This window comes from Globicephala melas, chromosome 9 (assembly GCF_963455315.2).
Source record: "Globicephala melas chromosome 9, mGloMel1.2, whole genome shotgun sequence".
In the NCBI taxonomy this organism is placed as follows: domain Eukaryota; kingdom Metazoa; phylum Chordata; class Mammalia; order Artiodactyla; family Delphinidae; genus Globicephala; species Globicephala melas.
Genome location: NC_083322.1, coordinates 89,721,102 through 89,958,738, shown reverse-complemented (window position 1 = coordinate 89,958,738; position 237,637 = coordinate 89,721,102). Strand labels below are relative to the sequence as shown.

The following is a 237,637-nucleotide window of genomic DNA, read 5'->3' as shown; positions in this document are numbered from 1 at the left end:
TTGAACGTCTCAATTCACGTTTGTGAATGAGAAATCATATACATCAACACTGATGTATAAGAGAGAAAGCAGCTGGAACCATTTCCGTTAAGGGCTGACTCATAACAGATGGATTTAAAAATGCAACAAAGGAGCTTTAGGATTCCATATAAGTATGGAATTTCTTTAGATGTAGGTTACTAAGGAAAATCGCAGTTTCCCTGGTGATTCTAAAGAATAGGATGAAACTTTTCTACAGGAAGGACCACCCCAGAAGTCTCTCTTGAAATACATCGTTGTAATCCTCCATGCATCCAGCACTTGGACTTTTGGAAACTTCCACCAACGAACAGCCCCCAGAATGAACCAGACGAAGAACACGACTATCACAAACATGATTGTTTGCGCCAATGTAGAGAGTGGAACACACTCCAACTTTCCCACTAGGATGATGACTTTCAACTTGGTACAAATGATAGACTTAGTTTTGCAAGCATGGTGATCTGTTTGAAATAGCTACGTTCAGTTGTTCTACCTCTACAGTGGGCAGACTCTACAAGTAATAGGCCAGAGAGTGAGGAAAGGGTTAAAGAGGGAAGAGTTTCTGTCCTCTATCTAGGGAGGCTGTTGAGTTCCAGAGAGACCGAAAATTCCCCAGTCATGAGGAAAGCACAGTGATCTGGGGAATCAAGTGCAAGGGCAAAGGTAAACCCATCATCTCTGTGGGCCTCCAGGGATTGCAGTTTGATGAGGTTGGAAATATGTGATGTACTTTGGAAAGACTGTAACTAAAAAGTGATTATGGTTTCTAGACTTTGGTGTTGAAAATAGTAAGCTTTGGTTATCCTTTTTAAAATGTACATAGGTGGAAAATCTCATTCCTCGGTTATGTCAGATAAATCATCTTAACTTATATTACTTGCTGTATCAGTTTGATGTGACCAACACAAAGATTCAGTGAAAACAGTATCTCCTATTCACTGTGAAGTAATTTGACAATGTATAGCATGATCTATCCTGAGACCAGTTAAACCTGTACATTAAGAAAAAAAAATCTTAAACACGGGGGTCTGGAGAGAGGAGCTTTGGGGATAATTCATTGCCACACTACTTATGGTAAAATGAAAAGAATCCAAATAACTAAACATAAAAAACCAACTAAATATTATGGTTTTCCCAGTCTGAGTTCTTGACTGCAAACACTGAAAACCGAGGAGAGCTTATCAAGCAGGAAGGGAATTTACAAGAAGGATATCTGAAAGCACATAAAATTGAAGAAATGGCTGGAGAAAATGTAACCAAGGACAATTATGCATCTGGGCGTATATTCAAGATCACTCCTCAGGGACACTCAGGTAAGGATGCTCATGCTGGCCCTGATAGACACTCTCCACCATCCTGTTAATTTCCAGCCGTCCCTGCCGCTAGTGTCACTTTTTTTTGATTAATTTATTTATTGGCTGTGTTGGATCTTTGTTGCTATGCGGGCTTTCTCTAGCTGCTGCGAGCGCGAGCTACTCTTCGTTGCGGTGTGTGGGCTTATTGCAGTGGCTTCTCATTGCGGAGCATGGGTTCTAGGGTGCACAGGTTTCAGTAGTTGTGATGCGGGGGCTCAGTAGTTGTGGCGCACGGGCTCCAGAGCGCGTTTTCAGTAGTTGTGGCGCATGGGCTTACTTGCTCTGTGGCATGTGGGATCATCCCAGGTCAGGGATCGAACCCATGTCCCCTGGCATTGGCAGGCGGATTCTTAACCACTGAGCCACCAGGGAAGTCCCTCTTGTGTCACTTTCTCATGACTCAACATCCCTAGTAGAAGTGCCCAGTGGGCTGAGCCTTCTCATGTGCCCTGGCTGCCAGGGAGTGAGAAGAGAGAATGTCTGCCCGCTTGGGCTCTGGTAGTGGGAGGGGAATTTTGCCTCTACCTAATTTGGACTCTTCCAAGGTAGGAAGGATTTTGCTTCCAGGCATCAATGAATTACAAATTTCCATTCTAGCCCACCTCTTTGACTTCCTAATATCATAATACATTCTTCATTCCATCTTTTCTTCTAAAACAAAAACAAATGTTTCCACCAAACACAGTGTTGCATTCACTCAGCCATCTGAAAGCATATCCCCGGTCTTCAGGGGAACCAACCTAAGATCCCATCACTCACTCAGTGCATCCAGCTCTCAGGCGGTGTCTCCAGCTGAACTCTGTTCCTTTTCTACCTGTGTTACAAGTCTGTCTTGATGTACTGAATTCATAAATCAAAATGATAAAGTTCACTACCAACATATGCTAAGTACAGAATAGCAGTGGGGAAAGGGATTAAAAAGTTAAGTATATTTTCTATTTCATAATAAAACTATAAGTACCTATAAAATATCACATATTGAGAAACACAGATTGAGGTCGCAGACGTCTGAAACTACTCAAGAAGCTGTAGTCTGGATTTCTGATCTTTATGTTCTGTCTTCGGCAAGCATCTCTTTGCCAGGTAGAGAGACCCAAACCTTCTTTCCTGAGGATTCTGAGCCTTGCAAGGCCCTGCACAAATGAAGGAGATTGCTCTCATATTTTTCCCTGGGACGTGGCAAGAGTAGACTGTCCAGGTTCTAGCCACTGTGCACCAGCAGCTCTATTTCCCTTTAAAAATCGAGATCAATGACCCCAGTCAAAATTATAATTCCCCCCCGCCCCGTTATTTTGTCTTGTTTATCCTTTAGCATGAGAAGCCTGAAAAACTGGGAAATGGTATGTATTCCAGTCAGTGGAACAACTGTTGTGTTGTCAGGTGACAAGAGACTTCCTTAGAGACAAGAGCCCAAAGTCATCGGTGCAGGAAGTAACATTTTGCCTGTGAGTCATTTGGATCTAAGTGTGAGCAGCCTCACACATATTTCCACTCTTCGTTTTAGATCCGTGTATTCTGCCTATACGACGCTTCATCAACTTTCCTGGTAGAAGGCATGGCTCTGCCTCCCATCTAAGGAAGATAATTTGATGTAAGTAGCTAAAAACGAAGAAGAATTAAATGAATTAGAGTATGTAAAGCACCTATATAGGATAGTCAACAAATAATGTGATTAGAAGATAATTTTATTTCTTCCTATAAATATTATACGCATCAACATGCATCCATTTCCTTTGCCTCTATTATAATTATTCTAATAGTTTGCTAAATATGAGTTGAGTGAACGCTACATCAACTACCCAGCACTGGGAGGTCTGCTGAGGCATGAGAGACCAACACAGAGAAGGTTAGACTGAATTCTGACATCCCAGAGCAGGGGTTGAGGGAAGGGTAGGGGCCAGGAGCCAAGGTCACTGGGAGTAGTGACCAGGCTGGTAGAGACTGAGACTGGAAGATTCGATAGTGGGGGTGGGCAGATAGAACCTAAGACACTGCATGTGGAAGGCAGAGCAAGATGGTGGACCACGGGCTGGGTAGGCCCCACAGCAGGTGTGCGGGCCAGTAAGTGTGAGGAAACCCTGTTACCAGAGACCAGCTAGAAACATTTGCAACTCACCCCTGAGTTCACTATGAAGATCGGGATAATCATTAGAGAAATTATGAATATCGGGACAACTGATGATGAGGTAGCTGGTGTGGTCCATTTAGGAAACAATTCTATGTCTTCTCCTAAATTAGAAACCAATCCCAGGTGAAGGGTGGCTCAGGGGCAGCAGGTGAGTGCAATTAGCCAAAGCCCCAAGGGGGCAAAATGAAGTGAAGGGAAACAGAAAGTAGATCCCGGCAAGAGCAAAGGAGCCTGATGGGGCACAGGCTAGAAAGTGCTGTTCGATATCCCTCTTCTTTCTTTTGGTACTAGAACTCCTCCATGGTTGAACCAGGCACACGGCTGCCTACTTAGACTATATTTCTCAACCTCCCTTGCGGTTCAGTATGACCACGGGACTAAATTCTGACCAACAGGATGGTCGTGAGAGTGTTGAGTGTAACTACAAGGGCACAACCTTAAAAGTAACCTGTTTAGAAATAGACTCAGGCACAGAAAAGAAACTTACGGTTACCACGGGGAAAAGGGAGGAGGGGGAGGGCTAAGTCAGGAGTTTAGGGTTAACACATGCAAACTACTATATATAGAATAGGTAAACAACAAGGACCTACTGTATAGCACAGGGAACTGTACTCAGTGTCTTGTAATAACCTATAATGGAAAAGAATCTGAAAAGGAATATATATATATACATATATGTATAACTGAATCACTGTGCTGTACACCTGAAATTAACACAACATTGTACATCAACTGTACGTCAATTAAAAAAAGAAAAGGGAAACTGTTTGCCCTCTGCTGTAGGCAGAATAATGGCCTCCAAAAGATGTCTTTGTCATCTCTGTAACCTGTAAGAAGAGGTTATATTACATGGTAAAGAGAAATTAGGATTACAGGTGGAATTATGGTGCTGATCTACTAATCAGCTGACCTTGACGCAGGGCAGTCAGCCTGGATTACCCAGGTGGGCCCAATGTAATCATAAAGGTTTATAAAGGAGGAAGGAGGCGGCAGAGAGAGACGCCAGGCTGGGAAGGGCTTGGCGGCTGCTGGTGGTTTTGGAGCTGGAAGAAGAGGACCCTAGAAGCTGGAAGAAGCAAGGAAAAGGCTTCTCCTCCACTGGTTCCAAACAGAGAGGACAGCCATGGACACCTTGACTTCCGCCCCGGGAGACCCGTGTCAGACGTTGAACCCACAGAACTGTAAGGTAAAGTCATGTTGTTTTAAGGCCTGTGTTTGCGGTGATTAGTTACAGCAGCTATAGGAGACGAATACACCTTCCATTTGTTTTTTCACCCTTCGGCTGGGCCACAATATGGTGAGTCCGATGTGACCATGTAGAGGGGGATAACACTGGTGAAACAAGGTAAAAGCAGTACGGGTCCCTGGAGGACTGTACCGGTGAGGGTTCCGGCAGGAGACAAGGGCATGAGCTGGATGGTTTAATAAGGAACTGTTGACAAAGATGTGGACAGGGAGAAGGAAAGCCATAAAGGACAGCACCCCAGATCCAGCACCAGGCGGGGGCCTCTTGCCACCGTTGGACAGGGGTGTGGACAGAGGGTGAAAACAACAGACTAAAGATGGAGTGCATAGAAGGGGCATTCAACAGGACCTGTAGGGACTTCCCCGGTGGTGCAGTGGTTAGGACTTGGTGCTTTCACTACGGTGGTCCGGGTTCAATCCTTGGTCGGGGAACTAAGATACCGCAAACCGAGGGGACGGCCAAAAAAAAAACAGCAACCTGTGATCTCTGGTTGAGGGATGCAGCCAACTGTGACCACCCTGCAGAGAGTCTTGGGGCGTAAACACCCTGCGGTCTTGCTCCCCCTCCCCAAGTCTAATGTCTTGCTAGTACTTCCCATTAGCTGAACCAAGGAACTGGGTTGCTGTGTCCAAGTAACTCCGCCTCTGGGTGCAGGGGGCGCGGGGGCACATTGATCTGCAGGGGTCCAGTGACCTTGTGGATTAAAGCTGTCTGTGCCTGACTCCCCTGGACTACCTGCCAGTCTGAACTTGTATAAGGTAGAAAAGCTAACCCCTCCTATTTATGTCACTATTGATTTGGGGCTCTGTCAAAGCAGCTGAACCAACGTTCTCATCAGTATCTTTGCGGTGCTAAGAGGACTCTAAACCCTCTGCAGACGGCTACAGCAGTCCCCTCTCTGCCCCGTATTAGGGGGACAGGGCACCAAGGGTCAGGTGATAAGCGCAAACCCTGGTTCGTTCCCTCCACGATCTCAGGTGATTCACAGTCTCTCTGAATCTGAAGTCCTCATTTCCTTCAGCTGTAACATGCCAGTAAATAGACCTGGCCTCCCCACCAGGATCACGGAGCCAATTCGAGTGCAAGGGCTTTGAGCAGAGTGCGGTGTTACTGCAGTCCTTTAAGACATAATTACTATCCTGTTGTATGTGGTACATCTGTATTTCCCTTCCGCTGTCGCTCCTGTAGTGCTGTCCTCCTTGAAACCCCAATTGTTATCGCTCCTCCAAACCTGCCCTTTCCTTAAGGGAAAGCTCACTTTACCCTGCAGTCCCCTCTCTCTGGCCTGCTTCAAAGCCCTTTCTCTGAAGCTCTCTCTTCTGTTGCCAATTGGCTGATAAACGTTACCCGTCTAACCAGAGGGTAAGTTCCCTGAAGACACAATGTCCTCGGCCACATCAGTTTCCCTGTTAGAACTCGGCACAATGCAGAACACGCTCAGTATTTGTTCGCTTACACATTGGTTCTGTAAATGGACTCCAACGTGTTGGAGGTCGGGCATGCTCCGGACCACTGCTGAATTAGACGTTCTTCGCTGTAATATGAACCCAGCTCACCCTATGGGTCAACTCTCTCAACACGTATTCGAGAATCATTCAAGTCTCTACTTCCATATTTGGAGGAAACAATGCCACTTGGGGAGAATACGTAAGACAAAAGAAATCCTCATCCGCATCTCTGTCCCCCTCGGTGACTAACCCCCTCCGGAGCAGCTATTGCAAATCCTGTCCCCTCTGTCTCTGTCTCTCTGGAAACTCCGCCCCTGCTAAGAACTCCCCCCGGGCCAAGCTCTTCACTCTCGTGTGGCCGCCTCTGCTTCTGAGATCTAGCGTCTTCGCTTTGCCCTTGCTCGCGCTTGCTTTTCCCCCACCACGTATGTGTGTTTACAGGACCGTTGACGTTTTCCAAGTCACACAGCATAAACGAGGGTGAGTCACTCCCCAGCCCAGGTCGTGGCCTCACCGACAGGTGACCGCGCACTTCCCAGGCAGAGCCCACTGAGCCAGGGGGAAGCGCAGCCTTTCCTCTTCACTCAGTCAGCCTTTGTCTAGAAAAAGTGACTGCGCTTAAGTGACTAAGCATACGACGCTAAAGGACACGTTTGAAAACCTACTTTTATAAATATTAGATATATAAAGGTTTCTATAGTTATGTATACCTTTCAAGATATATGTAAAATTTATATAAATGCAACTAGAATCAGTAGGCTTCTCAGTAACCTTTAGTCATTAAACAAACCAGTTTAATCAAACCCTCCTGTGTAGGAACCCTCGCGCTGCCCTGACTACCCCTTGCCCCCAACCTCGCCCACCCCTCACAAACATGCCACACCCCTCCCCAAGCAAGCTTGACTAGAACTTTCTTGGGTTTTTTTTTTTTTTGACTCACTTTATGCTTGTAACTAAAAGTTCTTTCCCAGCCCTGATTCTCGTGCTTCAGAAAAGGGAACAGTTTTGAAACGTGGATCGAAGTTCTTACTGCCTTTTTCCATTATAAGCTTTAAGGCTTTTAGTAAGGAGCTGCCTGCTTACAATTTCTCAGAAGGAGTCCCCTGTTTCTTTCATGTTCCGTGCCCTCAGCCGCTTCTCTTGTGAGAGTGGCAGAAGGAGGATTTTTTTTCCCTCTCCAACATAAAGCAGCCAAAGCAGACCTTCTCTTAACACCTCATCCGTCAGCACCTAGCTTTGTCTCTTCTGGGGAATAACTTGAACCTACATATAATCTTTTTTTTAGTTGAAGTATAGTTGATTTTACAAAGTTTCAGGTATACAGCCAAGTGATTCAGTTATATGTATATATGTATTCTTTTTCAGATTCTTTTTCCTTATAGATTATTACAGCTCCCTGTGCTATATAGTAGGTCCTTGTTGTTGACCTATTTTATATATAGTAGCATGTATCTGTTAATCCCAAATTGCTGATTTGTCCCTGCCCGCCTTTGCCCTTTGGTAACCAGAAGTTTGTCTTCAGTGTCTGCGAGTCTATTTCTGTTTTGTAAGTTCATTCGAACCTACATATAATCTTTAACTTTACTCATGAAATTCTGGGTGCCGTGGCAGAAGGCTTTTCCTGCTCTGCCTACATGTCTCTCATTCAGCCTACCACCTGAACGAAGTTTGTTACACCAAGCAAGCTTACTACCATCTGTATTAAACATTAATCAGAACATACAGGGTTTTTGAACAGAGACACAAAGTGTCTTCTTTACTGTCATGGAATTTGTGATTTTTTTTTTTTTAACACTCAAGTGTTTGATTTACAGCGATATCTGACATAGTTCCACATGCAACCATAGCTCTGTTGATGACAGGCACCAGAGGCTAGGGTTAGATGGTTGGTTGCGTTTTATCTTATATTCACTAGGTAGTAATAGTTAAAGGATACTGCATTTCAGAGCTCTCTCTAGTCATCCCAGCGTGGCACCAAGAATTAAAATCTAATCTTAATAGTGCTGCTACTTTCCTGCAGCGAAGACTTTGAAATGTTTAGCCCACAAAACGTTCCCGGTAGTGTAAAAAACCAAACAAAAAACCCAAATAATAAAATCTACCAGTGGAAGAGGTTACCTCTCAAGGGAAAAGATATAAAATGACTATCAGAAGTATTAGATGCAGCTGGGCAAACCCTTAGACACTAGATGCAGGCATCTCCGGAGCTCTCACACATAATGTGCTCCCTGACCCTGCCTCTTGCTCAGGAAAGAGGTTGAAGAAATCCCAAATGCAAGAGATCTAAACAATTGCCTAGTCCCGTCCCCTCATTGTGTGTAGCGCACCGACGTTAATTTAGCCAGGGTCACACAGCTAGTCGGCAGAAAGGCCAAGGCAGGTGTGATAGGAAATACACCCCTTTGTCTCGCCCTCTCTTTCAAGACCACTTGCTCTTTTAACCGGTCTTAGGCTCTACTTAATGGGCCATCAAATCCAGCAAAACCATTTTCTTAAAGTTGAGTAACCCATTTCTTTACCTAAGTGGTTTGTCTTAAAAGTTAAATATTTTTAACGTTAATATTTCACAGAAAGTCTTTCTTTCTGCTTGGGAAAAAAAAAGGTCAAAGTAGCTAACCAAATAGAAATACTTTATCCTTAATGTATGAACAAAAAAGTATACTCTTTTCAAACTAGTATGTCTTTTGAGAGAATATCCAACTCCATGAGCATACATTGTAGTTATTAAACACATTCAACTGAATTATTTTCAGTGCTCAAAACTCTTCATGTAGTTTAAAAAAAAAGGACTACAATGTAACATAGGTACAAGATAGGCCAAATTTTAGGTATGAAGCTTTATCTAAAATTTACTACAATATATATTTAACAAATTCATTTGATCATGTAGGAAAAGAAAATAAACCTAACTACTAAAAGAACTACTTGTTTGGGAGTATTAGTTCTATATGATATAAAAATTTCTTGGACTCTGTAATAACAGCCATCCAGATTATTACTTCCATGAAAGTGCATATCTAAACCAGTGCACAACAATATAATTGTTGTGTTAATTACTGCTGTACAGCAAAGTGATTCAGTTATACATATATATACTTTTATTTTTTCCATTATGGTTTATCATAGGATATTGAATGTAGTTCCTGTGCTATACAGTAGGACCTTGTTGTTTATCCATTTTGTATATAAAAGCTTATATCTGCTCACCCCAACCTCCCAATCCATCCCTCCCCCAACCCCCTCTCTGTTGGCAACTACCAGTCTGTTCCCTATGTCTGTGTTTCTGTTTCATAGATAGGTTCGTTTGTGTCATATTTTAGATTCCACATATAAGTGATATCATACAGTATTTGGCTTTCTCTTTCTGTTTTACTTAGTATGATCATGTCTATCCATGTTGCTGTAAATGGCATTATTTTATTCTTTTTTATGGCTGAGTAGTATTCCATTGTGTATATGTACCATATCTTATTTATCTTTTCCTCTGTCAATGGACATTTAGGTTGTTCGCATGTCTTGGCTATTGTGAATAGTGTTGTATGAGCGTAGGTGTGCATGTATCTTTTCAAATTACGGTTTTGTCTGGATATATGCCCAGGGGTGGGATTGCTGGATCATATGGCAACTCTATTTTTAGTTTTCTGAGGAATCTCTGTACTGTTTTCCATAATGACTGTACCAACTTACATTCCCACCAGCAGTGTTGGAGGGTTCCCCTTTCTCCACACGCTCTCCAGCATTTGTTATTTGTAGACTTTTTAATGATGGCCGTTCTGACTGGTGTGAGGTGGTACCTCATTGTAATTTTGATTTGCAGTTCTCTAATGAGGGATGTTGAGCATCTTGTCTTTTTTTAAATACATTGATTGATTGATTGATTGATGGCTGCGTTGGGTCTTCGTTGCTGTGTGCAGACTTTCTCTAGTTGTGGGTAGTGGGGCTACTCTTTGTTGCAGTGCAGGCTTCTTATTGTGGTGGCTTCTCTTGTTGCAGAGCACAGGCTGTAGGCACATGGGCTTCAGTAGTTGTGGCACATGGGCTCAGTAGTTATGGCTCACAGGCTCTAGAGCGCAGGCTTAGTAGTTGTGGCACATGGGCTTAGTTGCTCTGCGGTATGTGGGATCTTCCTGGACCAGGGATCAAACCCATGTCCCCTGCGTTGGCAGGTGGATTCTTAACCACTGCACCACCAGGGAAGTTCCTTGAGCATCTTTTCACGTGCCTACTGGCCCTGTGTATGTCTTCTTCAGAGAAATGTCTATTTAGGTCTTGTGCCCATTTTTCAGTTGGGTTGTTTTGTTGTTAAGTTGTATGAGCTTATTGTGTATTTTGGAAATTAAACCCTTGTCGGTCACATTGTTTCCATATATTTTCTCTCAATCTGTAGCTTGTCTTCTCGTTTTGTTTATGATTTCCTTTGCTGTGCAAAAGCTTGTAAGTTTGATTAGGTCCCATTTGTTTATTTTTGTTTTTATTTCTATAGCCTTGGGAGACTGACCTAAGAAAACATTGGTATGATTTATGTCAGAGAATGTTTTGCCTATGTTTTCTTCTAGGAGTTTTATGGTGTCATGTCTTAAGTCTTTAAGCCATCGTGATTTCATTTGTTTTGTACGGTGAGAGGGTGTGTTCTAACTTCATTGATTTACATGAAGCTGTCCAACTGTCCCAACACTGCTTGCTGAAGAGACTGTTATTTTCCCATTGTATATTCTTGCCTCCCTTGTCGAAGATTAATTGACTGTAGGGGTGTGGGTTTATTCATAGGGTCTCTTTTCTGTCCTGTTGATCCATATGTTTGTTTTTGTGCCAGTACCACACTGTTTTGGTTACTGTGGCTTTGTAGTATTGTCTGAAGTCTAGGAGGGTTATGCCTCCTTCTTTGTTCTTTTTCTTCAGGATTGCTTTGGCAATTCTGGTTCTTTTATGCTTCCATATAAATTTTAGGATTATTCTAGTTCTGTGAAAAATGTCATGGATGATTTGGTAGGGATTACATTAAATCTGTAGATTGCTTTGGGTAGTATGGCCATTGTAACAATATTAATTCTTCCAATCCAAGAGCATGGGATAGCTTTCCATTTCTTTGAATCATCTTCAGTTTCCTTTATTAATGTTTTGTAGTTCTCAGTGTATAAGTCTTTCACCTCCTTGGTCAGGTTTATTCCTAAGTATTGTATTTTGCGAGGTGTGATTTTGAAAGATATTGTATTTTTAACATTACTTTTCTGATATTTCATTGTTGGTGTAAAGAAATGCAAATGATTTCTGTATGTTAATCCTGTATTTTGCTACCTTGCTGAATTCGGTGATCACTTCTAGTAGTTTTTGTGTGGAGTTTTTAGGATTGCTATATATAGAATCACGTCATTTGCATATAATGACAATTTTACCTCTTCACTTCCAATTTGGATAACTTTATTTCTTTTTCTTCTCTGATTGCTGTGACTAGGACTTCCAATACTATGTTGAATAGGAGAGGTGAGAGTGGGCATCCTTGTCTTGTTCCAGATTTTAGCAGGAGGGCTATCAGCTTCTCCCCATTGAGTATTATATTGGCTGTGGGTTTGTGATAAATAGCTTTTATTATGTTGAGATATGTTCCCTCTATACCCACTTTGGTAAGAGTTTTTTTTTTTTTTTTATCATGAATCAATGTTGAATTTTGTCAAATACTTTTTCTGCATCTATTGAGATGATCATGTGGTTTTTGTCTTTTCTTTTGCTTATGTGATGTATCACATTGATTTTGCATATGTTGAAGCATGCTTGTGAACTCGGGATGAATCCCACTTGGTCGTGGTGTAGGATCTTTTTTATGGGTCGTCGGATTCGGTGTGCTAAAATTTTGCTGAATTTTTGCATCTTTATTCATCAGAAATATTTGCCTTTGTCTTTTTTGGTGGTGCCTTTCTCTGGTTTTGGTATCAGGATGATGGTGGCTTTCATAGAATGTCTTTGAGAGTGTTCCCTCTTTAATTTTTTGGAAAAGTTTGAGAAGAATCGGTATAAATTCTTCTTTGTATGTTTGGTAGTATTCACCTGTGAAGCCATCTGGTACTGGACTTTTTTGTAGTGAGTTTTTAAGTTACAGATTCTATTTCACCTCTAGTGATCAGTCTGTTCAAATTATTTCTTTTTGATTCAGTTTTGGTGGGCTGTATGTTTCTGGAAAGTTATCTGTTTCTTCTAGGTGGTCAAATTTGTTGGCATATGATTGTTCATAGTATTCCCTTATGGTTTTTTGTATTTCTGTAGTATCAGTTGTTATGTTTCCTTTTTCATTTCTTATTTTATTTGGGTTCTCTGTTTTCTTGGTGAGCCTGGCCAGAGGTTTGCTAACTGTGTTTACCCTTTCAAAGAACCAGCTCTTGGTTTTGATTTTTTCCTATTGTTTTTTTAATCTCTATTTTACTTATTTCCTCTCTGATCTTTATTTCCTTCCTTTGGCTGACTTTAAGTTTTGTTTGTTCTTTTTCTAATTCTTTTAGGTGGAAGGTTATATTTATTTGAGATTTTTCTTATTTTTGAGGAAGGTCTGTATTGCTGTGAACTTCCCTCTAAGGACTGCTTTTACTGCATCCCATAGATTTTGTATGGTTGTGTTTTCATTGTCATTTGTCTCAAGGTATTTTGTAATTTCCTCTTGGATTTCATTGTTGACCCATTGGTTTTTTAGTAGCATTTTGTTTAGTCTCCATATAATCATTTTATTCTCATTTCTTTTTTTTTGTGGTTGATTTCTAGTTTCATGCCGTTGTGGTCAGAAAAGATGCTTGAGATAATTTCTATACTCTTAAATCTGTTGAGCCTTGTTTTGTGCCCTAGTGCACGGTCAATCCTAGAGAATGGTCCATGTGCACTTGAAAAGAATGTGTATTCTGTATGTAATGCTCTGAAAATACCAATTAAGTCTAACTGTTTTATTGTATTATTTAGGATCTCTGTTGCCTTATTGATTCTCTGTCTGGAAGATCTGTCCATTTATGTCAGTGGTATTTTAAAGTCTCCTACTATTATTGCATTCCCATCAATTTCTCCCTTTACATCTGTTAGTATTTGTTTTATGTATTTGGGTTCTCCTATATTAGGTGCATATATGTTGATGAGTGTAAAATCCGTTTCTTGTATTGATCCTTTTATTATATAGTGTCCTTCTTTATGGCCGTTGTTTTAAAGTCTGTTTTGCCTGATATAAGTATTGTGACCCCTGCTTTCTTGTCATTTCCATTAGCATGAAATATCCTTTACCATCCCCTCATTTTCAATCCATGTGTGTCCTTTGCCCTAAGGTGGGTCTCTTGTAGGCAGCATATTGTAGGCTCTTTTTTTTTAAATACAATCCACCACTCTGCCTTTTGATTGGAGCATTCAGTCCATCGACGCTTAAGGTAATTATTGATAGATATGTATTGCCATTTTAAACCTTGTCTTCCCATTGATTTTATTATATTTCTTCTTTGTCCCTTTTTCTTCTTCTTTTTCCTTTTTTGGTTTGATTTTCTTTTATATTTATGTTGTCATCTTTTTCATTTTTGTGAATCTATTGTATGTTTCTGATTTGTGATTACCCTGTTTTCAAGTATATTAACCCCTTCCTATCTTGCCTTCAATTGGTAGTCATATAGGATCAAACACATTCTAGGGGGGAAAAAAAACTGCATTTTCTTGCTCTCCTGATGTCCTCTTTTACATGTTCATATCCTTTTACTATTCAATGTCTTTGTTTCTTGATTCTCAGTTAATTGAGCCTATTAAAGTTACCACCATACTGTGAACATTCGTAAAAGGAGTAGAAATGGAAGTTAAATGGAGCCCAAAAAATTTAGCAACCGAACTAGTGTTTGAGGATTCCAGGGATTCATACCATGGGAAGAAGCTCAAATCTTGGAGAAGTTGTATAAACATTCCATATCTAAAGATAAACACTTAGGATCTTATGACCTTCAGGTTTAGCTTTTTGTTGGCCATTATGACTCATCTAGGAAAGGCAAGATATGAATGGGAAAAACCAAATATTCAGGATTAAGGGAACAATCGCTTTCATTTGGAAAGAGGAAGTATAATATGTCTTATGAATAAATGTAAAAACGTCAGTCTATTTAGAGATGACTGATATGTTAAATTACAACTTCTTCTTTTTAAAATCCCAGTTCCCTGGCAGTGCAGTGGTTAAGACTCCACACTTGCACTGAAGGGGGCACAGGTTTTATCCTTGGTCAGGGAGCTAAGATTCCACATGCCACATGGCCAAAAAAAAAAATCCCAGTTCTGTTCCTCAACTGTCTAGACCACCATCATACGTGCTAAACAGCAGAAACAGAAAAATATGTATACGAAATTTTCTACTTAAACTCAATTTTCTTTCAACCTACTATGGGAGGCACATTTAATAGATAATCTTCAAGATTTAAATTTTGACATAAACACACTCTCTAAGAAAAATCTACTTTTAACTGTGAACACAGCTTACCATATTTTGATTAGAACATAGGAGCAAAGGAAGTGGTTAAAAAATTAATCATGGCTGTTGTAACACTGCATTCAAACCCAGGTAGACCATGACACTTCCTACAAAACTCAAACTCAAGTTTTTATGGAGTACCTGCATATTTTAAGGGATATCTGCAAGATTGATTTGTTTTTCCTCAGTCTCGGCTGGCCAGAAGACTGACCCTTTTCTTAGAGATATGAACATTGTCCAATATCTCCATCTAGGTTGTAAAGTCTATTAACATGACCTTCACTTCTAAACAAGGAGAATCAGTCTTTTATGCAGCCACAGGAATGCAAATACTGGAAGCTATCTTAATTTTGATTTTTTAGAACAAGGGCTATACATGTTCATTATGGAGAAGAAAGAGGAGAACTATCATCTAATATTTGGGGTTGTACACACAGATAATTCCTGGGTGACACCTCTTTTTAATCTCAAGAAATATGATACGTATACTTTTTTCATAATTGGAGCCTACTTTTTCCTTCAGTTGTATCATAGAAATAGGTCCAATCTTTTTAGGCAACAGAGTATCCCATTACAGGGATCTAGCATGATTATTTAACTTATCCCCTAATGAGGACCTTTTAGGTTATTTCCAGTTTTTCTCATTACAATAGTGTAAACATCTTTATGCCTAATTTGACATATTTTTCCAGAGTCAATTTGATGTATGTATTAAATTTTAATACATTGTTCAGATTGCCCTCCAGAAAGGCACAATTTTACCTTCCCCATAATCACTTATACTAGTGCCCTCGTGAGTTTGATTACAGGTAAGGCTTGGGGACGTTGACTTAACCATATCATCACCACCTCGCAGCTTCTCACGTGTTTGTGAAAGTGTAGTCACTTCTTGGTCATCCTTGTGTAGGTTTACATTCTCCACACAATAGTACAGAGCAAGTGTATGTTCATACTGTAAATTGATTAATCCTTCATGTATCTAAATCAGAAACTGTTCCCTTTTGTTTATTTCCCATGGTATAAAATGAAATGTACTATATGCTCTTTTAAAGTACTAATATGTATTGAGTACGACTCATTTTGACTAAAGCACTACCTGGGAATGATTGCTCCCCAAAAAGCACAGTGGACATAGTGCCAGGTGTTTCCTGAACAAATGCATGCAACAGATACCTGATGAGGTTTGTGCTCAGTGCTGGGGAAATTAGGATGCTCTGAAGGCACTTGGAATTCAGCCCACACAGAATCTATTCGTGCACTAACCATTTATTTCCTTAATACTCATTATACACCTACAATGTGCTCTGTGCCGTGCTGGTGTTGGGGGTACAGCAGCGAGTGGGAGAGAGGCTGTGCATGACCTCATGAGTGGCACATCTGTTCTAGAACAATCTAGCAAGGCCTTCTCCAATAGGGGTATGTGCAAGTATTGTACCTGGGCAGTGGCATTGAGAAGCTTCCACAGGCGAGGTATCATCAGAGGTAGACTTTGAACATAAGTAAAAGCTGGCTTGGCAGAGAAGAGAGAGAGCCATTCCAGGCAGAAGGACCAGTCTGAGGCATAAAACAGGGTCTGGGTTTGGGGACTGGCGAGTATACGGAGGCTTGGTGGGGGTGGGAGACTGATATCCTGAGAATGCAGACATGAGAGAGATTATATTGGAGCCAGATTAGAAAGAGCCTGTATGGTGTGCTAAGGCACCTGAACTTCTAAAAAATATTTTATTGAAGTATTTTTGATTTACAGTGTGTTAATTTCTGCTGTACAGCAAAGTGATTCAGTTATATATATTCTTTTTCATATTCTTTTCCATTATGGTTTATTATAAGATATTGAATATAGTATACAGTAGGACCTTGTTGTTTATCCATCCTATATATACTAATTTGCATCTGCTAATCCCAAACTCCCAGTTAAGGAACCTGAACTTTGTACTCCTTTTACAGGTAAGGAAACTGAGGCACACAGAAGTGTGACTAACGTGGTCCCAATTTAAGAGCCTTGTAATGTAATTCAGTAAACTCATTAGTGACTAGAAACAATGAATTTTAATTCTGTAGGTCTTTGAATTTATATTTCAAGTTAAGAACTCTGATTTCATCAACATTTAGAGCACACTTCATTCAAATTATAACATTTTATACTTCAAAAAAGACTTTTGGTTCAGTTTTTTGTTTTTAATTATACCAGTTGTACACAAATAGTCTCCTTACTTTAAAAAAAAGTTGAAACATTACAGATAAGGCATAAGTTCCTTTTAACTCCCATCCCAAATACAATCCCTGTACTTTCCTTCAAGTTACCCACTATTGTCTGTTTGCTCTGCCTCCATCTAGAACTTTATCATTGTCTACTCATGTATGTATGTTTACAAAAATAGAGAACTGTAATATTCTTCCTTCATCTTAGACTTTATCCCTTGCTGATCTTTACTAATAGCGTGTAAAACTAAGACAATCCTGGCCTCCTCAAAATGTAGAATATACACTATTAGTACATAGCAGAGCTTGGCACATAGTAGATGCTCAAGAAATCTTAAAGAATAAGAGATATATGTCACTGCTAAGGCTTAAGGTACTAATGAGGCAGATGGGGGAGTTGCCAGAGTCAAAGGTCAACAAAGTAGTGGGGATTATCACCACCTGGATTAAAACGTCCTCAGAGTAGATGACTCGATTGTCAGCTCCATGTTCCATGATTTCCAAATAGAATCCCTGAGAAATCATGCAGTCCTCGAGGTTGATGGCAGCATTTTACTAGCCATCTTGAAAAGGGCAGACACATGCTACAACTTCTTTGTCTGGCAAACAGCCCAATATATCCTGGAGTGAGACCTAGTGCTGACTTGTCTCTGATGTGATAAAAACACAGCCACTGTGCTCTGGGTGGGCTGGCCTTCCCTAATCTGATTAGCAGCCTTGGCGGCAGCAGTACAACAGCCATAATGAAATAAATGCTCTCTTTCCAGAAGAGCAGGCTTATTCTTTTAGAGGAACTGCAGTGGTGGCGTTAATGCGTCTAGAAAGCCAAGGGCATAGTGGTTGGGGCAACACTTCATCTCTGAGAGTGGAGATGGCTTTTACTAGCATTTCCATCACTTCTGAGATGTGCTCAGAGCAAAGATCCCATTTTCCCAAGGTAACATTACTGGATTGAGAACTAGAAACTGTTCCTAGTACAAGCCATGAATATTCCTGGAACATTTAACTTGCTAATCAAATCCAGTTTCCTGGATCACTCTATGTAATAATTAACAACCCAGAACTATGAGAGAGGTTTGCAGCCAGCGAGTAGATTAGACTATCGCTTCAAGCCTCTGGTACAAAGATATTGCCTGAACCTTGCTAGGTTCAAAATACGGACTAAACAAGAAGCACTTTTTCATTCAATAAGGACCCACTAAGTGCCAAGTATGGGAACTCACAGGGAGGTGCAGCAAGGACTTCAGAGGCTCCCTAGGAGCGGAACTTGACCTTTCAAATGGAGAAAGACAGACGCTGGATTTTTTTAAAAGAGTAAAGGAGGATTTAAAAAATTAAAATATTGGTATACAGAAAGTCCTTTTTTTCCTCCTGGCTAGTGCTGAATTTCAGCATCCTTAAAAAGCTGAGGACGTAACACTACCAGCTAAGATAAAATTTTCAAGATAATCTTGAAAATACAATTTTAGGTGGATTGCTATAAGAGATGAACTTCCTTTTAATTAAGGAAAGTTTTTCTAAAACTTAGTAACCATCAACCACTGAGTGTTAGTTGCCTACTCAATTTGACATTGGTGACTTTCAATAAACATTAAAAAAAAGCAGTCTTAATACACTTCATTTAAAAAAATTTTTTTTTAATTTATTTATTTTTGGCTGCATTGGGTCTTCATTGCTGCATTGGGGCTTTTCTCTAGTTGCAGCCAGCGGGGACTACTCTTGGTTGCGGTGCACGGGCTTCTCGTTGTGGTGGCTTCTCTTGTTGTGGAGCATAGGCTCCACCGCGTGGGGTTCAGTAGTTGTGGCACATGGGCTCAGTAGTTGTGGCTTGTGGGCTCTAGAGCGCAGGCTCAGTAGTTGTGGCTCACGGGCTTAGCTCCTCCACAGCATGTGGGATCTTCCCGGGCCGGGGCTCGAACCCGTGTCCCCTGCATTGGCAGGTGGATTCTTAACCACTGTGCCACCAGGGAAGTCCTACACTTTAAGTTTTACATGCCAGTGTGTTTTTCTCTAAGTATCTTGTATAAAACATCGTAAGTATTTCTATAGTAAATAGTTGTAGTCATTTCTTAAACTTCCAGTTATACAAATAAAAATGTTTGAATGTAACTATTATAGGTGACAAAAGCTAACCAGAGAAACAAAAGCCTTTACTTTTGAAGGCCTTAAACCTTACCTGTGAATTGGCAAGTATTTGTATTTTTTAAAATTCTTACTGCCCTTCAGTTAGGGCACTCATGAATGAAGGTAAAGATAGGATATGTCAGAAAAATGAAACTTGGGCTCATGACTAGTATTCAAGTCTTAAGGTGTTTAACTGACTACATTTAAGTTAATCCTGCTATAAATCTGACTTTTTTTTAATTGTCAGAGCTTTCCTGAGGCTTCCTAGCCCAACCTCAGACATTAATCTCTCCTACTCATTTTTAAATGAGGTTAGCAACCAGAAGTTAAAACTCCACAAACAATGAACTGAGAGGGCTTGCCCCAATTAGGGTGTTTCTATGGCCTTCATGTTAAATACAGGTTAGAAATTTAAAAAAAAAAGAAACCTTGGAATTCATGGGCATAGGTAGGGAGGCACTTTGTTTCTACCCATCTCCTGTTGGATCTAAACTATCATCTTGCTACTTACGGGGAGGTGAAATGCAATGTGTGTGCAGCCTTGCAGAAAACCTGTAAAGAGCATGGATGAGGCCTGCCTACACCTATTTTAGTGACTATCTTAAAACACTCAAATGTTGATTTGGGTACTCTCTCACTTGTGACATTTCTTTTGAGATATCGAAGAATAGACAGGTGACTATTTTTAAGACCATGTTGATAAAAAAAGTGCCAGAACCAGTCAGGATAAATTATGTTACAGTTAAAACAGAAGACAAAAACCTCCCAGTCTCAGGCTAAAAACAGGAAAGGTTTATAACTCTCTTATACTACATATACAGAAAAATTGATTGGCTAAGGTAATATCTGCTGGCTTCAGGCATAGCTGGATCAAGATAATCCAAGGTGATCCTTAAGGATTTGTCCTATTGCATCCCGTAGTTCTGCTTTCCTCTGTGTTGGCCCCAATCTCAAGCAGCCTCTACTAGTTCCAGGCAGACATCCATATAACTCCAAGTCTAGGGAGAGAGGTATTCTTCTCTCCCATGAAAATTCCAGTAATTCCCACAAAAATCCCGCAGGTCAGGCTTCCCTGGTCGCGCAGTGGTTAAGAATCTGCCTGCCAGTGCAAGGCAAACGGGTTCGAGCCCTGGCCTGGGAAGATCCCGCATGCTGTGGAGGAACCAAGCCCGTGCGCCACAACTATTGAGCCTGAGCTCTAGAGCCCGCACGCCGCAACTACTGAACCCACGTGCCACAACTAGTGAAACCTGCACACCTAGAGCCCGTGCTCCACAACAAGAGAAGCCACGACAATGAGAAGCCCGTGCACCTCAACGAAGAGTAGCCCCGGCTCACCGCAACTAGAGAAAGCCCGCACACAGCAAGAAAGACCCAACACAGCCAAAATGAATAAATAAATAATAATAATAATTTTCTTTAAAAAAAAAACCCCACAAGTCACACTAACTGGAAATCTTAAGTTGCTTACCCATCCTGAACCCATTACTGGGAAGAGGGAGATGGAAATGCAATGATTAGCCTGGAGCCCATGGAGGGATGAGCCTCATCCAGTGATGTGGGTTGAAAATGTGGAAGGACTAGTCACCTCAAATCTAGGAGCTGGGGCTTCCCTGGTGGCGCAGTGGTTGAGAGTCCGCCTGCCGATGCAGGGGACACGGGTTCGTGCCCAGGTCCGGGAAGATCCCACATGCCATGGGGCGGCTGGGCCCGTGAGCTATGGCCGCTGAGCCTGCGCGTCTGGAGCCTGTGCTCCGCAACGGGAGAGGCCACAACAGTGAGAGGCCCGCATACCGCAAAAAAAAAAAAAAAAAATCTAGGAGCTGTTTCCTGATAAAGGGATGTTAATGCAAGCCCAAGCAGCAGTTTCTATTGTATGGGTCCCAGACTGAAACTGCCTGACTCAGCCCCTGATGTTTTCCATATTATATTACTGGTGACAGTAATAATCCTGTATGCTCTCTAAATGGCTATAAGTAAGGGTTATTGAATTTTAGTTATTCATCCAACAAGTAGATATTGAGTGTACAGTATACCAGAAACTGTGCCACCTTATGGGAATACAAATTCCACTAAAATACAGTCCTCGCCCTCAAAGAGCTCCCGGGGATTGGGGTGGGGGGAGGACACTCAAAACTACAAATGAGTATTCTGCATATTATAAGTATGTAGATGGTACTGTGACCTTTGTCCTGAAATTTACTAGTCATCGAACCTACTTTTCTAGATGAATTCTGAAGCTTGCAAAGTACACTTAAATCTAATTTTCAAAACAGCAAAAACCTAGTCATTTTCATGAGAACAGTGTTAAGTAAATAGCCAGGTTTTAGGACCTAATGATCAAAGTCTAGAATGTGATGTCTTTGTTTCACTGTCAACCCAAGAATTTAAAGTGAGACACATAGGTGGCATTCTAAGATGATAAAGGTGATCTTTTTTTAAAAAATTATTTATTTTTGGCTGCATTGGGTCTTTGTTGCTGTGATGCGGGCTTTCTCTAGTTGTAGAGAGCGGGGGCTGCTCTTCGTTGTGGTGCGTGGGCTTCTCATTGCAGTGGCTTCTCTTTGTTGTGGAGCACGGGCTCTAGGCTCACGGACTTAGTTGCTCTGTGGCATCTTCCCAGACCAGGGGTCAAACCCATGTCCCCTGCATTGGCAGGCAGATTCTTAACCACTGCACCACTAGGGAAGTCCTGAGAAAGGTGATCTTGAAAGCACGTCTTGGATTTTTTTTTGAACAAAAACAATGCCTCAGGGCAACAACTGTCATACATTCTTTTGAGATGGAACGGCCAACAGCTGGCAATCCCATCTGCCATTCAGAACTGCTGTAGAACTCTCCAGTGAAGACTGCCTTACGCTGAAGCATGTAGTGCCAAGTAAGTAAGTTCAGGGACAAGAGGCCCCTGTCAGCAGGAGTGAAGCATTGTTAGGCTTCACTAGCAAAAGGGATTCATTCCTCCTAAACTGTAACATCTTCAGAAATCAGAGGAAGTTGAATGAAATATAACAGAGAGAAAGAATTTGTTCAGGAGTGAAATTGGGAAGCATTCCTAAAGTGAACTCAAGTCCGGTGGTGGTAGTCTTTTGTCTTGGACTGGAAATTTGTTAGGCGAAAGTATATATTTAAGATTTAAGAAGGTTTTTAAAACATGGAGACAAGTCTTGATTTACGTTGTTTCCAGAAGAATTTATTGAGCACCTAAGATGTGCCCCATGTCACATGAGACAATGTTTATGCACAAAGGAATGTTACACGATGATGGTATTTGTCTCACTGTCTATTGGGGGAGATAAAGGCATAAACAAATAGTTACAAGATTATGTCATGTATGCTGTAACAGGCTTTTACAAGGTGTTGGTAGACAGAGCTGGGAGTGGAGAAGAGGGAGGAGAGAAAGTCATGTTTAAGTAGAAGCATTGAAGATACGAGGTAGCTCACTAAGTTGATAAGGTCAAGGAGGGTCCATGTAGCAGAGAAATGAAGGTATAATATGAGGAGTATGTCTAGGGAACTTCAGGAGGCTAACGTAGGCAGGGGGAAACCATTGAAAGCTTTTGAACGAAGGAGTGATGTGATCAAAGTTGTGCCTCTGGAAAATCCTTCCGGCAATGTTGTAGAGGGTTAGGCTGGACAAGGGAAGAGTTTAGCAGTAGGAACACGAGCCAGGAGGCTCCTGCTGGCTTTCAGACCAGATGTGAGCAGAGACTGAACTAAGGCAGCGTGATGAGGTTGGAGTGATGGGGGCAGGATGGCTAGTTGCCACTAGTGTAGAAGTGACAGGACCTGATGAAGGGAGGAGGTGAAGGAGACAGAAATGTCCAGTGTGATTCCCAGGCTGAGCTGGCTTCCAGGGTATGTGACCCGTGCAGCCTCACAGGGCCTCCCACTCAGAAGAGTCCCTACTGGCACCATCCTGAAATCACTGATAATTTCTGAATGAGGGGCCCCACGTGCTCATTTTCCTTTTGTACTGGGTCCTGTGAATCGTATGGTCTGTCCTGTTCCCAGGTTTCTGCGTTCAGCTAAGGGTAGGGGGATCATGGTACTAGCAACTGCAACTGGAAGCAGAAGAGATGGGTGGAGTGATGAGTTCAGTTTTGCAGCCCATGTGCCTGTGGGTCATCAAAGTAGTGATGGTCAATAGGCTGTTAGAAATTAGATGTAAATCGCAAGCCAGGTACATGCTAGAGTCATCCATGTGGGGTGTACCAAGGCCAGGGTGGTAGAGCCCTGGGATGTGGATGAAAGGGTGTAGAGGAGAAAGAAGCTGGAAACGGAACCTTCGGGAGCATTAATGTGTAAGAGATCAGAGAGGGAGAGAGAAAATGGGGGTGGGGGGCGGAGTCAGTCCTTTGGGAAATTTTTAGAGGGAACTGTGTCCTGGAAGCCAAGGAAAAGTCTTAAGAAGGGAAGAATCGTGAGAAACACATGCCACAGAATTATCAAATAGGGACACTGTCCATTGCATTTGGCAATTAGAGGGTTGGTGGTCATTACGGAGACCAGTGGTGGAGATGGAAGCCACATTCCAATGGGATGGAGGAGAAACCAGGAGGAAACAAAAGCGAGTGCAAACTATCCTTTTAAGAACCTGGGCTGTGAAGTCAAAGGGAGGAAAGGAGTAGAGGGGTGTGGAGAATAAAGCTTTTTGATTTTTTTTTTTTTCCTCTTAACACGGGGGAATCGAGCAGGTTTGTGCGTGTGAGAGCATTGCTCTCAGGAGATGAGATGGGGGCACACTTTCCAGGGCAGAAGTACAAAAGATAAAGGTGGGAACGGAGACGGACACATTCATAGATGGAGTGGTCAGAATAGATGCATGCAAAAACCAACAAATCTAATTCTTTCAGTAATGGTAAGTTTACCACTGTAGGTGAAGTGTTAAGGCACACCGGAGACTTTCAGAGAGTGTTGAAGGTGCTTGCCCTCTGGGAAAGGACACTGACCTGCGACAGACAGAACTGCCGAGTAGCAGGGAGGGTTCAGCTGCTGTGAGAGCAGAGGCCGGTTTCCCCCAAAGAGGCAGAACCGAACGCTGCCTGCAATTTGTATGGATGAAAAACTGTAATCACCTTTGGCCCAGGGTATCGGAAGTTCCACAAAGGGAGAAGACATTTGCTTGTGAATCTTAAGTTCTGAAGACCCTCCATCACAATATTAAGACCGTCGCAAGGGCACCCGCTCTCTCGGCGTTCAGGGCTGCCCAGGTAGCACCTGTAGATCCTGAGCACCGCGTAGAGGCAAAAATCTCCAGAGGCTGCAGCAGGGCAAGTCTTGATTTGGTGAATAATTAATGTATCACCGAGACGAGACCTAAGGCCTCCCTCCGTGGAAAGGATGTAGATAAACTCACAAAGCAGCTTACTCTATGGTCTAATGATTAAACTTCCCTGGGCCCCTATTTCATTGCAACTAAGTTAAAAGCTGACCAACTGGCCACTTAACCGCTTCTCCCTGGGGTGATTAATTGGGAAACCAAATCTCCTGACTGGACTAACAACTAACTCTACTCCCCTCATTCCAGGGAGCACTTCTGCCCAGAGGACTAAAGAAAGCTCAAGCTCTGATTCCAGCCATTGCTAAGGCAGCAGAATTGGGTTAATTCACAGAAGGGGTGGCAGAGTCACACCACCAGCCTCTCTTCCCTCTCCAGCCCCTAGAAGGGTGAGCGTGTATTTACCCCTTATTTAACCAGACAGGTCACACGCAATGCTGCTGGAGACCCAACGTTAGAGGCTTGCTCGCACGTCTCACCATTTGTACACCATGGAATTCCTGTCTAGAATTTGCGAGGTTGTGCTTTGTGGAGGTTGTGGACAAGTGTGTCTCATGAGAGACTTCCAGCTTCGTGGCTGAGTCGACCCTTTCACGGTAAGATGGGAAAAAAGCGTCACTACCAAGAGCGGCGTTCGAGAAGTTACCTGAATTCGAGCCATACGTCTGGATTTAGGTAAAAAGTAGATTGAAAAACAAAAAACAGAATTAGATTGGTAATTCAGTGCTGTGGCCACCTGGGTAGCAGGGACTCCAGGCAGGTCCGCAAAGGCAGCGGAGCGAAGAGCACTTTCCTTCGTTCGAATGAAGACATCAGAGGTGGCGCCCAGCCCGGGCTCAGCAATACATGGGGGCTTCCCTGCTTTCTCAGGAGCAAACCTGCCAGGTCGACCCTCTTTCTAAAGGGTTTAACCAGCCCTCCCGGAGCGCTGGGTGCCAGAGTTTATAGCCTTGGGCACCTCTTCATGACTCACTCCTTACAAATGTAAATGCACGAGCCAGTGCGCCCGTAGGTCCCGCCGACCCGCCTCCTCGCCTGCGATCGGAGCACCTCCTGCCCCTGCCCTGCGCACCGCTGGGGACGCGCACCCTCCGGCCGCCCCGCAGCTCTGCGCAGGGAACGTTAAGAGCCACAGCCCCGCCGCGTCCATAGATGCGGCCTTAAAACAAAAGAGGCGCCGGGGGAGGGTTGGACCTGGCCCTCACCCCCTCCCCGCCAAGTCGGGGCCGCCCGCCCCCTCCGCCCCGGCTCCCCGTGTGCGCATGAGCAGAGGCGCCACCCTCGGTTCCTCCCAGGGCGAAACTTTCTAATTCCCTTCTTTGGGCTCCGGGGCTGCCAGGAGCCGGGAGAGCGCTCGCCCCGCCGGGTGAGGAGAACAAAGTGGCGGCGCGATTTTTCCCTCCCCATCCCCCCGCTTCCGTGGGAGCGGCAGGAAATGCGAGGGCCCCTCTCTTCTCCCTGAATATTTGCCTTATTTTTTTCTCCCCCTCTCCAGAAAGGAAGACGGCGGAAAAGAGCCGGCGGCTCGGCGGCCGTGTCCTCCCCTCCTCTGCTGTGTCCCCTCGGCTGCAGGGACTGGCCATGGGGCGGCTCCAGATGTTCGCGTTCAGTTTCTTAGGTAATTACGAGGAAACGGTGGGGGGAAGGGCGTGGGCTTGGACGCGGGGAAAGAATAAACCAAGCTGTTGGTCCCAGCTTCGGGGAGCCTGGGGGATCGGGAGGGGGCATCGGGAGAGGGGCCCGGTGGAAATTCTGCGCTGGGATTAAACGCCAGCGCCCTGGGTGGTAGCCGGGGACGGTGTGCGAGGACCGCAGGCGACTGCATCGCGGGGGGCTGTGCCAGAGCTCCGGGTGCTCCCGCGGCTGCCTTTCTGGGCTTGGCATCTCCGGCCCTTTCTTGGTGGGTCTCTCCGTCGCTGGGGTCAGGCTTCATGGGGTGGAGGGCTCGCTAGGAGCCCATTTTCCGGGAAAGTGCCCCGAGCTGAGCGCAGGCTTCGTCCTGGGAACAGATTGGGGCCATGTGGCTTTAATTAAGCATCGCTGTTTGCCCCCGGATGGCGCCAGAAACAGCTGGACCGGGAGCGTCCCCGGAATGACGAATTGTTGAAGCCAATCCAAAGCCGCAGGGACTGTCCACCGGCCCCTCGCTCGGGAGAGTGGCGTCCCCCGCGAGCCCCACCATCCCCCGTCGCCGGGCGAAGCGCCCGCGTCCTCCGAGCGTGCATGCACACACACTCACGCGCCCGCACGCTCACAGATTTCCGCGCACACACACGCGCTGTCACGCTGAGGATATACAGGCTGCCGCGTGCGCGCGGGTTCACAGACACACACGTGCGCGAGTACGGGTGTGCGGCGTTTGGCCACCTGCCTCCCTGCGCCCAGGTCCAGGCGTGTCGAAGTGCCCGGAGCTGCTTCCCGGGCAGATTAGGGTGGGCGCGAGTGTAGGTGGGTTTCCTGGGAGTGATGCTCTTGGCTGCTGGACAAACTTGACGTCTCTGTTTCTGTCTGAATCCTCCTCTCCGCGTCCTTCCTTCCCGGCCTCGATCATCTCCCCATTGTGTCTCTTTTCTGTGTATCCTGCTTTTTTTCTGAATCTACTCTCTCCCCGCCCCTGCTTATTCCCTTTGCTGGGGCCCGCTCCCTGCTTGTGCCCTACCCTGTTGCCTGACCCTTCCACAGCCCTGTGCGGAGCCCAAGTGAGTGCTCAAGAACCCGAGTTCAGCTACGGCTGCGCGGAGGGCAGCTGCTACCCGGCCACCGGCGACCTTCTCATCGGCCGAGCCCAGAAGCTCTCGGTGACCTCGACCTGTGGGCTGTACAAACCCGAGCCTTACTGTATCGTCAGCCACCTCCAGGTGAGGGGAGAGATGGCTCCAGGCTCTGCGCGCGCGAGCCTCCTCCAGTCCAGACCGAAGGGGAAGGCCCAGGGGACTCCGCATCCTGCCAGCGATCCAGATAGGAAGCGCCGCAGCCAGGGAGTCCCGGGATTAGGCTGGTAGCTCTCACCCTTTTGCACTGTGGTGGCTCACAGTTTGCACAGTTGCATCCGCCAAACATTTCCTGCCGCGGCCACAGTCAATGTGGAAAGGCAGGGCTGCAGACAGATCTGGTGGCCCTGCCCCCAAGCCCTGACCTCTAAAAGACCCGGGCGTCTAAAAGACCCGTGTCTTTTTTTTTGTTGGTTGGTTTGGTTTGTTTTTTAATCCTTTTCTTTCTGGAAATGTATATAAAAGGTGGTTTAACCTCTTCTTTTTTATATACTGAGTGGTGATCTTGGCCTTTTCCCAAATCTTTCACTTGGATAAAGGGTATTCCAGCACTGACAGACACCTTGCAAGGTCACTCCCGTCATGGAGAAAAACACTCCAATGTTTTTGTCTCCTCATTTGGTGTTGTTCCCATCTACTTCCATTAGATAGCAGAATCAGATGCTTGCTTTTTCAGAATGCCCTGGTTGCCATGGTACCCGATAGAGGAGGACCCAAATGAAATTTCCGAGTGTTATCTGTTTCTAAAAGTAGACCCAGATCCTAGCTTTCAAAGGTCACGTTTTTTGTTGTTGTTTTGTTTTTTTGGTGGTACACCGGCCTCTCACTGTTGTGGCCTCTCCCGTTGTGGAGCACAGGCTCTGGACGCGCAGGCTCAGCGGCCATGGCTCACGGCCCCAGCCGCTCCGCGGCATGTGGGATCTTCCCGGACCGGGGCGCGAACCCGTGTACCCTGCATCGGCAGGCGGACTCTCAACCACTGCGCCACCAGGGAAGCCCCAAAAGTCACGTTTTTAATAAAACGTAATTTTAAAAGAAGGCTCAAAGCATAAACCACCGAGAATCAAAATCCCTTTCCTTGATTTTGAAAAGGGAGGCAGGTATCTCTGGCCTCTAAAGCCAGCATAAGGGCTTAATCTCCTGCGCAGGGCAAGTGCCAAGCCACTTGCTCGAAACTTGGTCACTGCACCCGCCTGCAGATCTGCCCTTCAGGAGTGGGACAGAATACCGTGTGGTTTGCAGGCAGATGCCTTCAAATGGAGTCACGTTTACAAAGCAGGAGGAGAGCCCATTCTGGAGACCTGATAAATTAAACCAAAGGAATGTGGTAAAGTGGATTCCACTTACTTGCTTCCAGGTTTATACGGAGATGTCTAGACTGCTTCCTCCTGATTAGAAGAGAGGCTGTAATTAAACTTTTTTTAAGTTCTGGTAATTGTTCTCCAGTATTAGTTTCCTTGGCTACAAGTTACTGAAGGCAGTTGATGTTACCTTTTCTAATATTAGCATGTAAATTTTACCCAAAATATTATGCTAACATTTACCTCCGAGGCCAGGGCATCCTGTAAATGAGTCACCAGATCCTGAAACCAGCTTTGACCAGAATGAGAATTGGATTATTTGCCTTAAAAGCAAGTAGAGCCAGACTCTCTGGTTTATGTGATTAGCCATGAAATTGTGGAGGACTCTTCACAGATATTAGAGACTAGAGAAAGGCCCTGGGTGTGTACTTCTCTCAGATGTTGAACAGGTGAAAAATTGAGGCAGGAAGCCGTAAGTATTTTGTCTAGGGTCCCATTGTATTCCTGACTTCTAGTTGGTACATCTTGCCAGTCTCTAAATCCTTTTGGGAGGAGGGTGATAAGTAATAGCTAGCTAAATAAATACAAACATAAAAAGTACAGTCAGTTGATACTGTCCTTATAAGATTACCACCCTTGCTTAAATGTTGTTTGTAAGATGTGTGTGGGTCTCTATAGATTTCCATCTCAGTGTCACTTTCAGACCTAAGAGTAATATGCATTTCAGAAAATCTTAGAGAGCAAAGCCTTATGTGGAAAAGGAAACTTTAAGTGATGCTGTTTATAATTCACAGTGATGCAGTGCAATGAGGGCTCTTTTGGCTGTGACCCTCATTTTAAGGAAAAGGAAAGTGAGAAGAGAGAAGTTCAAAGCTACTCTAAAACCTAAAGTATATTTTTAGTTCGGGTCCAATTTGGCGTTCTTTGAATTGGTCCCAGTTTTCAGTGCTCCCAACATGAGAGTCTGGTGTCCTCTTCCTGGATATTCTGAGCAGTTTGTAGGCTAGCCTGCTCGCTGCCACTGCGAATTCACTGCTGGGGCAGAGGAGAAGCTAAGAAATCTTTATCTGTAGTTCCCAAAGCTGCTTAAATACGTCTGCCTAATAACTGGTTTCTGCTTTATATAGGTTTTTGAAAATCAGACCAATTGAACTGTTCTCTTTTTATTTTCAGTTTCCTTTATGTCAGCAAAAATTCTCTAAAAGCTCCTCAGCAGTTTGCTTCAAGAGTAAACTTCTCCAGTTATTCACTGAGATTAAGACTTAAGCCTAGAACTTTCATTTTGATTAAATTAATAGCTTGTGGAAACAATGCCGCCTTCTACTTTTGACCTTGAAGTTGCAAGAGAAGAGGAAAATTTCAGGAGTATTTCATACTCAGTTAAGTTAAAAAGTGAAAGACGTATGACAGGTCATTTAAGTAATTTTGGCACATGCATTTTTCTTGAAGCAAATAGGTTGGGTTTTTGTATCGTGGGCTTGATTTTGGTGTGTGTGCACGCGCGATTGCTTCCTAGACTCATAGAACTGACTTTGCTTTCAGGAGGACAAAAAATGCTTCATATGCAATTCACAAGATCCTTATCATGAAACCCTGAACCCTGACAGTCATCTCATTGAAAATGTGGTCACGACATTTGCTCCAAACCGTCTTAAGATCTGGTGGCAATCCGAAAATGGTATGTGGTTGGTATGGGGATAAGTTCCAAAGAGTGTGATGGGTCACCTGGAAGGGGTTTACGGGCTACTGGGTGTTTGTAATTACGATTGGTTTCTCTATCCTGGAATTATGGCCTTTGACAGATTTACTGCCTGAAGCACTAACTTCTCTTGATAAAATCCGATCTTTCTTCCTGAAGTATGCACTTCCTATAAGAAAGAGGTCTTTCATGCGAGACCAAAGGAGTATTTCATAGTCTTCATACTAAGGGGGCCTTGGGGAGCGTGGGCATGGGCCGGGGGCAGTCTGGGGAGGGCGTGGGAAGGCCCTGTATCATCTCAGGCCCTTATTCCTCCACAAAACAGCATCTTTCATTTTCATCAACCCCAAAGGAAAGGGCAGAATCAACGCCCACCATCTTCTTTCCATCTAGAGAACATTTAATCATAGTACTCTGAGTATACATTAGATGTAGTTTTTCAGACTCAACGTGGATAATGATCCCAAGTCAGCTTTTCCAGTGAGTGTGTGAATCCCACCGTTTTTCCTTTCTTTGCCTCTTGGGTTTTGGTTTAATAAATTCATCAAATATGATACTGTTGCGGTACAACTAAGCCCAAATTAGTTTTGCATTTGTTTCAAACTTGAATTCTGAAATTTGAGGATTAAAGGTAGAGTTAATGTGTTTGTCATTAACAGTGTTACCATTAGAGCTTTTGTTTTTGATTAATTTATTTTTGGCTGCGTTGGGTCTATGTCGGTGCGCGTGACCTTTCTCTAGTTGCAACGAGCAGGGGTTACTCTTCATTGCGGTGTGCAGGCTTCTCATTGCGGTGGCTTCTCTTTTTGTGGAGCACGGGCTCTAGGCGTGCGGGCCTCAGTACTTGCGGCATGTGGGCTCAGTAGTTGTGGCTCGAGGGCTCAGTAGTTGTGGCTCGAGGGCTCTAGAGCGCAGGCTCAGTAGTTGTGGCATACGGGCTTAGTTGCTTCACGGCATGTGGGATCTTCCCAGGTCAGGGATCGAACCCATGTCCCGTGCATTTGCAGGCGGATTCTTAACCACTGCGCCACCAGGGAAGTCCCGACCACTAGATCTTTTTTACAAAACATTTATGAGAAAGGACTCTCAAAGAAGTGATTCTAAGCCTGGGCAGAGAAAGCCTGGGACTTCTGAACCACATAGAGCTTATGACAAACGTGGGATGTCTCTGACTGTCCACCTTTTTCCAGTGAGACCGAAAGACAATTAGAAGAAGGATGCCTCAACATCAGTATCAAGTTGATAGACAGTAAAATAGTTCATCACGTGCTGTTGTTCTAGAGGAGGGTTTTTCTTGGTTACATCAGGACTTAATCAGTCTCTACAACTTTGAGTTTGTGGGACAAAAGAGGCCAAATGCCAGAAAGAAGGGATTTTCAAATAGAGGGGTTTGAGGGCGCTGTCACTCTGTCACAAGAGATCAGATGAGATTAGATGGATGGAACTTAGTTTTAGAAAGTCAGACTGAATGTTACTGTCCCCTCTCATCTCTCTGCTGTCTGATAGGTCACAAGTGAAGACTTTGTTTAGGAATGTGATTTTATCTATTTATGTTTTGTCCAAGATGAGCTTTACGTGATGTGACGTGTTAAATTATCAGTGCTCAGGCCCAGAAACAGTCTTGGAATGTGCACCTACTTTTAACTTACCCCTCCTGATGCTTTACTACTAGGTCCGACAGAAATCAAGTACACCATAGAAGAATGATCTCATTTCTTTTCTCCGTAGATTTTTCTTCCCATATTTAAAAAAAAAACAAAAACAAAAACAAAAACCTGCAGTGCTTTATCAGGTTAGGAATCTAAAATGGAATGCGCTTTTCAAGCCCACATTGCCGGATATGTTCTTATGTTACAGAACTGGTCCTAGTCTTTCTTGTACTTTACGCTATTTCGTTATCTCTTCATTTTAAACAAATAGTGCAGGTTTTTAAAAGCCTGGGAAAGGAGAGACAGATAGTTGCTTAGCTAACCTTGTTGTGGAGAGTAGGTTTGTAGTACAGTTTCTTTCTAATAAGTTAGATAAGGTTAGTTAGCACGGCTGTGTTTTTCTTTAACATTCCAACTAACTCATATCCGTTCCAGTGACCACTTCCCCCCCACCCCCATCCCCAATTGACTTGGCAGTTGTCCAGTGGGAGAGTTTATTTCAAAAGTCCTACTGATTTCCCGAAAATACACCAGCCTGTGACATCATTCATCCCAACACATTCCTGTCTTCCTGCATTTAAGACTTCTTTTGCTTCAGAAGATGGACCCCCAAAAGCTCTCTCGAGCACAGGAAATGTGGAAAGGTCTCCTTCGCTAAACAGGCAGGCTTGAGGGCCCAAGGGATTGGGGAGGAGGTGCTTTCCGTCCCTGGAATTCCAGTGGATTGACCCCCAGGGCATAGTGCAGAGGCTCATTTGTTTGTTCAGGCTTTCCCCTGAAAGGGAAGATGTTAGTATTTGTTCTGGGCCAGTTTATTTATTTGACCCATTCTTTGTCTCTCTGGCATTGTTTCTCGGTTGTGGAAATGCACCCAAAGCCTTCTCCGTGAGGGATAGGTTTTTCTAAATTGGAGTGTAACTCACAAAATGTGGTGGACTCTTATTTGTTTTCTTTGCTGCTGCACAGAACAAAAGGAATATGTTTGTGTCGACTGGAAGAGGATTGTGTTCCTGGGCTTCAGACAGCAAAGCTGAACCCCTACTGTGCACAGGAAGTGCCCCCTCTTGTTTCGCCTTTGAGAAAGTCCCTTGGCTAAGTGGGTTGGGAAGACTTTTCATTTTTTTCCTAAGCAAAAGATGTCTTTCTTGACAGCAACTAAAGGCTGTCATTCTGACATTCTGCCAGATGTCTTGTTCCAGGGAATACATTCAATACGTTGAACTCCAGAATGATTGATGAACAACTGAAGAATCATTCTGAGATGTGCTCTATCGCCTGAATCAAGCCAGGGTTTTATCATTATTTATCTTACCTTCAGCTTAAGATGGACCGCAGAGAGAACGCCTATGCGGAGCCTAAGGATACTTGAAGAGAATTGTCTCAGTTGTTCACAGATTTCCCGTTTACCTTGCTGTTTCCTTTTGTCTTTTCAAAAAAATCTCCTATAGGCGTGGAAAATGTAACCATCCAACTGGATTTGGAAGCAGAATTCCATTTCACTCATCTCATCATGACCTTCAAGGTAAGGTCTAACTTTCTCACAAATTCCCCTTTCAAAATGGATGGCTGTTGCGGCTTGGCCTCAGTGGGAACCTAAACATTATTATTGCTATAAATTGGGATAATTGAACAGCTTTTCAACATGGGCATGAAGAACTATGCCTAACAGATACTCTCTCTTCATGGCCGTAAGTAGAGAGAGTCACTGTTCTAAGATGATTCGACTGTAAACTTTTAATTATATATCTGTTTATTTCCCCATGGAGACAGGCAGCTTTGACCTGCTCCCAAATCATAGTAAGACATCTGGAGAATCAGTCCCTGCTCCCTTGGGTTGATGTTTTAATGCTGACTTTGGTAACTGAAAAGGAAGTGTATTATCTTTAGTTTTCAAGGTTTTGCAAAATATGTGGGAACGGTTTTTGAGTTCCTTAAGAAATGTGCTTGCCTTCTTCAACGTGGATTTTTCCCATCCTTTTTCTTTGAGAGATGTAAAATGACTCCAGGACTAGGGAATGTCTGTGTACAAAGTCCCTTTGTTTCTTCTTAAGCAGCTGCCTGGAAATGACAGGCTTCACATGGCTTAAAATACATGTTGGTGCACACAAAACCTATAATTCACTTATTGCTTCTCAGATTAAAATCACTTTTGAATCGTTTTCAGTTGGGGGCCTTATCTACACCTTCTCAGGTTTGGAAAAGGTGCCAGGGGTAGGTTTACAGTGTGGGCGGGTAGCCATGAAAGTCTTGCTTGTGTCCTCTGCCTAAGCCTGGGCGGCCAAGGGCCAGGGGTGGGCGTGGAAGTCACAGCGTGACTAGGAAGGTTGCTGGGCTGCTGGTCCCCAGGCCTGAGCTCTTCATCCCCTTGCTCCTCCACGGGAACCTGCTGTTGCTGGTTGGGGTGGGCGGGGGGAAGGTTTACACGGTGGCACCTGGTCCCGCGAGGGATTAGGGAGGACTTTTCCTAAACCACGCCTTGTCCCTTCATTGGCCACGTGCTCAACCTGGCAGTTAGAAGTGAGACTCAGCTTCGGATGTTGCCTCCACGTTATGGGACACCTAAAAATACTCAAAATCGTCTTTATGAATGTTTATGGTCCTGTCTTTTACTTTGTTCGTTTTCTCCTTTTAAAAGGTAAAACTACCTTTTATGGGTAGTTCGTTTATATCCAAAAGTCGAGTGGGCACATATCCTGTAGTTGAATACTCATTCAAGTGAGTACAATGGGCCAAAGATGAAATTCTGTGCAGAAGTGCTGAAAGTCAGACAGAGGAGGTGGTGATTAAACTGAGACCTAAAGAATGGGTACAAGTTGGCACAACTCATCCTTTGGGCCCCTAGTTCACGTGTGAAAAGCAACATCTACAGGATTGCACAGATTTGGGTGTGACTCCCCATTCTGTCCCTTACTGGCGTGTGTGGCCAGAGCTTCTCCTTCCTCTTTGGTAAAATGGGAAGAAAAATAACGCCTGCATTATAGGGATGATCTTACCACCCTGGCATATAGTGGGAGCCTGAATGGTTTTATATATGCTGATGCTTGGCATGTAGTAATTGCTTTACAAATACGGCCTAAATAAGTGGATAAATGAATTCCGTCATCTTCTGTTTGTAAGAAACTGCCTTAGATTTTAAAGATAGCATGTTCCTGCTCTGCGCTGTCCGGAAGCTCCAGTCTTCTAGGTGAGAAATACGTACTTGCAAATAACTTACAATACAAGGTAGGATGTGCTCACTGCTATAGCAGAAGTTCGGATAAAGTACGTGGGCAGGGAGGAGGGTGAGATTCATTTTTGCCTGGGATAAAGGAGAAAGCTTTACGAAGAGGGGACTGAGATTGCACTTGACCTGGGCCAGGAAGAGTGAGCATGACTTTAGGGAGAGCAGGTAGAAGAAAAACCCTTCTTGGCAGTGTGAGAGCAAAGCTCTAGTGGTGGGACAGTTCGGGCAGAGTTTGTTCAACACGTACTATGTAGATGTACCTTGAACTTGGGCTAGTGAAGGGAGGAGCGGGAAGTAAGGTTACAGCCAGAAGGACTTTGCTTCCTTGCTGAGGGGTGTGAACTTTATAGAAAATGGGGAGCCATCGACAGGAAATGAGACCTGCGTTTCAGGAAGGGAGCCAAGAGGAAATACAGAGGAGGGCCTGAGGCATGGAGATGAGAGGGCACAGAGGCAGGGGGCTCTCAAGGTCAGCGGTAAGGGGGAGCTGGAACTGACTTAGGCAGGGGTGGTGTTAACGCAAAGGCTGCCTGTGCCTGTCAAGTAGGAGGAAGCCTCCTGCTGCAACCCGGAGTCCTGACAGTGTGACTTGGAGAGCTTTTCCCAGTCCCACGTCGCCCCTTGCTACCCTCTCTGCTACCCTCTGCTACTGTTGCCTTGGAGAGTCATTGCCGAGAGGAGAGCCCTTGTTTTCTAAGGGAGTCAGTCGGACCCTTTAGAATCAAAGACTCAGCCATGAATTGGAGAAGGAGTAGAAGCAGACAGCAGAAGGCAGGGATGAATCAAAAATTACTGAGATGTCCAAGCTGGGGAACTAGGAGGGTGGTGATACCATTGAGTGGTGAGGACAGGTAGGGGTCGAGGATGAAGAGTGTGATTATTCCTTTTTTTTAAAATTTATTTTATTGAAGTATAGTTGGTTTACAATGTTCTGTTAAGTTCTGCTGTATAGCAAAGTGATTCCATTATGAAAACGAAATGTATATATGTATTCTTTTCCACTATGGTTTATCACAGGATATTGAATATACTTTCCTGTGCTATACAGTAGGACCTTGTTGTTTATCCGTTCTGTATATAATAGTTTGCATCTACTAATCCCAAACTCGCAGTCCATCCCAACCCCCTCCCCCTTGGCAGTCACAAGTCTGTTCTCTACGTCTGTGAGTCTGTTTCATAGATATAAGTTCATTTGAGTCATATTTTAGATTCCACATAATAGGTGATAGTATACGGTATTTGTCTTTCTGTTTCTGACTTAGTGTGATAATCTCTAGGTCCATCTGTGCTGTTGCAAATGGCATTATTTCATTCATTTTTATGGCTGAGTAGTATTCCATTGTGTATATATACCACATCTTCTTTATCCATTCATTTGTTGATGGACGTTGAGGTTGCTTCCACGTCTTGGCTTTTGTGAACAGTGCTGTTATGAACACAAGGGTGCGTGTATCTTTGAATTATAGTTTTGTCTGGGTGTATGCCCAGGAGTGGGATTGCTGGATCATTGAGAGTGTGTTTGTTCTAACTCGTGTTTGCGTGGACATGGCTGTTTACTAAGTGGATTAGATTTTCTTAGGGTAGCAAAACCAGTTAGCATATCCACAGTCGGTTTTTGTTCATAGCCAAAGGTTTCCAAACTCACAGCCCTTTTGTTTAGTATAAATTCAGAGGCAGCTATGCAGCAGTGTGAGGCCTGAGAAGGTCAGTGACTCAGCAATGAACATGGAAAGGCTTCCCTTCTGTAGGTAAAATGTGTTGTCCCAGTTTCCAGCAGTTTCCTAACTTCACAGAAAATTGGATAACTCGTCAATGGCCTTTTGGGACTCAGAAGGTTCCAGAAGGGAGAGAGAAGGAAGCATAACCAGGACTGGCTATAAGGCTTTTCCTCTCTGCTGTCTTGTGCCACAGAGACATCAGGCTAGTCTCTCTCCAAAGTGTTGCCACCCACGAGGCAGGTCCCCTGGGGAGTTTGCCTTGGTTCAGTTATTGGGTTTTTCCCCCCTTTGTTTAAAATTTTTAGTCTAATACTCTCTTGGGTTTAATAAAGTATCATTTTCTCATATTTCTGAATAGGTTAAAAAAAAAAAAAACCTGAGCAACTAGTAAATGTATAAGTCAAGGAATCTGTCGAAATGTGGCTTTCCATTTCCTTACCCTTGTCTCCTTTTATCCGTGAGAAATACCATCAGGATTATGAAGGATGGTGCAAGGAGAGCTGGGCAGGTACTAGTTTTGACCCTTAGTTGTCACCCAGATTTCTGTCAAGAATTTGTTTTATTTTTTTTTTTTATGGTCCTGTTCAAGTTCTTGTATTGGTCGTCTTGGCCCCCAACATTTACTCTCTTTAAAAAATCTTTAAATTTTTATTTATTTATTTATTTATTTTTGCGGTACGCGGGCCTCTCACTGCTGCGGCCTCTCCCGCCGCGGAGCACAGGCTCCGGACGCGCAGGCTCAGCGGCCATGGCTCACGGCCCCAGCCGCTCCACGGGATGTGGGATCTTCCCGGACCGGGGCACGAACCCGTGTCCCCTGCATCGACAGGCGGACTCTCAACCACTGCGCCACTAGGGAAGCCCTATTTTTATGTATTTTTAAAGGTTACTTTCCATTTACAGTTATTAGAAAATATTGGCCGTACTCCCTGTGTTGTACAACACAAAACATCCTGGAGCCTGTCTTCTACCAAGTAGCTTGTGCCTCCCACTTCCCCACCCCTCCATCGCCCCTCCCCCGACCCCCACTGGTAACCACTAGTTTGTTCTCTGTATCTGTGAGTCAAGCACTGGTTTGAATTCAGAAGTGAGTGTCTCTGTTGAGCTTCCGTTTGCTGAGTTGCCTTAACTTTCTTGATCTTCCTCCATCGTCATCTGACTGCCACTTCCCGAAAGGCACTTATCCTGTTCATCACTGTTGAAGCTTTTGCCTATTTTTAGTGCTCATTCTGCTTCATCTCTTTTTCCCCATTGCCCCTGTTCACCACACCCTCCTAAAGCTCCATCCTGCCTCAGTTTCCAGAATTCTTGTCTTTTTCCTCCTTCCTCTCTGACATCCATTTTTCAGGCTTCTATTACACCATTAGCCAGTGAGGCAGAAAAGATCTTCATTCAGCCTGGATTTGAAAGGTCTTCGTTCAATCTGGACTGAAGTCTCTCTGCCAATACCTGGCGAGTTAACTAATGTCCCTGAGCCTCGATTTCCTCATCTGTTGCACAGATGTGTTGTTAAGGTATATTAGTTTGCCAGGGCTGCCATAACACAGTAGCACAGACTGGGTGGCTTGAACAACAGAAATGTATTTTCTAGGGTTCTCAAGGGACAAAGTTTGAGATCAGGGTGTCGGCAGAGTTGGTTTCTTCTGTGGCCTCTTTCTCTCCTTGACTTTTAGATGACTGTCTTCACCTGGTCTTCTGTCTGGACCTGTCTGTCCTGATGTCGTCTTCTCAGAAGGACACCAGTCTTATGTGATTAGGGTCCACTCCAGTGGCCTCACTTTACTTTAATTACCCTTTTAAAGACCCTATCTCCAAATACAGTTATAGTCTGAGGTACTAGGGATTAGGTCTTGAACATCAGAATTTGGGAAGGACACAGTTCAGCCCGTAATGAAAGATTAAATGAAATAATGTGATTAAAGTTCCCAGCACCCCTCTCTTGTCTTCTGTTAGCGCTTTGTTGATGTTGGAGCACTGACTTGGCTCTCTTTTATCTTGTCCTTTTCTTTTTGAGGGGAAATTAAATATTTGGAGGTTTCAAATTATGTATACAGTGCCTCCCAAATCCATGTTTCAAGTTCCATTTTCATAGCTGAGTCCAAGACCACTGTTTCCAGTTGTCCAGTGGGCGTCTCGATTTTGAGACCTTGCATGTAACTAGACCCAAACTACATGCCTTTGCTTCTCTTCTGTATCTTTGTTAGTAGTAGCACACACGCCCACCTACCTAAGCTCAGGGGTTCCTGTTTCTTTCTTCTCCCTCCCTTTCCACTGGAATCAAACTGATCACCAAGTGCAATTCAGCATATTTTACTTCCAGTAAATTTTCAGAGCAGTCAATCCCATCCCTTTATCGCAGTCCACACTGTAATGCTTGAGTTAAGACCTTCATCTTTTTTCTGTTCACTTGGTTCCCTTGTCTCTTGTTTTGTCCATGTCCAGTAACTGCCGGAGTTGTTTTTCTGAAGTGCAATCTAAGCATTTCATTCTGTTCACTTAAATGTTTCAGTATTCCCCTTCATTGCATAAAGATAAAGTAAACCCCTTAGCATGGTAACAAATTCCTTCCCAACCAACCCCTCCTGCCACCTGTAACCATCTCTACCCACTGTCTGGAAAACACCCAGTTACCATTTTAAGATAAGTTTGATGCCATCTTCTCTCTGAAGCATTCCCTAGTTGTGTGTGTGTGTGTGTGTGTGTATGCGTGTGTATGCGTGCGTGTGCGCGCGTGCTAAAATATATGTAGCACAGAATTTGCTTTTTTAACGATTTTTAAATGTGCAGTTCTGATGGCCGTAGGTATATTCACAATGTTGTGCGACCAACACCACTGTCTGCAGCACTTTTTCATCACCCAGGTAGACACCCTGTACCCATTAAGCAATAGCTCCTCATCACTCCCTCTTCCCAGCCCCTCTTTTTTTTTTTTTTTTTTTTGCGGTACGCTGGCCTCTCACTGCTGTGGCCTCTCCCGTTGTGGAGCACAGGCTCCGGACGCGCAGGCTCAGCAGCCATGGCTCACGGGCCCAGCCGCTCCGCGGCATGTGGGATCTTCCCGGACCGGGGCACGAACCTGTGTCCCCTGCATCGGCAGGCGGACTCTCAACCACTGTGCCAGGGAAGCCCCTTCCCAGCCTCTCTTAATATCTAACCTACTTTCTGTCTCTATGTACTTGCCTATTCCATATGTTTCATATAAGTGGAATCACACGTTATTCTTCTGTGTCTGGCTTATTTCACTTAGAGTAATGTTTCTGAGGTTCATCCATGTTGTAGGAAGTATCAGAATTTCATTCTTTTTTATTGCCGAATAATAGTCCATTGCATGTGTATATCACCTTTTGTGTGTCTGTTTATCCACTGATGGACACTTGAGTGGTTTCCGCTTGTTGGCGATGGTGAGTGATGCTGCTCTGACTGTTCATGTGCAAGTCTCCATCTGAGTCCCTGTTTTCAGTTCTTTGGGGTGTGTAGCTGGAATTGCAGGATTCTCTAGCTTCTTGAGTTAGTAATTCCTTCCTCTTGTTTTCCCAAAGCACACCACATGTGACTCTATTATAGTGTTTGACGAATTGTTTTGTAAATAATTTCTGCCCCTTCCTGTACCTCACTGGACAGCATTAGTTACAGCATGTAGACCCCTTGTCTGGTACCGAGTAGCTGTCATTACACATCTACTGAATGATTAAACGAATGAATGAAAGAAGGAACACTCAAGCTATAGCAGTCATGTCATGGGAATGGTGGCTAAATGCACCAAAACTTGTATGCTATTAAGGCCTGTTTATAATCAGCTTATAAAGAGGAGCAGCTTATAAATAAATAAGTAAATAAAGAGGAGCAGCTTGCTAGTCTCCGGTAGGGTGGGAGGAAGCGCAAAATTTAGAGGCGAGACACTTCGCTGTGAAAAGAGGCTCCATGGAACAGCTGGAAATATTTGAAATCCAGCCACAGTCTGAAATACCAACCACATGCAGTCAGGGTTTGTGGCACACAATTGAATGACATTTTCCTCTGAGATTTTAAAATACAGATTACCAATAAAAGCGTCCAATGAGCCTCTTCCACCCTGCCTTTAGACATTCCGACCAGCCGCTATGCTGATAGAACGATCGTCCGACTTTGGAAAAACCTGGGGTGTATACAGATACTTTGCCTATGATTGTGAGAGCTCGTTTCCCGGCATTTCCACCGGCCCCATGAAAAAAGTCGATGATATAATTTGTGATTCCCGATATTCTGACATTGAACCCTCAACGGAAGGAGAGGTTTGTTTGTTCTTTTTGTTTTCCATTCTACTTACAAATCTGGTTTTTGATCATTGCAAAAATACCAATTACTCCTATATCTATTTTTAGGTGATTTTTCGTGCTTTAGATCCTGCTTTCAGAATAGAAGATCCTTACAGTCCAAGGATACAGAGTAAGCTTGTTTTCAAATAAAAGCTTTAATGAAGAACAGCAATCATGGGAGAATGCTTACCCAGAGCACTGCTACCCAGAATCTAAATATGAAGTGCTAATTCCACCCTCTCCATTTCCTTCTTTCTTTGCAATGCTCTTGAAATTGGCAGTTATCAGTCCTCACTGAAGGGGAACACGTTTTGATAAGAGTAACAGGTTTGTGTCATAAGACCCCAAACCATTATGCTGGTCATAATACCTTATTTATTGCTCAGTATCATGTATATATGACGTGTGTGTGTATATATATATATCACGTATATGATATATATCATATAATGCATACACATATATAATTATGTATATACAGGTACAGATTAGGCCATTGTAACAAGGTGTCCCCAAAAATGCAGTGTCTCAAAAAAGTTGACTTCTCTCTTACGAAATCACCGAGGGAGATTTACAGATAAAGTACCATTCGCTTGCCGCAAGCAGGCTTACCAGTTAAAATACAGGATGATACCCGGTTCAGTATGAACTTTCAGATAAATAACAAGTCATTTTTTTAGGATAACTATATCCCATGTGATATTTGTGACTGGTACGAGCCTATTTCATGCAATATTTGTGGTTAGTATAACCATGTGATATTTGGGACATATTGCTACTGCAATGATTAATTGTTTATCTGAAATTCAAATTTACTGAGCACCTTGTATTATTATTGCCAAATCTGGCAACTGTAGCCATTAGGTCACCCAGGTTCCCAGGTTCCCTCTGTCTTGTAGTCTGTATCCACATGGTTAGACCTGCATCAACCCCACCCTGTCCTTGTCCCAACCTGTGGGAGGGGACAAGTAAAGGGCAAGCGACCTGAAGCCGAACATCACATCCGTTCACACCCCATTGGCCAAAATTAGTCCCCTGGCTACACCGCAGGAGATGTGAGATGCTCTAGCTAGTGGCTGTGTGCGCTCTCTAACTCTTGGCTAGAGCTCTTACTGTCAAAAGAAGAAGAGAAGAAAGAATCCTGGGGGAAATTTTGAGGTCTCAGCCATATTCAATGTGCTCATTAAGATGAGGGTTGCAGTTGCATTTCACAGATGAGTCAACTGAGGCTCAGAGTTGGACTTACACGTATAAAGTGACGTGGCTATTTAATGAGAGATCCTGAACGCATGTGTTATGATTCTTAGAGCAGAGTGCTTTCCAGCAACCAGGCTCATGTCTTTACAGAAATACATTGTGATCTTGGTAGGCAGAATGGGCTTTGGAGTCTGGCACAGCTGGGTTTAAGTCCCAGCTCCAGCATATTAGAGCTCTGTGACCTTGGGCAAGTCATTTACTTACAACTTTTTTTTAGCTTCTACTTTTTCATCTGTAAATGGAGAGTCATATTGACCTCTGGTTGTTGTGGACGGAAAATGAGTAATGTATATAAATGACTCACCAAGGTGCCCAACGCATAGAAAACGTTGGGCCCGTGAAGCTGCTGCCGCTGTTGGTGTCGTCACTGCCATCAGCTGTCACTCAGGCCTTCTGTAGACCCGGTTCTGCACCTCAGAGTGAGGATAAGGCCCCCTCTCCAGCTACTGAGGTGCAGTCAGTTGAGCAGAGGTGGGGTGAGGTCTTGCTGGTTTTTCTCAGTGGGGCATGGCCCTCCTTTGTACCAAAGCCCCGTGGCGCTTCCTGGCTCACAGCAGGGGAGAGTAGAATGGAAGGAGTCCAGGGAATATTGCCAGAAAAGTGCTGTTTCCCCACTTAATTTTACATATGGCCCAGACCGTGTCTGGTCTGTAATTTATTAAAGTCATAGAATGTACATAGACTGTACATTCTATTGTCAGATATTTATTTTAAAGTTTTTATTTTTTTAATTTTATTGGAGTATAGTTGATTTATAATGTTGTGTTACTTTTAGGTGTACAGCAAAGTGATTCAGTTACACATGTACATATATTATTTTTCAGACTGTTTTCTCATATGGGTTATCCCAGAATATTGAGTAGAGTTCCCTGTGCTATCCAGTAGGTCCTTGCTGGTTATCTGTCTTGCCTATAGTAATGTGTGTGTGTTCATCCCAAGCTCCTGATTTATCCCTCCCCCACCCGCCGCCATGTTTCCCCTTTGGTGAGCATAAGTTTGTTTTGGTTATCTGTAAGTCTTTCTGTTTCGTAAATAAGTTCATCTGTATCATTTTTTAAAATCAGATCCCACATATAAGCGATATTATGTGACATTTGCCTTTCTCTGTCTGACTTCCTTCACTTAGTGTGATATCAAACAAATATTTAATGGTACATGCAGCCCTGTGCCATTTCTGAGTGAGCTCTGGGAGGCCTGCCCTCCCCACTCTCAAAATCCAGTTGCGAGAAATGTCCACACAGGCTCCATGACCAGCACCTCCTGGGTCCGTAAAAGGACTCACGGTCTGTTCCTTTAGGGTGAAATTTGTGGGACTTGCAGAATGTGCTGCCATTATAATTCTGTTGTCTTCGGCTGTTAAATGGCATCAGAAAACCTATTCCTATATTAAAGAAGCATCCACTGTAACAGATCGTGCTTTGGATTTACTTTGTAATCAAGGGAACAATATCTCTTTAGTTGTCCCTATTGTTGAGGCCTCCGAAACTCACTTCAAAAGTGATTGTGCCTCTTATAACAGCAGTAAATACGAGGCTTAGCTGTTGTTAAATATGGCAGGAGAGAGCGAGGGAGCTTATTTGCTCTGCTGAGGGCTTCCACAGAGATCACTCAAGGGCTTCTAAATACTCCAGCTGCTCTTCACGTTTGTTGTTTGGCCTCTTGTCAATAGGCGCTTGTGCTCGTATTGTGCAGGAGGAAATGTTGGCATTCAGAAGTTCCGTTCGGTGAAGTAGTACCACAGTTTCTCTGTTTGGTTTTTGATTTTACAAAGAGCCTAAGTTGAATGCATGGACTCATGGGCTTTCTCTTTCAACCCACAGCTATTTCTGTAGTCTTCATTGTAAGCTATGCATATATTATAAGTATTTAAAATTGTATCTGGGCTTTGAAAGTATCTGATGCATTGGGCCAATGCCCCGTTGTCCCGTGTTGTAAATTTTAAGAATCTATGAGCAGAAATGAAAGTAAAGCTTAGGAGCAATTTTAGGCTACAGAGCTAAAAGGGGAGGACAGGTGGACTAATGAATCTTTTGGGGTCCACTTCAGCAAGAGCCCACTTAGTGATTAATGAAAACACTGATAGAGAAGATTGAATGACTCTTGGTTTATCAAGTTATTAGAGAATGTAATTGACAGCCCCGCTTCTGTAATAGGCATAGGCCTATAGACCCAGAAAAAGGAAGAAAAGATCAAATAAGAGACATTGGTCTAGAAGTAACTTCTATTTAGGAAAGAATAATTTGCCTCAGCATCCCAATACTAAGCTCCTTTATCTTACGCCACTGTATAATATTAGTAATTATATTGGTAAACTGTAAAACTAAGACCCAGAAAGTTGTAGATTGTAACTGTGCTTCCAAACTTGGTTGAAAAGTCAGGCCCTGGATTGTGGTTATTCTATCATGTTAAATCGATTTTAGTAACTTGGATTTCACCTAAATGGTAGGAAATTTCAGATAGCATTTTCCTCTCCAAAGATAAACACATGTCTCTAATTGTCTTATAATGATAATGAGAATTGGAGTGCTTTGATAAGCTCTTTCCCACCTGAATGGAATTTTCTGATTTTGAGACTAATTGCTGTGGGAACCAGATGGTATTGCAGTAGTTTAGATTACTGTGTGTTCAGTGGCTTCCGGCAATCATGCAACCGCGTTTTTAAATTTCTCCGCCTCCACACTTCTTCCTGAGACATCAGTCTGCCAACAAATCCATCACAAAACAGATGTTCTTGTTAAACTGATGAGAAGGCAATAACCTTTCTTCGAGAGACTGTCACATTATGTTAACCTTTATTATTACGTGCATCTAGATCATGCAGCGGGGGTAAGCTTAAGCCATTTTTATTTGTCATGCGTTTCTATAAAGAGGAAAAAAACAAGTTGTCTAATTGCAAAGGAAGCCTTGCTTCTTTGATCACACTTTTCATATTCTTGGTGACCTTCGTAGATCTCCTAAAAATCACCAACTTGAGGATCAAGTTTGTGAAACTACATACTTTGGGAGATAACCTTTTGGATTCCAGAATGGAAATCAGAGAAAAGTACTATTACGCGGTTTACGATATGGTGATTCGAGGAAACTGCTTCTGCTATGGCCACGCCAGCGAGTGTGCCCCGGTGGATGGATTCCACACAGAAGGAGAAGGAATGGTAAGTACACGTTCCAGGCAGCTTCCTCCTTCGTACGGGTGATTCTAAAAAGCAGATGAAAGCTAGTATTACCTTTTTATTTGGTGTCTTATTTTTCCAGACCGCTATTTAGTCCTTTGTACCATTCCAGTGGTTGATTTTTTTTTTTCTTTTCCTTTTCTGTTTGCTGATTTTCTTGGACTACGAGAATGTAAAGAATACTCATTTCACAGACACGGAATTTTTGGAAATTGTCCCTGTGGGCTGCTGCCACAGTAGATATTTTAGTCAGTAAGGATTAAAAAGTTTTCTACGTGACAGTCACATCTTCCTTTACTTGAGGGAATATTAAAAACCACAAGCATTCCAGCCTGCATGCCAGAAGGCATAAATTGACCTCAGCCCAGAGAACCTGGAAATTTGAACCTAGAACCATGGACACCCTTTAGGAGTCAACTGGATTTTGTTTCTTGATCTTCTAGTTTCATTCTTTTCCTACTTTTATGCTGTGTTTTCAAATTATGTAATTTTAAAAATAGGGGACTTGGGTAACTTGCCAAATGGGTAACGTTAGGATATTTTACCAGTTTCTAAGTGAATTGTTGATTCTTGTTAGAAGAGACCAGAGTGTAAGTAATTTGCCAAAGGGCCCTATGTAAGTACATGGCAGATGCGAGTTGAAATCTTGCTCTCCTGACTGCACCAGGGCCTCCACTGGACTGTGGGCCTCGCTTCCTTTTTTTTTAATTAAATAAATATTTTTATTTATTTTTTTTGAATTTTATTGTATTTATTTTTTTATACAGCAGGTTCTTACTAGTTATCCATTTTATACATATTAGTGTATACATGTCAATCCCAATCTCCCAATTCATCACACCACCAGCTCACCCCCCTGCCAGTTTCCCCCCTTGGTGTCCATACATTTGTTCTCTGCATCTGTGTCTCTTTCTGCCCTGCAAACCGGTTCATCTGTACCATTTTTCTAGGTTCCACATATATGCGTTAATATACGATATTTGTTTTTCTCTTTCTGATTTACTTCGCTCTGTATGACAGTCTCTAGATCCATCCATGTCTCTACAAATGACTCAGTTTCGTTCCTTTTTATGGCTGAGTAATATTCCATCGTATGTATGTACCACATCTTCTTTATCCATTCGTCTGTCGATGGGCATTTAGGTTGCTTCCATGACTGGCTATTGTAAATAGTGCTGCAATGAACATTGGGGTGCATGTGTCTTTTTGAATTATGGTTTTCTCTGGGTATATGCCCAGTCATGGGATTGCTGGGTCATATGGTAATTCTATTTTTAGTTTTTTAAGGAACCTCCATACTCTTCTCCCTAGTGGCTGTATCCATTTACATTCCCACAAACAGTGCAAGAGGGTTCCCTTTCCTCCACACCCTCTCCATCATGTGTTGTTTGTAGATTTTCTGATGATGCCCATTCTAACTGGTGTGAGGTGATACCTCATTGTAGTTTTGATTTGCATTTCTCTAATAATTAGTGATGTTGAGCAGCTTTTCATGTGCTTCTTGGCCATCTGTATGCTTTGGAGAACTGTCTATTTAGGTCTTCTGCCCATTGTTTGATTGGCTTGTTTTTTAATATTGAGCTGCATGAGCTGTTTATATATTTTGGAGATTAATCCTTTGTCCGTTGATTCACTTGCAAATGTTTTCTCCCATTCTGAGGGTTGTCTTTTCGTCTTGTTTGTAGTTTCCTTTGCTTTGCAAACGCTTTTAAGTTTCATTAGGTCCCATTTGTTTATTTGTTTTTATTTCCATTACTCTAAGAGGTGGATCAAAAAAGATCTTGGTGTGATTTATGTCAAAGAGTGTTATTCCTGTTTTCCTCTAAGAGTTTTAGAGTGTCCAGTGTTACATTTAGGTCTGTAATCCATTTTGAGATTTATTTTTGTGTATGATGTTAGGGAGTATTCTAATTTCATTCTTTTACGTGTAGCTGTCCAGTTTTCCCAGCACCATTATTGAAGAGGCTGTCTTTTCTCCATCGTATATCCTTGCCTCCTTTGTCATAGATTAATTGACCATAGGTACGTGGGTTTATTTCTGGGCTCTCTATCCTGTTCCGTTGATCTGTATTTCTGTTTTTGTGCCAGTACCATATTGTCTTGATTACTGTAGCTTTGTAGTATAGTCTGAAGTCAGAGAGCCTGATTCCTACAGCTCCCTTTTTTTCCCTCAAGACTGCTTTGGCTATTCAGTGTCTTTTGTGTCTCCATACAAATTTTAAGATTTTTTGTTCTAGTTCCTTAAAAAATGCCATTGGTAATTTGATAGGGATTGCATTGAATCTGTAGATTGCTTTGGGTAGTAGAGTCATTTTCACAATATTGATTCTTCCAATCCAAGAACATGGTGTATCTCTCTATCTGTTGGTATTGTCTTTAATTTCTTTCATCAGTGTCTTACAGTTTTCTGCATATAGGTCTTTTGTCTCCCTAGGTAGGTTTATTCCTAGATATTTTATTCTTTTTGTTGCAGTGGTAAATGGCAGTGTTTCCTTAATTTCTGTTTCAGATTTTCCATCATTAGCATATAGGAATGCAAGAGATTTCTGTGCATTAATTTTTTTAACCTGCAACTTTACCAAATTCATTGATTAGCTCTAGTAGTTTTCTGGTGGCATCTTTAGGATTCTCTATGTATAGTATCATGTCATGTGCAAACAGTGACAATTTTACTTCTTCTTTTCCAATTTGTATTCCTTTTATTTTTCTTCTCTGATTGCCGTGGCTAGGACTTCCAAAACTATGTTGAATAATAGTGGTGAGAGTGGGCAACCTTGTCTTGTTCCTGATCTTAGAAGAAACGCTTTCAGTTTTTCACCATTGAGAATGATGTTTGCTATGGGTTTGTCGTATATGGCCTTTATTATGTTGAGGTAGGTTCCCTCTATGCCCACTTTCTGGAGAGTTTTTATCATAAATGGGTGTTGAATTTTGTCAAAAGCTTTTTCTGCATCTATTGAGATGATCGTATGGTTTTTATTCTTCAGTTTGTTAATATGGTGTATCACATTGATTGATTTGCATATATTGATGAATCCTTGCATCCCTGGGATAAATCCCACTTGACTCTGCACTGGGGCCTCCACTGGGCTGTGGGCCTTGCTTCTTGACGAAAGGTGTGCCTTGCTTAGTTGATGTTGGCCTTTTCAAAAATTGTTAGTCCTCATCTAAGAAGGTGAAGGGGCAGGACTGACTTGTATTCAACAGTCTAAAACTTCTGCCTTCCCTTTACTCTATTTAGAACCTTTATTGCACAGATAAAGTTGAATTTTTAACAGAGCCTGAAGGGAGAATATGTCCTTCTAATCTTTTTGCTCCGTCTTTCAGAGAGTGCCAGGTAGATGGTATTTACTTCTCAGAGTAACAGATCCTGCGTGTAGCTAACCTCATGTAGTCACGTCACTACCATGCGTCTCACAGTGTGTTGTACTGTTGATTCGGATGCCATAGGGTCCTGTGGTATGGGCTTTGGGACTGGTTTAAGTCTATGAAAACCACCTTATAATGGGAGGAATTTAGTCTTCTGCTAACTGCACTCTTGTCAAGGTGGGTTCAGGGTGGACCTGTCTGTCCTGTTTCTGAATTCCATCCTGTAGAAACTAGTGTTACGGTGAGGGATCCGTGAACGTGCATATTTGCTCGACGGAAAGAAGTGATTTATCATTTATGTGCCTCAGGGGCTCCAGTGTGACTGGTGGTGTGGTGTAAGAGAGCACATCGTGGTCCCTTCCTGAAGCGAAATAATCTGTATCTTTTTCTGGCATTTTATATTTCTTTCCTTAAAAATGTAAATGTGGTAACTGATTAATTCTTAAAATTTCATTTTGGGTTGAAAAAACATTTTTAAGTGCTGAGCCGGAAGTCAAAAGCCAGACAAAGCAAGCAGAGAAAACCTGTCTTTTGTATGGCATGGGGTAAAGCTTGCAGTAAATTGAGTTGGTTCCCGGTGGTGTGTACACATTTAGCTCTCCATTATAACTTTTGTTGGTTTCTATTATAATAGATTTTTTTAAACTGTTAAGTAACTAGTTTGTTTTTTTAAAAAATTTTTAAGTGACTAATTTTGTTCTTCTGTGTTTTTTCTCATCAATACTTCAATAAGAATATTTATCGAGTACCCATTATATAGCAGGAACTGTTCCTAGAGTTGGGAATTATGGCCATCAATAAGACAGGACTCACCGGGGGGAAGGGGCAAAATAAAAACAAAGAAGCCCTCATTGTGGTGCGCTACAGATGAGGATTAGTATCCGAAGGGGTTGATATTTTCCATTGATTGTGGGAAAGGTCTGGCCGTTAGTATATCTCTTCCTTCGCTTTTTTCTGTTTTTGTAACTTTCAAGGTTCACGGACACTGCATGTGCAGGCATAACACCAAGGGCTTAAACTGTGAACAGTGCATGGATTTCTACCATGATTTACCTTGGAGACCCGCCGAAGGTCGAAACAGCAATGCCTGTAAAAGTAAGTCTCAGGCTTACGTTCTGAATCAGTTCAGAGCCCGGTGTCCATTTTTGGAGTAGAGCTGCTGTAACAGTACACTGGTCTGCAAAAGGAAGAAAAGTTACTACCCTTTTCTCAGCGTCACCCTGGTAATCCCAGGAAGCCACTATCCAGTCTGTTAAATTAATCAATTAGTATTTGAGCAGCACCTATGTGTTTGGCAGATTTAGTAGAAGACAGATGCCATCCCTGACACTGTACCTGTTTTTAAGGCAAATGACCATGAGCGAACAGTGAATGAAAACAGTCGTGTGGTGGATCAATAAGGTCTAAAAGAGATGGAGAATTTGTCAGCCTTGTTTCTGTGCCAGCCCAGCTGCAGCCTGTGGCATCTTTCCATCCACCCATCCCTCCCGGTGCTATTCTCTGGGCAGAGGGGTAGTTTGAAACACCACCACCCTGCCCCCCACACACAGTGATTCTGATAGACTATCATCCCTGCCAGGCGTGCTGTCTCTGCCCCCACTGAGGACTGTTCTAGGAGCTCAGAAAACAGCGAGGGCTGGAGTGGTCAAGGTTTTGTTAGTAAGGACGACCAGCTGGCCCTTAACAGATAGTTAGGATTGTTTAGGTAAAGAGAAGAAAGTGCAGGGGGCGGGGAGGGGGGGAGGTGGAAGGGAGTTCAGATAAGGAGAACACAAAACACAAGGCTCTAAGGGCATTCTCACGACACCAGGGTTTAATTCATGATTCTGGGCTTTAATTGAACCAACGTATCCAGGGCACACGACACAGTCCCTCCCTACAGGACGGATAAGGCCAGTGTGTAGAGCCCCGTGAGGGCCCCAGTGAGAGAAGCTTCACTGTGAGAAGACAAGAGTCGTCGATGGGGGTTGTTGAGCGTGAGAGAGCGATGGTTAAAGCTGGGTTGGACCAAGAGAACTCCGCCGAATGGGCTAGAGGAGGGACAGAATGACCCAAGAAGGCCGGCTGGATGGCTGTTAAGGGTCTGATTAACAGAACCTGGCCCGGTGTGGTGGTGGGAATGACGAGCAAGAGAATCCGGCCTTCTTACCATGTTCCTCAAAGCTGGCAGCCCAGACAGTCTTCCCCAGGAACATATGCCGCCTAGAAAACCCTCTGGAGGGACGTATTCCCGTCCCACCCTGAGCATGGCCCAAGCGCTTCTCCATGCAGCGCGGCCTTCCTGTGAGTGAGCCTCCAAGGGGACTTCCCCCAGCACTTTTCAGCTTTTTATAGCCCATTCTCTTCCAAAGAGGGCAAGTGAGGTTATTTCATAAAGGTCACACTCGGAAGGTTTCCAGCATGGCTTAGGATTTAAACTGATGTCGTAAGCAGATGTGTCCTTTTCACTGCCAGCACCTTCTTGTTAATTGCCATTTCACCTGAACTTCGTCCCCAGTTTCCAAAATGAGCTTCCTTCCCACCAACCCCATCCTCCCCCGGTAAGTAGATTGAAAAGGCTTTTCCTGCCGTCGGTCTTGTCTTGCAGAATGTAACTGCAACGAACATTCCAGCTCTTGCCACTTCGACATGGCGGTCTACTTGGCCACTGGCAACGTCAGCGGAGGGGTGTGTGACGAGTGTCAGCACAACACGATGGGGCGCAACTGCGAGCAGTGCAAACCGTTTTACTACCAGCACCCGGAGAGAGACATCCGGGATCCTAATCTCTGTGAACGTATGTGGGGAGAGGTCACGAGGGGGACCTGTTTAGGTCAGCTTTCAGCTTGAGTAGTCTGGTGGTCACAGTCCTTCTCTTGGGACTCAGACCCAGCCTTATTTTAGCTGCTGTATAGGATGCCGGGGGTAGAATTTACTTAGTAGTCCAGCCTTTTTGAGTCTATTTTTGTGACATTTGGAGGGATGAAGGGAATACGTGTATTTCTACATAAACACACACATTGTGTTACCTCATGCTTCTGATTCTCCTTAGAATGTACCTGTGACCCAGCTGGTTCTCAGAACAAGGGAGTCTGTGACAGTTACACGGATTTTTCTGCCGGTCTCATTGCTGGTCAGTGTCGGTGTAAATTACACGTGGAAGGAGAACATTGTGATATCTGCAAAGAAGGCTTCTATGGTTTAAGCACTGAAGATCCATTTGGTTGTAAATGTAAGTATATGTGTTCAAAAAGTTTGGGAGTTCTCATGTGCACGTAATTCCCATTTTACTTTGCAATTCTTAATCCATTCCACTACTACAGACTCACTTGGTTTGTGTTTCTTTACTTCATTTTATCTTTAATGAAGCTTGTACTTGCAGTCCTCTGGGAACGATTCCTGGCAGGAATCCTTGTGATTCTGAGACTGGTTACTGCTACTGTAAGCGTCTGGTGACAGGACAGCATTGTGACCAGTGTCTGGTAGGTAAATCGTAATTACATGGGATGGGGGGTTTGTGAATATGACGTTTCAATAGAGAACGATTTTCACAGTTGTAGGTTCTACCATCACGCTTTTATGTAACTATTAATATTAAAAGACACGAGTAGACCATTCACAAAAGAGGAATTACTAATTTTGACAAGATATTCACCATCGCTGTTAGAGTTGCAGAATAAAACCACAGTGAAGTACCATCTTTACAGACAAAATTAACAAAAGTTTTTTAAAAAAAAGGAATGCTGACTGTTAAGTGAGGACATAGTGAGGGCCGGGTACTCGTGTGCTACTGATGGAAATACAGACTAATTCATACTTTGTGAAAAGTGTTTTGCAGATGTGTATCCATAGGCTGTAGAAATGTGCATCCCCTTTGACCCAGTAATTCCACTTCTGGGAATCTATCCTCATGAAATAATCAGAAGGTTGGACAAAGATGTATTCACCAGAAGACTCATTGCATCTTTTATTAATCATAACAAAAATAACTTGGAAGCAACAGTAGGGAAAATAGTTAAATAAATTTGGATGTTTCTATGCAGTGTGATATTTGGTTGCCATTGAAAATGATGATAACATGAGGAAATGCTTATGCTGGTGTAAAAAAAGTATATAAAAGAACACAGGATGTGAGTAGTTTCTTGCCTAGGGAAAAAGTTCATCAAGAAAAACAAAATCTGGAAGGAAATAGACCAAAAAGTTGACTGTAGTGATTATGGGTAGAGTAATTATGAGTGTAATTTTTAAAAATTATATTTTATATCTTTTAAAACATTTTTGTGATTGCTTTCATATTACTGTCTCACTGCCAGAGTAATTCCAGTGAAGAAAATTGGCATGTTTGCTGCTAGCTCATGTTAATTCTTGGATGAAGGCTATTTGCAGGGCAAAGAAACTGCTGTGATCTGGGGTTACCATGTGGGTATGTGCAACCCTCTCTGACCCCAGTGACCCACAGCTTGGGTTCTTTATGCTAGAATACTCCTACTCACACCTATTGTAGGCTTTCTCCTTCCACGGTGCAGATAAACCTTTGGTGGAACGTCCAAAACATGCCATAACTTGTCTCTTGCTGAGTCTATTGTGTAATTACAGGAACCCCCCTTTAGATGTTTAACCTTTTGTTCTGCAGCCAGAGCACTGGGGCTTAAGCAATGACTTGGATGGATGTCGACCTTGTGACTGTGACCTTGGGGGAGCCTTAAACAATAGGTGAGTGGAGCTGCTCTGACTCTCTTGCGCTCAGTCACCCCTAGGGTCCTTGCGACCTCTAGGACGAGGGTGACTTTTGGTGTCTCCTAAGAAGATAGGCAGAGTGCATTCACCTTTGCTTTGAATGCCCGATAATCACTTTTACCTGCGCTCTCAAAGTTTTCAAAGGTTTGTTCATTCCAAGAGTTAGCTTTGAAGCCTTCTCTAGTCTTTATGTTTCTTGGGTTTTTTATTTTGTTTTTTCATGTTTCTTTAGTTTTTGTCTTTTTTTTTAATTGAAGTATAGTTGAGTTACAATACTGTCTTATTTTCAGGTGTTCAGCACAATGTTTCAGTTATATATGTATATATTCAGTTACATATGTGTATATTCAGTTGTATATATATGTTCTTCAGATTCTCTTCCCTTATAGTTTATTATAAAATATTGAGTATAGTTCCATGTGTTATATAGTTGGTCCTTGTTGGTTATTGTTTCTTGGTTTTTAATAGTGTTATTTGTTTTGTATTTTACTTTTCAGTATTTTTTAAATTATGGAAACAGTGTATGCCCGTGGTTTTAAAAAAAAAATTCAAACAGTTCAGACAGGTATCCTGCCTTTTTTCCCCACCAAGTTCCATTGCCTTGAAGTACCACCGTTAAGTTTCTTGTGTCTCTCTAGAAATTAATAATAGTGCTCAAAATACCTGTAAAAATGACAGTTTTTTTTCTTCCTCTCATTTCTTTTGAAATCGTCTTAGGTGTTACTTTTTAAACAAGACAAGTACAAAGGAATATAGTCCATGATTTCCTACTTAGCTTAACAGACATTTTTTATAAATCAAAGTAATGTATGTATGTACATTACTCTGCAACTGGTTTTTTTAATCTAGAGTTTTTTTTTATATCAGCATCTATTCATCTACCTCTTTTTGTGTGTTCCATCATGTGATAGTGCCATGATTGATTGATTTCCGTTTTTTGGGTTTTTTTCTTTTCAAAAATGTTGCAGTGAATATCCTTATTGGTAATCTCGATGAATGCTTGTAGACATATCTGTAGATTGGGTTCCCAGCGATGGAAGTGCCAAGTCAAAGTACATGTGCATTTTCTATTTTACTAGAGAATGTCAGAGTGTTCTCCAGACATATGGTGCTAGTCTATTTTCCTCCCAACCAGTTACAAATACCTTCTTCCCCAACCCCCCACCAGCAGCTGGTATCATCAAAACTTTTATTTTCACCAGTTTAAAAGATGGAAAATGCAGTCCCATTTTCATTTGTGTAAAGGCTCTTCACTTTATTCTTCACTATTTCATTTTTTCCAGCTTGCGGGTACATTAATGAAAATTACATACAATAATTTTAGTGACTTAATTAAATATGTTGGTATTCCTTGAATTGGTGAGACATGACCCTCTCCTCAAAATGATCAAAGTACACATTTCGGCAAGATGTTCAGTTTGTGGGAGTTGGATTAATTACCTTTGAGTCGTCTCTGTGTGTTACTGGATGAGATTCAGAACATCTGGTAAAAATAGCATAAGTGACTGTTGGGAGGGTAGACAGATGTTTCCTTGTGGCCCAGGATCTTCCCCGGGAGAACGTGCTGAATTCATTGAGTAAGCCTCATGGGTTCAAAAACTGACTCTCTCACAGGAAGATTTCCCAACACTGTAGTAGTCTGCTTGGGCAGGAATGAGATTTTAGGCAGCAAGAACATGTTCTTTTTGGCCTCCGTATTTGGGTTTGTTCTGTTCCAGATCGTGCAGTAAACTTGGGACAGCATGTCGCCTCCGGAACTCCAGGGTGAATGCCTGTTCTTAGAAAACCTCCAGAGGGGAGGACGCAAGGATAGTTCCATAAAGGAGGAAAGCAAGACCAACTGCTCTCTCTGCTGATGAAATCACTTCCCTGACTTCCCTTGGTGACCCCCAGAACACACGCTGATGATTCCTTTAGTAACTGATTCCTCAATTCAAAGCTCTGGGCACTCCGAAAATGCTTCTCGATTAGAGGAAAGTGGCATACGTAACTCTCCAAATTATGTCCTAAACTCAAGAATGTCCTGTGTTCCTTTACACTAAACGGTTTTTTGTTGCTTACACTCCCTTACTCTCTCTCGCTCGTCCACACGTGCTTCCTGTCTCTAAATGCACCCACGCACAGCCCCTGGCCTGCCCCTAATCTCTCCTGCAAAAAATGTGCAAAAACCAGAATGTGCTAGTCAAGAGAGTTTGTGAAACAAAACATTTTAGTGAAGCTTTTTTTTTTCAATTTTGATTGGAGTAGAGCTGCTTTACAGTGTTTTGTTAGTTTCTGCTGTACAGCAAAGTGAATCAGTTATACGTGTATATGTATATCCTTTAGTGAAGATTTTAAAGTGGGTAATTTGTTCTTTCTAGCATGATGGATGAAATAGATGCCTTATCTGTTGGCATCATTGGTGGAGGAAGAAAAGAAACTTTCAAGATGCCTCTAGTGTTGGGACTCTTCAGTGTTTTATAGTCATCCTTTTCAAGGTTGTTTTTCCCCACAGGACTTTAAGAGTCCCAAAGAGGTGACAGAGGCTGTGTCTTCTAAAGCACCAGTTCTTCTGGAATGCTCGGTGCATAGCAGATGCTCAGGATCGTCCTTGCTGAATGATTGATCTGTTGCAGACAGTCATAAATATCTTCCACCTGACAGTATTATTGTACTTTGCTTTGCCTCAGACACATGTTGAATAAATGTTGACCGAGTAAAAGAATTTGACAAAAAAAAGATTTTTATGATACAAAAATTAAACATGCCCCCTCGGGAGAGGCAATCTCTAAATCAATCCCAAAACATTCCTTATTTACCTTGGCTAGGGCTAGATTAAGTGTAAAGTCATTAAGTGGAAAAAGTTTTTAAATGTTTTGTTTAATGAGCTGAGTGGCTTTTGGTAGAACAATTAAAGTGTGTAATCCATGCCTGTTATATTGACAGCTAGTCTGAACTTCGGAATATTTTAAAGTAAGAACTAATTGATTTAAATAATGTGACTCAAACCAGGTTAATAACGTTTGGCCTAGTAGATAACCTGCTTTTTTTTTTTTTAATTATTTATTTTGGCTCATCGGGTCTTAGTTGCGGCATGCGAGATCTTCGTTGAGGCAGGCGGGATCTTTTGTTGAGGCGCACGGGCTTCTCTCTAGTTGTGGCGTGCGGGTTTTCTCTTCTCTGGTTGTGGCACGAGGGTTCCAGAATGCTTAGGCTCTGTAGTGTGCGGCACGCAGGCTCTCTAGTTCAGGTGTGCGAGCTCAGTAGTTGTGGTCATGGCATGTGGGATCTTAGTTCTCCGACCAGGGATCAAACCCGCATCCCCTGCATTGCAAGGCGTTTACCGCTGGACCAGTGGGGAAGTCCCCTAACCTGCTTTAATGAATAAGAGTGGTTGCTAAGTAAATGCTGCTTGCAACTGTTTAAAACGTTGAAAAATAGAAGCAGTCTTACAGCATCCTTCAAAATTATTTCATCAGTTAAATTTAGGACTTTGCTATCTGGCTTGAAGCCCACCACTTTCTTCTGAGACTTCGCTATCTGGCTTGAAGCTCATCACTTTCTTCTGAAGATCTCTCCTTTCTCCTTCTTAGACTGAAGGCCCCAATCCTCCCTTAAATGTGAAAACACGTTACTTCTGCATCTTTGTTAGCACTCATTCTGCTTTGTGTTATAGCTGTTTGTCTTTGAAAGGTCTCTTTGGACAGGGATTTTGTCTTAGCTGTTTTTGCATATTCTTTTGTCCCCAGCCCATTGATAGGTGCTCAGTAAATGAGCTGAAATTTATTGTACTTCGAAACCAGAGCAGAACTTAATAGATATTTTCATCAATGTATGGGATAACTGTGGTGTATCGAACTCTTTGTTAATTGCTGTGGCAGCTGGACATAAAGAGATTATCGAACATAGCTCCTACCCTTTAAGAACCTATTCTAGTTGTAGGGGAATTGGCGGTGGGGGTTGGGTAGAGGGGTGGTGGGAAAGCTGCTCTGGATAGAAGGGATGGTGCTGCCTGCTCATCACTGGGGAACCAGCTCTTATTTGTAATCAGTATTTTGGAGGAGATTTCAGCGTTGAACAGAGTAGTGGTCCTTATGAATGATGATTTTTATCCTTTAATGTTTTTCTTTTGCTTTATTTCTTAGTAGTAAAGTTGAGATTGTACAGTATTCTCCCTGCTCATCACTGTTTAAATGAAAGGGTTTTCCTTCCAAGAGTTGCCAGTTGCTACATTTATGAGAAAACTGTGCTTTTGAGAAACAATCTTTTTATAAAATTTATTTTATTGACATGTAGTTGATTTACAATGTTGTATTTCTGACGTACAGCAAAGTGATTGAGTTATACATTTCTATACATTCATGTTCTTTTCCATTATGGTTTATCACAGTAGATTGAATATAATTCCCTGTGCTATACAGTAAAACATTGTTGTTTATCCATCCTATACATAATAGTTTGCATCTGCTCAACCTAAACTTCTAATCCATCACTCCCCCTCCCCGCCCCTGGCAACCACAAGTCTGTTCTCTGTCTGTGTGTCTCTTTCTGTTTTGTAGATAAGTTTATTTGTGTAATATTTTAGATTCCACATATAAGTGACATCATATGATTTTTGTCTTTCTCTGTCTGACTTACTTCACTTAGTATGATAATCTCTAGGTCCATCCATGTTGCTGTATATGGCATTATTTCATTCTTTTTTAATGGCTGAGTAGTATTCCATTGTGTATACATGTACCACATCTTCTTTATTCATTCATCTGCCAGTGGACATTTAGGTTGTTTCCATGTTTTGGCTATTGTAAATAGTGCTGCTATGAACGTGGGGGTGCATGTATCTTTTCTTTTTTTTCTTTTTAAGAATCAATTTTATTTTTTGGCTGCGTTGGGTCTGTGTTGCTGCACGCGGGCTTTCTCTAGTTGTGACGAGCAGGGGCTACTCTTTGTTGTGGTGCACGGGCTTCTCACTGCGGTGGCTTCTCTTGTTGCGGAGCACGGGCTCTAGGCGTGCGGGCTTCAGTAGTTGTGGCTCGCGGGCTCTAGAGCGCAGGCTCAGTAGTTGTGGCGCACAGGCTTAGCTGCTCCACAGCATGTGGAATCTTCCCGGACCAGCGTTCGAACTCGTGTTTCCTGCATTGGCAGGCGGATTCTTTACCACTGCATCACCAGGGAAGTCCGCATGGATCTTTTTGAATTATGGTTTTCTCTGGATATATGCCCAGGAGTGGGATTGCTTGATCATATAGCAACTCTATTTTTAGTTTTTTAAGGAACCTCCATACTTTTCTCCACAGTGGCTGCACCAACTTACATTCCCACCAACAGTGTAGGAGGGGTCTCTTTCGAGAAATAATCTTGGCCTTTACCCTTTGAGGAAAAAAATAGGGCCTGTGTTAGGTTTCTGTTGCTGCCATAACAAATTACCACCACTTAGTGGCCTAAAACAACATAAATTTATTATCTTAACAGTCCTGTATGTCAGACACCATCTCGGGGACTAAAATCAAGGTGTCGGTAGGGCCACGTTTCCACCTGAAGATTCTGGGGACTTTTTCAGTTTGGTTGTAGGATGCAGTTCCTGTCTTCCTGCTGGCTGTCAGCTGAGGGCTGTTCCCAGCTTCTAGAAACTGCCCACGTTCCTTGCCTCTTTCTTTCACCTTCACAACCAACAACGGTGGGTCAGATCATCCTCGTGCCACAGCTCTCTCCCACTCCTCTGCTTTCCTCTGCTGCTTCTGAAGATTCGTGTGATTCGCTTGGGCCCACCTGGGTAACCCAGGATAATTCCCCATCTCAAGGTCCTTAACCTTGATCTCATTAGGAAAGTCCTTCGTGCCACATGAGGTAACATCCACAGATTCCAGGGCTGAGGATGTGGACATCTTTGGGAGTCATTATGCTGCCTGCCACGGGCCCTGATATATTGTGTTTTATGTCTTTATTCTACCTAACTGATCCAATGAATTGCATCTGTATCTAGTTACAGGGAAATTGGTGGGGGGGAACATACAGCATCGTCAGATGTACCATTTCTATCTGGTGTCCCCTCATCTCCTCAGGTGAGCAGTGTCTTCGTCTCACCTGCCGTTCTTTGCTCTTAGCTCTGTGTGGGCACTACCTGCATTTTGATTGGTTGTACTGGTCAGTTGCTTTACTGTTTATCCCCCTTGGTTAGATTGGAAGTGCTTTAGGGCAGGAACTATATTTTTCTCCCATTTTTCTTTCTCCATATCATTTCACTGGAAATATTAGATTTAACAAGGAAGGTAGGGGTTCAGAAGAGAGTTGACAGGGACTTCCCTGGCAGTCCAGGGGTTAAAACTCTGCACTTCCACTGCCGGGGTCACAGGTTTGATCCCTGGTTGGGGAACTAAGATCCCGCATGCCGCGAGGTGCAGCCAGAAAAAGAAATAAAGAGCTGACGTGGACTGAAATGGGAGAGTCTGGACGCCAGGAAGCACAGCTGCCAGGGCTAATATCTGCTCAGTAAATATTTGTGGAAGAGTATGAGTGTGGCTCAGCTAAAGCCAAGGGTGGACACCCGAAAGAGAAGCAGTTGTTTTCAGAGGAGGGGCTCTAGAGGCTGCGGGAAACCAGGCAGAGGCTTCGTGACTTGATAGAAGAAGAAACAGTTGTGGGTTTGGGGGAAGGCGGGGCTTTGGGAAGGTTGGTTTGGCCGTGTAGCTGGATGATCTGGGCAGCGGGGAGAGAGAGGAACTGGAGAGATCAGCTCGGGAGGTGTAGAACGATGACACGTGGGACTAGGGTAGCCGCAGTGACAATGAGAGGAAAAAGCCGAGTCGAGAACCGTCTTGAAATAACACGTGTTATATTGAGGATAAAGGGAAGATAACGTCTCACCTACATCAGAGGAATTTTTTTTAAATTGAAGTATAGTTGATTTACAATGTGTTTTATACACACACACACACACACACACACACACACACATTCTTTTTTATATTCTTTTCTGTCATGGTTTATCACAGGAGATTGCATAGAGTTCCCTGTGCTCTACAGCAGGACCTGTTGTTTATCCATTCTCTATATAATAGTTTGCATCTGCTAATGCCAACCTCCCAATCCATCCCTTCCCCCTCTCCCCCTTGGCAAGCACAAGTCTGTTCTACATCAGAGTAATTTTACATCTGCTGACGGAAATAGCAGAGCTGAAGATAAGTCTGTGTGAGGTGGCGAACAGTTTGGGACAGGATGAATTAGAGGTGATGGCTGGGCAAACCATGGAAACGTCCCATTCACGGCTGGAGGGGTACAACCAGAGCACAGTTGTGAGTCAGAAGTAAGTCAGAAGCTGTAGGTGAGGGCCACCTGCATGGAGGCAGGTAAAGCCCCAAGAACGAGTTCACCAAAGGGGAGCAGGTGTTGAGTGGGGGCCACGCCTACGGGTGACAAGCGTTCAAGTGTGTGGACACAGGCGTGTGGCTGTGGAGCTGACATGAGGGGAATTCCCCGCACAGGGTCAGGTCCTCGTGAGTTGTTTCTTCTTTCCAACTGTGCTGCGGGTAAAAGCCTCTTGGGAGTCTGCCCGCTGCCTCTATCCTTGCCTTCCTTGGCTTGTTCTCTGGTATTGGATGGCATCGGGAAGAATCTGGGTGTTTTCTTCTTCGGTGGCTTACGTTTGAGACATCTGTTCCCTCAGTAAACATCTGCTGGGGAGGAAAGGAATTTTCTTTTGTCCCTGTGATGTCATGTGTGACGCCTGAATTTTGGGAAATGGCTTTTGGTGGATTAGCTCGAAAGAGGTCTAGGTCCTAATTGGAACAAGCTTGCCTCCTCTGGGAATTGTCTACAGGATGTCGAGTGTGTTCTTACCCCTGTAGGATGAAAACTATTTACATGACATAAAGGAAGACTTCAGCTGGACCGTGACAGGGCTGTTTGGGGTGTTTCTAATAAAGCTCTGAGTGTTCATTCTTCCTGTGAGTTGTAACTTGCCTTAGATATTTGGTTTAAAATGAACTTTGGGATGAGGAAAAAAAAAAGAACTCTGGGAATAGGTTTAAAGTAACAATTCCAAATCACATCTTGACTTTAATGAAGTAAAAATGGATGCATGTAATTCGGGGCTTTTTCTTTTTTGTTGTTGGAAGTATAGTTGATTTACAATGTTTCAGGTATAGAGCAAAGTTGTCAATAATTGTCCAACAAGAGAGGAAGTGATCAATGTCTTAACAATAAAGATAGCAAACAACTGAGGCCTCAGAAGGCACCATTTGAGAGGAGGAGAGGGAGGGAACCACACAAGCCTTCATGAAGGGATGACAGTTGAAAAATCAGGAGGATTTGAAGACACAGCGCGTCAACTTTAATGAACACCTACTTTGTGATCAGCTTAGTTGTTGATGTGTCGCGTACATCATTTCTCTTGCAAGGAGGTGGTGGCACGACGGAGAAGGCGGTTCCTTCTGTGGGTTGGGGAGTGATGGTCAGGAAACACCCCAGCGGGAGGGATTTGTGAGCTGAATCTTGAAAGAACAGTGGGTAGACCTTTGCTGGGTAAATAAGGGATCAGGTCGTTCCGGGCTGCAGGAACAACACAAGCAAAGGCAAGGGGTCATGAGTCCCCCAGTGCATTGGAAAAACTCTCAATTAGTTCAGTGTGGTTGGAGAGGCGAGGGCAGAGGCGAGGCTAGGAAGGTAGGGAAGCTGGTGGGGGCCTGGTGTGCCTCCCCAAGGCCATCGTGCCTGGAAGTGATGTGGTTAATGCATCTCATAAGCGTCATTCAGGTAGCTCTGGGGGAGGTGGAAGTTCAGGTTGAGAAGTTGGAAGATTGGCAATAAGGATACCAATTAGAGGACTGTAACTGCTTTTACTGTGAGCGAGAGAGAGAAGAAAGGCATAGCCTAGTCAGTGCAAAGCGGGGAGAGGATACACAAGATGCTAGGAGGGGGCTTCCCTGGTGGCACAGTGGTTGAGAGTCCGCCTGCCGATGCAGGGGACACGGGTTCATGCCCCGGTCTGGGAAGATCCCACATGCCACGGAGCGGCTGGGCCCGTGAGCCATGGCCGCTGAGCCTGCGCGTCCGAAGCCTGTGCTCCACAACGGGAGAGGCCACAACAATGAGAGGCCCGCGTACCGCAAAAAAAAAAAAAAAAGATGCTAGGAGGGGAAATAACCAAATTTGGTTCCTGATGGACTATGCAGAAGGGAGCTAGAGAAGAACCTCTGGGTTCTGATGTGGTCGACTCTGGGTGGTGGAGTCTTCTCCCAGCAGAGAACGTGGGAGGGACTGGGTGCTGCTTTCTGGGATCTCTGATGAGCCTCTGGGACAGCTAAGTTGGAGCTGTCCTTCTGGGAGCTGGGTATTTAGATGTGAGGCCCAGGAAAAGGGGTTGCATTTGCAAAAGATATATCAACGCAAGAACCTATGTGATAACTACAGAAAACCTTAACGTGGCACAGATGGGACATAGTCAAGAGAGCAAGGGAGATAAAACCGAAAGACCAGGCCACTGAGAGCTTTCAACCTCAGGAGACTGGGATTAATTTGTAGGCAGTGTTTCCTTCCATGTACTTATTTTTTGAAGGAAGTAAGAAAACCCTACCTGAATGTTTCACCCCACTTACTATTTAATGGCAAACGTGGATCTGCTTCCAGTGGGTTCACTATGAATGTGGTGAGCACAACTGACCAGCTCTCCTTCCTTTCCAGTTGCTCTGCAGAGTCAGGCCAGTGCGTCTGCAAACCCCACATGATCGGACGCCAGTGCAACGGAGTGGAATCTGGTTACTACTTCCCCACCTTGGATCACTACCTCTACGAAGCAGAAGAAGCCAACTTGGGGCCTGTAAGTAGGGGGGTGCTGGCCAGGTGGGTAAAGCAGAGTATGGGGGGCGGGCAGTAATGACAATACACATTTTGTAAAGAGACCAAGTAAGAAGCATCTCGTCCGTGAGCACAAGGTAAGGGCCAGGAGCAGGCCTTCTTGAAAACAGTCGTATTTAAAGTGTAAGTAAATCCGTAACGCAGAAGGAGACTTTGGAATATTCACTAGTAAGGCTTTTGGTGTTTTTAGGCAGGTGGGTTGTTGTTTTTTTTTTCTTTTTCCATTCTTTTCTCTACGGGTTAGCGCCAGAGTTAGCTGGTGTAGTAAATATTCAGAGAGGCTATTGCTTCAGTTTCCTAATGCTGTGTAACAAGCCGTGCCAGAAGTTAGCGGCTTCAGATACACGTCTGGCACGTCAGCTGGGACGGCGGAAACAGCTGGAGGCCAGCTGGGTGCTGTTCTCCAAGCAGCTGTCTTGAGCTTCCTCACAGCATGGAGGTGTCTGGACAGTGAGAATTCTTACCTGGCATCTGGAGGAGGAAACAAACTGCCAGGTCTCTCAAGGTCTGGGCTGAGAAGTACCAGAATGTTGTTTTCTCACACTTCGCTGGTCACAAGGCACAAGGCCAGACCAGATTCGAGGGCAGGGGAACATAGGTCCCACCTCATGATGGGTAAGGCCGCACACACATGCATTACAGGGAATGAAGGACTTCATCTCTGGAGGTAGCTGATCACGGTTACTGTATGTAATCCTGTGAACAAACTCAAATGCACGAGCTAAGCAACTCAAACTGATCCATTGTCAGCCTTACGATCAGAATTCACTCATCGGTAGTGAACATTCATGGTTGTAACAGGTTTCCTCACTTGTACGTGGCGCCTGAAACAAATACCAATGAGAATGACAGAAATACATCCTCTAGATATCGGGCTAGCCTTGTGGAAATCTGGGACATACCTGGTCACTCCTAGGCTTGCTAGTAACAGCATTTGGGATGTTCTCTTTCCTTCCGTCGTGCTCATTTTCCTGGTTATATCATAGAAGATATATCCTAAGCCTTAAGCCCATCTCCAATGTCCCAAGACTACCTCAACCTAAAAACTGAAAAGAAACCAATTACCTGTTTATAAAGCGAAAAATGATACAGTCTACTGGAAAATTGGACTGCAAAAAATGGGTTTAGTATCTACAGTTTGGGACCTTTGGGTGACTCCAGATTTCTTTGACTGTTACCTTGAATTCCATCTCAAGTAAAGCATCAGTCCTGTCCCCTTGTCCTCAGGGGGTCAGCATAGTGGAGCGGCAGTATATCCAGGACCGTATTCCTTCCTGGACTGGAGCAGGCTTCGTCCGAGTGCCTGAAGGGGCTTATTTGGAGTTCTTCATCGACAACATACCATATTCTATGGAGTATGACATCCTAATTCGCTATGAGCCACAGGTAACCCCTTGGTAGACTAATGCGGGGGGGTTATTGGTAGAAGAATCTTTCTTCTAATGGACACTATGTGTTTGTGAATTGTGGTGGGCGCGTTGTAACAGAGGGAACTCTCTCTGACTTTCTCTGCTCCTTGGAAGTAAAAAATGTACATTTTTCTTCAGTTTCACAAACATGTAGTGATCTCCTTGTTAGGCACTTAGCCTTGCTGAGAACTGAGGTGGTGATGAGAATGTGCCAGGTTCTCTCCTTGCCTCGATGGCCGGCCCTGCCCAGGGATGGACACATGTCCCTAACTGCTATCAAAGGTGGGAAGTCTAAGAGCAGAGACACAAACAGTGCTGCAAGATGAGAGGTTCATACCAGCCGGACTGGCCAGGGGCTGCCGAAATGTTTACTAAAGAGTCAGTTGGAGGCCTTAAAACAGAGGTGGAATTTTGCCCCAAGAGGAAGTAAGGAATAGTATAAGCAGTGGAGAAGGGGGTGTTTTGAGCATCCTTCCACATAGCCAGGTAAGGGATATGGTTGGAGATGCTGTTGGGAGAAATGCTGGGATCAGTAAATGAACTTGGACTCTATACTAACAGGAAGCTGTCCAAGGGTTTTGGGCAAGGGATTGTCATTATCTAAGCTGTGGGGCTTTGGGTTTTTCTTTTTTTATCTTCTTTTTTGCTTTTAAGTCAGAGAAAGACGAATATATATCACTTACATGTGGAATCTAAAATACGATAGAAATGAACTTATCTACAAAACAGAAGTAGACTCGCAGACATAGAAAACAAATTTACGGTTACTAAAGGGAAAGTGGGGGAGGGGATGCATTAGGAGTTTGGGATTAATGGATGCACACTACTGTATATAAAATAGATAACCAACAAGGACCTCCTGTATAGCGCAGGGAACTATATTCAGTATCTTGTAATAACCTATAACGGAAAAGAATCTGAAGAAGAATAGATAGATACATATGTATAACTGAATCACTTTGCTGTACACCTGAAACTAACACAACGTTGTAAGTCAACTCTACTCCAATAAAAGATAATAATAATAAGCTGTGTTTTAAGGTGGATGAAAAGGGACGTTGGGAGAGGCAGGGAGAGCAGTGGGAGGCTGTTTGAGTGTCCACGTGGGAAGGGGCTCGGGCTGGAACTGCGGTAATAGCCGAGGGAATGGTCAAGAGGGAAGGGAAACGCAAGCGAGTGTTTCCCATTTAAACTTGGCAAAAGATGGATGGATGGTTGGATCCATCCAAACAGACAGGCAGCAGTGGGCCAGCTCGGTTGGTCTTTCCGATCATCTGTTTCTTACTGTAGCTCCCCGACCACTGGGAGAAAGCTGTCATCACAGTGCAGCGACCTGGGAAGATTCCATCCAGCAGCCGATGTGGAAACACTGTTCCTGATGATGACAACCAGGTGGTGTCCCTATCGCCTGGCTCCAGGTCAGTGTGACAGTGGTTTGCAGCTCAACAGAACCTGCATGCAAATTAATTCTTTTTCTCATGTCTCGCCTGGTGAGTTGCACAGTTACCATTTTGGGGCCATGAGCCAAACATGGACTGTTCCTTCCTTTGGGATGATCTACGTGGAGCTTTGATGGCTTAGATACTTAAAGGCGCACCTTTGGTTGTTATTTTTCTCTTTTGTTTCGGGGCAGGTATGTGGTCCTCCCCCGCCCCGTGTGCTTGGAGAAGGGTGTGAACTACACAGTGAGGTTAGAGCTGCCCCAGTATACCTCCTCGGACAGCAATGTGGACAGCCCCTACACGCTGATCGATTCTGTAAGTGGAGGTCGTTTCTGACGAGCAGGGAGGACTGGGCAGAAAGCGTGCATCACCTTCCCCAGAGGGTTTTGTGGAGGGTAATGCTGAGAGGTGAGGCAGAGTCATTCCTTCTGCCTCCGAGGCCACTTTGCTTATTTATTTTAATAAAACTCCACCCTCTGGAAAGGATCTACTCAAGACGATCCTTCCTGAAAATAGGAAGTGTCTTAACAATGACATTTCAAAACCCATCAAACTTTGTAAGAGGTCTCTAAACTTTTGCTGGCAAGAAAAGGTTTTCACTTGACTCCATGAGTCTGTTTTTTTTTTTTTTCAAGAGTCAAAGAAGCACTTGGGGTTTTTTATGTGTTTGCTTGCGTTAATTGATGACCTGGGACAACCCCCATAAGAACAGTGTATTGTTCTGTTTTCTTCCTAGCTTGTTCTCATGCCATTCTGTAAGTCGCTGGACATCTTCACTGTGGGAGGCTCAGGAGATGGGGTCGTCACCAACAGTGCCTGGGAAACCTTTCAGAGATACCGATGTCTGGAGAACAGCAGAAGCGTCGTGAAGACTCCGATGACCGATGTTTGCAGAAACATCATCTTTAGCATTTCCGCCCTGTTACACCAGACAGGCCTGGGTAGGTATTACTGCTGCTGCTTCTGCCCCTTCTTTCTCAAGAGGCGTGAGGACGCTTGACATCACGAGGTACGTTGGCAGGCATGTCCTATAGTTCTGTGTTAGGCAGTCAGCCCAAAGGAAATAGTGTCTCAACTACAGTTGGTGTTTGTTTCTTTAAGAGCATGTTAGTGATAGAGCACCACTGACAGTGGACTCAGTCATCAAGTAACACACAAAGAATAGGGCACTAGGGAAAGGTCCCGGAGACTTTCCATACGCAGGGTGGGGAGTTGGGATGGAATGACAGCACCCCGTAACTGAAATTGATATTTTGCTCTTTGAAAGGTCACTGGGCTTTTGTTGAAGGTCTTGTGATATTTGAGCTTTGAAGGCAAGGAGAGAAAACCTTAATGACCTCCTTCCTAGAAAAACCGCTTTTGTCTGTCAACTCCGGCTCCTGCCACTTCCCTGGCACCCAGCCGAGGGAGGATACCGCTTTAAATGGGAATTCTGAACAAGCTAAGGTGCTCTTGGGGGGAGGATTGGGAAGGGCCCCAGCAAAAGGACAGACCAGTGCAGAGCCAAGTGGTCCTCACTGGGCTCATCGCTGTGGGGAGCACGGCCACCCTGGGTCACAGGCTTTTTTTTTTTTTTAATTTTTAAAAAATTTTTATTGGAGTATAGTTGAAACTAATACAACATTAGTGTACAGCAAAGTGAATCAGTTATACATATCCACTCTTTTATTTTTTTAAGATTCTTTTCCCATATAGGCCATTGCAGAGTGTTGAGTAGCGTTCCCTGTGCTATACAGCAGGTTTTTATTAGTTATCTATTTTATATTTAGTAGTGTGTATATGTCAATCCCAACCTCCCAGTTTATCCCTCCCCCGCTATCCCCTGGTAACCAGAAATTTGTTTGTAACCAGAGTCACATCTGTGACTCTACTTCTGTTTTGTAAATAAGTTCATTTGTACCTTTTTTTTTTAGATTCCACCTATAAGTGATACCATATGATATTTGTATTTCTGTGTCTGGCTTAACTTCACCCAGTATGACAATCTCTAGGTCCATCCATGTTGCCGCAAATGGCATCATTTTGTTCCTTTTTATGGCTGAGTAATATTCTCTTGTATATAGGGTCATGGGCTCTTGCCTCTCTCCTCTGCAGCTTGTGAGTGTGACCCTCAGGGCTCCTTAAGTTCCGTCTGCGACCCCAGCGGAGGCCAGTGTCAGTGCCGGCCAAATGTGGTTGGAAGAAGGTGTGACAGATGTGCGCCCGGCACCTTTGGCTTTGGCCCCAGTGGGTGCAAATGTAAGTTGATCAGAATTGTAACGTATTCTTTCAGATCATGAGTCGTACTAGCATGGGTTCCATAGCTTCAGAAGGCATGCTGCACTCTGGAAATTGACCACAGGGGCCCATGAGCATTCTGCACTGGGCAGGGGGGGACTGGCCTGTGTAAGGGGTGTGTTTGCATTTAATGCGTTTTTCAGCTGGTCCCTTGGTTGCCTATTTCCTCAGCTTGTGAGTGCCACCTGCAAGGATCTGTCAATGCTTTCTGTGACCCCATCACTGGCCAGTGCCACTGTTTCCAGGGGGTGTACACGCGGCAGTGTGACCGCTGCTTACCCGGGTACTGGGGCTTTCCAAGCTGCCAGCCCTGCCAGTGCAACGGCCATGCAGATGACTGCGACTCAGTGACAGGGGAATGCCTGAGCTGCCAGGACTACACCACGGGGCATAACTGTGAAAGGTACACGCAGCCTTTTGAAAGTAAAGAGAATGAGATTGTTTCTGGCTGAGCAAACAGCATCTTAGACAAACCACAGAATGAGTCTCTACCAGTCTCCAGGTGGCTCTTTCATTTCCGATCGCCTCGGTATTTATTTTCTAGGAACTCATTCGTTTATATTGACAGATTTAGCTTGCACCCTCTGCGTGCCAGGCATTGTTCAAGGGCTCGGGGGGGTGGATACAGCAGAGAACAGAACTGATGTGAATCTGCCCTCTTTGGAGAGTCTTTCTAGAGGTCACCTTAAGGCTGTACAGAAATCATCTCTCTGTCTCAGCAGATCCTGACCTAGGATGAGAGTTGTGAAATGTTAATGCCTAATTTAGGTCAAAGGAGAAACCAAATGCAAATGAGGATTAGTCATTTTAGATGGTTTTGTTTTTTGGAAACATGTTATGCAGCTACAGCCCACATAAAATGTGCACAAGCAGATCTTTCTCCAGTTAGCAGATGTTAATTGCATAATTATTATGGATGTAGTGCACTGCACTAAGGGATAGTAAAAATTGGACATAAAATGCGCCTCTAACAACATTACAGCCCAGCTCAGTAGATAAGGAACAGTCCTTATGAAAAAATTACATCCTGACCTACAGCGTTCATTACTAATTAAGAAAGGCAGACGTGCTCTTAGAACCTGCTTTTTTTGGATTACTAGTCTCCACCTTTCAAGTCAGTAAATCTTCTCTCTTCTAGTATCCATCCACATTATATGGGATTTTTGTTGTCAAAAAAATTTCAGCAAGTGCTTCAGTCAGTGCAAAAGTTGCTCATCAGATGAAAGAAGCTGTTAGTGAAAACTGCATTTGTGATTACCTTAGGGCTTGAAGATACGCAAGGCAGCAAATACTGCTGGATAGTATTCAAGAATTCAGCGATTTCAGTGACTACTCCTTGGAGTAAAAGTCAGTCCTTCCAACCACAAATGGTGTTGTGAAAAGATAACAAGGAAACAGTTACACAAGATTAAAAGGAAGAAATTAATATATTAGCGTCATCTTTTGTTTTCTCCCTTAAGTTTTCCATTACTGTTCTTTCATTGAGAGATGGAGAATATATTCGAGAGAGAGAGACAAACAGATAACATCAGATGAAAAAGGGGAAGAGATGGGTGGGGAACACAGGTCAATAGTGGTGGTTGTCCACAAGACCAACCTGAAATCAGGCCCACTGTGAATTTTGTTTGTAAAGCATTTTGATTTCTTGCAGAACTCAAAAGGGTATAGGAAGAGAAAAGATTTTCAGCCCTAGTTTGGATGACAAAAGTGCATTAAAGTATTTCAGATGCTGCTGTCTAGTTTGAGCTGATTTCTCATTCTTTTCCTCTTTCCGAGATGATCAGTTTTTAATCCTGTGAATTTAAAAAGAAGCTCTAGGCTCAGATGATTGCCGAAGGGGTTAGAGAAGGGAGGAGACAGGAAATGAACACTCAGTTCTTACCATGATGTATTTGGACTTACTTCACCTAGAAAAGCCTCATAGAAAACTTTCTCACAAACTGTTGCACAAAATTGCTTCATCACTGCTGATTTTCCCAGCACATAATTGGGGCACATGTTCTTGTATTGTGTCTATGTCTAATTAAATAGAAGGTTAATGTCCTCTGAACAACTTTCCCCTTCTATTTCTTCATCCTTCCCCGCTCCCCATTTAAAAAAAATTACCTCTGCCTCAAAAAAAAAAAAAAAAAAAAACCTGAATTAGAAGTTCCAGGCCCAGTTGTGCTTGTAACCGGCTTATCTTGAGTGAGTTAGCTCACCTCTCCAAGTATCCAACTTTCTGATAGTAGAATATGTTGGATTAGATGATATCCAAACTTCCTTCAAGCTCTCACGTTATAGGAAGTAAAAAAGTAACCTAATTACCAGTCATGTTGAAAAGCAGCTTGACATACTAAAAGAATTCCTTGCTAAAAGTCAGGAGGCTGAATTCAGATCATGGCTCATTTATTCACTAGTTGTGTAAGCCTTGCCAGTCGTTTAAGCTCCATGGCTGCCTTACCTGTAAGGAGAGGAGATAGAACCTGTTGGGTTTGAGAACTGATAAATAACATCTCTCATCCTTGAGAGGCAGACACAAGGGTCAGGCATCTGGAGAGCATCCCTATTGGCTTTATTACTGGTAAAGGCTGGATTGCAGAACAAGGCACCATGGGCTTGCTGACACAACGTCCCTCCCAGGCATAGGCAGAGACTGACAACCACGGGCTCTCTTCCCCCCAGACCCCGCCCCCAGACTCCTTAATGCAAGGAGGGGAGCTACCAGAATGCTCAGGGCAGGCAGTAGGGCGCACTTGGGGAGATGTACCTCTTCCTCTGGGGAGGAGTGAACGAGGGTCCGGGTGAGGCCAGAGGTGTCACCCTAATGCAGGGGTCCTGCCATGGGATCCTCAGGCTAGGAGCAGCATCAGCCCCTAAATCAGAAATGGGGAGAGGGAGCCCAGCAATCTGTGTTTCAAAAGCCCTCCAGGGATTTCTGATTAGAACTAGTGTTTGAGCCACTGCTCTACTGGAAAGTGCTTCGTGTGGAAACGTGAGGAATGAGGAATGATGTTCCTAAACGGAGAACGTGGTTTCTTAGACTCCTTCTCGTAACAGATTTCATATAACTGTGGTTCGTGACCTTCTCTCTTCGGCAACTGATGTAGGTGCTCGGCTGGTTACTATGGAGACGCCATCATTGGGTCAGGAGATCACTGCCGTCCTTGTCCGTGTCCAGATGGTCCCGACAGCGGACGCCAGTTTGCCAGTAGCTGTTATCAAGACCCTGTTACTTTACAGCTTGCCTGTGTCTGTAATCCTGGATACATCGGTAAGTGATTTGCAGACTTTCGGAGGAAAAGATGCGTCTTCACGAGGTTAGTTGTTAAGGAATAAAAATGATGAAGAGTGAGCCAATTTAGTTGCTTTTTTTTTTTTTTTTTACAATCCTTAATTAAAAGTGAAGGGAGGGCTTCCCTGGTGGCGCAGTGGTTGAGAGTCTGCCTGCCGATGCAGGGGACGTGGGTTCGTGCCCCGGTCTGGGAGGATCCCACATGCTGCGGAGCAGCTGGGCCCGTGAGCCATGGCCGCTGAGCCTGCGCGTCCGGAGCCTGTGCTCCACAATGGGAGAGACCACAACAGTGAGAGGCCCGCGTACCGCAAAAAAAAAAAAAAAAAAAGTGAAGGGAATCTGAAATGTAGAAGATGTTCTTTTCCTGTTCGGCATGTGGGGTAGAGTCAATTTTTGTGTCTCTGATAATCATGTTACAATACAGGGCACAATAGCAAGCTCATTTAATCCGTAAGTCCCTGCTGACACTTTTCTGGTCTTAACCAGTAGAAAAGTTAATTTACATTTTACTTTTTCGTTTCCTTTTCCAACTCCTAGTGGAAGAGTCTCAGAGTAGTGAACTGGCCAAATAGGGGGCAGAAGGAAGAAAAGAATATCATCTGGGAGCCCCAGACAACACAACCAGTCAAAGCTAGAGATATTCTTCATTGTTTACTATACTCACATTATCTGTCAACACTCTGAGTGTGGCTAGTTGTGCATACAAACATTATTTCATCCTTGATGCCGCCGTTTCAAATACTCGTTATGCTTATCCATGGCTCAGCCAATTTGCATGTTTCAGGATTTTCTCAAATAATTTATTTTACTGAAGTATAGTTGACTTACAATGTTTTAAATTCTGTACAGCAAAGTGATTCAATTATACACATATATATATATACACACACACATGCTTTTTCATATTCTTTTCCGTTATGGTTTATCCCAGGATACTGAATATTGTTCCCTGTGCTGTACAGTAGGACCTTGTTCATCCTTCGGGATTCCTTAAGAAGGGAAATCGGTCATCTCGAGGGGCCCCATTTTTCGGTTGCTCATGGAGGAGTAGGGATTTTTCAGTGAACATACGCCTTGGGTTAGGATGTAACATCAAGCTAAGCTTTCCGCTGTGAGACCACTGTTTCACTCCTGATGTGTCCATCCCTGTGTAATGAGGAGCTAACCTCCTGTGTGCTGGAACCTCCAAACTCTCCCTGCCCCTCCCCGCCGTGGCCGCGGAGCCAGGCTGCAGCAGCATCGCTGCAAAGACGCTGCTTCCCCTCACGACTAACGGCCCATTTCCCCTGAAGGCTCAGTCACCCGGCTCGGTAGCTAGCACACTGGGGGCCCAGGCGCTGCCTGGGTGGCACCTCTGGTTGGCGGGAATGTCGGGGACCAGACCTTTCAGGGGGCAAGCCGAAGGTCCCATGCCGGTTTTATTGGACAACAGGCTCCAGATGCGACGACTGTGCCTCGGGCTTCTTTGGCAATCCCTCGGACGTGGGGGGCACGTGTCAGCCTTGCCGGTGTCACCACAACATCGACACGACGGACCCAGAAGCCTGTGACAAGGAGACCGGGAGGTGCCTCAAGTGCCTGTACCACACGGAGGGCGAGCACTGCCAGCTCTGCCGCTTCGGTTACTATGGCGACGCCCTCCAGCAGGATTGTCGCAGTAAGATGCCTGTTCCCTTTGCCCGCTCTTTTGGATGACTTCCACTCTCTTCCTCTTCCTCCTCCTTGGGGGATTTTATTCTTCAGGGGTTTGTCTCATCCGGGAAAATGCTTGTTCAGAGGGTAAGATTTCACTGGTGACAAAAGAAAGATGAGGATGATTTTTTTTTTCTTTACATCCTCATTTCCTGGCAGAGCTGAAGTGTCGAGCTGTGGCTCAGTGCCTGAAAGGGAACCAAAAGCTGTGTCACTGTCCCCATGATAAATGCCATCCCATAGAGTATATTGATGTTTATGTTCTGCCCATGAACTTGTTGATGGGCTGGGACTTCTGCGTCCTAAATACGCACTTTGGTCTGTACCTTTTCTTACGTCATTGATGGATAGAGCCTTCCAGCTTAAGGAAAAGAAAGAAGTAACATCTCTGAAGTCTCTGTTTTGGAACACATTATTTCTCTCTCATCACAAGATCAGCCAGCATTTCCTGCTGTGTCTGCAGGGCCCCAGGCCCCTGTCTTTGTTGATACAAACACGTGCGGAATGTTGAGGACCAGCAGGACCTGATTGCTTTAAGCCTTCCTAGCTTAAAGGGCTTGTCCCTGCCACGGCTCACACAGCCATGACTGTTCTTCCCTGCCAAGAGTTTGAAATCATTAGGTATCTCCGTTCCCACAGCATAGGTTTTATTTCCAGTTAAATCTTCAACTTTACAGTGAGTCACCAGCCGCTTATTCAATCAAGCGTTGTGAAAATACCGCCGGGCAGAATGTGTCACTTTGCAGGTCTGCCTGGGAAATGTCAGAACTGCATGGAACATCATAAGAAGATGAAGACCACAGTTTTAGATTTTTTTTAATCCCCTCTGTTCCTTTCTGTACTTGTTTGCATTTCCAAATCAAAATCTGGAGAGGGAAGATGGTAGTCATTTGATGTAGCTGACTTTTGCGTGATCTGTATGTTTTCCGAGTGTGACTCTGTAAGTATATCTGACCGGTGGTTCTTTTTTCAGAGTGTGTCTGCAATTACCTGGGCACCGTGCAGGAGCGCTGTAACGGCTCTGACTGCCAGTGCGACAAAATCACCGGGCAGTGCTTGTGTCTCCCTAATGTGATGGGCCAGAACTGTGACCGCTGTGCACCCAACACCTGGCAGCTGGCCAGCGGGACAGGGTGTGACCCGTGCAACTGCGACGCTGCTCATTCCTTTGGGCCGTCTTGTAACGAGGTGAGGTGGTGTGGCCAGCGGAGGCTGTCATGGCATATGGAAAGATGACTTTGAGTCCGGGTGACAGCTATTTGGTGGCCGGGCCCCAGTTAGAGAAAGGCACCCCTCCTTGTCACAGCCTTGCACCAGGGCACACAGCTTGGCAAACACGGCACAGACTGGATATCCACCATCCCCGGTCCCCCTTGGCTGGGGCTGTGTAACTGTGCCCAGAGGCCCCATCGGATGCACCTGTAGCACCGCAGCCTAGCACCCCAGCTGAAGGGGTACAGACTCGCTTTAGAATGGACGAGGGGGGCCGTTTTTTTTCAATACCTGGCTGCCGAATCAGGCTTTTTTTTCCTTAACCACACAGCCTGAAATGAGCCACATAGTCATACCCAACATTGTAGAGAGTTCTCCTGTTCCCTGACACACACAGAATGGTGAGTGAGTCACAGGTGGTCCAGGCTTGTGAGCGATATGAGGAAACATGTCAGTAAAGGGAGACGTGCCCTGGGCCTTCCGAGCCCCAGTTGCAGAAGAGCAGTTAGGAGACCCCGGCCTGGGGCCCTCAGCACCTGGGATCAGTGTAAGATGCCCTGTTCCTGGTCAGGTGTGAGGCCTTCTCAGGCAGACAGATGGGTCCCCCTTCCCGTAACTGGCAGCCGGCAAAGGCAGTGCAGCCTGGCCTGGGCCTGGCAGCCTGTCTGACCCGGCTCTGTCTTCTGGCCGCAGTTCACGGGGCAGTGCCAGTGCATGCCTGGCTTCGGAGGCCGCACGTGCAGCGAGTGCCAGGAGCTTTTCTGGGGGGACCCCAGCGTGGAGTGCCGAGGTGAGGCGCGGGCACCGGGCTCTTGGGTGGAGTGGGGGGGCCGGGTGTCTGAGGGAGCCTTCTGTCCAGTACAGCACAAATGAACTTGTCTATAAAAACGAGGTTTGATTACGAAAGAAATGCATGCTCATGGTTTAAACACAAAAAATCCTGGAGGCATGTAAGTGGTAAAAAGTGGACCTGCTGGCTTCCAGCTCTGTTCCCCAGGGGTGAGGTTTGTCTCAGCACAGACAAGCATACGTACGTACCCCAAATACACACAGAATGGCTTTATTTTTTTTTTATTATTTTTTAAGTGGAAGTATACTTGATTTACAGTGCATCAGGTGTACATCAGAGTGATTCAGTTATATATATGGGTGTGTGTATATAAACATACTTTTTCAGATTCTTTTCCTTATACGTTATGACAAGATATTGAGTAGAGTTCCCCGTGCTATACAGTAGGTCCTTGTTGGTTATCTATTTTACATATAGTAGTGTGTATAAATGTGAATCCCAACCTCCTAATTTATCCCTCCCCCACTCTTTCCCCCCTTGGTAACCACAAGTTTGTTTTCTATGTCTGCAAGTCTGTTTCTGTTTCATAAATAAGTTCATTTGTACTATTTTTTAGATTCCACCTATAAAGGGATATCATATGATATTTGTCTTTTTCTATCTGACTTCCTTCACTTAGTATAATCATCTCTAGGTCCATCCATGTTGCTGCAAATGGCATTATTTCATTTTTTTATGGTTGAGTAACCAGAATGGCTTTTAAAAATGCGTTCAACCAAAATGTGCTCATGTTCACCGTCGAGTTCTGCAAATTGACTTTCTCCCCCTCTGAACAGTATTTTGGGGCCAGCTTTCTTGTCTGCACAAGCAGAGCTAAATGTTCTGGTAAGATTGTTTGATCCCAGTGTAACAAGCAGGTGGTGCTGACAGTTAAAGCCCTCGGCAGGAGCGTACTGTCCTCATCAGCGGGGACAACAAAGGAACAGGTGACAGGAGCACCACGTCCCACTTAGGCTCATGATTAACTAGGACTGTGAGGGAAAACGATGTTTTCTTAAGAACAAAACTTGTTACAATCATGTGAATCAGAAGGATTGCTTAATTTTTTAGGCTGTTGCAGTTTTTTTTGACCTGCCAGGTTATTTTTAAGATCTTCAAGTAAAAGCATTTATGGGAAAGATTTTTAATAGACTGTTGCCATTCTGTATTCCTCTTCTTTCTTTCCTACTTGGGTTTTCTTCCCTGTGTTTTAAGTTTATAACAATGGATAAACATCTTCTGTAGTTTCTTATTTGCTCTTTGATCCATTTTCTTCGTCACACATCTGAAATTCTAGGTCCCTGTTGGACTCTACATTAAAAAAAAATACATCTTTTTCTTTTTTGGATACAACTGTAGTGAGAAATACTACAGATCTGCACGTTAGCGGTTCATTCAGAATATTCTGTCGAAAGTCCCAAACCTAGATACTACGTGTTCTTTCAGAGTCAACTCATCTGTTCCTTAACAGCCAGAAGACTTCAGACAGTGGACACGACCAGACCCAATGGCATATGATTTGTTTTTTTTCATTCGAGGTGTAGCCAGAAGGGTCTGTACTAACATCTTAGATGAGATGAAGGTTTGCTCCACAGAGGAGGTATGAAGGCTGTGTTGATAAGCGTGCTTTAATTCATCATCCTTCAGTCCCGACGTTGGTTCTTAACGGGATCTGATTTTCTCACTTCCTTTAGAAGGTCCGTGACATTCAGTGGACCACTTGATTTGAGATGTCTCCTGCAAGTAAGATCCTGCTTAAAATCTGGCTTCTCCAGAGCTCTAACCACAATTCTGTTAAATTCCTCAATCTTGTACTGCCCCAAGGGCTTGATTTTCTCCAGATAATAGTTCTATCATTGCTTATAGCCTGATTCTGTCAGCATGTGTCATTGGCAAAATAGCTTTGGCTGCCAGAGCTTTCTGACCTTTTGCTCTATCTAAGCTTTATTAGCATGAAAAACCTGTTTTCTGGAGTCAGAGTCAATCAGAGGATTGTTCATTTAATACTCAGAACGTTACCCCTTACCCTTTAATCTTTAAACTTTCGCCTCTAAATCTGCCAGAGACATTGTGGCTTATAGGAACAGTATCAACTTGTTCAGGTCAAAAGTTAGATCATGTTTTAGAAAGTTTGCAGAGAGAAAGATCCACGGCATCCGTGTTCGCCAGCTTCTCTGTTCGTTTCATCTAGAAGAAAGGTCAGCCTGTTACATAAGAAACTATGGGGACCCAAATGCTTTCGACACCCTGTGGAGGCAGCTCGTAACTGACAAGGCACTCAGAGAGGGTGAGAACTGAGTTAACGATGGGGGAATCCTGGCCAGCTGCGGGCCTTGTGCACACAGGATGGCAGTCGAAGCAGGACCAGTATAATATGATGAGGGCAGGGACAAAAATTCAGGAATGGAACAGAGGCACCAGTGAAAACGGGAGGATAAGAACTTGAAGGGACAGGGTTCAGCGACCAGCAGGGACAAGAATAGGTGTCATCTGAAATTAGGCGGAACTATGGGGGGGAAAATGTGACCACTTTTCTCAAATTACATCATTCATTGCCCAAGAGTCTTCAGATTCAAATCATTTAGTTGAACAGGGCACAAGTTTAGACTTTCTGGGGCCACCTTGCTAACAATATGCTTATAGAAAGGCTTAGGTCAGAGCTAAGTAGTCTTCTTATAGAAAAAAATGGAGTTATGTCAAGGACAAACGAGTTGAGCCTCCAGCTCATGAACTGTTGAATGTTCCCATTGTCCTGGTGGGTTGGGGCTCTTGGCCGATGGTGCCAAGTCCGAACAAGCCCATCACTGTGCTGGATGGAGAGGATCTAGCCTACCCAGTCCTGAACGTGCCCGAGAAAGCCTCGGCCCGGAGCCCTGCCTTGTGCCCTGAGGACTGAAGGGGTCACAGGAGGAATCTTCCTGTTGACTGGTGGATAGCAGAAGCAGGGATCCTGGCTCTTGGAAAAGGCCAGTGTTTCTTAAACCCAGGCTGATTGGAAATGTGGGCCATAGGTGAGAGGCTCTGGGGAGTGGCCATTTTTTTTTCATCCTGCTCGTTTCTCATTTCAAACTTTTTTGTAGAAAATCGAAGTACATTTTTTGTCAGACATAATTTTTTTTTTTTTAAATGCTTGTCATCTTTTCTCAGGCTAGGATTCATTTACAATCACCCACCTTTTTATTTCCAGGGTGGCTCGGGAAATCAGATTTAATTTGATTCTTTAGAGAACCACAGATACTTTTGTTAGTAGAGGGAAGGCTTGTCTACGGCCATGTGCCAAATCCAGCTCATAGCCTGGGCTGGTGAATAAAGTTTTAATGGAACACAGCCATGCCCATTTGTTTACATATTGTCTGGGGCTGCCTTCGTGCTGCAGTGCCCAAGTTGAGCGGTTGTGACAGAGCCCATAGGGCCTGCAAAGCCTAAATACGCACTATCTTTTTTTTTTTTTTTTTTTTTTTGCGGTACGCGGGCCTCTCACTGTCGTGGCCTCTCCCGTTGCGGAGCACAGGCTCCGGACGCACAGGCTCAGCAGCCATGGCTCACGGGCCTAGCCGCTCCGCGGCATGTGGGATCTTCCCGGACCGGGGCACAAACCCGTGTCCCCTGCATCGGCAGGCGGACTCCCAACCACTGCGGCACCAGGGAAGCCCCGCAGTATCTTTTATAGCAAACATTTGCCAACTCCTGGGCCAGACAGCCAGCTCATTTCTGCCGGTGAAGTCATAGTCATTCCCCCAATTTTCATTTCAAAACTGAAGTTACAGTACTGAGGCCAAAAAAAAAGAAAGGTGGGGCTGGAGGAGGTAGAGAATTTAAAGGAAAAGAAAATCGCATTTCAGAGATGAAAAAGCATTTAAATTTCCCGCATTAAAGTAAAATAGAAAAGCCTAAGTAAAGTAAGAGTAAAGCTTTGGGCATGATAGCACATCCTGGGGTCCCTTATTGCTGTGAGGCAAGGTCCACGGCAAAAGCCAATAAACCCAGTCACCTGATTTTAGGATATAGCACTCTCTCGCTCCCCAGGCAGGTTCAAGTTTCAAAAGGGAAGAGGGGGGACCAACACAACCCTGAGTGACTGCCCACTGGTGCCCAGTGGGGAGTGGATGCAGCAGAGAAGAGCCACTCCCTGAGAGGGGGTTGGGGGGGCGGAGCTTGTAGGCTGTGGGAAAGGGTAGATAAAGTAGCAGGATGGCTGGAGGTAAGTGGTGCTGTCCTTTGCAGCATCAGAGGAGGGAAGCCCGGTAGGAACTGGAGTCGCTTGGCAGGTGTCATGGAAACTGTCTTCGTGGAGACTAACGAGGAGCTTTGGTTTCACCATTGGGGATGGATTTTCTTCAATGGGCAGGGGAGGTCTGCAGACAGGGAGGGGAGGATACAAAGAGAGCAGAAAAGTTAAACCTGCTGATAGAGGCACACGGGCTGACGTTTCCCATTCTGGCATTCACTTGCTAACGCTTTGCTCTAGATCTCAGTATCTCTAAAATGGGTACAATATTTTTCATCTGCCTACCTCTTAGAGAACATGTTTTATTTACTTATTTTTTAATTGAAGTATCGTTGCTGTACGATATTATATGTTAGAGGTGTCCAATATAACGATTCACAATTTTTAAAGGTTATACTCCATTTATAGTTATTATAAAGTATTGGCTATATTCCCTGTGTTGTACAAGATATCCTTGTAGCTTATTTTATACCTAATAATTTGCACCTCTTGTTTTAAATGATGAGAAAACTTAGTAAAAATTGACAGAACCCGCTGCCCACATAACCAAGAATATATTTATAGGTGAAGGTAGAATTCTCATGGCTCGTAAAAATGATGACTGTCTCATTTTTAGAATGCTGTTCGTCATCTTCACAATTTGTTCAGCTTAAAAATCAGGGAACAACTTTTGCTATATACACTCTTCTTCCCAAGAGAAAGTTTGTGATCCTCTGCCAGATAATCCCATTCCTTAAAGCCACACTGAGTTCCAGGTCCCCCTGGACCTATGCCTTTCTCTGAAGAGAGGAGAAAACCCACTGGCCTCCGTCAGAGACAGCCTGCACAGTTAGCTGATAATTTTTCCCATCCCAGTGAATGTGAGAGATGATTGATTGGAGAGTCTCCTTCACAATTTTAGTGTCCTTGAAGTTTTAAATTGTCAGGTGAGAACCAACCTTTACTCTTAGGGGAGGTCTTTTTACAAGGTCCTAAGTGTGGGCCTTCTAGTTCTTGCCTCCCAGGTGACCCCATTAGAGAAGCAGTTCTGCAAACTCAATGAGGGAAAGAAGCACGTGCCCACTGGCACTTCAGCAGTTTCCCAGCTTCAGTTTGAAATGAAAACCTGACGCGTTTTAGGTAGTCATTTGGTACCCTTCCAGAGAAAGGTCAGGATTGACTTTTTCAGTGATGAAACTGCAATCCAGCCATCTATGAAATTTGACTCTACTTTTCAAATGGAGGAATGTTGTCAGCTGAGTGGGTCCTGGTCTCTGGAGGGCGCCGAAGCTCTGCCCCGCCTCTGTGATGCTGGTCTTGAGGGTAAGGGTCCAGAGATCAGCTGGGACGAGAATTAGGTGGACTATGGGAAAAGAACATGACCGTTCTTCTCAAATTATGTAATTAATTGCCAAATATGCTTTCCATTGCTCATCTTTCAGTTGAAGTGGTTTGTTGGAGGGCACAGGTTTAGACTTTCTGGGACCACCTATATGCTTCTGGAAAGACTTGAGTCATAGCTAAGTATTCTCCTTATGGATAAAAAATGTAGCTGTGTGAAAGACAAACAAAGCCTTAATGGGAGGGCACTTGCCTTCTAAATCCCAGTTTGGGGCCAACATTTTCCCCCTCAAATATTCCCATGACAGAATGAGAGCAAGACATGTCTTTACCAATGACCTAAATAAAAATTGTTAGAGAAATTAAAAATAAATTTAACATATGCACACAGCCCTTGCCCCCAGCATGCATCTAGTGAAAACCTCTTTAGGACTGAACTGCACCGTGCCTTTGCATTATCTAGGGGAAAGAAAGGCTTTCTAAGCATGTGCAGCATCTGCTACCGTTGTCCCAAGCCCAAGGGGGATGGTAAAGTAGGACAGATCTGCTGGGCCACTGAGGCCCCAAACAGGGCTACCTGCTGGGGCCTGCGGGACAGGAGCGACTGACAGTCTGATTCATTTAACGTGGCATCATGAAGGCCCCCCACTTGCACAGGTCCTGAGGTCTGTGCATCAACTTACATGGCTTGACTTGAGGCTCATGACTGCTCCACTCCACACACACATACACACTTAACAGGCAAAAGGGAGGAGAACAGCTGGGAAGATAACAGTCAGTACTCCCCAAAATGGGGTGTAGCAGCCCTCAGCATCAGCATCTCCATCTCCTGGCAACTGCTAGAAATACAAATTCTCAGACCTCACTGGTTCCAGATCTGGGGGTGGGGTGGAAATGTGTTAAATGAGTCCTGCACGTGATTCTGATGCGTGCCGGAGTTTGAGAGGCTAGGACCTAGATGACCCAGGTAACTCACAGCTTTTTGGAAGATGACTGAATTTTATAAGATGATATGGAAATTCATTCCTAAAGTCTGAAGTTCTTCCCATCCTCCTGATTGTAGAAACTGATGAAGGCCGTGGTTTCCCCAAGCCTTTCCCATTCTTTTTCTGGGGTGTCATTAGGTATTCCACTAGAGAAAGATCCCACAGTCCAATGAGTCTGGGATATGACTGGGTAAAAAAAAAAAAAAAAGTGAAACAGGGTTTTTCCTGCAGAACTCCTATGAGTTTAATATGCTGTTTGTTTTGAACCTTCAAGAGGAGGATGTAGAATTTCCCGAACCTGCTTGATCATGGAACTCTCATTTCTGGGAACATCTCCTAGAACTAATTAATGGTCTAGGGAAGACAGTTATCCACAGCTCACCTAAGCTGCTTCCCGATTCATGAGAATGCGCCAAAGAACACAGGAAAATGAAACATGCCTCGAAAGAAACAAAATGCTTAAGGAAAAAGAAGTTTTGTTTTGAAAACCTAAGGTACCTACAGATTTTAAATTCTAAAGGTTAAAGACTGGAGTATTCCAAACTTCAGATTGTTTAATAATCATGTTATTGGCAAATATGCAAAGACAAACGTAAGGCCATGACAGCTTTTTTCCCATGGAAATATGATCAAGCAACACTCTGGGCAGGAACCACCAGACACTTGGACATAGAATGATAAGAATAAAAACATTTATTGAGTGCTTACTCTGGACCAGACACTTTCATCCTGAAAGCAATCCTAGGAGGAGCTAGGTATAATCATTACCCCTTTTATGCGAAAAGCCATGACTCAGTTTCTGTCCTCCCCAGGGCCGCATAGCTGGGTGTGGGGAAGGCAAGATTCACCACCAGGCAGCCTGTGCTCTTATTACAACGCTGTGCTACTCAAACTTGCCGCTTGAGATCGTGGAGTGTAGTTGGCAAACAAAGGCCAGGAAAAGCTAAACAATACAAGGCAAGGTGTGAGGATGTTCAGGTGAACTTCGGTCCAAGCCACAAACACGTCTTTCTGGCTTTGGAGGATAAAGGCGTTTTGTTTCTCAGGACCATCGGTGAAACTGGTTCTAGAATATGTTTTATTAGAAAGTCTTTCAGAGGCAATCGTACCTATTGACTCAAGAAGGGGTTTTTTGTTTGTTTTTAATTTGTTTTTGAATTACAATGTTGTGTTTCAGATGTACAGCACAGTGATTGTTATATATTCTTTTTCAGATTCTTTCCCCCTATAGGTTATTACAAAATATTGTATAGGTCCCTGTGCTGCACAGTAGGTCCTTGTTGTTTATCTATTTTATACATAGTAGTGTATATATGTTAACCCCAAACTCCTAAGTTATCCCTCCCTTCCCTCACCTTTCTCCTTTGGTGACCAGAAGTTTGTTTTCTATGTCTCAGGGTTTATGTGTTCTGTAAGTAAGTTCATCTGTATCATTTTTTTTTTTAGATTCCACATATAAGCAATATCATATATTTGTCTTTGACTTTCTTCACTTAGAATGATAATCTCTAGGTCCATCCATGTTGCTGCAAATGGCATTATTTCATTCTTTTTTGATGGCTGGGTAATATTTTGTGTGTGTGTGTGTGTGTGTGTTATACACCATATCTTTATCCATTCCTCTGTTGATGGACACTAGGTTGCTTCCGTGTCTTGGCTATTGTAAATAGTGCTGCTGTGAGCACTGGGGTGCAAAGCTACCTCAGAGAGGATGATTCTGTTATGCTTTGCCACAGTTGACATTGCGTCTTAGGAGGATTATTTTCTTTTGTAGGGGTGTATGGATGTCTCTTGCATACCTGTATCAAAAGCGAGGTTAAAGGCTCGTTTGGCAAAGACGGTTGAACTCCAGTTTGCAAGTTGACCTTGTACTCAGAGCTGAGAATGGAGAAGTGGTTACAGGTGTACCTTTGCCCTTGGAGTCCACAATCTAGTTAGGGAAATAGGATCTTTTTGTTTTTTTTATCCCCACCTTTTCCCAGAAAGGATTTAAGGCCAGCAATAAGACGTGTGTACAGGCCTTTTGTTATTCAAACACTGTACAGATACTGTGAAATGTCAAGTGTTGATATAAAACCAAGTTAGTCACCTGAGCTTTGGGACTCTGAGCCAGGGTTCAAAGGCATAGGCATCGTGATGGGTAATCTCAGCCACAGGCCGTTGGCCAAGAACGCAGATTTCACCCTGTACCATTTGGTTCTGCCTAAGGTGCCCACCCTGTTGGGCCAGTGAGAGGTTGGGACTGAATGGCTCCCAAGGCCTTTCCTATCACTTCAGATGTTTTATGAGCCTCTGCTCTTAGGGCTAGGGGTGGTTATCACAATGGCAGACACCCACCCACGAGTTAGATGATACTGAGTTGAAAGCCTGAGTTAGAGGATACTGAGTTGAAAGCCTTTTAAATCGGGATACTTGGAATTCCTGAGACTTCTGCCTGATTTCGTTTTCTTTTTATCAACTTTATTGCATTTCATCAAGCATTCACTGTTGTGCTTTGTGACCGGATAGAGGGATGTTGGTGTGTTGCTCATTACTGCTGTATCTCAGGCCAGAGGCCTCATGTCACCAGGCCGTCACCTGAATTGTCTGTCCTGGGAGGATCTACAGACGGGTCAAAAAAAGAGGGAGGCAAAGGCAGGACAGAGCTTAAGAGCACAGGCTCTGGAGCCTGCCAAGTGCTGAGATAGAATCCTGGCTTGGCCATTTCCTTGCTGGAAGACTTGGCAGTCATGTAACCTCTCTAAACCTCAGTTTCCACATCCATAAAACTGATGATTGTAACACCTGGTTCCTGTAGGGTTATGTTGAGGATTAAATGAGATGATGCATGTAAACCATCTGTACAATGGCAGGCACAATGGTGTACAGTGGTGTTCACTTAAAAAAAAAAACTATCATCACTATTATAGTTAAGACGTGATTAGCCAGGGTTGAGATAACGTGTGTTCTGGAGGAAGCAGCTGCAGTCTCTTTGCAAACCGTTGGTAAACTGTCTTGGACCATTTACAAACCTTCCCATTGTAATGGTGACTGAGGATTCTAACTGCCAAGTCGCTGAGGTTGGGGCTCTAGTAGCTCAGCCAGCACTGCCGTCTCCCTTCTAGCCTGTGACTGCGACCCCAGGGGCATCGAGACACTGCAGTGTGACCAGTCCACCGGCCAGTGTGTCTGCGTCGAGGGTGTGGAGGGTCCACGCTGTGACAAGTGCACTCGGGGGTACTCGGGCGTCTTCCCCGACTGCATGCCCTGCCACCAGTGCTTTGCCCTTTGGGACGTGATCATCGCCGAGCTGACCAACAGGACACGGAAGTTCCTGGAGAAAGCCAAGGCCTTGAAGATCAGTGGCGTGATTGGGCCTTACCGGGAGACTGTGGACTCGGTGGAGAAGAAAGTCAACGAGATCAGAGACATCCTGGCCCAGAGCCCAGCCGCCGAGCCGCTGAAGAACATCGGGAACCTCTTTGAGGAAGCAGAGTAAGTAGCTGATGGACCAGAGTAACAGCTCACGATGCTGTTTCCACTCGATGAATCCACAGCGTGGCCCTTCCACCAGGAGGCGTGGTTAGTGCTGTGAGTGAAAATAGGTAACTGGGCCATTTGTTTTCCCAGCAGTCGCTGCTCTGGGCATGGGGGTGAGTGGACGATGGCTCATTGTTGGGGACCAGAGTTGCAGTGCAAAATGTGTGAACGTTATATTCAGCACTCTTCTCTGCAAACAGTATTCTCGGGCAGTAGAATGGTAAGGATGCTGGATTCAGAGACAAAGGATCCGTAACGGAGTCACAGCTGGGTTACTTGCTAGGCTTGTGAACTTGAATGACTCACTCATTTCTAAGCCTCTCTCTTCTCTCCTGCGGAGGGGAGGATAGTATTTACCTTTCCCTGACAGAGTGACAAAAGGACTGATCTATGAAATGGTAAGGTAATTGCAGAAAACAGTATGAATTGTTACATGTTTTGCTACTACCAGGAAAAGTCCATTACCACAAATAAGACTCCTATGTCTAGGTTATTTCCACTGCTCAGCTGTTGGTCCACTAGAGCAGTGCTTCATTCATCCAATTATAACAAGTTCTCTGTGATGAAAATTCCTCCTCTTAGCCCTTCTCTGGGTAATCATCTCTCTAATTGGAAAGTGTGTATTTTGCCAGTGGAAGCAGAGAGAATTGAGCAAAGTGATGCTGAACCTTCTCCCATTTTTTTCTCCCATTTCTCCCAGCCAGTCATCTTTCCTGCTCTCAAACATTCCAACTCCCTTTGCCAAAAAGGACTCCCCGCCCCGGCCCCGGCCCAAAACAGCATAAGGTCTAGGCTAAAGGACAAAACAGGAAAGGGTATGAAGCATTTGTGTTTCCCCAAATGCTGTGGGTTTTTATTGTAGACTCACCATTTGGCATGAGCAAGGGGGCTGTTTCATGGCTAAGTCCTATACATTAAGGCGATATTATATCGTGACAGAACTACGGTAACATTTTTGTGTGATGGGACTTTTAATCAGCATCTCTAAGAAGTGAGATGGCCTTTTCGTCTCAGCACTGTGTATGAGAAGCAGGAAGCTAACTGCTGACATGAGCTCAAGTACCTTCCTAGACCTAGATTTAAAGTAACTAGTCCCTTGATTTCAAGCCTCAGATCTCATGGCCAAGATCATGCGGTTGACCAGGGTGTTAGGCGATGTCTGATGTGGGGCCATAATGCACTTAGTGAGGAACTCAACCTCATTAAAAAGACTGTGGTACAACTCAGCCTCCTTACATGTAGCGATAATGAGCTGTGGAAGGCCCTGTGGAAGGCCCTGGTCTGAGTGCAAGCCCATTTAGGAAATGATGTCTTGACCTGGGTGCCATGCACCTTAAGGGAAAACAAGAGCGACTACACTCCTCAGACAGCCCTGGTCCTACCTTCACTCTTCACCTAATCAGACAGATTGTAATCACCTCAGGAACACCAATTTCATCAATCTTTTTTCAACACAGTATCCAAGGACGCATGGTCTAGGATCCAAAGGGGCATTATTTACAAATATACAATGTGAGATTTGACTTTGTAAAAGTATAACATTGTACGAGACCTGAGGAAAAATGAAAGCCTTCTGTGAATCAACCGATTAATAAAAGCAAAGGACTGAAAAAAAAGAAACTAGCCTCAGGAAAAGAGCCATCAGGTTTACTAAATGTAATTTAACCCGCAAATCCTTTTAAGCACTTTTTCTTTGAGTTGGGTCATGGTATTCTCTCAGCCTTAAACATCATTTTTCGACTGGCCCCCAACCTTTCAGCATCTCTGCATTTTCCCCGTTTTTTGTACAATTATATTCCTGAGAAGACAATAATACTGAGTTAGGTGATACCCAGGGGTAAGGTCTTCTCAAATATTCCTTTCTTTGAGATACATACACACATGCCCACTGTATATACGAGTAATTTACAAATAGATGCCTAAAGTACAGCTTTGGAGACAGGAAGATACAGAACAAAATGCAGTTGGGTTTAGATTCCAAATGAAATACTCCATTCTTACTGGTACTACCTTCTTTCTCAGGAAAAACGAAAGGGTTGCTTTGTTGGTGGAAGGAGGAGGCTCCTTTGATGAGACGTGGCTTGAAGGGGGTTGGGTATGAAAAGCTCCTTTGGGTTGCTCCTGCTGTCTTCCTGGTGGCGGTGGGGCTTGCTTTCTGAATGTCCCATCTTGAAGGAGATCCCTGAGGTTCACGTGAGAGCATTTTTGGTGGGTGGCTGGGAGGCATAATTGTACACTGGAGTCACTTACATCTTTAGAGTTTGTGGGATTGTATGGGCTTGAAGCTGCTTATGTACAGAGCTGGTGCTCCACGCTCTGGAACTGTGCTCATGTTACATCAGACATTCGGAATCACTCTTGTAGTCCATCCGCCACAACACAGCTGAGTGGTGCTGCTGTGTTTTTCTTCAAAGTCTTGAAGAAAGAAAAATTATTAGATTTAACAGAGTCTCTTAATGATAAGAATAAAATCAGTACTTAAAGATAACTACAGACTACTGAATCGGTCTGAAATTACAGAGTAATAGATAAAGTATTAGTAGAAAATGTAAAATTGAGACTTCGAGTTTTCCCTTTGGTTTATTTTCCTTCGGTAAATGTGTCCTCCTCCTTACAGGAAACTAACCAAAGATGTTACAGAAAAGATGGCTCAAGTAGAAGTAAATTTATCCGACACAGCTACGCAAAACAACAGCACGGCCAGAGAACTAGATGCTCTACAGACAGAAGCAGAAAACCTGGATAACACAGTGAAGGAGCTTGCTGAACAACTGGAATTTATCAAAAATTCAGATATTCGGGGTGAGCACTTTTTTGTGCAAATACTTAATCCTGGGCAATGGATTTTACCACCTGTCTAACCTTTTAATAGAGCACTTTCAGAAGAAAATTAAGTGCTTTGTAATCAGTTTTAAGCTTTTTCTCATTGAGACTCTGGCACAAATGAGGATTAAAGTCCCCATTTTACAAACATGGGACATGGGGCACAGAAGGGGTTGCACGGAGCGAGCAGTGGTTGTTGCATTAGAATGGCATGCGTTTTCTGATTTTTAAATTTTTTCTCCAGTTAGTGGTTTACCTCCTTGGCTTCTCTTGGAAACGGGCTCTTGTAAAAAGTTAAGAAATTAAGTTGATACTTCTGCATATCGTTTTATATTCAAGAATGTTACTTGGTCAGGAAATCACATTTTCAAATCGTTTATTGGTATCGAAGGCCGTATTATAGGACCTTCCCTCCGCAAAGCAAAAGAAAGTTAAAAATGTGTCAGATCACCCTATCCATCCTGCTTTATGCGTGATTGCTTATTTTTTTGGCTAGATCCTTAAAGCCAAAACACGTCAAGCTGTTTTATGTATATAATATTAGCCATTTGAGTGGATCTAAATAGTTAAGTGAGAAAAGGGAAAAATCATCTGGACATGTAATCTACAGGCTGCCTGACACCAGCTCTTTAGAGAGAACTGGACGCTTGCCTGTGTGTAGGAACAACATCTGCATGATCGACTTAATTTTCTAATCCAGATGTTTGGCATCCTCCAGAGCCAGAGTTAGGTGCTAACGGGACAAAGTGTATTCATTGATCATGAGAGGAAAGTTACATTTCTTCATAAAGATTTTATTCCTTGAATTTTAGAACAAAACCACATAAGGTCAGTTTAGACGCGAAGTACAGCCGTTGCTTGACGGGGAGATGGAGTACAAGGGGATTAACTATGGGCAATTTCATTTCATGCCCTAGGCGCCTTGGACAGCATCACCAAGTATTTCCAGATGTCTCTCGAGGCAGAGGAGCGTGTGAACGCCTCCACCACAGATTCCAGTGGCCCCGTGGAGCAGTCGGCCCGCACTCGGGACAGAGTGGAAGACTTGATGTTGGAGCGAGAGTCCCAGTTCAGGGAAAAACAGGAGGAGCAGGCCCGCCTTCTGGATGAACTGGCAGGCAAACTACAAAGTCTTGACCTTTCAGCTGCTGCCGAAATGGTAAGGTTTGAGGGTTTGGCCTCAAGGCTGCCATGCTTCAGGAGAAAAAACACCCTGCTTTGTCTTTAACATTGTCCACTTTGCAAATGAGTCAGCAGGAGGGAAACTCCGCGGCTCAGTCTCTGGCCCACAGTCTGGGGTATCCAGTGACCAAGCCAGATTAAACACAACAGTGTGTGGGTTTCCAACCTTCCTCTCTCCTAGAGGTTTCTCTGTGGTACAACCAAGAATCAGGACTACTATCCCAAGGCTGCTGAATTGAGTCACTGCCTTCTTATCTAAACTGGATCCTTTTTATACTGTGGACATTTTTTACTTTGTTCTGATTTGAAGTGCAAACTCCATCTCAGGGGAGCAATTGAGAATCATTCTGGGAGAGACTTCTTAAAAAAATTGAAGGGCGCTAAAGAATTTTTTTTCATGGGTGGGTGGGTGTTAAAATGCTCCCTTGTCCCAGTAACTTCACCTAGTGAAGACCAGCCTAGGAAGTGGATTCATTTCCCGGAAGCTTTTAAAAAGTAATTCTGAAGCCAAATGAAACTGAGTAGCGAGTTCAATGAAAATCAGGCAGAAAGCCAAAAACAAAAGCCAAACTAAGCCTGTTTCTTCCTCTTGCTCCCCCATTGTTTTTCATGGAAGAGCACCCGTCCGAGAGACTCTGGAGGATGTTTTTATATACTGTACCTTTATTTTATAAGGCTTCTGCTCTCTTAGCTTAGAACAGAGGATCAGTACAAGGGGGAAGGTGGGTTCCTAGGAAGCTGAGTTCAGGCTTCGCTACAATTTTGTCTTAGTAACAGTCCCCCGCCCTCTCAGCCTTCTCCCCCCCTCAGCCTTCTCCCACCACCCCCAGCCTTCTCCCCCCCCCACCCCCTCTCCGAAATAGACAAAAACACACTGTGCTTTCTAATTAATGCCTACAAGGTTATATTTTCATTATCTTAGGAAACTTGATGGCATCTAATGGAAATAGGGAGTTAGGAGATCTCCTGTCACCATTTCTCTAATAGAGAAAGAGGCCTAGATCAATGTGTAATCGCACCTGAGACAAAGCCATCACAGGCGAGCGTGAAATGCCAAATCTTCCTTCCTTCCTTCGGTATATTGGCTCTTTCTGTATAAATTCTAATTCAAAACTAGTCATCACAAACAGAATCTCTCCAAACTAAAATGAAAAGCAGATAAGCATGCTAAAGAATGTTTGCTCTGCAGCAGAGGGTGTCGCGGCGGGGGGGGGGCTGCAGTGGGTGCCTCTGGCCACAGGAGCGGGAGCCCTGCCCTGGGCCTGCTTTCCGTCAGGGGCCTGGCCTAGGAACAGCCTACGCTCCTTCCATCTCCCACTCTGTGCGTGTGTTAATGATCCTGCGAGAGTTCCCTTTATAGAGTCCATACCACCACTTATCGTGTAGAAAAATTTTTGCTCCTTTGTGTTTTTCAAGTACCTTTGGTTCTTGTCTTTGTGTATATTTAGTTAGACCCATGCTGGGGTTTTTTTTAAGCCTGCCAGGCTGCTAAAACAAAACAGATCTTCTAGTGTGCTGCCAGATAGTTTTAGAAAGCATCTCTTCTTGATTAAGGCTCATGTTCTTGTACAGCATGCGGAATAAATGTTATTTTCTGAAGCTTTTTATGTGCTGTAAACCAGACACATTAATGACTATTATTTTGAGATATAATGGGATTATAATTATTACAAAACTATTAGGTTAAACAGTTGAGTGTATTTATTCGAAACTACTCTTTTACTTATTAAAAGGAGTACTTGTTTGGGAGTATCCTGTTAACTGTTTTTCACTGTAGTATATATAGTTTTTGCCTCTTTTCAACGTGACCATTTTCCACAAAAGGATAGATAGCTCTAAATGTAATTTTTCTTCCTGCTCAGCCTTTTCCATCATATAGCAATCTTGTAATTTGCTGTGTATATTCTACAACCAAGCCCTGGTCTTTGGAAGTTTCTGGTAGATAAGAAAGGAGGAGTCTGGAGGAGTCTGGCAGGGCCATTGGGAGGTTATTTGGAAAGTTATACCCGTACCTTTGTCTTCTCTGTTCCTCTCCCCTGTGGAATGTTCCCCCACTTCCCCTGCACAGATCCCACCAGCCAATACTCCTTCCCAAACTACAGTAATACTCAGTGGTCTCTGCTTTGCCTGCTTTCCTTCGCACTTGCAGCATCTGAGCTATTCTTGGCCGTTTTACCTAGAAAGATCTGTCTTCCTTACTAGATGGGAAATTACTAAAAGGCCCGATAATGGGCCTTTTATATCACCCTTTTCACCAGAACAGTTAACAGGATGCTAAGTCTAAAGAAGGTTCTCAATACTTTTTTTTTTTTTTTTTTTTTGGTAAATCCTACCAGTTAGGAGAAAGGGGACGGGACACATTCTTTGGCTTTCATATGGGCTGACTTCAGCCTGATGGAGCAGATAACATTTGATAACCCTGCACAGAACCCATATAGCATTGCAGTTCATTAGGGCAGAAGGTACTGATGCAGGGCTGTAAATCATCGTTTCCTTGGAACTAAGCAGGTTAGCTCAGCCCTGAGCTCTTTGCTCCGCTCTATCCTGAATACTGTTTTCAAGCACCCTCGCTGAGGACCACCTACACGCTCTCTGGGGCCACCCAGGCTCTGCACAGCTGTTGGCTGCAGCGGACTCACTCTGCACCCCGTGCTTGTTCCTTGGCTCGCTGCAGACGTGTGGAACACCTCCGGGAGCTTCCTGTTCCGAGACCGAATGTGGCGGCCCAAACTGCAGAACTGACGAAGGACAGAAGCAGTGTGGGGGGCCCGGCTGTGGCGGGCTGGTCGCTGTCGCACACGGCGCCTGGCAGAAAGCCATGGACTTTGACCAAGATGTCCTGAGTGCCCTGGCTGAGGTGGAAAGGCTCTCCAAGATGGTAATTCAACGGATGGGCTGTTTTTGTTTGTTTCCTTTCTGTTATGGACTGGAGGATCTGAACGGGCCAAGTCAATTCCAAATGCTGACTAAAACGAAAAGGCCTAAGTTTTTGTGAGGTCAGGGAAAGAGAGGAGGAAGTTTTTATTCATAGATGGTTTAAGAATCTACCTGCTTCTCACAATAAACTGAAATAACCATGTATTAACTATGGGTCCAGGGTTATGAGTACCTCCAGCTGTTATTTCAATTGAGCCTTTATTCTTCTGAAGTGACATGAAGTATTAACTTCCTGTTAACTGAAGTATGTAGGTTGGTACCTGAGAACAAGACTAATGAACATCTTCTACATCACCAAATGTTTTGGAGGAATTAAAAACAACTAGAAAAAAATTTTATATGCTAGCCCTAGCTATGTAAGACTGTTGTATAGGAACTGGTATAGTGAATACTTTGTCTATACAAGAATATAATATGGTTGAAGGGGAGATGTTTGTTTCTAAAAAGTTTTTCGACATCATTTTCTGGACCATTTATTTTATTCCCCATACATAGGTCTCTGAAGCAAAACTGAGGGCAGATGAGGCAAAACAGAATGCTCAAGCTGTTCTGTTGAAAACCAATGCTACCAAAGAAAAAGTGGACAAGAGCAATGAGGATCTGAGAAATCTGATCAAGCAAATCAGGAACTTTTTGACCCGTAAGGAACTTTTTCATTCTACTTTTAGACATTTCTTCCTGTCCAACAATTTTTTAAGAGTGTTTGAGAGGCCATAATTCAAATCTGCCTTGTAGATAAAAAATTCTTGCAGGGAATAAAATACTTCCAAATTTTTAAATGTATATGTAAATAACCTCTAACTTATGCTGAAACAGACACACCCGATGTGATACCCACGTAACAAATCAAGAAGTCAAACATACACTATGAGAACTAAATTTGAAATTTGTGTTAGAGATTACATATAATGTGTCATAAGAACCTTAATTCAAAGTAGAGCTTTTTTGACATTGTCCCTAAAGCTTTGTAATCCTATTATTTATAGGATATTATAGTTAGTTACAGAGCTCTATACCTTAAGTGTTCTGTACAGAAACAGAAAATCTCTGGGATTTGTGGTCCAGCTCACAAATGTTGCAGGTCACAGTTTGAGTGTTAGTTACCACTCAGGATAGTTTTGGCTGCAAGTTAAAGAAAACTCTCAACTGAAATGGACTTAATCAAAAAAGGGATGTATATTATAACACACAGTAAGTTCAATAGTAGAATAGCTCCATCGTTCTAGGATCCATGCACTTCTCATCTTTCTGTACTGTCATTTTAAGCATATCAGCTTTGTTCTCAGTTTGCTAAGGATATCTTATGGAATATTCACATATTATCCTGTGCTTTAAACCCTCAGGGCTCCATTTTTATGTTCTGTTCTTTCACAGTTTATAAGAAGAAAAAAAAAGCCTTAAATATCAATGACATATTTAAAGTTTAAACTCCAGTATTTTTTTGACCTGTTTTCACATTTGACATTTGAAACTCCCTGGCCTTCTTTGATAAGGCAACTATCCTGATTCTCTTGCTTCTGACTGGATTTTCTCCCTTTCTGTAGTTTCCTGAATCCAGATAATTTATTAGGAATTTCAACACTTACATCTGCATTCACAGTAGTATCCTACCTAATTTTTCAACCTCAACTGAAAGTTTTCATTGCCCTTTAGGATCAAGACCCAGCTTTTTTACCCTGGCCTGTATCGTTTTCTACAATCAGAAACCAGTCGCTTCACTCAACTTCCACGTAACTTGCTCTGCCCATCCTGCCTCTCCAGCCAGAGATGTTCTTTCTTCTCTCAAATCCTGTTATCCTTCAAAACCTGATCAGTTCCTCACCCTCCACAGTTTTACCCAACGACCCCAGCCTACAACCAACTCCAGTAGTACACACTGTCTGCAATACTGTTCCTGTGTGTAGGTCTCATCTCCCCAACCTAGATTAAAAACTCTTAAATAGGAAGTACCTTTGTCTTGGTGTAACCCCACCATGCTGATCACATAGTAGATGACCAGTAAGTGGTTGAATGAGTGAACCATGTATGATTTTTCACCTCTTCACGGGAATATCTTTGCTTTTAACAGAGGATAGTGCTGACCTGGACAGCATTGAAGCAGTTGCTAATGAAGTACTGAAAATGGAAATGCCTAGCACCCCACAGCAGTTACAGAACTTGACAGAAGATATTCGTGAACGAGTTGAAAGCCTTTCTCAAGTAGAGGTTATTCTACAGCAGAGTGCTGCTGACATTGCCAGAGCTGAGATGTTGCTAGAAGAAGCTCAAAGAGCCAGGTATCTGAAGACAGTATTATGGCATTTAGGGGGGGCTTTGTGTATCTAGCATTGAATAAAGTATTTCTCCACGTGAGTCTCTCAGGGTCATTTCAGGAAGGCTTTTCTTTAAAAGAAATGCTCTCTTCTGCGAGGAAGTACTTTTTTCATGTTCACATATATAATACATTGTCTCATTCTTTTACTCAGCAACAGTGCAACAGATGTTAAAGTCACTGCAGACATGGTGAAGGAAGCTCTGGAAGAAGCAGAAAAGGCCCAGATTGCAGCAGAGAAGGCAATTAAACAAGCAGATGAAGACATCCAAGGAACCCAGAACCTGCTAACTTCAGTAAGACATTGCAATCATTATTACACGTGGGAGAAAATGCAGGCGCATATACTCTTATCAGAAAAGAAGCGCATTTGACAGTTATCTATGAAAATTCTTACAATTGAACACTAAAGGAGTCCTTTCAGTAAATCTAAATTATTCCCATCGCACAAGGTACTAAAGTGTCATTTTCAAGGAAGAAAAAGGACTCTAAAGAGAAACATTAAACCCCCTCTCATTTTCATCCCCACAGAAAGCCTAAGAAAGATAAAAAGAGTTTCCTGTTCCTTCAAGGAATCACACAGATTTTATTTAGTATGAAGCACACTCTTACTCTTATCCAGTTTTAGACCATCTCTGGCTGGAGAGAGAGGACGAACAGAGCAAGGTTTTGCAGCCCAAAAGCAACTGCATGTAAGACCGGTGTCTCAAGATTTATGAGGTGATCATTCACAAAATGTCTGCTTCTAACACCCAGTTTTAGAGGAACCTAATAGAGCTCTTACAGCTAAACAATCTGTTTTGTTCAGAATGCATGGGACATCTATAAGCAAAATACCCTAGAGACATTAAGAACTTTTCACATGGATTTAGTGCTTTATTCTAAACACTTCTCTCTTAAAAGTAATGCAAACTAATTGTTTTATTCTTTCACTTTTCAAAAATGAGTTCTAGAGGCAAATTTTTCCTTCCAATCTTAGGAAAGTTCATTTTTTATGAAACTGGGTAAAGAAAACGGATGACTCGTTTAACTCCTCCTTATGTTCTCAGAATACACTTTGAAGTTAGATGCTCTTATTACTTGCTGCTATCCCCCTTCTCAAGCCAACGACCCCTAATGTTTAAAATCTTGGGAAATGCCTTTTCAGCCTGCTTTCCCTACCAGTAGTTGATAACAGCCCATCTTCCCGTATTCCATTACTCTCAGTAGAATGAAGCCGGACCGTTCCCAAGCCACTTTCTTACATTATGAGCAATTTAAGGCCCTTTCTTCAGGCTACGTGTTCAAGTTTAGAAAAATTATGTTTTCCCACCAGACTACATTCTAACCCTTTCAATTACTGTTTTTTCTACCTGTAGGATTTTCAAATTTGTCAGTGTGTTGTTAACATGTTAATAAGTGACTTTTTAAAAAAATGACTGTTTTGAAAAGCAAAATGGAAACTATTAATCAAACTGTAGGTGCGATACCTGGCTTGTTGTTGCAAGTTAATAATGGTGGGCAGAAGTGTTTCAGGTTAACAGTAAAAAAAAAATAGAGCCTTTACCTAAACCACACTAACGAAAGCTTGTCACGAACTATTCGCCTACTTAAAACTGTAAGGGTATCTTGTAAGAATAGTCCCTAAGAATTGTTTTCTAAGTTAACTAATATGCATATACTGACCCATTAGTTACGACATTGTTATTTCAGAGTAATTCTGTGGAACAGACCCAGCCTTGAAGATCATTTTTCAGAAAAATTAGGTGCTCAGTGAAACTGGTTCTTCTGTTATGGTTCAGGCTTACTTTGGCTAGCTTTAAAAACAATGGTTACTAATTACTTTGAAATGAGAGCCAGTGTGGACCCTCACCAGTTGCACAGATAAGATACTTTTTCCCTAAATAATTTTGAGCACTTACAGCGTCCAGTTATAACATTCCCAGACCTATGCCATCTCACAATCCTATAGTAACTTTTCAGAGTTTTAACATTCCTGATTTCCATGTCGTTTCTGAAGTACTATGCTACTAGAGTTTAACATTTACAGTTGATAGAAAAAAACTAAAATTGACTGGAAGTTACAAAGTTGTGTGGATATCCCTCTACTCACATCTGCTGCTTTGTGAACACTAGGCAAGTTCTTAAAGTGCTTTCTCAACACATCAAGCTGCCTGGAGGTGGTTCAGTAACGAAAAATTTTACAAAAATTTCAGCCTAGACCAGCAGAAGTAGTGAAAGAACAGAGACTATTTTAAACTTGGGCACTTTATATAAGCTTTCTTGAAATTTCTTTTGTTCTAGAGCAATGTCATAGCAGCTTTTTAAATCTTCCTCTACACTGTAGTCATAGCACTTGCTACCACTTCTTGAATTAATGGCTTGCTGAATGATGATGCTTTTAGATCGAGTCTGAAACAGCAGCTTCCGAGGAAACCTTGTTGAATGCCTCCCAGCGCCTCAGCGAGCTAGAGAGAAACGTGGAAGAACTTAAGCGGAAAGCTGCCCAGAACTCTGGGGAGGCAGAATATATTGAAAAAGTAGTATATACTGTGAAACAAAGTGCAGAAGATGTTAAGAAGGTAAGTAAATCTTTGGAACTTCACAGCTATGTGGATAAAGGAGCAACTAGTCTCCTCCAAGTGACCTGTTTTGAAAGAGCAGTCTTCAGAGACACAGATGGAAAAGAATGGGAGTGGATATAAATGTATCCATACACGTGTAGGCCCTCAAATCCAAACTTGGATAAGGGTTATTATTGAGCTTGTATTTCAATTAGGAAGACCTTTATGGCAAATTACCTGGCCCTTTGAGAAATCTTTCAAAGCAGCGTAGAAACTGCTTAAAGAATTCCTAACAGACAACAGCTAGTAGAGAACCCTTATCTCACCTCTTCTGTGCTCATCGGGAATTAACCACCTCTTGCTTCTCAGTGGACGATACTATAGCTTCTCAGTGGACGATACTATATTTTGCAGAGGAAAGTCTCAAGCTTAAATTTCTCACTACAAGCCAACTAATTACTGAGACACATTTAATTTCTAAATTTCTGTAAGCAAATATTTAAAGAAACTTTTCAGAGCAGTGTTGAAACGAATAGTAGGGTGCTATAAACTGACATGAAGTCGAGATTTTCCTAGAAGCGACTAGCTTTTAGGCATTACATACAGGTGACTTCCCTACACCTGTGGTTTGGGGAAGAGAACAGTAAGTTTACTGCCCCATCTGTCTTTTTTCATTCTGGTCTTGGTTCCTACAGGTCTGAGAGCGTAAATCTCCCAAGTAGTCTTCTTATAGAACACTTTGCATCAATATTAAATTTCACTAGAAATAAGAAAACCCCTTGACATGAAATTCCTCACAACCATCTTTACAAACCCACTTGTGCTATAATCTTGCCCTCCCTTCCTTTTTAAGTCTGCCTTTTCCCTCTGATTTTCCTGATAGCAAGTCTCTATCAACCCTAAATTAGTCACAATCAAGATGGTCTTACCATTTTTTTTTTTTTGGCTTCTTTTGATCTCTAAATTTGGATCTCGGCAAACCTACCTCTGAGAAACCCTATTTCTCAAACTCTCCCTCCATGCATTCTCCTACGACATCTCCGTAGAAAAGTACTAATCTGCAAAGACCTACCACAACATGTCTTTAAGATCTTTGATTTAAAAAACGCATGTCAAACGTTGTATCTAATTCCACTGTTTCAAGTTAATGTTTTCAGTTATTTACTACTGGGGAGCTTGAAGCCTGAGTACCCTTGGTCATGGCCTTTAATTCAGACTGCTTGCCATGCAAGTTAATCTCATCCAAGCTTGCCACCGTTTACCAGTCTTAAATATAACTGCTGATGCTATTACCTCTTTGTGCTGAAATGTGGAACTGCAGACTCTGGACGGTGAACTTGATGAAAAGTACAAGAAAGTGGAAAATATAATTGCCCAAAAAACTGAAGAGTCAGCTGATGCCAGAAGGAAAGCTGAACTGCTACAAAACGAAGCAAAAACACTTTTGGCTCAAGCAAACAGCAAGCTGCAACTCCTGAAAGGTATAGATTTTTTTTTCTTTCACTTAAGACTCATGATTTTTTAGTTTATTTAAATGGTAAACATCTATTCATTCTGTCTTAGGTACTTAAATAGAGCCTTATAGGCAAAAAGGATCAGTATTTGATTTTGAGATCATCATAGTAGTGTAACTGCTCAGACCTTTTCATCTCCCACAGATTTAGAAAGAAAATATGAGGACAATCAAAAATATCTAGAAGACAAAGCTCAAGAATTAGTAAGACTGGAAGGAGAAGTCCGTTCACTCCTAAAAGATATAAGCCAGAAAGTGGCTGTTTACAGCACCTGCTTGTAACAGAGGAGGAGGGGCTATAAGGAAAAGATGGCTACGGTGTTGTGACCAAAGCAAAATCACTACATGGTAAAAACTGACTCTTAATGTTTTTAATCACATTTTTTGTATGGAGCTAAATAAAGTACAGTGCTTTTATATAAAGATATATTCGGAATAATTCTTAAACTCATTGTTACTTTTCCTGATTTAAGCATTCATGAATCCCTTTAACAAAGAATTTATTTTCACTGTAAAGATGGATTTAAAAGCAAGCTGATTGCCTTCATAGAGATGCTAATTTTTCTTATGTCTATAAACAAATATCAGTCATCTGTTTGGGTCAATATCCTCTACAAATCCACCCCTAAAATCACCTCCCAGTTGGATTCCCAGGTGGAGATTAAAGAGGAAGGCAGTAGCCTGAGCTACGTTCACCATTTCCGACTGCTCAGTTGCTCCAATCTCCAAAAACTCCTCTAAGTATTCCTTGCTCTAGGCAAGAGAACAACAAAAGCAACTTTTAGGGCATTGTGACTTTAAAGTATTGCCACCTAACAAGAGAACAGTTAGACTTAATTGATATCTTCAGGACATTACATCCCCCCAAAAAGCAAACTACACATTCAAGTGCACATGGAACATTCTCTATGATTGACCACGTACTAGGGCACAAAACAAGCCTCAACAAATTTAAGAGTACAGAAATTATTTCAAGTATCTTTTCTGACCACAATGGCATGAAACTCGAAATCAACCACAGAAAAAAAAATTACAGGGAGATTAAGCACCTTGCTACTGACAAACCAATGGGTCAACAATAAAATCAAAGAAGAAATTGAAAAATACCTCATGGCAAATGACAATGAGAAAACAACCATACAAAATCTATGGGATGCACCAAAGGCAGTTCTTACAGGGATCATAGCAACCCAGGTCTTTCTATCTAAGAAACAAAACTCAACCCACCACCTAAAACAATTAGGAAGAGAAGAACCACCAAAGTCAGCAGAAGGAAGGAGATAATAAAGACCAGGAAGGAAATAGAGATTAAAAGAAAAAAAAAATAAAACCAAGAGCAGGTTCTTGGAAAGGGTAATTAAACAAAATTGACAAACCTCTGGCCAGGCTCACCAAGAAGACAAGACACAAGAAATAATAAGAAATGAAAGAGGAGAAATCACAACTGATACCACAAAAAACCATAAGAGAATACTATGAACAATTATATGCCAACAAATTTGACAACCTAGAGAAATGGACAACTTCTAGAAACAGCCCACCAAAACTGAATCAAGAAGGAATAGAGGACAAAACCATACTTAGAAAAGATATATGCACCCCAGTGTGCACTGCAGAGCATGGAAGCAACCTAAATGCCCACTGACAGAGGAATGGATAAAGAAGATGTGGTACATACATACAATGGAATATTACTCAGCCATAAAAAAATGAAATAATAATATCTGCAGCAACATGGATGGACCTAGAGATTGACATACTGAGGGAAGTAAGTTAGAGAAAAATATCATATGATATCACTTATATGGGGAATCTAAAAAAAAAGGTACAAATGAACTTATCTACAAAACAGAAACAGAGTCACAGATATAAAAAACAAATTTATGGTTACTAGGGGGGAGGATAAATTGGGAGACTGGGATTGACATATACACATTACTATATATGAGATAGATAACTAATAAGGACCTACTGTATAGCACAGGGAACTCTACCTATAACTCTGTAATGACCTATGTGGGAAAAGAATCTAAAATAGAGTGGATATATGTGTAACTGATTCACTTTGCTGTACAGCAGAAACTAACAACACTGTAAGTCAACATACACCAAAAAAAAAGACCAATCACTGGAAACGAAGTAGAATCTGTAATTTTAAAAAAAAACCTCCCTACAAACAAAAGTCCAGGAGCAGATGGCTTCACTGGGAAATTCTACCAAACATACAAAGAAGAACTTATACTGATCCTTCTCAAACACTTCCAAAAAGACTGAAGAGGAAGGAACACTCTTAAAGACTTTCTATGAAGCCACCATCACCCTGATACCAAAACCAAAGAAACTACCAAAAAATAAAGTTACAGGCCAGTATCTTTGATTATGACATCAAAATCCTCAACCAAATATTAGCAAACCAAATCCAACAACACACAAAAAGGTCATACAACACAACCAAGTTGGATTCATCACAGGGTCACAAGGATGGTTAAACATATGCAAATCAATCAGTGTGACACCACATCAACAAAAGAAAGGTCAAAAACCACATGATCATTCAATAGGTTCAGAAAAAGCACTTCATAAAATTCAACATCCATTCATGATTAAAAAACCCTTATAAAACTGGGCACAGAGGGAACATATCTCAACATAATAAAAGCTATTGATGACAAACCCACAGCCAATATAATACTCAACTGTGAAAAGCTGAAAGGTTTCCGACTGAAATCTGGAAGAAGACAAGATGCCCACTCTCACCAATTTTCTTCAACATAGTATTGAAATCCTAGCCACATCAATTGGACAAGAAAAAAATAAAAGGTATCCAAATTGGTAGGGAAGAGGTAAAATTGTTTTATATGCAGGTGACATGATACTATATATATTGGGTTGGCCAAAATGTTTGTTCAGGTTTTCCGTAAGATCTTACAGAAAAACCCAAATGAACGTTTTGGCCAACCCAACAGAAAACCCTAAAGACTTCACACAAAAACTAGTAGAACTGATAAATGAATTCAGTAAAGTAGGCAGATACAAGATTAACATATAGAAATCAGTTGTATTTCTTTACACTAACAATGAAATATCAGAAAAGGAATGTAAACAAACTATCCTTATAAAATCATCAAAAAAAAAAAAAAAACCACAAAAAACCCACCTAGGAATAAACCTCACCAAGGAAGTGAAAAGACATATGCTGAGAACTACAAAACATTAATAAAGGAAATTAAAGATGATTCAAAGAAATGGAAAGATATCCCATGCTCTTGGACTGTAAGAATATTGTTAAAATGGCAATACTACCCAAAGCAATCTACAGATTTAGTGTGATCCTAGAACAAATACTCCTAAAGTTTATGTGGAACCATAAAAGGCCCAGAATTGCCAAAGCAATCCTGAAGAAAAAAAATCAATGAAGTTAGAACACGCCCTCACACTATGCACAAAAATAAACTCAAAATAGCTTAAGGCCATAAAACTCCTAGAAGAGATCAGAGGCAAAACGTTCTCTGACATAAATCGTACCAATGTTTTCTTAGGTCAGTCTCCCAAGCCAATACAAATAAAAACAAAAATAAACAAATGGACCCAATCAAACTTACAAGCTTTTGCACAGCAAAGGAAACCATAAACAAAATGAAAAGACAAGGTACAGAACAGGAGAAAATACTTGCAAACCATGTGACTGACAAGGGCTTAATTTCCAAAATATACAAACAGCTCATATAACTCAATGACAAAAAACAACCCAATCGAAAAATGGGAAGACCCAAATAGACATTTCTCCAAAGAAGACATACAGATAGCCAATGGGCAAATGAAAAGATGCTCAACATCGCTAATTATTAGAGAAACGCAACTCAAAAGTACAATGAGGTACCACCTCACACCAGTCAGAATGGCCATCATTAAAAAGTTTATAAATAACAAATTCTGGATAGACTGTGGAGAAAGGGGAACCCTCTTACACTGTTGGTGGGGAGTGTAAGCTGGTGCAGCCACTATGGAAAACGGTATGGAGGTTCCCCAAACAACTAAAAATAGAATTACCGTGTGATCCAGCAATCCCACTCCTGGGTATATACCCAGACAAAACTATAATTTGAAAAGATACATGCACCTCAATGTTCACAGCAGCACTATTCATAATCGCCAAGACATGCAAGCAACCTAAACATCCACTGACAGATGAATGGATAAAGATGTGGTACATATGTACAATGGAATACTACTCAGCCATAAATAATAACGAAATAATGCCATTTGTAGCAACATGGATGGACCTAAAGATTATCATACTAACTGAAATAAATCAGAAAGACAAGTACCATATGATACCACTTACACGTGGAATCTAAAATATGACACAAACGAACTTATCGCCGAAACATAAACAGACTCACAGATAAGGAGAACAGACTTGTAGTTGCCTTTACAACTACAAGGGGGAGGGGGCGTATGGGAGGGAAGGAATGGAAGTCTGAGATTAGCAGAGGCAAACTATTATATACAGGATGGATTAACAAGGTCATACTGTATAGCACAGGGAACTATATTCAATATTCTGTGACAAACCATAATGGAAAAGAGTATAAAAAAGGAATATATATATATATGTAGAACTCAGTCACTTTGCTGTACAAAAGAAATTAACAACACTGTGTATCAACTATATTCCAATAAAATTAAAAAAAATACGAGTATTGCCACATAAAACAGGGCTAGGGTTGCTGAGGGGAACGTTTAAATTAAGTTAAGCCAAAGTTTGGGGATATTACTGCTTGTGCACAGTGAGCAGTGCTACTCAAAGTACAGAAGGATGCTATAATTTCTCAGATTTTACATTGAATTTTATTTGATTTCACAATCAGATAACTGTTACTCCACAGGATATAGCTGGAATACAACTGCCAAGCCTTTGTCGACTTTATAGCTGAGTTGGCTGGAAACAGGCCAGGTCTTAAGTGGTTTTTGCACACATTCTTCTTATAGAAAAGGCTACTCTGTACCATGTAACAACAACCCACACATACAACACAGCTGCATTTGAAGCTGGGCCTGAACAAAAGTTACGTTAATGGCTGTAATCTCAATAATAAGGCAACTTCCCTCTGGTTCCACACAGTTGTCACTTTTATTTAGATAGGAGTTCTAATAACTAGCAAGGTGGTTGTACCTCCTCATCTACCAGGGCAACTAAGTCTTTTTTTTTCCCCTTGATTATAAGTATTTTACTTACAATTAAGCAGAGGTAGAAACCTTCACTACCCCTCATTGCTTTTCAGCTAAACAACTAAAAGTCGCACTTTAAAATTAGTAATTTCAATCAGCTCAATGAATTGGACAACTAATAGCCCCACCCTTCACAAGCCAAGGAATACTCAGAACTCAATAACAATAAGCGAACATTAAAAATTTGTCTTATACCTAGGACTTCATTCCCAACCACATATATTTCCATTCTCACAGTGAGTGTCTCTATAGCTAGGACTTTGTATTAAATTACATTTCACTATTCCCTCATCAGAATCTTTGTACCTAGAGTAGAGGACATGTTTGAGGTTTAAATAAATTAGCACTTCACATAATATTGGGATTTCAGATTTTAAAAAGATGCAGAGTTCATTACCAATAATGGCAAATAACACATATCAGACCACCACTCCTACAGATAACAACTGAAAACTCTGAATAAAATATATTTTTCAAAAGTAAAGGTACTGGACAACAACCAGAAGTAGGCAGAAGAGGGGGGTGCACGTTGCACTCAAATAACAGCCTTGCGTGAGATTTCCATTTTTAATAGCTTTTCACTGAGGGGAGGTCCCAAGTGGCAACTTGAAGAGAAGCCAAGTTTTACTGGTTAAGGAATCAGAGGACAGAGTTTGGGGTAACCAAGAGCAACTGAAATATGAGGGAAGGAACCCCAGAAAAGAGGTATAAATTCTGCATATCCCTTGTCCAATCTCTAGCTGACCTGTGAACTTTATGTGCATGGCACAAACTTCAGATAGCCCAGGTAAAGCTAAAACAACTGCGTAGAGATTTCAGCAGTCCACCCGCCCTCCCCCTACACACACACGCACGCACAAAGACAAGAGTTTGGAGTTTAACCAAGTTAACTGCCCACTAAAAAATTCTGAATTTTTCAGAGGTATGTAACAGAATCCAGTCTTTACAATGTATCCATTTATAATGACCATAATACAATTCAAGAGCACTGGACGTGTGAAGTAGAAGGAAAATGTGACCTACATGTAAATCAATAAAAACCTGAAGGCTACAAAACATTTTCCTTTTATCTATGGATCAACTGATGATTTCTTATTCCATACAGCTTTCTGCTCATAAATTACATTCTCCAAACTTTCCTTAAGACGATATATAACCTTTAAATTGCAATCAAGTGAATATCTGGTTTGCATATTTCAGTTCCTTCATTTACTTTCTTTAGAAATTTATGCTATATCAAATACGATGAATGAATCTGAAATGATTCTTAAATTTAGTTATAATAAAGTCTATTTAGTATTCAACACTTTGTTATTTAAGTGTTTTAAGAAACAGCCATTTTAAATATTTATCAATAAATATAATTTTATAGCACTCTTTAAAGAAACAGTCGATTTTACCCAGCCAGGATACACTGGCAATCCACTTCAGAAAAGACAAGAGATTAAAGATTCCCTTATGTTGTTTCTCTAAAAATAAATGCTAAACATTTAGTAGGTATCACTAGAACAGATAAAAGGATAATGACCTTTTAAATACCTTAATACTGTCCTACAGTGTGGGAAAAAAAGATCTATCCAGGCCTATAAAAGCAATAATAAAGAGTAATAAACAAGAATGTATGGTAGAGGTAGTCATAAAAAATCTAGGACCATCTTGACATCCACTCAGAATAACCACTATGAATATTTAAGACATGTTTATTTCCATATCTTAATTTCCCACTGGAATACATTGCTTCTCCACTTAATATATGAATTTCGTATATATACTGCCTTACTTTGGTCAACTATATAACTATACTTCAGACTGCAGACCTCACTAGAACCTTAAAAATCTAAACACAAATTCTACCTCTAACGGCCAAGACTTTGGGGATTAAAATACCTGATAGACCATCATTTTTTATTTACATCAGTTCAGTTTATACATGTTTAACTTATTCTAATGACTGTTTCCAATGTGAAAACCAAGTTTAAAATAACTTGATCACCTTGTTTCAAACACAGCTGTTCACATACCATACTCCAGCTCCATCCATGTAAGTAAATCCTGTATCCGAGATAAAAGCTACTTAGCATACATTCAGTGAGGTTGAGCCTTTCATAAACAGCATGAAAATATGGGTTGAAGAAAATTTTCCAGGATGCTACTATAAGTAGCTTTTTTCTGCAGTATTAACGCAGTGAAATAAAATATTAAATTTATTCAAAATATAGATATGAGATTATTCCATTCTGTCCAAACCTATTAAATACCTTCCAAAAGTTTCATAATTCAGTCCTAGAAATTCTTGGAGCTGTGAGCATTTCCTGTTCAGAAATGTTACCTCTACAAAAGCTCCCAGGAAATTGCAGAAAAATATAATCTTCTAATTTAAAAGTTGATCGATTTCCCAAATGATGCAGCCAGGTTTGCTTCTCTAAAAGCTTCTGATAAGGTCTGCAAAGGGAAGAAATTTAGAATTAAAAACCAAGTATTTGTGAATCAGAAGAAACTTGAGATAGCCATTAATTGCGTATGTTGTTACCGGATGTGCATGACAGACTCTAGCTATATCTTCACAGGATGCTCCATATTCCAGTGCAAGAGCAGCTTCATTTATCATTTCACCAGCACCCTTTAAAATAATAAACCAAGAAGTAATTTTGTTTCTATGGCAAAAACAATTACCTTCTAATACGAGAGATTAGAACAGTTAATTACCTCCAGTCAGAAAAACCTTAACAGAAAAAAAAGCAGTTCAGAAGTTAAGAGCCTGGGCTCTGAAGCGAGATGGCCAGGATTCAACTCCTACCACTTACTGCCCTAATCACTCACTGACTCTGTGCTTTGGCCCATTTATTCACCTCAAAAATGGGAACACCACCACCTACCTCACAGGGTCATGGAAACTAAAGCTGATGCATGCATCTAGGAAAAACTGTTACAGAGGAAGCACTCAAATGTTCTAGTATCATTACTGATGCACCAGATACCTAGGGGAGGGCATACCTCATGTGCAGTGGCAGGAAAGGCTTCTCTTAGAAGGTAACATCTAAGCTAAGACCTGAATAATAAGCCAGTCATGCAAAGATATGAAGGCAGAGGATTCCAGAACAAAGGCTTTAAAATGGGAACAAGCTCAGCCTATGAAGAAATTGAGAGAAGGCCCATAAGACAGAGAATTAATGAGCAAAGGGGACGAGTGGAAAGAGATGAGGTCAGAAAAGTAACCAGGGCCAAATTCAGCGGAGCCTTTCATGTAAGTCTATAGCAGAAAGGACCACTAGAGAGTTTTAAGCAGGCAAATGGCCTGGTGTATGTTTTAAAGGGATAAACTTAGTTGCAGCATGGAATGCAGATGATATGATGGGCAAGAATGTCAGTGCTAGAAACGATGCATGAAGAAGCCATATTCAAACTTTGGCTAGTAAATAATAACCGCAGAATGTAAACACCAGGTGGTTTTAAATTAATCTACTAAATAACAATGCTTTCCAGAAATCCTAGTGGGGTTTCTGGTTTTACAGTACTCACTGGTCCTAGAATATGTGCTCCCAATACTCTGTCTGTTGATTTCTGCCCAAGTATCTTCACCATACCATCTGTGTCAGCGTTTGTCTTAGCTCTGCTGTTAGCAGCAAATGGGAATTTCCCAACTTTGTACTCAGTACCCTGTGAGAAGCAGAAAATGAGAACGTACATAGGTATCAAAAAATTCATTCCCATTTGGTGAAAGCGTCTACCATTTCTTCAGAAAATAAATCCCAAGAAGGCAATTCTTCACAAAGCATATAGAAGGAAAGACCAAAAGGCTTGTTACTGAAATACAGTTTGGGTACAAACACAAGCAAATACAAATGTCAGCCCACCTGGATATATTTCAAAGCGAAATGTAAGAGCTCTGGAATTACTAGTTTTTGAATAGAGGCAACCAAATGATCTCCTTTAAGATACTCACAAAGTAAAAATTATACAAACTTACCTATAATGTTCTACATAGTTATTAAAATGCATTAATGCAATAATGAAAGGATTCTCAACCACTGGTGTCAACTCAAATCACACATTAGAGGAAAACTACTCTGAATTACCTCTTCTTTCAACTGCTCTTCTGATTTGCCAACCCAAGCAACTTCAGGGTGTGTGTAAATCACCGATGGTACACAATTGTAGTCAATGTGCACAGCGCCACCAGCCATCCCTTCAACACAGATAATGCCTTCATCCTCTGCTTTGTGAGCCAGCATTGGACCAGCAACCACATCGCCGATTGCATAGATACTGACACGGAGATCAAAAGAAACAGTCAACTTCTGAAATCACAGACACTCATCTACAGTTATACCAGGGTAACAAAATACACGTTTCTAGTTATAAAGTCACCAAGAAAATAAATCAAATACAGCTCTTCAAATATCTGTGAGTTCAGGTTCTAATCTCTGGGTAGTGAAAAAATTCAATTAATTACTTTTGCTTTTACATGTTATAAGTTTACTGTTCTTCCCCAAAGCCAAGGTACTTTTTAAGCATGACAAAAGCGTATTTTCAAAATAGTGGTTGCTTAAAATTATTGAAAATGCAGTAAGTATCCAACTTACTTTGGAATTTTAGTTTGGAATCTGGTATTTACTGGAATTCTACCTCTAGGATCCAGCTCAATTCCAAGCTCCTCTAGTCCCAAATTCTTAGTAAACGGTCGTCGGCCAATGCAAACCAGGAGTACATCACAAGTGATAACTTCAGCTTTACCACCAGAAGCAGCTTCAATACTAGATAATGAACAGTGTATAACTGTTAAACACGCATCTACATGAATAGCTGATAGACTTGGAAATTTAAGACCAGACATTTTCAAGTATCAATGACACCTCTAACAGTGTAAGTTTATTTTATTATAAGTAAACATAAGGGTCAGGCAAAGAAAAATGTACATATCCTCTAGAGGTCGATCATCAGAACCTCGCAACAACAGGCCGTATAACACAGTTTAAGAACATTAAGTCTTAGAGTCCGACAGATCCAAGTTCAAGCACTGCTTCTGCCCCCACCAGCTATGTGACCTTAGGCAAGTTATTTCAGTGTTAAACAAACAGAATGCCAAGCACACAGTAAGCAACTGAATCAGTAATATTACTGATTTCCCCATGTATCTGTCTAAAAATACTGAATTAATTTTACTGAACGTTGAGAGTTTAAAGTTTTCTGAATGTATACTATGAAAAAGTACATTACAAATGAGAACACTGGCTACATTTTTCTATCAATGCAATCGTGAATTTCAGTGGACTGACTTGATAAGCAATACTGAGTTATACTACACAGTAAAATGGTATTAAGTTATAGAAGAATCTGATTCTAAAAACTGAATGTTTTTCTTAAAGAAACGCACAGAAGGGTATCATAACAAAAACAAATGTAGCATACTTACGAAACATCAATTTTTCCATCTGGCTTCCTAGTAGCACCAGTAACTTTGGTATTCAATTTAAATTTAAATCCTTGTTTTTGAAGGATGCGCTGAAAGTTTTTAGATATCTCCATATCAATTCCAATTCCACCAACATGACCCAAAAACTCAACTGCTGTCACGTCTGCACCAAGTCTTTGCCAAACTGAGCCCTGCACATAATAAAAAAACAATAATCATAAAAATAAAGGCTTCTATAGCAAATGTTTAAAAAAATGATCTTAAACAGTTTATTGTAAGATATTTTCTTGTGTTAATATGTTCCTATTAGAAACTCTGAGGTTTAAAATTAACACTGTGACAAACATATATAACTTAATATTCACTAACTCAACATGTACTGAGCACGTACTATATGCTAGGGCACCATTTTAGGTGATAGACATACGTCAGTGAACAAAACACTGCCCTCAGGGACCTTAAATTCCGACAGGGGAGACAAATAAGTAAAATTCATGCAGAGGACAGTAAAAGAGCTATGAGAAAAATAAAGCAGGAAGTACAACCAGGACTACTGAAAGGAGAGGGACTGTCATTTTAAACAGTGTGGCCAGGGGAAGGCCTCACTGCGAGTGCCATTTGCACAAAGACTTGGAGAAGGAATGAAATACGCTGGTAACTGGTCCAGAAAGAGGAACAGCAGTGGGAAGGAAGGTCTTGACAGGGAAGAAGTAACCTCTTATTGCTAATTACTGATGCTTGCAAAATATTAAACTGATTTCGTATTCTATTTTCTCAACAGAGAAATGTTTATATTTTCATTCAAATTATAATTTAAAGTAAATGCTGGCTTTATATTTTAACAACATTTTATCAGTTATAACTTGTGAATACTTATATATGAAACTGGCAATATGAAGATAATTTTACAGCATTAAATAAACTATGAAAAGCTATGAATATATCCTTTGCAAGAATCTGTATTAAATTCATCTCATAATTTAAAATTCACCTTAAGAGTTTACCTTACCAACTAAATTAAGTTCATGTATTAATTTTTAAAATTTCATGAATTTTTGGGGTGAGAGCTGAGTTAACTAGAGGCAATACAATGACACTAAAAATCCAATAACAAGCATACATGAAAAGGTAACTCAAAATCATGGACCTAAATGTAAAACCCAAGGCTATAAAACTTCTAGAAGGAAACATAGGAGAGAATCTTTGTGACCTTGAGTAGGCAAAGATTTCTTAGCTACAATACCAAACGCACAATCCATAAAAGAAAAAAGATAAATTAGACTTCAACAAAAGTAAAAACTTCTCTTCAAAAGATAGTATCATGAACCCAAAAAGAGAAACCACAGGCTGTGAAGAAATGTTTGCAAACCATCTACTGGGGGCTTCCCTGGTGGCACAGTGGTTAAGAATCCACCTGCCAAGGCAGGGGACACAGGTTCAAGCCCTGGTCCACGAAGATCCCACATGTGGCAGAGCAACTAAGCCCGTGCACCACAACTGCTGAGCCTGCGCTCTAGAGCCCGCGAGCTACAGCTACTGAGCCCGTGTGCCACAGCTACTGAAGCCCACACGCCTAGAGCCCATGCTCTGCAACAAGAGAAGCCACAGCAATGAAAAGCCCACACACCACAATGAAGAGCAGCCCCAGCTCACTGCAACTAGAGAAAGCTTGCATGCAGCAAAGACCCAACGCAGGCAAAAATAAAATTAAAAAAAAAACATATAAAGGATTTAAATAAAGAATCTAAATCCAGATTACATAAAGAAGTCTCAAAACTCAATAAGAAAACGAACCTGGAAGGAAATCTGAAAAAGAGGGGCTATATGTATATATATAGCTGATTCACTTTGCTGTACAGTTCCTTTTTTTAAAAAAACCAGTAAAACTGGTTTATTCGGGAATATCAAAGAATTGCAATTTGGGGCATACAATCCATGGTGAACCACAGGCAAGTCCAGAGAACAAAGAAGATGAATGTTTCTCTTATAGAGGAGAAGGTGGAGTTGGGAAGGCTGTTACAAATAAAAAGTCCACTGGAGTCCTGCAAATTGGAAGTTGTAGGGGTTTTTTATTGGCTGAGTAATGACAGTCTCCCATTGGCAAGGTTATTGCAAGGAGAACCTTCCTTCCTTCTGCTGCAGTAGTACAGTAGTAACCTTCTTCCTGTTGGAGATGCAAGGTATGTCTCCTCCTGTTAGATCTGCAACTGACTACTAGTAGTAGGGCGAGAGAGCTCCTCCTCCTAGCCTCCCAACTCCTTTTTTTAAAAAAAATTTAATTTAATTATTTATTTTATACAGTAGTTTCTTATTATCTACCTTATACATATTAGTGTATATATGTCAATCCCAATCTCCCAATTGCTGTACAGTTCCTTGAAAGGTTAAAAACAGAATTACTCCTAAGTATATACTCAAAATAAATGAAAACAGATGTCTACACAAAAACTTCTACACAAATGTTCACAGCAGCATTATTCATACTAGCCCCAAAGTAGAAACAACCCAATTGTTCATCAACTGATCAATTAATTTGAAAAATATGCTATATCCATAGAATGGAATATTATTTGGCCATAAGGAGAAACGAAGTATACCTGAACATTGAGAACATTATGCTAAGTGAAAGAAGCCAGACACAAAATGCCACATACTGCATGAATTCCATTTATATGTAATGTTCAGGATAGGCAAATCCATAGACACAGGAAGTAGATTAGATTTCCAAGGGCTGGAAGAAGGGAGGAATATAGAATGACTACTAATAGTCACGGGGTTTCTTTCTGGGGTGATGAAAATGTTCTGGAATTAGATACTGATGACAGATGCATAACTGTGCATATACTAAAAATCACTGAATTGTACACTTTAAATGGGTGAACTATATATGTGAATTTTATCTCAATAAAGGTGTTTAAAAGAAAGGAATCACTCTTCTGAACCTAAATCGAAATAGTAAGAGTAGTAACGATGAGAAGCAGCATCTCGAAGTCTATAATTCAAAGTAAGGAACAATGACCATAGCCAAGTGCCCTACTCTTTAGGAAAGCTGATTTCAAAATCCTTAGAGACAGGAAAACTCCAATAAGATCTACAATTTATTTACAGCTTGTTAAATGCCAGGCACTATGTTAAGTTTCTTAAAAGTATTAACTTTATAAAATCCCAACAAAATCTTATAAGGCAATTATTCTTTTCCTCCTTTTTATGATGAATCAACTAGTTCAGAGAGGGTTATAAATTTAAGAAGGAAGAGGCAAAGCTAAAATTCAAATTTATATCTGATTCCAAAACCTGTTCTTGAAAGAACTACATTAAACTGTAATGGAAGAAGGAACAAGAAGTATAAATAAAAAATAGAAGTCATATGACTAACTTCATGAGGAAGTAAAGAGATATGTGTGACTACACAGTAAATTCTCTGATAAGCCTAAATTTTCAAAATGACACATAAAAACTAATTCAATATGGTAACAGACACCTAAAACATTGTGGCAAGATATCTGGAATGACCCAAGGCTTGTAAAAAACCTAAAGCAAAAGTGCAGAGATGGAGGAAATAGAATTACTGCTTGGGATATTATTATACTGTTTAACAAAAGAAAGTAAATCTATTATTATTCCTTTTTTCTTGCTTTTCTTATCCATCTGTGAGAACAATTTTCAAAGTGGAGTGAACTGAAGAAATATCATTAAGCAAGAAGTGAAGCCCAAGACAACAACAAATGATTTTGGATGAATTAACTCCCTAATCAAACAAATTAGATCACAGAGTTTGGATAGCAGAGACAGTCCATCTGTAAACTCTGGGAACTTAATCAGCATAAGAGTACAGCCAAAGGTGGAAAAGAATAGATTCTAAAGAAGAATAGATTCTGGAGATTAGCTCAAGATGGTGGAGTAGAAGGACGTGAGATCACCCCCTTCTTATGGAAACACCAAAATCACAACTAACTGCTGAATGACCATCAACTAAAAAATGCTGGAACCTACCAAAAAGGATACCCTACATCAAAAGACGAAGAAGCCACAAGACAGTAGGAGGGCCACAATCGAGATAAAATCAAATCCCATACCCACTGGTGGGTGACCCACAACTGGAAAACAATCATACCACAGAAGTTCTCCCACAGGAGTGAAAGTTCTGAGCCCCATGACAGGCTTCCCAGCCTGGGAGTCTGGGAGCGGGAGGACTCGTCCCCTGAGAATCTGGCTTTGAGGGCCAGTGGGGTTTGATCACAGGACTTCCACAGAACTGGGGAAAAGAGAAACTCCACTCCTGGAGGGCACACACAAAATCTCATGCACACCAGGACCAAGGGGAAAAAAGCAGTGACTCCATAAGAGACTGGGCCAGACCTTCCTGCTAGTATTGGAGGGTCACCTGCAGAGGCAGGGGGTGGCTGTGGCTCACTGCAGGGACAAGGACACTGGCAGCAACAGTTCTGGGGAGTACCCATCGGCACGAGCCCTCCCGGAGGCAGCCATCAGCCCCACCAAACATCCTGTAGGCTTCAGTGCTGGGTCACCTCAGGCCAAATAACCAACAGGACAGGAACACATCCCCACCCATCAGGAAGCCTGCCAGCCTCTTAGACAGCCTCATCCACCAGAGGGCAGCCAACAGAAACAAGAACCACAATACTGCACCCTATGGAATGGAAACTGCAATCACAGACAGTCAGTCAAAAGGAGATGGCAGAGGAATTTGTCCCAGATGAAGGAAAAAGATGAAATCCCAGAAGAACAACGAAGAGAAGTGGAGATAGCCAACCTACCAGAAAAATAATTCAGAATAATGATAGTGAAGACGATCTAAGATCTCAGAAAAAGAATGGAGGCAAGGATCAAGAAGATGCAAGAAATGTTTAACAAAGACCTAGAAAACTAAAGAACAAACAGATGAACAATAACTGAAATGAAAAATACACTAAAAGGAATCAAAAGCAGAATAAGTGAGGCAGAAGAACGGATAACTGACCTGGAAGACAGAATGGTGGAAATCACAGTGTGAACAGAATAAATTAAAAGGAATGAAAAGAAATGAAAACAGTCTAAGAGACCTCTGGGACATCATTAAACGCACCAACATTCGCATTATAGGGGTCCCAAAAGGAGAAGAGAGACAGAAAGGACCTGAGAAAATATTTGAAGAGATAATAGCTGAAAACTTCCCTAACATGGGAAAGGAAACAGTCACCCAAGTCCAGGAAGCGCAGGGAGTCCCAGGCAGAATAAACTGAAGGAGGAACACGCCAAGACACACAGTAATCAAACTGACAAAAATTAAACACAAAGAAAAAATATTAAAAGCAACAAGGGAAAAATGACAAATACAAGGGAACTCCCATAAGGTTATCAGCTGATTTCTCAGCAGAAACTCTGCAGGCCAGAATAAAGTCACACGATATATTTAAAGTGATGATAGGGAAGAACCTACAACCAAGAATACTCTACCCAGCAAGGCTCTCATTCAGATTTGATGGAGAAATCAAAAGCTTTACAGACAAACAAAAGCTAGAACTCAGCAAAACCAGACCAGCTTACCAAAAAATCCTAAAGGAACTTCTCTAGGCAAGAAAGAGACCAGTAACTTAAAACAACCTTATACATATATAGACAGCTATATCAAAATCTTATGGGCAGAGCAAACCCAAAACCTACAATACGTACAAACACAAAAGAGAAAAAGCAACCCAAACACAACACTAAAGATGGTCATCAAACCACAAGAGAAGAAAACAAAAGAGAAAGGGAAGAAAAAACACCTAGAAAAACAAAGCCAAAACAATTAAGAAAATGGCAATAGGAACATACATACCGGTAATTACCTTAAATGTAAATGGATTAAATGCTCCAACCAAAAGACACAGGCTTGCTGAATGGATACAAAAACAAGACCTGTGTATATGCTGTCTATAAGAGACCCACTTCAGACCTAGGGACACATACAGACTGAAAGTGAGGGGATGGAAAAAGGTATTCCACACAAATGGAAATCAAAAGAAAGCTGGGGTAGCAATACTTGTATCAGACAAAATAGACCTTAAAATAAAGACTGTTTTAAGAGACAAAGAAGGACACTACATAATGATCAAGGGATCAGTCCAAGAAAAAGATATAACAATTGTAAATATATATGCACCTAACATAGGTGCACCTCAATACATAAAGCAAATACTAACAGCCATAAAGGGAGAAATCGACACTAACACAATAATAGTGGAGGACTTTTAACACCCCATTTTCATAATGGACAGATCATCCAGACAGAAAATCAGCAAAGAAACACAGGCCTTAAATGACACATTAGACCGGATGGACTTAATTGATAATTAGAGAGCATTCCATCCAAAAGCAGCAGAATAGGGGACTTCCCTGGTGGTGCAGTGGTTGAGAATCACCTGCCAATGCAGGGAACATGGGTTTAAGCCCTGGTCCGGGAAGATCCCACATGCCGCGGAGCAACTAAGCCCGCGAGCCACAACTACAAAGCCCGCGCGCCTAGAGCCCGTGCTCCGCAATAAAGAGAAGCCAGCTCAATGAGAAGCCTGTGCACCACAACAAAGAGTAGCCCCCACTCGCCACAACTAGAGAAAGCCCATGTGCAGCAACGAAGATCTAACACAGCCAAAAATAAATAAATTTATTAAAAAAAAAAAAGCAAAAGCAGCAGAATACACATTCTTCTCAAGGGCACGTGGAATATTCTCCAGAACTGACCATGTGCTGGGTCACAAAATGAGCCTCGGTAAATTTAAGAAAACTGAAATCATACCAAGCATCTTTTCCAACCACATCACTATGAGATTAGAAATCAACTACAAGAAAAAAGCTAAAAAACACAAACACATGGAGGGTAAACAATATGCTACTGAACAACCAATGGATGGATCCCTGGTCAGGAAACTAGGATCTCACATGCCGCCCGGCTTGGCAAAAACAAAACAAAACAACAACAAAACCTAGAGACAAATGAAAACAAAAGCACAACAATCCAAAACCTATGGGATGCAGCAAAAGCAGTTCTAAGACAGAAGTTTACAGCAATACAATCTTACCGCAGGAGGTAAGAAAAATCCCTAACAACCTAACTTTACACCTAAAGCAACTAGAGAAAGAACAAACAAAAGCTAAAGTTAGTAGAAGGAAAGAAATAAAGATCAGAGCAGAAATGAATGAAACAGAGACAACAGCAAAGATCAATGAAACTAAAAGCTGGTTCTTTGAAAAGGTAAAACTGATAAACCTTTAGCCAGACTTGTCAAGAAAAAAAAGGGAGAGGACTCAAATCAATAAAATTTGAAATGAAACTGGAGAAGTTACAACTGATACCACAGAAATACAAAGGATCATAAGACACTACTACAAGCAACTATATGCCAGTAAAATGGACAACGTGGAAGAAATGGACAAATTCTTCAAAAGGTACAATCTCCCAAGACTGAACCAGGAAGAAATAGAAAATATGAACAGACCAATCACAAGCACCAAAATTGAAACTGTGACTTAAAAACTACCCAAAAACAAACATCCAGGACCAGATGGCTTCACAGACAAATTCTATCAAACATTTAGAGAAGAGGTGACACCTACACTTCTGAAACTGTTCCAAAAAACTGCAGAGGAAGGAAAACTCTGAAACTCATTCTATGAGGGTGATGACCCTTATACCAAAACCAGACAAAGATACCACAAAAAAAGAAAATTACAGGCCAATATCACTGATGAACATAGATGCAAAAATCCTCAACAAAATACTAGCAAACCTGAATCCAATGATACATTAAAAGGATCATACACCACAATCAAGGGGGATTTATCCCAGGGATGCAAGGATTTTTCAGTATCCACAAATCAATCAGTGTGATACACCACATCAACAAACTGAGAAATAAAAACCATGTGATCATCTCAATAGATGGAGAAAAAGCTTTTGACAAAATTCAATACCCATTTATGATAAAAACTCTACAGAGAGTGGGCATAGAGGGAACATACCTCAACATAATAAAGGCTATATATGACAAACGTACAGCTAACATCATACTCAACAAAACAAGGATGTCCACTCTCACCACTTTTATTCAACATAGTTTTGGAAGTCTTAGCTACAGCAATCAAAGAAAAAAAAAAAAGAAATAAAAGGAATCCAAACTGGAAAAGAGGAAGTTAAACTGTCACTGTCTGCAGATGACATGATACTATACATAGAAAATGCTGAAGACTGTACCAGAAAACTACTAGAGCCCATAATCATGAATTCGGTAAAGTTGCAGGTTACAAAATTAATACACAGAAATCTGTTGCATTTCTATACACTAACAACAAAAGATCAGAGAGAGAAATTAAAGAAACAATCCCATTTACCATCACAGCAAAAAGAATAAAATACCTAGGAATAAACCTACCTAAGGAGATAAAACACCTGTACTCTGAAAACTATACTACACTGATGAAAGAAATCGAAGACAACACAACAGATGGAGAGATATACCATGTTCTTGGATAGAATCAATATTGTCAAAATGACTATCCTACCAAAGGCAATCTACAGATTCAATGCAATCCCTAACAAAGTACCAACGGCACTGTTCACAGAACTAGAACAAAAAATCTTAAAGTTTGTATGGAGAAACAGAAGACCCCAAATAGCCAAAGCAATCTTGAGAAAGAAAAATGGAGCTGGAGGAATCAGGCTCCCTGACTTCAGACTATACTACAAAGCTATAGTTATCAAAACAGTATGGTACTGGCACAAAAACAGACATACAGATTAATGGAACAGGATAGAAAGCCCAGAAATAAATCCATGCACCTATGGTCAATTAATCTACAATAAAGGAGGCAAGACTATACGATGGAGGAAAGACAGTCTCTTCAATAAATGGTGCTGGGAAAACTGGACAACTACATGTAAAAAAAAATGAAATTAAAATACTCTAACACCATACACGAAAATAAACTCAAAATGGATTAAAGACCTAAATATAAGACTGAACACCATAAAACTTTTAGAGGAAAACATAGGCAGAACACTCCCTGACATAAATCACAGTCATATCTTTCTCAATCCATCTCCCAGACTAATTGAAATAAAAACAAAAACAAATGGGACCTAATTAAACTCAAAAGCTTTTGCACAGCAAAGGAAACCACAAACAAAATGAAAAGGCAACCCACAGAATGGGAGAAAATATTTACAAATGATGCAACCGACAAGAGGTTAGTCTCCAAACTTTACAAACAGCTCATAGGGCTTAATATCATAAAAACAAACAACCCAATCAAAAAATGGACAGAAGACCTAAACAGACATTTCTCCAAAGAAGATATACAGAAGGCCAAGAGGCACATGAAAAGATGCTCAACATCGCTAATTATTAGAGAAATGCAAATCAAAACTACAATGAGGGGACTTCCCTGGCAGTCCAATGCAGGAGGTACAGGTTCAATCCCTGGTGGGGGAGCTAAGATCCCACACTCCTCTCAGCCAAAAAAACCAAAACATAAAACAGAAGCAATACTGTAACAAATTCAATAAAGATTTTTAAATGGTCCAAATCAAAAAAAAAAAAGTCTTAAAAAAAAAAACTACAATGAGATATCACCTTAAACCAGTCAAAATGACTATCATCAAAAAATCCACAAACAATAAATGCTGGAGAGGGCGTGTAGAGAAGGGACCCCTCCTACACTGTTGGTGGGAATGTAAATTGGTATAGCCACTGTGGAGAACAGTATGGAGGTTCCTTAAAAAACTGAAAATAAAGCTACCATATGATCCTGCAATCCCATTCCTGGGCATATATCCAGAGAAAAACATGGTCCAAAAGAATACGTGCACCCCAATGTTCACTGCAGCACTGTTTACAATAGCCAAGACATGGAAGCAACCTAAATGTCCACTGACAGATGAATGGATAAAGAACATGTGGTACATATATACAAAGGTGTTATTACTCAGCCAATAAAAAGAATGAAATAATGCAATTTGCAGCAACATGGATGGACCTAGAGATTGTCATACTGAATGAAGTCAGACAGAGAAAGACAAATATCATATGATATCGCTTATATGTGAGGTCGAAAAAAGAAATATACAAATGAAGTTAGGAAATTTGGGATTGATATGTACATACTAGTATATTTAAAATGGATAACCAATAAGGACCTACTGTATAGCACAGGGAACTCTGATCAATATATATCAATATAATAACAACCTAAATGGAGAAAAATTTGAAAAAGAATAAATACATATATACATATAACTTAATCACTATGCTGTACACCTGAAACTAACACAACATTGTTAATCAACTATACTCCAATATAAAATAAAAAGTTAAAAAATAAAAGAAAAAAGAATAGACTCTGAAATGTGGAGCAGAGGTCAATCTCTGCTAAATACTAGAAGAGATTTTTAAACAGCTGCTTTGACAATCATTAGACACTACCACAAGTGTTTCAAACAGGTCATTTAAACAACCCACACTTTATTTTCTAAAAGTTTTTCTGGGCTGGTTAATGTAGCATATTTTGGTATCAGCAAGGTATTCAGTTATGTTTATAACTGGTTAAAGACTGTAGTATCAGGGACTTCCATGGTGGTCCAGTGGTTAAGACTCCGTGCTTCCACTCTAGGGGGCACGGGATCAATCCCTGGTCGGGGAACTAAGATCCTGCATGCGGTGTGGTGCAGACAAGAAAACAAAACAAAACAAAAAACAACAACAAAAAAAGAAAAGCAATGGAGATTTAAATATGAATAAAACTCAATCTCTGCCTTTAAGGAGCTTATGGTCCTATAAAAAAGACAGACATAAACAAATAGATTCAATATACTATTATTAGTAGATGATGCAAAGATGCAGACACATTATACTGAAGACTCGAAGAAGGAAAGACCTGAGCTTTCTTAAACAGAAGTCTCCACTAAAAACGTAACTTCTAAGGTGACATTTGAAAGGTATTTATTATATCAACAAATGTTTATAGAGCAATAATAAAAGCTAATACATGAGTACTTATTACAGATCAGCCACTATGCTAGATCCTAAAGACACACAGTAAATGAAACAGCCAGCATCTCTACCCTCATGGAGTTTATGATTTAATGAAAGAGAGACAAGTGAACAAGTAACATCAAGAAAGCAAGATAAATGCTAGAACAAGAAGTATAGGCTGCAATGGAACACTCAGCAAGAGTACCTAAGGCCATCTAGGTAGGCAGGGAAGGGCTCAGAAAGTGCAGTAACTCATAGAGGGATGAAATGTTCCAAACAGAAGGAAGGTCTACCTACAGATAAAGAATGCAGCTTGTTCAGGAACTGATATTTCACTATACCTTGAACATAGTTTGAGAGGGAAAGTGGTTAGAAATGAGGCTGGAGATTTGAGCCAGCACCAACCAACATTTAAGAGTTTGTACTTATCCTAACAGCTATAATGAGTCATTGAGGCGTTTTCAGCAGGGAAGAGACATAATTACATTTGTGTTAGAGAAAAATCACTTCAGCCACTCTGGGGAAAACAGATTAGAAAAAGTTAAAGAAGAGAAACCCAGGGTAAGACATGATCTTGGCATGAACTGGGATCTAAGTAGATACATGAAAAGAAGAGGGGCTTCCCTGGTGGCACAGTGGTTGAGAGTGCACCTGCCGATGCAGGGAACACGGGTTCGTGCCCTCGTCCGGGAAGATCCCACATGCCACAGAGCGGCTGGGCCCATGAGCCATGGCCGCTGAGCCTGCGCATCCGGAGCCTGTGCTCCACAACGGGAGAGGCCACAACAGTGAGAGGCCCGCGTACCACCAAAAAAAAAAAAAAAAAAAAAAAAAAAGAGGATATATTCATGAGCCACCTAACAGGTAGTATCACATTACAATGCAGGGACTGACTCAATATGCGACACGAAAGCATGGGAGAGGTCACATATAGTTTCCAAACTTCTTTAGGCCTCCACATAGATGGCAGTACCACTCAGAAATAGGAAATGTTAGAAAAGAAACAGGCTTTGTTTTATTTTGGGGAGTGAAAGAGGGAGAGAAAGGTTAAGAGGCACTTACTGAACTGAGTGCCTGTGAGACCTACAGAGATGCTGGTAAGTATTCAGATATAAAAATTCAGAGGCAAGGAGAAAGGATTAGGCTGCACATATTTATGAGTCCTTGTGTAACTGAGGTAAGAGGAAAGAGAATATTCTGTGGAAAGACAAAAGACACATTATAGAATCTAACCTGCTCGGGAAAGCAGTCAAGACGGGATAAAAGGCAGAGAGCAAAATCATAAGAGGGATCTAGGGACTAGAAAACTTGATTAAGTTACAGAACCTGTCTACCTGAGGAATAACTTAATAAGAGGAAAGGAGCTTATGGTTAGAGAATAAAATGTCTGGATTTGTGATTTCAGAAGTAGAGCCATTCTTGGCGATTACAAGGTAAAACGGCCCTGGGAAAGGACTCCTGAAATACATAGAGGTCACTGGACAAACATGAAATCTGCCAGATGGACAAGAAGGGAGAACCAGGCAGCGAAAAGGTAGGAGACAGCACAGTATTCAGAGAACTTCAAGTAGTCTGACATTTCTAAAACCTGAGTTAAGAGGGATCGAGATGAGGATGGAGGAGGAGGGAAGAGTCAGGTCACATAAGTCATGTCTTTATCTGAAATGTAATTCACTAAGAATGAGAGCTGTCTGCTGAAGGGTCGAAGGGCTGGCAGATTTAAATACCTGAAGGGCTGGTAGATTTTTTAAAATTAGTCCAGTTCTAGGGAATAGGAAATGTGAAAGATACAGGGAAGCAGATTTCAAAACAAAAGAGAATGTCCTAATGACTAATGATTACTTAAATAGGTTGCCTTGAAAATTCTTTACTACTAGATAAGTGTCTAAGCAAAACTCCATGCTGGGACTTCCTTGGTGGTGCAGTGGTTAAGAATCCTCCTGACAATGCAGGGAACACGGGTTTGATCCCTGGTCCAGGAAGATCCCACATGCCGGGGAGCAACTAAGTCCATGCACCACAACTACTGAGCCTGCGCTCTAGAGCCCGTGAGCCACAACTACTGAGCTCGCGTGCCGCAACTACTGAAGCCCGCGCACCTAGAGCCCGTGCTCCGCAAGAAGAGAAGCCACCGTAATGAGAAGCCTGCGCACTGCCAGAGTAGCCCCTGCTTGCCACATCTAGAGAAAGCCCGCATGCAACTATGAAGACCCAAAGCAGCCAAAAATTTTTCTAAAAAAATTACAAAAATAAAAAACTAATGGACATACATAAATATTTAAAAAAGAAACAAAAAAAACCCTCAATGCTGATCTACCTGTGATGTTATACAAAGAATCAAACACAGCACCACTAAGTCCTGTCCAACTCCAAGAAATAAGGGGCAGAAAAAAACATCACTCACCTCAGTAACAAAAAAACAAACAACCCAATCCAACTGGGCAGAAGACCTAAATAGACATTTCTCCAAAGAAGATATACAGACTGCCAACAAACAGATGAAAGAATGCTCAACATCATTAATCATTAGAGTAATGCAAATCAAAACTACAATGAAATATCATCTCACACCAGTCAGAATGGCCATCATCAAAAAATCTAGAAACAATAAATGCTGGAGAGGGTGTGGAGAAAAGGGAACACTCTTGCACTGCTGGTGGGAATGTGAATTGGTACAGCCACTATGGAGAACAGTATGGAGGTTCCTTAAAAAACTACAAATAGAACTACCATATGACCCAGCAATCCCACTACTGGGCATATACCCTGAGAAAACCGTAATTCAAAAAGAGTCATGTACCAAAATGTTCATTGCAGCTCTATTTACAATAGCCCGGAGATGGAAACAACCTAAGTGTCTATCAACGGATGAATGGATAAAGATGTGGCCATATATACAATGGAGTATTACTCAGCCATAAAAAGAAACAATATTGAGCTATTTGTACTGAGGTGGATAGACCTAGAGTCTGTCATACGGAGTGAAGTAAGTCAGAAAGAGAAAGACAAATACCGTATGCTAACACATATATATGGAATTTAAGAAAAAAAAAGTCATGAAGAACCTAGGGGTAAGACAGGAATAAAGACACAGACCTACTAGAGAATGGACTTGAGGATATGGGAAGTGGGAAGGGTAAGCTGTGACAAAGCGAGAGAGAGGCATGGACATATATACACTACCAAACGTAAGGTAGATAGCTAGTGGGAAGCAGCCGCATAGCACAGGGAGATCAGCTCGGTGCTTTGTGACCGCCTGGAGGGGTGGGATAGGGAGGGTGGGAGGGAGACGCAAGAGGGAAGACATATGGGAACATATGTATATGTATAACTGATTCACTTTGTAATAAAGCAGAAACTAACACACCATTGTAAAGCTATTATACTCCAATAAAGATGTAAAAAATAAATAAATAAATAAACATCACTCACCAATTCTACACCTATTACTCCTGCACCAATGACAACCATCTTTTCTGGAACTTTTTTTAAAGACAAAGCACCTGTAGATGACACTACTGTATCTTCATCAATCTGTAATTTTAAAAAAAGATACAATCAAAATTATTTGGAAAAACCTACTGATTATAAACTGTGATCTCACTCAGTATAATCACTAAAAATACTAAGTCATTTATTTGCTTTGAGCTACTTACAACTTTTATCCATAGACTCAATTTTAACAAAACCCATTAAAAATGCTCACTTAAGGGCTTCCCTGGTGGCGCAGTGGTTGAGAGTCCGCCTGCCGAGGCAGGGGACACGGGTTCGTGCCCCGATCCGGGAAGATCCCACATGCCACGGAGCGGCTGGGCCCGTGAGCCATGGCCGCTGAGCCTGTGCGTCCGGAGCCTGTGCTCTGCAGTGGGAGAGGCCACGACAGTGAGAGGCCCGTGTAACGCAAAAAAAAAAAAAAAAAATGCTCACTTAAAAATTTATCATTCAGCATTTCAAAACAAAATGGTCAATTTCAACTTCATATTGAATTGAAATATATCTTAATATACAGTGTTCTATTTCTGGTCACGATCACTGGAGAATAAAGACAGGCAATTTTCCAAAGCTGAATGACTGTCAACATATAGTACTTCAGTCAGAGACCTGTCATTCAAAGTTCATAAAGAGCATAAAGTCGTTTATAAAACATATTTCTGTAGGAAGGTTGTGACAGTTGTAAAACATGTAAATACCGTAATTCCAGGAAAAGGAGTGACTTCTGAACCTGTGGCTATAAGAATGTTCTTTGTATCAATAACTTGAGTGCTGCCATCGGCTTTCGTAGCGGTGACCTGATTCTTCCCAGTTATCTTTCCATATCCATTTACATGAGCAACCTTTATAAAATAATGTTTATAAATTCACAAAGTTTAAAATAATTTTTTGGAGTAAATATGATTAATAAGAAAAAACTATTAAATAATTTATCCAATACAAAATACTTCCCTACTTAGTAATGCTACGTATGGAACAGCAAACGTTTTGTTATATGTATCAGGGAAATCTATTTCAGGTTAACATACTGTTTTAAATTAAATATTCTCCAGCAGCCAAGTTCTAATAACATCACTGTGAGCATAAAGCAATGTTAAGGTGTATATAAAATAAAGCAAAAATTTGAACATTAAACACACTGACCTTATTCTGTTTGAATAAGTGGGCAATTCCACCCGTTAAAGCTTTTACTGCATTACTCTTCTGCTCCATCATCTTCTCTAAATTCAAGCGAACTTCAGACACTGTAATTTGTTAAATAAATCTTTAGTCCATAGCTAAATTCCTGGAGCAATGTGTGGTATTTTTCACTAATCAAGGTCTAAAAAACTGCAGCCTAATACTTACAGAACTGTATAAAAGGCAGTATTAAAAATATTTAATCTAATAACTGATACAATAATCGTAGCTGGCAAAAGGCAAACAGCATCCTATCACAATAACAGAACCTATTACACACTGTAAAGAGTCCATCTTCAGGAAAAACCAAGTCCAAAATAAAACATTATACCCATTATGACAATATATTCTCCAAAGACCTTATGATAACTATAAATCTGGAAGAGATTTAAATTTAAGTATTGATAAAAATGACAAACTAAAACATCACTGGAAATTGCAAACAAAAGAGTAAATTTCATGAAACTACTAAAAATACACATTTGAAAACTTCAAATACAGAAGCTTAATATAAAGGAATTTAATAAACTAGATTTTACTCACTCATTTAATTCAGAAGAAAACTCTGAAGCAACTCAGAAGATAAAGAAACTCAAACTCAACAGAACATTACATGTAATACCTCAGAAATCAGCTCATGCAACCAACACATTATCTTAAAGATGAGGAAAGAGAGGCCCTGAGAGATTTGATTTACCTAAAGTCACAGAGCTAGAACCTGAAGCTTTACCTACAATGCACGTCTTTGACTAACCCTGTCTCTTCTTTCCTTTGTGGGTACAGAAAGTGAGTTTTGATTTTACTTTTCATCTAGCTTAATATATTTGCTTTAATGTATATACATCACTCCTATACCTTCCTGCCTGCCTACACTACAGCCCAATCTTTCAGAAACCTACCGCTACAAAGAAATAAATGAAGGAAAATCAATTAACACACTCCCCCTTCAACCAAGGTGTGTTTTGGCCCCTCCTAGAAGGAAGATATATCTATATCTCCATATATTTCTATATCTATATCTATATATTATATATATCTGTAAACAACAATAACTGGAGAAGAAGGATGAAATGAAAACAGTCCAAAAAGAATGGCAGGAGATATGACATAACAAATTAAAACGTTATGAAATGTCCTTCTTTTCCACTATGCTGCATCCTTCCCCCTCTCCCTGCATCTCTTTCCACTACCAACAACTTAAGGAGACTTTGCTTCCTTCACCATTATTTGCCCATGGCACTCAGGAATCCAGCACCTCCCAATGATCTCTAGGTTTCAGGGAAATAAAAACTGACTCCTCTCTCCCTCCCTCCCTCCCTCCCTCTCTCTCTCTCTCTCTCACACACACACACACACACACACACACACGTTAGCAAAGGAACACAAGATGTCATAGTAGGAATATGAATTTAAGCCTTCTTTCTTAAATAAATCTTCTCACATTAAGATCTTTTTCTTACTCTTCCCTCACTGAACATATATTACACACTCATGAGACACAAGTCAAGTTAAGCCAGAAGAGTCAAGTTAAGTGATAATATTGCTAAATATGAAAGGTATACATACTTTCAATTCCTCTAGATGCAAAATCTTTTCCGTGGGCCATATGGTAATAATGAGAGTTATTCAATAAAGCCTAAAGGAAATAGACTCAATTATCAAATTTCACAAACTATATATAATCAAAAACCACTTACAAAATGACATTCTCTACGTGAAATAGCATATAGGACTACACCAATTCAGTTTCTGTTCTTACATAATTAATCTAAGACAAACAATAACGACTTAAACGTTCAACAAACAAGAATGAAAAAAACTACTTTCTTTAAAAGCAATGAATTAAATACACACTTCAGAAAGGCAGGTTAAAAAAGCAGTCATATTTTCATATATAAAGGGCCTAAAAGAAGAATTTACTACCTATTATCTGTTTCACTGTAAAGGAAAGCTAAAAAGAAAAAAGGTGGAACATCAGAATCTGTCATCAGAGCCTAGCTCAAAGGCTAGGCATTCTGAGACAAGGAAGGTATTTCAGGAACGTATGGCAGACTGATGACAGTACTCTTAAGTTTTAACAAGGGAAAAACGTGTTTTTATCATCCCTGGTTTATTTTTTAATAACTGTATTAGTTTAATATTCTAATCTCAATATATCCTTCTAGCTGGTGGCTAATGAAAAAATTTCTGCACTGCACAAAACATATGCTCACCTTAGAAGGAATACAACCAACGTTCAAGCATGTTCCACCGAGTGTCTCATTTTTCTCAACGCAGACGGCCTACAACCAAAGAAAACATTTACTGCACATAACCTGCAATGTTTCGGTTCACTAAAATTCCAAATGTATCTGTCTTAATTCTTCTACAAAACATGCTACTGAAGCTGTGTTTGTGAGAATGAAATAGACTCCTTTATAATTTATTATTTGAATAATACTAACCCAAAAGCAAATTATTCTAAAAGATATTTTTGTTTAACAACCAAATACATGTTTTTGGCTCTATTACTATATCTTCCAAAGTGTGATTAGAAGCCAAAACAAAAAAGTATTGGGGGGAGGGGAAAAATAATGACTTCACTTTGCATTTCATGAAAATACTACAATCGAATAAACTCTCTCTCTTCATTAGTCTCAGGCCTAAATATAATTTATAGAATTAAGAAAGTATTTACCATTATTAATTACCTGCAAAGTACTTTGTGAATGTGATCAACTCTTGCCAAATGAAAAGGAATCAACACGTAGTCTGAGCCTAAACCTTACCTTGAAGCCTAACTGGGCAGCTTTAATAGCAGCAACATATCCTCCAGGACCAGAACCTATCACTGTTACATCAGCATCAACTACAATAAAAGCAAATTGATACAAAACAATAAATTGCTTAATATTGACCAAAAACAGTACATTAAAAAAAATCTTACATTTTATACCTCCAAGAAAGTACAAATAATCAGCATTTTCTACACAGTACTATTCATTCCTAGGTACCTGATGTTCTTTGACATAACTGAAAATGGCACAGATTTTTAAATTTTGTTTTCTATTTATTCATTACAGCATACAAAAATATAACTGAGTTTTGTACCCACTGACCTTGTTAAATTCCATAGTTTCATAACAGACAGGCATTTACTAACACATCTGTATGAAGGAAAGAGCCTGAGCTTTGGATTCTGACATAGCTGGCTTCAAATCTCAGCTCCTGTCACTTATTAGTTGTGTGACTAAGTGACCTCATTTTTCTGTCATATAGGAACAATAACACTGTCTTAAATGATTGATGTTTGGATTAAATAAGATAATTTTCTATAATACTTTAGTTCTCTCAATAAATTTAAGACTGATTATATCCTTTTCAGGTACTTAACTTCTAAGATATCAAGGGGAAAACTCTGCTTCCCTATAATGCATGGCAAATACGTTTTGAACTTTATTTGAATAACGATACATTTTGTATAGTTTAAGATAATAGGCTAAACAGAACTCAATGAACTATTCTGGACATTTATCATATAAAGATAAGAAACTGAAAATTAACTTTGATCAGCAGCCTGAGGAATATAATAATTATGATACAAATGTAAAATTAAGTCCAATTATTCCCATTCTCCTCAATCCAACATCAAATAAATCAACAATAACTGTTAAGAGTTAGAGACAGTCTCCCTTCTCCACCCCCTCAACTGTCACTGCAACCTAGCATTTAGCAGTTTTTAACACACTTTCACATATATTATCATGTTTTTCCCAGAACTTCCTAGGAGGAAGATGAGGATGGCATATATCCGATATATCACAGATAAAAAACACTAGGTTCAGAGAGGTCAATTAACTTGCCCAAGGTCATCTAGCAATCGTGTGGCAGAGACAAAATTAAGTTTTCTGTCTCTCCTTCCAGTGGTATTTCCATTATTCAAACTACTCCATTCCTCCGTTTCACCCATCCCCAAGGGCAATAATCAAGCTTTATAATAACTAGCTATCTGACCTTAGATGAGTAATTTAACCTGCTTCAGCCTCAGTTTACTCATCTGCAAAATAAACAGTACAAGAAAATCTACCTCATAGGGCTGTAATACAGAATAAATAATGTATGCAAATAGCTTAGCATAGTACCTGGAACGTACATAGTAAGTATTCACTGTATAGTAACTATATTCTGACCTACAAAGACAGCAATTTTAATTTATCATCATCCCTCCCCCACAAAACCCACACCTCCTAGGGGATGGGAGTGTAGTATCATTCAAAAGACCTTTGCTGGCCTGAACAGAATCAAATAACCTCTATGTTGGACGACAACTAACAAGTTAGCCAACCCAGTTATCCACAAAATCTAAGGATCGTCCTACTGAATAAATCATAGTACTGATTCTCCTTGGTTATGTCAGATGATAATTAGGATTACTCAATACATGAAAAAGATATAGCTGGTCCAATACATGATAAAAGTATTGCTTCAATTTCTACTGATCCATTTATGCTTTTTGGCCACAATGCTTGGTTCACTCATTCACGTTCAGAATTAAGTATGTAATAAAATGTATTTCTATTTTCAAATCTTGAACCAAATCAGGACCTAAACAATATCCCTTAGTTTGGGTCCTAATTTTTAATTTCACAGTAATCTAAATACAAGCTCCGAAACATGTTTCTTTGCTGATTTTTTAAACATTTTTTTGGTTATAATATACATGTTTGTTGATTAAACACAAAAAAAGCCAAAATACTTGCATTTTATTTCCCAATTTACTGTGTCATCTTAGGTCTTTTTAAAAACCGTAGAAAATACCAAGAAATAGTTCACCTTGCACTGAAGATACTAAGTGCACCATTCCATCAGAATCCCACTAAAGTGCTAGGAAGCACAAAGATGAAGGGAAAAGGAAGTCTTCATCTGAAGATTTGTCAACTGGAAGTATAGAACGGTATGATCCAATGCAAAGGTTCAAAAATAAGCTATTATTTAGGGGAAGTACACCAATGTCTGCAATTTACCTTGAAACGCATCAGAAAAGTAAGAAGAATGAATGGATACGTATATGGATGAACAGATATGTGATAATGTAAGTATAGTAAAATGTGAAGAATCCATGGGTATTCACTGTAAAATTCTTGCAACTTTTCTAAATGTTTGAAATTTTTCATAATAAAATACTGGAAAAACAAACCAGCTAGCTTTCACCTTTACCAAAGGCTGCTTGTAAGTAACAGTTTACAATACCTGATTCTGACTCACCATCTCCTTGTCAAGAAGCATTTCTCAATTTTAAAGTAGTTTTAAAAATCAGGGTATAGAAAAGTAGTTAAACCAAATACATTAATTTAGGGAACACTTAATATATAATTTTACAAAACTAGCATCAGCCTTTAAAAGTGAAAAAGAAAAACTGAAAAGGATATACAAATTGATAGCATAAGAGAACGATGACTAAGCCAAAATGGCAAAAGACAGCTGGATAGCAATCTTCATTTCAGGTGGCAGTAAAATGCCAGGAGAAAGCTATCGGGTTGATACTTTAAGAAATACTGGGGTACAATAAGAGGTGACTGACTTAATTAGTCAAAGCCATGAAATGAACCGAAAGAAAAAGCAGGAAGAACTGCTCTACAAGTTACTCTACAAATGTTACTTATTATATCATTATGAGGAAACTAAGGATACCACATTATCAAGGCTACCACTGAAATAAAGGTGTCCAGTTACAAACCAACTGTAATCATCAACAAATTACAACACATGTTTTAGGAAGTCAGTCGGCAATATTATCTGCCACTTGGATAATTTACATGCCAGGCAGTGAGCTAAATGCTTCCTGTTGTCTTATTTAAGCCTCGGCACATATCTGTTACACAGTTATTATTGCCATTTAACAGGGAGAAAATAAGGCTTGAGGGTAACGAAACAACCTATATAAGGTTGCACAATTAGTAACTGATCCAGCCAGGATTCAAGCCATATTCTTTAGATTCTGAAGCCTATGCTCCTACACCATTATGCCTCTCAAACACTCAGATGATCCCATAATCTCCAGGTCAATCAGGAACTCCAACTAAAATGACACGAAGCTCTTCATTATCAGAATGAAATCAAATTTCATGAATGCCTACCCTATGAGGAAATCATCACTACCTTCAAAAACTTTATGTTATAGTTAGGGGAAATAGGCACATATCAAAATGTAGATAAATCAAGATTATTTTTAAAACAAACAAAAAAAAGAATAGGAAAAGAAATATAAGGCAGTAACTATTAATTACCAATTTCACTAAATGAGTATAAGAGCTACTTGTTGTAATGTTTATTTGTTGTTTTGTTGATGGGGGGTGGGGGGTCTGTTTTAAAATCATCAATAGCCTGGGACTTCCCTGGCGGTCCAGTGGTTAAGACTCTGCACTTCCACTGCAGGGGGCACTGGTTCAATCCCTGGTCGGAGAACTAAGATCCCACATGTTGCGTGGTGCAGCCAAAAAAAAAAAAAACCACACCCAAAAAACAAAACAAAAACTACAATAAAATAATCAATAGCCTTAATCTTCAGTCTATTTCCATAGTCACATCCTCTACCTGTGATCACCCTAAACAGTTCAGCTTCAAAGAAATTCTTGAATTCTAATACTTTTACTTTCTGATGATAAACCTACAACCCTCTAGTCCATAACGAAAGAGAAACACAGTAAAAGAAGAAAGGATTTGAAGTTAAACAAACCTGAGTTCAAATATGAGCTCTACCATCTCTTCAATTCTTGGGAAAATTATTTAATCTCTCTGCGCTTCGATGCAACATAGGCATAACAGTGACAGTAATATCTACATCCCGGGTAGAGAGGTGAGAGATAAGGTATGTCAAGATCCTGGGAGAATGCCAGGTGCACACTGGGCACTCAACACGTTTCTTCCCTTCTCAGATCCTCCTCCCAATTTTGGTCCTGCAGCCTCCAGTCCCCATCCCCACCCTCCTCAGCTACCACGATGTTACCTCCTGCCAAAACCCAACTAGGACTTTATTCTCTTGCTCCTCGTTGGTTTCCCTGCCTCTTGGTAGATAAAATCCAAGTTCCTATATACACATCTAAATCTCTTAGATAGCTATTTCTCCAGCCTCATCTTCCACCACATTCTGCTTATCAACCAATATCATGCAGTTTAAGCTTCAGCAATAATGAATTACTGGTACCTTACACGCACAGAATTGGGCTGGTCCACCCACATACATTCTGGCCCATCTACCTAGAAATAAATACTGACAGCAAGTATTTCACATTACAGACACAATTCTAAGCTCTTGGGCTACCAATGAACGACAGAGCCCTGGTTCTTACAGTCTAACGAGAGAAAAAGTTATTACAATAAAAACTCTGATCTGCAACCAAAACGAGCTTTAAAAACAACTCTGATTATATCATGTCCCTGCTTAAAATACTTCAATGACCTCCAATTGCCCTTAAAATAAAGAGTTAGGGTCTTCTGTAACCTGGAGAAGTCAACCGTCAACACATTTCAGCCACACTGGTCCTTTTCGGGCTCCTCAAATGCACTATGCTCCTTCTCGCATCGAAATATTCCCACATACACGTCTTTCTGCCTGGAACACCTCCTCCCATACCCACTCCCACCCCAACCCTTTTCAGATATCATCATTTCCTTAGAAAATAACTGTGGCCATTCCTGATCCATATACAGATATCATAACTCCCAATGCTCAGTTGGGAGCACTGGGACTCAGTGGAGTCCTTATCACAATTATTTGTTGAATGTTTATATTCCCCAGTGGACTGTAAACTATACAGCTGCATCTTGTCTGTCCTGTTCACTGTTGTATCCCAGCAACTAGTCCAATAACTAGCACACAGCAGATACTCCATATCTGTTGAAATAACGAATGAATAAATTAACGTAACAAATGTGACTGATGAAGGGCTGTAAGTCTATTCCTGTCACGAAACAGGTCATATCAACAACAACACACAATACTTTTCAAATCTTGATGAATTTGGTTCATATTCAAACACCTCCCAGATGCTGTAACAGGGACTGTATCATAATACGCTTGAACTCCTCAAGTTGGTCAAGCAATACTCATGTAACGAGGCAAGCCAAACAAAACAAGGATAAAGAGCGTAAGCTCTAGAGTCAGAAGAATTTTCCCAGCTCTGTCATTTCCTAGCTAAGCTCTCTCGACTCAGCTCCTGCATTCACTAAATGGGGAAAATAGCAGCACACACCTGGTAGGAGAGCCACAAGGATTAAAGACTGTGCCTGAGACAGAGTAAGCCCTCAATGCATCAGTTAATATCACTGTTGCTGCTGGGTACTGTGTACCAGGCATCACACTGGATGCTTGTGATGGAGCATAACTAAAACAGACATGGCCCCAGAGTTTATTCAGTAAACATGCACTGAGTACCTACTGTACCATTTTTGGTGCCGAACAGTCACAAATCAGTCCTTGCCCTAATGAAGTGTGCACTCTTGAGGAAAGTACAGACATTAAATAAACACCTCAGACAAATATAAATATGTACATAAAACACTTCTTACTTCATGCAACCAAAGACTTTATGCACGGAATCTACATGGGTACTAAGGGATTTATAATTTACTCGATGTCAAGGGATCACTAAATTATTGGATTCATGAGTGCTCAGTTATCCCCGTAACATTACAATCTAAGTTCCTGCCCAGGGACTGCCTGGCAAATAGAAGGTACTGAATAAATCCTCCTTGAATATGTAATACCAAAGGTGCAGAATGAACCATGAAAAGTCCTTACTTGCATGCTCTGGAAGAGAAAATCTAATATTTCTCCTGCTGAGCTGAGAAGCATAAGTAATAACCCCATTTAACAAAAGAGACAAAGAGGGGCTTCCCTGGTGGCGCAGTGGTTGAGAGTCTGCCTGCCGATGCAGGGGACACGGGTTCGTGCCCCGGTCCGGGAAGATCCCACATGCCGCGGAGTGGCTGCGCCCGTGAGCCATGGCCACTGAGCCTGCGCGTCCGGAGCCTGTGCTCCACAACGGGAGAGGTCACAACAGTGAGAGGCCCGCGTACCGCAAAAAAAAAAAAAACAGACAATTTCAAATACTCCACAGTCTTGGTAATGGGAGGCCAAAGTATCTTACTATAAACCCATTAACTCCCTGTTTTAAATACTTTAAAAGATAAAATACATATCCTTTACAGAAACTTCAAAAATATAGAAAAGTATAAAGAAAAAAGTATTCATAGTCCATAGCTTCCTTTCAGGGTACATTCTTCTAGTCTTTAAAACGTGCTTTTGATAAGCCCACCAAGATTTTCATTCAGCATGGAAAAAGATTTCTCACAATTCTAAACAGTGTTAAGCGACTAACACACTCAATCTTACCCAGTGGGCAGAATTAAGTTTTTTGGGGTTTTTTTTGACCACACAGCACAGCAGGCAGGATCTTAGTTCCCCTACCAGGGATCAAAACCCATGCTCCCTGCAGTGGAAGTGCCTAACTTTTTAAGTGTAAACATATAAAATCGCTCCTCTGCCCAACACCCTTCAGTGGTTTCCCCTCACACTTGGGAGTAAAATCCTGGCGGGCCTTATAAAACCCTCCATATCTGATCCCTGCCTAACTCTCTGATTTTATACTCTATGGGTCTCTGCTCTACCCACACCAGCCTTCTTGCAATTCCTTAAACCTCACAACTGAATTCTCACCTCAGACCCTTCTCACTGCTGTTTCCCTCTGCCTGAAATAAACTTCTCACTCCCTCACTTTATTCAGGCCCTTACACAGAAAAGCCCTGACGCCCTATCTAAAATAGCCTCCTTACCTCCCAATTACCAGCTTTCGTTTTCAAAGACCTCCCCAAATATTTCCCTGTTACTTGTGTACTGTTTGTCTTTTACCCCCAGACTATAAGTTCCATAACAGTAGGGCTTTGCCTCATTCACCACCCAGAACACACTAGATGCTCAATAAACATTTAAGTGAATAAACATATGAACAAATGAATTCTATGACCGATTACTTTATTATTAGTTACTCTACCATTCACTTGCTTTTACATTTAAACACAAAGGAAATATGACTTAATATAAGGAAAACCTGTTTTACTAAGTACTTACTTGGTTGATCTGCATAAGTTCTCAGTGGCACTGCAGAAACTCCTTGCAGACCATGAGATATTCGATTGAAATGGCCTCTCTGAAACAAAGAAAAGAAATGTTCCTATTATGTAAAGTATAATTTCAAAATATAGAACTCCTGAACGTCCTTGAAAACAATGAGTTAAGGCAAATGTATCAAGCAATGATTATTAATGTATCTTCCATTGCCACAGAGGTTACACATCAATTTCTCCTCTTCTGTAAAAACAGTCAGCTTACCACACTTTTCATTATGAACAGTCAACATCCCATTTCACATTTAACCTAACTAAAACATGTTACTCAATGGTGTTAAGTTTTATTAAATTTTCAGGAAACATGGCTAACTTTTGGTGCCAGGGATCATTTTAATGTCATAACTAAAGCGTTCCAAGTTCTAGCTTAAGTACTTGGATAATTTCATTATGCAATCCTTTTACACGTGATCCATGTACAACCTATGAAGATGTACCTGAACCGTCCAACAGGAATAGAAAATGAGACAAAATACCTTAGAAAAATGCACCAAGTAATGTACTCATATTCAAGAACTACTACGGTTTTACAAACTGCATCATAATCTCCACAACAACCTCTAAATGTGGATGGCTACTATTTCCTAAGAACAGTGAGACACAAAGGAACAAAGCAAATAGCTCCTATCACAGAAGGCAAATGGGAAGTAGTGACAAAACCTACACTGAGCTAGTAACGTTGTCTATTTCAAGGCAATTCTTGCACCTGAGGTCAGGACAGTGGTCCAAGGAACAGCAGAATAAATATCAGTCCTGAGTTTTAGTCCCAGCTCTGCCTTTCACTAAAAGTACAACTCCTAGCATGTTACATTAACTTCGGAAAACATAAGCTACTCATCTTTGAAACAAAGGAGTCTGACTACTGTATTACTTTTAAGGTCTGCATCAATATTGTAACCAGGCACGATCCCACATATATACACTTTGGCTGTATTCGGTACATAAATGAAAAAGGAAAGCTTTCCTGAGAATAACCTGTTACAATTAAAAATACGAGCTTCTAAGAGGGAAGTCAATGCACACTAGCTTAAAACTGCAAACACTGAAGGGAATTCCTAGGGCTACGTGTTAGGGCTGACTCGGTCTGGGTCTTTCAAGCGGTGGCCCAAGGTTACCTGTCCACTACAGAAAGGCCACTCAGGGCCGGGCCGAGGATGAGCAAAAGTTATGAAAAAGAGTCGACCATATGGGGCAAGGTAGACTCATACTTCCTCCGCCAAGGGGGCAAGGCCTACGTGCGACCGCCAGGCCCCACGGCCCAGGCTTGGGAGGGAACTGTGTGTGACTGCTGGCCGTCATACAACCGGCGGGGCCTCTCCACCGCCCAGGCCTCTGCCTCCGAACCGCTGCCCGGTCTGAGCCGGTTCAGGGGTGGAGCCTCAGCTGGTCCCGGCCTGGCCGCCGGCGTCTCCCACCCCCACCACTTAGGCCGCGTCCCGGACCCCGTCACCGGACCTCTCTGTGCCTCGGGCTCAGCACGACCCCACCCAGTCGGCCCTCACCTTAGCCAAAGAACAGTACACACGACTCCAGCTCTGCATCTTGCCGCTGGACTTTCCTTTCCGCCAAAAGCTTTCACCTCCACTAAGCGTCGCCGCCGCCTCGCCAAGGTCTCCCCGCGCTGCGCATGCACGAGCGCGGCCTACGTCATCGGTCGGGCGCCGCGCGATTGGCCCGCGCCGTGCGGACCAGACAGGCTCGGCGTCGTACAGTGTCGTAAGGAGCTGAGTGCTTTGGGGCAGCGGGGAATGAGTGGCCGTTCTAGGGGAATGAAAGTGTCCGGAGTTGCAATGTGATCTTATAGAATACTTGAAAGGCGTTTGCTATCGTAAAGCTATCGTTTGCTTAAAGCACACTACAAAAAGTAAAGTTTCACCAGTTCTTGATGCTGCTAGGCTGAGGAATCTCAGCACTTTCCGGGCACTACCTCACTTTATCCCTAACTATAGGAAGGATTCCGAGTATTTCTACTTCTTGGATGAGGCCCTGAGAGGTTAAACAACACCCCCAAAGTGTCACCAAGGACAGATAGCTGCAGCCCTGAAGTCAAAGCCTTTAGTCTTAATTACTGCTTTATAATCTCTCTCTCAGTTCAAATGCCATGTAAGAGATGGGGTCAAAGACTGTGGTATCACCGGCATCCTGCTCTGAGTAACTAAGCTAACTGGCAATGTTTAGAAAACACACTATCTTCTATCTCCTCAGATGGGAAACACACCTGCCTGTTGAAGCAAATTAGAATGGGTGGGGGGTGGGGGTTGATATCATACTTTTTTAAGAGACACTGAAAACCATTGTCTTCAGAACTGAGCACGGAGATCTAAGGTCTGATTCTTGCTTTGCAATAACTCTGTATAGCGTGGATAAAACTTAATTCTACATTTCTTGAAAGTTTACTGCCCACGCACTGTGGATTTAGATACTAATTAGAAATTAATGGGAGTTCCCTGGCCGTCCAGTGGTTAAGACTCCGCATTCTCACTGCCAAGGGCCCAGGTTCATCCCTGGTTGGGAAACTGAGATCCCATAAGCCTAAGCCGCGCAGCATGGCCAAAAAAAAAAAAAAAGAAAAGAAAAGAAAAAAAGAAATTACTCCTTGCTGAGGTAAGCTGTTTCAGGAGAGAAGATATGAATGATATTTACTGTTTGTTATAGAGGCTACCACTTTGTACTCAATATCCATTCTCCCTCTTCTTTCCTCTGTAGATAAGCATTTTGGCCATCTTAACCATTTTCCTGGCTTTAGCACCCACCTGCATACACTGATAGTGATAACTCCTAGATCCTTAGCTCCTGTTTCTACTTCTCTCCTGGACTCCAATTCCATATTTTCAGCTGTCTACTGAACACATCCAACTGGGCGGTTCTGCCAGCACCTCAATGGCAATTATCTAATATCTAAAATGTTAAATACATATTGTCTCCTTTATGTTTATAATTCATGATACCTCCATATAGCCAGTCAACCATAGGAAAAAATATCGTAGCCATTCTCAATTCTTCCCTTTATCCCAATATCTAATTAGTCACTGTTTTACTTGACTACATCTAGAAGCAGACCTGGAGACAAGCATTTGAGTGCAACAAGTCTGTTGGAGAGATGGACCAAGAAAGCATCAGTAGGGGATGGAAAAGAGATGGAAACGATTTCAGTTACATTAATGACTAGATTCCCACTGTGGGCAATTGTGTCTCAGACTCATTGGACACCTCTGGAAGACAGCATACAGCATGCTTCAGAGTTGTCCTACCCAAAATATATCCATCAACTTCCATCAGGCTTTGGTTGAGGACTGCTCGTAGGGATTTTAACTCCGTGGCACATCTGGCCTGCCCTGTAAGTGGGCTGAGTGAGCACCAAGAGCGGGAGAAATCTTTCAGGCAAAGAGACCCTGGTGCTTCCAATAAGAAGGGTTTGGGTGAACATGAAAAGAAAAAGTGAGCGCTAAAAGGATACAGGTGAGACACCAGTAAGGTTGGCAACAATCACCAAGTTCTGTCAATTCTGAAAGTGAGAATAAGAGTGAAGGAAACAATGAGGATGGCTCCAAACTTTCTACCTTAGATGGCAGGGTGGGTAGTGAAAGCAATACAGAAATAGGCAGTCAATACAGAAATAGGAAAAAGAACAGCTTTGGGGACAAGATAAGTTGGAGACAGAAGGCTCCCCTAAGAAAGCGATGCTCGAGCTAAAATCCAAGCAATTTGTAGGAGGGCTCCAGGCAGTAAGCATTATTATCATACCCATTTTACAGATGGGAAAGAATGCAGTGAGGAGAACTGGAATGACAATTAGGAGACCAAAGTTCTAGACCTGAATGCTCTTCACTTTCTGTGTAATCTAGTATAAGTCATATCTTGGGACCTTGGTTGCCCAAATTTTCAAATGAGGGGCTACAAGCTCCCTTTCAGCTATAAAGCTATTCTACTGAGGTGTATAGAGTTGGCTTCCAGAGAACCACATAAGTCACATCTGTAGTAGAGGTTCGTTACTTTGGCGCTGTCATCTAGTGGAAACCTCACTCCATGTTTGACGGATCTGTCACAGTGTGAGATCACACTCCACTAGGAAGCCCAGGTGGCCCTCCCTGGCTCTCCTGACTCCCAAGAGGTAGAACAGGCACAGAACCTAAGCCAATCAGATGCTCTTCCCAGGACCAAAGTCAGGAGTGGCACAAAGAAACTGACAGCTTAGAATTCATGCCACTAGCAGCTGCTCGGTGGCCAGTGGTGACAATGGCAGTGCTCCATTCAAACCCTACCTGTGGAAGATCTCAGCTGGGGCCGCCTATCTTCCTGCCTGCTTCTCGAAACTTCACATCGGTTCTTTCGCTATCAGACAGCTTGCCAATAAATTCCTTTTTGCCAAGCTGAACCAGAGATGATTTCTCAGAGATTACTTGCAATCCAGAAACACGACTAGTACACTACCATTTATTAAAAAGCTGCTGTGTACCACACACCTTAAATGAACTTTAAAGAAATCTCATAAGATTGCAAGATAGGTATCATTAATCCGGTTTTTAAGTAAAGGAAACAGGCTCAGAGAGTTTAAATAACACACCTAAGCTCATGCACTCAATCAGCAGCAAACCACAGTGTGCCCCTGCCTCTTGCACAATTCTGTGCCCCACCTATTCCTGCTGGACACAGCACTAACCAGTGAAGAAGAGAATTCCTTGGCTTTCTTTCTACTACCTTGTTCTCTTGTGGGGCAAGTCCTCATCTCTGGCACTGGTCGGCCTTGATTGATTAACTCAGGTTTGGTGGGGTTGAATTTCTCCATCTATTAGGAAACAAACAGCCCACATGGTCTCAGGTGTACTGCCCATAAAGCCCTCTCTCCTGGGTAGTTCGTGCTTTTACTGTAGCCAAAATTCCGCCTCTGTACATCAGTACCGAATTGAATCTCGGAGACAGAGTTTTGTGTGAAGTAGAAAAGAATAGTTATTGCCTTGCCAGGTAAAGGGGACCACAGAAGGCTAAGGCCCTCAAAACCGTGTGTGCCGGGGGCTTCTCTGGTGGCGCAGCGGTTGAGAGTCCGCCTGCTGATGCATGAGACACGGGTTCGTGCCCCAGGCCGGGAAGATCCCACATGCTGCGGAGCGGCTGGGCCCGTGAGCCATGGCCGCTGAGCCTGCGCGTCCGGAGCCTGTGCTCCGCAACGGGAGAGGCCACAACAGTGAGAGGCCCGCCTACCGCAAAAAACAAAACAAAACAAAACCACCGTGTGTCCCTACCCAGAGGGAATAGAGAGGAGTTTTACAGTAATGCTTCAAAGAGGAGGGCGTGGTCAACACGTGGACGTTCTTCTGAATGGTTGGTGGTGAGGTAATTGGGAGTCAACATCATCAACATTCTGGTTCCTACCGGTCTAGGGTCAATGTGCTTATGGGCAGCATGCAATCAACTTCTTTCACTTGGTGCGGATTTTAGCATCTGCAAAACAGCTCAAAGATATTATACGTATCCCTTGAGGGGAACCAGGACCCTGCCCCCAGGCTTCACTATTGTATCTTTCTTTAAAAAAAAGCTATTTATTTTATTTATTTTTGCCTGCGTTGGGTCTTCATTGCTGCAGCGCAGGCTTTCTCTAATTGCAGTGAGCAGGGGCTGCTCTATCATCACGGTGCGCGGGCTTCTCATTGCGGTGGCTTCTCTTACTGCGGCGCACGGGCTCTAAGCGCCTGGGATTCAGTACTTGCAGCACGAGGGTTCAGTAGTTGTGGCACCCCAGCTTAGTTGCTCCCCGACATGTGGGATCTTCCTGGACCAGGGCTCGAACCCCTGTCCCCTGCACTGGCAGGCAGGTTCTTTTCTTTTTATTTTTTTGCAGTACGCGGGCCTCTCACTGTTGTGGCCTCTCCTGTTGCGGAGCACAGGCTCCAGACGCGCAGGCTCAGCAGCCATGGCTCACGGGCCCAGCCGCTCCGCGGCATGTGGGATCTTCCCGGGTCGGGACACGAACCCGTGTTGCCTGCATCGGCAGGCGGAGTCTCAACCGCTGCGCCACCAGGGAAGCCCTTCACTATTGCTTCTTGACTGCTCCTCCCTTTTCTCCATGTCTGATTAGCAACTGTTTGAACCTGCCTTTGGAACTCAGGGAAGGTCGTGGAGGCTGAATGAAAACTACTTCCTACAAGCAAGAAACAGGGGACACAGAAATACTTTTGTGCCCAGGAGCCTCACAGAATCCTGCTCATTACGGAGGGAATAACTGTACTTTATGTCCTAATCGTTTCCTCTGTTCCTGAAAATTTTCATTTTCGTAGATGATGCTTAAACAACAACAAAACTATACCAAAATGCTAATTTGAGCATCTTTGGTTGATTGAGTTGATAATATTTACTTACAGTGTCATTATAGTATTTAAGTAAACTGAGAAAAACAGAGTCAAAAGTGTACTATAATGACACTTTTTGCAAAAGCATGGATGAACATAGACACGATCATAAAAAGTGAAATAAGTCACACAGAGAATATCATATAAAGTCACTTCTAAGTGGAATCAAAAATTGATACAAATTAACTAACATGAAACAGAGTCACAGATTTAGGGAAAAAACTTATGGCTATCAAAGGTGAAAGGTTGGGTGGGAAACACAAATCAGGAAGTTTAAATTACAATAAACACCCTTACATACAGAAAATAGGTATTCAGTAAGGACCTACTGTATAGCACACAGAACTCAATACCCTGCAATACACGAAAAAGAATATGTAAGATTGCTAGTAATCACAAGAAGAATATATAAATGTCTCTGCATAAAGGAATCAGGTGGGAGTTCACCAGAAAGAAACACAACATTGAAAAGCTGCTTTATTCCATTACAAAAATAAACTAAAAAAAAAAAAAAGAGGGGCGGCGAATTGTTATGAAATTTGTTCAGGGTCAACACCCAATATACTGTCACATCCCTGCAGCCAGAGCGGGCTTTGGTCTAAAACCTGCACTTTCATGGGACTCAGGGACCTGTTGAGCATGTGCACCTAATGCAGCCCCACTGGAGATGTGCTGCCTGATCCCCACTCCAGGTGCCGAAGTCTCCAGGGGCTGGGGAACCAACGTACAAGTAAACATGCCTGGGACACCCAAAGGATGGTAGACCCTCTGGGCGGGAAGATGTTTGAAAAGTCCCCTAATCTCCACATTTACCGGAGGTGTGGTTCCCACCTCGAGGCTCTTTCCTTAAGCTCTCCCCACCTGGGGAAGACAATACCCTCAAAACCCAGTTTTCCACGGCTTGGAATTTCTGCCCTGGATGAAGGTTGACTGGGGGAGAACTCAGACACAAGCCCTAGGGTGTTTGCACAGGCACAGGCCATCTAATTTCCAAGCAGGGACAGGACATTGGCAAAGGCCGAGGTTGCCCCAGGGACCCGAGTGGGGCTTAAAGAAATGCTGCCGCCTTGTGGCCGCTTCCCGTAACAACAACCTGAAAAGCGGTGCCCAGGGGCACTGCAATTCACAGGGCCTGCAAGGCTGTAAAGGACACCTGCCCTCGCTAAATATCTTGGGGTAAGTTTTGGAAAAGGATGTGAAAACAAGGCAGGATTGCAGGAAACGCGTATCATCAGGTATGAGTCACTGGCACGTTAAAGCACATCAAAAGCTGCTAATAGCACCAGTGCCTGGGTTGGAGAAAAGGGGGCTCGGGTTTTCACCTGATGTATTATGGAAAACACCGAAGGCCGTTTTCGGCCAATCAAATATTCTAGTAATACAAATCAACTCGATAGAGAGGTAGCATCTCTCACCATTCAGAATGACCATCATCACCAACTGTCACAGCAAGAAATGCTGGAGGGGGTGTGGAAAAAAAAGCCAACCCTGCCCAGCTGATGGTGGGAAGGTAAATTGCTAACAGCCACTCTGGAGAACAGTTTGGAGCTCCCTAAACACCTAAAATCTAGAGCTCCATTCTGGGGCGTGCATCCAGGGAAAGCCAGTAATCGACGGACACACGACCCCGACTTTCGTGCAGGCCTCTTTTCAAGAGCGTAGACTTGCAAGCAAACCGATCGTCTTGGGAAAGAAGAATGGATAAAGAAGTTGCGCTACATGTGAACAACGGAATATTACTCAGCCATGAAATGAAGGAAGTGAGCCCTTTTGCAGCACTAGGATGGACCTAGGTAGAGTCATAGTGGACGACAAACGTCAAAGAAAGGGAAATACCATACGTTTTCACTTACAGGAAAAACGTAAAAATGAATACATATGAACCAACTTCCATAACAGCAACTCAGTCACGGATTTAGAAGGCAAACTTATGGCTACCACAGTGGAAAGTCAGCGGGAGAGGCATCAACGTGGAGTTTGAAATTGGCATACCTATCCTTACATACAGAAAATCATTAATGAACAAGTATCTGCTTTTAGCACATAGAACTTGACTCAGCACGCTGTAATAGATGCAAAAGAATATGTAAGCTTGGGAGGAATCCACACGAAAACACAGAAACTTCTCTGCATGAGGGAAGCAAATACGAGTTCACCAGAAAGGAAAACAATAGTGCAGATCTGCTATATCCCATTATGAGAATCAAAAATGAAAGGGGGGGTGGGAATTATTACTGAATTCGTTCAGCGGCGGAGACCCAACCAGGTGTCACATCCCTGCAGCCAGAGCAGGCTTGGGTGTCAAGGCTGGACATTCATGGTGCTGAGGGGCCTGGTGAGCATGTGCACCTAATGCAGCCCCATTGGAGGTGTGCTGCCTGATCCCCACTCCAGGTGCCGAAATCTTCAGGGGCAGGGGACCCAACCTACGACTAAACATGCCTGGGACGCCCAAAGGATGGTGGAACCTCTGGGCGGGAAGATGTTTGAAACGTCACCTAATCTCCACATTTCCTGATGCTGTGATTCCCACCTGCAGCCTCTTTCCTTAAGGTCTCCCCACCGGGGGAAGACAACACCCACATATCCCGTTTTGCACAGCTTAGAATTTGTCCGCTGCGTGAAGCTTAAGCGGGGTAGGACCCAGACACAAGCCCTAGGGTGTTCGCACAGGCACAGGCCATCCAATTTCCAAGCAGGAAGAGCACTTCCCCAGAGGGCCTGGTTGCCCCAGGTACACGAGTGGGGCTTAAAGAAATCCTGCCGCCTTGTGGCCGCTTCCCGTAACAACAACCTGAAAACCGGCCTTCAGGGACACTGCAAATTACATGGCCTGCCGTGCTGTAAATGACACCTGACCTCGCTCAATGGCTTGGGGCAGGTGATCGAAAAACACGTGAAAACAAGGCGGAACTGCAGCAAATGCATTACAACAGGTAGGTTTTCCTGGCACATTAAAGCACGTAAAAAGCGGCTAAATAGCACCAGTGACCCGGTTGGACCAAGGGGGCGTTCGGATTTTTCCGTGGTGTATTACGGAAAACACCGAAGGCCCTTTTTGGGAATCGACTATCCCGGCAGTGCAAATCAACTCGACAGAGAGGAGTCATCTCTCAGCATTCAGAATGACCTTCATCACCAAGTCTAACAGAAAGAAATGCTGGAGGAGGCGTGGAAAAAAGCTAACCCTGCCCAGCTGATGGTGGGAAGGTAAATTGCTAACAGCCACTCTGGAGAACAGTTTGGAGCTTCCTAAACATCTAAAATCTAGGGCTACAGAGGATCCGGAAGTGCCACGCTGGGGCAGATACCCTGGGAAAGCCAGTAATCGAAGGACACATGCACCCCGATATTTAGTGCAGCCCTCTTTTCAAGAGCGTAGACTTGCAAGCAAACTGATTGTCCTGGGAAAGAGGAATGGATAAAGAAGTTGCGGTACATATGAACAACGGAATATTACTCAACCATGAAACGAAGGAAGTGAGCCCATTTGCAGCACTAGGATGGACCTAGGTAGAGTCATAGTGGACGACAAACGTCACAGAAAGGGAAAGACCAAGCGCTTTCACTTATAGGAAGAATCTAAAAATTAATACATATGAACCAACTTCCATAACAGAAACAAAGTCAAAGATTTGGAAAGCAAACGTATGGCTACCAGTGGGGAGAGTCAGCGGGAGAGGCATCAATCTGCACTTTGAGATTGGCACATACCCTTATGTACAGAAAATGATTAATGAACAAAGACCTGCTTTTAGCACATAGAACTTGACCCAACACACTGTAACAGATGAAAAAGAATATGTAAGGTTGGCAGTAATCAGCACAAAAGTATAGAAAAGTCTCTGCATAAGGGAAGCAAATACGAGTTCACCAGAAAGGAACACAACATTGCAAACCTGCTGTATGCCATTATGAAAATAAAAAACAAAAGGGGGTGGGGGGGTGGGGGGGTGGGAATTGTTACTAACTTTGTTCAGCGGCGGAGACCCAACCAGGTGTCACATCCCTGCAGCGCGAGCCGGCTTGGATCTCAAGGCTGGGCTTTCGGGGGCCTGAGGGACCTGGTGAGGATGTTCACCTAATGCAGCCCCACTGGAGGTGTGCTGCCTGATCCCCACTCCAGGTGCCGAAGTCTCCAGGGGCTGGGGAACCAACGTACAAGTAAACATGCCTGGGACACCCAAAGGATGGTAGACCCTCTGGGCGGGAAGATGTTTGAAAAGTCCCCTAATCTCCACAATTACCGGAGGTGTGGTTCCCACCTCGAGGCTCTTTCCTTAAGCTCTCCCCACCTGGGGAAGACAATACCCTCAAAACCCAGTTTTCCACAGCTTGGAATTTCTGCCCTGGATGAAGGTTGACTGGGGGAGAACTCAGACACAAGCCCTAGGGTGTTTGCACAGGCACAGGCCATCTAATTTCCAAGCAGGGACAGGACATTGGCAAAGGCCGAGGTTGCCCCAGGGACCCGAGTGGGGCTTAAAGAAATGCTGCCGCCTTGTGGCCGCTTCCCGTAACAACAACCTGAAAAGCGGTGCCCAGGGGCACTGCAATTCACAGGGCCTGCGAGGCTGTAAAGGACACCTGCCCTCGCTAAATATCTTGGGGTAAGTTTTGGAAAAGGATGTGAAAACAAGGCAGGATTGCAGGAAACGCGTATCATCAGGTATGAGTCACTGGCACGTTAAAGCACATCAAAAGCTGCTAATAGCACCAGTGCCTGGGTTGGAGAAAAGGGGGCTCGGGTTTTCACCTGATGTATTATGGAAAACACCGAAGGCCGTTTTCGGCCAATCAAATATTCTAGTAATACAAATCAACTCGATAGAGAGGTAGCATCTCTCACCATTCAGAATGACCACCACCACCAACTGTAACAGCAAGAAATGCTGGAGGGGGTGTGGGGAAAAAAGCCAACCCTGCCCAGCTGATGGTGGGAAGGTAAATTGCTAACAGCCACTCTGGAGAACAGTTCGGAGCTCCCTAAACATCTGAAATCTAGAGCTCCATTCTGGGGCGTGCATCCAGAGAAAGCCAGTAATCGACGGACACACGACCCCGACTTTCGTGCAGGCCTCTTTTCAAGAGCGTAGACTTGCAAGCAAACCGATCGTCTTGGGAAAGAAGAATGGATAAAGAAGTTGCGCTACATGTGAACAACGGAATATTACTCAGCCATGAAATGAAGGAAGTGAGCCCTTTTGCAGCACTAGGATGGACCTAGGTAGAGTCATAGTGGACGACAAACGTCAAAGAAAGGGAAATACCATACGTTTTCACTTACAGGAAAAACGTAAAAATGAATACATATGAACCAACTTCCATAACAGCAACTCAGTCACGGATTTAGAAGGCAAACTTATGGCTACCACAGTGGAAAGTCAGCGGGAGAGGCATCAACGTGGAGTTTGAAATTGGCATACCTATCCTTACATACAGAAAATCATTAATGAACAAGTATCTGCTTTTAGCACATAGAACTTGACTCAGCACGCTGTAATAGATGCAAAAGAATATGTAAGCTTGGGAGGAATCCACACAAAAACACAGAAACTTCTCTGCCTGAGGGAAGCAAATACGAGTTCACCAGAAAGGAAAACAATAGTGCAGATCTGCTATATCCCATTATGAGAATCAAAAATGAAAGCGGGGGTGGGAATTATTACTGAACTCGTTCAGCGGCGGAGACCCAACCAGGTGTCACATCCCTGCAGCCAGAGCAGGCTTGGGTGTCAAGGCTGGACATTCACGGTGCTGAGGGGCCTGGTGAGCATGTGCACCTAATGCAGCCCCATTGGAGGTGTGCTGCCTGATCCCCACTCCAGGTGCCGAAATCTTCAGGGGCAGGGGACCCAACCTACGACTAAACATGCCTGGGACGCCCAAAGGATGGTGGAACCTCTGGGCGGGAAGATGTTTGAAACGTCACCTAATGTCCACATTTCCTGATGCTGTGATTCCCACCTGCAGCCTCTTTCCTTAACGTCTCCCCACCGGGGGGAGACAACACCCACATATCCCGTTTTGCACAGCTTAGAATTTGTCCGCTGCGTGAAGCTTAAGCGGGGTAGGACCCAGACACAAGCCCTAGGGTGTTCGCACAGGCACACGCCATCCAATTTCCAAGCAGGAAGAGGACTTCCCCAGAGGGCCTGGTTGCCCCAGGTACACGAGTGGGGCTTAAAGAAATCCTGCCGCCTTGTGGCCGCTTCCCGTAACAACAACCTGAAAACCGGCCTTCAGGGACACTGCAAATTACATGGCCTGCCGTGCTGTAAATGACACCTGACCTCGCTCAATGGCTTGGGGCAGGTGATCGAAAAACACGTGAAAACAAGGCGGAACTGCAGCAAATGCATTACAACAGGTAGGTTTTCCTGGCCCATTAAAGCACGTAAAAAGCGGCTAAATAGCACCAGTGACCCGGTTGGACCAAGGGGGCGTTCGGATTTTTCCGTGGTGTATTACGGAAAACACCGAAGGCCCTTTTTGGGAATCGACTATCCCGGCAGTGCAAATCAACTCGACAGAGAGGAGTCATCTCTCAGCATTCAGAATGACCTTCATCACCAAGTCTAACAGAAAGAAATGCTGGAGGAGGCGTGGAAAAAAGCTAACCCTGCCCAGCTGATGGTGGGAAGGTAAATTGCTAACAGCCACTCTGGAGAACAGTTTGGAGCTTCCTAAACATCTAAAATCTAGGGCTACAGAGGATCCGGAAGTGCCACGCTGGGGCAGATACCCTGGGAAAGCCAGTAATCGAAGGACACATGCACCCCGATATTTAGTGCAGCCCTCTTTTCAAGAGCGTAGACTTGCAAGCAAACTGATTGTCCTGGGAAAGAGGAATGGATAAAGAAGTTGCGGTACATATGAACAACGGAATATTACTCAACCATGAAACGAAGGAAGTGAGCCCATTTGCAGCACTAGGATGGACCTAGGTAGAGTCATAGTGGACGACAAACGTCACAGAAAGGGAAAGACCAAGCGCTTTCACTTATAGGAAGAATCTAAAAATTAATACATATGAACCAACTTCCATAACAGAAACAAAGTCAAAGATTTGGAAAGCAAACGTATGGCTACCAGCGGGGAGAGTCAGCGGGAGAGGCATCAATCTGCACTTTGAGATTGGCACATACCCTTATGTACAGAAAATGATTAATGAACAAAGACCTGCTTTTAGCACATAGAACTTGACCCAACACACTGTAACAGATGAAAAAGAATATGTAAGGTTGGCAGTAATCAGCACAAAAGTATAGAAAAGTCTCTGCATAAGGGAAGCAAATACGAGTTCACCAGAAAGGAACACAACATTGCAAACCTGCTGTATGCCATTATGAAAATAAAAAACAAAAGGGGGTGGGGGGGTGGGGGGGTGGGAATTGTTACTAACTTTGTTCAGCGGCGGAGACCCAACCAGGTGTCACATCCCTGCAGCGCGAGCCGGCTTGGATCTCAAGGCTGGGCTTTCGGGGGCCTGAGGGACCTGGTGAGGATGTTCACCTAATGCAGCCCCACTGGAGGTGTGCTGCCTGATCCCCACTCCAGGTGCCGAAGTCTCCAGGGGCTGGGGAACCAACGTACAAGTAAACATGCCTGGGACACCCAAAGGATGGTAGACCCTCTGGGCGGGAAGATGTTTGAAAAGTCCCCTAATCTCCACAATTACCAGAGGTGTGGTTCCCACCTCGAGGCTCTTTCCTTAAGCTCTCCCCACCTGGGGAAGACAATACCCTCAAAACCCAGTTTTCCACAGCTTGGAATTTCTGCCCTGGATGAAGGTTGACTGGGGGAGAACTCAGACACAAGCCCTAGGGTGTTTGCACAGGCACAGGCCATCTAATTTCCAAGCAGGGACAGGACATTGGCAAAGGCCGAGGTTGCCCCAGGGACCCGAGTGGGGCTTAAAGAAATGCTGCCGCCTTGTGGCCGCTTCCCGTAACAACAACCTGAAAAGCGGTGCCCAGGGGCACTGCAATTCACAGGGCCTGCGAGGCTGTAAAGGACACCTGCCCTCGCTAAATATCTTGGGGTAAGTTTTGGAAAAGGATGTGAAAACAAGGCAGGATTGCAGGAAACGCGTATCATCAGGTATGAGTCACTGGCACGTTAAAGCACATCAAAAGCTGCTAATAGCACCAGTGCCTGGGTTGGAGAAAAGGGGGCTCGGGTTTTCACCTGATGTATTATGGAAAACACCGAAGGCCGTTTTCGGCCAATCAAATATTCTAGTAATACAAATCAACTCGATAGAGAGGTAGCATCTCTCACCATTCAGAATGACCACCACCACCAACTGTAACAGCAAGAAATGCTGGAGGGGGTGTGGGGAAAAAAGCCAACCCTGCCCAGCTGATGGTGGGAAGGTAAATTGCTAACAGCCACTCTGGAGAACAGTTCGGAGCTCCCTAAACATCTGAAATCTAGAGCTCCATTCTGGGGCGTGCATCCAGAGAAAGCCAGTAATCGACGGACACACGACCCCGACTTTCGTGCAGGCCTCTTTTCAAGAGCGTAGACTTGCAAGCAAACCGATCGTCTTGGGAAAGAAGAATGGATAAAGAAGTTGCGCTACATGTGAACAACGGAATATTACTCAGCCATGAAATGAAGGAAGTGAGCCCTTTTGCAGCACTAGGATGGACCTAGGTAGAGTCATAGTGGACGACAAACGTCACAGAAAGGGAAATACCATACGCTTTCCCTTACAGGAAAAATCTAAAAATGAATACATATGAACCAACTTCCATAACAGCAACTCAGTCACGGATTTAGAAAGCAAACTTATGGCTACCACAGTGGAAAGTCAGCGGGAGAGGCATCAACGTGGAGTTTGAAATTGGCATGCCTATCCTTACATACAGAAAATCATTAATGAACAAGTATCTGCTTTTAGCACATAGAACTTGACTCAGCACGCTGTAATAGATGCAAAAGAATATGTAAGCTTGGGAGGAATCCACACAAAAACACAGAAACTTCTCTGCCTGAGGGAAGCAAATACGAGTTCACCAGAAAGGAAAACAATAGTGCAGATCTGCTATATCCCATTATGAGAATCAAAAATGAAAGCGGGGGTGGGAATTATTACTGAACTCGTTCAGCGGCGGAGACCCAACCAGGTGTCACATCCCTGCAGCCAGAGCAGGCTTGGGTGTCAAGGCTGGACATTCACGGTGCTGAGGGGCCTGGTGAGCATGTGCACCTAATGCAGCCCCATTGGAGGTGTGCTGCCTGATCCCCACTCCAGGTGCCGAAATCTTCAGGGGCAGGGGACCCAACCTACGACTAAACATGCCTGGGACGCCCAAAGGATGGTGGAACCTCTGGGCGGGAAGATGTTTGAAACGTCACCTAATGTCCACATTTCCTGATGCTGTGATTCCCACCTGCAGCCTCTTTCCTTAACGTCTCCCCACCGGGGGGAGACAACACCCACATATCCCGTTTTGCACAGCTTAGAATTTGTCCGCTGCGTGAAGCTTAAGCGGGGTAGGACCCAGACACAAGCCCTAGGGTGTTCGCACAGGCACACGCCATCCAATTTCCAAGCAGGAAGAGGACTTCCCCAGAGGGCCTGGTTGCCCCAGGTACACGAGTGGGGCTTAAAGAAATCCTGCCGCCTTGTGGCCGCTTCCCGTAACAACAACCTGAAAACCGGCCTTCAGGGACACTGCAAATTACATGGCCTGCCGTGCTGTAAATGACACCTGACCTCGCTCAATGGCTTGGGGCAGGTGATCGAAAAACACGTGAAAACAAGGCGGAACTGCAGCAAATGCATTACAACAGGTAGGTTTTCCTGGCCCATTAAAGCACGTAAAAAGCGGCTAAATAGCACCAGTGACCCGGTTGGACCAAGGGGGCGTTCGGATTTTTCCGTGGTGTATTACGGAAAACACCGAAGGCCCTTTTTGGGAATCGACTATCCCGGCAGTGCAAATCAACTCGACAGAGAGGAGTCATCTCTCAGCATTCAGAATGACCTTCATCACCAAGTCTAACAGAAAGAAATGCTGGAGGAGGCGTGGAAAAAAGCTAACCCTGCCCAGCTGATGGTGGGAAGGTAAATTGCTAACAGCCACTCTGGAGAACAGTTTGGAGCTTCCTAAACATCTAAAATCTAGGGCTACAGAGGATCCGGAAGTGCCACGCTGGGGCAGATACCCTGGGAAAGCCAGTAATCGAAGGACACATGCACCCCGATATTTAGTGCAGCCCTCTTTTCAAGAGCGTAGACTTGCAAGCAAACTGATTGTCCTGGGAAAGAGGAATGGATAAAGAAGTTGCGGTACATATGAACAACGGAATATTACTCAACCATGAAACGAAGGAAGTGAGCCCATTTGCAGCACTAGGATGGACCTAGGTAGAGTCATAGTGGACGACAAACGTCACAGAAAGGGAAAGACCAAGCGCTTTCACTTATAGGAAGAATCTAAAAATTAATACATATGAACCAACTTCCATAACAGAAACAAAGTCATAGATTTGGAAAGCAAACGTACGGCTACCAGTGGGGAGAGTCAGCGGGAGAGGCATCAATCTGCACTTTGAGATTGGCACATACCCTTATGTACAGAAAATGATTAATGAACAAAGACCTGCTTTTAGCACATAGAACTTGACCCAACACACTGTAACAGATGAAAAAGAATATGTAAGGTTGGCAGTAATCAGCACAAAAGTATAGAAAAGTCTCTGCATAAGGGAAGCAAATACGAGTTCACCAGAAAGGAACACAACATTGCAAACCTGCTGTATGCCATTATGAAAATAAAAAACAAAAGGGGGTGGGAATTGTTACTAACTTTGTTCAGCGGCGGAGACCCAACCAGGTGTCACATCCCTGCAGCGCGAGCCGGCTTGGATCTCAAGGCTGGGCTTTCGGGGGCCTGAGGGACCTGGTGAGGATGTTCGCCTAATGCAGCCCCACTGGAGATGTGCTGCCTGATCCCCACTCCAGGTGCCGAAGTCTCCAGGGGCTGGGGAACCAACGTACAAGTAAACATGCCTGGGACACCCAAAGGATGGTAGACCCTCTGGGCGGGAAGATGTTTGAAAAGTCCCCTAATCTCCACATTTACCGGAGGTGTGGTTCCCACCTCGAGGCTCTTTCCTTAAGCTCTCCCCACCTGGGGAAGACAATACCCTCAAAACCCAGTTTTCCACAGCTTGGAATTTCTGCCCTGGATGAAGGTTGACTGGGGGAGAACTCAGACACAAGCCCTAGGGTGTTCGCACAGGCACACGCCATCCAATTTCCAAGCAGGAAGAGGACTTCCCCAGAGGGCCTGGTTGCCCCAGGTACACGAGTGGGGCTTAAAGAAATGCTGCCGCCTTGTGGCCGCTTCCCGTAACAACAACCTGAAAAGCGGTGCCCAGGGGCACTGCAATTCACAGGGCCTGCGAGGCTGTAAAGGACACCTGCCCTCGCTAAATATCTTGGGGTAAGTTTTGGAAAAGGATGTGAAAACAAGGCAGGATTGCAGGAAACGCGTATCATCAGGTATGAGTCACTGGCACGTTAAAGCACATCAAAAGCTGCTAATAGCACCAGTGCCTGGGTTGGAGAAAAGGGGGCTCGGGTTTTCACCTGATGTATTATGGAAAACACCGAAGGCCGTTTTCGGCCAATCAAATATTCTAGTAATACAAATCAACTCGATAGAGAGGTAGCATCTCTCACCATTCAGAATGACCACCATCACCAACTGTAACAGCAAGAAATGCTGGAGGGGGTGTGGGGAAAAAAGCCAACCCTGCCCAGCTGATGGTGGGAAGGTAAATTGCTAACAGCCACTCTGGAGAACAGTTCGGAGCTCCCTAAACATCTGAAATCTAGAGCTCCATTCTGGGGCGTGCATCCAGAGAAAGCCAGTAATCGACGGACACACGACCCCGACTTTCGTGCAGGCCTCTTTTCAAGAGCGTAGACTTGCAAGCAAACCGATCGTCTTGGGAAAGAAGAATGGATAAAGAAGTTGCGCTACATGTGAACAACGGAATATTACTCAGCCATGAAATGAAGGAAGTGAGCCCTTTTGCAGCACTAGGATGGACCTAGGTAGAGTCATAGTGGACGACAAACGTCACAGAAAGGGAAATACCATACGCTTTCCCTTACAGGAAAAATCTAAAAATGAATACATATGAACCAACTTCCATAACAGCAACTCAGTCACGGATTTAGAAAGCAAACTTATGGCTACCACAGTGGAAAGTCAGCGGGAGAGGCATCAACGTGGAGTTTGAAATTGGCATGCCTATCCTTACATACAGAAAATCATTAATGAACAAGTATCTGCTTTTAGCACATAGAACTTGACTCAGCACGCTGTAATAGATGCAAAAGAATATGTAAGCTTGGGAGTAATCCACACAAAAACACAGAAACTTCTCTGCCTGAGGGAAGCAAATACGAGTTCACCAGAAAGGAAAACAATAGTGCAGATCTGCTATATCCCATTATGAGAATCAAAAATGAAAGAGGGGGTGGGAATTATTACTGAATTCGTTCAGCGGCGGAGACCCAACCAGGTGTCACATCCCTGCAGCCAGAGCAGGCTTGGGTGTCAAGGCTGGACATTCACGGTGCTGAGGGGCCTGGTGAGCATGTGCACCTAATGCAGCCCCATTGGAGGTGTGCTGCCTGATCCCCACTCCAGGTGCCGAAATCTTCAGGGGCAGGGGACCCAACCTACGACTAAACATGCCTGGGACGCCCAAAGGATGGTGGAACCTCTGGGCGGGAAGATGTTTGAAACGTCACCTAATGTCCACATTTCCTGATGCTGTGATTCCCACCTGCAGCCTCTTTCCTTAACGTCTCCCCACCGGGGGAAGACAACACCCACATATCCCGTTTTGCACAGCTTAGAATTTGTCCGCTGCGTGAAGCTTAAGCGGGGTAGGACCCAGACACAAGCCCTAGGGTGTTCGCACAGGCACACGCCATCCAATTTCCAAGCAGGAAGAGGACTTCCCCAGAGGGCCTGGTTGCCCCAGGTACACGAGTGGGGCTTAAAGAAATCCTGCCGCCTTGTGGCCGCTTCCCGTAACAACCACCTGAAAACCGGCCTTCAGGGACACTGCAAATTACATGGCCTGCCGTGCTGTAAATGACACCTGACCTCGCTCAATGGCTTGGGGCAGGTGATCGAAAAACACGTGAAAACAAGGCGGAACTGCAGCAAATGCATTACAACAGGTAGGTTTTCCTGGCCCATTAAAGCACGTAAAAAGCGGCTAAATAGCACCAGTGACCCGGTTGGACCAAGGGGGCGTTCGGATTTTTCCGTGGTGTATTACGGAAAACACCGAAGGCCCGTTTTGGGAATCGACTATCCCGGCAGTGCAAATCAACTCGACAGAGAGGAGTCATCTCTCAGCATTCAGAATGACCTTCATCACCAAGTCTGACAGAAAGAAATGCTGGAGGAGGCGTGGAAAAAAGCTAACCCTGCCCAGCTGATGGTGGGAAGGTAAATTGCTAACAGCCACTCTGGAGAACAGTTTGGAGCTTCCTAAACATCTAAAATCTAGGGCTACAGAGGATCCGGAAGTGCCACGCTGGGGCAGATACCCTGGGAAAGCCAGTAATCGAAGGACACATGCACCCCGATATTTAGTGCAGCCCTCTTTTCAAGAGCGTAGACTTGCAAGCAAACTGATTGTCCTGGGAAAGAGGAATGGATAAAGAAGTTGCGGTACATATGAACAACGGAATATTACTCAACCATGAAACGAAGGAAGTGAGCCCATTTGCAGCACTAGGATGGACCTAGGTAGAGTCATAGTGGACAACAAACGTCACAGAAAGGGAAAGACCAAGCGCTTTCACTTATAGGAAGAATCTAAAAATTAATACATATGAACCAACTTCCATAACAGAAACAAAGTCAAAGATTTGGAAAGCAAACGTATGGCTACCAGTGGGGAGAGTCAGCGGGAGAGGCATCAATCTGCACTTTGAGATTGGCACATACCCTTGTGTACAGAAAATGATTAATGAACAAAGACCTGCTTTTAGCACATAGAACTTGACCCAACACACTGTAACAGATGAAAAAGAATATGTAAGGTTGGCAGTAATCAGCACAAAAGTATAGAAAAGTCTCTGCATAAGGGAAGCAAATACGAGTTCACCAGAAAGGAACACAACATTGCAAACCTGCTGTATGCCATTATGAAAATAAAAAACAAAAGGGGGTGGGAATTGTTACTAACTTTGTTCAGCGGCGGAGACCCAACCAGGTGTCACATCCCTGCAGCGCGAGCCGGCTTGGATCTCAAGGCTGGGCTTTCGGGGGCCTGAGGGACCTGGTGAGGATGTTCACCTAATGCAGCCCCACTGGAGATGTGCTGCCTGATCCCCACTCCAGGTGCCGAAGTCTCCAGGGGCTGGGGAACCAACGTACAAGTAAACATGCCTGGGACACCCAAAGGATGGTAGACCCTCTGGGCGGGAAGATGTTTGAAAAGTCCCCTAATCTCCACATTTACCGGAGGTGTGGTTCCCACCTCGAGGCTCTTTCCTTAAGCTCTCCCCACCTGGGGAAGACAATACCCTCAAAACCCAGTTTTCCACGGCTTGGAATTTCTGCCCTGGATGAAGGTTGACTGGGGGAGAACTCAGACACAAGCCCTAGGGTGTTTGCACAGGCACAGGCCATCTAATTTCCAAGCAGGGACAGGACATTGGCAAAGGCCGAGGTTGCCCCAGGGACCCGAGTGGGGCTTAAAGAAATGCTGCCGCCTTGTGGCCGCTTCCCGTAACAACAACCTGAAAAGCGGTGCCCAGGGGCACTGCAATTCACAGGGCCTGCGAGGCTGTAAAGGACACCTGCCCTCGCTAAATATCTTGGGGTAAGTTTTGGAAAAGGATGTGAAAACAAGGCAGGATTGCAGGAAACGCGTATCATCAGGTATGAGTCACTGGCACGTTAAAGCACATCAAAAGCTGCTAATAGCACCAGTGCCTGGGTTGGAGAAAAGGGGGCTCGGGTTTTCACCTGATGTATTATGGAAAACACCGAAGGCCGTTTTCGGCCAATCAAATATTCTAGTAATACAAATCAACTCGATAGAGAGGTAGCATCTCTCACCATTCAGAATGACCATCATCACCAACTGTCACAGCAAGAAATGCTGGAGGGGGTGTGGAAAAAAAAGCCAACCCTGCCCAGCTGATGGTGGGAAGGTAAATTGCTAACAGCCACTCTGGAGAACAGTTTGGAGCTCCCTAAACACCTGAAATCTAGAGCTCCATTCTGGGGCGTGCATCCAGGGAAAGCCAGTAATCGACGGACACACGACCCCGACTTTCGTGCAGGCCTCTTTTCAAGAGCGTAGACTTGCAAGCAAACCGATCGTCTTGGGAAAGAAGAATGGATAAAGAAGTTGCGCTACATGTGAACAACGGAATATTACTCAGCCATGAAATGAAGGAAGTGAGCCCTTTTGCAGCACTAGGATGGACCTAGGTAGAGTCATAGTGGACGACAAACGTCAAAGAAAGGGAAATACCATACGTTTTCACTTACAGGAAAAACGTAAAAATGAATACATATGAACCAACTTCCATAACAGCAACTCAGTCACGGATTTAGAAGGCAAACTTATGGCTACCACAGTGGAAAGTCAGCGGGAGAGGCATCAACGTGGAGTTTGAAATTGGCATACCTATCCTTACATACAGAAAATCATTAATGAACAAGTATCTGCTTTTAGCACATAGAACTTGACTCAGCACGCTGTAATAGATGCAAGCTTGGGAGGAATCCACACGAAAACACAGAAACTTCTCTGCATGAGGGAAGCAAATACGAGTTCACCAGAAAGGAAAACAATAGTGCAGATCTGCTATATCCCATTATGAGAGTCAAAAATGAAAGGGGGGGTGGGAATTATTACTGAATTCGTTCAGCGGCGGAGACCCAACCAGGTGTCACATCCCTGCAGCCAGAGCAGGCTTGGGTGTCAAGGCTGGACATTCATGGTGCTGAGGGGCCTGGTGAGCATGTGCACCTAATGCAGCCCCATTGGAGGTGTGCTGCCTGATCCCCACTCCAGGTGCCGAAATCTTCAGGGGCAGGGGATCCAACCTACGACTAAACATGCCTGGGACGTGCAAAGGATGGTGGAACCTCTGGGCGGGAAGATGTTTGAAACGTCACCTAATCTCCACATTTCCTGATGCTGTGATTCCCACCTGCAGCCTCTTTCCTTAAGGTCTCCCCACCGGGGGAAGACAACACCCACATATCCCGTTTTGCACAGCTTAGAATTTGTCCGCTGCGTGAAGCTTAATCGGGGTAGGACCCAGACACAAGCCCTAGGGTGTTCGCACAGGCACAGGCCATCCAATTTCCAAGCAGGAAGAGCACTTCCCCAGAGGGCCTGGTTGCCCCAGGTACACGAGTGGGGCTTAAAGAAATCCTGCCGCCTTGTGGCCGCTTCCCGTAACAACAACCTGAAAACCGGCCTTCAGGGACACTGCAAATTACATGGCCTGCCGTGCTGTAAATGACACCTGACCTCGCTCAATGGCTTGGGGCAGGTGATCGAAAAACACGTGAAAACAAGGCGGAACTGCAGCAAATGCATTACAACAGGTAGGTTTTCCTGGCCCATTAAAGCACGTAAAAAGCGGCTAAATAGCACCAGTGACCCGGTTGGACCAAGGGGGCGTTCGTATTTTTCCGTGGTGTATTACGGAAAACACCGAAGGCCCTTTTTGGGAATCGACTATTCCGGCAATGCAAATCAACTCGACAGAGAGGAGTCATCTCTCAGCATTCAGAATGACCTTCATCACCAAGTCTAACAGAAAGAAATGCTGGAGGAGGCGTGGAAAAAAGCTAACCCTGCCCAGCTGATGGTGGGAAGGTAAATTGCTAACAGCCACTCTGGAGAACAGTTTGGAGCTTCCTAAACATCTAAAATCTAGGGCTACAGAGGATCCGGAAGTGCCACGCTGGGGCAGATACCCTGGGAAAGCCAGTAATCGAAGGACACATGCACCCCGACATTTAGTGCAGCCCTCTTTTCAAGAGCGTAGACTTGCAAGCAAACTGATTGTCCTGGGAAAGAGGAATGGATAAAGAAGTTGCGGTACATATGAACAACGGAATATTACTCAACCATGAAACGAAGGAAGTGAGCCCATTTGCAGCACTAGGATGGACCTAGGTAGAGTCATAGTGGACGACAAACGTCACAGAAAGGGAAAGACCAAGCGCTTTCACTTATAGGAAGAATCTAAAAATTAATACATATGAACCAACTTCCATAACAGAAACAAAGTCAAAGATTTGGAAAGCAAACGTATGGCTACCAGTGGGGAGAGTCAGCGGGAGAGGCATCAATCTGCACTTTGAGATTGGCACATACCCTTGTGTACAGAAAATGATTAATGAACAAAGACCTGCTTTTAGCACATAGAACTTGACCCAACACACTGTAACAGATGAAAAAGAATATGTAAGGTTGGCAGTAATCAGCACAAAAGTATAGAAAAGTCTCTGCATAAGGGAAGCAAATACGAGTTCACCAGAAAGGAACACAACATTGCAAACCTGCTGTATGCCATTATGAAAATAAAAAACAAAAGGGGGTGGGAATTGTTACTAACTTTGTTCAGCGGCGGAGACCCAACCAGGTGTCACATCCCTGCAGCGCGAGCCGGCTTGGATCTCAAGGCTGGGCTTTCGGGGGCCTGAGGGACCTGGTGAGGATGTTCACCTAATGCAGCCCCACTGGAGATGTGCTGCCTGATCCCCACTCCAGGTGCCGAAGTCTCCAGGGGCTGGGGAACCAACGTACAAGTAAACATGCCTGGGACACCCAAAGGATGGTAGACCCTCTGGGCGGGAAGATGTTTGAAAAGTCCCCTAATCTCCACATTTACCGGAGGTGTGGTTCCCACCTCGAGGCTCTTTCCTTAAGCTCTCCCCACCTGGGGAAGACAATACCCTCAAAACCCAGTTTTCCACGGCTTGGAATTTCTGCCCTGGATGAAGGTTGACTGGGGGAGAACTCAGACACAAGCCCTAGGGTGTTTGCACAGGCACAGGCCATCTAATTTCCAAGCAGGGACAGGACATTGGCAAAGGCCGAGGTTGCCCCAGGGACCCGAGTGGGGCTTAAAGAAATGCTGCCGCCTTGTGGCCGCTTCCCGTAACAACAACCTGAAAAGCGGTGCCCAGGGGCACTGCAATTCACAGGGCCTGCGAGGCTGTAAAGGACACCTGCCCTCGCTAAATATCTTGGGGTAAGTTTTGGAAAAGGATGTGAAAACAAGGCAGGATTGCAGGAAACGCGTATCATCAGGTATGAGTCACTGGCACGTTAAAGCACATCAAAAGCTGCTAATAGCACCAGTGCCTGGGTTGGAGAAAAGGGGGCTCGGGTTTTCACCTGATGTATTATGGAAAACACCGAAGGCCGTTTTCGGCCAATCAAATATTCTAGTAATACAAATCAACTCGATAGAGAGGTAGCATCTCTCACCATTCAGAATGACCATCATCACCAACTGTCACAGCAAGAAATGCTGGAGGGGGTGTGGAAAAAAAAGCCAACCCTGCCCAGCTGATGGTGGGAAGGTAAATTGCTAACAGCCACTCTGGAGAACAGTTTGGAGCTCCCTAAACACCTGAAATCTAGAGCTCCATTCTGGGGCGTGCATCCAGGGAAAGCCAGTAATCGACGGACACACGACCCCGACTTTCGTGCAGGCCTCTTTTCAAGAGCGTAGACTTGCAAGCAAACCGATCGTCTTGGGAAAGAAGAATGGATAAAGAAGTTGCGCTACATGTGAACAACGGAATATTACTCAGCCATGAAATGAAGGAAGTGAGCCCTTTTGCAGCACTAGGATGGACCTAGGTAGAGTCATAGTGGACGACAAACGTCAAAGAAAGGGAAATACCATACGTTTTCACTTACAGGAAAAACGTAAAAATGAATACATATGAACCAACTTCCATAACAGCAACTCAGTCACGGATTTAGAAGGCAAACTTATGGCTACCACAGTGGAAAGTCAGCGGGAGAGGCATCAACGTGGAGTTTGAAATTGGCATACCTATCCTTACATACAGAAAATCATTAATGAACAAGTATCTGCTTTTAGCACATAGAACTTGACTCAGCACGCTGTAATAGATGCAAGCTTGGGAGGAATCCACACGAAAACACAGAAACTTCTCTGCATGAGGGAAGCAAATACGAGTTCACCAGAAAGGAAAACAATAGTGCAGATCTGCTATATCCCATTATGAGAGTCAAAAATGAAAGGGGGGGTGGGAATTATTACTGAATTCGTTCAGCGGCGGAGACCCAACCAGGTGTCACATCCCTGCAGCCAGAGCAGGCTTGGGTGTCAAGGCTGGACATTCATGGTGCTGAGGGGCCTGGTGAGCATGTGCACCTAATGCAGCCCCATTGGAGGTGTGCTGCCTGATCCCCACTCCAGGTGCCGAAATCTTCAGGGGCAGGGGATCCAACCTACGACTAAACATGCCTGGGACGTGCAAAGGATGGTGGAACCTCTGGGCGGGAAGATGTTTGAAACGTCACCTAATCTCCACATTTCCTGATGCTGTGATTCCCACCTGCAGCCTCTTTCCTTAAGGTCTCCCCACCGGGGGAAGACAACACCCACATATCCCGTTTTGCACAGCTTAGAATTTGTCCGCTGCGTGAAGCTTAATCGGGGTAGGACCCAGACACAAGCCCTAGGGTGTTCGCACAGGCACAGGCCATCCAATTTCCAAGCAGGAAGAGCACTTCCCCAGAGGGCCTGGTTGCCCCAGGTACACGAGTGGGGCTTAAAGAAATCCTGCCGCCTTGTGGCCGCTTCCCGTAACAACAACCTGAAAACCGGCCTTCAGGGACACTGCAAATTACATGGCCTGCCGTGCTGTAAATGACACCTGACCTCGCTCAATGGCTTGGGGCAGGTGATCGAAAAACACGTGAAAACAAGGCGGAACTGCAGCAAATGCATTACAACAGGTAGGTTTTCCTGGCCCATTAAAGCACGTAAAAAGCGGCTAAATAGCACCAGTGACCCGGTTGGACCAAGGGGGCGTTCGTATTTTTCCGTGGTGTATTACGGAAAACACCGAAGGCCCTTTTTGGGAATCGACTATTCCGGCAATGCAAATCAACTCGACAGAGAGGAGTCATCTCTCAGCATTCAGAATGACCTTCATCACCAAGTCTAACAGAAAGAAATGCTGGAGGAGGCGTGGAAAAAAGCTAACCCTGCCCAGCTGATGGTGGGAAGGTAAATTGCTAACAGCCACTCTGGAGAACAGTTTGGAGCTTCCTAAACATCTAAAATCTAGGGCTACAGAGGATCCGGAAGTGCCACGCTGGGGCAGATACCCTGGGAAAGCCAGTAATCGAAGGACACATGCACCCCGACATTTAGTGCAGCCCTCTTTTCAAGAGCGTAGACTTGCAAGCAAACTGATTGTCCTGGGAAAGAGGAATGGATAAAGAAGTTGCGGTACATATGAACAACGGAATATTACTCAACCATGAAACGAAGGAAGTGAGCCCATTTGCAGCACTAGGATGGACCTAGGTAGAGTCATAGTGGACGACAAACGTCACAGAAAGGGAAAGACCAAGCGCTTTCACTTATAGGAAGAATCTAAAAATTAATACACATGAACCAACTTCCATAACAGAAAGAAAGTCATAGATTTGGAAAGCAAACGTACGGCTACCAGTGGGGAGAGTCAGCGGGAGAGGCATCAATCTGCACTTTGAGATTGGCACATACCCTTATGTACAGAAAATGATTAATGAACAAAGACCTGCTTTTAGCACATAGAACTTGACCCAACACACTGTAACAGATGAAAAAGAATATGTAAGGTTGGCAGTAATCAGCACAAAAGTATAGAAAAGTCTCTGCATAAGGGAAGCAAATACGAGTTCACCAGAAAGGAACACAACATTGCAAACCTGCTGTATGCCATTATGAAAATAAAAAACAAAAGGGGGTGGGTGGGGGGGTGGGGGGGTGGGAATTGTTACTAACTTTGTTCAGCGGCAGAGACCCAACCAGGTGTCACATCCCTGCAGCGCGAGCCGGCTTGGATCTCAAGGCTGGGCTTTCGGGGGCCTGAGGGACCTGGTGAGGATGTTCACCTAATGCAGCCCCACTGGAGATGTGCTGCCTGATCCCCACTCCAGGTGCCGAAGTCTCCAGGGGCTGGGGAACCAACGTACAAGTAAACATGCCTGGGACACCCAAAGGATGGTAGACCCTCTGGGCGGGAAGATGTTTGAAAAGTCCCCTAATCTCCACATTTACCGGAGGTGTGGTTCCCACCTCGAGGCTCTTTCCTTAAGCTCTCCCCACCTGGGGAAGACAATACCCTCAAAACCCAGTTTTCCACGGCTTGGAATTTCTGCCCTGGATGAAGGTTGACTGGGGGAGAACTCAGACACAAGCCCTAGGGTGTTTGCACAGGCACAGGCCATCTAATTTCCAAGCAGGGACAGGACATTGGCAAAGGCCGAGGTTGCCCCAGGGACCCGAGTGGGGCTTAAAGAAATGCTGCCGCCTTGTGGCCGCTTCCCGTAACAACAACCTGAAAAGCGGTGCCCAGGGGCACTGCAATTCACAGGGCCTGCGAGGCTGTAAAGGACACCTGCCCTCGCTAAATATCTTGGGGTAAGTTTTGGAAAAGGATGTGAAAACAAGGCAGGATTGCAGGAAACGCGTATCATCAGGTATGAGTCACTGGCACGTTAAAGCACATCAAAAGCTGCTAATAGCACCAGTGCCTGGGTTGGAGAAAAGGGGGCTCGGGTTTTCACCTGATGTATTATGGAAAACACCGAAGGCCGTTTTCGGCCAATCAAATATTCTAGTAATACAAATCAACTCGATAGAGAGGTAGCATCTCTCACCATTCAGAATGACCATCATCACCAACTGTCACAGCAAGAAATGCTGGAGGGGGTGTGGAAAAAAAAGCCAACCCTGCCCAGCTGATGGTGGGAAGGTAAATTGCTAACAGCCACTCTGGAGAACAGTTTGGAGCTCCCTAAACGCCTAAAATCTAGAGCTCCATTCTGGGGCGTGCATCCAGGGAAAGCCAGTAATCGACGGACACACGACCCCGACTTTCGTGCAGGCCTCTTTTCAAGAGCGTAGACTTGCAAGCAAACCGATCGTCTTGGGAAAGAAGAATGGATAAAGAAGTTGCGCTACATGTGAACAACGGAATATTACTCAGCCATGAAATGAAGGAAGTGAGCCCTTTTGCAGCACTAGGATGGACCTAGGTAGAGTCATAGTGGACGACAAACGTCAAAGAAAGGGAAATACCATACGTTTTCACTTACAGGAAAAACGTAAAAATGAATACATATGAACCAACTTCCATAACAGCAACTCAGTCACGGATTTAGAAGGCAAACTTATGGCTACCACAGTGGAAAGTCAGCGGGAGAGGCATCAACGTGGAGTTTGAAATTGGCATACCTATCCTTACATACAGAAAATCATTAATGAACAAGTATCTGCTTTTAGCACATAGAACTTGACTCAGCACGCTGTAATAGATGCAAGCTTGGGAGGAATCCACACGAAAACACAGAAACTTCTCTGCATGAGGGAAGCAAATACGAGTTCACCAGAAAGGAAAACAATAGTGCAGATCTGCTATATCCCATTATGAGAGTCAAAAATGAAAGCGGGGGTGGGAATTATTACTGAACTCGTTCAGCGGCGGAGACCCAACCAGGTGTCACATCCCTGCAGCCAGAGCAGGCTTGGGTGTCAAGGCTGGACATTCACGGTGCTGAGGGGCCTGGTGAGCATGTGCACCTAATGCAGCCCCATTGGAGGTGTGCTGCCTGATCCCCACTCCAGGTGCCGAAATCTTCAGGGGCAGGGGATCCAACCTACGACTAAACATGCCTGGGACGCCCAAAGGATGGTGGAACCTCTGGGCGGGAAGATGTTTGAAACGTCACCTAATCTCCACATTTCCTGATGCTGTGATTCCCACCTGCAGCCTCTTTCCTTAAGGTCTCCCCACCGGGGGAAGACAACACCCACATATCCCGTTTTGCACAGCTTAGAATTTGTCCGCTGCGTGAAGCTTAATCGGGGTAGGACCCAGACACAAGCCCTAGGGTGTTCGCACAGGCACAGGCCATCCAATTTCCAAGCAGGAAGAGCACTTCCCCAGAGGGCCTGGTTGCCCCAGGTACACGAGTGGGGCTTAAAGAAATCCTGCCGCCTTGTGGCCGCTTCCCGTAACAACAACCTGAAAACCGGCCTTCAGGGACACTGCAAATTACATGGCCTGCCGTGCTGTAAATGACACCTGACCTCGCTCAATGGCTTGGGGCAGGTGATCGAAAAACACGTGAAAACAAGGCGGAACTGCAGCAAATGCATTACAACAGGTAGGTTTTCCTGGCCCATTAAAGCACGTAAAAAGCGGCTAAATAGCACCAGTGACCCGGTTGGACCAAGGGGGCGTTCGTATTTTTCCGTGGTGTATTACGGAAAACACCGAAGGCCCTTTTTGGGAATCGACTATTCCGGCAATGCAAATCAACTCGACAGAGAGGAGTCATCTCTCAGCATTCAGAATGACCTTCATCACCAAGTCTAACAGAAAGAAATGCTGGAGGAGGCGTGGAAAAAAGCTAACCCTGCCCAGCTGATGGTGGGAAGGTAAATTGCTAACAGCCACTCTGGAGAACAGTTTGGAGCTTCCTAAACATCTAAAATCTAGGGCTACAGAGGATCCGGAAGTGCCACGCTGGGGCAGATACCCTGGGAAAGCCAGTAATCGAAGGACACATGCACCCCGACATTTAGTGCAGCCCTCTTTTCAAGAGCGTAGACTTGCAAGCAAACTGATTGTCCTGGGAAAGAGGAATGGATAAAGAAGTTGCGGTACATATGAACAACGGAATATTACTCAACCATGAAACGAAGGAAGTGAGCCCATTTGCAGCACTAGGATGGACCTAGGTAGAGTCATAGTGGACGACAAACGTCACAGAAAGGGAAAGACCAAGCGCTTTCACTTATAGGAAGAATCTAAAAATTAATACACATGAACCAACTTCCATAACAGAAAGAAAGTCATAGATTTGGAAAGCAAACGTACGGCTACCAGTGGGGAGAGTCAGCGGGAGAGGCATCAATCTGCACTTTGAGATTGGCACATACCCTTATGTACAGAAAATGATTAATGAACAAAGACCTGCTTTTAGCACATAGAACTTGACCCAACACACTGTAACAGATGAAAAAGAATATGTAAGGTTGGCAGTAATCAGCACAAAAGTATAGAAAAGTCTCTGCATAAGGGAAGCAAATACGAGTTCACCAGAAAGGAACACAACATTGCAAACCTGCTGTATGCCATTATGAAAATAAAAAACAAAAGGGGGTGGGTGGGGGGGTGGGGGGTGGGAATTGTTACTAACTTTGTTCAGCGGCGGAGACCCAACCAGGTGTCACATCCCTGCAGCGCGAGCCGGCTTGGATCTCAAGGCTGGGCTTTCGGGGGCCTGAGGGACCTGGTGAGGATGTTCACCTAATGCAGCCCCACTGGAGATGTGCTGCCTGATCCCCACTCCAGGTGCCGAAGTCTCCAGGGGCTGGGGAACCAACGTACAAGTAAACATGCCTGGGACACCCAAAGGATGGTAGACCCTCTGGGCGGGAAGATGTTTGAAAAGTCCCCTAATCTCCACATTTACCGGAGGTGTGGTTCCCACCTCGAGGCTCTTTCCTTAAGCTCTCCCCACCTGGGGAAGACAATACCCTCAAAACCCAGTTTTCCACGGCTTGGAATTTCTGCCCTGGATGAAGGTTGACTGGGGGAGAACTCAGACACAAGCCCTAGGGTGTTTGCACAGGCACAGGCCATCTAATTTCCAAGCAGGGACAGGACATTGGCAAAGGCCGAGGTTGCCCCAGGGACCCGAGTGGGGCTTAAAGAAATGCTGCCGCCTTGTGGCCGCTTCCCGTAACAACAACCTGAAAAGCGGTGCCCAGGGGCACTGCAATTCACAGGGCCTGCGAGGCTGTAAAGGACACCTGCCCTCGCTAAATATCTTGGGGTAAGTTTTGGAAAAGGATGTGAAAACAAGGCAGGATTGCAGGAAACGCGTATCATCAGGTATGAGTCACTGGCACGTTAAAGCACATCAAAAGCTGCTAATAGCACCAGTGCCTGGGTTGGAGAAAAGGGGGCTCGGGTTTTCACCTGATGTATTATGGAAAACACCGAAGGCCGTTTTCGGCCAATCAAATATTCTAGTAATACAAATCAACTCGATAGAGAGGTAGCATCTCTCACCATTCAGAATGACCACCATCACCAACTGTAACAGCAAGAAATGCTGGAGGGGGTGTGGGGAAAAAAGCCAACCCTGCCCAGCTGATGGTAGGAAGGTAAATTGCTAACAGCCACTCTGGAGAACAGTTCGGAGCTCCCTAAACATCTGAAATCTAGAGTTCCATTCTGGGGCGTGCATCCAGAGAAAGCCAGTAATCGACGGACACACGACCCCGACTTTCGTGCAGGCCTCTTTTCAAGAGCGTAGACTTGCAAGCAAACCGATCGTCTTGGGAAAGAAGAATGGATAAAGAAGTTGCGCTACATGTGAACAACGGAATATTACTCAGCCATGAAATGAAGGAAGTGAGCCCTTTTGCAGCACTAGGATGGACCTAGGTAGAGTCATAGTGGACGACAAACGTCAAAGAAAGGGAAATACCATACGTTTTCACTTACAGGAAAAACGTAAAAATGAATACATATGAACCAACTTCCATAACAGCAACTCAGTCACGGATTTAGAAGGCAAACTTATGGCTACCACAGTGGAAAGTCAGCGGGAGAGGCATCAACGTGGAGTTTGAAATTGGCATACCTATCCTTACATACAGAAAATCATTAATGAACAAGTATCTGCTTTTAGCACATAGAACTTGACTCAGCACGCTGTAATAGATGCAAAAGAATATGTAAGCTTGGGAGGAATCCACACGAAAACACAGAAACTTCTCTGCATGAGGGAAGCAAATACGAGTTCACCAGAAAGGAAAACAATAGTGCAGATCTGCTATATCCCATTATGAGAGTCAAAAATGAAAGGGGGGGTGGGAATTATTACTGAATTCGTTCAGCGGCGGAGACCCAACCAGGTGTCACATCCCTGCAGCCAGAGCAGGCTTGGGTGTCAAGGCTGGACATTCATGGTGCTGAGGGGCCTGGTGAGCATGTGCACCTAATGCAGCCCCATTGGAGGTGTGCTGCCTGATCCCCACTCCAGGTGCCGAAATCTTCAGGGGCAGGGGACCCAACCTACGACTAAACATGCCTGGGACGCCCAAAGGATGGTGGAACCTCTGGGCGGGAAGATGTTTGAAACGTCACCTAATCTCCACATTTCCTGATGCTGTGATTCCCACCTGCAGCCTCTTTCCTTAAGGTCTCCCCACCGGGGGAAGACAACACCCACATATCCCGTTTTGCACAGCTTAGAATTTGTCCGCTGCGTGAAGCTTAATCGGGGTAGGACCCAGACACAAGCCCTAGGGTGTTCGCACAGGCACAGGCCATCCAATTTCCAAGCAGGAAGAGCACTTCCCCAGAGGGCCTGGTTGCCCCAGGTACACGAGTGGGGCTTAAAGAAATCCTGCCGCCTTGTGGCCGCTTCCCGTAACAACAACCTGAAAACCGGCCTTCAGGGACACTGCAAATTACATGGCCTGCCGTGCTGTAAATGACACCTGACCTCGCTCAATGGCTTGGGGCAGGTGATCGAAAAACACGTGAAAACAAGGCGGAACTGCAGCAAATGCATTACAACAGGTAGGTTTTCCTGGCCCATTAAAGCACGTAAAAAGCGGCTAAATAGCACCAGTGACCCGGTTGGACCAAGGGGGCGTTCGGATTTTTCCGTGGTGTATTACGGAAAACACCGAAGGCCCTTTTTGGGAATCGACTATTCCGGCAATGCAAATCAACTCGACAGAGAGGAGTCATCTCTCAGCATTCAGAATGACCTTCATCACCAAGTCTAACAGAAAGAAATGCTGGAGGAGGCGTGGAAAAAAGCTAACCCTGCCCAGCTGATGGTGGGAAGGTAAATTGCTAACAGCCACTCTGGAGAACAGTTTGGAGCTTCCTAAACATCTAAAATCTAGGGCTACAGAGGATCCGGAAGTGCCACGCTGGGGCAGATACCCTGGGAAAGCCAGTAATCGAAGGGCACATGCACCCCGATATTTAGTGCAGCCCTCTTTTCAAGAGCGTAGACTTGCAAGCAAACTGATTGTCCTGGGAAAGAGGAATGGATAAAGAAGTTGCGGTACATATGAACAACGGAATATTACTCAACCATGAAACGAAGGAAGTGAGCCCATTTGCAGCACTAGGATGGACCTAGGTAGAGTCATAGTGGACGACAAACGTCACAGAAAGGGAAAGACCAAGCGCTTTCACTTATAGGAAGAATCTAAAAATTAATACACATGAACCAACTTCCATAACAGAAACAAAGTCAAAGATTTGGAAAGCAAACGTATGGCTACCAGCGGGGAGAGTCAGCGGGAGAGGCATCAATCTGCACTTTGAGATTGGCACATACCCTTATGTACAGAAAATGATTAATGAACAAAGACCTGCTTTTAGCACATAGAACTTGACCCAACACACTGTAACAGATGAAAAAGAATATGTAAGGTTGGCAGTAATCAGCACAAAAGTATAGAAAAGTCTCTGCATAAGGGAAGCAAATACGAGTTCACCAGAAAGGAACACAACATTGCAAACCTGCTGTATGCCATTATGAAAATAAAAAACAAAAGGGGGTGGGTGGGTGGGTGGGTGGGGGGGTGGGAATTGTTACTAACTTTGTTCAGCGGCGGAGACCCAACCAGGTGTCACATCCCTGCAGCGCGAGCCGGCTTGGATCTCAAGGCTGGGCTTTCGGGGGCCTGAGGGACCTGGTGAGGATGTTCACCTAATGCAGCCCCACTGGAGATGTGCTGCCTGATCCCCACTCCAGGTGCCGAAGTCTCCAGGGGCTGGGGAACCAACGTACAAGTAAACATGCCTGGGACACCCAAAGGATGGTAGACCCTCTGGGCGGGAAGATGTTTGAAAAGTCCCCTAATCTCCACATTTACCGGAGGTGTGGTTCCCACCTCGAGGCTCTTTCCTTAAGCTCTCCCCACCTGGGGAAGACAATACCCTCAAAACCCAGTTTTCCACGGCTTGGAATTTCTGCCCTGGATGAAGGTTGACTGGGGGAGAACTCAGACACAAGCCCTAGGGTGTTTGCACAGGCACAGGCCATCTAATTTCCAAGCAGGGACAGGACATTGGCAAAGGCCGAGGTTGCCCCAGGGACCCGAGTGGGGCTTAAAGAAATGCTGCCGCCTTGTGGCCGCTTCCCGTAACAACAACCTGAAAAGCGGTGCCCAGGGGCACTGCAATTCACAGGGCCTGCGAGGCTGTAAAGGACACCTGCCCTCGCTAAATATCTTGGGGTAAGTTTTGGAAAAGGATGTGAAAACAAGGCAGGATTGCAGGAAACGCGTATCATCAGGTATGAGTCACTGGCACGTTAAAGCACATCAAAAGCTGCTAATAGCACCAGTGCCTGGGTTGGAGAAAAGGGGGCTCGGGTTTTCACCTGATGTATTATGGAAAACACCGAAGGCCGTTTTCGGCCAATCAAATATTCTAGTAATACAAATCAACTCGATAGAGAGGTAGCATCTCTCACCATTCAGAATGACCATCATCACCAACTGTCACAGCAAGAAATGCTGGAGGGGGTGTGGAAAAAAAAGCCAACCCTGCCCAGCTGATGGTGGGAAGGTAAATTGCTAACAGCCACTCTGGAGAACAGTTTGGAGCTCCCTAAACACCTAAAATCTAGAGCTCCATTCTGGGGCGTGCATCCAGGGAAAGCCAGTAATCGACGGACACACGACCCCGACTTTCGTGCAGGCCTCTTTTCAAGAGCGTAGACTTGCAAGCAAACCGATCGTCTTGGGAAAGAAGAATGGATAAAGAAGTTGCGCTACATGTGAACAACGGAATATTACTCAGCCATGAAATGAAGGAAGTGAGCCCTTTTGCAGCACTAGGATGGACCTAGGTAGAGTCATAGTGGACGACAAACGTCAAAGAAAGGGAAATACCATACGCTTTCCCTTACAGGAAAAATCTAAAAATGAATACATATGAACCAACTTCCATAACAGCAACTCAGTCACGGATTTAGAAGGCAAACTTATGGCTACCACAGTGGAAAGTCAGCGGGAGAGGCATCAACGTGGAGTTTGAAATTGGCATACCTATCCTTACATACAGAAAATCATTAATGAACAAGTATCTGCTTTTAGCACATAGAACTTGACTCAGCACGCTGTAATAGATGCAAGCTTGGGAGGAATCCACACGAAAACACAGAAACTTCTCTGCATGAGGGAAGCAAATACGAGTTCACCAGAAAGGAAAACAATAGTGCAGATCTGCTATATCCCATTATGAGAGTCAAAAATGAAAGGGGGGGTGGGAATTATTACTGAATTCGTTCAGCGGCGGAGACCCAACCAGGTGTCACATCCCTGCAGCCAGAGCAGGCTTGGGTGTCAAGGCTGGACATTCACGGTGCTGAGGGGCCTGGTGAGCATGTGCACCTAATGCAGCCCCATTGGAGGTGTGCTGCCTGATCCCCACTCCAGGTGCCGAAACCTTCAGGGGCAGGGGACCCAACCTACGACTAAACATGCCTGGGACGCCCAAAGGATGGTGGAACCTCTGGGCGGGAAGATGTTTGAAACGTCACCTAATCTCCACATTTCCTGATGCTGTGATTCCCACCTGCAGCCTCTTTCCTTAAGGTCTCCCCACCGGGGGAAGACAACACCCACATATCCCGTTTTGCACAGCTTAGAATTTGTCCGCTGCGTGAAGCTTAATCGGGGTAGGACCCAGACACAAGCCCTAGGGTGTTCGCACAGGCACAGGCCATCCAATTTCCAAGCAGGAAGAGCACTTCCCCAGAGGGCCTGGTTGCCCCAGGTACACGAGTGGGGCTTAAAGAAATCCTGCCGCCTTGTGGCCGCTTCCCGTAACAACAACCTGAAAACCGGCCTTCAGGGACACTGCAAATTACATGGCCTGCCGTGCTGTAAATGACACCTGACCTCGCTCAATGGCTTGGGGCAGGTGATCGAAAAACACGTGAAAACAAGGCGGAACTGCAGCAAATGCATTACAACAGGTAGGTTTTCCTGGCCCATTAAAGCACGTAAAAAGCGGCTAAATAGCACCAGTGACCCGGTTGGACCAAGGGGGCGTTCGGATTTTTCCGTGGTGTATTACGGAAAACACCGAAGGCCCTTTTTGGGAATCGACTATTCCGGCAATGCAAATCAACTCGACAGAGAGGAGTCATCTCTCAGCATTCAGAATGACCTTCATCACCAAGTCTAACAGAAAGAAATGCTGGAGGAGGCGTGGAAAAAAGCTAACCCTGCCCAGCTGATGGTGGGAAGGTAAATTGCTAACAGCCACTCTGGAGAACAGTTTGGAGCTTCCTAAACATCTAAAATCTAGGGCTACAGAGGATCCGGAAGTGCCACGCTGGGGCAGATACCCTGGGAAAGCCAGTAATCGAAGGACACATGCACCCCGATATTTAGTGCAGCCCTCTTTTCAAGAGCGTAGACTTGCAAGCAAACTGATTGTCCTGGGAAAGAGGAATGGATAAAGAAGTTGCGGTACATATGAACAACGGAATATTACTCAACCATGAAACGAAGGAAGTGAGCCCATTTGCAGCACTAGGATGGACCTAGGTAGAGTCATAGTGGACGACAAACGTCACAGAAAGGGAAAGACCAAGCGCTTTCACTTATAGGAAGAATCTAAAAATTAATACATATGAACCAACTTCCATAACAGAAACAAAGTCATAGATTTGGAAAGCAAACGTACGGCTACCAGTGGGGAGAGTCAGCGGGAGAGGCATCAATCTGCACTTTGAGATTGGCACATACCCTTATGTACAGAAAATGATTAATGAACAAAGACCTGCTTTTAGCACATAGAACTTGACCCAACACACTGTAACAGATGAAAAAGAATATGTAAGGTTGGCAGTAATCAGCACAAAAGTATAGAAAAGTCTCTGCATAAGGGAAGCAAATACGAGTTCACCAGAAAGGAACACAACATTGCAAACCTGCTGTATGCCATTATGAAAATAAAAAACAAAAGGGGGTGGGAATTGTTACTAACTTTGTTCAGCGGCGGAGACCCAACCAGGTGTCACATCCCTGCAGCGCGAGCCGGCTTGGATCTCAAGGCTGGGCTTTCGGGGGCCTGAGGGACCTGGTGAGGATGTTCGCCTAATGCAGCCCCACTGGAGATGTGCTGCCTGATCCCCACTCCAGGTGCCGAAGTCTCCAGGGGCTGGGGAACCAACGTACAAGTAAACATGCCTGGGACACCCAAAGGATGGTAGACCCTCTGGGCGGGAAGATGTTTGAAAAGTCCCCTAATCTCCACATTTACCGGAGGTGTGGTTCCCACCTCGAGGCTCTTTCCTTAAGCTCTCCCCACCTGGGGAAGACAATACCCTCAAAACCCAGTTTTCCACAGCTTGGAATTTCTGCCCTGGATGAAGGTTGACTGGGGGAGAACTCAGACACAAGCCCTAGGGTGTTTGCACAGGCACAGGCCATCTAATTTCCAAGCAGGGACAGGACATTGGCAAAGGCCGAGGTTGCCCCAGGGACCCGAGTGGGGCTTAAAGAAATGCTGCCGCCTTGTGGCCGCTTCCCGTAACAACAACCTGAAAAGCGGTGCCCAGGGGCACTGCAATTCACAGGGCCTGCGAGGCTGTAAAGGACACCTGCCCTCGCTAAATATCTTGGGGTAAGTTTTGGAAAAGGATGTGAAAACAAGGCAGGATTGCAGGAAACGCGTATCATCAGGTATGAGTCACTGGCACGTTAAAGCACATCAAAAGCTGCTAATAGCACCAGTGCCTGGGTTGGAGAAAAGGGGGCTCGGGTTTTCACCTGATGTATTATGGAAAACACCGAAGGCCGTTTTCGGCCAATCAAATATTCTAGTAATACAAATCAACTCGATAGAGAGGTAGCATCTCTCACCATTCAGAATGACCACCATCACCAACTGTAACAGCAAGAAATGCTGGAGGGGGTGTGGGGAAAAAAGCCAACCCTGCCCAGCTGATGGTGGGAAGGTAAATTGCTAACAGCCACTCTGGAGAACAGTTCGGAGCTCCCTAAACATCTGAAATCTAGAGCTCCATTCTGGGGCGTGCATCCAGAGAAAGCCAGTAATCGACGGACACACGACCCCGACTTTCGTGCAGGCCTCTTTTCAAGAGCGTAGACTTGCAAGCAAACCGATCGTCTTGGGAAAGAAGAATGGATAAAGAAGTTGCGCTACATGTGAACAACGGAATATTACTCAGCCATGAAATGAAGGAAGTGAGCCCTTTTGCAGCACTAGGATGGACCTAGGTAGAGTCATAGTGGACGACAAACGTCACAGAAAGGGAAATACCATACGCTTTCCCTTACAGGAAAAATCTAAAAATGAATACATATGAACCAACTTCCATAACAGCAACTCAGTCACGGATTTAGAAGGCAAACTTATGGCTACCACAGTGGAAAGTCAGCGGGAGAGGCATCAACGTGGAGTTTGAAATTGGCATACCTATCCTTACATACAGAAAATCATTAATGAACAAGTACCTGCTTTTAGCACATAGAACTTGACTCAGCACGCTGTAATAGATGCAAAAGAATATGTAAGCTTGGGAGGAATCCACACGAAAACACAGAAACTTCTCTGCATGAGGGAAGCAAATACGAGTTCACCAGAAAGGAAAACAATAGTGCAGATCTGCTATATCCCATTATGAGAGTCAAAAATGAAAGGGGGGGTGGGAATTATTACTGAATTCGTTCAGCGGCGGAGACCCAACCAGGTGTCACATCCCTGCAGCCAGAGCAGGCTTGGGTGTCAAGGCTGGACATTCACGGTGCTGAGGGGCCTGGTGAGCATGTGCACCTAATGCAGCCCCATTGGAGGTGTGCTGCCTGATCCCCACTCCAGGTGCCGAAATCTTCAGGGGCAGGGGACCCAACCTACGACTAAACATGCCTGGGACGCCCAAAGGATGGTGGAACCTCTGGGCGGGAAGATGTTTGAAACGTCACCTAATCTCCACATTTCCTGATGCTGTGATTCCCACCTGCAGCCTCTTTCCTTAAGGTCTCCCCACCGGGGGAAGACAACACCCACATATCCCGTTTTGCACAGCTTAGAATTTGTCCGCTGCGTGAAGCTTAATCGGGGTAGGACCCAGACACAAGCCCTAGGGTGTTCGCACAGGCACAGGCCATCCAATTTCCAAGCAGGAAGAGCACTTCCCCAGAGGGCCTGGTTGCCCCAGGTACACGAGTGGGGCTTAAAGAAATCCTGCCGCCTTGTGGCCGCTTCCCGTAACAACAACCTGAAAACCGGCCTTCAGGGACACTGCAAATTACATGGCCTGCCGTGCTGTAAATGACACCTGACCTCGCTCAATGGCTTGGGGCAGGTGATCGAAAAACACGTGAAAACAAGGCGGAACTGCAGCAAATGCATTACAACAGGTAGGTTTTCCTGGCCCATTAAAGCACGTAAAAAGCGGCTAAATAGCACCAGTGACCCGGTTGGACCAAGGGGGCGTTCGGATTTTTCCGTGGTGTATTACGGAAAACACCGAAGGCCCTTTTTGGGAATCGACTATTCCGGCAATGCAAATCAACTCGACAGAGAGGAGTCATCTCTCAGCATTCAGAATGACCTTCATCACCAAGTCTAACAGAAAGAAATGCTGGAGGAGGCGTGGAAAAAAGCTAACCCTGCCCAGCTGATGGTGGGAAGGTAAATTGCTAACAGCCACTCTGGAGAACAGTTTGGAGCTTCCTAAACATCTAAAATCTAGGGCTACAGAGGATCCGGAAGTGCCACGCTGGGGCAGATACCCTGGGAAAGCCAGTAATCGAAGGACACATGCACCCCGATATTTAGTGCAGCCCTCTTTTCAAGAGCGTAGACTTGCAAGCAAACTGATTGTCCTGGGAAAGAGGAATGGATAAAGAAGTTGCGGTACATATGAACAACGGAATATTACTCAACCATGAAACGAGGGAAGTGAGCCCATTTGCAGCACTAGGATGGACCTAGGTAGAGTCATAGTGGACGACAAACGTCACAGAAAGGGAAAGACCAAGCGCTTTCACTTATAGGAAGAATCTAAAAATTAATACATATGAACCAACTTCCATAACAGAAAGAAAGTCATAGATTTGGAAAGCAAACGTACGGCTACCAGTGGGGAGAGTCAGCGGGAGAGGCATCAATCTGCACTTTGAGATTGGCACATACCCTTGTGTACAGAAAATGATTAATGAACAAAGACCTGCTTTTAGCACATAGAACTTGACCCAACACACTGTAACAGATGAAAAAGAATATGTAAGGTTGGCAGTAATCAGCACAAAAGTATAGAAAAGTCTCTGCATAAGGGAAGCAAATACGAGTTCACCAGAAAGGAACACAACATTGCAAACCTGCTGTATGCCATTATGAAAATAAAAAACAAAAGGGGGTGGGTGGGTGGGGGGGGGGTGGGAATTGTTACTAACTTTGTTCAGCGGCGGAGACCCAACCAGGTGTCACATCCCTGCAGCGCGAGCCGGCTTGGATCTCAACGCTGGGCTTTCGGGGGCCTGAGGGACCTGGTGAGGATGTTCGCCTAATGCAGCCCCACTGGAGATGTGCTGCCTGATCCCCACTCCAGGTGCCGAAGTCTCCAGGGGCTGGGGAACCAACGTACAAGTAAACATGCCTGGGACACCCAAAGGATGGTAGACCCTCTGGGCGGGAAGATGTTTGAAAAGTCCCCTAATCTCCACATTTACCGGAGGTGTGGTTCCCACCTCGAGGCTCTTTCCTTAAGCTCTCCCCACCTGGGGAAGACAATACCCTCAAAACCCAGTTTTCCACAGCTTGGAATTTCTGCCCTGGATGAAGGTTGACTGGGGGAGAACTCAGACACAAGCCCTAGGGTGTTTGCACAGGCACAGGCCATCTAATTTCCAAGCAGGGACAGGACATTGGCAAAGGCCGAGGTTGCCCCAGGGACCCGAGTGGGGCTTAAAGAAATGCTGCCGCCTTGTGGCCGCTTCCCGTAACAACAACCTGAAAAGCGGTGCCCAGGGGCACTGCAATTCACAGGGCCTGCGAGGCTGTAAAGGACACCTGCCCTCGCTAAATATCTTGGGGTAAGTTTTGGAAAAGGATGTGAAAACAAGGCAGGATTGCAGGAAACGCGTATCATCAGGTATGAGTCACTGGCACGTTAAAGCACATCAAAAGCTGCTAATAGCACCAGTGCCTGGGTTGGAGAAAAGGGGGCTCGGGTTTTCACCTGATGTATTATGGAAAACACCGAAGGCCGTTTTCGGCCAATCAAATATTCTAGTAATACAAATCAACTCGATAGAGAGGTAGCATCTCTCACCATTCAGAATGACCACCACCACCAACTGTAACAGCAAGAAATGCTGGAGGGGGTGTGGGGAAAAAAGCCAACCCTGCCCAGCTGATGGTGGGAAGGTAAATTGCTAACAGCCACTCTGGAGAACAGTTCGGAGCTCCCTAAACATCTGAAATCTAGAGCTCCATTCTGGGGCGTGCATCCAGAGAAAGCCAGTAATCGACGGACACACGACCCCGACTTTCGTGCAGGCCTCTTTTCAAGAGCGTAGACTTGCAAGCAAACCGATCGTCTTGGGAAAGAAGAATGGATAAAGAAGTTGCGCTACATGTGAACAACGGAATATTACTCAGCCATGAAATGAAGGAAGTGAGCCCTTTTGCAGCACTAGGATGGACCTAGGTAGAGTCATAGTGGACGACAAACGTCACAGAAAGGGAAATACCATACGCTTTCCCTTACAGGAAAAATCTAAAAATGAATACATATGAACCAACTTCCATAACAGCAACTCAGTCACGGATTTAGAAGGCAAACTTATGGCTACCACAGTGGAAAGTCAGCGGGAGAGGCATCAACGTGGAGTTTGAAATTGGCATACCTATCCTTACATACAGAAAATCATTAATGAACAAGTACCTGCTTTTAGCACATAGAACTTGACTCAGCACGCTGTAATAGATGCAAAAGAATATGTAAGCTTGGGAGTAATCCACACGAAAACACAGAAACTTCTCTGCATGAGGGAAGCAAATACGAGTTCACCAGAAAGGAAAACAATAGTGCAGATCTGCTATATCCCATTATGAGAGTCAAAAATGAAAGCGGGGGTGGGAATTATTACTGAACTCGTTCAGCGGCGGAGACCCAACCAGGTGTCACATCCCTGCAGCCAGAGCAGGCTTGGGTGTCAAGGCTGGACATTCACGGTGCTGAGGGGCCTGGTGAGCATGTGCACCTAATGCAGTCCCATTGGAGGTGTGCTGCCTGATCCCCACTCCAGGTGCCGAAACCTTCAGGGGCAGGGGACCCAACCTACGACTAAACATGCCTGGGACGCCCAAAGGATGGTGGAACCTCTGGGCGGGAAGATGTTTGAAACGTCACCTAATCTCCACATTTCCTGATGCTGTGATTCCCACCTGCAGCCTCTTTCCTTAAGGTCTCCCCACCGGGGGAAGACAACACCCACATATCCCGTTTTGCACAGCTTAGAATTTGTCCGCTGCGTGAAGCTTAAGCGGGGTAGGACCCAGACACAAGCCCTAGGGTGTTCGCACAGGCACAGGCCATCCAATTTCCAAGCAGGAAGAGGACTTCCCCAGAGGGCCTGGTTGCCCCAGGTACACGAGTGGGGCTTAAAGAAATCCTGCCGCCTTGTGGCCGCTTCCCGTAACAACAACCTGAAAACCGGCCTTCAGGGACACTGCAAATTACATGGCCTGCCGTGCTGTAAATGACACCTGACCTCGCTCAATGGCTTGGGGCAGGTGATCGAAAAACACGTGAAAACAAGGCGGAACTGCAGCAAATGCATTACAACAGGTAGGTTTTCCTGGCACATTAAAGCACGTAAAAGCGGCTAAATAGCACCAGTGACCCGGTTGGACCAAGGGGGCGTTCGGATTTTTCCGTGGTGTATTACGGAAAACCCCGAAGGCCCTTTTTGGGAATCGAATATTCCGGCAGCGCAAATCAACTCGACAGAGAGGAGTCATCTCTCAGCATTCAGAATGACCTTCATCACCAAGTCTAACAGAAAGAAATGCTGGAGGAGGCGTGGAAAAAAGCTAACCCTGCCCAGCTGATGGTGGGAAGGTAAATTGCTAACAGCCACTCTGGAGAACAGTTTGGAGCTTCCTAAACATCTAAAATCTAGGGCTACAGAGGATCCGGAAGTGCCACGCTGGGGCAGATACCCTGGGAAAGCCAGTAATCGAAGGACACATGCACCCCGATATTTAGTGCAGCCCTCTTTTCAAGAGCGTAGACTTGCAAGCAAACTGATTGTCCTGGGAAAGAGGAATGGATAAAGAAGTTGCGGTACATATGAACAATGGAATATTACTCAACCATGAAACGAGGGAAGTGAGCCCATTTGCAGCACTAGGATGGACCTAGGTAGCGTCATAGTGGACGACAAACGTCACAGAAAGGGAAAGACCAAGCGCTTTCACTTATAGGAAAAATCTAAAACTTAATACATATGAACCAACTTCCTTAACAGAAACACAGTCACAAATTTGGAAGGAAACGTACGGCTACCAGTGGGGAGAGTCAGCGGGAGAGGCATCAATCTGCACTTTGAGATTGGCACATACCCTTGTGTACAGAAAATGATTAATGAACAAAGACCTGCTTTTAGCACATAGAACTTGACCCAACACACTGTAACAGATGAAAAAGAATATGTAAGGTTGGCAGTAATCAGCACAAAAGTATAGAAAAGTCTCTGCATAAGGGAAGCAAATACGAGTTCACCAGAAAGGAACACAACATTGCAAACCTGCTGTATGCCATTATGAAAATAAAAAACAAAAGGGGGTGGGTGGGTGGGGGGGTGGGAATTGTTACTAACTTTGTTCAGCGGCGGAGACCCAACCAGGTGTCACATCCCTGCAGCGCGAGCCGGCTTGGATCTCAACGCTGGGCTTTCGGGGGCCTGAGGGACCTGGTGAGGATGTTCGCCTAATGCAGCCCCACTGGAGATGTGCTGCCTGATCCCCACTCCAGGTGCCGAAGTCTCCAGGGGCTGGGGAACCAACGTACAAGTAAACATGCCTGGGACACCCAAAGGATGGTAGACCCTCTGGGCGGGAAGATGTTTGAAAAGTCCCCTAATCTCCACATTTACCGGAGGTGTGGTTCCCACCTCGAGGCTCTTTCCTTAAGCTCTCCCCACCTGGGGAAGACAATACCCTCAAAACCCAGTTTTCCACAGCTTGGAATTTCTGCCCTGGATGAAGGTTGACTGGGGGAGAACTCAGACACAAGCCCTAGGGTGTTTGCACAGGCACAGGCCATCTAATTTCCAAGCAGGGACAGGACATTGGCAAAGGCCGAGGTTGCCCCAGGGACCCGAGTGGGGCTTAAAGAAATGCTGCCGCCTTGTGGCCGCTTCCCGTAACAACAACCTGAAAAGCGGTGCCCAGGGGCACTGCAATTCACAGGGCCTGCGAGGCTGTAAAGGACACCTGCCCTCGCTAAATATCTTGGGGTAAGTTTTGGAAAAGGATGTGAAAACAAGGCAGGATTGCAGGAAACGCGTATCATCAGGTATGAGTCACTGGCACGTTAAAGCACATCAAAAGCTGCTAATAGCACCAGTGCCTGGGTTGGAGAAAAGGGGGCTCGGGTTTTCACCTGATGTATTATGGAAAACACCGAAGGCCGTTTTCGGCCAATCAAATATTCTAGTAATACAAATCAACTCGATAGAGAGGTAGCATCTCTCACCATTCAGAATGACCACCACCACCAACTGTAACAGCAAGAAATGCTGGAGGGGGTGTGGGGAAAAAAGCCAACCCTGCCCAGCTGATGGTGGGAAGGTAAATTGCTAACAGCCACTCTGGAGAACAGTTCGGAGCTCCCTAAACATCTGAAATCTAGAGCTCCATTCTGGGGCGTGCATCCAGAGAAAGCCAGTAATCGACGGACACACGACCCCGACTTTCGTGCAGGCCTCTTTTCAAGAGCGTAGACTTGCAAGCAAACCGATCGTCTTGGGAAAGAAGAATGGATAAAGAAGTTGCGCTACATGTGAACAACGGAATATTACTCAGCCATGAAATGAAGGAAGTGAGCCCTTTTGCAGCACTAGGATGGACCTAGGTAGAGTCATAGTGGACGACAAACGTCACAGAAAGGGAAATACCATACGCTTTCCCTTACAGGAAAAATCTAAAAATGAATACATATGAACCAACTTCCATAACAGCAACTCAGTCACGGATTTAGAAGGCAAACTTATGGCTACCACAGTGGAAAGTCAGCGGGAGAGGCATCAACGTGGAGTTTGAAATTGGCATACCTATCCTTACATACAGAAAATCATTAATGAACAAGTACCTGCTTTTAGCACATAGAACTTGACTCAGCACGCTGTAATAGATGCAAAAGAATATGTAAGCTTGGGAGTAATCCACACGAAAACACAGAAACTTCTCTGCATGAGGGAAGCAAATACGAGTTCACCAGAAAGGAAAACAATAGTGCAGATCTGCTATATCCCATTATGAGAATCAAAAATGAAAGCGGGGGTGGGAATTATTACTGAACTCGTTCAGCGGCGGAGACCCAACCAGGTGTCACATCCCTGCAGCCAGAGCAGGCTTGGGTGTCAAGGCTGGACATTCACGGTGCTGAGGGGCCTGGTGAGCATGTGCACCTAATGCAGTCCCATTGGAGGTGTGCTGCCTGATCCCCACTCCAGGTGCCGAAACCTTCAGGGGCAGGGGACCCAACCTACGACTAAACATGCCTGGGACGCCCAAAGGATGGTGGAACCTCTGGGCGGGAAGATGTTTGAAACGTCACCTAATCTCCACATTTCCTGATGCTGTGATTCCCACCTGCAGCCTCTTTCCTTAAGGTCTCCCCACCGGGGGAAGACAACACCCACATATCCCGTTTTGCACAGCTTAGAATTTGTCCGCTGCGTGAAGCTTAAGCGGGGTAGGACCCAGACACAAGCCCTAGGGTGTTCGCACAGGCACAGGCCATCCAATTTCCAAGCAGGAAGAGGACTTCCCCAGAGGGCCTGGTTGCCCCAGGTACACGAGTGGGGCTTAAAGAAATCCTGCCGCCTTGTGGCCGCTTCCCGTAACAACAACCTGAAAACCGGCCTTCAGGGACACTGCAAATTACATGGCCTGCCGTGCTGTAAATGACACCTGACCTCGCTCAATGGCTTGGGGCAGGTGATCGAAAAACACGTGAAAACAAGGCGGAACTGCAGCAAATGCATTACAACAGGTAGGTTTTCCTGGCACATTAAAGCACGTAAAAGCGGCTAAATAGCACCAGTGACCCGGTTGGACCAAGGGGGCGTTCGGATTTTTCCGTGGTGTATTACGGAAAACCCCGAAGGCCCTTTTTGGGAATCGAATATTCCGGCAGCGCAAATCAACTCGACAGAGAGGAGTCATCTCTCAGCATTCAGAATGACCTTCATCACCAAGTCTAACAGAAAGAAATGCTGGAGGAGGCGTGGAAAAAAGCTAACCCTGCCCAGCTGATGGTGGGAAGGTAAATTGCTAACAGCCACTCTGGAGAACAGTTTGGAGCTTCCTAAACATCTAAAATCTAGGGCTACAGAGGATCCGGAAGTGCCACGCTGGGGCAGATACCCTGGGAAAGCCAGTAATCGAAGGACACATGCACCCCGATATTTAGTGCAGCCCTCTTTTCAAGAGCGTAGACTTGCAAGCAAACTGATTGTCCTGGGAAAGAGGAATGGATAAAGAAGTTGCGGTACATATGAACAATGGAATATTACTCAACCATGAAACGAGGGAAGTGAGCCCATTTGCAGCACTAGGATGGACCTAGGTAGCGTCATAGTGGACGACAAACGTCACAGAAAGGGAAAGACCAAGCGCTTTCACTTATAGGAAAAATCTAAAACTTAATACATATGAACCAACTTCCTTAACAGAAACACAGTCACAAATTTGGAAGGAAACGTACGGCTACCAGTGGGGAGAGTCAGCGGGAGAGGCATCAATCTGCACTTTGAGATTGGCACATACCCTTGTGTACAGAAAATGATTAATGAACAAAGACCTGCTTTTAGCACATAGAACTTGACCCAACACACTGTAACAGATGAAAAAGAATATGTAAGGTTGGCAGTAATCAGCACAAAAGTATAGAAAAGTCTCTGCATAAGGGAAGCAAATACGAGTTCACCAGAAAGGAACACAACATTGCAAACCTGCTGTATGCCATTATGAAAATAAAAAACAAAAGGGGGTGGGTGGGTGGGGGGGGGGTGGGAATTGTTACTAACTTTGTTCAGCGGCGGAGACCCAACCAGGTGTCACATCCCTGCAGCGCGAGCCGGCTTGGATCTCAAGGCTGGGCTTTCGGGGGCCTGAGGGACCTGGTGAGGATGTTCGCCTAATGCAGCCCCACTGGAGATGTGCTGCCTGATCCCCACTCCAGGTGCCGAAGTCTCCAGGGGCTGGGGAACCAACGTACAAGTAAACATGCCTGGGACACCCAAAGGATGGTAGACCCTCTGGGCGGGAAGATGTTTGAAAAGTCCCCTAATCTCCACATTTACCGGAGGTGTGGTTCCCACCTCGAGGCTCTTTCCTTAAGCTCTCCCCACCTGGGGAAGACAATACCCTCAAAACCCAGTTTTCCACAGCTTGGAATTTCTGCCCTGGATGAAGGTTGACTGGGGGAGAACTCAGACACAAGCCCTAGGGTGTTTGCACAGGCACAGGCCATCTAATTTCCAAGCAGGGACAGGACATTGGCAAAGGCCGAGGTTGCCCCAGGGACCCGAGTGGGGCTTAAAGAAATGCTGCCGCCTTGTGGCCGCTTCCCGTAACAACAACCTGAAAAGCGGTGCCCAGGGGCACTGCAATTCACAGGGCCTGCGAGGCTGTAAAGGACACCTGCCCTCGCTAAATATCTTGGGGTAAGTTTTGGAAAAGGATGTGAAAACAAGGCAGGATTGCAGGAAACGCGTATCATCAGGTATGAGTCACTGGCACGTTAAAGCACATCAAAAGCTGCTAATAGCACCAGTGCCTGGGTTGGAGAAAAGGGGGCTCGGGTTTTCACCTGATGTATTATGGAAAACACCGAAGGCCGTTTTCGGCCAATCAAATATTCTAGTAATACAAATCAACTCGATAGAGAGGTAGCATCTCTCACCATTCAGAATGACCACCACCACCAACTGTAACAGCAAGAAATGCTGGAGGGGGTGTGGGGAAAAAAGCCAACCCTGCCCAGCTGATGGTGGGAAGGTAAATTGCTAACAGCCACTCTGGAGAACAGTTCGGAGCTCCCTAAACATCTGAAATCTAGAGCTCCATTCTGGGGCGTGCATCCAGAGAAAGCCAGTAATCGACGGACACACGACCCCGACTTTCGTGCAGGCCTCTTTTCAAGAGCGTAGACTTGCAAGCAAACCGATCGTCTTGGGAAAGAAGAATGGATAAAGAAGTTGCGCTACATGTGAACAACGGAATATTACTCAGCCATGAAATGAAGGAAGTGAGCCCTTTTGCAGCACTAGGATGGACCTAGGTAGAGTCATAGTGGACGACAAACGTCACAGAAAGGGAAATACCATACGCTTTCCCTTACAGGAAAAATCTAAAAATGAATACATATGAACCAACTTCCATAACAGCAACTCAGTCACGGATTTAGAAGGCAAACTTATGGCTACCACAGTGGAAAGTCAGCGGGAGAGGCATCAACGTGGAGTTTGAAATTGGCATACCTATCCTTACATACAGAAAATCATTAATGAACAAGTACCTGCTTTTAGCACATAGAACTTGACTCAGCACGCTGTAATAGATGCAAAAGAATATGTAAGCTTGGGAGGAATCCACACGAAAACACAGAAACTTCTCTGCATGAGGGAAGCAAATACGAGTTCACCAGAAAGGAAAACAATAGTGCAGATCTGCTATATCCCATTATGAGAGTCAAAAATGAAAGGGGGGGTGGGAATTATTACTGAATTCGTTCAGCGGCGGAGACCCAACCAGGTGTCACATCCCTGCAGCCAGAGCAGGCTTGGGTGTCAAGGCTGGACATTCACGGTGCTGAGGGGCCTGGTGAGCATGTGCACCTAATGCAGCCCCATTGGAGGTGTGCTGCCTGATCCCCACTCCAGGTGCCGAAATCTTCAGGGGCAGGGGACCCAACCTACGACTAAACATGCCTGGGACGCCCAAAGGATGGTGGAACCTCTGGGCGGGAAGATGTTTGAAACGTCACCTAATCTCCACATTTCCTGATGCTGTGATTCCCACCTGCAGCCTCTTTCCTTAAGGTCTCCCCACCGGGGGAAGACAACACCCACATATCCCGTTTTGCACAGCTTAGAATTTGTCCGCTGCGTGAAGCTTAATCGGGGTAGGACCCAGACACAAGCCCTAGGGTGTTCGCACAGGCACAGGCCATCCAATTTCCAAGCAGGAAGAGCACTTCCCCAGAGGGCCTGGTTGCCCCAGGTACACGAGTGGGGCTTAAAGAAATCCTGCCGCCTTGTGGCCGCTTCCCGTAACAACAACCTGAAAACCGGCCTTCAGGGACACTGCAAATTACATGGCCTGCCGTGCTGTAAATGACACCTGACCTCGCTCAATGGCTTGGGGCAGGTGATCGAAAAACACGTGAAAACAAGGCGGAACTGCAGCAAATGCATTACAACAGGTAGGTTTTCCTGGCCCATTAAAGCACGTAAAAAGCGGCTAAATAGCACCAGTGACCCGGTTGGACCAAGGGGGCGTTCGGATTTTTCCGTGGTGTATTACGGAAAACACCGAAGGCCCTTTTTGGGAATCGACTATTCCGGCAATGCAAATCAACTCGACAGAGAGGAGTCATCTCTCAGCATTCAGAATGACCTTCATCACCAAGTCTAACAGAAAGAAATGCTGGAGGAGGCGTGGAAAAAAGCTAACCCTGCCCAGCTGATGGTGGGAAGGTAAATTGCTAACAGCCACTCTGGAGAACAGTTTGGAGCTTCCTAAACATCTAAAATCTAGGGCTACAGAGGATCCGGAAGTGCCACGCTGGGGCAGATACCCTGGGAAAGCCAGTAATCGAAGGACACATGCACCCCGATATTTAGTGCAGCCCTCTTTTCAAGAGCGTAGACTTGCAAGCAAACTGATTGTCCTGGGAAAGAGGAATGGATAAAGAAGTTGCGGTACATATGAACAATGGAATATTACTCAACCATGAAACGAGGGAAGTGAGCCCATTTGCAGCACTAGGATGGACCTAGGTAGCGTCATAGTGGACGACAAACGTCACAGAAAGGGAAAGACCAAGCGCTTTCACTTATAGGAAAAATCTAAAACTTAATACATATGAACCAACTTCCTTAACAGAAACACAGTCACAAATTTGGAAGGAAACGTACGGCTACCAGTGGGGAGAGTCAGCGGGAGAGGCATCAATCTGCACTTTGAGATTGGCACATACCCTTGTGTACAGAAAATGATTAATGAACAAAGACCTGCTTTTAGCACATAGAACTTGACCCAACACACTGTAACAGATGAAAAAGAATATGTAAGGTTGGCAGTAATCAGCACAAAAGTATAGAAAAGTCTCTGCATAAGGGAAGCAAATACGAGTTCACCAGAAAGGAACACAACATTGCAAACCTGCTGTATGCCATTATGAAAATAAAAAACAAAAGGGGGTGGGTGGGTGGGGGGGTGGGAATTGTTACTAACTTTGTTCAGCGGCGGAGACCCAACCAGGTGTCACATCCCTGCAGCGCGAGCCGGCTTGGATCTCAACGCTGGGCTTTCGGGGGCCTGAGGGACCTGGTGAGGATGTTCGCCTAATGCAGCCCCACTGGAGATGTGCTGCCTGATCCCCACTCCAGGTGCCGAAGTCTCCAGGGGCTGGGGAACCAACGTACAAGTAAACATGCCTGGGACACCCAAAGGATGGTAGACCCTCTGGGCGGGAAGATGTTTGAAAAGTCCCCTAATCTCCACATTTACCGGAGGTGTGGTTCCCACCTCGAGGCTCTTTCCTTAAGCTCTCCCCACCTGGGGAAGACAATACCCTCAAAACCCAGTTTTCCACAGCTTGGAATTTCTGCCCTGGATGAAGGTTGACTGGGGGAGAACTCAGACACAAGCCCTAGGGTGTTTGCACAGGCACAGGCCATCTAATTTCCAAGCAGGGACAGGACATTGGCAAAGGCCGAGGTTGCCCCAGGGACCCGAGTGGGGCTTAAAGAAATGCTGCCGCCTTGTGGCCGCTTCCCGTAACAACAACCTGAAAAGCGGTGCCCAGGGGCACTGCAATTCACAGGGCCTGCGAGGCTGTAAAGGACACCTGCCCTCGCTAAATATCTTGGGGTAAGTTTTGGAAAAGGATGTGAAAACAAGGCAGGATTGCAGGAAACGCGTATCATCAGGTATGAGTCACTGGCACGTTAAAGCACATCAAAAGCTGCTAATAGCACCAGTGCCTGGGTTGGAGAAAAGGGGGCTCGGGTTTTCACCTGATGTATTATGGAAAACACCGAAGGCCGTTTTCGGCCAATCAAATATTCTAGTAATACAAATCAACTCGATAGAGAGGTAGCATCTCTCACCATTCAGAATGACCACCACCACCAACTGTAACAGCAAGAAATGCTGGAGGGGGTGTGGGGAAAAAAGCCAACCCTGCCCAGCTGATGGTGGGAAGGTAAATTGCTAACAGCCACTCTGGAGAACAGTTCGGAGCTCCCTAAACATCTGAAATCTAGAGCTCCATTCTGGGGCGTGCATCCAGAGAAAGCCAGTAATCGACGGACACACGACCCCGACTTTCGTGCAGGCCTCTTTTCAAGAGCGTAGACTTGCAAGCAAACCGATCGTCTTGGGAAAGAAGAATGGATAAAGAAGTTGCGCTACATGTGAACAACGGAATATTACTCAGCCATGAAATGAAGGAAGTGAGCCCTTTTGCAGCACTAGGATGGACCTAGGTAGAGTCATAGTGGACGACAAACGTCACAGAAAGGGAAATACCATACGCTTTCCCTTACAGGAAAAATCTAAAAATGAATACATATGAACCAACTTCCATAACAGCAACTCAGTCACGGATTTAGAAGGCAAACTTATGGCTACCACAGTGGAAAGTCAGCGGGAGAGGCATCAACGTGGAGTTTGAAATTGGCATACCTATCCTTACATACAGAAAATCATTAATGAACAAGTACCTGCTTTTAGCACATAGAACTTGACTCAGCACGCTGTAATAGATGCAAAAGAATATGTAAGCTTGGGAGGAATCCACACGAAAACACAGAAACTTCTCTGCATGAGGGAAGCAAATACGAGTTCACCAGAAAGGAAAACAATAGTGCAGATCTGCTATATCCCATTATGAGAATCAAAAATGAAAGCGGGGGTGGGAATTATTACTGAACTCGTTCAGCGGCGGAGACCCAACCAGGTGTCACATCCCTGCAGCCAGAGCAGGCTTGGGTGTCAAGGCTGGACATTCACGGTGCTGAGGGGCCTGGTGAGCATGTGCACCTAATGCAGCCCCATTGGAGGTGTGCTGCCTGATCCCCACTCCAGGTGCCGAAATCTTCAGGGGCAGGGGACCCAACCTACGACTAAACATGCCTGGGACGCCCAAAGGATGGTGGAACCTCTGGGCGGGAAGATGTTTGAAACGTCACCTAATCTCCACATTTCCTGATGCTGTGATTCCCACCTGCAGCCTCTTTCCTTAAGGTCTCCCCACCGGGGGAAGACAACACCCACATATCCCGTTTTGCACAGCTTAGAATTTGTCCGCTGCGTGAAGCTTAAGCGGGGTAGGACCCAGACACAAGCCCTAGGGTGTTCGCACAGGCACAGGCCATCCAATTTCCAAGCAGGAAGAGGACTTCCCCAGAGGGCCTGGTTGCCCCAGGTACACGAGTGGGGCTTAAAGAAATCCTGCCGCCTTGTGGCCGCTTCCCGTAACAACAACCTGAAAACCGGCCTTCAGGGACACTGCAAATTACATGGCCTGCCGTGCTGTAAATGACACCTGACCTCGCTCAATGGCTTGGGGCAGGTGATCGAAAAACACGTGAAAACAAGGCGGAACTGCAGCAAATGCATTACAACAGGTAGGTTTTCCTGGCACATTAAAGCACGTAAAAGCGGCTAAATAGCACCAGTGACCCGGTTGGACCAAGGGGGCGTTCGGATTTTTCCGTGGTGTATTACGGAAAACCCCGAAGGCCCTTTTTGGGAATCGAATATTCCGGCAGCGCAAATCAACTCGACAGAGAGGAGTCATCTCTCAGCATTCAGAATGACCTTCATCACCAAGTCTAACAGAAAGAAATGCTGGAGGAGGCGTGGAAAAAAGCTAACCCTGCCCAGCTGATGGTGGGAAGGTAAATTGCTAACAGCCACTCTGGAGAACAGTTTGGAGCTTCCTAAACATCTAAAATCTAGGGCTACAGAGGATCCGGAAGTGCCACGCTGGGGCAGATACCCTGGGAAAGCCAGTAATCGAAGGACACATGCACCCCGATATTTAGTGCAGCCCTCTTTTCAAGAGCGTAGACTTGCAAGCAAACTGATTGTCCTGGGAAAGAGGAATGGATAAAGAAGTTGCGGTACATATGAACAATGGAATATTACTCAACCATGAAACGAGGGAAGTGAGCCCATTTGCAGCACTAGGATGGACCTAGGTAGCGTCATAGTGGACGACAAACGTCACAGAAAGGGAAAGACCAAGCGCTTTCACTTATAGGAAAAATCTAAAACTTAATACATATGAACCAACTTCCTTAACAGAAACACAGTCACAAATTTGGAAGGAAACGTACGGCTACCAGTGGTGAGAGTCAGCGGGAGAGGCATCAATCTGCACTTTGAGATTGGCACATACCCTTGTGTACAGAAAATGATTAATGAACAAAGACCTGCTTTTAGCACATAGAACTTGACCCAACACACTGTAACAGATGAAAAAGAATATGTAAGGTTGGCAGTAATCAGCACAAAAGTATAGAAAAGTCTCTGCATAAGGGAAGCAAATACGAGTTCACCAGAAAGGAACACAACATTGCAAACCTGCTGTATGCCATTATGAAAATAAAAAACAAAAGGGGGTGGGTGGGTGGGGGGGGGGTGGGAATTGTTACTAACTTTGTTCAGCGGCGGAGACCCAACCAGGTGTCACATCCCTGCAGCGCGAGCCGGCTTGGATCTCAAGGCTGGGCTTTCGGGGGCCTGAGGGACCTGGTGAGGATGTTCGCCTAATGCAGCCCCACTGGAGATGTGCTGCCTGATCCCCACTCCAGGTGCCGAAGTCTCCAGGGGCTGGGGAACCAACGTACAAGTAAACATGCCTGGGACACCCAAAGGATGGTAGACCCTCTGGGCGGGAAGATGTTTGAAAAGTCCCCTAATCTCCACATTTACCGGAGGTGTGGTTCCCACCTCGAGGCTCTTTCCTTAAGCTCTCCCCACCTGGGGAAGACAATACCCTCAAAACCCAGTTTTCCACAGCTTGGAATTTCTGCCCTGGATGAAGGTTGACTGGGGGAGAACTCAGACACAAGCCCTAGGGTGTTTGCACAGGCACAGGCCATCTAATTTCCAAGCAGGGACAGGACATTGGCAAAGGCCGAGGTTGCCCCAGGGACCCGAGTGGGGCTTAAAGAAATGCTGCCGCCTTGTGGCCGCTTCCCGTAACAACAACCTGAAAAGCGGTGCCCAGGGGCACTGCAATTCACAGGGCCTGCGAGGCTGTAAAGGACACCTGCCCTCGCTAAATATCTTGGGGTAAGTTTTGGAAAAGGATGTGAAAACAAGGCAGGATTGCAGGAAACGCGTATCATCAGGTATGAGTCACTGGCACGTTAAAGCACATCAAAAGCTGCTAATAGCACCAGTGCCTGGGTTGGAGAAAAGGGGGCTCGGGTTTTCACCTGATGTATTATGGAAAACACCGAAGGCCGTTTTCGGCCAATCAAATATTCTAGTAATACAAATCAACTCGATAGAGAGGTAGCATCTCTCACCATTCAGAATGACCACCATCACCAACTGTAACAGCAAGAAATGCTGGAGGGGGTGTGGGGAAAAAAGCCAACCCTGCCCAGCTGATGGTGGGAAGGTAAATTGCTAACAGCCACTCTGGAGAACAGTTCGGAGCTCCCTAAACATCTGAAATCTAGAGCTCCATTCTGGGGCGTGCATCCAGAGAAAGCCAGTAATCGACGGACACACGACCCCGACTTTCGTGCAGGCCTCTTTTCAAGAGCGTAGACTTGCAAGCAAACCGATCGTCTTGGGAAAGAAGAATGGATAAAGAAGTTGCGCTACATGTGAACAACGGAATATTACTCAGCCATGAAATGAAGGAAGTGAGCCCTTTTGCAGCACTAGGATGGACCTAGGTAGAGTCATAGTGGACGACAAACGTCACAGAAAGGGAAATACCATACGCTTTCCCTTACAGGAAAAATCTAAAAATGAATACATATGAACCAACTTCCATAACAGCAACTCAGTCACGGATTTAGAAGGCAAACTTATGGCTACCACAGTGGAAAGTCAGCGGGAGAGGCATCAACGTGGAGTTTGAAATTGGCATACCTATCCTTACATACAGAAAATCATTAATGAACAAGTACCTGCTTTTAGCACATAGAACTTGACTCAGCACGCTGTAATAGATGCAAAAGAATATGTAAGCTTGGGAGGAATCCACACGAAAACACAGAAACTTCTCTGCATGAGGGAAGCAAATACGAGTTCACCAGAAAGGAAAACAATAGTGCAGATCTGCTATATCCCATTATGAGAGTCAAAAATGAAAGGGGGGGTGGGAATTATTACTGAATTCGTTCAGCGGCGGAGACCCAACCAGGTGTCACATCCCTGCAGCCAGAGCAGGCTTGGGTGTCAAGGCTGGACATTCACGGTGCTGAGGGGCCTGGTGAGCATGTGCACCTAATGCAGCCCCATTGGAGGTGTGCTGCCTGATCCCCACTCCAGGTGCCGAAATCTTCAGGGGCAGGGGACCCAACCTACGACTAAACATGCCTGGGACGCCCAAAGGATGGTGGAACCTCTGGGCGGGAAGATGTTTGAAACGTCACCTAATCTCCACATTTCCTGATGCTGTGATTCCCACCTGCAGCCTCTTTCCTTAAGGTCTCCCCACCGGGGGAAGACAACACCCACATATCCCGTTTTGCACAGCTTAGAATTTGTCCGCTGCGTGAAGCTTAATCGGGGTAGGACCCAGACACAAGCCCTAGGGTGTTCGCACAGGCACAGGCCATCCAATTTCCAAGCAGGAAGAGCACTTCCCCAGAGGGCCTGGTTGCCCCAGGTACACGAGTGGGGCTTAAAGAAATCCTGCCGCCTTGTGGCCGCTTCCCGTAACAACAACCTGAAAACCGGCCTTCAGGGACACTGCAAATTACATGGCCTGCCGTGCTGTAAATGACACCTGACCTCGCTCAATGGCTTGGGGCAGGTGATCGAAAAACACGTGAAAACAAGGCGGAACTGCAGCAAATGCATTACAACAGGTAGGTTTTCCTGGCACATTAAAGCACGTAAAAGCGGCTAAATAGCACCAGTGACCCGGTTGGACCAAGGGGGCGTTCGGATTTTTCCGTGGTGTATTACGGAAAACCCCGAAGGCCCTTTTTGGGAATCGAATATTCCGGCAGCGCAAATCAACTCGACAGAGAGGAGTCATCTCTCAGCATTCAGAATGACCTTCATCACCAAGTCTAACAGAAAGAAATGCTGGAGGAGGCGTGGAAAAAAGCTAACCCTGCCCAGCTGATGGTGGGAAGGTAAATTGCTAACAGCCACTCTGGAGAACAGTTTGGAGCTTCCTAAACATCTAAAATCTAGGGCTACAGAGGATCCGGAAGTGCCACGCTGGGGCAGATACCCTGGGAAAGCCAGTAATCGAAGGACACATGCACCCCGATATTTAGTGCAGCCCTCTTTTCAAGAGCGTAGACTTGCAAGCAAACTGATTGTCCTGGGAAAGAGGAATGGATAAAGAAGTTGCGGTACATATGAACAATGGAATATTACTCAACCATGAAACGAGGGAAGTGAGCCCATTTGCAGCACTAGGATGGACCTAGGTAGCGTCATAGTGGACGACAAACGTCACAGAAAGGGAAAGACCAAGCGCTTTCACTTATAGGAAAAATCTAAAACTTAATACATATGAACCAACTTCCTTAACAGAAACACAGTCACAAATTTGGAAGGAAACGTACGGCTACCAGTGGGGAGAGTCAGCGGGAGAGGCATCAATCTGCACTTTGAGATTGGCACATACCCTTGTGTACAGAAAATGATTAATGAACAAAGACCTGCTTTTAGCACATAGAACTTGACCCAACACACTGTAACAGATGAAAAAGAATATGTAAGGTTGGCAGTAATCAGCACAAAAGTATAGAAAAGTCTCTGCATAAGGGAAGCAAATACGAGTTCACCAGAAAGGAACACAACATTGCAAACCTGCTGTATGCCATTATGAAAATAAAAAACAAAAGGGGGTGGGTGGGTGGGGGGGGGGTGGGAATTGTTACTAACTTTGTTCAGCGGCGGAGACCCAACCAGGTGTCACATCCCTGCAGCGCGAGCCGGCTTGGATCTCAAGGCTGGGCTTTCGGGGGCCTGAGGGACCTGGTGAGGATGTTCGCCTAATGCAGCCCCACTGGAGATGTGCTGCCTGATCCCCACTCCAGGTGCCGAAGTCTCCAGGGGCTGGGGAACCAACGTACAAGTAAACATGCCTGGGACACCCAAAGGATGGTAGACCCTCTGGGCGGGAAGATGTTTGAAAAGTCCCCTAATCTCCACATTTACCGGAGGTGTGGTTCCCACCTCGAGGCTCTTTCCTTAAGCTCTCCCCACCTGGGGAAGACAATACCCTCAAAACCCAGTTTTCCACAGCTTGGAATTTCTGCCCTGGATGAAGGTTGACTGGGGGAGAACTCAGACACAAGCCCTAGGGTGTTTGCACAGGCACAGGCCATCTAATTTCCAAGCAGGGACAGGACATTGGCAAAGGCCGAGGTTGCCCCAGGGACCCGAGTGGGGCTTAAAGAAATGCTGCCGCCTTGTGGCCGCTTCCCGTAACAACAACCTGAAAAGCGGTGCCCAGGGGCACTGCAATTCACAGGGCCTGCGAGGCTGTAAAGGACACCTGCCCTCGCTAAATATCTTGGGGTAAGTTTTGGAAAAGGATGTGAAAACAAGGCAGGATTGCAGGAAACGCGTATCATCAGGTATGAGTCACTGGCACGTTAAAGCACATCAAAAGCTGCTAATAGCACCAGTGCCTGGGTTGGAGAAAAGGGGGCTCGGGTTTTCACCTGATGTATTATGGAAAACACCGAAGGCCGTTTTCGGCCAATCAAATATTCTAGTAATACAAATCAACTCGATAGAGAGGTAGCATCTCTCACCATTCAGAATGACCACCATCACCAACTGTAACAGCAAGAAATGCTGGAGGGGGTGTGGGGAAAAAAGCCAACCCTGCCCAGCTGATGGTGGGAAGGTAAATTGCTAACAGCCACTCTGGAGAACAGTTCGGAGCTCCCTAAACATCTGAAATCTAGAGCTCCATTCTGGGGCGTGCATCCAGAGAAAGCCAGTAATCGACGGACACACGACCCCGACTTTCGTGCAGGCCTCTTTTCAAGAGCGTAGACTTGCAAGCAAACCGATCGTCTTGGGAAAGAAGAATGGATAAAGAAGTTGCGCTACATGTGAACAACGGAATATTACTCAGCCATGAAATGAAGGAAGTGAGCCCTTTTGCAGCACTAGGATGGACCTAGGTAGAGTCATAGTGGACGACAAACGTCACAGAAAGGGAAATACCATACGCTTTCCCTTACAGGAAAAATCTAAAAATGAATACATATGAACCAACTTCCATAACAGCAACTCAGTCACGGATTTAGAAGGCAAACTTATGGCTACCACAGTGGAAAGTCAGCGGGAGAGGCATCAACGTGGAGTTTGAAATTGGCATACCTATCCTTACATACAGAAAATCATTAATGAACAAGTACCTGCTTTTAGCACATAGAACTTGACTCAGCACGCTGTAATAGATGCAAAAGAATATGTAAGCTTGGGAGGAATCCACACGAAAACACAGAAACTTCTCTGCATGAGGGAAGCAAATACGAGTTCACCAGAAAGGAAAACAATAGTGCAGATCTGCTATATCCCATTATGAGAGTCAAAAATGAAAGGGGGGGTGGGAATTATTACTGAATTCGTTCAGCGGCGGAGACCCAACCAGGTGTCACATCCCTGCAGCCAGAGCAGGCTTGGGTGTCAAGGCTGGACATTCACGGTGCTGAGGGGCCTGGTGAGCATGTGCACCTAATGCAGCCCCATTGGAGGTGTGCTGCCTGATCCCCACTCCAGGTGCCGAAATCTTCAGGGGCAGGGGACCCAACCTACGACTAAACATGCCTGGGACGCCCAAAGGATGGTGGAACCTCTGGGCGGGAAGATGTTTGAAACGTCACCTAATCTCCACATTTCCTGATGCTGTGATTCCCACCTGCAGCCTCTTTCCTTAAGGTCTCCCCACCGGGGGAAGACAACACCCACATATCCCGTTTTGCACAGCTTAGAATTTGTCCGCTGCGTGAAGCTTAATCGGGGTAGGACCCAGACACAAGCCCTAGGGTGTTCGCACAGGCACAGGCCATCCAATTTCCAAGCAGGAAGAGCACTTCCCCAGAGGGCCTGGTTGCCCCAGGTACACGAGTGGGGCTTAAAGAAATCCTGCCGCCTTGTGGCCGCTTCCCGTAACAACAACCTGAAAACCGGCCTTCAGGGACACTGCAAATTACATGGCCTGCCGTGCTGTAAATGACACCTGACCTCGCTCAATGGCTTGGGGCAGGTGATCGAAAAACACGTGAAAACAAGGCGGAACTGCAGCAAATGCATTACAACAGGTAGGTTTTCCTGGCCCATTAAAGCACGTAAAAAGCGGCTAAATAGCACCAGTGACCCGGTTGGACCAAGGGGGCGTTCGGATTTTTCCGTGGTGTATTACGGAAAACACCGAAGGCCCTTTTTGGGAATCGACTATTCCGGCAATGCAAATCAACTCGACAGAGAGGAGTCATCTCTCAGCATTCAGAATGACCTTCATCACCAAGTCTAACAGAAAGAAATGCTGGAGGAGGCGTGGAAAAAAGCTAACCCTGCCCAGCTGATGGTGGGAAGGTAAATTGCTAACAGCCACTCTGGAGAACAGTTTGGAGCTTCCTAAACATCTAAAATCTAGGGCTACAGAGGATCCGGAAGTGCCACGCTGGGGCAGATACCCTGGGAAAGCCAGTAATCGAAGGACACATGCACCCCGATATTTAGTGCAGCCCTCTTTTCAAGAGCGTAGACTTGCAAGCAAACTGATTGTCCTGGGAAAGAGGAATGGATAAAGAAGTTGCGGTACATATGAACAATGGAATATTACTCAACCATGAAACGAGGGAAGTGAGCCCATTTGCAGCACTAGGATGGACCTAGGTAGCGTCATAGTGGACGACAAACGTCACAGAAAGGGAAAGACCAAGCGCTTTCACTTATAGGAAAAATCTAAAACTTAATACATATGAACCAACTTCCTTAACAGAAACACAGTCACAAATTTGGAAGGAAACGTACGGCTACCAGTGGGGAGAGTCAGCGGGAGAGGCATCAATCTGCACTTTGAGATTGGCACATACCCTTGTGTACAGAAAATGATTAATGAACAAAGACCTGCTTTTAGCACATAGAACTTGACCCAACACACTGTAACAGATGAAAAAGAATATGTAAGGTTGGCAGTAATCAGCACAAAAGTATAGAAAAGTCTCTGCATAAGGGAAGCAAATACGAGTTCACCAGAAAGGAACACAACATTGCAAACCTGCTGTATGCCATTATGAAAATAAAAAACAAAAGGGGGTGGGTGGGTGGGGGGGTGGGAATTGTTACTAACTTTGTTCAGCGGCGGAGACCCAACCAGGTGTCACATCCCTGCAGCGCGAGCCGGCTTGGATCTCAAGGCTGGGCTTTCGGGGGCCTGAGGGACCTGGTGAGGATGTTCGCCTAATGCAGCCCCACTGGAGATGTGCTGCCTGATCCCCACTCCAGGTGCCGAAGTCTCCAGGGGCTGGGGAACCAACGTACAAGTAAACATGCCTGGGACACCCAAAGGATGGTAGACCCTCTGGGCGGGAAGATGTTTGAAAAGTCCCCTAATCTCCACATTTACCGGAGGTGTGGTTCCCACCTCGAGGCTCTTTCCTTAAGCTCTCCCCACCTGGGGAAGACAATACCCTCAAAACCCAGTTTTCCACAGCTTGGAATTTCTGCCCTGGATGAAGGTTGACTGGGGGAGAACTCAGACACAAGCCCTAGGGTGTTTGCACAGGCACAGGCCATCTAATTTCCAAGCAGGGACAGGACATTGGCAAAGGCCGAGGTTGCCCCAGGGACCCGAGTGGGGCTTAAAGAAATGCTGCCGCCTTGTGGCCGCTTCCCGTAACAACAACCTGAAAAGCGGTGCCCAGGGGCACTGCAATTCACAGGGCCTGCGAGGCTGTAAAGGACACCTGCCCTCGCTAAATATCTTGGGGTAAGTTTTGGAAAAGGATGTGAAAACAAGGCAGGATTGCAGGAAACGCGTATCATCAGGTATGAGTCACTGGCACGTTAAAGCACATCAAAAGCTGCTAATAGCACCAGTGCCTGGGTTGGAGAAAAGGGGGCTCGGGTTTTCACCTGATGTATTATGGAAAACACCGAAGGCCGTTTTCGGCCAATCAAATATTCTAGTAATACAAATCAACTCGATAGAGAGGTAGCATCTCTCACCATTCAGAATGACCACCATCACCAACTGTAACAGCAAGAAATGCTGGAGGGGGTGTGGGGAAAAAAGCCAACCCTGCCCAGCTGATGGTGGGAAGGTAAATTGCTAACAGCCACTCTGGAGAACAGTTCGGAGCTCCCTAAACATCTGAAATCTAGAGCTCCATTCTGGGGCGTGCATCCAGAGAAAGCCAGTAATCGACGGACACACGACCCCGACTTTCGTGCAGGCCTCTTTTCAAGAGCGTAGACTTGCAAGCAAACCGATCGTCTTGGGAAAGAAGAATGGATAAAGAAGTTGCGCTACATGTGAACAACGGAATATTACTCAGCCATGAAATGAAGGAAGTGAGCCCTTTTGCAGCACTAGGATGGACCTAGGTAGAGTCATAGTGGACGACAAACGTCACAGAAAGGGAAATACCATACGCTTTCCCTTACAGGAAAAATCTAAAAATGAATACATATGAACCAACTTCCATAACAGCAACTCAGTCACGGATTTAGAAGGCAAACTTATGGCTACCACAGTGGAAAGTCAGCGGGAGAGGCATCAACGTGGAGTTTGAAATTGGCATACCTATCCTTACATACAGAAAATCATTAATGAACAAGTACCTGCTTTTAGCACATAGAACTTGACTCAGCACGCTGTAATAGATGCAAAAGAATATGTAAGCTTGGGAGGAATCCACACGAAAACACAGAAACTTCTCTGCATGAGGGAAGCAAATACGAGTTCACCAGAAAGGAAAACAATAGTGCAGATCTGCTATATCCCATTATGAGAGTCAAAAATGAAAGGGGGGGTGGGAATTATTACTGAATTCGTTCAGCGGCGGAGACCCAACCAGGTGTCACATCCCTGCAGCCAGAGCAGGCTTGGGTGTCAAGGCTGGACATTCACGGTGCTGAGGGGCCTGGTGAGCATGTGCACCTAATGCAGCCCCATTGGAGGTGTGCTGCCTGATCCCCACTCCAGGTGCCGAAATCTTCAGGGGCAGGGGACCCAACCTACGACTAAACATGCCTGGGACGCCCAAAGGATGGTGGAACCTCTGGGCGGGAAGATGTTTGAAACGTCACCTAATCTCCACATTTCCTGATGCTGTGATTCCCACCTGCAGCCTCTTTCCTTAAGGTCTCCCCACCGGGGGAAGACAACACCCACATATCCCGTTTTGCACAGCTTAGAATTTGTCCGCTGCGTGAAGCTTAATCGGGGTAGGACCCAGACACAAGCCCTAGGGTGTTCGCACAGGCACAGGCCATCCAATTTCCAAGCAGGAAGAGCACTTCCCCAGAGGGCCTGGTTGCCCCAGGTACACGAGTGGGGCTTAAAGAAATCCTGCCGCCTTGTGGCCGCTTCCCGTAACAACAACCTGAAAACCGGCCTTCAGGGACACTGCAAATTACATGGCCTGCCGTGCTGTAAATGACACCTGACCTCGCTCAATGGCTTGGGGCAGGTGATCGAAAAACACGTGAAAACAAGGCGGAACTGCAGCAAATGCATTACAACAGGTAGGTTTTCCTGGCCCATTAAAGCACGTAAAAAGCGGCTAAATAGCACCAGTGACCCGGTTGGACCAAGGGGGCGTTCGGATTTTTCCGTGGTGTATTACGGAAAACACCGAAGGCCCTTTTTGGGAATCGACTATTCCGGCAATGCAAATCAACTCGACAGAGAGGAGTCATCTCTCAGCATTCAGAATGACCTTCATCACCAAGTCTAACAGAAAGAAATGCTGGAGGAGGCGTGGAAAAAAGCTAACCCTGCCCAGCTGATGGTGGGAAGGTAAATTGCTAACAGCCACTCTGGAGAACAGTTTGGAGCTTCCTAAACATCTAAAATCTAGGGCTACAGAGGATCCGGAAGTGCCACGCTGGGGCAGATACCCTGGGAAAGCCAGTAATCGAAGGACACATGCACCCCGATATTTAGTGCAGCCCTCTTTTCAAGAGCGTAGACTTGCAAGCAAACTGATTGTCCTGGGAAAGAGGAATGGATAAAGAAGTTGCGGTACATATGAACAATGGAATATTACTCAACCATGAAACGAGGGAAGTGAGCCCATTTGCAGCACTAGGATGGACCTAGGTAGCGTCATAGTGGACGACAAACGTCACAGAAAGGGAAAGACCAAGCGCTTTCACTTATAGGAAAAATCTAAAACTTAATACATATGAACCAACTTCCTTAACAGAAACACAGTCACAAATTTGGAAGGAAACGTACGGCTACCAGTGGGGAGAGTCAGCGGGAGAGGCATCAATCTGCACTTTGAGATTGGCACATACCCTTGTGTACAGAAAATGATTAATGAACAAAGACCTGCTTTTAGCACATAGAACTTGACCCAACACACTGTAACAGATGAAAAAGAATATGTAAGGTTGGCAGTAATCAGCACAAAAGTATAGAAAAGTCTCTGCATAAGGGAAGCAAATACGAGTTCACCAGAAAGGAACACAACATTGCAAACCTGCTGTATGCCATTATGAAAATAAAAAACAAAAGGGGGTGGGTGGGTGGGGGGGTGGGAATTGTTACTAACTTTGTTCAGCGGCGGAGACCCAACCAGGTGTCACATCCCTGTAGCGCGAGCCGGCTTGGATCTCAACGCTGGGCTTTCGGGGGCCTGAGGGACCTGGTGAGGATGTTCGCCTAATGCAGCCCCACTGGAGATGTGCTGCCTGATCCCCACTCCAGGTGCCGAAGTCTCCAGGGGCTGGGGAACCAACGTACAAGTAAACATGCCTGGGACACCCAAAGGATGGTAGACCCTCTGGGCGGGAAGATGTTTGAAAAGTCCCCTAATCTCCACATTTACCGGAGGTGTGGTTCCCACCTCGAGGCTCTTTCCTTAAGCTCTCCCCACCTGGGGAAGACAATACCCTCAAAACCCAGTTTTCCACAGCTTGGAATTTCTGCCCTGGATGAAGGTTGACTGGGGGAGAACTCAGACACAAGCCCTAGGGTGTTTGCACAGGCACAGGCCATCTAATTTCCAAGCAGGGACAGGACATTGGCAAAGGCCGAGGTTGCCCCAGGGACCCGAGTGGGGCTTAAAGAAATGCTGCCGCCTTGTGGCCGCTTCCCGTAACAACAACCTGAAAAGCGGTGCCCAGGGGCACTGCAATTCACAGGGCCTGCGAGGCTGTAAAGGACACCTGCCCTCGCTAAATATCTTGGGGTAAGTTTTGGAAAAGGATGTGAAAACAAGGCAGGATTGCAGGAAACGCGTATCATCAGGTATGAGTCACTGGCACGTTAAAGCACATCAAAAGCTGCTAATAGCACCAGTGCCTGGGTTGGAGAAAAGGGGGCTCGGGTTTTCACCTGATGTATTATGGAAAACACCGAAGGCCGTTTTCGGCCAATCAAATATTCTAGTAATACAAATCAACTCGATAGAGAGGTAGCATCTCTCACCATTCAGAATGACCACCATCACCAACTGTAACAGCAAGAAATGCTGGAGGGGGTGTGGGGAAAAAAGCCAACCCTGCCCAGCTGATGGTGGGAAGGTAAATTGCTAACAGCCACTCTGGAGAACAGTTCGGAGCTCCCTAAACATCTGAAATCTAGAGCTCCATTCTGGGGCGTGCATCCAGAGAAAGCCAGTAATCGACGGACACACGACCCCGACTTTCGTGCAGGCCTCTTTTCAAGAGCGTAGACTTGCAAGCAAACCGATCGTCTTGGGAAAGAAGAATGGATAAAGAAGTTGCGCTACATGTGAACAACGGAATATTACTCAGCCATGAAATGAAGGAAGTGAGCCCTTTTGCAGCACTAGGATGGACCTAGGTAGAGTCATAGTGGACGACAAACGTCACAGAAAGGGAAATACCATACGCTTTCCCTTACAGGAAAAATCTAAAAATGAATACATATGAACCAACTTCCATAACAGCAACTCAGTCACGGATTTAGAAGGCAAACTTATGGCTACCACAGTGGAAAGTCAGCGGGAGAGGCATCAACGTGGAGTTTGAAATTGGCATACCTATCCTTACATACAGAAAATCATTAATGAACAAGTACCTGCTTTTAGCACATAGAACTTGACTCAGCACGCTGTAATAGATGCAAAAGAATATGTAAGCTTGGGAGGAATCCACACGAAAACACAGAAACTTCTCTGCATGAGGGAAGCAAATACGAGTTCACCAGAAAGGAAAACAATAGTGCAGATCTGCTATATCCCATTATGAGAGTCAAAAATGAAAGGGGGGGTGGGAATTATTACTGAATTCGTTCAGCGGCGGAGACCCAACCAGGTGTCACATCCCTGCAGCCAGAGCAGGCTTGGGTGTCAAGGCTGGACATTCACGGTGCTGAGGGGCCTGGTGAGCATGTGCACCTAATGCAGCCCCATTGGAGGTGTGCTGCCTGATCCCCACTCCAGGTGCCGAAATCTTCAGGGGCAGGGGACCCAACCTACGACTAAACATGCCTGGGACGCCCAAAGGATGGTGGAACCTCTGGGCGGGAAGATGTTTGAAACGTCACCTAATCTCCACATTTCCTGATGCTGTGATTCCCACCTGCAGCCTCTTTCCTTAAGGTCTCCCCACCGGGGGAAGACAACACCCACATATCCCGTTTTGCACAGCTTAGAATTTGTCCGCTGCGTGAAGCTTAATCGGGGTAGGACCCAGACACAAGCCCTAGGGTGTTCGCACAGGCACAGGCCATCCAATTTCCAAGCAGGAAGAGCACTTCCCCAGAGGGCCTGGTTGCCCCAGGTACACGAGTGGGGCTTAAAGAAATCCTGCCGCCTTGTGGCCGCTTCCCGTAACAACAACCTGAAAACCGGCCTTCAGGGACACTGCAAATTACATGGCCTGCCGTGCTGTAAATGACACCTGACCTCGCTCAATGGCTTGGGGCAGGTGATCGAAAAACACGTGAAAACAAGGCGGAACTGCAGCAAATGCATTACAACAGGTAGGTTTTCCTGGCCCATTAAAGCACGTAAAAAGCGGCTAAATAGCACCAGTGACCCGGTTGGACCAAGGGGGCGTTCGGATTTTTCCGTGGTGTATTACGGAAAACACCGAAGGCCCTTTTTGGGAATCGACTATTCCGGCAATGCAAATCAACTCGACAGAGAGGAGTCATCTCTCAGCATTCAGAATGACCTTCATCACCAAGTCTAACAGAAAGAAATGCTGGAGGAGGCGTGGAAAAAAGCTAACCCTGCCCAGCTGATGGTGGGAAGGTAAATTGCTAACAGCCACTCTGGAGAACAGTTTGGAGCTTCCTAAACATCTAAAATCTAGGGCTACAGAGGATCCGGAAGTGCCACGCTGGGGCAGATACCCTGGGAAAGCCAGTAATCGAAGGACACATGCACCCCGATATTTAGTGCAGCCCTCTTTTCAAGAGCGTAGACTTGCAAGCAAACTGATTGTCCTGGGAAAGAGGAATGGATAAAGAAGTTGCGGTACATATGAACAATGGAATATTACTCAACCATGAAACGAGGGAAGTGAGCCCATTTGCAGCACTAGGATGGACCTAGGTAGCGTCATAGTGGACGACAAACGTCACAGAAAGGGAAAGACCAAGCGCTTTCACTTATAGGAAAAATCTAAAACTTAATACATATGAACCAACTTCCTTAACAGAAACACAGTCACAAATTTGGAAGGAAACGTACGGCTACCAGTGGGGAGAGTCAGCGGGAGAGGCATCAATCTGCACTTTGAGATTGGCACATACCCTTGTGTACAGAAAATGATTAATGAACAAAGACCTGCTTTTAGCACATAGAACTTGACCCAACACACTGTAACAGATGAAAAAGAATATGTAAGGTTGGCAGTAATCAGCACAAAAGTATAGAAAAGTCTCTGCATAAGGGAAGCAAATACGAGTTCACCAGAAAGGAACACAACATTGCAAACCTGCTGTATGCCATTATGAAAATAAAAAACAAAAGGGGGTGGGTGGGTGGGGGGGTGGGAATTGTTACTAACTTTGTTCAGCGGCGGAGACCCAACCAGGTGTCACATCCCTGCAGCGCGAGCCGGCTTGGATCTCAAGGCTGGGCTTTCGGGGGCCTGAGGGACCTGGTGAGGATGTTCGCCTAATGCAGCCCCACTGGAGATGTGCTGCCTGATCCCCACTCCAGGTGCCGAAGTCTCCAGGGGCTGGGGAACCAACGTACAAGTAAACATGCCTGGGACACCCAAAGGATGGTAGACCCTCTGGGCGGGAAGATGTTTGAAAAGTCCCCTAATCTCCACATTTACCGGAGGTGTGGTTCCCACCTCGAGGCTCTTTCCTTAAGCTCTCCCCACCTGGGGAAGACAATACCCTCAAAACCCAGTTTTCCACAGCTTGGAATTTCTGCCCTGGATGAAGGTTGACTGGGGGAGAACTCAGACACAAGCCCTAGGGTGTTTGCACAGGCACAGGCCATCTAATTTCCAAGCAGGGACAGGACATTGGCAAAGGCCGAGGTTGCCCCAGGGACCCGAGTGGGGCTTAAAGAAATGCTGCCGCCTTGTGGCCGCTTCCCGTAACAACAACCTGAAAAGCGGTGCCCAGGGGCACTGCAATTCACAGGGCCTGCGAGGCTGTAAAGGACACCTGCCCTCGCTAAATATCTTGGGGTAAGTTTTGGAAAAGGATGTGAAAACAAGGCAGGATTGCAGGAAACGCGTATCATCAGGTATGAGTCACTGGCACGTTAAAGCACATCAAAAGCTGCTAATAGCACCAGTGCCTGGGTTGGAGAAAAGGGGGCTCGGGTTTTCACCTGATGTATTATGGAAAACACCGAAGGCCGTTTTCGGCCAATCAAATATTCTAGTAATACAAATCAACTCGATAGAGAGGTAGCATCTCTCACCATTCAGAATGACCACCATCACCAACTGTAACAGCAAGAAATGCTGGAGGGGGTGTGGGGAAAAAAGCCAACCCTGCCCAGCTGATGGTGGGAAGGTAAATTGCTAACAGCCACTCTGGAGAACAGTTCGGAGCTCCCTAAACATCTGAAATCTAGAGCTCCATTCTGGGGCGTGCATCCAGAGAAAGCCAGTAATCGACGGACACACGACCCCGACTTTCGTGCAGGCCTCTTTTCAAGAGCGTAGACTTGCAAGCAAACCGATCGTCTTGGGAAAGAAGAATGGATAAAGAAGTTGCGCTACATGTGAACAACGGAATATTACTCAGCCATGAAATGAAGGAAGTGAGCCCTTTTGCAGCACTAGGATGGACCTAGGTAGAGTCATAGTGGACGACAAACGTCACAGAAAGGGAAATACCATACGCTTTCCCTTACAGGAAAAATCTAAAAATGAATACATATGAACCAACTTCCATAACAGCAACTCAGTCACGGATTTAGAAGGCAAACTTATGGCTACCACAGTGGAAAGTCAGCGGGAGAGGCATCAACGTGGAGTTTGAAATTGGCATACCTATCCTTACATACAGAAAATCATTAATGAACAAGTACCTGCTTTTAGCACATAGAACTTGACTCAGCACGCTGTAATAGATGCAAAAGAATATGTAAGCTTGGGAGGAATCCACACGAAAACACAGAAACTTCTCTGCATGAGGGAAGCAAATACGAGTTCACCAGAAAGGAAAACAATAGTGCAGATCTGCTATATCCCATTATGAGAGTCAAAAATGAAAGGGGGGGTGGGAATTATTACTGAATTCGTTCAGCGGCGGAGACCCAACCAGGTGTCACATCCCTGCAGCCAGAGCAGGCTTGGGTGTCAAGGCTGGACATTCACGGTGCTGAGGGGCCTGGTGAGCATGTGCACCTAATGCAGCCCCATTGGAGGTGTGCTGCCTGATCCCCACTCCAGGTGCCGAAATCTTCAGGGGCAGGGGACCCAACCTACGACTAAACATGCCTGGGACGCCCAAAGGATGGTGGAACCTCTGGGCGGGAAGATGTTTGAAACGTCACCTAATCTCCACATTTCCTGATGCTGTGATTCCCACCTGCAGCCTCTTTCCTTAAGGTCTCCCCACCGGGGGAAGACAACACCCACATATCCCGTTTTGCACAGCTTAGAATTTGTCCGCTGCGTGAAGCTTAATCGGGGTAGGACCCAGACACAAGCCCTAGGGTGTTCGCACAGGCACAGGCCATCCAATTTCCAAGCAGGAAGAGCACTTCCCCAGAGGGCCTGGTTGCCCCAGGTACACGAGTGGGGCTTAAAGAAATCCTGCCGCCTTGTGGCCGCTTCCCGTAACAACAACCTGAAAACCGGCCTTCAGGGACACTGCAAATTACATGGCCTGCCGTGCTGTAAATGACACCTGACCTCGCTCAATGGCTTGGGGCAGGTGATCGAAAAACACGTGAAAACAAGGCGGAACTGCAGCAAATGCATTACAACAGGTAGGTTTTCCTGGCCCATTAAAGCACGTAAAAAGCGGCTAAATAGCACCAGTGACCCGGTTGGACCAAGGGGGCGTTCGGATTTTTCCGTGGTGTATTACGGAAAACACCGAAGGCCCTTTTTGGGAATCGACTATTCCGGCAATGCAAATCAACTCGACAGAGAGGAGTCATCTCTCAGCATTCAGAATGACCTTCATCACCAAGTCTAACAGAAAGAAATGCTGGAGGAGGCGTGGAAAAAAGCTAACCCTGCCCAGCTGATGGTGGGAAGGTAAATTGCTAACAGCCACTCTGGAGAACAGTTTGGAGCTTCCTAAACATCTAAAATCTAGGGCTACAGAGGATCCGGAAGTGCCACGCTGGGGCAGATACCCTGGGAAAGCCAGTAATCGAAGGACACATGCACCCCGATATTTAGTGCAGCCCTCTTTTCAAGAGCGTAGACTTGCAAGCAAACTGATTGTCCTGGGAAAGAGGAATGGATAAAGAAGTTGCGGTACATATGAACAATGGAATATTACTCAACCATGAAACGAGGGAAGTGAGCCCATTTGCAGCACTAGGATGGACCTAGGTAGCGTCATAGTGGACGACAAACGTCACAGAAAGGGAAAGACCAAGCGCTTTCACTTATAGGAAAAATCTAAAACTTAATACATATGAACCAACTTCCTTAACAGAAACACAGTCACAAATTTGGAAGGAAACGTACGGCTACCAGTGGGGAGAGTCAGCGGGAGAGGCATCAATCTGCACTTTGAGATTGGCACATACCCTTGTGTACAGAAAATGATTAATGAACAAAGACCTACTTTTAGCACATAGAACTTGACCCAACACACTGTAACAGATGAAAAAGAATATGTAAGGTTGGCAGTAATCAGCACAAAAGTATAGAAAAGTCTCTGCATAAGGGAAGCAAATACGAGTTCACCAGAAAGGAACACAACATTGCAAACCTGCTGTATGCCATTATGAAAATAAAAAACAAAAGGGGGTGGGTGGGTGGGGGGGTGGGAATTGTTACTAACTTTGTTCAGCGGCGGAGACCCAACCAGGTGTCACATCCCTGTAGCGCGAGCCGGCTTGGATCTCAACGCTGGGCTTTCGGGGGCCTGAGGGACCTGGTGAGGATGTTCGCCTAATGCAGCCCCACTGGAGATGTGCTGCCTGATCCCCACTCCAGGTGCCGAAGTCTCCAGGGGCTGGGGAACCAACGTACAAGTAAACATGCCTGGGACACCCAAAGGATGGTAGACCCTCTGGGCGGGAAGATGTTTGAAAAGTCCCCTAATCTCCACATTTACCGGAGGTGTGGTTCCCACCTCGAGGCTCTTTCCTTAAGCTCTCCCCACCTGGGGAAGACAATACCCTCAAAACCCAGTTTTCCACAGCTTGGAATTTCTGCCCTGGATGAAGGTTGACTGGGGGAGAACTCAGACACAAGCCCTAGGGTGTTTGCACAGGCACAGGCCATCTAATTTCCAAGCAGGGACAGGACATTGGCAAAGGCCGAGGTTGCCCCAGGGACCCGAGTGGGGCTTAAAGAAATGCTGCCGCCTTGTGGCCGCTTCCCGTAACAACAACCTGAAAAGCGGTGCCCAGGGGCACTGCAATTCACAGGGCCTGCGAGGCTGTAAAGGACACCTGCCCTCGCTAAATATCTTGGGGTAAGTTTTGGAAAAGGATGTGAAAACAAGGCAGGATTGCAGGAAACGCGTATCATCAGGTATGAGTCACTGGCACGTTAAAGCACATCAAAAGCTGCTAATAGCACCAGTGCCTGGGTTGGAGAAAAGGGGGCTCGGGTTTTCACCTGATGTATTATGGAAAACACCGAAGGCCGTTTTCGGCCAATCAAATATTCTAGTAATACAAATCAACTCGATAGAGAGGTAGCATCTCTCACCATTCAGAATGACCACCATCACCAACTGTAACAGCAAGAAATGCTGGAGGGGGTGTGGGGAAAAAAGCCAACCCTGCCCAGCTGATGGTGGGAAGGTAAATTGCTAACAGCCACTCTGGAGAACAGTTCGGAGCTCCCTAAACATCTGAAATCTAGAGCTCCATTCTGGGGCGTGCATCCAGAGAAAGCCAGTAATCGACGGACACACGACCCCGACTTTCGTGCAGGCCTCTTTTCAAGAGCGTAGACTTGCAAGCAAACCGATCGTCTTGGGAAAGAAGAATGGATAAAGAAGTTGCGCTACATGTGAACAACGGAATATTACTCAGCCATGAAATGAAGGAAGTGAGCCCTTTTGCAGCACTAGGATGGACCTAGGTAGAGTCATAGTGGACGACAAACGTCACAGAAAGGGAAATACCATACGCTTTCCCTTACAGGAAAAATCTAAAAATGAATACATATGAACCAACTTCCATAACAGCAACTCAGTCACGGATTTAGAAGGCAAACTTATGGCTACCACAGTGGAAAGTCAGCGGGAGAGGCATCAACGTGGAGTTTGAAATTGGCATACCTATCCTTACATACAGAAAATCATTAATGAACAAGTACCTGCTTTTAGCACATAGAACTTGACTCAGCACGCTGTAATAGATGCAAAAGAATATGTAAGCTTGGGAGGAATCCACACGAAAACACAGAAACTTCTCTGCATGAGGGAAGCAAATACGAGTTCACCAGAAAGGAAAACAATAGTGCAGATCTGCTATATCCCATTATGAGAGTCAAAAATGAAAGGGGGGGTGGGAATTATTACTGAATTCGTTCAGCGGCGGAGACCCAACCCGGTGTCACATCCCTGCAGCCAGAGCAGGCTTGGGTGTCAAGGCTGGACATTCACGGTGCTGAGGGGCCTGGTGAGCATGTGCACCTAATGCAGCCCCATTGGAGGTGTGCTGCCTGATCCCCACTCCAGGTGCCGAAATCTTCAGGGGCAGGGGACCCAACCTACGACTAAACATGCCTGGGACGCCCAAAGGATGGTGGAACCTCTGGGCGGGAAGATGTTTGAAACGTCACCTAATCTCCACATTTCCTGATGCTGTGATTCCCACCTGCAGCCTCTTTCCTTAAGGTCTCCCCACCGGGGGAAGACAACACCCACATATCCCGTTTTGCACAGCTTAGAATTTGTCCGCTGCGTGAAGCTTAATCGGGGTAGGACCCAGACACAAGCCCTAGGGTGTTCGCACAGGCACAGGCCATCCAATTTCCAAGCAGGAAGAGCACTTCCCCAGAGGGCCTGGTTGCCCCAGGTACACGAGTGGGGCTTAAAGAAATCCTGCCGCCTTGTGGCCGCTTCCCGTAACAACAACCTGAAAACCGGCCTTCAGGGACACTGCAAATTACATGGCCTGCCGTGCTGTAAATGACACCTGACCTCGCTCAATGGCTTGGGGCAGGTGATCGAAAAACACGTGAAAACAAGGCGGAACTGCAGCAAATGCATTACAACAGGTAGGTTTTCCTGGCCCATTAAAGCACGTAAAAAGCGGCTAAATAGCACCAGTGACCCGGTTGGACCAAGGGGGCGTTCGGATTTTTCCGTGGTGTATTACGGAAAACACCGAAGGCCCTTTTTGGGAATCGACTATTCCGGCAATGCAAATCAACTCGACAGAGAGGAGTCATCTCTCAGCATTCAGAATGACCTTCATCACCAAGTCTAACAGAAAGAAATGCTGGAGGAGGCGTGGAAAAAAGCTAACCCTGCCCAGCTGATGGTGGGAAGGTAAATTGCTAACAGCCACTCTGGAGAACAGTTTGGAGCTTCCTAAACATCTAAAATCTAGGGCTACAGAGGATCCGGAAGTGCCACGCTGGGGCAGATACCCTGGGAAAGCCAGTAATCGAAGGACACATGCACCCCGATATTTAGTGCAGCCCTCTTTTCAAGAGCGTAGACTTGCAAGCAAACTGATTGTCCTGGGAAAGAGGAATGGATAAAGAAGTTGCGGTACATATGAACAACGGAATATTACTCAACCATGAAACGAAGGAAGTGAGCCCATTTGCAGCACTAGGATGGACCTAGGTAGAGTCATAGTGGACGACAAACGTCACAGAAAGGGAAAGACCAAGCGCTTTCACTTATAGGAAGAATCTAAAAATTAATACATATGAACCAACTTCCATAACAGAAAGAAAGTCATAGATTTGGAAAGCAAACGTACGGCTACCAGTGGGGAGAGTCAGCGGGAGAGGCATCAATCTGCACTTTGAGATTGGCACATACCCTTATGTACAGAAAATGATTAATGAACAAAGACCTGCTTTTAGCACATAGAACTTGACCCAACACACTGTAACAGATGAAAAAGAATATGTAAGGTTGGCAGTAATCAGCACAAAAGTATAGAAAAGTCTCTGCATAAGGGAAGCAAATACGAGTTCACCAGAAAGGAACACAACATTGCAAACCTGCTGTATGCCATTATGAAAATAAAAAACAAAAGGGGGTGGGTGGGTGGGGGGGTGGGAATTGTTACTAACTTTGTTCAGCGGCGGAGACCCAACCAGGTGTCACATCCCTGCAGCGCGAGCCGGCTTGGATCTCAAGGCTGGGCTTTCGGGGGCCTGAGGGACCTGGTGAGGATGTTCGCCTAATGCAGCCCCACTGGAGATGTGCTGCCTGATCCCCACTCCAGGTGCCGAAGTCTCCAGGGGCTGGGGAACCAACGTACAAGTAAACATGCCTGGGACACCCAAAGGATGGTAGACCCTCTGGGCGGGAAGATGTTTGAAAAGTCCCCTAATCTCCACATTTACCGGAGGTGTGGTTCCCACCTCGAGGCTCTTTCCTTAAGCTCTCCCCACCTGGGGAAGACAATACCCTCAAAACCCAGTTTTCCACAGCTTGGAATTTCTGCCCTGGATGAAGGTTGACTGGGGGAGAACTCAGACACAAGCCCTAGGGTGTTTGCACAGGCACAGGCCATCTAATTTCCAAGCAGGGACAGGACATTGGCAAAGGCCGAGGTTGCCCCAGGGACCCGAGTGGGGCTTAAAGAAATGCTGCCGCCTTGTGGCCGCTTCCCGTAACAACAACCTGAAAAGCGGTGCCCAGGGGCACTGCAATTCACAGGGCCTGCGAGGCTGTAAAGGACACCTGCCCTCGCTAAATATCTTGGGGTAAGTTTTGGAAAAGGATGTGAAAACAAGGCAGGATTGCAGGAAACGCGTATCATCAGGTATGAGTCACTGGCACGTTAAAGCACATCAAAAGCTGCTAATAGCACCAGTGCCTGGGTTGGAGAAAAGGGGGCTCGGGTTTTCACCTGATGTATTATGGAAAACACCGAAGGCCGTTTTCGGCCAATCAAATATTCTAGTAATACAAATCAACTCGATAGAGAGGTAGCATCTCTCACCATTCAGAATGACCACCATCACCAACTGTAACAGCAAGAAATGCTGGAGGGGGTGTGGGGAAAAAAGCCAACCCTGCCCAGCTGATGGTGGGAAGGTAAATTGCTAACAGCCACTCTGGAGAACAGTTCGGAGCTCCCTAAACATCTGAAATCTAGAGCTCCATTCTGGGGCGTGCATCCAGAGAAAGCCAGTAATCGACGGACACACGACCCCGACTTTCGTGCAGGCCTCTTTTCAAGAGCGTAGACTTGCAAGCAAACCGATCGTCTTGGGAAAGAAGAATGGATAAAGAAGTTGCGCTACATGTGAACAACGGAATATTACTCAGCCATGAAATGAAGGAAGTGAGCCCTTTTGCAGCACTAGGATGGACCTAGGTAGAGTCATAGTGGACGACAAACGTCACAGAAAGGGAAATACCATACGCTTTCCCTTACAGGAAAAATCTAAAAATGAATACATATGAACCAACTTCCATAACAGCAACTCAGTCACGGATTTAGAAGGCAAACTTATGGCTACCACAGTGGAAAGTCAGCGGGAGAGGCATCAACGTGGAGTTTGAAATTGGCATACCTATCCTTACATACAGAAAATCATTAATGAACAAGTACCTGCTTTTAGCACATAGAACTTGACTCAGCACGCTGTAATAGATGCAAAAGAATATGTAAGCTTGGGAGGAATCCACACGAAAACACAGAAACTTCTCTGCATGAGGGAAGCAAATACGAGTTCACCAGAAAGGAAAACAATAGTGCAGATCTGCTATATCCCATTATGAGAGTCAAAAATGAAAGGGGGGGTGGGAATTATTACTGAATTCGTTCAGCGGCGGAGACCCAACCAGGTGTCACATCCCTGCAGCCAGAGCAGGCTTGGGTGTCAAGGCTGGACATTCACGGTGCTGAGGGGCCTGGTGAGCATGTGCACCTAATGCAGCCCCATTGGAGGTGTGCTGCCTGATCCCCACTCCAGGTGCCGAAATCTTCAGGGGCAGGGGACCCAACCTACGACTAAACATGCCTGGGACGCCCAAAGGATGGTGGAACCTCTGGGCGGGAAGATGTTTGAAACGTCACCTAATCTCCACATTTCCTGATGCTGTGATTCCCACCTGCAGCCTCTTTCCTTAAGGTCTCCCCACCGGGGGAAGACAACACCCACATATCCCGTTTTGCACAGCTTAGAATTTGTCCGCTGCGTGAAGCTTAATCGGGGTAGGACCCAGACACAAGCCCTAGGGTGTTCGCACAGGCACAGGCCATCCAATTTCCAAGCAGGAAGAGCACTTCCCCAGAGGGCCTGGTTGCCCCAGGTACACGAGTGGGGCTTAAAGAAATCCTGCCGCCTTGTGGCCGCTTCCCGTAACAACAACCTGAAAACCGGCCTTCAGGGACACTGCAAATTACATGGCCTGCCGTGCTGTAAATGACACCTGACCTCGCTCAATGGCTTGGGGCAGGTGATCGAAAAACACGTGAAAACAAGGCGGAACTGCAGCAAATGCATTACAACAGGTAGGTTTTCCTGGCCCATTAAAGCACGTAAAAAGCGGCTAAATAGCACCAGTGACCCGGTTGGACCAAGGGGGCGTTCGGATTTTTCCGTGGTGTATTACGGAAAACACCGAAGGCCCTTTTTGGGAATCGACTATTCCGGCAATGCAAATCAACTCGACAGAGAGGAGTCATCTCTCAGCATTCAGAATGACCTTCATCACCAAGTCTAACAGAAAGAAATGCTGGAGGAGGCGTGGAAAAAAGCTAACCCTGCCCAGCTGATGGTGGGAAGGTAAATTGCTAACAGCCACTCTGGAGAACAGTTTGGAGCTTCCTAAACATCTAAAATCTAGGGCTACAGAGGATCCGGAAGTGCCACGCTGGGGCAGATACCCTGGGAAAGCCAGTAATCGAAGGACACATGCACCCCGATATTTAGTGCAGCCCTCTTTTCAAGAGCGTAGACTTGCAAGCAAACTGATTGTCCTGGGAAAGAGGAATGGATAAAGAAGTTGCGGTACATATGAACAACGGAATATTACTCAACCATGAAACGAAGGAAGTGAGCCCATTTGCAGCACTAGGATGGACCTAGGTAGAGTCATAGTGGACGACAAACGTCACAGAAAGGGAAAGACCAAGCGCTTTCACTTATAGGAAGAATCTAAAAATTAATACATATGAACCAACTTCCATAACAGAAAGAAAGTCATAGATTTGGAAAGCAAACGTACGGCTACCAGTGGGGAGAGTCAGCGGGAGAGGCATCAATCTGCACTTTGAGATTGGCACATACCCTTATGTACAGAAAATGATTAATGAACAAAGACCTGCTTTTAGCACATAGAACTTGACCCAACACACTGTAACAGATGAAAAAGAATATGTAAGGTTGGCAGTAATCAGCACAAAAGTATAGAAAAGTCTCTGCATAAGGGAAGCAAATACGAGTTCACCAGAAAGGAACACAACATTGCAAACCTGCTGTATGCCATTATGAAAATAAAAAACAAAAGGGGGTGGGTGGGTGGGGGGGGGGGTGGGAATTGTTACTAACTTTGTTCAGCGGCGGAGACCCAACCAGGTGTCACATCCCTGCAGCGCGAGCCGGCTTGGATCTCAAGGCTGGGCTTTCGGGGGCCTGAGGGACCTGGTGAGGATGTTCGCCTAATGCAGCCCCACTGGAGATGTGCTGCCTGATCCCCACTCCAGGTGCCGAAGTCTCCAGGGGCTGGGGAACCAACGTACAAGTAAACATGCCTGGGACACCCAAAGGATGGTAGACCCTCTGGGCGGGAAGATGTTTGAAAAGTCCCCTAATCTCCACATTTACCGGAGGTGTGGTTCCCACCTCGAGGCTCTTTCCTTAAGCTCTCCCCACCTGGGGAAGACAATACCCTCAAAACCCAGTTTTCCACAGCTTGGAATTTCTGCCCTGGATGAAGGTTGACTGGGGGAGAACTCAGACACAAGCCCTAGGGTGTTTGCACAGGCACAGGCCATCTAATTTCCAAGCAGGGACAGGACATTGGCAAAGGCCGAGGTTGCCCCAGGGACCCGAGTGGGGCTTAAAGAAATGCTGCCGCCTTGTGGCCGCTTCCCGTAACAACAACCTGAAAAGCGGTGCCCAGGGGCACTGCAATTCACAGGGCCTGCGAGGCTGTAAAGGACACCTGCCCTCGCTAAATATCTTGGGGTAAGTTTTGGAAAAGGATGTGAAAACAAGGCAGGATTGCAGGAAACGCGTATCATCAGGTATGAGTCACTGGCACGTTAAAGCACATCAAAAGCTGCTAATAGCACCAGTGCCTGGGTTGGAGAAAAGGGGGCTCGGGTTTTCACCTGATGTATTATGGAAAACACCGAAGGCCGTTTTCGGCCAATCAAATATTCTAGTAATACAAATCAACTCGATAGAGAGGTAGCATCTCTCACCATTCAGAATGACCACCATCACCAACTGTAACAGCAAGAAATGCTGGAGGGGGTGTGGGGAAAAAAGCCAACCCTGCCCAGCTGATGGTGGGAAGGTAAATTGCTAACAGCCACTCTGGAGAACAGTTCGGAGCTCCCTAAACATCTGAAATCTAGAGCTCCATTCTGGGGCGTGCATCCAGAGAAAGCCAGTAATCGACGGACACACGACCCCGACTTTCGTGCAGGCCTCTTTTCAAGAGCGTAGACTTGCAAGCAAACCGATCGTCTTGGGAAAGAAGAATGGATAAAGAAGTTGCGCTACATGTGAACAACGGAATATTACTCAGCCATGAAATGAAGGAAGTGAGCCCTTTTGCAGCACTAGGATGGACCTAGGTAGAGTCATAGTGGACGACAAACGTCACAGAAAGGGAAATACCATACGCTTTCCCTTACAGGAAAAATCTAAAAATGAATACATATGAACCAACTTCCATAACAGCAACTCAGTCACGGATTTAGAAGGCAAACTTATGGCTACCACAGTGGAAAGTCAGCGGGAGAGGCATCAACGTGGAGTTTGAAATTGGCATACCTATCCTTACATACAGAAAATCATTAATGAACAAGTACCTGCTTTTAGCACATAGAACTTGACTCAGCACGCTGTAATAGATGCAAAAGAATATGTAAGCTTGGGAGGAATCCACACGAAAACACAGAAACTTCTCTGCATGAGGGAAGCAAATACGAGTTCACCAGAAAGGAAAACAATAGTGCAGATCTGCTATATCCCATTATGAGAGTCAAAAATGAAAGGGGGGGTGGGAATTATTACTGAATTCGTTCAGCGGCGGAGACCCAACCAGGTGTCACATCCCTGCAGCCAGAGCAGGCTTGGGTGTCAAGGCTGGACATTCACGGTGCTGAGGGGCCTGGTGAGCATGTGCACCTAATGCAGCCCCATTGGAGGTGTGCTGCCTGATCCCCACTCCAGGTGCCGAAATCTTCAGGGGCAGGGGACCCAACCTACGACTAAACATGCCTGGGACGCCCAAAGGATGGTGGAACCTCTGGGCGGGAAGATGTTTGAAACGTCACCTAATCTCCACATTTCCTGATGCTGTGATTCCCACCTGCAGCCTCTTTCCTTAAGGTCTCCCCACCGGGGGAAGACAACACCCACATATCCCGTTTTGCACAGCTTAGAATTTGTCCGCTGCGTGAAGCTTAATCGGGGTAGGACCCAGACACAAGCCCTAGGGTGTTCGCACAGGCACAGGCCATCCAATTTCCAAGCAGGAAGAGCACTTCCCCAGAGGGCCTGGTTGCCCCAGGTACACGAGTGGGGCTTAAAGAAATCCTGCCGCCTTGTGGCCGCTTCCCGTAACAACAACCTGAAAACCGGCCTTCAGGGACACTGCAAATTACATGGCCTGCCGTGCTGTAAATGACACCTGACCTCGCTCAATGGCTTGGGGCAGGTGATCGAAAAACACGTGAAAACAAGGCGGAACTGCAGCAAATGCATTACAACAGGTAGGTTTTCCTGGCCCATTAAAGCACGTAAAAAGCGGCTAAATAGCACCAGTGACCCGGTTGGACCAAGGGGGCGTTCGGATTTTTCCGTGGTGTATTACGGAAAACACCGAAGGCCCTTTTTGGGAATCGACTATTCCGGCAATGCAAATCAACTCGACAGAGAGGAGTCATCTCTCAGCATTCAGAATGACCTTCATCACCAAGTCTAACAGAAAGAAATGCTGGAGGAGGCGTGGAAAAAAGCTAACCCTGCCCAGCTGATGGTGGGAAGGTAAATTGCTAACAGCCACTCTGGAGAACAGTTTGGAGCTTCCTAAACATCTAAAATCTAGGGCTACAGAGGATCCGGAAGTGCCACGCTGGGGCAGATACCCTGGGAAAGCCAGTAATCGAAGGACACATGCACCCCGATATTTAGTGCAGCCCTCTTTTCAAGAGCGTAGACTTGCAAGCAAACTGATTGTCCTGGGAAAGAGGAATGGATAAAGAAGTTGCGGTACATATGAACAATGGAATATTACTCAACCATGAAACGAGGGAAGTGAGCCCATTTGCAGCACTAGGATGGACCTAGGTAGCGTCATAGTGGACGACAAACGTCACAGAAAGGGAAAGACCAAGCGCTTTCACTTATAGGAAAAATCTAAAACTTAATACATATGAACCAACTTCCTTAACAGAAACACAGTCACAAATTTGGAAGGAAACGTACGGCTACCAGTGGGGAGAGTCAGCGGGAGAGGCATCAATCTGCACTTTGAGATTGGCACATACCCTTGTGTACAGAAAATGATTAATGAACAAAGACCTGCTTTTAGCACATAGAACTTGACCCAACACACTGTAACAGATGAAAAAGAATATGTAAGGTTGGCAGTAATCAGCACAAAAGTATAGAAAAGTCTCTGCATAAGGGAAGCAAATACGAGTTCACCAGAAAGGAACACAACATTGCAAACCTGCTGTATGCCATTATGAAAATAAAAAACAAAAGGGGGTGGGTGGGTGGGGGGGTGGGAATTGTTACTAACTTTGTTCAGCGGCGGAGACCCAACCAGGTGTCACATCCCTGCAGCGCGAGCCGGCTTGGATCTCAAGGCTGGGCTTTCGGGGGCCTGAGGGACCTGGTGAGGATGTTCGCCTAATGCAGCCCCACTGGAGATGTGCTGCCTGATCCCCACTCCAGGTGCCGAAGTCTCCAGGGGCTGGGGAACCAACGTACAAGTAAACATGCCTGGGACACCCAAAGGATGGTAGACCCTCTGGGCGGGAAGATGTTTGAAAAGTCCCCTAATCTCCACATTTACCGGAGGTGTGGTTCCCACCTCGAGGCTCTTTCCTTAAGCTCTCCCCACCTGGGGAAGACAATACCCTCAAAACCCAGTTTTCCACAGCTTGGAATTTCTGCCCTGGATGAATGTTGACTGGGGGAGAACTCAGACACAAGCCCTAGGGTGTTTGCACAGGCACAGGCCATCTAATTTCCAAGCAGGGACAGGACATTGGCAAAGGCCGAGGTTGCCCCAGGGACCCGAGTGGGGCTTAAAGAAATGCTGCCGCCTTGTGGCCGCTTCCCGTAACAACAACCTGAAAAGCGGTGCCCAGGGGCACTGCAATTCACAGGGCCTGCGAGGCTGTAAAGGACACCTGCCCTCGCTAAATATCTTGGGGTAAGTTTTGGAAAAGGATGTGAAAACAAGGCAGGATTGCAGGAAACGCGTATCATCAGGTATGAGTCACTGGCACGTTAAAGCACATCAAAAGCTGCTAATAGCACCAGTGCCTGGGTTGGAGAAAAGGGGGCTCGGGTTTTCACCTGATGTATTATGGAAAACACCGAAGGCCGTTTTCGGCCAATCAAATATTCTAGTAATACAAATCAATTCGATAGAGAGGTAGCATCTCTCACCATTCAGAATGACCACCATCACCAACTGTAACAGCAAGAAATGCTGGAGGGGGTGTGGGGAAAAAAGCCAACCCTGCCCAGCTGATGGTGGGAAGGTAAATTGCTAACAGCCACTCTGGAGAACAGTTCGGAGCTCCCTAAACATCTGAAATCTAGAGCTCCATTCTGGGGCGTGCATCCAGAGAAAGCCAGTAATCGACGGACACACGACCCCGACTTTCGTGCAGGCCTCTTTTCAAGAGCGTAGACTTGCAAGCAAACCGATCGTCTTGGGAAAGAAGAATGGATAAAGAAGTTGCGCTACATGTGAACAACGGAATATTACTCAGCCATGAAATGAAGGAAGTGAGCCCTTTTGCAGCACTAGGATGGACCTAGGTAGAGTCATAGTGGACGACAAACGTCACAGAAAGGGAAATACCATACGCTTTCCCTTACAGGAAAAATCTAAAAATGAATACATATGAACCAACTTCCATAACAGCAACTCAGTCACGGATTTAGAAGGCAAACTTATGGCTACCACAGTGGAAAGTCAGCGGGAGAGGCATCAACGTGGAGTTTGAAATTGGCATACCTATCCTTACATACAGAAAATCATTAATGAACAAGTACCTGCTTTTAGCACATAGAACTTGACTCAGCACGCTGTAATAGATGCAAAAGAATATGTAAGCTTGGGAGGAATCCACACGAAAACACAGAAACTTCTCTGCATGAGGGAAGCAAATACGAGTTCACCAGAAAGGAAAACAATAGTGCAGATCTGCTATATCCCATTATGAGAGTCAAAAATGAAAGGGGGGGTGGGAATTATTACTGAATTCGTTCAGCGGCGGAGACCCAACCAGGTGTCACATCCCTGCAGCCAGAGCAGGCTTGGGTGTCAAGGCTGGACATTCACGGTGCTGAGGGGCCTGGTGAGCATGTGCACCTAATGCAGCCCCATTGGAGGTGTGCTGCCTGATCCCCACTCCAGGTGCCGAAATCTTCAGGGGCAGGGGACCCAACCTACGACTAAACATGCCTGGGACGCCCAAAGGATGGTGGAACCTCTGGGCGGGAAGATGTTTGAAACGTCACCTAATCTCCACATTTCCTGATGCTGTGATTCCCACCTGCAGCCTCTTTCCTTAAGGTCTCCCCACCGGGGGAAGACAACACCCACATATCCCGTTTTGCACAGCTTAGAATTTGTCCGCTGCGTGAAGCTTAATCGGGGTAGGACCCAGACACAAGCCCTAGGGTGTTCGCACAGGCACAGGCCATCCAATTTCCAAGCAGGAAGAGCACTTCCCCAGAGGGCCTGGTTGCCCCAGGTACACGAGTGGGGCTTAAAGAAATCCTGCCGCCTTGTGGCCGCTTCCCGTAACAACAACCTGAAAACCGGCCTTCAGGGACACTGCAAATTACATGGCCTGCCGTGCTGTAAATGACACCTGACCTCGCTCAATGGCTTGGGGCAGGTGATCGAAAAACACGTGAAAACAAGGCGGAACTGCAGCAAATGCATTACAACAGGTAGGTTTTCCTGGCCCATTAAAGCACGTAAAAAGCGGCTAAATAGCACCAGTGACCCGGTTGGACCAAGGGGGCGTTCGGATTTTTCCGTGGTGTATTACGGAAAACACCGAAGGCCCTTTTTGGGAATCGACTATTCCGGCAATGCAAATCAACTCGACAGAGAGGAGTCATCTCTCAGCATTCAGAATGACCTTCATCACCAAGTCTAACAGAAAGAAATGCTGGAGGAGGCGTGGAAAAAAGCTAACCCTGCCCAGCTGATGGTGGGAAGGTAAATTGCTAACAGCCACTCTGGAGAACAGTTTGGAGCTTCCTAAACATCTAAAATCTAGGGCTACAGAGGATCCGGAAGTGCCACGCTGGGGCAGATACCCTGGGAAAGCCAGTAATCGAAGGACACATGCACCCCGATATTTAGTGCAGCCCTCTTTTCAAGAGCGTAGACTTGCAAGCAAACTGATTGTCCTGGGAAAGAGGAATGGATAAAGAAGTTGCGGTACATATGAACAACGGAATATTACTCAACCATGAAACGAGGGAAGTGAGCCCATTTGCAGCACTAGGATGGACCTAGGTAGCGTCATAGTGGACGACAAACGTCACAGAAAGGGAAAGACCAAGCGCTTTCACTTATAGGAAAAATCTAAAACTTAATACATATGAACCAACTTCCTTAACAGAAACACAGTCACAAATTTGGAAGGAAACGTACGGCTACCAGTGGGGAGAGTCAGCGGGAGAGGCATCAATCTGCACTTTGAGATTGGCACATACCCTTGTGTACAGAAAATGATTAATGAACAAAGACCTGCTTTTAGCACATAGAACTTGACCCAACACACTGTAACAGATGAAAAAGAATATGTAAGGTTGGCAGTAATCAGCACAAAAGTATAGAAAAGTCTCTGCATAAGGGAAGCAAATACGAGTTCACCAGAAAGGAACACAACATTGCAAACCTGCTGTATGCCATTATGAAAATAAAAAACAAAAGGGGGTGGGTGGGTGGGGGGGTGGGAATTGTTACTAACTTTGTTCAGCGGCGGAGACCCAACCAGGTGTCACATCCCTGCAGCGCGAGCCGGCTTGGATCTCAAGGCTGGGCTTTCGGGGGCCTGAGGGACCTGGTGAGGATGTTCGCCTAATGCAGCCCCACTGGAGATGTGCTGCCTGATCCCCACTCCAGGTGCCGAAGTCTCCAGGGGCTGGGGAACCAACGTACAAGTAAACATGCCTGGGACACCCAAAGGATGGTAGACCCTCTGGGCGGGAAGATGTTTGAAAAGTCCCCTAATCTCCACATTTACCGGAGGTGTGGTTCCCACCTCGAGGCTCTTTCCTTAAGCTCTCCCCACCTGGGGAAGACAATACCCTCAAAACCCAGTTTTCCACAGCTTGGAATTTCTGCCCTGGATGAAGGTTGACTGGGGGAGAACTCAGACACAAGCCCTAGGGTGTTTGCACAGGCACAGGCCATCTAATTTCCAAGCAGGGACAGGACATTGGCAAAGGCCGAGGTTGCCCCAGGGACCCGAGTGGGGCTTAAAGAAATGCTGCCGCCTTGTGGCCGCTTCCCGTAACAACAACCTGAAAAGCGGTGCCCAGGGGCACTGCAATTCACAGGGCCTGCGAGGCTGTAAAGGACACCTGCCCTCGCTAAATATCTTGGGGTAAGTTTTGGAAAAGGATGTGAAAACAAGGCAGGATTGCAGGAAACGCGTATCATCAGGTATGAGTCACTGGCACGTTAAAGCACATCAAAAGCTGCTAATAGCACCAGTGCCTGGGTTGGAGAAAAGGGGGCTCGGGTTTTCACCTGATGTATTATGGAAAACACCGAAGGCCGTTTTCGGCCAATCAAATATTCTAGTAATACAAATCAACTCGATAGAGAGGTAGCATCTCTCACCATTCAGAATGACCACCATCACCAACTGTAACAGCAAGAAATGCTGGAGGGGGTGTGGGGAAAAAAGCCAACCCTGCCCAGCTGATGGTGGGAAGGTAAATTGCTAACAGCCACTCTGGAGAACAGTTCGGAGCTCCCTAAACATCTGAAATCTAGAGCTCCATTCTGGGGCGTGCATCCAGAGAAAGCCAGTAATCGACGGACACACGACCCCGACTTTCGTGCAGGCCTCTTTTCAAGAGCGTAGACTTGCAAGCAAACCGATCGTCTTGGGAAAGAAGAATGGATAAAGAAGTTGCGCTACATGTGAACAACGGAATATTACTCAGCCATGAAATGAAGGAAGTGAGCCCTTTTGCAGCACTAGGATGGACCTAGGTAGAGTCATAGTGGACGACAAACGTCACAGAAAGGGAAATACCATACGCTTTCCCTTACAGGAAAAATCTAAAAATGAATACATATGAACCAACTTCCATAACAGCAACTCAGTCACGGATTTAGAAGGCAAACTTATGGCTACCACAGTGGAAAGTCAGCGGGAGAGGCATCAACGTGGAGTTTGAAATTGGCATACCTATCCTTACATACAGAAAATCATTAATGAACAAGTACCTGCTTTTAGCACATAGAACTTGACTCAGCACGCTGTAATAGATGCAAAAGAATATGTAAGCTTGGGAGGAATCCACACGAAAACACAGAAACTTCTCTGCATGAGGGAAGCAAATACGAGTTCACCAGAAAGGAAAACAATAGTGCAGATCTGCTATATCCCATTATGAGAGTCAAAAATGAAAGGGGGGGTGGGAATTATTACTGAATTCGTTCAGCGGCGGAGACCCAACCAGGTGTCACATCCCTGCAGCCAGAGCAGGCTTGGGTGTCAAGGCTGGACATTCACGGTGCTGAGGGGCCTGGTGAGCATGTGCACCTAATGCAGCCCCATTGGAGGTGTGCTGCCTGATCCCCACTCCAGGTGCCGAAATCTTCAGGGGCAGGGGACCCAACCTACGACTAAACATGCCTGGGACGCCCAAAGGATGGTGGAACCTCTGGGCGGGAAGATGTTTGAAACGTCACCTAATCTCCACATTTCCTGATGCTGTGATTCCCACCTGCAGCCTCTTTCCTTAAGGTCTCCCCACCGGGGGAAGACAACACCCACATATCCCGTTTTGCACAGCTTAGAATTTGTCCGCTGCGTGAAGCTTAATCGGGGTAGGACCCAGACACAAGCCCTAGGGTGTTCGCACAGGCACAGGCCATCCAATTTCCAAGCAGGAAGAGCACTTCCCCAGAGGGCCTGGTTGCCCCAGGTACACGAGTGGGGCTTAAAGAAATCCTGCCGCCTTGTGGCCGCTTCCCGTAACAACAACCTGAAAACCGGCCTTCAGGGACACTGCAAATTACATGGCCTGCCGTGCTGTAAATGACACCTGACCTCGCTCAATGGCTTGGGGCAGGTGATCGAAAAACACGTGAAAACAAGGCGGAACTGCAGCAAATGCATTACAACAGGTAGGTTTTCCTGGCCCATTAAAGCACGTAAAAAGCGGCTAAATAGCACCAGTGACCCGGTTGGACCAAGGGGGCGTTCGGATTTTTCCGTGGTGTATTACGGAAAACACCGAAGGCCCTTTTTGGGAATCGACTATTCCGGCAATGCAAATCAACTCGACAGAGAGGAGTCATCTCTCAGCATTCAGAATGACCTTCATCACCAAGTCTAACAGAAAGAAATGCTGGAGGAGGCGTGGAAAAAAGCTAACCCTGCCCAGCTGATGGTGGGAAGGTAAATTGCTAACAGCCACTCTGGAGAACAGTTTGGAGCTTCCTAAACATCTAAAATCTAGGGCTACAGAGGATCCGGAAGTGCCACGCTGGGGCAGATACCCTGGGAAAGCCAGTAATCGAAGGACACATGCACCCCGATATTTAGTGCAGCCCTCTTTTCAAGAGCGTAGACTTGCAAGCAAACTGATTGTCCTGGGAAAGAGGAATGGATAAAGAAGTTGCGGTACATATGAACAACGGAATATTACTCAACCATGAAACGAGGGAAGTGAGCCCATTTGCAGCACTAGGATGGACCTAGGTAGCGTCATAGTGGACGACAAACGTCACAGAAAGGGAAAGACCAAGCGCTTTCACTTATAGGAAAAATCTAAAACTTAATACATATGAACCAACTTCCTTAACAGAAACACAGTCACAAATTTGGAAGGAAACGTACGGCTACCAGTGGGGAGAGTCAGCGGGAGAGGCATCAATCTGCACTTTGAGATTGGCACATACCCTTGTGTACAGAAAATGATTAATGAACAAAGACCTGCTTTTAGCACATAGAACTTGACCCAACACACTGTAACAGATGAAAAAGAATATGTAAGGTTGGCAGTAATCAGCACAAAAGTATAGAAAAGTCTCTGCATAAGGGAAGCAAATACGAGTTCACCAGAAAGGAACACAACATTGCAAACCTGCTGTATGCCATTATGAAAATAAAAAACAAAAGGGGGTGGGTGGGTGGGGGGGTGGGAATTGTTACTAACTTTGTTCAGCGGCGGAGACCCAACCAGGTGTCACATCCCTGCAGCGCGAGCCGGCTTGGATCTCAAGGCTGGGCTTTCGGGGGCCTGAGGGACCTGGTGAGGATGTTCGCCTAATGCAGCCCCACTGGAGATGTGCTGCCTGATCCCCACTCCAGGTGCCGAAGTCTCCAGGGGCTGGGGAACCAACGTACAAGTAAACATGCCTGGGACACCCAAAGGATGGTAGACCCTCTGGGCGGGAAGATGTTTGAAAAGTCCCCTAATCTCCACATTTACCGGAGGTGTGGTTCCCACCTCGAGGCTCTTTCCTTAAGCTCTCCCCACCTGGGGAAGACAATACCCTCAAAACCCAGTTTTCCACAGCTTGGAATTTCTGCCCTGGATGAAGGTTGACTGGGGGAGAACTCAGACACAAGCCCTAGGGTGTTTGCACAGGCACAGGCCATCTAATTTCCAAGCAGGGACAGGACATTGGCAAAGGCCGAGGTTGCCCCAGGGACCCGAGTGGGGCTTAAAGAAATGCTGCCGCCTTGTGGCCGCTTCCCGTAACAACAACCTGAAAAGCGGTGCCCAGGGGCACTGCAATTCACAGGGCCTGCGAGGCTGTAAAGGACACCTGCCCTCGCTAAATATCTTGGGGTAAGTTTTGGAAAAGGATGTGAAAACAAGGCAGGATTGCAGGAAACGCGTATCATCAGGTATGAGTCACTGGCACGTTAAAGCACATCAAAAGCTGCTAATAGCACCAGTGCCTGGGTTGGAGAAAAGGGGGCTCGGGTTTTCACCTGATGTATTATGGAAAACACCGAAGGCCGTTTTCGGCCAATCAAATATTCTAGTAATACAAATCAACTCGATAGAGAGGTAGCATCTCTCACCATTCAGAATGACCACCATCACCAACTGTAACAGCAAGAAATGCTGGAGGGGGTGTGGGGAAAAAAGCCAACCCTGCCCAGCTGATGGTGGGAAGGTAAATTGCTAACAGCCACTCTGGAGAACAGTTCGGAGCTCCCTAAACATCTGAAATCTAGAGCTCCATTCTGGGGCGTGCATCCAGAGAAAGCCAGTAATCGACGGACACACGACCCCGACTTTCGTGCAGGCCTCTTTTCAAGAGCGTAGACTTGCAAGCAAACCGATCGTCTTGGGAAAGAAGAATGGATAAAGAAGTTGCGCTACATGTGAACAACGGAATATTACTCAGCCATGAAATGAAGGAAGTGAGCCCTTTTGCAGCACTAGGATGGACCTAGGTAGAGTCATAGTGGACGACAAACGTCACAGAAAGGGAAATACCATACGCTTTCCCTTACAGGAAAAATCTAAAAATGAATACATATGAACCAACTTCCATAACAGCAACTCAGTCACGGATTTAGAAGGCAAACTTATGGCTACCACAGTGGAAAGTCAGCGGGAGAGGCATCAACGTGGAGTTTGAAATTGGCATACCTATCCTTACATACAGAAAATCATTAATGAACAAGTACCTGCTTTTAGCACATAGAACTTGACTCAGCACGCTGTAATAGATGCAAAAGAATATGTAAGCTTGGGAGGAATCCACACGAAAACACAGAAACTTCTCTGCATGAGGGAAGCAAATACGAGTTCACCAGAAAGGAAAACAATAGTGCAGATCTGCTATATCCCATTATGAGAGTCAAAAATGAAAGGGGGGGTGGGAATTATTACTGAATTCGTTCAGCGGCGGAGACCCAACCAGGTGTCACATCCCTGCAGCCAGAGCAGGCTTGGGTGTCAAGGCTGGACATTCACGGTGCTGAGGGGCCTGGTGAGCATGTGCACCTAATGCAGCCCCATTGGAGGTGTGCTGCCTGATCCCCACTCCAGGTGCCGAAATCTTCAGGGGCAGGGGACCCAACCTACGACTAAACATGCCTGGGACGCCCAAAGGATGGTGGAACCTCTGGGCGGGAAGATGTTTGAAACGTCACCTAATCTCCACATTTCCTGATGCTGTGATTCCCACCTGCAGCCTCTTTCCTTAAGGTCTCCCCACCGGGGGAAGACAACACCCACATATCCCGTTTTGCACAGCTTAGAATTTGTCCGCTGCGTGAAGCTTAATCGGGGTAGGACCCAGACACAAGCCCTAGGGTGTTCGCACAGGCACAGGCCATCCAATTTCCAAGCAGGAAGAGCACTTCCCCAGAGGGCCTGGTTGCCCCAGGTACACGAGTGGGGCTTAAAGAAATCCTGCCGCCTTGTGGCCGCTTCCCGTAACAACAACCTGAAAACCGGCCTTCAGGGACACTGCAAATTACATGGCCTGCCGTGCTGTAAATGACACCTGACCTCGCTCAATGGCTTGGGGCAGGTGATCGAAAAACACGTGAAAACAAGGCGGAACTGCAGCAAATGCATTACAACAGGTAGGTTTTCCTGGCCCATTAAAGCACGTAAAAAGCGGCTAAATAGCACCAGTGACCCGGTTGGACCAAGGGGGCGTTCGGATTTTTCCGTGGTGTATTACGGAAAACCCCGAAGGCCCTTTTTGGGAATCGACTATTCCGGCAATGCAAATCAACTCGACAGAGAGGAGTCATCTCTCAGCATTCAGAATGACCTTCATCACCAAGTCTAACAGAAAGAAATGCTGGAGGAGGCGTGGAAAAAAGCTAACCCTGCCCAGCTGATGGTGGGAAGGTAAATTGCTAACAGCCACTCTGGAGAACAGTTTGGAGCTTCCTAAACATCTAAAATCTAGGGCTACAGAGGATCCGGAAGTGCCACGCTGGGGCAGATACCCTGGGAAAGCCAGTAATCGAAGGACACATGCACCCCGATATTTAGTGCAGCCCTCTTTTCAAGAGCGTAGACTTGCAAGCAAACTGATTGTCCTGGGAAAGAGGAATGGATAAAGAAGTTGCGGTACATATGAACAACGGAATATTACTCAACCATGAAACGAGGGAAGTGAGCCCATTTGCAGCACTAGGATGGACCTAGGTAGCGTCATAGTGGACGACAAACGTCACAGAAAGGGAAAGACCAAGCGCTTTCACTTATAGGAAAAATCTAAAACTTAATACATATGAACCAACTTCCTTAACAGAAACACAGTCACAAATTTGGAAGGAAACGTACGGCTACCAGTGGGGAGAGTCAGCGGGAGAGGCATCAATCTGCACTTTGAGATTGGCACATACCCTTGTGTACAGAAAATGATTAATGAACAAAGACCTGCTTTTAGCACATAGAACTTGACCCAACACACTGTAACAGATGAAAAAGAATATGTAAGGTTGGCAGTAATCAGCACAAAAGTATAGAAAAGTCTCTGCATAAGGGAAGCAAATACGAGTTCACCAGAAAGGAACACAACATTGCAAACCTGCTGTATGCCATTATGAAAATAAAAAACAAAAGGGGGTGGGTGGGTGGGGGGGTGGGAATTGTTACTAACTTTGTTCAGCGGCGGAGACCCAACCAGGTGTCACATCCCTGCAGCGCGAGCCGGCTTGGATCTCAAGGCTGGGCTTTCGGGGGCCTGAGGGACCTGGTGAGGATGTTCGCCTAATGCAGCCCCACTGGAGATGTGCTGCCTGATCCCCACTCCAGGTGCCGAAGTCTCCAGGGGCTGGGGAACCAACGTACAAGTAAACATGCCTGGGACACCCAAAGGATGGTAGACCCTCTGGGCGGGAAGATGTTTGAAAAGTCCCCTAATCTCCACATTTACCGGAGGTGTGGTTCCCACCTCGAGGCTCTTTCCTTAAGCTCTCCCCACCTGGGGAAGACAATACCCTCAAAACCCAGTTTTCCACAGCTTGGAATTTCTGCCCTGGATGAAGGTTGACTGGGGGAGAACTCAGACACAAGCCCTAGGGTGTTTGCACAGGCACAGGCCATCTAATTTCCAAGCAGGGACAGGACATTGGCAAAGGCCGAGGTTGCCCCAGGGACCCGAGTGGGGCTTAAAGAAATGCTGCCGCCTTGTGGCCGCTTCCCGTAACAACAACCTGAAAAGCGGTGCCCAGGGGCACTGCAATTCACAGGGCCTGCGAGGCTGTAAAGGACACCTGCCCTCGCTAAATATCTTGGGGTAAGTTTTGGAAAAGGATGTGAAAACAAGGCAGGATTGCAGGAAACGCGTATCATCAGGTATGAGTCACTGGCACGTTAAAGCACATCAAAAGCTGCTAATAGCACCAGTGCCTGGGTTGGAGAAAAGGGGGCTCGGGTTTTCACCTGATGTATTATGGAAAACACCGAAGGCCGTTTTCGGCCAATCAAATATTCTAGTAATACAAATCAACTCGATAGAGAGGTAGCATCTCTCACCATTCAGAATGACCACCATCACCAACTGTAACAGCAAGAAATGCTGGAGGGGGTGTGGGGAAAAAAGCCAACCCTGCCCAGCTGATGGTGGGAAGGTAAATTGCTAACAGCCACTCTGGAGAACAGTTCGGAGCTCCCTAAACATCTGAAATCTAGAGCTCCATTCTGGGGCGTGCATCCAGAGAAAGCCAGTAATCGACGGACACACGACCCCGACTTTCGTGCAGGCCTCTTTTCAAGAGCGTAGACTTGCAAGCAAACCGATCGTCTTGGGAAAGAAGAATGGATAAAGAAGTTGCGCTACATGTGAACAACGGAATATTACTCAGCCATGAAATGAAGGAAGTGAGCCCTTTTGCAGCACTAGGATGGACCTAGGTAGAGTCATAGTGGACGACAAACGTCACAGAAAGGGAAATACCATACGCTTTCCCTTACAGGAAAAATCTAAAAATGAATACATATGAACCAACTTCCATAACAGCAACTCAGTCACGGATTTAGAAGGCAAACTTATGGCTACCACAGTGGAAAGTCAGCGGGAGAGGCATCAACGTGGAGTTTGAAATTGGCATACCTATCCTTACATACAGAAAATCATTAATGAACAAGTACCTGCTTTTAGCACATAGAACTTGACTCAGCACGCTGTAATAGATGCAAAAGAATATGTAAGCTTGGGAGGAATCCACACGAAAACACAGAAACTTCTCTGCATGAGGGAAGCAAATACGAGTTCACCAGAAAGGAAAACAATAGTGCAGATCTGCTATATCCCATTATGAGAGTCAAAAATGAAAGGGGGGGTGGGAATTATTACTGAATTCGTTCAGCGGCGGAGACCCAACCAGGTGTCACATCCCTGCAGCCAGAGCAGGCTTGGGTGTCAAGGCTGGACATTCACGGTGCTGAGGGGCCTGGTGAGCATGTGCACCTAATGCAGCCCCATTGGAGGTGTGCTGCCTGATCCCCACTCCAGGTGCCGAAATCTTCAGGGGCAGGGGACCCAACCTACGACTAAACATGCCTGGGACGCCCAAAGGATGGTGGAACCTCTGGGCGGGAAGATGTTTGAAACGTCACCTAATCTCCACATTTCCTGATGCTGTGATTCCCACCTGCAGCCTCTTTCCTTAAGGTCTCCCCACCGGGGGAAGACAACACCCACATATCCCGTTTTGCACAGCTTAGAATTTGTCCGCTGCGTGAAGCTTAATCGGGGTAGGACCCAGACACAAGCCCTAGGGTGTTCGCACAGGCACAGGCCATCCAATTTCCAAGCAGGAAGAGCACTTCCCCAGAGGGCCTGGTTGCCCCAGGTACACGAGTGGGGCTTAAAGAAATCCTGCCGCCTTGTGGCCGCTTCCCGTAACAACAACCTGAAAACCGGCCTTCAGGGACACTGCAAATTACATGGCCTGCCGTGCTGTAAATGACACCTGACCTCGCTCAATGGCTTGGGGCAGGTGATCGAAAAACACGTGAAAACAAGGCGGAACTGCAGCAAATGCATTACAACAGGTAGGTTTTCCTGGCCCATTAAAGCACGTAAAAAGCGGCTAAATAGCACCAGTGACCCGGTTGGACCAAGGGGGCGTTCGGATTTTTCCGTGGTGTATTACGGAAAACACCGAAGGCCCTTTTTGGGAATCGACTATTCCGGCAATGCAAATCAACTCGACAGAGAGGAGTCATCTCTCAGCATTCAGAATGACCTTCATCACCAAGTCTAACAGAAAGAAATGCTGGAGGAGGCGTGGAAAAAAGCTAACCCTGCCCAGCTGATGGTGGGAAGGTAAATTGCTAACAGCCACTCTGGAGAACAGTTTGGAGCTTCCTAAACATCTAAAATCTAGGGCTACAGAGGATCCGGAAGTGCCACGCTGGGGCAGATACCCTGGGAAAGCCAGTAATCGAAGGACACATGCACCCCGATATTTAGTGCAGCCCTCTTTTCAAGAGCGTAGACTTGCAAGCAAACTGATTGTCCTGGGAAAGAGGAATGGATAAAGAAGTTGCGGTACATATGAACAACGGAATATTACTCAACCATGAAACGAGGGAAGTGAGCCCATTTGCAGCACTAGGATGGACCTAGGTAGAGTCATAGTGGACGACAAACGTCACAGAAAGGGAAAGACCAAGCGCTTTCACTTATAGGAAGAATCTAAAAATTAATACATATGAACCAACTTCCATAACAGAAAGAAAGTCATAGATTTGGAAAGCAAACGTACGGCTACCAGTGGGGAGAGTCAGCGGGAGAGGCATCAATCTGCACTTTGAGATTGGCACATACCCTTGTGTACAGAAAATGATTAATGAACAAAGACCTGCTTTTAGCACATAGAACTTGACCCAACACACTGTAACAGATGAAAAAGAATATGTAAGGTTGGCAGTAATCAGCACAAAAGTATAGAAAAGTCTCTGCATAAGGGAAGCAAATACGAGTTCACCAGAAAGGAACACAACATTGCAAACCTGCTGTATGCCATTATGAAAATAAAAAACAAAAGGGGGTGGGTGGGTGGGGGGGGGTGGGAATTGTTACTAACTTTGTTCAGCGGCGGAGACCCAACCAGGTGTCACATCCCTGCAGCGCGAGCCGGCTTGGATCTCAACGCTGGGCTTTCGGGGGCCTGAGGGACCTGGTGAGGATGTTCGCCTAATGCAGCCCCACTGGAGATGTGCTGCCTGATCCCCACTCCAGGTGCCGAAGTCTCCAGGGGCTGGGGAACCAACGTACAAGTAAACATGCCTGGGACACCCAAAGGATGGTAGACCCTCTGGGCGGGAAGATGTTTGAAAAGTCCCCTAATCTCCACATTTACCGGAGGTGTGGTTCCCACCTCGAGGCTCTTTCCTTAAGCTCTCCCCACCTGGGGAAGACAATACCCTCAAAACCCAGTTTTCCACAGCTTGGAATTTCTGCCCTGGATGAAGGTTGACTGGGGGAGAACTCAGACACAAGCCCTAGGGTGTTTGCACAGGCACAGGCCATCTAATTTCCAAGCAGGGACAGGACATTGGCAAAGGCCGAGGTTGCCCCAGGGACCCGAGTGGGGCTTAAAGAAATGCTGCCGCCTTGTGGCCGCTTCCCGTAACAACAACCTGAAAAGCGGTGCCCAGGGGCACTGCAATTCACAGGGCCTGCGAGGCTGTAAAGGACACCTGCCCTCGCTAAATATCTTGGGGTAAGTTTTGGAAAAGGATGTGAAAACAAGGCAGGATTGCAGGAAACGCGTATCATCAGGTATGAGTCACTGGCACGTTAAAGCACATCAAAAGCTGCTAATAGCACCAGTGCCTGGGTTGGAGAAAAGGGGGCTCGGGTTTTCACCTGATGTATTATGGAAAACACCGAAGGCCGTTTTCGGCCAATCAAATATTCTAGTAATACAAATCAACTCGATAGAGAGGTAGCATCTCTCACCATTCAGAATGACCACCACCACCAACTGTAACAGCAAGAAATGCTGGAGGGGGTGTGGGGAAAAAAGCCAACCCTGCCCAGCTGATGGTGGGAAGGTAAATTGCTAACAGCCACTCTGGAGAACAGTTCGGAGCTCCCTAAACATCTGAAATCTAGAGCTCCATTCTGGGGCGTGCATCCAGAGAAAGCCAGTAATCGACGGACACACGACCCCGACTTTCGTGCAGGCCTCTTTTCAAGAGCGTAGACTTGCAAGCAAACCGATCGTCTTGGGAAAGAAGAATGGATAAAGAAGTTGCGCTACATGTGAACAACGGAATATTACTCAGCCATGAAATGAAGGAAGTGAGCCCTTTTGCAGCACTAGGATGGACCTAGGTAGAGTCATAGTGGACGACAAACGTCACAGAAAGGGAAATACCATACGCTTTCCCTTACAGGAAAAATCTAAAAATGAATACATATGAACCAACTTCCATAACAGCAACTCAGTCACGGATTTAGAAGGCAAACTTATGGCTACCACAGTGGAAAGTCAGCGGGAGAGGCATCAACGTGGAGTTTGAAATTGGCATACCTATCCTTACATACAGAAAATCATTAATGAACAAGTACCTGCTTTTAGCACATAGAACTTGACTCAGCACGCTGTAATAGATGCAAAAGAATATGTAAGCTTGGGAGGAATCCACACGAAAACACAGAAACTTCTCTGCATGAGGGAAGCAAATACGAGTTCACCAGAAAGGAAAACAATAGTGCAGATCTGCTATATCCCATTATGAGAGTCAAAAATGAAAGGGGGGGTGGGAATTATTACTGAATTCGTTCAGCGGCGGAGACCCAACCCGGTGTCACATCCCTGCAGCCAGAGCAGGCTTGGGTGTCAAGGCTGGACATTCACGGTGCTGAGGGGCCTGGTGAGCATGTGCACCTAATGCAGCCCCATTGGAGGTGTGCTGCCTGATCCCCACTCCAGGTGCCGAAATCTTCAGGGGCAGGGGACCCAACCTACGACTAAACATGCCTGGGACGCCCAAAGGATGGTGGAACCTCTGGGCGGGAAGATGTTTGAAACGTCACCTAATCTCCACATTTCCTGATGCTGTGATTCCCACCTGCAGCCTCTTTCCTTAAGGTCTCCCCACCGGGGGAAGACAACACCCACATATCCCGTTTTGCACAGCTTAGAATTTGTCCGCTGCGTGAAGCTTAATCGGGGTAGGACCCAGACACAAGCCCTAGGGTGTTCGCACAGGCACAGGCCATCCAATTTCCAAGCAGGAAGAGCACTTCCCCAGAGGGCCTGGTTGCCCCAGGTACACGAGTGGGGCTTAAAGAAATCCTGCCGCCTTGTGGCCGCTTCCCGTAACAACAACCTGAAAACCGGCCTTCAGGGACACTGCAAATTACATGGCCTGCCGTGCTGTAAATGACACCTGACCTCGCTCAATGGCTTGGGGCAGGTGATCGAAAAACACGTGAAAACAAGGCGGAACTGCAGCAAATGCATTACAACAGGTAGGTTTTCCTGGCCCATTAAAGCACGTAAAAAGCGGCTAAATAGCACCAGTGACCCGGTTGGACCAAGGGGGCGTTCGGATTTTTCCGTGGTGTATTACGGAAAACACCGAAGGCCCTTTTTGGGAATCGACTATTCCGGCAATGCAAATCAACTCGACAGAGAGGAGTCATCTCTCAGCATTCAGAATGACCTTCATCACCAAGTCTAACAGAAAGAAATGCTGGAGGAGGCGTGGAAAAAAGCTAACCCTGCCCAGCTGATGGTGGGAAGGTAAATTGCTAACAGCCACTCTGGAGAACAGTTTGGAGCTTCCTAAACATCTAAAATCTAGGGCTACAGAGGATCCGGAAGTGCCACGCTGGGGCAGATACCCTGGGAAAGCCAGTAATCGAAGGACACATGCACCCCGATATTTAGTGCAGCCCTCTTTTCAAGAGCGTAGACTTGCAAGCAAACTGATTGTCCTGGGAAAGAGGAATGGATAAAGAAGTTGCGGTACATATGAACAACGGAATATTACTCAACCATGAAACGAAGGAAGTGAGCCCATTTGCAGCACTAGGATGGACCTAGGTAGAGTCATAGTGGACGACAAACGTCACAGAAAGGGAAAGACCAAGCGCTTTCACTTATAGGAAGAATCTAAAAATTAATACATATGAACCAACTTCCATAACAGAAAGAAAGTCATAGATTTGGAAAGCAAACGTACGGCTACCAGTGGGGAGAGTCAGCGGGAGAGGCATCAATCTGCACTTTGAGATTGGCACATACCCTTATGTACAGAAAATGATTAATGAACAAAGACCTGCTTTTAGCACATAGAACTTGACCCAACACACTGTAACAGATGAAAAAGAATATGTAAGGTTGGCAGTAATCAGCACAAAAGTATAGAAAAGTCTCTGCATAAGGGAAGCAAATACGAGTTCACCAGAAAGGAACACAACATTGCAAACCTGCTGTATGCCATTATGAAAATAAAAAACAAAAGGGGGTGGGAATTGTTACTAACTTTGTTCAGCGGCGGAGACCCAACCAGGTGTCACATCCCTGCAGCGCGAGCCGGCTTGGATCTCAAGGCTGGGCTTTCGGGGGCCTGAGGGACCTGGTGAGGATGTTCGCCTAATGCAGCCCCACTGGAGATGTGCTGCCTGATCCCCACTCCAGGTGCCGAAGTCTCCAGGGGCTGGGGAACCAACGTACAAGTAAACATGCCTGGGACACCCAAAGGATGGTAGACCCTCTGGGCGGGAAGATGTTTGAAAAGTCCCCTAATCTCCACATTTACCGGAGGTGTGGTTCCCACCTCGAGGCTCTTTCCTTAAGCTCTCCCCACCTGGGGAAGACAATACCCTCAAAACCCAGTTTTCCACAGCTTGGAATTTCTGCCCTGGATGAAGGTTGACTGGGGGAGAACTCAGACACAAGCCCTAGGGTGTTTGCACAGGCACAGGCCATCTAATTTCCAAGCAGGGACAGGACATTGGCAAAGGCCGAGGTTGCCCCAGGGACCCGAGTGGGGCTTAAAGAAATGCTGCCGCCTTGTGGCCGCTTCCCGTAACAACAACCTGAAAAGCGGTGCCCAGGGGCACTGCAATTCACAGGGCCTGCGAGGCTGTAAAGGACACCTGCCCTCGCTAAATATCTTGGGGTAAGTTTTGGAAAAGGATGTGAAAACAAGGCAGGATTGCAGGAAACGCGTATCATCAGGTATGAGTCACTGGCACGTTAAAGCACATCAAAAGCTGCTAATAGCACCAGTGCCTGGGTTGGAGAAAAGGGGGCTCGGGTTTTCACCTGATGTATTATGGAAAACACCGAAGGCCGTTTTCGGCCAATCAAATATTCTAGTAATACAAATCAACTCGATAGAGAGGTAGCATCTCTCACCATTCAGAATGACCACCATCACCAACTGTAACAGCAAGAAATGCTGGAGGGGGTGTGGGGAAAAAAGCCAACCCTGCCCAGCTGATGGTGGGAAGGTAAATTGCTAACAGCCACTCTGGAGAACAGTTCGGAGCTCCCTAAACATCTGAAATCTAGAGCTCCATTCTGGGGCGTGCATCCAGAGAAAGCCAGTAATCGACGGACACACGACCCCGACTTTCGTGCAGGCCTCTTTTCAAGAGCGTAGACTTGCAAGCAAACCGATCGTCTTGGGAAAGAAGAATGGATAAAGAAGTTGCGCTACATGTGAACAACGGAATATTACTCAGCCATGAAATGAAGGAAGTGAGCCCTTTTGCAGCACTAGGATGGACCTAGGTAGAGTCATAGTGGACGACAAACGTCACAGAAAGGGAAATACCATACGCTTTCCCTTACAGGAAAAATCTAAAAATGAATACATATGAACCAACTTCCATAACAGCAACTCAGTCACGGATTTAGAAGGCAAACTTATGGCTACCACAGTGGAAAGTCAGCGGGAGAGGCATCAACGTGGAGTTTGAAATTGGCATACCTATCCTTACATACAGAAAATCATTAATGAACAAGTACCTGCTTTTAGCACATAGAACTTGACTCAGCACGCTGTAATAGATGCAAAAGAATATGTAAGCTTGGGAGGAATCCACACGAAAACACAGAAACTTCTCTGCATGAGGGAAGCAAATACGAGTTCACCAGAAAGGAAAACAATAGTGCAGATCTGCTATATCCCATTATGAGAGTCAAAAATGAAAGGGGGGGTGGGAATTATTACTGAATTCGTTCAGCGGCGGAGACCCAACCAGGTGTCACATCCCTGCAGCCAGAGCAGGCTTGGGTGTCAAGGCTGGACATTCACGGTGCTGAGGGGCCTGGTGAGCATGTGCACCTAATGCAGCCCCATTGGAGGTGTGCTGCCTGATCCCCACTCCAGGTGCCGAAATCTTCAGGGGCAGGGGACCCAACCTACGACTAAACATGCCTGGGACGCCCAAAGGATGGTGGAACCTCTGGGCGGGAAGATGTTTGAAACGTCACCTAATCTCCACATTTCCTGATGCTGTGATTCCCACCTGCAGCCTCTTTCCTTAAGGTCTCCCCACCGGGGGAAGACAACACCCACATATCCCGTTTTGCACAGCTTAGAATTTGTCCGCTGCGTGAAGCTTAATCGGGGTAGGACCCAGACACAAGCCCTAGGGTGTTCGCACAGGCACAGGCCATCCAATTTCCAAGCAGGAAGAGCACTTCCCCAGAGGGCCTGGTTGCCCCAGGTACACGAGTGGGGCTTAAAGAAATCCTGCCGCCTTGTGGCCGCTTCCCGTAACAACAACCTGAAAACCGGCCTTCAGGGACACTGCAAATTACATGGCCTGCCGTGCTGTAAATGACACCTGACCTCGCTCAATGGCTTGGGGCAGGTGATCGAAAAACACGTGAAAACAAGGCGGAACTGCAGCAAATGCATTACAACAGGTAGGTTTTCCTGGCCCATTAAAGCACGTAAAAAGCGGCTAAATAGCACCAGTGACCCGGTTGGACCAAGGGGGCGTTCGGATTTTTCCGTGGTGTATTACGGAAAACCCCGAAGGCCCTTTTTGGGAATCGACTATTCCGGCAATGCAAATCAACTCGACAGAGAGGAGTCATCTCTCAGCATTCAGAATGACCTTCATCACCAAGTCTAACAGAAAGAAATGCTGGAGGAGGCGTGGAAAAAAGCTAACCCTGCCCAGCTGATGGTGGGAAGGTAAATTGCTAACAGCCACTCTGGAGAACAGTTTGGAGCTTCCTAAACATCTAAAATCTAGGGCTACAGAGGATCCGGAAGTGCCACGCTGGGGCAGATACCCTGGGAAAGCCAGTAATCGAAGGACACATGCACCCCGACATTTAGTGCAGCCCTCTTTTCAAGAGCGTAGACTTGCAAGCAAACTGATTGTCCTGGGAAAGAGGAATGGATAAAGAAGTTGCGG

The 237,637-nt window shown here is 44.9% G+C and overlaps 2 protein-coding genes across 3 annotated transcripts; one reads left to right on the top strand and one right to left on the bottom strand.

Annotated features, from left to right (window-relative positions):
- Positions 1-25,500: 25,500 nt before the first annotated feature.
- LAMB1 (laminin subunit beta 1) lies at positions 25,501-99,189 on the top strand. The gene is made up of 34 exons (XM_030871138.2): positions 25,501-25,632; positions 25,762-25,884; positions 26,949-27,124; positions 29,881-30,016; positions 33,135-33,208; positions 40,710-40,898; positions 40,989-41,052; positions 45,129-45,331; positions 49,693-49,813; positions 51,306-51,494; positions 51,750-51,929; positions 52,067-52,179; positions 53,331-53,410; positions 63,092-63,227; positions 64,493-64,651; positions 65,965-66,092; positions 66,308-66,431; positions 66,853-67,057; positions 68,211-68,354; positions 68,565-68,796; positions 71,483-71,646; positions 73,100-73,324; positions 74,333-74,547; positions 75,265-75,361; positions 85,039-85,408; positions 88,071-88,255; positions 89,194-89,435; positions 92,133-92,336; positions 92,891-93,035; positions 94,464-94,671; positions 94,861-95,002; positions 97,091-97,267; positions 98,571-98,730; positions 98,908-99,189. Exons 2-34 carry the CDS (start codon positions 25,848-25,850, stop codon positions 99,042-99,044), a joined length of 5,361 nt encoding a protein of 1,786 aa, XP_030726998.2. The 5' UTR covers positions 25,501-25,632; positions 25,762-25,847; the 3' UTR covers positions 99,045-99,189.
- DLD (dihydrolipoamide dehydrogenase) lies at positions 82,471-136,881 on the bottom strand. 2 transcript variants are annotated; one of them, XM_030871142.2, is made up of 15 exons: positions 136,754-136,881; positions 135,196-135,274; positions 127,856-127,935; positions 127,301-127,369; positions 126,654-126,723; positions 125,052-125,152; positions 124,607-124,750; positions 123,849-123,950; positions 109,408-109,598; positions 108,578-108,748; positions 108,071-108,260; positions 107,514-107,651; positions 106,525-106,614; positions 106,324-106,436; positions 82,471-87,868 (listed from the first exon to the last, which is right to left on the bottom strand). In XM_030871142.2, the coding sequence occupies exons 1-14, from the start codon at positions 136,790-136,792 to the stop codon at positions 106,371-106,373; spliced, it is 1,530 nt and encodes a 509-aa protein (XP_030727002.1). In that variant the 5' UTR covers positions 136,793-136,881; the 3' UTR covers positions 82,471-87,868; positions 106,324-106,370. The 2 variants fall into 2 exon arrangements, with proteins under 2 accessions (XP_030727002.1, XP_060160800.1); XM_060304817.2 differs by lacking the exon at positions 82,471-87,868 and having other exon boundaries at positions 104,918-106,436.
- Between the last annotated feature and the right edge of the window lie 100,756 nt (positions 136,882-237,637).

What these genes read in the sequence shown, in the direction of transcription:
- LAMB1 (XM_030871138.2), top strand. Translation starts at nt 25,848, where the DNA reads ATGGGGCGGCTCCAGATGTTCGCGTTCAGTTTCTTAG. An exon ending in TTGGGCCGTCTTGTAACGAG is followed by an intron (nt 74,548 to 75,264) that starts GTGAGGTGGTGT and finishes TTCTGGCCGCAG; the next exon opens with TTCACGGGGCAGTGCCAGTG. An exon ending in TTTCAGCTGCTGCCGAAATG is followed by an intron (nt 89,436 to 92,132) that starts GTAAGGTTTGAG and finishes GGCTCGCTGCAG; the next exon opens with ACGTGTGGAACACCTCCGGG.
- DLD (XM_030871142.2), bottom strand. Translation starts at nt 136,792, where the DNA reads ATGCAGAGCTGGAGTCGTGTGTACTGTTCTTTGGCTAAG. An exon ending in ACTTATTCAAACAGAATAAG is followed by an intron (nt 124,751 to 125,051) that starts GTCAGTGTGTTT and finishes TATTTTATAAAG; the next exon opens with GTTGCTCATGTAAATGGATA. An exon ending in AAGAGCAGTTGAAAGAAGAG is followed by an intron (nt 107,652 to 108,070) that starts GTAATTCAGAGT and finishes TGCTTCTCACAG; the next exon opens with GGTACTGAGTACAAAGTTGG.